Source organism: Setaria viridis, chromosome 7, assembly GCF_005286985.2.
Source record: "Setaria viridis chromosome 7, Setaria_viridis_v4.0, whole genome shotgun sequence".
In the NCBI taxonomy this organism is placed as follows: domain Eukaryota; kingdom Viridiplantae; phylum Streptophyta; class Magnoliopsida; order Poales; family Poaceae; genus Setaria; species Setaria viridis.
The window spans coordinates 26,888,549-27,120,844 of record NC_048269.2 but is presented as its reverse complement, the minus strand read 5'-3'; the positions used below and the strand labels follow the sequence as shown (position 1 = coordinate 27,120,844).

Genomic DNA, 232,296 nt, shown 5'->3' with positions numbered 1-232,296 from the left:
AGATCCACTTGACTATGTTTTGAGAATTTTTTAAAATTTATTTTTAATATTAAATAATTAATTTTGGCTACTCTGAACAAATAATTGAATATCATGAACAAATAATTAAACATGATGAACAAAACAATTATGCAGTGTGAACAAAAATATTTAAATCACAAATAAATCGTTGCGTAGGAGAGTGTCAAACTAAAAATGAAATCAAAATTAAATTTCGATTGCAACGTTAGATTTTAAAAATGAAACCTTCAAAAACAAGATCCTACTTGAGTATATTTGGATGAATTTTTTTATCACTATTTTTTAATCATGTTCGGAATTTTTCCTGAGATATGTACGTCTCAACAAATTATATGAATTCAAAGAATAAGACATATATGTACACATCAAACAAATTATATGTACTTACAGAACAAAAATATCAACACCTGGAATAAATTATAGAACTCATGGAACAAAATAGTTGTACATGTCAAACAATTTATATGAACTCGTGGAACAAAAAATCTATATAACTTGAACAAAGTGTAGGAACCCACAGAATAAGTATTTATACACATAGCACAAATTATATGAACCCATTGAATAAAAAATTGTACACTTGGAACAAATACATCATAAACATATAACAATATTTTAATCTGTAAAATATAAAATAATAAAGGAAACATGAACTAAAAATAAAAAAGGAAATGAAACTATAATATACCAAATGAAATAAAAGATAAAGAAATAATATACAAATAATTAGAAAAGGAAAAGGGCACCACAAGAAAACAAAAGCAAAAGAAAAGAAAATGAAATTGTAGTTTAACATTGAATTTCTCTTCAATTGAATAATTTAATTTCATCATGGGAAAAGTCTGTTATATTCTATTAATATAATATATTAAGATTGATGATATAACTTATGAAATAAACCATCCAAAGAAAGAATATCTACATGAGAATTAGAATAATCAAAAAGAAAGAAAGAAAAAGAAAAGAAAAAGAAAACAAATATATATACATAGAGAAAGAATTAAAAGGGGAAAAAATAAAAATTGACAGGAAAGAAATAGAAAAATTGAATAAACACAAAGAAAGAAACCAACTCAACCTTAGCAAGAAAATAAAATAATCCAACTGAGCATAGTCAAGGAAACAAAATAATTAGAAAAGAAGTAAAGATATGCGAGAGAGTTGTAGGAATAAATGAAAAGGAAAGGAAAAGAAAAATAGAAGATGAAATAAGTAGAAAAGAAAGAATAAAATATATGCATATACGGGTTAAAATAGAGTATCTATTAAAGGTTTAGAAATAAAAAATCAAAATAAAATGAACGTGGAAAATTAAAAAACAAAAAAGCTGACCCTAGCATGAACGCATGTAGGTTAGGAGTTCGGACATGCATCCGAACCTGATCTAACGCTAACTTGTACTTGCACACGGCAACTAAATTTTTAATGGGTTGACTGACCTCTCACTGACCCATTTAAATTCTTCACGTGACAAGATGTTATGCATCGCATATGCGATGTATAGTCGACACCCACCCACAGCGCGGTTATATGACAGCACGACTCGAACAACTCCGTCCAGGAAGGAACTTGAGGGTTTTCCCACGAAAGAGCTCTTTATGGGCTTAATTTCTTCGCCAAAACATTTTGGGCTTGGACCTCAGGTTTCATTTCAACTCTGAATGAAGTCCAAGCCCAAAATTATATCCGCGGAGTCGATTTCACTTGTGGAAAAAGCAGAGGCGCGCCCGGTGGGGGAGATTGCGCAGAGTCAGAGACCATGCGAAATTTGCTTCGGAAGGATTCCGCTAGCTGGAGCCTGGAGGGGCACAACGCGGCAATCCTGTCTCCGAAAATTTGAATCCCGCGGCCGTCCAAATTTTGATTTCCCGGCGCGAGATCCGCGGGGGAAATGTGGCGAAGCGGCCGCTTCTTCATTGCTTCAACGCTCGCGACGTGATAACAGGCTTGGGTGCGGTTTCCCCGGGCACACCAGCTCATCGAGCGAATCTTCCTCCAGCGGGCACGCCACGATGAGCCACACGCAAAAATGCGACACTAATGGCGGTTGCAGAGCACAAGCATCATCAATCCGTTCCCTCCCAGCCCCCGAAAACGCAGCGGCCCTCGAACAGCTTTGATCCTCTGCCGCCGTGATCGTGACGCCGTTGGTTTTTTTGCCACCGCTGCGAGGGCCACTTGCCTGCCTGCCTGCCACTACGATTCCTTCGATAGATTACAATTTCAGCGCACTTTTACATGGAGGAACAGCAGCGTACGCAACGATTGTGCGGTGGCGCGCTCTTTATCTTTATCCACGAGCCAATCCCATCAGTTCACTTTACAAAATACATACCAAAACCAAAAATTGATATGCGAGGCATGGGAATAGTCACTGCACAGAATCATTTCAGGCACAAGAGGTTCCGACGAACCACTCGCTCCATATTCAAAAGCATTCCGAGATCGAAAAGTTCATAAGAAACCAAATCCCCTTCCAATGCTAAATTCAAAAGAGAGAAGTTCAGAACACCGCTGCTCAGATTGGGGCACCAAACAATCCCGGGTCCATGTTTCGAATTGAGGGAACGGCAAGTTCATTTCATATATTAAGAGAGCGAGATACATCTCCATCACAAGAAACCTAACCATCAGCTACACTAACACCGACCCGGATAGATAACACCTTGCCTAACACCACACACGATTAGACATTTCTGGCACGCACTTCGTTTGTACAACTCCTAGGCACAACCACCACAATCAGAGCTACGACCTATGGAACAGACTCATGCGGCGACCTTCCGGGCCTTCTTGGAGGCGGGGGACTTGACGGTCTTGGGCTTGGCCTTGGCCTTCGCCGCGGGGGACTTCTTCGGCTTCGCAACAATCTTCTTCTTCTCCGGCGTCTTGCGCTTGGTCCCGGCGGCGGCGGTCTTCTTGGGCTTGGTGGCGGCTGCGGCGGTCTTCTTGGGCTTGGCGGTGGCCTTGACCGGCTTGGCCGCGGCGGTTTTGGCGGCGGCGGGCTTGGCCTTGGGGGAGTCCTTCTTGGCAGCGTCAGAGAGCTTGTAGGAGGCCTTGACCTTGACGAGCTTGCCCTTGGCGGCGAATCCGCGGAGCTGGATGGAGAGCATCTTCTTGTAGTTGGCCGGCAGCGACGCGCCGTGCTTGTCCTCCATGTACTTGGCGATGGCGTGGGAGCTCGAGCCGGTCCTCTCCTTGAGCGCCGTGATCGCCTCCTTGATCATCTGCACGGAACAAACAAAGAATCTCGATCAGCCCCCAAGTTCGAACGCAATCCAAATCAGAGACGAAACCAGACGCGAATCGACAAGGGCACAAAGCTCACCTCAAAGTAGGGCGGGTGGGAGGCGCCGGCTGCGGCGGCCTTGGGCTTGGCGGCGGCGGGCTTCGGCTTCGGCGCGGCGGCCGTCTTGGCGGGGCGGGAGGCGGGCTTGGCGAGGGCAGGCATGGTGGCGAGCTCGAAAGGCAGGGAGGGCTCTAGAAACTGCAGCTGTGTAAGCGCTACTACGATTTCGGAAGCTTGAGTTGTGAATGGATAGATTCGCAGGGACCGGGTCGCCCCGATTTATAAGCGGGGCAGGCAGCGATCCGGCGGGAGGGGCGTTCCGCGTCTTAATTGGCTGGAGGGGCAGCGCCACGGATCGTGATCCGCGTGAGGGGCGCTGAGCGCATCGCAGCCGTTGGATGGAGTGGGCGGTGCGGGCGGGGGAGGGCCGGGGTGCGCCGCCCGACGCCCGCAGCGGAAATGGGATTTCCACCTAGCAACAAAACCGCGCGGACGCGTGTCGGTGGAACCCGTGCACGGTGGACCGGTGGAGCGGTGGGGCTCGCGGTGGGGACGTGCGGTTGGAGTTGCCTCTCCCGGTGTTGGTGGAGCAGGTGCAGGCGCGAACTGAGAGACGCGGATTTGCGCGTGGTTTCAGGCCTTGGGTTCTCAATCTGGATGCTGGTGTACGTGGAATTTTCGGGACATTTCGAATTTCGTTGAGCTGGGATTACCAAAATGCCCTTGGGCCTCTCGTTTTGTGACTGTATCGGAGTCGTGAGTTGGGCCCGCCCGTAGTAGCTCTGGGCCTCTAGCTAGTAAAGAAATGCCGCATGGATAAGATAGGATAGTAGAAAATAGCTAAGCATACAGATCGAGCATAAGTCTAATTTCTAGCAAGTAAAAACGTGTGCGGTTTCATCTCCCTGTTAGTTCGTTTAATCATTCCATACTATACTACTAATAAAACCAAAGAGGCGACTATTCTTCATACGCCGCGTGTCCTCAGCCTCTTCCCACGCTACAACCAATCGGCGCCCTGCGATTTTTTTTCACCCAACCTTAACCGGGGTCCTCGGCCCCGCATTCCGCGTCAAGGCTCGCCGGAGGGAGCTCCTGCTGCTGTAGATGATGCCGAAGCTCCCCGTCGTGGCGTCTTGTTCCTCTCACCGCAGCTTCGGCTTCAGCGGGTGTCAGCTCGGCGCTGCGGTGGCTCTACCTCTCCTTCTACAACTGAGTCGTCTTTTTTAGAAGAACAGGAGGGGTTGCCACCTACTAATTGTAAATATATTAATAAAAGTTTACAAAAGAGTCACAAGAGGTCCCAAGAGACAAAGAAGGAGACAAAATAAATAAAACAAGCTATCTAAACAAGATCTGGGTCCTTGATGGATCTTTCGCATCTTTGCTTCATTGGTCGTTTCTTAGGGGGTGTTTGGATCCTCGGGCTAAACTTTAGCCCCTGTCACATCGAATGTTTGATACTAATTAGGAGTATTAAATATAGGCTAATTACAAAACCAATTCACAACCCCTAGGCTAAATCACGAGACGAATCCATTAAGCCTAATTAGTCCATGATTTGCCAATATGGTCAGTAAACATTCGCTAATGATGGATTAATTAGGCTTAATAGATTCGTCTTGCGATTTAGCCTAGGGGTTCTGCAATTAGTTTTGTAATTAGCTCATGTTTAGCCCTCCTAATTAGCATCCGAATATTCGATGTGACATGGACTAGATTTTAACTCCAGGATCCAAACACCCTGGAGTAATAAACAATGAAAAACTGTCGGAGTGCTCTCATCCACACGTTTCAATCCCCACCGAGCGTTGGCAAAAAAAAAAGAAAAAAAAATCCCCACCGAGCGACACCTGTGAGATGCGAGCGCACGCCTCTCTCTTCTCCTTCCCTTCTGAAAGCTTCTCTTTGCTTCCTTGCTCTTCGCACCCCACCCACTACTACAGCAAGCACACACCTTCCCCATCCGTTGAAGACCTCATCGCTGCGAGCATGGCTACAGGCGGCCGCCGACATAGCCGGCGAATGCGTGGAGGCGGCAAGATAGCTGGGCCCGACGGTGCTGACCTGATGAAGGTCGGCAGCGGGATCCACGACCTCGTGAGGTTGGCCAGCCGCAACGGCAAGTTTGGTGCTTGTGGGATTAGAATGCACGCCGGCGCTAGTGCGACGGTCGGCCACATCATCAAGCCAGGCGCCGCCAAATCAGTGATGAAGCCAAGTAGCACCGACTCGGCTAAGGAGGCTTGGATCTACGTACACGGGTGTCGAATCAAGAGGGCTAGCTTGTGCTTCAACTCGCAGGGCGACGTGTGCGTCCCTGACTCTGAAAATGAAGAGGTGTCGCGAATGGGGCAATCGGCGTGGAGCTAGCCCTTGCGGTGGCCGCGGACGGGGCTACCGGCATGGATCTAGCCCTTGCGATCGTCGCGGACAGGGCAGCCGACGTGGATCTGGCCCTTGCGGTAGCCGTGGATGGGGCGGGCGGCGTGAATGTGGCCCCTACGGTGGCCGCGACCGGGACTACCGGCATGGATGTGGCACCTAAGGTGGCCGCGGCCAAGGCTTCCGGTGTGGATGTAGCCCCGGATGGGGTTGCCGGCGTCAACATGAACCCGGAGGTAGCTGGGCACCTAGCAAAAAAGTTTCTTGGCGAGAATCTGCACCCAGAGGTGATTGCGCGCCTAGGTGTAGTGCTTTCCGAGATGGAACCTTTCTACCATGAATTCTTTATCGACATGTATAAGGTTATGGTGCCTCTGTTCTTCACCCCTTCCCCCTAGTTTATTTGTTGTTGGTTCAAAGCATAAATTGAAATCGTGTTGCTACTGGTAGATGATGTGCTTTGGTTCCATGATTAACTGATGTTTGTGCGATGATGTAGTGTACATTCTCACTTTGTGTAGCTGAAGTGCTTTTGTGTACTAGGTGTATGTTGTCACTTTTCGTACTTTTAATCTTATGATGAACTACTGTTAATGTACAGATGAAGTGTGCTTTGTATGATAAACTGATAATCAGTGTACATGTGCTATGATGACTGCTTACGTTCTCTGATGATGTTATTAAGTCTTTGATACAAGTGATCATGCCGAGCTCTTAGGAAATTTTGCTACCGTATTTAGTACTACTGGCACACATGATTAGCATAAACAACCACATAAGATCTTCTAATTTACAATAGTACCATAGATGATTAACATGACCAAGTACACATGTTGTACTTACAGCATTAGTACACATTAAACGGTTTCCAAATTTACAGTAGCATTACACATGATTCTCATGATCAAGGACTCCTACTTTATTTTTAGCATTAGGAGACATGATTAGCACTGTATTAGGCTTCCAAAATCACAACATACAAGATATACGAGTAATTAGTTTCCCAACGATGCCAACACATCCTCATATAGCTTCCTGTCACAACCAAGGCTTCTAGGAAGCATGCCTAGTGCCTCTAGCTGATCTTTATTGATGTGAGGAATCTTGTACCTGTTTCCTCCACCATCTTTCATCACCTCAATCAAATACCCTTGTAGTGTCAAGAACACCCTATTCAAAGTTTCTGGATCATAATTATCAAACTCAAGTTGTACATTCGCAATAAGGTCATCCAAGTTCCTAGAGATCCTGTCATAGGTTAAGGATTGGAGAGAATTAAAGAACCCTAGGTCTAGTACATTCAAATCTAGGGAATTGGCAGGTTGGTTGATGAGTCGTATGTCTAGCCCTGTCTGTGCAAAAGTAGCAATAAATTCTTCATCATTGACTGGCACATGTGAAGGGGCATTATCTTGCTGAATCCAAATGGTTTTTCCGGCATGTTCCCGTGGCCGCCGTCGTACAATAGCATGCAAAACTTTACCGATCAGATATGACCTCATAGTAGTCCAATCTACCTTGATAGGTTTGGTGACTTCGGCCCCTCTTCCTCTATTGCGGCTTCTTCTTTTTGCTGGTTCCTATAGTAAATGAAACCAAGTAAGGACCACAAACTCGTAGCACAAAAACTTATGCAAGAAAGTGAAACAAGTGTATGTTGTACCTTTCTAACAAATAGCCACTCCTATCTTTCCATCAAAAATACAATTACCTGCTTCATCATATATTGGTTTTCCTACTCCTAATAATAACATAACTTTGCCAATGCGATTCTTATTGTGCACAGTTCTGGGTTGATCATCCTCCTCGGGAAGCATATAATACTTCATGTACTTGGATGTGGTGTTGAACCACTTCTCGTCCATGTGGATGATGTTGTCCATTTCAATGAACTTGGGTTCATTTGGCAGCATTCGCTGATCTAACATGGAAAGACACTATCGTAGTTGTTATCTTTCATTAACAGAGGTTTTAGTGTGCTGGAATGGCGTCGTAGTCGGCTTTCCTTGAACCATCTATGCAGAGTGCTCTTCTTAATACCAATAGCATTAGCTAGGGATCGTATAGTCCTCCTCCTATGCAAGGGAACTCTAAGAACATATGATAGATCAATTTGTATCCTTTTGCGGCCACAATTATTCCTCCGTGATCTAACATCTACTGGTATGCCTTGTGCAACACTGCTTAACTCTTCGTCAAACACCATGCATTTGATACCTACTGACCTGAAACATATGAGCTACTATATTCATAGTGTTCTTTTTTAATTTTCCATGATTACTTCTCTCAAGCAATGTTTCATGTATTTGTTGCCTTTTAGTGTCTGTCAAATTTCTGCACTTATGTGAATTATTTGCATTTGTGTGTTCATCTTCTTCAACATCTGAGTCCTCCAACTCCTCCTCATCGAAGACTATGTCCACAGCATCAGCGTACACACCATAGTCGTGCATGTCCTCGATCATGTCTAAAAAAAAAGTGTGAGATAACAATAGCAAAATGTACAACCAACTAATTTATTCTCCTGAGTCCTATGAATCATGGAGCATTCTTTGCAGAAATCTGATCACATGTTTACTAGCACAAATCATCTTGTCTGAATGTTCTTTCTTTTTTGTGACATTTCTTCAAATCTGGTTTGTGAGTCGATGTGCTCATTGAAATAGTAAGAAAAAAATCATGCTGAAATTAGTTGCTAAAAACGAGTGATGCAGCAGTATGTCTCCATTGTTACTGAACTGCTTGAAATAGTGTAGGAAAGTTGTTGCTATCGTGGTGAGTTGGATATTTGGACCTTTTGAGGGGTTTCATGCAGATGTTGCTGATTTTGTACTGTGTAATGAATACTAAAGAAACATTATTATTATCTTGGTATGGTAACTCAAGTAGACTCAACTTTTAGGCTACAACACTTTGGATCCATGTTCTTTCTCATTTATGCAAATTGAGTTTACCAAGGCACCTAGAAGTGGCCGAATGATTTTTGACTCGGCTAGCAGAATGATATGCATGATTGTGCTCTTATCTTGCAATTAATTATGCTGAACACAACATCTTGTTATTTAGGAAAACTATGTCAACTTAGTGAGTCGATATGATCATTGAAATAGTAAGAAAAAATTTGAAGTTTCATTGGGGCTTACTGATCATTTTTTGCCGCTCATTTTGGTGATCAGCAGCTTCTAAGTTGAGGTCAAAATCATCCTGTATATGTGGAGCATCAAAGTTAAAATCTCCATCTTGTCGATGGTCGTCCTCAACAGCAAGAACTGCAATAGGGTGGGTCATAGGACTTTAATTAATGCAGAAAGTTATTTTTACACAGTACACTTTGTTTTAGTAAAGAAACTAAGAGAAACATTACCTTCATGAGATTCTTCTTGTTGTCCCTCACAAGCAGCAATATTGAGGTCTATGGCATGCACACCACCGTGTTGCTCTTTCTGGAGATAGTGGGACTGACCTTTTAGTGGATGCACTTATGCTTCTTTGATGGGATGAAATTGATCTCCTTCATCATTAGCAGGCTCTTGATTTAGGTCTGGTAAGAGCTCTTCACTTCCTTCCCCTGGTACTGTATTTAGATTAATGGTTATGGTTGAAGATGGAACTCTCCTGCATGCTATAGAGATTGGCACATTTGGGGTCTTGATGGCTTGTGTTGGGTTCATCAGGAGCATGTGATGCCATTTTAAAGGGGGCCAATGGCACCAAGTTTGCTTATTCAAATTTTGGATGGCCAGGCGCAAGTGCTGGAAGTTTCTATAATGGCGTATGTAGAGTGCTTATTCATGGCCACGTGTTGTGTTATTGTAGCCATTGCTTCTCTCTGAAATTCTTTGCCACACATTTCTTTTGTGTCAGATTTGTACTTTTGTACTGCAAGTGTAATCTTGTTCTGCCTAATCAGTGGATGCCAGGTCTTCTTTATAGGGGTAGTATGGTAATTTCACAGTTGCACTAAGTTTCTCCCTCCAATCCCAGACGTGTAGTTAAATTGGGATGGAGGGAGTAAATATTATTTTGAGTTGTTTGTGTTGCTGACTCATTAAAAATCTTTGTAGGTAAAAACTTACACCTCATGAGAAAACCCTACAAAGAATAAAAAGAGTATAGCCAGCTCATCAAAGTTCAATGTTCAAGTTCAACATTACATCAGACATCACAACAGTAGAACACTAGAACACCAACAGAACAGTAGGCTTCTAGCTTCCTCAGTTACTTTTCTGATGACTCTAGCTCCAACAGAACAATAGACATCACAACAGTACACCAACAGACTGATGACTCTAGCTCGCTCCTGATCACAACTGAATAACAACAGAACACCAACAAAGTGCTAATTCATCTATTCTACAATAGAAGAAATGACAGGTAATGGAAGAACACTTACTGTTTTCATTTAATCATCAATATACAAGTTCTCAAATGATTCTTCAAGTTCTAGATCGTCGACGGTATGCTGCAGTCTTGAATCTACTTGCTCCCAATCCTTGATCAAAGCCAGGATCTCCACCATCTCAAGGGTCAGACAACGTCACCGCTCCTCAATGATCCTGCCAGTGGTACTAAATGAAGATTATGAAGATATAGTAGAAACAAGCACAGTCATAACATCCCTAGCTAAGATAGAAAGAACAAGATAGAACAACTTATGCTCATGCCACCAGTGCAATATGTTGAAGTCATCATCATACTGGTTGATAGTATCGCTGTCTAGGTAGGCAGATAATTCAGAAGCAGCAGCAAGAGAGGCACCAGTATGAGCAGCTTGCAACAAAGCACTAGCAGATTATCTCCTAGACAGGGAGGAGGAAGCAGTAGCAGAACCCAGGCTAGCACCAAGGCTAGCAGCAGCATAGCCAGATGAAGTACCCTGATTATCAAAAATCTTACCCCAAGCAGTCTTCTGGCTGTGTGGCGCTCTGCAAACTCACAAAAACATACTTAGCATCATACTTGAAAAATATTGTAGACAATTCAGCCCTTACATCAGTTAAGTAAGAAGAATAATCATTTCCATTAAGCTGAGACAATAGCTGAAGAACATTGCTAAAACTTATAATATTAGCTCTAGGATCCAATATAAATGCAAAGAAATAAAGCATAGGTATATCACACCAATAATCTAAGAACTTAGACTTCATGGGTGCAACAACATGTTTGAGATCACCATCATCGGCATAGGAACTAAGATGTCTAGCTATCTCAAAAACATGATGCAATATTAATGGAGTAGTAGGATAATAAACACCAGACAAAAAAATAGTAGAATCGTAGAATTGTTCAAGAAATAACAAAATCTTTTCAACAACATACCAGTGTAATTCTGTCAGGATTGTCTGGCCTTCAACCAAACCATATTGAGTGGTTATGAACTGATGAAATAGGTTCTTATGGGGCATTAGATGCTTGAGCATGAGATAAGTTGAATTCCATCTAACATCCATGTCCAAAGCAAACTTATGAGGACAGACACCAACAGCAATGCAATAGGACTTGTATGCAGCAATACGTTGGTTAGAACAATTTAGGAATGAAATTGCAGTTCTAAATGTACTAAGCATAGGTTTGAAAACATCAAGACCAACCTTAACAATAAGATTAATAATGTGACAACCACGACGCTGATGCAAAAACAGTTTTCCAATATAACCAGAGTGAAGGATGTAGCTTACCAATAGCGGCAGTGTTTGCCGATGCATTATCCAACGTAACAGAAAATATCTTATTAGTTAAACCATAATCAGTAACAACAGAAGTAATACGCTCAACAATATTATCAACATTATGAGAAACATCAATTAAACGAAGGCCTAAGATCCTCATCTCTAGTTGCCAATCAACATTCATATAATGAGCAACCACACTAAGGTAATCTTCCTTAGCATTCCCAGATCATATGTCAGAGGTAAGAGCAACAGAGGAAACAAATTGCAAAGAAGCCACAAGTTTAGTACGACGCTCATTGAAATACTTAGCAAAATTCCTGGTGGTGGTTTATCTAGACACAGAACTAAATCTAGGATTATGAGCAACCTGAATATACTCCTCAAATGCATCAGACTCAAGAAAGGTCTAGTCTAGCAATCAACCTACACAACTGGATACGAGCAACATCAGGATTGTACTTGAGTTGGGACTGAGCCATACTTGTAGGTTCTTGCAAGACTGGGCACCTTGGAAGGTGCCTATGCAAGTGTCCAGTACCACTAGAGGAAATACCATAATAGAGTTTCTTGCAATGGAGGCACCTAGCACTAGTTCTTACCCTCTTGTTATTTTTTACCTCGTACAGTGGCTCAAAGTCGTCCCATACCTTAGAGGTGCAAGAACGACTCCTCTTGCTGCCCGTACTCTCCGTTCCTACCTCACCTCCAGCAGCAGGCGGTGGAGGATCTCCACCACCGGGCTGAACATCAGCATCGGGGATGTTGAGCAGCTCACGCCGATCCGCCTCCAAGTCAGGCTCATCATCTCCGATCTCCCCCATCAAACTCAACTCATCGTTGTAGCAGGTTGGATAGTCTGCCATTGTCGGCTCCCCGGTTCCTCAACGGGTGGGCACCGAAGACCTCAGACAAGGAAAGACAGTCACAATAGAACTAACATTAGTTACAACCATATGCAAAATATTAGTTACAACCATATGCAAGATAAAAACTAACAGTAGAACTAACTGATCACAAGACTACTAGTTCACATATCACAAGACCATAATCAAGGTACACCATCAGATCACAAGACCATAATTAGGATATAGATCACAAGACTACTGGTTCACCCAACGACTAGTTCCAACTCTCCTAACATGATTACTAGTTACAGATCACAACAGTAGAACACCAACATAATAGAACAATAGATCACAACAAGACTACTAGTTCCAACTCTCCTAACATGATTAGGAGTTACAGATCACAAGTGCAAAGAACAAACAGACTAACACTCTTACAGTAGTAGTAGTTCAAGCATCTGTTGCTTACCTCGTCCTCGAGCACACCCGGAGCACCAGAGTATTTTGCAAAAATATATAGTTAAATAAAAAATTGTAAATCTAGACCTGTACCGCCGTTTGAAACGGTTATAGCCAGATGAAACGGCGGAAGGGGTGCTGTAGCATCCTTACCGCCGTTTCAACCGGTAGAATCTCGCACCACTCGGCACTACACTTTCAAAAAATTATAACTAATTCATATCAATTCAGATGGAGATAAACGTTATATGAAAATTATAGATCTCGATGAGATCTACAACTTTGTAGTTGAAACTTTTTTCATTTAATGTAATATTGATGTTCAAATAATCAACACAAGTTTCAGATCTAAAATTGTGTCAATTATTTGAGCAATTAAATAGCTTCAAATGAAAACAGTTTGAACTATGAAGTTGTAAATCTCGTCGAGTACTACAATTTTCATATAAAACTTATCTCTATCTGAGCTCATATAAATTAGTTATCATTTTTTAAAGTGTGCTGCCCTGTTTCAGATCTAAAATTCGAATTTTAGATCTGGAACTTATGTCGATTATTTGAGCACCAATATGACATCAAATAAAAAAAGTTTCGACCACAAAGTTGTAGATCTTGTTGAGGTCTACAATTTTCATGCAAGTGCAGTGTCGAGAGTGGTGGGAGATTCCGCCGGTTGCAACGGCGGTAAGGATGCTGCAGTACTCCTTCCGCCATTTCACCGGGTCTAGATTTACAATTTTTTTATTTAACTATAATTTTGCAAAATGCTAAAATAAAAAATAAAAAAATAAAAAAAATTCTCCATTTCCGTCGTCGTCACTGCGTCAAGCATGGGCCCGGACCGCCGGTCTATCACGACGCCGACGTTCGCCCGCCAGCCGTCAAAAACCGAGAGCCCAGCAGCACCGGCGTCAACAGGTCACTTCAGTCCGCATCAAAAACCTGCCTGGGTGGCTGCTTTTTTTCTTTCGCCCCGGAGAAACATGGCGCTGCCGACGACGGCTAACCCGGGCGTCCGTCTCGTCGGCTGGAAGGAGGCCCCGGCGCTGGGCATGGCGTCGGCGTCGCGGCTAGCACTGCCTTGCCGCGCCGCGGTCGCCCCGCACAGGTCTGGTACCTCTGAAGTCTCGATCTTCTGCCATTTGTTCAGTTTAATCTGTGTATTGTCAATTTGTCATGCGTTCGGCGTGCTCGAACGACCATCTGAAGGGGGTATACGGAGGGGCTGCAGTATGAGACTATGAGTTGCAGCGCTAATCTCATTCTTTAACTTGCTTGCCTAGCCCGCCTGCTCACTTCTGCAATTGGAAATCGTGGACTCCACTCCATATTCTCAGGAATAGTCGGCTCATTTTGTTTGCAAAATATCGCTTGATTCATTGATGTGCGAATATCAATTAGCTGCACAGAGATAGATCAAAGATGCCGGCAAGCCGGATTTGGATGGTGGAGAATTGCATACCAACGTTTGGCAGCTCTTGACTTGGACCGTGTGTACCATTGCCTTGTTATGTGACTTCAACTAGTAGGCGATGCCTTGTTGGTAGGGACTAGAATGCTTTGCCAGTCCTACTAGTTCACGCTTCCTTTATTCTAGATGATGCTTTTCTCTCTGTACATAGTTCTGCGTTTAGTCTACAATATAAAACCCTCCTGTCACAGGTACATGTTATTTTGGAGTTATATATGACACTGTATCTGAATGCAACTAATTTTTCAAAACCCCAACAAATGATAATTGCAAGAACTACTTTCAGAAAAATCTAGTCGTATGTTTTTCATGTTTCCTGTCTCAATTTTTAAAGATGTGAGGTAGTCAAAGTTTCAGCTGTTTGGCTGTATTTGCGACCAAAGAGAGTGCAGAGCTTGCCTAAAGCTTTCTTTGGTGTCTCTGTACTACTGAAGATATTTAATAAACTTTGCTTTTCTGAAGGAGTGGCCTCCAGTTTTTAATTCACTCATCTGCAATTCTGCATTCTCCTCACTTCCAAACACAGCCTCTCTAATACACTGTTACTTGTGCAGGACTGGCAGAGGGAAGTTTCCAGTGGCAGCCATCACTCTAGATAACTATCTTCCAATGCGAAGTAGTGAAGTGAAAAATCGGTAACTTGTTCAGTTCAAAACAAGTGTTGACATTCTTTGGTTCATTAATTAATTTGTTTGATGTAGATTTTCTTGCATTTTCTGCTTGATAGATGAGCTGTCAACTATGAATGAAATTTGCCATGTATATTAATTTAACAACAGTAAAGTCGCTTTTGTACCAGATATTGCACTAATACATATTTTTATGGATATGTCTGCACTTCTATTTTGAACTTGTGTAGGTGAAACCTTACAATGTCATGAAAAAGAAATCCATCAATATTCATACCAATCGCCAATTGAAACTGGAAGTTAACTTTCCCATACCATGATACACTCTTATCGGATAATATTTTACTTGATGAGAAACATAATATGTTCTTGTTACTTTCATGAAGCCAATCCTGCGAAATTAATCTAAACTATGGTGTATCACCCCCTGTCTCTATAAGTTTGCAATTTGTAGAGGAAGAGCCTATTCAAAATACCAAATGTGAACTCCCTAAAAAAACTTGAGCATGGGCGTTCCATGGGCATTTGCTAAGAGTAAGAATAGGCCGAACGCTGGGTCTTACCTGGAGCACAACAAGGCCTCTATTTTTTCCCCGTGGGACCAAGGGTTCAAGCCTTGCCAGGGTCACTCTCATCTGGAGGACTCTCCACTGGTATACGAGCACATCTCAAATGTGAACTCTCTTGTCTGGACAATGTATCTGAATAGCTATATAGTCAATACAACGGTTCTCTTATTGAATTTGTGTTCATCTTTTTAGGGAATTTGATTTCATTCATCTTGATGAAGTCATTCTATATAATGTATGGTGACTGCAACTGGTATTTTTATGTTTGGTGATCTTAGCTTATTAATCAGTAATCACATGGATCTTAATGTTTGTGCGCCAGTATATGAGACCTCTGATACATTTTTTTCCCCAAACAACCTCTGATACATGTTATCTGCTACTGAGCATGATATTCCTGTCTTTGGTACAGGACATCTACAGGCGACATCACAAGTCTAAGACTAATCACAGCAGTCAAAACCCCCTATTTACCAGATGGAAGATTCGATCTCGAAGCATACGATTCTTTGATAAACATGCAGATAGAGGGTGGTGCTGAAGGTGTAATAGTTGGTGGAACGACAGGAGAGGGCCACCTTATGAGCTGGGATGAACACATCATGCTTATTGGGCATACTTTTAACTGCTTTGGCACTAGAATTAAAGTGATAGGTAACACAGGAAGTAACTCAACCAGAGAGGCTGTTCATGCTACAGAGCAGGGATTTGCTGTTGGCATGCATGCAGCTCTCCACATCAATCCTTACTACGGAAAGACCTCAACTGAAGGATTGATCTCTCATTTCGAGGCTGTGCTTCCGATGGGTCCAACTATAATTTACAATGTGCCATCAAGGAGTGGCCAGGATATTACCCCTGAAGTTATTGAAGCAGTTTCAGGTTACTCAACCATGGCAGGTGTGAAAGAATGTGTTGGACACGAGAGGGTTAAGTGCTATACTGACAAGGGTATAGCAATATGGAGTGGCAACGATGATGAATGCCATGATTCTAGGTGGAAATATGGTGCTACTGGAGTCATTTCTGTAGCAAGCAACCTTGTTCCTGGTCTCATGCGCAGTCTCATACATGAAGGGGAGAATGCAGCGCTAAATGAGAAGTTGTTGCCTTTGATGAAATGGTTATTTTGCCAACCGAATCCCATCGCTCTCAACACTGCTCTTGCTCAGCTCGGGGTGGCAAGGCCCGTTTTCAGATTGCCGTATGTTCCCCTTCCTCTTGAAAAGAGGATGGAGTTTGTCCAGATTGTTGAAGCTATTGGACGGGAGAACTTTGTGGGGCAGAAAGAGGCACGGATTCTCGATGATGATGATTTCATTTTGATCAGTAGGTATTAGACTATTAGTAAGTGAGCTTGTTGATCCTAAGTATTTTGATGAATAAAACTAGCATCGTGTTATGAGGATTTTCACGCTTTTAGTGAATAAAACTACTGTCTGTTAAGAATCCTGATTTGTCTTATACTACAATTACAGTTTTCTGTTGATCTAGGTAGTTCGTTTCTTATATAAATAGCCTGGATCTATTGTACAAAGCTAGTATATCTACAAATACTCAATGTGGGCTTTTATAAGTATATCTGTATATGGTGGCTTGGATTTCAAGCAACGGTAGAGACAGACATAGAAACTAGTAACCCTACCAGATCCTTAGTCTAACTATCACTATTATTATTATTGTTACATCATTAATCCTATACTTGTGAAAAATATTCCTTCTAGCTTATAGTGTAGTATAATATATCTTGAATCTTCTACATGATCCCGGCTCCTGGTAATGTGCGTCTTTTAACTGCTGCTTCTATTCTGTTTTCTCCTCTTCTTCCTTATCCGCCGAGTTGCTCTTGGTGATGGAGGACACGAGGGAGAGCGGCGCCTGCTTGGCCCATCGCTTGATGTCGTGCACCCTCTTGCTGGCCCTCTTCCCTTTGCTGTTCGGCTTCACCACCGCGCCGTTCTGCCGGTCCTTGGTGATGGCGATGGCCAGATCATTGGGGAAGAGCGACCGCCAGATGAACGCGTGCAGGAGCGTGGACACGAGCAGCAGCGAGACCATGGTCGTCGACATGAGGGAGAGGCTCAGCGCGAGGGCCCTGCTCGCGAAGCACGGCACGGCCTCGGCGTACTTGACGGTAGCCAGCGACGCCGTGGTCATGGGGAACGTGTACGACCACCACGCGAGGGAGAACCTACGGCAACGTATGCATCCACAGCAAACACTCAGTCAGTTGCATTGGTCGCGGCGACGAGAGAGCAATCGAATTTGAAGAGAGGACAAGGTCGGCTGCTCACCGGAACCCGCGGAAGAAGTTGATGCGCACGACGAGGGAGATGTACAAGAAGATGGCCATGAAGAAGAAGGTGCGCGCCACGGCGTCGAAGCTGCCGTAAATGGCAGCCCAGGCGAGGCTTGCGGCCGACGGCGTGGCGATGAACATAGAGTACACCGGGTGCAGCTCCTTGGGCAGCGCCTCGTTGGTGGGCAGCCGCTGGTACAGCGTCACGAACACGACGATGTAGTGCGCGACCCCGATGGCCCAGAGGAACTTGCCGGCCTCCGTCCACCCGACCCTCGCCGCCAGGATGGCCCCGACGAAGTTGCCCACCACCGAGAGGTGGGACGACGGGTTGGCCACCTTGCACAGCCGCCGCTTGCCGCCGGACAGCCACTGCCCGTATATCTTGAGCTCCAGCGCGAAGAGCGGCAGGACGAAGGCACACCACACGCCCGGGTGCGGCCGCTCGGGCGCGTAGGCCCGGGGCAGGCCGAGGGTGACGAACATGGCCGCGATCCACGGCGCGAAGAAGAAGTTGACGCGGACCGGGTGGAAGTACTCGCGCCGGATCGCCTCGAAGTAGAAGATGCACTTGAGCGCGTAGGTGACGGACGTCGCCACGAGCACGGCGACCGCGAGCAGCCAGAGCGCGACGTTGATCATGGGCGACACGTGCAGGAAGCGCATCGCCGGGCTCGCCGCCAGCGCGCCCCACAGGATCGTCTGGCTGCCGAGGCCCAGGCACACGCCGAAGCACCCGATCGGGAACCGCAGCAGGAACGGCCACACCTCGTCCTTGGGCAACAGGATGTCCTCGTAATCCTGCAGCCATTCAAGTGTCAGATGTTCATCGTGCATACACTAGACACATGTGGGGATTGGGGAAGGAATGGAGAGACCAACTGATAATACGTACGCGGACTTCGTCGAGCTCAGGGCCGCGGAGCGCCGCGAAGTAGCGGCCGGCGGGGACGCTCTTGTTGAGCGGGTCCTCCGCCACCGCCGGCCTGCCGGCGGACGGCTGGTCCTCGACGTGCGTCGGCAGGTCGAGGTCCGACTCCCTGATCCTCGTCGGCAGCAGCGAGTTCTGCTTGCTCAGCGTCGACTTGGTCCGGAACATGCTGAAGTCGCCCCGGCGCGCCGCGCCGTCGCCGCCGGATCCACCAAGGGCGCCGCTGTGGTTGAGCACCCCGAGGCTCCTGCCGCTGCGCGGGAGGGCGCGCTGGCCCCTGCCGCCGCCGTTCCTCCCGCCTCTGTCCATGCCCAGCACCGTCACGCCGCTGCCCAGGGAGACCTGCCGGCTGAAGGCGCGCTGCATCGGCGGCGGCCTCCGCTCGCTACGGAGTGGCCCGCTCATGGCCGTCTGCCTCGCGTCCTCCGGCGGGACCGCGCGGATGTCGGCCGCGTGCTGCCCCGTCGATGAGGACGAAGGATCGGCCGCCATTTCCGATCCGCAGCTGCTACGCGCCCTCGATCAGCTGCTCGCAACCACGGGATCGATGCGAAGGACGAAGCGTTGATCGTGTTATGTGCAGCGCCAATGTATGCTCGATCGATCGATGGCGGCAGTATGTCAACGTGAGCGGTGCTTTCACGTGCACCGGCCGGCGCGCCACGGCGTGCATGCGTGGAGACGGCCGTGGGCGAAGCCATTGCTGTCCAAGTGGTTGGTCGATGGGGAGGGGATGGATCGCTGCTGGCCGTGGCTTTTGCTCGAAAGGAAGACGCCGATGGCGAGGTCACGAGAGGTGGAATCCATTGGCTGTGATTCTGCTCCCGCGGTGCAGTCTTTGAGAAGCTGAGCACATGTAACCGTGATTTTTGAAAAAGGAAGAGGTCTTGTAGCCGGCGGCCGCCATTTTACTGTTCGAGGTTGGCAATTGGCAAGAAGCTCACGGGCATGTTGCCAGCTTGTCATGCAAGCGCCCTGTGGTGGATTCGAGACACACGTAGGCAAGTCTGACGCAGCATGGGGATGCTAGACGGACAATTCAGGAATCCAGGTGTATCAGGAACGGTGACACGGCTGGGTTCAATGGAATGTGTACTAACATGAAGCAAGAACATTAACACGGAATTAAAAAATTCTTGCACCACAGAAGTTTGAATGCGCATAACAAAATTATGAAAAACTGGTTGAACGGCCTGTTATTGTTGTTGTGAGGAAAATATACCATCACAAAATCATGTGAATCTCATCATACAATTTCCTCAGTCATCCTGCAGCATTTCTGAATGGAGATGCATGCACGTAGTGCTGCAGTATTTGTAGTTGTATCGGTGGAATGGCACTTTGCCGGCCAAGGAAGCGAAACAGCAGGAACAGGAATTGTCGTCTGGCGCTGCCTTCTGCGCAGAGTTTCCTGCTGCTGGTGCTGTCGCACCTGATATGCCGGCAGATTGAGCAGCAAGGGCGGCGAGTCTTCTCTCTGCTGCTGCTGCTCTCTTCTCTCTTTCTTCTGCTAGCTTCCTTTGTCGTTCCTCCTGATTAAAAGTTCACCAAGGGAATAAATGTATAATCACGTGTGCAGTTTGGAATTGGTACTGTCATACATTTGTTCAAGGTGTGAAATGGTTCCTCTTTAGAACATACCTCCTTTGCAATAAGGATCTGTTGCGGGGTCTGATGCTTTGGTTTAAGGCCTGGCATAGAAGTAGTTCTGTTGGCCATTTGGCCCATTGAAGTTTGGGCTTGTGATGCTTGAGCCTACATTTTGATAGGAGAAAAGACAGAAATAAGAGCTAAATGAAAACGTCTGTCAAAGGTAATCTAATGACTCATGAGCCGCAATGTTCACCAGCCAATTAATAACAAGATATCGGAATCATCAACAAACACCAGCAAGCACGGGATAACATTTGGGGCAACAAACTCATTGTACACACAACATTAAACAATAAAGTACTAAGGCACTCATGAGCAACCAGGATAGATTGAATTTATACAGTCACATCTACTCATGATAATTTGGACATCAGTACTAACCTTCGCCTTTTCTTTTTCCTTCTCCTCCTTTTCTCTTGCTTTCTTTAATTTCTTCAGTTCTTTTGCACGTGCTTTCTTCTTGGCATCCTTCTCTGCCTGTAGTAAAAGGCGGGTCAATATACACACAACCTTGTTTCAAAAGAAAAAAAAACATACAACTATGTTGTGCTCATTTATTTAATGAATCGTTCTTAAAAGTTTATAAATGCATGAACGGAGTCGAGAACAAGATTGTTTTTCCAGGCACGTAGAGCTCACCTGTTTTGCAGCTTGTGATTCTTCCATTTCCTTCGTAAGTGCACTAGGCACATCTGCAGCATGCCAATCCCACTTGTCAAGGTTGAGCGCCATAAATCTTCTGAATGTATTTCTAATTTCCTTATCTGAAGCCAGCAAGTAAGGTGTCTTTCCTCTTGCATCTCTGATGCAAGGATCCAAACCCTGCTCAAGTAACTCCAAAGTCAGCTGGGCATTGCCAGATTTAGCTGCCTCGTGAAGAGGTGTTGTTTCGTTCTTAGATGATGGTGCGGTTACTCCTTCATTCTTATTCAACAACTCCAAGCTGACAGATAAGTCAGAAATAGATTCCTCAGAGTCCACAGCCACTTCCTTATTTTTCCCTTGACTTTGTTCAGCACTTGTCACACTTTCATCACGGGGTATGGTTTCATCTGCAGTTGGACATTCCATCTCATAATGGAGCTGTGTTAGGTTACTATATACCCGCTTAGCTTCCTTCAAGGTGGGCCGATGAACAGTCAACGGAACTGCACGAATATCACAAGCCTGAATTACTGACTGGGTCTTATCTCCATCAAAGAGCATTTGGCGATTCTTTGATGGAGCGTAAATAAAGGCACAAACGCAGGTGTCAAAGTATGGCTTCCATGAAACTATTAATTCTTGAACTTCCTGAAATAAGATAAACAAAAAAGAAACACACCTAAAAAAAATGAGGCAATGTGAAAACTAAACTGCAATCAGCTGTTAAAAGTCAACAAGCACCAAAAGGATTTTTTTGCTCTGAATATAGCACACCTTTTTCAATGCTGCTTCATTATAGCGTCGAAGAGAAGAGCCTGCTGAGTGCGCAACTTTGCCAGTAGCATCTTTTCCAGATTGCCTCTTTCCAGCCTTTGCTCTTACGACATACCTATAAAATAAATGGACAAACAAGAATCATTGAGTATCAACATGCAGAAAGCAAAGCAAAGCCAATCAATAAAAGGTGTTCAACAAACAAACAAGTCTGTCAAATTCCATCAGCCACAAAGTCAAAATTACGCCACCTCAACAAAAGGAAATACATTATGTAATACAAACATGGAACATAGAAAAGGCAGTAGGAAAGCAACTTCTGTTGATAAAAAGATTCACAATTATATTTGCATTGGCAAAGACACATTTCATGAAAACAGAAGGTTTCTCAGTCGAACCCTCATTTTTACTTGTGTTTAACTGTTTATAGTTTATGCAACACTAATGAAAATGTCCTCCAGCACAACATGGAATGCTGTTGTAGCTTGAGATTACAAGGTCATTTGTTTCATAAAGTGTAGGATGATTGGCTTACAGAACACTCATAAGGAGATATGGGTCACAGGTTCTTATGCATAAAAGTTGGAACTGGCAATATCGTTACCTATGAAATGTTTTATGAGCTACGATGGAATTTCCGTCAAAAACACATCCAGCAAAATGCCCACCACTTGTTAGTAGAACAATCCTCAAATGTGATGCATCACGAGGTTCACATGTCAACCGCTTCACCCTATTTATCATCTCATCCTCCTGTACAAAAGATGCACTTTCCATCTGACCAGACTTGCGATCAATAACTGGTTCTTCATGTTCCTTCAACAGTATGCATCTCCAGATAGAAATCGTGTCACCCGATTGGCACCGAAAATAAAGTTTCTTCCTGAATTCTTCCTTGCCTTTAACTGAGAGTCCACGCTCTGATGCAGGTCCATTTTCTAGTTCGTCCTCCGAACCAGATACACTGGATATCTCCAAATCGTCAAACAGAGAATCAGAATCTGCTTTGTCTAGGTCCTCTTCCTTTATAATAGTTTTACCAGCAATGCTCAACTTAACCTATGGGAATGCCAAAACAAAAATACATGCAAGAGGATCAATAAGATGACACAGATGTTGGATCATATGGAACAAAAACAGGACATATATTCTTTCTTAATCCTAAGTTCTATACAAGAATATAACTGCTTATTCTCAGAGTATGCGAGAAGCTGACAGCTAGAAAAAAATACAAAGTTTCTGATGCTCCATTATACGGTTGTTTCAGTGCAAGGGCAATGAGTTTATACTCTACTGTCAGGTACATGATTAGATTTTACTATGTGCTTTCGTATAGTGTGACGAAGTTAAGAGATTGAACTCACAGCACAACAAACTTAATTGGATGTATAGCTACCGGAGAATGCCTGCCATCATCAGCACTAGCTGGTATACAAAGTGTTAGCCTTTTCAATCATACCTATCATCGTAAATTACACATTCCAACAATCAATTAGAACTCAGAAGCGAAAGACGCATAGTCCAATTAAGAGGAAGGGAGCAGATAGATACGTTGAGGCGGTGTAGGTCGGACTTGAAGTGCTCGCGCTGCTCCTGCAGCGATTCGAACTCGGCAGCGCAGGTGTTGCACGTCCACCTGAACCCCGCAGCCTCTGAAGGCTGCTGCTGCTGAGTCGTCGGCGGTGGCCGGGAGGGCTCGGACGGTTCAACTGCGGAGGGGGGCCTGGAGGGGTGGACCCGGAGGAGGATGGATGAATCAAAGAATTCGGCGGGAAGGTCGAATAGCGAGCGAGGAGGCCTCTTCTCCGGCGAGGCCGCCGCCATCTAGGAGGAGGTGGAGGCGGCGGCGACGGTGCGGGCGTGGATCCGACGTTCCGTGCGGCGTGCGGTAGAGTGCTACTAGTTGTGGCTTGTGAGAGGCGGCTGCACACGGGGGCACCGTTAGATCAGAGATCGATGCCCCGAACACTCCTTGTATTTTCATGTTTTGTTCCGCCAATTGGTAGTTAGTTTAAAATATTTTATATTTCAGAAAATTTAAAATCTCACCATGCCTGCATTCGTTATGCTCGTGGTGCACTTTATATTTATACCATAAAAAAGCAATTGCATTTTCCCCGAATCAGTGTTATTCAAGGTGCCCAACATATTAGACCTCCTCCAATGATGATAATTCAACTAACTTATGCCATATTAGACTTTTTATCTATGAGTAAAAAAGAGAAAAGAGAGATTTCTCATATTCAATAGATAATATCGTATACACATCCCTTATCATGTGGGGCTTTGTCGGCGTGAGAGTTAGTGCTTGATTCTAATTGTTGGAAGACACATCTTTTTTACACCATTTGTTAGGCGTAAGCGTTAGTATACGACTCTAACTATTGGTTCTACCACCGGATCACCTAGCTGCATTTATGTTCTAGTCTCTTCATAGGTAGTTGCAGATGCAGTGTGTCAACATGAAAGAGGTTTATATTTTATGATAGGATAAACTTCTCTAACTAAAATGTACATTGTACATCTACCAATGTAAGATATATTTTGATTAGAAGAAAATAAACTCTACAAATTTTGAAAAACAGCTGGTCATTACGCAGGTCTGATATATAAAATTCACATCAATATATTTGTATTCAAAGTGGCTTTAAAATCCGTATTATGAGAGACTTATTTTCATCTAACAGGTAACTACCTGTGTTCCTAACCGTCCGGCCCACTGACGGCCTAGCATTTACAGCTGCCTCAGCCCATTATTTGCATTGGGTTGTATAGCCCAGAAACAACACTAGCCGCCACAAAACTCGGCTCGTTAACTCGGACCAACGGCGCGAACAGGCCCAATCGACACAGCAAATATATTTTTGATGATGATGCATACAGTACGTGTTTTTAACTTTTTATTATTTTTGTCCCTCCCACAGAAGCAGAGCTGCAGAGGCTGTTAGAACACCATTTCGCGTAAGGTCAGCTTCTTTCGAAGGCTCGCTCATCACGGAATGCATGTGGAAAAGAGTGGGGAAGACGCCAATCAAACCCGTCCACTAATCCGGTGGCATTTCGCTGGCTTACATGATCGAGCCTGGAAATCATGGTGGCATCTTGCTTTTGCCTTCGCACTCAACATGCCCGATGATGGCGTAGAGGCGTAGGTAAACTCGTGAGGGCGGATGGATCTACAATTCTACATGAGCTGACGAAACAATGGGTTCTGCTGAGTTTTAAACTAGCACGAGTCCTCACTTATTTTTCCTCTTTGTTGCAAGCTCACGAAAGGAAAAATCCCAAAACATGAAGTACTCTGCGTAGCATCAGAGATCAGACATCAGAGGAGGACGCTGCTCGCTACCACAGTACTCCATCATAGTTTTATGCCAAAAAGACCAGCCACGTATGAATTTTCGGCGATTCAATTGATGCATATTTTGGCGATATTGTGTCAAAAAAGAAAACCCCACCACAGCAGTATACAGTATGCTGAATGCACCAATAAAAAAGGGGTATTCTTTTTTAAAACGAATGTACTCCGTACGTACACATTTTCAGATACCGATAACTTGTACGGGTAGTCCACTCCTCGTGCTCCACTCCACACCACCCGAGCACGCGAGTCACCCCACCTCACCACAGAAAATCATCACAGCAATCGAAGCACCAGCACCGGCACAGACTTTAGTGCCCCACACCCTGTCACCAGCGCCGCTTCACCCGAACCTTAACCCAGGGTCAAAACCTCAACCCGACCTCCAACCCAACGTCTCCCAACTCAACCCCGAAACTGCAAAACCCACGCGGCCACGCCCCCAAACAAAACAAAGCGGCCACGCCCACGCTAAAACCCCTCTCCCACATTTATCCCCCACGCTGCACATCCTTACTCCGGTTTCTCCCCTTCTCCTCAACCCACCGGCAGCAGCAGCACCGTACCGACACCGCGGCGCCATGGCCGCCTCCCACCACCACCGCGGCCACCTCTTCCTCCTCGCCCTCTCCCTCGCCGCGTCCCTCGCCGCCGCCGCCGACTCCTCCTCCACCCACAACATCACGACCGTCCTCGACGGGCGGTCGGAGTACACGCTGTACAACAGCTACCTCTCCGAGACCAAGGTGTGCGACGAGATCAACAGCGAGCACACGGTGACCGTCCTCGTCCTCACCAACGGCGCCATGTCCTCGCTCGTCGCCAACCTCTCCCTCGCCGACATCAAGAACGCGCTCCGCCTCCTCACCCTCCTCGACTACTTCGACGAGAAGAAGCTGCACTCCCTCGACTCCGGCTCCGAGCTCACCACCTCGCTCTACCAGAAGACTGGCCAGGCCGCTGGCAACATGGGCCACGTCAACATCACCGACCTCCGCGGCGGCAAGGTCGGATTCGCCCCCGCCGCGCCCGGTGCCAAGTTCCAGTCCACCTACACCAAGCGCGTCGACGAGGAGCCCTCCACCCTCTCCGTCCTCGAGGTCTCCGACCCCATCACCTTCCCGGGCCTCTTCGGCTCCCCGTCGGCCTCTTCGGTCAACCTCACGGACCTCCTCGAGAAGGCCGGCTGCAAGCAGTTCGCGCGCCTCATCGTGTCGTCCGGGGTGGTCAAGATGTACCAGGCCGCCATGGACAAGGCGCTCACGCTGCTCGCGCCCAACGACGACGCCTTCAAGGCCAAGGACCTGCCCGATCTGAGCAAGCTCTCCAGCGCCGACCTCGTCACGCTGCTGCAGTACCACGCGCTGCCGCAGTACACGCCCAAGTCCTCGCTCAAGGTCGCCAAGGGCGACATCCCGACCCTGGCGTCCACCGGCGCGGGTAAGTACGACCTCTCCGTCGTCTCCAGCGGCGACGACGTGTCGCTGGACACCGGCAAGGACAAGTCCCGCGTCGCGTCCACCGTGCTCGACGACACCCCCACGGTCATCCTCACGGTGGACAAGGTGCTGCTCCCGCCCGGGCTCTTCGGCGGCGCGCCGTCCCCGGCGCCGGCGCCCGGACCGGCCGCCGACGTGCCCGCTTCGGCCCCGGCTCCCGAAACATCCGCGCCCGCGCCCTCTCCCAAGGCCGCCGGCAAGAAGAAGAAGAAGGCCAAGTCCCCTTCACACTCCCCGCCCGCGCCCCCGTCGGACTCGCCCGACATGGCCCCCGCCGACGCCCCTGAGGGCGACGCGGCCGACAAGGTCGAGTCGAAGAAGAACGGCGCCGCGGCGGCGGCCGCGAGCTTCGCGGCCACGGGGGCCTGTGTCGCCCTGGCCGTCGCGTCCTTCTTGTGAGCGGGCGAGCGGCAGGTGTTCGACGCCGAGCCCGCCCCCGTAGTTCTCTCTCTCTGAGCATGCGTGATCCGACGCGATGCAATCTGTTGTTGCTCGTGAGTTCTCGTGGGCTCCATCGATAATTTGACATGCTCATCTCATCAGGTGTTTCTTCTCCTCCTTGTTTGCTGGTTGGTAGTTAGTAGGAAGTAGGATTTGGTCCTCCACTTCTCAGGTGGAGACCGTGATTGTGATGCTTTTGCTAGTATTGAGCCCGGAACTGTCATTTGAGGTTGATCTTGTGTCTTGTGCTCCTTCCAGGCTCCAGCTGCATTTTGCATATCCAGCCAGTAGTTTCCTGCAGCTTCTTGCAATTCCTTGTCATTCTTTGATCTTTAACCGTACTACGCCGCCGGCGATGGCCCTTGTGGCAGGAGGTTGGATTGATGTGGCTAATGATTGTTAGCACTAGTGATTTTATAATGCTATAAGATTTGGTCACTCGTGTACTCCTATATGAAAGCAGTAAGCAGGTAGGCGAAAAATGTGATCCGTATTAATTCAACTGATCTAGGGGTGTTTGTTTCTCCGGGAGCTCCTAAAATTCTCATTTAGATATTAATTAGAAGTATTAAATATAGACTAATTACAAAATTAATTGCACAGATGGAAGCTAATTTGCGAGACAAATCTATTAAGCTTAATTAGTTCATGATTTGACAATGTGATGCTACATAGTTCATAATTTGACAATGTGATGCTACAGTAAACATGTGCTAATAATGAATTAATTAGGTTTAATAGATTCATTAATTAGGTTTAATAGATTCATCTCGCGAATTAGCTTCCATCTATGTAATTAGTTTAATAATTATAACCTCCGAATATTTGTTGTGGCATGAATTTTACTCGGACCTAAACATTCAAACACTCCCTTTAACTTTAACTTGGGAGGCCCAGTCATTTCATCAGGAGTCTTCAGCCTTCCACCTCATGGAGGAGGACTAGTCCTCTGCATTTTCAATTTTCACCCTCATTTGCCGTGCTCACAAACAAATGTCAGTAACTGCCCCTGGTGAGCATCGTGTGACTCTGCGCTGTGCCCTGCAGTTGTGGACGTGGCTATCGAACGTTTCCTCGCTATGCCATTGCCTTGCACGCTGGCCGCGATGGCGGTCAGGCCGTGGTCCTGGGCGGAGCGGAGCACGCACGCTGATGGAAACCGAAAGCGACCGCTCGAGCCTCGCATAGGCCTTGGCTGTACTCTACTCGGGGATGGCTGCATCATCTCGGTTTCGTCGCGTTTTTGCCGAGCTTTTTTTGGCTGGCAATGCTGCAGCGTCCGCTCGCGTCTTGTTGGCTGGATCGCCATGTCTCCTTCCTCAGTTCCTCTGCCCCGAGAATTTCCTCTTCCCCCCTCACTCTTTTTGCTCCGCTCCGTTCCCGGAGGCGGAGTGGCCGCTGGTTTTTGTGACGGTGGCGTAAGCCTACGGCGGAACGCCAGAACTGCTTTGCGAGCCGCCACGCACCGGCGGGGCTTTGCTGGTTTGCTACGCGTCTCGACGCTTGAACGACACTCGAGGCTTCGGAGGAGCCGAACAAAAACGGTCGAAGACAATACCTTGTGAGCACTCGTCAGCTCGTCCCCCTGCTCCTTACGCCTGGAGAGGAGTTTAATTTGGACAGGTCCACAGTGGCTGTGTTCGTGCAATCGTGCGTCGGTGGCTCTATCGTGTGGGCTCACTTACAAACCTGTGATGTTTTTTTATAAGCGGTAGATCTTGAAGAGTTTTGACCTCCCGGAACCTGGAGCAGGTCGCCCCGTACGGAGACGGGGACTTTAGATATTAGAAGTATTAAATATAGGTTAATTACAAAATCAATTACATAAATGAAGGTTAATTGGCGAGATGAATATATTAAATCTAATTAATTCATGATTTTATCATATGATGCTACAGTAAAGATGTGCTAAATATGGATTCATTCGGCTTAATAGATTTGTCTCGCGAATTAGCCGCGACTTATGCAATTAATTTTATAATTAGTTCATATTTAGTCCTTATAATTAGTATCAAACATCCAATGCTACCGGAACCATGGATGCAAACACCCCATATAAATACTTTGAATAAAAAACTTAGGAGTAATACTTAAAACTTCTGGAAGATCTGCGGTTAAATAATGATGCATGTGGCCCTGAACAGATTGTCCAGTGTGGGAGGCTGATGGGCTCCTCTCACGGTGCCAACACGTGGAAAAGAGAAGTTCTGAAGAGAAAAACACATGTGCAAGGAGAAGAGAGGTCAAATCTAAAGCAAAATGGTCAGAGATCAGCCCAGGACAAAACTTCTAAAGCACGATTAAAAAGGATTTGACACTTGCATCTGGTCTTTGTTTGTCGGCTGAGTTAATCAAGGACAAGTGAAATAAAAAAGAAAAGAAAAGAAAAAACAACTGATGTCGGTCATGTGGCGATGGAGTGCTGCAGGAGAAATTTCACTGTAAACCTCAGTTCGGTAACTGTTTTCACTGTAAACTTTGCAGTGACCTGATCGTCGCGTGACGGAGCTTGAATTCCTGAAGCCATCGCGTGCAGTCTGTGCAGCGATCATCAATTACTGCGTTCCACGTTCAGTATCTTCTTGTTTCTATATTACGATACTTTTTAGACTACTTATAACTAGTTAAGGCCACACGGCTACGAGTTTTTGATTCTCGATCCAGGGTTGGGCCCGTAAGCGGGCAGACGAATAACGTGAGCTGTATATCGATTTGAATGATCGAAGGTCCACTTCTTGCAGTTCATCGCACAGTCACCTCATGCTTCATGAAGGATCCCTCTGTACTTCTGCTTTACTTTTTTTTTATCTGAATACACTGGCCTGGAAACTCATGATGCAAGCTCATACATGTGCACTCAGCACTCCTAATTTCCGGCTCTTCGGCCTGCAAGTGTGTTACTGTAGGTGACTGGGCTGTCGGTAACTATGAACACTGCACGCGATGATGGGGAGGTAGAAAGGGAGGTGTGTAGTGTTGGGGAACAGGGGATAACAGAGAAGGCGCCACTGTCACTCTGCAGTGCCGTGGACTTTCACCGTGGTCAGTGATCACCGTGCGCGCACCACTAGCGCTAACACCCGATAGTGGTGGCCGCGTGGACTGATGACAAGCCTCGTCTTGGGCAAAAGCTCACTTTAGAGCGTGCCCCGGGGGGGGGGGGGGGGGGGGGGGGGGGGGGGGGGGGGGGCGCATCATTGCCGGCTCGGAAAGGAGGCGTGAATGCGTGATGGACGTTGTTGTTGGCTTGTTGCCTTTGCGGGGTAGAGGCTCCGCGAGGGAATTGGATGAGCCCTTTGCAGTTTTCTTCCGAGAGTGCAATGCTGCTGGCCTGCAGCACTGATGGTGGTACCTTTTCTTCTGGTGAACCCAATCGTGGCCTGATGATTTTGCACTTATGCTGCTCCAGTATGCAGCCCGGTTAAGAGGTTGACGGCCCATGCAGATGTCCTGTTTCCGTGAAGTTGTTGTCTCGTTAAGAGGCCCAGAAGCAGCATGACTCTTGGGCCCAAGTTTATATCCTATAGAATTCTTTGGCACTATATATAAGCCCAATGGGTGAATTGTTCACTCGCTGCCTGGCCCAGGCCCCAGTTTCACTTTTTTGTGCGAGAAGACCTTTCCCGAAAAAGGAAAGAAAAGAAATGAAATGAGGGTGTTTAACAGAAATTCCAGGCTCAAGGGCCAAAATATCTTCGTTCATCTTTTGGGGAAAAAACCGCCGCTGGCCATTATGTCCTTCAAATCAGCACCGGTCAGATATTCAGATTATCGGAGCACACCAATCACCTCCTCGCCACAATCCTTGTTGCCTCGCAATAAGTAGGCCAAGCTTTTTAGCAGAGACATGGACCCTTAGGTTTGCTGACCTTCAGCTACACTATACGATTAACGTGCACAATATAGACACATCCTCTGCTTGTGTATCCATCATGCGATGAATATACCAGTTCTGCGACAGCAGGGGAAGCTCGTGGCAATCGCCATACAACTTGTCTTGCATCGAGCCAAAGATCCCCAAATGCACGCTGCTAGTGCTTAACACGTAAGGAATCTTCTTGTACTGCTTGTCGGCATGCCCAGATCAGATCGAGGAGTCAACCAATCTGATCAGAAATTATACCTATATTTTTCTGAGACATTGAACACAACTATACATTCCCGGGGTCAAACTTGCTACAACAAGAATCTAAGTCTGGCGCAGCCTGTCAGCTGCTCACAGACTTCAACATTTACGGTGCTCCCCATACGCAGCAGCAGCAGCAGCAGGTCAAACGCATGCTATTCATCGTAAGCGAATTCTCACTCTCTGATTCTGTGTAAATTTACAACTAGAGCCGCGCAGTGCCAGCAGCACAAACTTCCTCGAGGCTACGCGCGGTATCTTTCGCGCGCGAGCGAAATCCTTCACACAAAAGAATTCAGAATGGAAAACGAAAAAAAAACTGTGAAACGTATGATCAGTATGGTGTTCTGTGAAACTGTGAATGGTGTTCTGCACTGCAGCGGTGAAGGTCACGTCGTCCGCCATCTCGGGCGCTGCTCGGCGACCCGCCGCAGCATGCCGTCGACCATGACGTCCACGGCGTCCTCCATGCCGCCGCCGAGCCTCTCCCCGCCGTCGGCCGCGGAGTACACCAGCCTCGGGATCATCTCCACCACGCGCTCCCGCATCCGCCGCACCCGCGGCTCCGGGATGGCCGCCAGCACGCCGCGCACCGTGAGGTTCCCCGCGCGGAGCTGGTCGCGGTCGATGAACACCGACCACTCCGCCTCGCGCCCGCCGCCCACGGGCAGGTACCACCCATACTGCCGGTACGCGCTCCGCCGCCAGAAGAGCACGGGGACGGCGCCGGCCACCATGCAGTCGAAGAGGGAGCGGCGGGTGAAGCTGTCCCCGCGCGGCTGCAGGCAGAACCTGGCGCTCATGAAGAGCTCCATGACGAGGGCGTTGTTCCTGATGCACCTGCCCTCGGCGCAGTCCAGCGCGCCGCAGGCCGCGGCGCCGGCCGCCTGGCACTCCCCCAGCAGCAGCGCGCGGAAGTCGCCCCTGATGGCCGACCGCGGCGCGCCGGCGAAGGCGAATAGCCTGGGCCGCGGGCGCCGCGCCACGTACCGCTGCCACGCGCGCACGTCGGCGGCGGCGCGCGGGTGGAACCCGGTCGGGTACGGGACGCCGACGTCCATGCCGTCCCAGGGGTCGCGCTCGATGACGAGGCGGGTGAGGTTGGCCACCCCGGGCATTGTGAGGAAGCTGCCGCCCCACCCTTCCTCCGACGCGCGGCGGAAGTCCCACGTGATGCGCCCCAGCGCGATGAAGTGGTCCCAGCCGTGGGAGCGCCGGTACCACGGCTGCCCGTGGAGCCATGACAGCAGCGCGACGCAGTCCCTGTCCCTGTCGGTGCCCGTGGCGTTGGCCGCCCACAGGTGGCGCCCCACGGCGAGCCCGGCGTAGAAGGGCACGAAGAAGGCCGTGGCGCGGGACGGGTCCGCCGTGCGGCAGCGGTGCGAGAGCAGGCGGCGGTGGACGATGTGCTCCAGCGCGAACTGGTCGGACGCGTACCACGACCCGAGGAGCTCCCGCGGCAGGAGCGACGACAGGTTGGTCCCCGCCGCGGGGAGCCCCAGCCCGTCGTTGGCGAGGTAGGGGCACAGCGAGTACATCGGCGCCAGGGAGCCGCACATCGCCAGCAGGTCCTCGTTGAAGGCCGCGGGGAGGTCGTAGACGTACACCAGCCCGCCCCCGCAGCTCGAGTCATTCTCGTCCCGGCGCGCCGGTGCCGACGCAAGCACCGGCACGGCGGCCGCGGTGGCGGAGGCGGAGGAGGAGGGGGATGCCGGGGCGGGAGGGGGGCGGACGGTGCGGAAGGCGAGGAAGATGAGGAGCTGGAGTGCGAAGAAGGCGAGCATGAGGAGCACGACGGGCACGGGCCGGTGGCGGCGGGCGGCCGGATTTGGATGCTCGGGGCGGTACGTCGCCATGAGGGCGGCGACGGGGGCGAGCCGATCCAGAGCTTGACTAGAGTGAAGGGGATCGCGCTCGCGCGTCGGTGCGGGTGGCGATTTGATTGGGGGCGATCTGCCTGCGTGCCTGGCGGCACGGCACGGCACGGCGGCGCGGGGACCGCGGGGGGCCTGGCCACAACGTGCGCCGCACTGCCGCAGGCGGAGCCGGGGGGGATTTGGGGATGGAGCGGAGATCGTGATGCTTGGGGGACTGTTGTCTTTTGGCAGTAAACAAGTGCGGAAACGGGAAAGAACAGCGGTGTCTTTCGGTCACGGTTGCTTCGGCCATGCCATGGATGAAGGATGTGGGAAGAATGTGTGCGCTGCTTGCGCCAGCCCTGCAGGCTGCAGCGGCAGAACCAGTGAACCACCCAGATACACTCTAGCAGTCGCGCCGCTACGGCAAAATTGCGCCTGACGCTGTGAGCGTGAAATGGCCTGGTGGGGTGATTGAGCATAGAGTTTACTCCAAGGACATACGGCCACAAACCGTGTCTAGACTAGAATTGTATCGTCGTGCACGCACGAGCACGAGTGGCAGGATAGCGGATCCGCGACTACTACGCGGATTTAGCAGGGTCATATCGGATGTTCGGATGAACATGAGCTAATTACAAAACTAATTGCACAGATGAAGTTTAATTCGCGAGATGAATCTATTAAGCTGTAGTACCATATTGTCAAAACATGAACTAATTAGGCTTAATGGATTTGTCTCACGAATTAGACTCCATCCGTGCAATTAGTTTTGTAATTAGACTATGTTTAATACTCCTAATTAGTATCAAACATCCAATGTGACATGTGATAAAAGTTTAACGGGTGTAACACCTCCTAATTTGAGGCCTAGGTAAAGGTTGCCTACGCTCTTGCGTGATCTGGTGATCGATCTTATCTTGCGTGTACCAGCACTACATCGGATCAAAGATGGACTGGACGGTTAGCGAGTTAGGACAGCTGCTGCACTTCGTGTTGGATCCAGCAAACGGTTCAACTCGTTTTATCCTTGTACATGCTTCATTGTTATCAGTACAGCTTGATGACAAACCTAGTATGTTCAGAGGGAAGCTGACTGAGAGATTCTGATTGAGACTGGACAATTATCCGTTAGAATAATGTATAGCACCTTCTCGGACCACTATAATCGTTACACGTGGAAGCTTAAGCTACCTTTGAAAATCAAGATATTCCTGTAGTTCTTGCAAAAATGTGTAATTTTAACCGAAAATAATAACCTAGTCAAAATACGTAGACGTTGGGCTGGATCAACTTTAGTGGCTAACTCTGACTACAAGGTAGGCCCACAACATGGCTAGGCCGCCGGACAGCCAGCCTTTCTCAAATGGGCCAACTTTTCTCGAATGGGCTAATTTCGGCCGTGACGACCATCATAAGTTCAAAAATCATAGCGCCCTAAAAAAAAAGTCAAAGCCTGTGAATGAACAGGCCGATGCGCGCTTTCTTTCTTTTTTTAAAGATAAGTAGGAGCAGTGCTAATTCATATAAGCAGAAAGGGGTAATATAAGCAGAAAGAGGTTCAAGGTTACAAGTCATTACATAAATAGATGGTCTCGATGCTCTTAGACATTAAATTAATGTCTAAATTAATTAGGATACACTAACCCAATTTAGAGTTACCACACGTAGTTTGGCGCAACTTGATGTCCTCCTGAATCAATGCAAAGATTTGCAGAGGTTGTAGATTTCTTCCTTCAAACATATGTCGGTTTCTCTCCTTCCATATATTTCATGCTGTGAACACAAGATAAGCAGCCACCGATCTTCCTTCTTTCATGGTGAAAGGCGCCAGGGCTTGCTGCCACCCAGTTTCGACATCCTCTATGTTTCCTTCTGGCACTCTGATCACCCCCCAGTCCAATTGCTAACTAGGTGCCATACTTCCCTTGCGAAGCTGCAATGCAGGCATAGGTGAACTCCTGTCTCAGATTCTTGGTCACCGAGAGCCCACTGACGATTACAGTGCCAATTTCTTGCAGCCATCTTGTCAGCCGTCAGGAGCTTACTTTGACCAGCAACCATGAAAAAAATCATCTTTGCCTTCAGCATGAGCTTTCCATACTGCCTTACCATCAAACGTGCTATAAGTTCCATTCAACTGAGCCAGGAATGCTGATCTTGATGTTTAAGATCCATGCTGCCCATTTCCATGTAATCTGGTCCTCCTGATCCCTGAGTTGTACATTTTGCACCAAATCCCATAGAGTAATGAATTCAGCCATTTCCTGCACTGAGTTCATGTGCCAAAGGCCCCTGGTCCAGTTATGCTCGGTGATGTCTTCTCTCACGGTCCTGTTCTTTCTCCGTGCAAGCTTGGATACGCGCTTTCCTGATTGAGCAAGCGAGGAGAATCGGAGTCGGAGTCCACTTTGCGCGAGGAGCTAATTACGAGGTCATAGGATGACTACAGCATGTGCTGTGCCCTCGTCTTGCATTGCATGCCAGAAAAAAACACAGCAAACGTCCCCTCGCTCGGAGAGGTCTGGGTATACAAATACTGTGGGAAGAGTAAAGAAATGCAAATGCCAAGTCTTCACTGAGTGTGGGAATTGGAATGCGGCGACGGCGAGTTCACCTTCCATTCCTCTGTTTTCGTGGTCGGCCAGTCTGGCTCTTGGCGACACCAATATCTCGGTTGGTCGGTTTTGTTGTAGTCTGGTAGCATAGTACCCCTGCCGGCTATTGACATCACGCATCAGCATTCAGAAGGGCAAGATCGCCGATCGCCGCTTGGGGCATCTCCGTCTGCGGGCGGCGGGCGCTGCCGCCTGGGGGAAAGCGACCATTTCGTAGCCTCCGGCACGATTCCGGCGACCTGGTTCTGCGCCTGTCTGTTTTGCGTGGAATTGAGTGCCTTGCATTATATGCGCTCGTAACTCCCATGTCGATGCCAATTGCCACGGCCATGTGATTGCGATTTGCGAGCAATTGTTTGTCCCAGGTCAGCCACACAGGTAGCCCTTCCCTCTCCGTTGCAATTGCGAAGTGCACTGGGCATCATTCGTTTGGTTCTGAGAAAGTCAGACTTGGTAGTCAACAATGAGATGGTTTAGCACTACAACAGGCCAGCAATCCCATGAGCTCCATTCCCCTAATCAATCAGTAGGGGATGCAACTGCTTCAGCAGAAAACGGTTCAGTTTTTGCAAGAACTGAGAAAGTTTTGGTGTTCCAGAGTCCAGACAGCGTTGTTGGGATCCGGTTCCTCTGAAGTTCTTCAAACTACCTCAGAGAGAGGTAGGCTGCTGCTGGCCATTCGTTCGGCATCCAGCGGCCACAACAAAAAAGATTTGGTCCATACATATGGCCTATAAATAAATGGTCCAAGCTGGGCACACGAGATGAAGGATATCTATTCGGGGAAAAAAAGGAAACGACTATACAGCAGTTGGATGTTTTGAGTAGATGTTTCAATCAATTTTTGTGACCATACAGAACGTTCCACGTAGGAGTGGTAGGGACCGAAATATGGTTCACATGGATGCTAAAATCAGTCGAAAAATGAATATGCAGGTAAGAAGAAATTGCAACGATCCAAAAAGCAAATGGCGGAACACAGCGGATGAAAAACAAATGAGATCCAAGCATGACGACGAACCCGTCAAGTGCACCAACTTACAGGCTAAGAAAAAGAAAAAATAACAACTACCTACTTTTTTTTTTTGCAAAATATAGTGTAGATGTAGAACTCATATACACACATATCCCTATAAATATATACATGCAACTCTATTCGTATGACCATATTCTTGATACTAACTAATATATATTAAAATTGATGATGTTATTACAAGCACCTCACGATTGACAAGCACGCCACCCGCTGCTAAAAAGAGTAGCGTCATTAATTCATCGTGATACACCTAACCAAAACCACGGCGATGGGAGCGAGCGAGGCGCAGCACCCAGCGGCGGTGCACGGTGGAGAGCGAGGCATGGCACCTGGCGATCGTGGACGGTGACGAGCGAGCCGCGATAGTAGAAGCGTGGTGGGCGGCGGCAAGATGCACAACACCGAGCTCAACTGTTTTTTTTTTTAACGGACGCACGCCTTTTACTTCGCATGGCAAGCTTGGGTTATTTGTTTACGGGCCATATGCACGGATGAAGTCCCTTCTTGTGTCTCGTCGTGGCCCTTTCGATGCCGAAGGAATGGTCAACACCAACCTACCTCTCTCTGAGGTAGTTTTAGAGGAACCGGATCCCGTTGGAGAGGTCTGCAACAATCTGCACTAGTATATCTTGGGATGCCCAAGCCTCGTAGCGCACAGCCGCGCGAGCGCACACACCAAAAGAAAACGAGCATAGTTTTCAAGATCTCGGCAGACCTCTGTTTATCTGACAGGATTAACGAAGCACAGTAGCAAGTTTGCAATACCACTACTCATGGGAGTGCCCAAACCCTGCAACTCCTGCCGGCCTTGACCAATGACCATTTACCAATAATCCTGCATCTATAATCTATTTTATCCACGGTCATCATCCTGCTGATCGTAGACCTTGCTTCCCATCCAATCTCAGCCCTTGTTTACTTCCTTCCAAACTCCCAACTTTGACACTATGCAAAAAGAAGATTCCCCATCACATCAAACTTGCGGTACATGCATAGAGTACTAAATGTAGACGAAATCAAAAACTAATTGTACAGTTTTGTTGTACTTTGCGAGACGAATCTTTTGAGCCTAATTAGTTAATATTTGGACAATAATTCACAAATACAAACGAAACGCTACAGTTACGTATTTATGGTAAAATGTTAATTTTGCCGCTCCCAAATTAGGAAGTAAACAAGTCCTTACCGAGGCTGGCGAATGCACGTAGAATCTCACGCTGTACTGCAGAGGCACCCGCGGAAAAGAACCTGATCCTCGCTCAATAAATATCCCAAACCACGGTACAGTCCGTTTCTTGGCACCACTGCACTTCCACACTCCTTTCACACACGAGCCCCCAATGCCCGAGTCACCGGCGTCGCCGGTCCAGCCCCCCTCGCCGCCGGGATCGCCGCTCAATGCCGGCACTCCGTCGCCGGTGTCGGCACTGCTACGAGGCTCCGTGCTGCTCCTCGCCTTCCTCGTCCTCCAGCTCGTGCTCTTCTGGTGCCTCCTCGGCTACCCCGCCAGCTCCCGCTTCCTCCCGGCGCCGGGCCGGAGGAACACCACCTGGCCCAACGGCGCGGTCGACGCCGGCGCGTGCGAGGCGGGTCTCGTGTACGTCTACGACCTCCCGCCGGAGTTCAACCACGACCTCGTCGACGACTGCGAGAGCCTGTGGCCCTGGTACTCCTTCTGCCCCTACCTGACCAACGGCGGCTTCGGCGTGGCCGCCGCCAAGCTGCCCGTCTTCTTCAACGTCACGCGGAACGTGTCGTTGCACAGCTGGTACAACACCGACCAGTTCCAGCTCGAGGTCATCGTCCACCGCCGCCTCCTCTCCCACCGGTGCCGCACCACCGACCCGTCGCTGGCCACCGCGTTCTACGTCCCGTTCTACGTCGGCCTCGACGTCGGCAGCCACCTGTGGGGGGAGAACTCCACCGCCGCCGACCGCGACCGGGCGGGCTCGCGGCTGCTCCGGTGGCTCAACAACCAGACGTCGTTCCGGAGGTCCGGCGGGTGGGACCACTTCATCACGCTGGGGCGCATCACGTGGGACTTCCGCCGGTACGGCGACGACGGGTGGGGCACCAACTTCGTGGTCCTGCCGGGGATGGCCAACGTCACCCGCCTCGCCATCGAGGCCGACACGCTGGACGCCATGGACGTCGGCGTCCCGTACCCGACGGGCTTCCACCCCCGCGCCGCCGCCGACGTGCGCGCGTGGCAGCGGCACGTGCTCTCCCGGAAGCGCAGCAAGCTCTTTGGGTTCGCCGGCGCGCCGCGCTCCGGGTTCCGGGACGACTTCAGGGAGGTGCTGCTGGAGGAGTGCGAGGACGCAGGGACCGAGCGCTGCCGCGCTGTGGACTGCCGCGGCACGCGGTGCACCGACAACGGCGCTGCGGTGCTGGAGCTGTTCCTGGATTCGAGGTTCTGCCTGCAGCCGCGCGGGGACAGCTTCACGCGGCGCTCCCTCTTCGACTGCATGGTGGCCGGCGCCGTGCCGGTGCTCTTCTGGCGGCGGACGGCGTACGACCAGTACCGGTGGTACCTGCCGCCGGGGCCGCGCGGCGAGAAAGGGGAGTGGTCGGTGTTCATCGACCGGCAGGAGCTGCGCGTGGGCAACGTGAGCGTCCGTGAAGTCCTGGAGGGGTTCAGCGAGCGGCGGGTGCGGCGGATGCAGGAGCGCGTGGTGGAGATGATCCCGCGGCTGGTGTACGCGTCGTCGCCCGACGGGTTCGGCGGCGGCATGGAGGACGCGATGGATGTGGCGCTGGGCGGCGTGCTGGGGCGGATCAGGCGGCGTCAGGGGAGCATCACGCGTGAAGGTCAGTCGCGTTTGCATCGGTTCTCGCTGCCTTGTTTCCTCCCTGATATGCGCGCCGGCATTTGGATCATTTCGTTTTCGAACATGCATGATGCTGTTGCTGCATTCCTTGATCCTTCGACGGCAGCATTGTGATTTCACCTTTTTTTTTTTCCAAACGTTTTAGCAGAGCATCCGCCAGGTCCATTCGTCGCTCGGCGTATTGGCGTCAAATCGACGGCGGCGCCGCCCCCTTCTGAAGGCCAAAATGGATCAGCAGCGGCGATCGGTCGGGCCGGAGCCGGCAAAAACGGAGGCCCCCCAGCTTCGTCGTACCTAAAAACTGTCCTTTCCGAAGCATCGGCATCGATAAGCAAGACCTTGCAGAAATCTTGAACTAGAACCGAAGACCTTGAAGCGTCTGTTTTAAAAATTGCTCGACGCATCGATTCATTTCTGCTGGATCTTGGATCGCGGAGAACTGAACAAGCATGGGCCGGGGTCAACAGTAACAGAGAGTGAGATCCGGGGAGGGGAGCTGATTCCAGTGCAACGGTAGCCGGGGAAGCGCCGCCTGCTGATAGCCCAGGGTTTAAGAAATGGTTAGTAGATGTTGTTTACTGCTTAGACGGCCGCGGTAGATGCGTCGGTGTTAATTGCAGTTGACCAAAGCGGTGGATTCACTGCAGGATCTAGAAGGTGGGCCACTGCCGGACTGAACGGTGATGAAATTTGTATATTGACACGAATTCTAATGAAAACTATACCCGGACTAATTGTATATTCCCTCCTGCCAAAGAGGGTAGCAGGAAACGGCTCCTCTGCCGAATCACCGATGGAGCCGGAGCCGATTTTGAACTACGGGGTCGGAGCTACCGGCTCCTCTCCGTCCCCACACCAGCACGTACAAGAATGCCCTTAAGTTGGCGATTATTTCACCTGAAAATGCCACGGACGGCGGTGAAGCGCATGGCGTCAGTCCACGGGGAGGTGCTGCGTTGGGGCCAGAGCACGCACCTTCGCGTCTTCCTCGCTCGTCGGCCGTACCTTCGCGCTCACCGACCCTACCAGCCCCGCCCGTCCTCGCTGGCCGCTCCAACCCTGCCCTCGCCGGCCTAGGTCTGTGCTTGTCGGCGCTCCACCCCACCTTCTCCCCTTCCCCCCAGCCCTCCCTCTCCTTGGCTCCCTCCCTCACCACCGTCCACTGGTCACCGCCAGTCCGCCACCGGGCATTGGCGCCGCCCCACCTCCGCCTGTCCACCTCCTTCCCCTCCCTCTCCCTGGCTCCCTCCCTCACCACCGGGCACCGGTCACCACCAGTCCTCCACCGATCATCGGCGCTGCGCTGCCGCCTCTGCGTGTCCTCCTTCCCCTTCTCGGGCCGGCTCTGCCTACCTGGCTTGTCGGGCTATCGTGCTAGCCCCGCCTGCATAAGGTATAAAGAGGCCGGGCCTGGGCCTATAGGACGGCACGGTGGGCGGCTCGGCCCATCACGACACTATAGCCGGGCCGATACGGGCCCATGCCAGGCCGGGCCGGACCGCCCGTTTGGCCATGTATACTTGTGGTATCATTTCCAAAAAGAAAGAAGATCGTTACTGAATCAGGATAAATACTGTTATTTTAAATTTCAGAGTGAGCCACTTCAGACTGTACAAATCTGGCAACTTTATTTGTTTTGATCAGCTTGATCCTACTCTATTACAATAATCATCCAATATAATACTATGCACAGCTGCTGAACCCCCACGTTCTCGATGATACCAACAGATGGAAATATCTCATTTTCAAATCCTACTTTCCAAAGTAGACACGATCAGACCATGGGACACACGGAGGCGTTGACGTTTTGGCATCAGGGCATCAGGCTAACCTCCAACCGCATCTCATCGCCGGAGCGACGCGCGAACGTAGAGCGGGCCATCCATCTTGAGCGTCAGCATAGGCCGGTAACCCATGATGGCGCTGGCATCCCACATCTCGAATCTGAATAGGTAGAGCAGCACGGCCGCGAAGATCTTCATCTGCCTGTACGCGAACTCCTTTCCCAAGCAGATGCGAGGCCCCGCCTGCAAATGCAGCAAGCAAGAGGCCAAGCACGTCACATGCTGTGCTTACTTCAAGCCTTCAAGGACGCTGCAATTGGCCTCGGATGTTTGCTGTTGAAAAGGATTGAGGAGATCATGATTGAATGCGACAGCTGACCTGGAAAGCCGTGAACTTGAAGGGGCTCTCGGGGACGAACACGCCATCGTCGTCGAGCCACCTCTCCGGCCGGAACTCCTCTGCGTCCACGCCCCACAGGAACTTCATCCTGCCCATGGGGTACGGCTGGTAGTTCACCATGTCCCCTTTCCTCACCGCGTAGCCGTCCGGCAACGTGTCGTCCGAGAAGCAGTACTTCACATCCTGCGGTTGATACCAGAGCCCCCACCCCCCAATAAATAAATAAATCAGTGATCGTCAGGCAAATAATGGGGCACGGCAGGGTGCCATTATTCGTCAGCCAAACTCGCTAGGAAGGTGCCAACTGTTCGGGTCAACTCACGATGGGCACGGCTGGGTAGAGCCGGAGCGTCTCCGTCAGCGCGGCGTGCAGGTACTGCATCTTGCTGATGGCGTCCTCGGTCAGGAACGCGACGAACTCCTGCACACCGACGTCGCGGTCGCCCGTGGTGGCGGCGCGCACCTCCAGCGCGATCTTTTCCTGGATGTGCAGGTTCCTGCAGAGCATATAGAGGAACCAGGCCAGAGTCCCCGCCGTGGTGTCGCGGCCGGCGATGACGAAGTTGAGGATGATGTCCCGCAGGTACTTGTTGTCGAAGCAGCCGGGATCTCGCTCGCGCTCGAGCAGGAACCTCGACAGGATGTCCTCTTTCTTGGCCTGCCACAGAGAAATGTCACGGCCTGTCTCAGAAAATGGTCGGAGCGACCGTGAGTTTAGCTAGGGGCTGCAGAGGATCTCACGAATTCCTGATGGTTTCTGCCCATCTGCTCGATCTTCCTGTCGATCACGGCGTACACGAAGTCGTTGATGGTGCGGACCGAGTGCTTCATGGCCGCCTCCGAGGAGACGTTGAGGAGCCTCTTGGCCTTCCAGAACACGTCGAAGAAGCGGTACAGCACCTGCTCGCTGGCGTCGTCGAACGCCCTGGCGAACGCCGCGCCCTCCTTGCTGCACCCGGACAGGGAGCCCAGGCCGACGCCGAACCCGATCTTGAAGATGGAGTCCAGCGTCGACCGCATCAGCAGGTCCGCGATGTCCACCCTGATCCCCCCGTCGCCCCGCGCCGCGGCGGCCACGATCCCCGCGAGCTCCGCGGCGGTGTCGCGGAACACGCCGCTGCTGTAGTCGCGCAGCACCCGGGTGGAGAACTCGTGGCTGGCGACCTTCCGCTGGTGCCGCCACCTGGCGCCGTCCACGTTGAAGATGCCATCGCCGAGGAGGTCCTCCAGAACGTCGTGCATCGTCGCCCCCTTGCCGTAGTTGGCGAAGTTGGTCTTGAGCATGTACTCCACGTTGGCGGGCTCGACGGTGTAGACGTAGTTGCAGGTCGGGGTGAGCATGCGGAAGGTGCGGTACCGGCGGGCGAGCTCGGTTTGGTACTCCACTAGGCGCCCGAAGTTGAGCAGCTGGTGCAGCACGGTGCCGGCCACCGGCGGGTAGTTCCGGTTCCTGCCTCTGCCGCGGCGCCGACGCGCGAGGTGGAGCGCGAGGAGGAAGAGCAAGGATAGCGCGAGCAGCGCAGGTTGGCTCAGTGGCGAGTCCATGCCCGGCGGTGACGCCGGTGAGCACAGATGTTGTCTTGGCCCAAGGTGGGTGGCAGCCGTGCGTGCTTTTGCGTGTGGTCTGGCCTCTAGCGGAAGGTGGATGTACCTTTGGGGTTTTCTATGGTGGGCAGATATTTTTTCTAGATAATGAAAAGCCACGCACCTTTCAGCTCGTCGGCTAGAAGTTTAAAAAACTCGATCTGTGGGTAGGACGACACTGGCTTTTTCTAAGGAGAAGATATCCGAATCTCCTCTCCAACCACAGGATCCGTAACTGAGATTACCACTGGACCAGCAACCACAACTACAATTTGATCGGACTTAACTTGTGCTTTGTTTATGGTAACATATGAGAAATTTTTTTAATTCTAATCTGAAATTCGCTCCCAAATTTTTTTTACCCTTGTCTATTTCGCTTTATTTATACAATTCACACGAGATCAAGACAAGAGAATCGTACACTCTCGGTGTATTCTTCCCAAACCGGCTCCTTACTATAGTAGCAGCAGGCGTAGCCGGTAAAAAAAAAAAAGGCTTCAACGGTTCTCAATCCATTTTCTCCTTGATTTGCCAAATGGTTCTTTGCGGCGGTGCCAGATCAGGTGACATCGATGCCGAGAGGAATCATGCCAAATGGATCCAAAATATGTAGTAAAACTGAGGGGGTGTTTGGATATCATGGACTAAACTTTAGCCCTGTCACATTAGATGTTCGGATGTTAATTAGGAGGACTAAACATGAACTAATTACAAAACTAATAGCAGAACCACTAAGTTAAATCGCGAGATGAATCGGAACTCGATCCTGAGGAGGCAGGTGGAGGACCACTGGGAGGTCAATCGGCAAACATAGATGAGGTCACGAGAATGGGATACAATTGTCCTAACACACTATTGCTGGTCCCTGATGATATTGCCCAGAACTAATATGGGCTTTCGTCAATTTAATGCTCTATTGTGTTGTGTAAGCCTCCGGAGTGTTTGGATCTTTAGTCCGCGTTAAAATTCATGTCACATCGAATATTTGCAGGCTAATTAGGAGGACTAAATATGAGCTAATTATAAAACTAATTACACAGATGGAAGCTAATTCGTGAGACAAATCTATTAAACCTAATTAATCCATCATTAGCACATGTTTACTGTAGCATCACATTGTCAAATCATGGACTAATTAGGCTCAATAGATTCGTCTCGCAAATTAGTCTCCATCTGTACAATTGGTTTTGTAATTAGTCTATATTTAATACTTCTAATTAGTATCTAAACATTCGATGTGATAGGAACTTTAGGAGGGATTAAAGAACCAAACGCAACCTAACTAAATCGTCACTGTTGCGAGAGGCAGCCCTACAAGCAACTATCACGAACCATGTCTTTGACTCTTCCTTAATAGTCAAATCAATCTATTATCTCAATACAATAGTATTAAAAGAAGTCACCACGATCGCAGAGAGGGTATAGAAATTTCCATATTAATCTAAAAAGAAGAAGAATATACACCGTTGGATTTTTTGAAGACTATCCCAAAAAGTCCATATCAAATATGACTAATAAATATATATAAACCTGAACTATTTAAAAATCTAATTTCCTTTCCTAACTTAACACGTGTCTTGCTTGACATGTGCCCACGTTAAAAAAAACGTATAATCATCCGTTATTTGATTCAATAACGTCATCTTGCGGTAACAGAAAAAAGAAAGAAAGAAAACAACTAGAGTCCGAAGCTTATAACGGAAGGGTACGGCCCTTTAGAGTTAAAAAAAGAGAAAGACTTGGTTTCTTTATTTCCCATATACGTAGCATGTTAAAGTGTCCATTGCATCAAGAAGCAACAAATGAAAGTGCGCACCAGATGAAAGTCTTCAAGTACCATTGAACGAACTTACAGTTGCGACACGTGTATCCACCTAAGAAGATTTGTGGATATTTATGATGTAAATTTTTTGACCGAAGTAGGGGAAGGCTCTATCTATCTTTTTTATAATGTTTTTATTACAGACATGTTTAATTCGCCTCCACGGGAAGTCGAACCTGAGCGTACTGGGTACTACTCAGATGCTCTAACCACTAAGCTAGATGCCCTTTTCACTATTTATGATGTAAATTGATAAAGTGTTCATGGAGAGTGAAAAGAGAAAAATATACACGATTGGATTTTATGAGGATCTAATGGTCTAGACTAACCAAAGATCCCATGTAAATTACCATGTTAATAATAATAAAAAGAAATATCTCTACTATTGACTCGACTAATTATTCTGATACAAGAATAAAGTGCAACAATGCAACTTTAACTTGAAATAAAGCTTAGCCTCAGACTGAGGGGAAAATGTGAGATGAGGGCTTGCATCCATTAACTATAATGCATTGAGAAACTAGCATAGCAGAAGGAAGATGGAAGGAGATGACACGACAGGATTGCAGGATGTCCAGACAAAGAGCAACACAAGACCTTGCACTGTGAGGAACAACAACATGAGATCCACCAAAGCAGCAGCCATGTAGCATAGCCCCACGTGGTATACATGCTAGCCATGAATAGTAAGACAAACAATTTCATAGCACAACATGATCATGACGTCTTGCGTGGCGGCGCTCTAACGTTAGGAAGAGAACGTGACCAACCACGTTCGTTGAGAGGGTCTAGAAATTATCATGTTAATCGAAAAAAAAGAATATACACCATTGGATTTCTTAAAGATCTAAGGGTGCGTTTGGCGGAGCTCCGAGAGCTGATTCTCTGCTGAATCCAGCAGGAGTTCTACTAAACAGTTTTCCAGAGAGAAGTGATTCTCTGCTGATTCTGTGAACTGATTCTCTGAAATGAACTAAGAGGCTAGGAGCTGGAAAAAAGTAGCTTCTCTTGATTCTATGAAGTGATTCTCCATCCTGTTTTTAATAGTTTATGTTAAAGAATCAAAGAGAATCACTTTTAGCAACATTATCCCTTCTCTCAGAGAATCAGCTCTCAAAGAGAATCAGAATCAGATGGAGCTCTACCAAACAGACCTTAACTATCTAGACTAGGCCAGAGAGTCCATGTCCAATATAATTAAGGTCAATCTCACTGGAGGTGTCATGCGGGTTTCATGTACATTAAGTTATATGACACGTCATGACTTGGCAAGCTCATTATGAACAGAGAGAGAAGGGAGGGTTTCTGTGGCAGAACCACCAAAATTAATCCGGCTTAAGTGTGCTAAACATCGCCTTAAATGCGACCATACACTTTAATCGGATCAAGATGACAGTCTGTCGGGTTTCTCCTGATGCAACCATGTATTTGAGATCGAAACAAACATACAAATACTCATACAAAGACGAGCCCAGAGATTACAACAATCCAGATGAAAACATCACAGAGGTCCATATTTATTTATTACAAACCGAGTTCAATTCATAAAGTGGTTCAGAGTTCAAGTGCAGCGGAAAGGAACGATAATCTAACGATGATACATGACATCATGTTGAAGCCGTATATAACATCACTCACCATGGTCCTCGCCCGCCGAGGAGGTGCCCCACTCAACCGTCCATCCCGGAGGGAGTTGGCACGACCAAGTCAAATTAGCAACCATTGCATCAATTTCATTACCTAAAAACAAAGCCATAAGCAAGGCTGAGTATACTAATACTTCGCAAGACTTACCCGATAGGTGGTATCTAATCCACCGACTCCTAGACATGCAATGATTTTTGCCTGAGGGGTTGTTTTTGCCAAAATCTTCTAAAGTGAGTCCTTGCTTTCAAGTTTTAGTATCAAATTCTAGTTGATTAACCATTCTAGATAAGCATCTATTCTAAGCAAGCATGGTAGAATAAGCGATTAACATTAAGCATCATCATTGTTCATCTTCTTACTCAATGCAGTATAGTGGTCAATCAGTCTCAATAACTGCGAGAAACAGACGATTCGAATCGAATTTCTTAACCTTGCAAGGTGTACCTAAACACACGACGTGCATGTACCGGGATGGGTCCACACATTATCAATGGTTCCCATCGATCCCCGGTGCGTGTCCAGGGCCCACTTCCCTTGGATACAAGGCTCCACCAGTCCCTGGAATGACGTTGTGCCATGGTCGCACTTGTACCGACATGATGCCTCAAGGGAACTGTTTCCAGAGAGAGCAGGGAAAAGAACTACCGATTATATTAAAAAGAAGGAAACCTAGACTGGGCAGAACATATCCATCAACATCGGCTAGTTGGATTGGATCATCAAATACGCGCCGCAACTCTATTACACCACTCAAACACAACTCAACAAACAACATCGGCTGGTTGGATTGGGACGTCAATCTGTGCCGCTCAACGCAAAGCACCACTCGACTCGACTCTCCGCAGCATTGCCAGCTACCATCGCTCGCTAGACCATCACGCTGGCAGACCACCAAACCACCACCACCATGGCATTCACACCAACGCCGCCACCACATTCTCCATTTTTTTATTTTTGTTTTTGAAGGGAAAAGGAACAAGAAATAAAAGAAGACGCTTCGTCGTGACGGCATAGTATGGACGTGGGTTTCCAAAACGACGCCTCTAGCGAGGAGCGCGACGTCGCAAGCGCCACTATCGCTCGACCAAGTGCTCTGGGTTTATACCCAAAGAAGCAGCATGATACAAACGGAAAAGGAGCTAGATCCTGCTTAAGAAGCAGCATGGTTTGGTTCAAGATACACCACTCTATGGTCTTGTTTGGAATAGCTTAAATCCTGTTTATGGTCAAAATAAGCTGAAATTAGTAGCCAAATGGTGCTATTTTTTTTAGCTTTTCCTAGCCGTACTTCTCCCTACAGCTTCCGTTTGTACTAAAACGTAGAAGCTGGACTAGACCCGCTTCTGACGGAAATGCGTTTTGCATATTAGTAGGCTTATTTGAGAAGCGCTCCGCGGTAACTAATGTAATGTAATGGAGCTGACCTCAACAACGTCATCGGCTACGCCGCATAACAACTATCGCCGTCCCTCGTCCGCAATTGCCCATATCAGATCCAGGCCATGAATAAAGTAATATGCGAAATTCTGGATGTGGTCACATTTTAGCGAGAGTACTAGCGCACAAGAGGTTCACACAGTTTTTTTTCTTTACCTTTCTGTTGTATTTCTTTCTTTCCTTTTTTTATCGCACCACTTGTTCATGCTTTAGTTAAATTATATCTACTCATATTGTATCTACTTTGTGCTAAGGGACGTGAGAGGGAGTTGATCCAACCACTAAGATGTGTTACACAACAATCGCGGAGCCCCGCACTTGCCCGGATTTCAAATTTTTCAACACAGGTGCCATGTAAATGCCAGATCTCTGATACGTTTTAAAAAGTTTAACTACTATATAACACCGAATAGGAAGAAATACTCAGATTTAGTTCTTTTTTAAGTGAAAAACCGAGGATTGTCCAACAATCTGTGCACAAAATTCTATTTGCGTGCATCAGCTTTCTAAAAGACAATCCAATATAATATACTCAACTAATGAGCTCCACGTTATCGTAAAAAGCAAAAGGATGGCATATTCAAATCCTGCTATCATCACCAGAGGATGGGGACATACACAAATTGCCCATATCATCGTCGGAGCGACGCACGAACATACAGCGGGCGATCCATTTTGAGAGTGAGCATAGCACGGTAACCCACGGTGGCGTCAGCATCCCACATCTCAAACCTGTACATGGAGAGAAGCACGGCCGCGAAGATCTTCATCTGCCTGTACGCGAATTCCTTTCCCAGGCAGACGCGAGGCCCTGCCTGTGTTAACAGACAAAAGACAACAGGCTAAGCATGTGACATGCTACATGTCACGGTAGGCGAAGGACAGAGGACACTCCAGATGTTGGAGCTGAAAAGATCACGGACAGGTTGTTGATTGGTTGAACGTGAGTGACCACGTGAGATCTCACCTGGAAAGCCGTGAACTTGAAGGGGCTCTCGGTGACGAAGATACCGTCGCCGTCGAGCCACCTCTCCGGCCTGAACTCCTCGGCGTCCGCGCCCCACAGGAACTCCATCCTGCCCATGGGGAACGGCTGGTAGTTCACCATGTCCCCTTTGTTGACCGCGTAGCCGTCCGGCAACGTGTCGTCCGAGAAGCAGCACTTCACATCCTGCAACAGAAGCAGCCCGCAACGAAATATCATCACCCAATCAACGAGCCCTTCCGTGAATTGTGAAACCTGCTGTCCAGGAAGATGCCGAGTTCAGGATCTACTCACGACGGGCACGGCGGGGTAGAGACGGAGGGTCTCCGTCAGCGCCGCGTGGAGGTAGTGCATCTTGCCGATGGCGTCCTCGGTCAGGCACGCGACGAGCTCCTGGGCGCCGACGTCGCGACCGCCCGTGGCGGCGGCGCGTACCTCCTCCGCGATCCTGTCCTGGACGGCCTGGTTCCTGCAGAGCACGTAGAGGAACCACGACAGAGTCCCCGCGGTTGTGTCGCGGCCGGCGATCACGAAGTTGAGGATGATGTCCCGGATGTACTTGTTGTCGAAGCAGCCGGGATCTCGCTCCCTCTCCAGGAGAAACCTCGACAAGATGTCCTCCTTCTTGGCCTGCCGGAGAGAAACATCACTGAGTCAGAAAATGGTAGGAGAACGCGCGCGCGCACCATGGCGAGGCTGCACGCTGCAGAGAGCTCACGAATTCTTGTTGGTCTCTTCCCATCTGCTCGATCTTCCTGTCGATGACGGCGTAGATGAACGCATTGATGGTGCGGAGCCAGCGCTTCATGGCCGCCTCCGACGAGAAGTTAAGGAGCCTCTTGGCCTTCCAGAACGGGTCCAAGAAGCGGTGTAGAACCTGCTCGCTGGCGTTGTCGAACGCCCTGGCGAACGCCACCCCCTCCTCGCTGGACCCGGACAGCACCCCCAGGCTGACACCGAACCCGACCTTGAAGATGGAGTCCAGCGTCGACCGCATCAGCAGGTCCGAGATGTCCAGCCTCTCCCCGGCGCCCCGCGCCGCGGCGGCCACGATCCCCGCTAGCTCCGCGGCCGTCGGCCTGTTCGCTTCAGCTTATTCAGCCAGCTTATCAGCCACCAAACAGTGTTTTTCTCTCACAACAAATCAGCCATTTCAGCTTTTCAGCCGGCTTATAAGCTGAAGCGAACAGGCCCCGTGTCGCCGAACACGGCGCTGCTGTAGTCGCGCAGCACCCGGGTGGAGAACTCGTGGCTGGCGACCTTCCGCTGGTGCCGCCACTTCGCGCCGTCCACGTTGAAGATGCCGTCGCCGAGGAGGTCCTCGGCCAGTTCGTGCAGCGCGCTCCCCTTGCCGTAGTTGGCGAAGTTAGTCTTGAGGATGTACTCTATGTTGCCGGGCTCGACGGTGTAGATGTAGTTGCTGGTCGGGGTGAGCATACGGAAGGTGCGGTGCCTCCGGGCGAGCTCGGTCTGGTACTCCACCAAGCGGCCGAAGTTGAACAGCTGGTGGAGCACGGTGCCGGCCACCGGCGGGTACTTCCGGTTCTTGCCGGCGGCGCGGCGCCGGCGCGCGAGGTAGAGCGCTAGGAGGAGGACAAGGGTCAGGGCGAGCAGCGCGGGTTGGCTCGGTGGCGAGTCCATGCCCGGCGGTGAGTGCTGGCGTCCCGGTGCGAGGCTGCTGGAAGGTGTCGACGCACTGGAGGAGTTTGCTGCCACTCGATTAAAAAAATCCCTTGCGGACCTTGCGGTGATGGACAGGAAAAAAAATATCAGATCAGATAAGATGGCCAAGCACGGTGCCTGAATTTGGTCATCACTACCACCTCCGTCTGGCTTTGATTTAAGATTATACTCCATGTCTTTGCAAGGAAGCACACATCGTGTAACATCACGTCTTATGACTTTGGCTTCACACTTCACAATCACTAGGCGCTTGGCAAATTTTATCGAACACTTCCACCGCCTGAAATATGGGAGTTCCTCATTTTGACTTATGTGAAATGGTGCGAACACGATAGCCGCTTCATATGTGACTTTCCTGATTATCGCTGCTTGTGAAAGTTATTTGTAGAAAGTTATATACTTATTTGTGCAATTTTTAGATATAACTTTCCTTACCATTTCATATAATTAATAATTATTCAGCCCAACTTTTATATGAATATTTATGATCAGAGCTTGACACAATAACATTTCAGCACAACTTTCATGTCAATGTTATTCAAAGAACCTCTCACGTGAAACTTTTTATTTATGGATGTTTTTACACACATAATTTTTTGTCGTTTTAATTGTATCCAAAAAATTATTTATAAAAAAGATTGATAATGATATGTGGGTCCCACATTTTCGAGAAGATAAAGGCAGCACCACCCCCCTTATACTGAATGTTTATTGATTTTTTAATTACAAGATAAAGAGGATTGGAGAAATAGGATATGTTAGAGTTCCTCTAAGAAAGCATATTGACTTATTAAATTATTTCAGTTTGATAGGACTAAAAATCTTACATTGAAAATTGATGGTGGAGGAGTACAACATATAAGGTGGGGCGGCTCTTATCCATCAAGCTAGTTTTTGGGTTAAGTTAGGCCCGATGTTTTGTTGTTGCGGCCTTCGATGGATCTGTTCCTAGTGGGGTGCCGATTCGTGAGCATAGAGAGCTAGATCGGAATCTGTTGCACACTCTTCCAAGTGATATAAGAATCAAATGTCAGGAATCCTGGAAATCTTCGGAGTCACGGAGTCACGTAGTGATCAAGGGAGTCCATACACATGTGGTTATGTTGTGACTGGAGAGTTGGACTCCCTATCTGAGGTAATCTTCCGGAAGATCACATGGGTTGCTTGTGATGTAAGAATTAGGCCCAATGTGTGATGGGGAAGATTGTAAAGTTTAGTCTCACATCAAAGATTGATAATGGGGGAACACATATAAGGTGGGGTAGCCCTCGCCCATCGGGCTAGCCTTTTGGGTTGAGTATGGTCCGAGACCTTGTTGTTTTGGGCTCCAGTGGATCTAGGCCTGGTGGGGTGTCAGCTCATAGATATAGCGGGTTGGGTCGAAATTCGCCGCACACTCTAACATCGTTGGTGATATATTACTATTTAGGGGTCATCTTATCTAATCTTGTACTAAGGTAGACAGTCCAAAAAATAGTTTGGGAATTGAGATAATCTTAAAAAGTAATCATTTCAAAATAACTCATCTGATCCAAATGTAAGACATTTTAATAAATACTAACTTGACGGAGTAGATGCGCATTTTTTTAACTTAATCAAAATTATAGAAGCTTTACTTTGAACAAATTAATACGTCTTACACTTTCGCACGTATAGACAGTGTTAATGTTTGATATATTAATCATATTTTTTGCAAATAATATAGTAATCATATTTGGTCTATATATGATTAGCAAAGTACTACATCCGTCCACCGTCTTCAATCACTTGACGTTTCGGACAGCCAAAGTGACTTACAATTTTGTATATACTCCCTCCTTTCTAAAATACTATTCATTTGTTTTTTCTTGGTGCATAACTTTTGTTATACATCTAGACATAATATATATCTAGGTTCATATAAAAAACTATGCAAATAGAAAAGTCAAAAAGAATAGTAATTTGGGACGAAGAAAGTAGCTTCTAAAACATCAAATTATACTGACAGAGGAAGTAATAAAGGGTCCATGCCTCCACATAGGCAGAGGCCGGACCACTTCTCAGTTCTCCCGTTGCCGGATAAAAAGAGACGCAGACGTTTGACCTTTTGATATCAGGCACGAGTACAGCACGATGCCCACCGGGACGACGCACGAACATAGAGCGGCCCGTCCATTTTAAACGTGAGCATAGGCCGGTAGCCCACGGTGGCGTTGGCAACCCACATTTCAAATCTTTTTTTAGATTAAGATCCCACATTTCAAATCTGAAGAGGTAGAGAAGCACAGCCGCGAAGATTTTCATCTGCCTGTACGCTAATTCCTTTCCCAAACAGATGCGAGGCCCTGCCTGTATATTGAGCAACTAAATCAGACGACAAAAGATGTTACTGCAGATTATATTGAGCAACTCAATCCGTATAGCGAAATGGTGCCGGAACTCACCTGAAAAGCCGTGAACTTGAAGGGGCTCTCAGGGACGAATACGCCATCGTCGTCGAGCCCTCTCCGGCCTGAACTCCTCAGCGTCCGCGCCCCATGGCGTACGGCTGGTAGAGCACCGCGTCCCCTTTCTTCAAAGCGTAGCCATCCGGCAACGTGTCGTCCGACAAGCAGCACTTGAGATCCTGCAACAGCAGTCAGCAGCCACCAACGAAATCCATCACCCGCCAATCGAGTCATGGCGTAAGCGTAAGGTTCACAAAACCTTACGCTGCGTGCCGGGTTGTGGGCACTGGCAACTTACAATGGGCACGGCTGGGTACAGCCTGAGGGTCTCCGTCAGCGCGGCGTGCAGGTACTGCATCTTACTGATGGCGTCCTCCGTCAGGCTCGCGGTGAACTCCTGGGCGCCGACGTCGCGGTCCCTCTGGCGGTGGCGGCGCGCACCTCCAGCGCGATCCTTTCCTGGATGTGCTGGTTCCTGCAGAGCACGTAGAGGAACCAGGCCAGAGCCCCCGCCGTGGTGTCGCGGCCGGCGATGACGAAGTTGAGGATGATGTCCCGCAGGTACTTGTTGTCGAAGCAGCCGGGTCTTGCTCCCTCTCGAGCAGGAACCTCGACAGGACGTCCTCTTTCTTGGCCTGCCAGAGAGAAACATCGCCGTGTCAGAACCCTGCGTGTGTTCGTTTCCATGCATCCTGAATGTCCTGTGAAGTATATGAGCGCACGAATTCTTGTTGGTCGCTGTTCATCTGCTCGATCTTCCTGTCGATGACGGCGTACACAAAGTCGTTGACGGTGCGGACCGAGCGGTTCATGGCCGCCTCCGACGAGACGTTGAGGAGCCTCTTCGCCTTCCAGAACAAGTCGAAGAAGCGGTACAGCACCTGCTCGCTGGCCTTGTCGAACGCCCTGGCGAACGCCGCGCCCTCCTTGCTGCACCCGGACAGTGAGCCTAGGTTGACGCCGAACCCGACCTTGAAGATGGAGTCTAGCGTCGACCGCATCAGCAGGTCCGAGATGTCCAGCCTCTCCCCGGCGCCCCGCGCCGCGGCGGCCACGATCCCCGCGAGCTCCGCGGCCGTGTCGCGGAACACGGCGCTGCTGCAGTCGCGCAGCACCCGGGTGGAGAACTCGTGGCTGGCAACCTTCCGCTGGTGCCGCCACTTATATTTTAATTATAGATTTACAATGTTGCAGATGTTTTATTTTAATATTGCAATGGAGCGTGCGATTGAAAATTTTTCATTGGACGTTAGCAGTACCCAACCTACAAGTTAAGCTATATAGGATCTTAGGTGGACATTTTAGAAAAAAAAAATCCTAGAAATTCTCATAAAAAAGTAAAACATCTAACCATCAATCGGTAGACTCAAGTTATCATAGCCATTTAATCTATTATGTTTTCTAAAAAATTATCCACCTATGCCATTATAAAAATAGCATAAAGTAACCCCTAAATTTATATTTAAATTACTCATTATATAAAATAAACTGAAGTAACCCCTAATCTTCATCAACATTACCCACTTATTCCATTATAAACAATATTTAAATTTGTAATTAAATTACCCATCACTTAAAAATAACATAAATTAACCCTTAAATTTGCATCTATATGTCGGTGTTTCAAACCGCCGACTAGTGATCGTACGCCGCGCTCTCCTCACTTTCGATAGCTAGCACACAAGAGACAAGTGTTCCTTGGATCAAGTGCACTGGGCTTGTAACGGGGTTCCTGCAAGCAAGTGTTCATGCGATGTGCGGGTGTATGCGTTGAATGCGAGATAGAGATAAAGGAAGCCCGGTTCCCCTTATATAGGCTAGGGACCGGGCAACAATGTTGAGAAATGGAGGGGGTCCCGACTGTTGTACGTACATCTATGGACCCACCAGAAGGTTTGTATAGTCCTAGATACAGGGCTGGACACCGAGACGTGTCAGACATGGAGAATACGGTGCAGGACGGCGTGGTCTACATAGCAAGACAGGAACTAGTCGAGGATTAGGAAAACTACTCATAGCAGTTAGGGTAGGACTCATCTAGTCGAATCCGACTAGTATTCTTATAAATCAACCGACCTGTAACCCTGCCCTCGGCAATTTAAAGCGAGGCAGTGACCCCCTACAAAACAATTCAATCCAACCAACACACAGGACATAGCGTATTACACAATCAAGCGGCCTGAACCTTTCTAAATCGTGTGTCTAAGTTCACCTTCGAGTTCCTGATCTCGGTGAGCCCCACTCACTAATTACTACCTCGAGCACCCCCCCTCGGTAGGTTTCCGGGTCTAAACACCGACAGCTGGCGCGCCAGGTAGGGGCTCTCGATGAGGATCTGCTGGTGAACTCGATGGCCCAAGTCATCATCAAGCCAATCATCGTGTTCGAAGCGATCGCGACTTTCATCTTCAGCTCCTGGGTTTGCATCACAGACGGCGCTACAAATTTCCACCGTCACATTGCGCCAGCTCCGGAGAAGAAGCAGCATGCCATGAAACTCTAGCGTCAAGCTCTGGAGGATCTCGTCGAGAAATTCGACGAAACTTCAATTTCTGACATATTCAGATACCAGAGGGATGAGTCCGAGTATGACTCGACTTCTCCCGCTAGTCGGACTAGTTTTCACGAGCTGGCGCTTAAGCCAACATGCAAATCGGACTATGACCCAAGTCGATTTCCGTTCGGAATTCGAAATACGAGTGCTATTTACCAAGCCATACTGTCCAGATCACAATCCGACATAGATATGATCGAGGACCCCGACTACTACTCGGACCTGGATGAGGAGACCCCTTTATTAGATCCACAGCAGGGCCTAGTAATCACATCAACTTCACAAGGCAGATTCGTCTACTAGCCCAATATGAAGCCACCTACTCTCGCCAAGAATGACAATTCACGTCTTATCTCCTACCTCGACACCCTCCCGTTCTAGGAGGAAGTTCCTCTGTTGCCTATCTACGGGGAAGAGGGCACGACAGAGGTCATCACGTCAAGTTCGGGAAGCCATTCGCCGGAATGAGAACTCTTCGATCTCATTGCTGGACAAGAAGGCAAAGATGAAGAGCAACAAAAAAAAAATCCACGGCAGGAATGTCACCCGGATGATGTCTCACAGGATGAGCTAACCGCCAACATTGCCGGAGAAGAAACTGAAGCTCAAAGAACTCGACGAGAGCAAGAAACGCCGCAAGAGCATAGCGCCGCCGCCGCCTTGCAGCAGACTTAACGATCATGAACTTGGATAATGCGTTTGAAGCAGTTCAGTCGTGTCAACATCATACTCCTCTTGCCACCATCACATCTATTGATCTTATTACCCGCGCAATGCCATAGGACAAGTACACTAGACAACTGGCTGAACTGGCGGAGTGCGCATATGAACAAATCGATCAGCGAAACCCGATACATTCAGTTCCACACATCCCATCCCAGCGTAGTCAACATGGCAGTAGCCATAGGTGCACTCCGTCCAAACCAAGTCAAATTGAAGGCGCCAGACCAAGCCAAGCTAGAGCAAAGAGTAGTCGGGCAGGAACCTTGGGAGGCCATGGCCACCGTGGGGCTAACCTAGAGCCTGAACGCCCAGTACGGGATCTCCATAACAAGAGCCACGCAAGCCGCGACGCCCGTACTATTATTGACGGACGCCGTTATAAGCGTGAGCAAGAAGTCGAGTACCTAGAAGAAGATTCTGACGGGTTCCTCACCTTCTCAAGACGAGTAAGAAAGACAATTCTATCGGAGAAATTCAAACCTCCAGGTATCACCAAGTGCGATGGCAAGCAGGACCCAGTCCAATGGTTGCGGTACTACTCACTGTCAGTACAGGCAGCAGGAGGGAACAACGACACTAAGGCCATCTACTTCCCCATCTGTATGGAGGCAGTGCCACTTACATAGCTCGAGTCATTAGACAAAAACTCCATCGACACGTGGAAGGATCTCAAAGTGGCATTCACCAACAACTTCACAGGGGCAATGCAACATCCTAACAATAGGATAACTTGTCTCAAGTCAAACAACAATAACGTGAGACCTTGCGCAGTTACCTACATCATTTCTTCAACAAGAAGGCTAGAATCATGGATATCACGGAGCGCGATGCTATAGATTGCTTCTAGAACGATCTCTATGACCACCGAATATTCTAGGATTTTAGCAGGAGACACCCTGATGATATCAAATCTCTCAAGATCATGATACATGTGTGGGTAGACGAAGAAGATAAGGAAATCGAGCAGTTCGAGTCTAATCGTAACAAGGGCCAGAATAACAATAATCAGAATAATGGCCAGCCCAACGACAAGAACCGTAATGATCGCCCCAACAATAACAACCGAAGTAACTAATCGGGAGGTTAGAATCGTAAGAGAAAACCAGACAATACTGTTGCGGCAATGTGATAATCATCAAAGAAAAGTAGTGGAAGGAATCAAGATAGGACTTCATTCAGTGAGCTCCTGAAGAAGCAGTGCCCATGGCACCCGTACAATAAGCACTCTACGATGGATTGTTACAGTCTACGCAGAGTCATGAAAGACCTGCCGAAACCTTCTGGTACTAAAGACAAGGGCAAAGCCAAGGAAGACAAAGATGATGGTGACAATAAAAAATTCCTGAACCCTTCCAACACCATCAACATCATCTTTGGTGGCACACCGGGTACTGCTACTAAGCGGTCCTAGAAGCTCGCTCTTCGAGAGATCATGTCCATTGAACCAGCAATACCAACGTTCCTCAAATGGTCCGAGGTGCCAATCACCTTCTCTAGGAAATACCAATGGACTAGTTTCTCAGACCTAGGACGGTATCCTCTTGTCCTGGGTCCTATAGCCGCTGGCTCCAGACTCACCAAAGTACTCATCGATGGTGGTAGCAATCTCAATGTACTCTTCACCAAGACATTGAGGAAGATGGGCCTCGACATCACTGACATGCTCACCCCAATGAACTCTCCGTTCTACGGGATTGTCCCAGGCAATGCGGCTGTACCCCTTGGACAGGTGGTTTTGCAAGTTACCTTTGGGACCAAAGAATACTATCAGACAGTACATCCAGTTCGAGGTGGCAAACTTCAAAACTTCAAAACTTCGTATCATGCCATCCTCGGAAAACCCGCATTGATCAAATTCATGACCATCCCGCACTACGTGTACCTAGTACTCAAGATGTCGGGACCCAAGGGAGTACTCTCCCTGCGCGGAGACTTGAAGAGATCATACGACTGTGACACAAAAGCCGTGGAGTTAGCATCAACTACACAAGTTTCAAATTCAATGATGCAAGTTTTTGCCGCTTCCAAGAAACTGTTCCCATCAGAACTCGAGATCCCAGAGAAAAAGTCGAGGGCAACCAAGATCAAGCCGGCTAGTGAAGTAGACATCAAAACCATTGACCTTGACTGGTGATAGCTCCAAGATAGCCCTGATTGGCTCAAGGCTGGATCCTAAATAGAAAAGCACGCTCGTCAGCTTCCTTTAGGCCAACCGTGACATCTTCGTGTGGAAGCCATCGGATATGGCAGGGGTGCCCAGGGAGTTGATCAAAAACTCACTAAATGTGGATCCAAAAGCTACGCCAAAAAGATAACGAATATGACGATTCGCCCAAGATAGAAGGGAAGCAATCAAAAAAGAGCTAGCCAAACTACTCACGGCGGGCTTTATAAAAGAAGTCTATCATCCAGAGTGGCTTGACAATCCTGTCCTGGTGTGAAAGAAAAACAACAACGAGTGGAAGATGTGTGTCGACTACACGGACCTCAACAAAGTACTATCCAAAGGGGGCTCCCAAGGATTGATCTTGACATCGACTCGACGGTTGGATGTGCCCTACTCTGTTTCCTCGTTTGCTACTCGAGGTATCACCAGATACCCCTCATGAAAGAAGACCAAATCAAGACTGCAATCATCACCCCATACGGAACTTTTTGCTACACTACAATGTCCTTCGGATTGAAGAATGTAGGCGCTATCTATCAACGGGCAATCCTGGAGTACTTCAAAAAGCAGCTACACCGCAATGTAGAGGCGTACGAGGACTACGTGGTCGTAAAGATCAGAAATCCTGACGACTTGATTGCGGATTTGGAAGAAACCTTCACAAGCTTGCGAGAATTCCGGTGGAAGCTTAATCCAACAAAGTGCATTTTTGGCGTACCCTTCAAAAAACTACTCGGGTTCATCATCAGTCACCGAGGAATTCATCTCAAGGCTGACTAGATGCATGGCGGCCTCAACAGATTCATCTCAAGGTTTGGAGAACAGGGACTAACCTTATTCAAACTACTCAAGCAGGAAGAAAAATTGCAACGGACCAAGGAGGCAGATCAAGAGGGCAACAATTGAAGGACTTCCTATCAAAGCCATCGGTCCTCACGGCGCCAAATCCTAATGAAGACTTGCTGCTTTACATCGCCGCGACTACTAATGTCGTCGGTATGACGATCGTGGTTGAAAGACCTGAGTCAGACCATGTATACAAAGTACAGAGGTTCGTCTGCTTCATCAGCGAGGTATTGTCACATTCTAAAGCCAGGTACCCGCCAGTCCAAAAACTGTTATATGCAATACTACTCACCTCGCGGAAGCTACGACACTACTTCTAGGAATACAACATATCCGTCGTTACATACTTCCCCTTAGAAGAAATTCTCCACAATCAGGATGCAATAGGAAGAATATCCAAATGGACGGTAGAACTTGAAGCATTGTCCCTGGAATTCATAAGTTATTTCGGCTACAAGGAAGGACGTATGCGATGGGAAGACGTGTGCTAGGAGGTTTGAGGATTGTTCCGCGACTGTTGGATCAGGATCTTCGTCAACTGAATCAGAAAGCATGTAAGGTAGATACACTCCATGAATGAACATCCAATCGCTACCGCACAAGCTTTGGAGGAAAAAGAACATAGACTCTACAATGGTGATGAGCCTAGATCTAGCGAAAAATAGCTTCTGGATGCATGATCATACGTGAAGAATGAACATTCAACCGCAACGGTCATCAGCAATCTGAACACGTCGCGCGAAAGGAGCGTAAACTCCTTCCGTCGAAATTTGTGTGTTCCAGATTTTTACTCGATAATATCGATAGTCGATGACAATAAAGTGTGACTCGAACAGAGAAGTTCATGGGCCTCCTGCCTAAGAAAATTTACGGCCCATGGATCAGAATTACGTAACCCATCCACGAGTCTCCCAAAGGCTTCTGCATTGGGCCGAGTACAGGCTTTGGTTGACGGGCCTTTTCACTGTCGTCCACCTAAAAAAACCCGCAGATCATGACACGGCCCCGCCCGTCGTCGTCCTTCCCTGCTGCAGCGTTCGGCCTGTCGGCGGGGGCGAATCCTGTAGATCCTGCATTCCTGCGCCCACACGTCACGTGACAGCCGCGACACTGTGCACTGATAATTTTTTCAGGTACGTGTGGCGCGGGCCTGACTGATCATGGAGCGAAGCAAGGCGATCGCATTCAAGGCCGTGCGGCCATCCGGTGGCGTCGATTCAGCTACCGTGTCAGAGGCGCGCGGCTACAGATGTCAGGCCGGTGGCCGGCCGTCTTGCATTGCATCCCCGCCTCCATACTAACCACGGCTGGAAGCGCGTTTAGTGATGTGATGCCACCATCTGACGTCGTGTTATGGGCACGGCACTTGTTAAAGTGTCTCGGCACGCATCAATAATGGAGAGTATGCTCTGGAAGATGAGAAGTTATCGCTTTTGGCACGGTTGATCCAAGTGCAGTTACGTTGCAGCCCTAGCTCACTGCCTCACTGCGCTGAGCGGCAGCTTTCCCTGCCCTTTGTCCTTGCTCCGATCGCAAGACCCCTCTTCTCTGCTCCCAGCCACAGCAACTCCACAGTAACTCGTAGGGCTAACGGTCACCGGGAGGCAGTAGCAGGATGCCAGTACCTTGTTACTTGTGGTGTTTCCTCTGGTCCCTATCATTCCCCAGAGATAGACGATGACAAGACAGCAGCGCATCCGAAGTATGGAATAATAGCGCTACTACTATTGGCCACTCGGCGTTCCCACGGATTAGGGCATTTCCTCTTGGCGTTTCCTCACGCCGTAATCCCCTGGGCTAACATCTTTTGGCTGCTGCTGCTGGTGCTAGCACAAGTGCACAACGCAAGACAACACCACGTGCCGCCTGCGCTGGAGACGAGACCATCGGCGTGCAGGGTGACAGGCAGAACCGCAGAGACGACGACGCGTACTGCGTACATAGCCCAAGCCGAGGGAAGCGTCCTCCCCCGGGCGGTGAACACCGGCTCCGACGCGCGAAAAGACGAGCTGAAAGCGAGCGCGCACGGGCACGGGTTCCCAGCCAGCACGTTGGCCGCACGGGCACGGCGTCCGGCCCCCGCTGCGTCGCTTGCCACGAGTACGCGCTCGTCACTTTTGTAACCAAACGGTGCTTCGGATGCTTTGTACGGGCCAGTTGACGTCGTCGTCCCCCGGGGGTGCCGCGGACCTCGAGGGATAAAAACGACCGCAAGAAAGGGTTAGGGGTGTTGGATGCCGGTCGCGTTGTTTGCCCACTAATTCATTGATAAAATTAATTGCGTAAATGAGAACTAATTCGCAATTTATTAAGCCTAATTAATTTATAATTAGCACATGTTTACTGTAGCATCACATGAGCTAATCATAGACTAATTAGGTTTAATAGATTTGTCTCACGAATTAGCCCTCATTTATGCAATTAGTTTTATCATCAGACTATATTTAATACTTCTAATTAGTGTGCAAACATCTGATAATTTTAGTTAGGGATATCCAAACACCCCCTCACATACTGGAGTCAAGAACGTCTCAGCAGGTTCATTTTCCATTCAACTTCCCCTTTATTTTTTTCTCAATTCCTTTATCCTCCTCTCCCAGGAAGGGAAACTGCTCCTCTTCCTTTCCTCTCCCTTTCCTTCTATTTCTCTCCAACCGCACGATCTGATGTCTCCTTGATTTTCTGACCGCTCGATCGGCCCAATGCCCCTCACTTGCGCCGCCGGTTGCTACACCGACCGCCCTTTGCTCCACGCCGGCGCCGGCCATCCCAGTCACCGCGCTTCGACGCCGGCCATCCAAGCTGCCCGGGCTTGCCAGTTTTCCACCGGCCAGGCCATATCTCTGTTCACTGACGCCGCCACTCAAACTAGTGTTACGTTCGCTTGAAAATAAGCACGTCTTGTTTGGTTACTGGCCAGATATTACCACGCCGCAGTTTAGACATACTAGTATAATTTTTGTTTTTTTGAAACGACTAGTATAATTTTTGTTGTTGTTTGATTCTCGCCACAACTTAGTCTGTGACCAGGTTACCATAATATTGGACAGTTAAAAATATACTTGAGGTGTGGCGAACAAATTGTTAGCCACACCGTAAAATTTTTTTTTGCAAAGAAGCATGGCAATGTTTGGCCACCATCCAACACACTAGTAAATTGACTAATATTTACGATATATTACAAGAAAAATGCTATATTGCTCTGATGGTCAATGGGTGATGCACCACCTACATTCCGATGCTACGCTAGCTAGCTTGGCCCCTGCAGCTGCAAGAGACCGAGATCTGTCGCTGTGACACTTCTTGGCAAATCATTATCGATTGTCTACAGGAATACATTGCAAATATCAACTAAAATTTGAACGACTAAAATATATGCAGCATCAACCTGTATGTTAAATCATGGGTTTAAGGTCCTGAAGATGATTGCTCATAGATTTGTCAAGATCAGGATCGTGACATCGCCCTGCTAGGCCTATGTCCACACAAACAGGGACACACCCAGGGTGGCGGAACAGCGAAATAAATCCTCGTTCAAATAGTCAATCAGGTTCACAAACCGTCTGTTATGTCCCTGTTGTTCATGCGTTTCTTCAACTGTCTTCAGATCAGCTCATCCCTTAACTATTCCCCGTATCGTCAAATCAGGAGTTAATCCAACATTTTCATGCAACTTCAATGGGTCCCCCACGACAAGGCTAGAACTAGAAGGAAAGCTCAAGAATGCAGGCATTTCTCTGCAAGCAAAAGCAGAAGCAGAGCAGCGCCTTAGCTCCAAATTCCCGTATTCCTCGTACGATCCACACTCACATTTGATGCAAACGTACCCGCTGCCATTTAGCAACGTTCTTCTCTTTTATTAGAGGCTAAAATTCCTGTCACATCGAATGTTTCGATACTAATTAAAAGTATTAAATATAGATTAATTACAAAATCAATTGCACAGATGGAGGCTAATTTGTAAGACGAATATATTAAACCTAATTACTTCACGATTTGGTAATATGATGCTACAGTAAACATGTGCTAATGATGAATTAATTAGGTTTGATAGATTCGTTTCGCAAATTAGCCTCCATACGTGTAATTAGTTTTATAATTAACTTATATCTAATTCTTCTAATTTATCTTCCAATATTTGATGCGATATGAATTTTAGTCCGGACCGAATAAATGCCACCGCCGGTGCCGATCTTCGTCCCGTACGCTGCGTCACTGACGTTAACCGTAGTCCGTAGGTCAGTAGCAGAGTGATGATGTGCTAGCACATGAATTGTTTTCACGAACCCGAGCAACCGTCTACGGCCAACGAATCAATGCGATTCACCCCCCGTAAAGCGGTAAGCGCCAAGTGCCGATGTGCAGTTCGGATCGGATCCACCGCTTCAATATTTTTTGTTCTTTCTCAAATCTAACCTTGCAGGAAGAAGCAGCAGAAGAACACAAGGGTCAATGGCCCGCATAAAATATCTCCAAGGGAAGGGAGTAATGGCGGAATGTCATGAGCTCACCTAACAACGGCTCTCGGAATTTACAAGCCCCACCGCACACCCGAGTGAATTCACTTCAATGAGGAGGGCGCCAGCAACCACCACCGTCTTTACCCTTCCTCCACTCGCCTCCACAGTCCACACCCCGCAGCTCGCTCGACTGTCATGGCATACAAGCTAGGACACTGTTACAGCAGCAGCATACTTAAAGGCAGGGCAGCAGGTTTCTCCACCTTGCTGTCCTGAAATTTCTTTCCATCCATCTCGGTCAGCTTCGGCTCGCCCATCCACCATGGGTTCCGGCAGCACGAGATGGAGGGCTCTGCCGCTGTGCCTAGCTCTTGCGGTGGCCCTGCAAGCATGCCTCTCGGCGTGCGCGCCGGCGCCCAAGACGTACATCGTCCAGATGGCGGCGTCTGAGATGCCGAGCTCGTTCGATTTCCACCACGAATGGTACGCCTCCACTGTGAAATCCGTGAGTTCTGTGCAGCTGGAAGGCGAGGAGGATGACCCGTTCGCGAGGATCGTCTACAACTACGAGACGGCGTTCCATGGCTTCGCGGCGAAGCTGGACGAGGACGAGGCCGAGCGGATGGCCGACGCGGACGGCGTGGTGGCCGTGCTTCCGGATACGGTCTTGCAGCTGCACACCACCAGGAGCCCCGACTTCCTGGGCATCAGCCCGGAGATCAGCAACAGCATCTGGTCCGCCGGGCTCGCCGACCACGACGTCGTCGTGGGCGTGCTCGACACCGGCATATGGCCCGAGAGCCCCAGCTTCAGCGACAAGGGGCTCGGCCCCGTGCCGGCCAAGTGGAAGGGCCTCTGCCAGACGGGGCGCGGCTTCACCACGGCCAGCTGCAACCGCAAGGTCATCGGCGCGCGCATCTTCTACAACGGCTACGAGGCCTCGTCTGGGCCCATCAACGAGACGACGGAGCTCAAGTCCCCGCGGGACCAGGACGGCCACGGCACGCACACGGCGGCCACCGCCGCGGGCGCGCCCGTGCCGGACGCCAACCTCTTCGGCTACGCCAGCGGCGTCGCCCGAGGCATGGCGCCCCGAGCCCGCGTCGCGGCGTACAAGGTGTGCTGGGCGGGCGGCTGCTTCAGCTCCGACATCCTGGCGGCCGTCGACCGCGCCGTGGCGGACGGCGTCGACGTGCTCTCCATCTCGCTCGGCGGCGGCTCCTCCCCCTACTACCGCGACAGCCTGGCCATCGCGTCGTTCGGCGCCATGCAGATGGGCGTGTTCGTCGCCTGCTCGGGCGGCAACGCCGGGCCGGACCCCATAAGCCTCACCAACCTGTCGCCCTGGATAACCACGGTGGGCGCGAGCACCATGGACCGAGACTTCCCGGCCACGGTGACGCTCGGCAATGGCGCGAACATCACCGGCGTTTCGCTCTACAAAGGCCGCCAAAATCTCTCATCCAAGGAGCAGTACCCGTTGGTGTACATGGGCGGCAACTCGAGCATCCCAGACCCCATGTCTCTGTGCCTGGAGGGGACACTGAAGCCGCACGAAGTCGCCGGAAAGATAGTGATATGCGACCGCGGCATTAGTCCTCGGGTGCAGAAGGGTCAAGTTGTCAAGAACGCCGGTGGCGTGGGCATGATACTCGCCAACACTCCGGCGAACGGCGAGGAGCTTGTCGCCGACAGCCACCTGCTGCCTGCAGTGGCCGTTGGGGAGTCCGAAGGCGTCGCCGCCAAGAAGTACAGCAAAGCTGCCCCAAAACCAACCGCGACGCTCAGCTTCGACGGGACAAAGCTCGGGATCCGCCCGTCGCCGGTGGTCGCCGCGTTCTCGTCCCGGGGACCGAACTTCCTGACCCTGGAGATCCTCAAGCCGGATGTCATCGCGCCCGGCGTGAACATCCTGGCGGCATGGAGCGGCGACGCCAGCCCGTCGAGCTTGTCCACCGACCGCCGCCGCGTCGGGTTCAACATCCTCTCCGGGACGTCCATGTCGTGCCCGCACGTCGCCGGCGTGGCCGCGCTGATCAAGGCCAGCCACCCGGACTGGAGCCCCGCGAAGATCAAGTCGGCGTTGATGACCACCGCCTACGTCCACGACAACACGTACCGGTCGCTGAAGGACGCGGCCACCGGCAGGGCGTCCACGCCGTTTGATCACGGGGCCGGGCACATACACCCGCTGCGCGCTCTCAACCCTGGCCTGGTCTACGACATCGGCCAGGACGACTACCTGGAGTTCCTCTGCGTGGAGAACCTGACGCCGATGCAGCTCAGGGCCTTCACCAAGAACTCGAGCAGGACATGCAAGCACACCTTCACCTCGCCGGGTGACCTGAACTACCCGGCCATCTCCGCTGTCTTCGCCGAGCAGCCGTCTGCGGCGCTGACGGTACGCCGCACCGTGACGAACGTCGGACCTCCGACTTCGACATACCATGTGAAGGTATCGGAGTTCAAAGGCGCCAACATTGTCGTCGAACCGAGCACCCTGCACTTCACAAGCTCGAACCAGAAGCTGACCTACAAGGTGACGATGACGACCAAGGCTGCGCAGAAGACGCCGGAGTTCGGAGCGCTGTCCTGGAGTGACGGCGTCCACATCGTCCGGAGCCCCCTCATCCTCACATGGCTGCCACCAATGTGAGCTTGGTTTGTCTACTGTGCATTTAGTCAAGCAATGGAGCAGCAACCTTCTGCGGCCAGGGTAATCAAGCCACATATCGGTTGTGTTTGTGTAGCAGCAACAGCAGCAAAACAGGAAGACCACTAACCGACGCAAAATACTGTCAAGCTCCAGTGAGAACAGGCTTTATTCCTCAACGTTGTATTCATGCTTATTCCAAATGTTCACTTGCTAGTTTGATTGTTTCTACATTAATGTGTGTACAACAACATATGCGAGCAAATAGTATGGAAAATTCGCTGGTAGCAGGTTTAGCTTGATTCCCAGATGGTGACACCATCACAGGTGCAGAGCTTCTTGTAGTTCTCTCCTACGCCGGCACTTCGTGCAATCACGGCTGCTGCAATGCCAGGGTCTGATCTGTCCTCCGTTGCATATAGTGCGATCGAGCGGCCAATCAAGTCAACAACTCTCAATTTCTCTTTCGATCCTGAGAACTGGGCTTCTCCGTTCTCTCCAGCTTCTAGTGTTCCCAGGTCACCAAGAGCCTGTTCCAGGAAAGCATAAAATCAGAGGCGATTTGAACGGATTAACTTTCCTCTTTGAAACCATGTTCCTTCAAATAATGTTTTTATTTTCTCTCGTAAAACAACGGTACACCTGAATATCACGTTTTGATCAGGGTTCACATGGACATGTTTTCGCTGTTTGAGACCATGTCCTCCAGTTATCTGCCATTTTATTTCTCAAGAGCATTTTGAAAGACTGATCACTCAGCCAAAATACAGCACGATTTTTTGGAAACCTCTACAAACAATAACCAACGCTTTGTAAAATTTATGCTATGCAAATCTAGTGTAGTAGATGCAAGCAAAATTTATGCCATGCAAATCTAGTGTAGCAGATGCAAGCAATAAAAGACGGCCCACCATTACAGTTGCTCCATTCCAAATCTGCTATGTTCTGACAACACATGTGATGCAGCAATGCAAAACAGAAACAGGCCAGGCCAGTGTCTTCCTCATATTTGCAGGAACTATTTGGTTTGGTGAATTTGGTAGACATATTTAAGACACAATGAATGCTTTGTAGTGAAGTAGATCGGTAGATCACGGGGGAACTGGCGAACTGCAGAGGAAACATGAATAACAAATCTAGTGGAGGTAAATTACTATGGTTGGTTATTGCATAAATAGTGACCACATAGAAATATCATGGCTCATGGGGTCATGGTTACAAGTGCGAGAATATGTTTAAGGGGGTGTTTGGATACAAGGTACTAAATTTTAGGAGGGGTCACATCAGATGTTCGGACGCTAATTAGAAGGACTAAACATGAGCTAATTATAAAACTAACTGCAGAACCCCTATACTAATTCGCGAGACGAATCTATTAAGCCTAATTAATCCATCATTAGCAAATAGTTACTATAGCACCACATTGTCAAATCATGGACTAATTAGGCTTAATAGATTCGTCTCGCAAATTAGACTCCATCTGTGTAATTAGTTTTGTAATTAGATTATATTTAATACTTCTAATTAGTATCCAAACATTCGATGTGACATGCCCTAAAGTTTATGACGTTGCATCCAAACAGGCCCTGTCTCCGTAAGTATATGCTTCAAACCATAAAAACAAGCTAACCTATTCAATTCATATTTATGCAACAATGACCAATGTATATAGGCCACAAGGGGCTGTAAATGAAACAGACATGAGATTTTGTGAGATAGTAGCAGGTCACTACAACAATTGTGACAGACTATTACACGCATCGCCAGCATCGGATGCAACTCTGATAGAGCATGTAATGCAGGGTACAAAGAAATCTAAAAGATAAACCATCCGCTCTGAAGTTGCTTGCCTTTGTAGTATTAAGGTATTATATCATGATAAAGATAAAATGATTATATGAAGCTAAATTTCTCATTCTAAATAAATCAAAACATAAGAGAATTTCTTTGCCTCTGAAACACCGACGTGCTATCATTTCAAGTGTTCTTATGATTTCAAGTGAAAGAATATTACCTTATCGGATACATAACCTGGTGGATTATATACTTTGCCAGTGCTTTCTGCCCCTCTTGTCAAATCCCCAAACTCATTTATTGACCATCCATGTTTACCAGGTGATAAACCACTAAAGGTGGCTTCAACTCTAGCCAAATCCATGTTAACTTGGGCCAGACGAACAACACCGAATACAACCGGCCCTTTAAACTCAGCTACAGCAGCAGAAACTAAAAAATCTGCAATGTTAGGAGCACAGAATTAGCCCTCATTATACAAAATCATGCAGCACATTAGCAAAATAGAACAAGCAAGCAATCTGAAGACAGTTCTTCACAGTATGTGCCAATTAAAAGCTGGTGCTCCATCAAACAATTAAATGAGCTCAATAAGACCTGGCGCAGCTTACAGACATTTCATCATCAAGGACATAACGATTAGAGTAGCATCTTAAAGATCCTCACAAATTCGATGCATCTCCCAATATGAAAGAGAGGACACATGCACAATGGACAATTAAAGCCCAGAGCTACAAAATTCTAAATGTCACACCATTGATCTCTACACTTACAATAATGAACAACAAATTCAATATCACATGATTTGAGGACAAATAGCAGAAAATATCCAAGCTAATCTGAAAGAATGTTGATAAAAACACATGCTGAATATATAAACTAACACAAACCATTTGGGTTCCCTTGGCCAATCAGACGTGCGTCTCGGCCTGTTTGATGCAGGGCGTCTAACATCGTCTTCACTGGAAGATCCCCAAGAACCCTAACGACTTGGTTAGGCAAGTCCACTTCGATGTTTCTTATTCCTGTAGCAAAAGGCAATCTTCATAAACCATACAGAAATGGTTGGCAGAGAAAGTATGCTCAAAGTTTCTTCCAATCAATAGAGAATTAACTAATATGGCCTCATACCTTCAAGTGTTTGCAGCTTATTTTTCACAGCTGTCACGCAGCCCTCACATTTCATGTCCACCATGAATTCCGTCTTCAGATCATATAAGGCACAATATTAATAAATAACTATTTCCATCAAGAAATTAAAAAATACCTCAAGAAAATGTTTCTGTTAAATAGCATGCAAAGAAACAAAAGCCACAATAGTCTGTTGAGCCAGAAAGACTACAGGTTGCCTACTTCATAAAACTAAAAATAGGGTAGAATGTTGCAGCCTTGTCTTTCTTAATTGCATTCAAGTTAAATCTAAAGTACATTAGAACTCGAAATTATTCAAGACAATGCTAAAATCCACTCCTGAAAAAGGTCTAACTCATGGAGTTCACAAAGCATCCCCATATCAAGAAATTCCTATCCTACCTTTAACACATGTACTTCTTTTCAGAATGGAACGAACACATTTTGGGGTAGGCTTTAGAACTACAGAACCTAGTTCCTGAGTTACTAATCTAATACTCTGATGACGTCACCCTTTCACACGAGAGCTTAGGTTGCTAGGAGGAAATTACAATGTCTTTTAGTGATCAGCACTAAGTAATGGCTCTTTATGAATATGACAGAGCATCTCAAGCAATTTAGAACTGATAAGTTGTGCCTTTTGAATAGTTTATCAAATGTCTGATCAAAATACAAGCATTTGGATGAATCATGCTGCCCACCATCTTAACCTTCATACTCAAATTTTGTCCTCTCCCTCTATAGCCCATACAAGTCATGTAAAGCAACTTATCCGTTCTAATTGTCCTAATATATACTTCATATTAAAACTGATCCTCCCTCTCTAAGGAACAATCTGAATTTATCTGAAGATGGGATGGTGGCTCCTCCCAACCCTACCATTAATCCCATATCCTGGGTTTAGTTATCCCCTTGAAGGTATCTTCTAGCAACAGGGATAAATGAAATGAAAGGTAGATTTACTACTGCTGCAATACATCTAATATCATGATGCGGCATGGCGACAAACATGACCTTTAGCACAACATCTGCAGGTGCATCCAAACTGCACTGATGCAAACGGATCTTGTAAATAGCTAGATCAGATGGTGGCCCTAATACCCGCTAGCAGGTTACCAGCTGCACTGATGCAAACTAATATACTCGCTAACTACAGTCAGAATAACTATCTAGTCAGCCAATTAGACCACCTAGAGCAATCAGACAATTGAACATATTACTCTAGCACTCAACCAAGTGGCCAGCTATTTAAACCTAGACTGATAATTCCTGGATTCAATTGCCCACTTCTCACCAATTCAACCCAGTATCTAATCCTGAAAAACAAATTGGGGCTGTCGCAAGCCCAACCCAAGTATCGTAGGTCAAAAACGAAATGGTCTAGTCAAGTCAGGGTGCACCTACCGTGAGCTCCGGAAGCGCCGACTCCTGCAACGGCAACACACCAAAACACCACACAAAAGGTCAGACAAGCCGCAGAGCTCAGGCGAGGCGAGCAAATTACTGGCGACGACGCGAGTAAGCGGCCAAACCTTATCGGGCGCCGATAGATCGGCCGTGGCCGCGGCGGCGGCGGCGGCCATCGGAGGCACGGCGTTGGGCGCGCGCCCGGAGGTCGAGGAGGTGGAGGCGGCGGCGGAGAGGAAGGAGGCAGGCAGAGGGAAGCGGAGCTTGGAGGTGGAGGGGGCGGAGGAGGAGGATAGGGCGTAGGCCGCGGCTGCTACTGCGGGCACGGCGGAGGCGGCGGCGAAGGCCCGGAGGAAGCCCACCATCCCTGCGCTGCGTTGCGCCCCTAGCTTTTTGTAGCCTCTTCCGGTATCTTCTGCTTCCCGCGGCGGTGTGCGTGGGGTTGGTTGGATGGGGAATCTGGGTCGGTTGACTAGTGATGCTTCAAAGTTTTCATTCTGAACTTGAACTTGGCTGCTGTTTCCCTTTCAGCTTTCAGAAAGGTTACGGTTGTTTGTTGTCTCGAGCGGCCTCGAGAAACATCGTCATCGGCAGCGTAGTAGCCTGACAATCCAGCCACGGCCCAGTATAAGGCCCATTTGTTTGTGTTGGTTCAAGGCTTGCATGGTCCTAAGATACACATGCCTGCATAGGCAGGCTCTGATAGAGAGGACCTACGTGTCAGCAGCCTCCATAACTGGGTCCAGTGTCCAGTCCGGCAGCCGTCCGGCGACCTCGCCGACGACCCCGCCCCTTCGCCGCCCCACCCCGCCAGCCGTCTTCCGTCTTCCCCTACTACTATGACATCGTCACCACCACCATGACCGGGCGCCGCTACGGCCTACAGGCTACAGAGGTCCGCCCCTTCTCCGTTCTCTTCCGCCGATCCAACGCCGTTCCTCTTCCTCCCCCAACGTCTCCTCTTACATCACCTTCGTGGCCTTGTCCATCCTCGCCTACTGTGCGTAGCTAGGTAGGAGGAGGGGTAATGGTGTTCTCTGCTTATTTACAGGGCACGGGATTCTTGGTGACGGGCCAGCTAAAGTTGCCGGCGGCGAGCGCACGGCCGGCCTCCCTGGGAGCTCCGTCGCCGGCCTCCCTGGGAGCTCCGTCGCCGGCCCTGAATTTTTGCAAAAAACCGCGAGTTTGGATCGCGAGTATTAATCGCGATCCAAATATATCTATATACCCCCCTGGTTTGGATCGCGATTATCGATTGCGATCCAAACTAAGGGTGTATTTGCATATATTCGGATCTAAATATTTTCCGATAACCGCCTAGTTTTCTAAACTTATAAATAATGCCCCCTGGTTTGGTTCTCTTCACCTCGTCCGTCCGCTCCTCCAGCGCTCACGCCGCCGGCCACCTCCGCCTTCCGGACTCCCCTCCCCCGCTACCGAATCACCGGATTCGTGGCCGGCTCCCAGACGAAGAGGAGAAAATCTCCGTCCGGCATTGGGCGGCGAGACCTGCAAAAGGAAGCTTGGATTTTCTTTGGATGAACAGCACCCGCCGTCCCGAGCCAGGGCCCACCTCGCCGGCAACGAAGAAGGAGACAACCGGCCAAATCAACAACGCGCGAGGACACGCGAGCTGAAAGATTGCCATGCGCGGCGCATTCTTTGAGAAATTGCAGCTTCGGCCTGTCTCTGCTTTGTCCTGTAAATTTCCATGGCTTTTTGGGGGACTTGACTTCGTTGTGATCTCTGCAGGGAGGCATACATGTTCTAGCTGACAGACTGAATAATCACACTCGATCAACATTGTCCTGACTCCTGACTGCTTGTCCCCAGATTTGGTGAGCATCCCTTTTAATCTTTTGAACAAAAAGTTCGTGTTTTGAAATGAGATATAATGAATTGCTTCTCAGAACTTGACCAAAAGAAGTAGTCCCTTTTCCCTTAGGACACGAGCACCAAGTGGCTGGGGGATTGGGATGAGCGCAACAAATAGGGAAATTCAGGTTGAAATGGAATTTTGACAGCACTTTACGCAAGCCAAGTATCCATCTGAGCTCTAATTAAGCCATGATATTACTCCCTCCGGCCATAAATATATAACGTTTAGGATTAGTTAGCTCAGTCCTAAACGTCATATATTTATGGACGGAGGTAGTATTAGTTATTATGGATAAAAACAAATCTCTCTCTCTCTCTATCTATCTATTGAGTGTATACTTTTAAAAAGATATAAGTCTAAAGACCCCGTCTATCTGGGATAAAACCATTGACAAATGATTCATTTTGAACCATGGAAATTGTTGTCTCAATGTCATCCATTATTCTGGTAACGATCACATATGGTGAGAAAGGTAGTAGTACTGTTTGACATGGTTTTAACAAGTGACATCTTATCATCATCTTTTATTGCTATGTTTATAACTTGTGAGTAGTGACAACCAATCAAAACATGTACATATATACACCTATATATATAAGCTTCAAAATGACAGAATTAAGAACGCTTCCTCTTAGCAGCTGTAGTTTTCAGATCTTGAACCTCACAGGTATGGATATAGTCATAGTAGGGCGGTATTGGAGACCTCCATACTAGGCCTTCAAACCTCCCAGGAGGCTTAACACTTCCATACATCACACTTGCTAATGCTATTTTTGGAACCTCCTCTTGTGAAGAGCACTCATACTGATGACAAACCACAATCTCTTCAGAAGTTCTAGCCATACTCCAAAAATGTGCAGGTTTATTTTGGTCCAGAGCATGAGATAGATGCTCACCAAATTTGGAGACGTGCCACTTATCGAGCCTTCTCAAAAAGGTCACAACCTTGCACCAAAAGTGGATGTCAAAGCTGTCCCTCAGCAAACAGATAGCGCACATTGCATGAAAGAAAGACCCTTTCATCATCCTGGGCTCCTGGCTATCTCCATGGCCATGTATGCCATCTTCGGGTGCATCATGGGATCCGTGCTTCCAAACATGAGTGTTTTGAAGAAGTACCAGTATGCTTCATGGGACATATATTTCAGTGTTACCGGCCTCGCCGTTCCAAGCTTTATGATCTTGTCAGAGCGGCTTGTTATTATGATTTTACTCCCACTTGTCATGCATCGTTTGGAAGCAGCATACAACTTCTTCCACTCATCTTCATTGAAGTCTCCAGCCACCTCAACAACAACTAGCATTCTTCCATATTTGCTCGACGTGGAATTTTGACATTTCTTCACACATCCTCCCCGCAAATAGGTTAACTTCTCAGCGTTGAAATCATGGTTGCTCAAGAACATGATTTCTGAAAAATGATCATGGACTCTTTCATCATTGCAAACATGTGCGACAAGGGTACTCTTGCCAACTTTGCTGGGGCCGACAACTGGCAGGACCTCCAATTCTTCAGCACCATTGGGTTGTGCTCGCAACAGGAAGCTCAGAACAAGCTCTGCTTCCATCTGGCGGCCGAACATGCACTTGCCCAGCAATATCTGCATGCTACAAGGCTGTCGGTACAGGTGAGGGTAGCTTTTTAAGAACAGAACCAGCTCTTTCACATCAATGATCATAGCGCTCAAACTGCCAAGGGCATCTTCTAGTTGTTCCAAAATCCGTGTCTTTCTCTTTGAAGAACATATCCCTTTCATAGAATTTACATTGGAGAGAGAAAGAATGACTCACAACCTGATCTTTGGCATCCTTCTCATCGTGAGATTGGTATCTGAAGGTGTCAAGTATGTAACAGCCTTGATACATGGCATCTCTCAGCATGTTCAGCTGCTGGACCATAGCTTGGTTTGTGATATGGCGTCCTGTGGCCTCGTCGATGATGACCTGTGCCCGAAGGAGAGCCCTTTGCATGCTGTCCTCCACATCCAGCACCTCTGGCTTGGAGCTTTTGCTGATGAAGAAATTTATGGATCTAGAGGCTAGTTCACCCAGGACTGCGGAAAGAAAAATCTCCATTAGGGAACTCTATCCTCAAGAAGATAACCCAGCTGGTGAAAGAGAGAACTATAAAAAGAGCTTTGGAGAAATAGCATGGGATGTCTGGAGATCAAGGATGTAAGAACGAGAGAGAAAGAAAGAAAGATATTATTACTAGTTCATGTTTAGAAAAGGTCGGTCCAATACAGTCCATGCACGAGAAGTTTTATCTTTGACCTTTGGGACTCCTTTTTTCATCCGATTCACAATTCGTCTCCATCATTGACAATGAATAGAACTACTAGCTGAGAAAGTACAAACGTTGACTCTCAGAAGCCTTTGCTTAGTCACAAACTTCTATTTCCTGGTTGATCTGTAAGCCGTATAAGCTCCTTATACCTTATGTAATGCTCAAACCCGTGTGTGCGTGCGCCCAATGATCAGCCCGTGTTGTAAACTCAATTTTCTTCTTAATAACAATATATGCAACTCTCCTGCATATTCACCAAAAAAAAGTTAAGCTGTCCAAGCCAAATGGTAATGAGTCTAGTGCACAAAGAAGTTCAGTAAAACATCAGAACCTGAGTTACCTGAAACATTGTTTTCGTTAACAGATAACAACTCTACATACTGTGAATTAAAGGTTTCAAATATTCAGTTACCGTCTCTGGAAATATCAAATAAGTGAGTTCCTGGACATCAACCCGATTCCATAATGCAACTTTACTTCTATATTTTTGTTGTACTGTATTTGTGAACCATACAAAATTTATGCTATTATAAAACTAATCCCTCCATTTGAAATTACAAGCCTAATTTCATTTCTTTAGAACTGAAAGTGTCAAGTATGAAAAAGCCTTGGTACATGGCTTCTCTCAGCATGTCCAGCTGTGGGTGCATAGTTTGATTTGTGATGTGTATGTTAGAGCATACCACAGCACCGAGATTGATAGATTTTTTGTGATTGTTATCCCTAGTTTCCACCTTATCACTTGGAGGCCTTTTTGCTATCTATGTCTTGTAACTACATAATCCCATTCTTGAAGCTCAGCAATACAACACTCTACATTACACCGGTTTCCTTCTTTATAGTGCAGGGCCAGCCAAGGCAGTCCTCCACATCCAGAGCCTGTGACTCCAAGGATAACGACTAATGTATTAAGAACAACAGTACATTTTCATCTCAGACAGATTACGTGTTCAAGTCATGCAATAGGTCAGTTTTTAAGTCCTATGTTTGATCTTTGGGGCTCCTTTCCCCTTCACCTGACTGTTCTGACTGACTTTTTTGTCCCTTGTAACACTAGAAGCTGAGAACATGTGGACCATGCAGCTGTTTGGGAAGCTTAAATTAATCAAAGAGAAATTAAAAACGACCAGACTAGGATTTTACATAGCCTTATTATCTAGCAGGAAAGTATGGTATGTTTGAACATATACGCTAGGCAACTACAACGAGCTGAGGTGAAGCAACCATCTGTTCTGGACTCTGAATCTGACAGCACACCAAGTATCTGTACTGCTATAGTACAGAGGTACCTGCGTTTTCCTATACATCACCTCCAATTTCCGAGTATTTATTGTTAATTTGTGATGGACTTTTGATAATGAGCAACAGATATTCTTTGGTCGGATTCAAGCAGTCACCAGCTCTCTTGTGGCTTCTGAATACAATGAGAATGTTTACAAGTACCATATTTGGAGTTATGCTTCAGATTGGAGTCCAGAGTTTCAGACAATACGGTGCTAGAGTTCAGGGTATGGACACGCGCGAAATTCCTGGAGGTGGAAACGTGCAATGGGCCTGGCAACAAATTCTGAATAGCTTTGACCTTGTTGTCAAGACCCCAATGGAAGCAATCGAAGGTATACGGGTTATGATTTCTTTCATTTAGCTCATAGTATTTTGAGATGAGCATTGTTGGTTATGGTACTTGAGGAATGACAAGCTACATAGAATCAAGTTCAGTTGGTCACAAAATGAAAAGGAAACTTATTCCTTTTTGCATCATCTCCTTCAGCAAGCAATTTGGTTACAGGTTCAGGTAAAAATGTAACAAGAATGTAGAATTTTGATACTCACTTAATGGCATTCTAAATTGGCATGCCAATATTGCCAAATTAATGATTATGGTAACCTACTAGGTAACCATATTAGATCTTGACACTGAATCATGATCAATGGATGGTCGAAAACTAAGTGGTGACTGCTGTAAAAGTATTATGATTTCAGATTCCAAAGCAATGTCTTGTAGAAAAGATCTCAATGAGATTACTGAGCATACATGTACCTGATTCAGCATAAGAGTTTTACCAACAAAAATTCAGAGGTTAGCAAAAATAGATGGCACTGAGCTGCTGATGACCATTCTTCATCCATATAATAAAACTGTCCTTACGAGGTAGCACTAGCAGTAAACACTTTGTTAAAAGAAGCAGCAGTAAACCAAAAGGATCTAGTATCCAGATATTCTGAAAAGAGAAGGCCACAAAGGAAAAACAATCAACTTCTTTCAGCTGCTTGGACACAAATATGTAAACCCAGTAATTCAAAGCATTCGAACCTTTGCATCACCATTGGCAGGCATAACACCAAATTGCAGTGTAGCGGAAAACTTGAAACTACCACCAATGGTCCCTACTATCGTGAACCTTAAGCTCGGTCGTGTTACAGGGCAACTCTCCTTTGGCAGAGGATTGAACAGAACAGAGCTACAGCCTACAGCTTCACATGCTCTCCCTGCCAAGAAAGAGAAGCCCTGAAACTGGACAGCTTAGGAATTTCATTTCTTTGATCAGTTTTTTTTTCCTATTTCTTATCTTGGCATTGCTGTTCTCTATCTGTGAGCCTGCGGCATCGCAAGATTTATATAGGGAACATATCCTTGAGAAGGCATATGCGAGCTGGATTTTTCGAAGGGTTTTAAACCATGGATATCCTCTTGGCATCCAACATCTCCCTTTCCCTTTTGGCTCCATGGTTATGTCTCTCTAAAGTTCGTGTCCCACTATTGGATTCTCTTTCCCATTCAAGACTCTTCGTTGGCAATTGGCACTAGGCACAAGGCACTTACAGCCAGGGTTTCATTTTTCTTAGAGAAAAAGCTGGGTGAGTAGAATACATGATCTGAAGCTTAGATGCATGGTACAGTTCCGAAAATATGCGCAACGTATCAGAGTCACACCATCAATACTGAACCCAGCATTACATACTACAATTCAAATACTTCATGATAGGATTACAATTTTGTCCCCTCTGAACCTTCAGCTTTCAATCTCTCACTTTGGATTTTGACGCCCATATACCTGTCAAGTTTTGAGACATAATCATTCACCGGAAGATTGGTAGGATTCGACCTAAGAACGCAATCTTGGAGACAGGATCAGCACCACTAGGGCCTGCCTTGAAAGTGCTCAAAGTGTGCCTTTAAAATATCACAGGTGTAAGCGCGAGGGAAGGTTTACCTGCCGAGCATCATGACGGTGGCCTGCGGGTTGGTTCCTGGCGAGGCGTTGAAAGTGGAGCCGTCGATGACACGAAGCGCGTCGACGCCGAGCACCCGGTATTCGGCGTCGACGACCCTGCCGACCTGGCAGCCGCCGTGGTAGTGCCAGATGGTCATGACAGTGTCCTTGCAGAACTGCTCCAGCGACGTGGAGTCGTTGTCGTGCCGGGGCAGCAGGTTCACCGGGAACCCAGTCGATATGTTGAGCAGCGTCTCCATGGAGAAGGAGGTGTACGTGAAATTCTCGAAGGCCTTGGACTGGATGACGCGCTCGATGACCGACAGGCCGGCCACGCAGCGGCGGAGGTCCTCGGGGTGCGAGAAGTAGTTGAACGTCACCGCCGGGTTGTCGTCGGGGTTGCGGTTGCGGAGCTCGAGGTGCCCCGTGGACAGCGGTCCAAGCACCTTCTCCAGGATGAAGCCGCCGCGGAGGACCGAGTCGTCGAGCTGCCTCATTGCCTCCACCGCGTGCGCGATGGCCTCCGGTGTGCGCTGCTTCGGGGGCACCGTGGCCAGCTGCCCCGTCTGCAAGAACAGCCGCAGTACTCCTCACAAAGCTGCAACTGCGTGCGGAATTCAGATCCATTCGCAAAGCATTGACGTGGCAAGAACCTTACCTGTGGAGAGAACATGCCGAAGTTGCGGTGCCGGTGCCGGTGCCGGTGCCGGTGCCGGTGCCGGTGGCGGCCAGAGGACACGAGCCCGACACCCCAGTTGGACCCGCTGGCGCCCTCGATGTAGCTCCCGACCTGGGTGATGCCGACGACCTGGATGAGCGAGATCTCGACCGGGGAAGGCGACGGCACGAAGATGGCGTTCATGGGGTTGTCGGACATCCCCTGCCCGACCTCAGGCTGGTCGTGGACGAGGGTGATGCCGAACGACCTCAGGTGACCGGCTGGGCCGACGCCGCTGAGCATCAGCAGCTGGGGGCTGCCCATGGCGCCCGCCGAGAGGATGATCTCGTTGCCGCGGCCCGCGTTGAGGTACGCCTTGTGCATCCGCCCCGCGGAGTCGTGGAACACCACGCCGCGCGCCACCGGCCGTCTCCCTGGCGCCAAATGTTAAATTTGGTGGCTGCGAGCATGTCCCCAAGCGTCGAAAAAGGGGTTCTGACCTCTGACATTGAACAGGATCTTGGCGACCCTGGCCCGGAGCAGCACGTCGATCCCGTCGGGGCGCGCGTACCTCAGCAGGTCCGCGGCCGTGTGCCGCCGCCCGTCGGCGTCGAAAATCGAGCCGCCGACCTTGGTCCCGTCGATGTGGTCGAACGTGAAGCCGTTGTCCGGCGCGATCCCGGACTCGAGCAGCCCGCTCTGCAGCGCGGCCTGCCAGGGCCCCAGCTCCGGCTGGAACGCCACCACGTCCTCCACCCACCGGTACGCCGCCTTGGCGGCGTCCAGGTCCCACCCAACATCCCGCACGTAGTTATCGCCGGCCCGCGTGTAGAAGCCGGCGTTGATGCAGCTGCCGCCGCCCAGCACCCGGGGGCGCGAGTTGATGACGCCGTCCTCGGACACGAACCGCTGCGCGGGGGAGCCCGGGGAGGTATCGGACAGCGTGTCCGCGAAGCGGGTCATGTCCTCGATGCGCTCGTCGTCGTAGGGAGAGCCGCCGCGCTCCAGCAGGAGCACGCGGGAGCGCTCCGACAGCGTGGCCGCCAGCGGGCACCCCGCCGTGCCGCCGCCCACGATGATGTAGTCGTAGTAGGACACGTTCGGCGCCCGACTCGCGTCCTTCATGAACGTGTAGTTCATGGCCCGTACTGTTGTGGTGCACGTATTAACGCATGCATCCAGCAATCAGATTAGTGTCATGGATTAAACACTACGAAATGTAGAAGAATCTAACGCAAGCAAGAAGATGATCACCTTGTGGCGAGCTGCACATCAGTGCAAAGAAGGTTGCGGCGATTAAGGTGATCAGTGTTGGTGCGAAGAGTTGATTGGCAGCCATTGTGGGGTGTAAGCTGCGACCGCCTGACCGGGCGCCTAAGATGATCTGCTTCTGATCAGGTAACTTTGTGTGGCCGACTGTGAGACGTTGCGTGCCTTTATACAAGTGAGCCGAGCTCAGAGTACTAGAAGATAATTGTTGCATGGGCTGGCGCTGAGACCTGGGCTGCTTGGTGGTTGGCTGTGGCTCTGCACTAGGGTGCCGGAGCAAGTACTACTGGGGCGATGCAAGTTGACCGTGCATCTTGTAAAGGTTGTGAGAGATTGGATTGGTCTCTTCGGCTTAACAACCTAATCTTGTAACCTAGTAACATGTAATCCACACACCTAGTAGGCTGGTACTCTCGAAACCAGACTAGGTGAAAAGATCGCCGGGCAGTGCAGCCACCACAGACGAGGTCAAACGTCCACAGGTGCGTCGTACCGCACGCTGCAACGCCATCATTTTCTTTCTGTTTGCAACAACGCAGCAGGCCCAGGCCACCAGCGGCGCCGGAGTCGTGTTCGAGAGTTAAAAATCGCCTCGCCTCCAGGCTTGCCGCCGGTTCGCTCGTTCGCTGCACGCGCACGTACGTTTGACCGCGTCCCGGACGGCCACCGCGCGCGCGCCACGCCGTGCGCGTGAGGAAAGAAGGGGGGGTAGGTCGCGGCAGGACTGGACCGTACCCCGCCGGAACGGCCGGTGACTTCACCTCAGATCGCACGGCCATCGGCCGCGGTGGCGCCCCGGCCGTGCTGTGCCGGAGGGGGCGCGGACGCTTTTGCTTCAGAGGAAAGCCGCCGCCGTTTCGGTTCTGGTTTCGTTGCGACCTACTGCCGCCGAGTCCTGTGCGAGTCCGCAGCCAGCATGCGCAGGTCCTGGGGGTCCAATGCAATCTAACCGGTTGACGCATGCTGATCTCCCGTGCTCTGAAATCTGAATGGCTCGGTTGGTTCAGTGAAGTTCAGTTACGGGCCTGCGCCTCCTGCACTCGGCTCTCTGGTGTCCATGGGCCTGCGCGGGGATCGTTGGGAGTTTCAGAATCAGCGCAGCATGCGGACTTGTGGAGCAGATATACAACATGCAGACTGCGTTTTATTTTTCAAAGTGTGGCAGTATGCAGAGTAGAGAGTGCATCATTTTCTGTATCGTCAGCTCACTACGGTCTACGGCGACTTGTTCTGTCATGCCATAAATCATCTTATCTTTCAAACACTGTAGTCCTTTTCTTTTCCAAACACACAAAAGCTTCGCACGTCAATTTTATTGAGGAAAGGACAGCAGATGGGTCGGCGTACATAGTTTTTAAAGGCCGCCGCTTGCTTCCATTCCACATGCACATGGTGGCCTCTTCTCTGATGCAGGAATGAAGCTCATCATCCGTCGTGCGAAACGCTGAGTTAAACACCATACCCCGAGCCGAGCAATTCCTTTCACGCCAGATCATCCAAGTCACCAGTATGAAGCATGCGTCGACGCCTTTACCAAGCGTACAAGGCACTCGATCTCAGGGAACAGTGGGAGCAAACTTCATGAGTATCCAACACTGTATTGTCGACAGAAAATTTATTGGATTTTGCAATTTCGATAATACATTTCTCTCCCCTCCCTAGATACTCTTTTCTTTTCTTTGGCCTCTTTTCTTTTTGTGAGTACAATAGAACTCTTCAAACCTATCACAAAATCACTACGATACACCGGCATCGTCTATTATATCTCAATATTTGACAGACGGACATCTACAACGCTGACTGAGGACCACAAATCACAAATGCTTCTGCAAGTAGTGCACAGCTCAATTTCAGGAGGAGTCCTTTTAACTCACTGGAGGGAGAGGGCTACTCCATCAGTGGAGTTCTCAGTGGAGAGTGTTGTAAGCCAGAGGGCGGCCTCTGATGGAGCGAAGCTCTCCTGCAACCTGCCCTGCCTGATCAGCTGTCCCTGCTGCATCTCCGCTGTGCATACAGAGGCTCGGCAAGTTCGCCATGGGGCCGAACCTGCACGATTGGCGTCGTTTTTTCACCCCCAAACAGCTGCACGATTCGCGCGTTGTGAAACTCAGGGAGACGACGTGCTAGGCATCTCCTGGAATGTAACCGCTGGTGTGGTAGCGACGGCGACGGCGATGGCAGTGCCGCGGCGGTGTTGCTTGCAGGCGAGAACGCGCCGGCGCGGCGAGGCCATCGTCGGCATGAATGCTACAGACAACGGCCCGTCGCGGCAACAATGCCTGCCGGAGCTGCTCGGGGCGCACAGCTCGAGGGATCCTGATGTTCGCGCAGCGAGACGACCGGGTCCCCTCACCCCAGCGCCGCTGAACAGCCGGCGGACGGCGGTGACCGCGGCGGCGAGCCGGCTACGGGGAACCGGGTGTGGACGGCTCCGGAGGCCACGGAAGCCGTCGGATCGAGAACGAGCGGCAGGATCTGATCCGACGAAGGCGAGCGGGAGCGTCGCGTGGGCCGATAGGAATCAGCTCGGTCCAGTTTACTGCCCAGGCCCAGAAAATGAATCGCTGGCAGACTCCAGTGTGAATCAAGTTGCGAGTTGTGAGCTGAATCATCTCAATTGAAGGGAATTTGCAGAATCGAGAGTTGATAAACCGCAGGAATTGTATTGATCTTGTCTATGAATTTATACATGTATAACAAGAGTTCAAGCCTATCTTCTAGTGCTGTCTCCAGGCCGCCCGTCGTGGCGAGATGCGCCAGCCTGGCGAGCGCGTGGGCGTGGTGCGCCGTGCGCGGCGGCGGCGGGCAGAGGTTCGTTCTCGGAGGAAGCCGTGCATGGCGGTTGGAGAACGTCTGCTACCCCCTCGCAGACTCAGGTCGGGCGACCCAACGTAGAGGCTATCTCTGAAGTCGTCGAAGAGCGCCGTCGGCAAGCCTTTCATGAAGATGTCTGCCACCTGCCGAGCCATGGGAGCCTGCAGAACTCAGAGTTCGCCAAGGGCCACTCTCTACCGGAAAAGAATGGATGTCCAGCTTGATGTGCTTGGTGCTTCGATGATGTACGGGATTACGAGGCATGTACCTGGCGGAGATGTTGTCACAGAACACGAGCCAATGAGGACGTAAGGTTGCCGCGGCGCCGTGCTGCCACGGGATGATGGCGGCCACACTCCACGGGTTCCACTCGCTCCACCTGATATCGGGACTGGTTCTGCCGCTGGCTTGCCCCAGGAAGGCACCGCCTTGTAAAACCCCTGATTAACACTCATTAAGCATTTAACATGTTAGTAACACTAATCATGCATGCATAACTGTATTTATTAATTTTTTATAACATTTCTACACATGTAATGTTAGTTCTTTTAAAGTGCAATTTATGGAGGGTTTAAGCTTTTAGCAATTAAATACTAATAAAAAGTATACATTTGAAAATATGAAATTTTATGCTCAATATAGTTTGAAATGTTACATGAATCAATTTTGAACCTTGAAAATGTTTGACTGTTGAAACAAGCTCAAAATCCTAATTTAAGTGTATGTTTGAATCAAAATTCATAAGTGTTGGAAATTCTAAGAGTAACCATTTTTGGGTGGTTTTGAAAATTAATTTTACCTAAACACATAGCAACCAAAATACTGAAATGTTATTGGCTTAATTTGATAATTGTATGTCTCACGTGAAAATTCTAGTTAATTCTTTTAACACTAACCATGTTTCTTTGTGTAGATAAGGCTATACTTTTATGCTTCTTTTGATCTTTACATGCTGTATGATTGAGTTTCTGCAAAGTTAACTTGTTGTATGATTGAGTTGCTGCATAAAACTTGAAGTTGTGTTGTCATGTTTACGATTTATTCACTCGCTTGCATTGCATCATGGCATACATGTAGATTCCGTAGTTGAGGATGTGGTGTACCAGATTGTGGGTGAACAAGGAGAAAGGATCAACAACAGCAGCCCGAAGATCTGACCTAAGGTCGGAAGGGCCAAGGTCTAGTTGACACTAACTCTACCGCTAGGAAGGCAAGTCCCGGAGCATAACCTTTATTTTCCAACTATGCAATGTTTTTATTTAAGTATTGTGCATTTACGTTTTTTAGAGTTGACTGAAACCATAGATGCATGGTCCATAGGTTCCCTGGATATACTTAGTAAGTCGTTAGCACTGCCATGCTTAATTAGGATCCGGTAGAAGTCAAGTGATTTCTTGTTACTCACGAGATATAGGACATACTTTTGGCAAAGTTACTTGAGAATGAATCACCAAGGAAAGAAAAATGGAAACCAGGCGGAGATGAGTTTGGTTAAGGATATGACATGGATTGAAAAGTAAGCCTCCGCTTGTGTCGGTTAAGGTCCAAATCGTTGTTGGCTGTGCTAATTAAGTTTGAACAGTACTAATCATATGCGGGGAGTAGGAGGTAGTTGAAATAGGTAAGTGCGCGCTGGTAGTTTGAGGTTGATACCGTCTTCCTATTCGGGTGCTAGTCAGTAACTCATGTCTGACCCGTCAGGGTATCGATGGGGACTAGTACTTGAGGGTCGTGGAGCAGTTCAAGTATTTAGCGTTCTCCAAGAGAACGGTTGCCACATGCGGCTCAACGGGGAGTGCATGTGTCGTGTGATTAGGTTTTTCTTGCGAGGATTAAATTGAATCGATTCGCTGCCACTCTCGGATAAGAGAACCTCGATCTTTTAGGCCTTGTTTGGGAGGGAGGGGCTAAACTTTAACCCTGTCACATCGGATGTTCGGATGCTAATTAGGAGGATTAAACATGAGCTAATTACAAAACTAATAGCAGAACCCCTAGGCTAAATCGCGAGATGAATCTATTAAGCCTAATTAATCCATCATTAGCAAATGATTACTATAGCACCACATTGTCAAATCATGGACTAATTATACTTAATAGATTCGTCTCGCGATTTAGCCTATGGGTTGTGCAATTAGTTTTGTAATTAGCCTATATTTAATACTCATAATTAGTGTCCAAACATCCGATGTGATAGGGGCTAAAGTTTAGCTCCTGTCTCCCAAACACCCCCTTAGTCAAATCGTAGTAAAGATGTGGAATGAGAATGGAATGGTGATGATATGAGATATATTTATGATATTCTTTGATGATTAATATTGGATACCATGCTCACTCTAGTAAGTGATGCAAATCTAGTTGGTACTTGCTACATATTAAACCTGAGCTAAAATATTGAAAATAAGATCCATCATATTAAACCTGAGCTAAAATATTGAAAATAAGATCCACTGTTAATCGATTTTTTGGCAAAACAAATCCCAGAGCCAAAAGCCTTGCTAGGAATCAGCTATATATATACCATAGTCGGGTAAGTTTTGCTGAGTATTAGTATACTTAGGGTTGTTATTGTGACCCTATTTTAGGAGGCGCCGCTTCTCTTTGATGTCATATCGGTGAGCTTGATGTGATATCTTCTTCTCGTCGTCGTTACCGCTTTAGAGTTAGTCGATCGAATTTGTGTTTAAACTGGATCTCCGTTGTACCTTTTAAATCTATGTATTATTCCTATATTTGAACCATTTTTATAAACTTTTGTATCATTCTTATGTTGTATCACTTATATCTGTGTAAAAGCTATCATGTTTGTGCCATCTGCGTTTACCTTCGCGTGAGATTATTGGTGTTTGTTTCGATCATCATACTAGGGAATACAGACTGTTAAATTAAATCATTAAGTTAATGAGCTGCATGTGTTCAAATGATGGTCATTATTAAGTTTTAATTTGGCTGTTTGTCACAGTGCCTCACCTACCAGCTTCGCGCGGGATTGGATCAGAGCGGACGACCGGGTGCCGCAGGCACGGCGACGCGGCGCTACACTCCCGGAACGAAGGGCCGAAGGGGCATGGCCGTGCCGCGCGCGGCGCCGGCGCGCCCACCCCAACAACGGCGCGTATCGGTTGCAGCGCGCGGATGGATCAGTCCGTGTGCAGAGGGTGGCGAGGCAATTGCCAACCGGAGCCGCTCGAGGCGCACTGCTCGAGGGACCTTGATTTGCGCGCGGCGGAACGGGACGACCGAGTCCCATACTCCCATCTCCCAGCGCCGCTCGACAGCCGGCGGGTGGACGGTATTTCATTTACCGACTTACCGTCCACCCCGGAGGTCACGGGAGCCGTCAGATCGACAACGAGCGGTGGGATTCGAGCCGGCGGAGGTGAACGGGAGCGTCTCGTGGGCGGGAGGCGGAGGTGCTGTTTGTTTGACGTGGTGTGAATAAACAGCGATTTTTTCATGTAGTTTTTAAATACTGGAATTTTCTTTTTAAAAATTTGGAAAGCTTTTAGCTGAGTTTATATGAAAAGCTGAAAAGCTTAGTTTATAAGCTGTTTGTAGTTTTTTAGCTAAAAAAGCTAAACAACCTTTTAAAAGCTAGTGTTAGCTTTTCAGAAAAAAGCCAGCACAGCAGCTTTTAAGAAAAGCTCAACCGCTGCAGCTTAAATCATCTCGACCCAGTTTACTGCCTAGGCCCAGAAAATGATGACTCGCTTCGGTCATTGCAGATTGGGACCCAGGTGCTCATGATGTGGTTCCGATTTGGCTGACCCCAAGGGGAAACGAGGAGCGAGATCCACGAGTTTCAGAGGAAAGCAACACCAGCTCATAAAGCTTTACAGGATGAATCTTTACATAATGCATTGAATACAAGAAACATTACAAATACACTTAATTGAACGATTACAAACCATGCTTGAACAAAATATGCAAATCCAATGTGCGCAGGAATCGTTTTAACCAGGATCATTGCTGCATATATAGCTACAAGAGAACAAACATTGCCTCTTCAGTAGAGCGTGTTGTATGTGTAGAGTGTTGCAGCGATCGAGGCTATGCAGATCACAAGAGGTGGCAGAAGCGTGACGTTGAGGAGGAGGTCCGTGCCTAGATAACCTGCTGCGGTAATTGTGGCATCTGCGATTACACGGGCCAACGTCCCAGCCTCTGTCGAGAGGAGTCCGCCATTGTAGGTCCCTCGGGAAAGCCTCGACGACATTACTCGCGAGAGCAAGGACAGATTCACTCCTGCATCGCTCGATATCAGTAGTTGCGTGGCGGATAAATCAGTAGAATATGATTGATTTATTAGGTTTTTCTGTACGTAATGATTTGAGATGGTTGCACTGAACATATACAAGCATGCATACCTTCAAGCACCTCAGCAAATACAAATGTAATGAGAGCTGAAATGACATATTGTGGAATGGAGTAGTGAGGTGTGAAACGAAAGCTCGTGATTATACCAATGAGAACCATGACTTCAGATGCCAACAAAATTTGCCTGCAAATTAGAAGGACCACATCAGCAACTTTTCATCATGCATTGCGATGAAATGATTTCGAATATGATGCCTCGACCATATGCAAAGAGTGTGACGAACTAAATTTTAAGTCCAAAATCAAAACAAAACAATTCGCAATGTACTGCAGAGCATGTTTCAATTAAGAGAGGAAAAACAATGTCTAAAGAAGATAAGACTTTACTGTAGTATGTTTTCTTTAGAACACAAAGCTTACCTGTCCTCAAACAAATTTGTAATATAGCTTCCAACAATGGCATTTACTGGAAGAACTGTTAATCCAAGAATTGCTAGAAAGATAGCAACAGCACTTGTAGACCAGCTAAAATAGTACGTAGTGACAACGCTTGACTCAGAGAGTAAAATTTCCATAGCATACTTGAGCATGAAGTATATCAACAGCTGGGCCTGACAAATAACCACTCTTGTAAAGATATGAAAAAGGCAAGTACAGAAGAAGGTAGCTCCAACAAAGATTGAAAGATGACAAAAGCAGTTGAGCATGCAATTTTCCAAAGAAAAGGATACACACTTATGCAAGCTTTTCATCTGGGCTCAGTTCATTCAAAATGGCATGTCAATAGCACTATAGCAGTACAGTTGTTTTGAGGCAAAATAGTAGCACATTTACATATTCCAGTGTGTCATGCAGATTTACATTCTAATAACTGGAATGCATTTACCGATTACCATTATCATTAACACTAAGATAACATTTTCTTATATTACACAAATAATTTACCTAACTTTCTTAATAAAAGAAGAACCCTATTTAGACTGTTCTCTTATTTATTTCGAATATTGGAACGAACAACAGTACAAAATAAAAGTCTATACTTGGGAGGGCAGGGGGAAGGAAACCTTCACGGATGGAGTCAGCAATCTGTATGCTGAAGCAATTGATGTTGCTGGTTCATGAGAGTTTTCCGAGGCTACTTCACTATCGTCATTGTCCTCTGAGTTCTCATCCTGGTTTCGTTCTCTACCTATAAGCAAAGGTTGAGCTAAACCTTCCTCCAAGTTAGTGTTTCCTTGGTGACCTATTTTAGAGAGATAAACATCAAATCAGACTAGTTGCGGGTAATGGTAAAAACACTGCCAGAGGCAGCTTACACATCCTAATAGTACAACGAGGTTAGATTCGGGTATAATTCCTCAAATCAAACAAAACAAGTCACTGTTTCAGTGGGTTGAGAGTTTACCAGATTCTGACGACTGTTTATTGACCACACTTTTGCTAAAATGTTCCGGCTCCTTGAATGTAAGCCACAACCACAGCAAGTAAATAAGCCAAGCAATGCACATGACCCATCCAGGTAATGTGCTCTGATTAAAATTGAGCGAGTATATCTTGAATTTAATCTGGAGAAAACCAGCAAGAGCAGGGCCACATGCCATGCCAAGAGCACTAGCACTAACGAATCCGGCAGAGGCTTGTAGCCTCATCTTGAGAGGCACACAGTCACTGATATAGCGACGATTCACTGCTCTTGCAGAACCTAACCTGCACATTCCATTTCGCCAATTCAATCACAGAGGCACCTTAAAAGACATCAAGAAATGACCACATTTCAAACCCTTTATCACTTTGTAGGCTAGAAAGGTTCCATTTTAATTTGTATGTACTAATATACTACTCTAGAATATGCCCTTAGCTCAAGGTCCCTCAACCTGCACCTACCATGCTAGTACTTCTGACCCAGATCAATGCTAGCTTACAAAGGTGAAACATAAATGAAGTGACATGTAGGAGTGAGTCAAGAAAATTTCATACCCGCAAAGTAGTCGTCCAATCAGGAGAACTATCAGTGAATTCAGATCATATGCCAATGCATATAGCAGGTTCCCGAAAAACAGCATAATACTACTGAATACAAGAGGTCTGAAATAGGACCTATTTGACCAGGCGCTGAAGTAGACTGAGGAGAACACTTGAGCGACTGCCATTGATCCAATAATTATACCACAGACAGTTGCAGCTGCCCCAAGGCTTACTGCATAGTCATCAGCAGTTGGCACAATGATATATGTGTTCACCATATAAAGGAATGTGTTCACTAAATTAAGCATCAGAGACATGAAATGGTAGTTTTGGTCATCAACAAGATCCTCCGAGCCACTTTGTGCATCTTCCTGGACAATAAGTGCATGTTGTCCCAAGAATTGCATAAAATTCGTGGCATGTGTAAGTTTCTGTACTGCATGGTTTACTTGGTCTATAATAGGGTCCTGAATATCATAAGAAAGAAATGCCATGCAGTTCAGAGGTCAGAGAGGGCACCTCTCATTTTAGAAACTTATCAGAAAGAGTTTTGAACTGAGAATGAAATAGTGGAGATATGGTACCTTCAAGGTAACTGCCGGATGATCATAGATTGATACAAAACTTCCTTCATGATGTTGCAGATATTCAAGGTTGCGTGATAATGCACCTACAACAGCTACGATTCCCTGCGTTGTGGAGTGCATGATAAACAAAAGGCTGTGCTAAATTACCTGCCACATGAAGAAAGGGGGAAAAAAGCAAGGGCCCTAAAAATGCATAAGACAAGGAAATTACCACTTGCTTAAAGACTTGCTGAAGCTGAGAATAAGGATGGTTTGCGCGAGTGGTGACATAATAATCTGTAAACTTGTAGCCAAAGCGCTTATCAAATTTCTTTAGTATCTTCCGTACACCAGTAGCATTTATATCGACAAAGCGGAGAAGCTTTATAAGATCAAACCCAACTTCTCTGTATGCATCACGTAGCTGAGAAACTTGTGATATATCATACTGTTCCAGAATTGCAGTTCGTTGTTCTCCCAATTCCTCAATCCTACTGGCAAGACGGCCCTGTTGTTGTAGCAGAAAAAGCACGATCCTTTCAATCTGGAACAAAGCAACAAACGAGCATTTTAGCCCACAACCAAAACAAGTTATGCCATTTCTCTAAGACCCTTACGTTTGTCGTATGACACTGTTCCAGTCATGAGCTGACTGCAAGTGACTACTGACAAAATGAACATGATGCTCAAAACCTTCTGTTTGTGGTTATTTGAAGAGAAAGCTTTCTTTGTATACCTGGTCATCAAGAATCCTTGAAAACTCTTTAAGAACTTGCTCACGATCTTTCCCACCATTTTGGGTCTGTTCAACATATTGCTTTAACATTTTCTTCATCAATTTGTAATTGATGTAGTATCTAACAGTAGAAAGAACAAAAGCTGATAAGATTTCTGCTCAATTGTTACACACAGAAGAGAAACTAGCTTGCATTAGTGGGTATCGACTTAGGACTTATCATTAGTAGAGCATCCTTGCAATTGGATAACTGCTAGATTTTGTTTCATTTAACTAAACCAGAAGACAATAGTAGGGACAGCCATAGCTTATAAGGCGATAACTAGTTTGGTGTATCAGTATGTCCTAGTGTGGGGCATAAATGAAAAAAAAACCTTTGCCTGAAAAAATAAAAAGAAAAGTCATACCCTTTCCATTCTTCTACTTGATCTACCATCAACCTCTTTCCAAAATTAACCATCTTGCCGCTTCAATAGCTGATTCTGAAACTGAAAGTAAAGAATTAGATGGCATGCACAGAAAAAAAAATGTACTGCTGTATGACTTACAATGTAATGCTATTTTAGCGTAGGTCCTTTTCACTCCTTCGAGGAAAAGAAAAGGGAAACAACATTATACTATTTGTATTACATAAGCAGACTTGATGAAAGCTACCTTTTTGTAATTATCGATCAGTAAGCCTGCTAATATGGTCCTATCGAGCTGATGGTTGCCTTGCAGTACAAGTGTACAACGATAGGAAAGAAAACGATGTAAGACTAAGGTTTAGCCAAGTATTCGCTCTGTGCTCGCACAGTTCAGCCTGCTTAGTCAAAACAAAAACCCAAATAATGGTTGCTGAACGCACACCATCCATGCCAAGCGTTTTCTATTCACTAATGCCGTACACAAGAGCCTAAGCCATCATCAGTGAGCATCTTGTGACGATAGATTGCAAGGAGAACTAAAATAATACAGTCACCGTTGCAGATCAAATGCCGCCAAATGATTTCAAGTCAGTCAATAGAAGGCCTGCAATATTTGTGGGATCAGTTTACAGTTGCACGCGTCCAACTCAACGAATTCAGCACGAAGTTTCGACTTTTCAGTCGAAGGTTAAGAAGCTTTTCAGATTAAAACACTCGAAAGTTTAGCCCAGCAGTCGACGTCTCGTACCATCCAGTTGGGGTTCTACCTTTCAACATAGACCAATGGGTGCGCGAGGTCTGCGACCTCAGCGGGCCATGGCCACCCCAGTCCCCCACATGTGGGGAGCAACTGGAGACATCTGCAGCCAGCAGACGAGCAGAGGAGTACCACCTACGGAGCACGCCGATGCGGAGCCGAGAGACGGCCATCGGGCCACTGCCGAACGAAGGCACGGCGGCGCTTGCGAGGGAGGTGCGCCGTTCTCACTTCTCACCCACTGACGCATGGGGGATGGAGACGCGTGCGAGGGTAGGCCCAGAGGCCCATGCCCCGGTTCGGAGCTCGGACTTGGGAGGGAGGGGAACGACGAACGGTGGAACTGGAAGCGCTGGTCCGTTGTCCAGATCGGACGGCTGGACCCACAAGCGCGGAAGAATCCACGGCGGACTTTGTGATGAGAAAAATTGCGAACAACTAGTCAGGTCAGTGTGAGTTTGATTTCTCCGGATCATCAACAACTTTCGCTTCAGCTTATTCAGTCAGCTTATCAGCCACCAAACAGTATTTTCCTCTCACAACAAATTAGCCGTTTCAGCTTTTCAGCCAACTTATAAGCTGAAGCGAACAGGTCCAAAAATCAGCAATATTAGCAGCTCGAAGCTATCAGCGGAAATGGAGAACTCTGAAACGATGCCTTCCCCCCATGGTTAGCAGCATCACTTGAGCTGAAACTGGATCCATGCATATTGCTCCAGTGAAGGGGCCGATGGTATTAATGTCTGATGTCCATTTTGATCGAAGATGAGTTAGACCACGTGACATCGAGAGCTCGGAATCGATGTGTCGTGGGCCTGGTCCCCTGGGTGCAGGGAGAGCGAAACATGAACGAGACTTGGAGGGGGAGAACGGGTGGCCATACTGAACCTAGTCAAGGAACTATGCAAGAGTGGAGGCAACTCAACCTGAGATAATATTGTCGGTTCTGGTAAAGTGAAAATATGCAGACGGATCAACATCAGTGATAATTGACTGATCACCAGGTGTATGCAATATGCGAATAAGCTCCAAGCTGATAATCCAGCTGGTGGCAAATGAGACGGAGCCAGCATCTGACGTGGCAACAAAATCATGGCCGTCCCTTTTGGCCTTTGCCAGAGAAGCCCGTCTAGGACACGGAAGCGCTAGCAGGCTAGAGAACTTGAACAGCTTGTCGTTTAGAACGAACTAGGGACAAAAGGATAGTTAATCTTTGCTTCTTACGGAGTAGTTTTCAAGAAGCAACGTCCCAAATCATGAAATTTGCATGCATAGACAACCAGAATCTACCATCCGGAGCTCTGGTTCACAGGCTCAGACGCTCTCGTCTAGCGTCTCTCTGTAAAATCTCACAGTCACATGGGACGAGCAAGAGACAGGGCAGTAAAAAGATGCAGTATAAGTGTATAACGCAGAAGCGCAGAGCGGCCATGAACAGCAATCACACAGGGAAACCAGAGACAGAGAAGGAATTGGATTAAGCAACTCACCGTGATTAATGGCCTTTAATCTCTCCCTTTATTTGCCTTGGACAGTGACTCTCTTCCTCTCCGGGGATACAATTAGATGAACATCAGCAAACACAAACACAACGCCTGTACGGAGGCGCCAAACCTGCAACCAAGGACCTTCTCCTTCTGTAGCACAGAGATTCAGAATTTAGGAAGGACGAAGGAAGAAGCTGGGAAGGGAACGCATGCGTGTGTGCAACCACGCCCTGTGCGTGAGCGGGCAGGTGGCACGTGCGGAGGGCCAGAGAGCAGAGGTCACTCACACACAGGCACTCAGGCAGTGCGGCGAGGAGGGCAGATGTACGGCGGCGGCGGCGCAGCAGCAGCAGGCCAGCAGCGAGCGGCCGGAGGCGTGCAATGGCGCACGCAGCTGCTGTCGCGCAGCTTGCTGGGCGAGACAGGAGGCGGGCGGGAGGCCCGCCGGGAGGGTCGTATTTATAGCGCCGCAGACCGCGGAGGCGAGGGGGAAGAAGAAGAGACAAGTGGTTAATTTGCTCTGAAAACTGCGGCGGAGCTTGCGGCTGCGGAAGAAATGTGTTGGGCGCGGCTTGGATGCCTGCGTGGCTGCGTCGGTCCGTCAGTAGTGGCCAGGGTTTTACACTTTTACCCGTTTTCGCCCTCACTAGCCTCCTCGCGCTTTTGTCCTTTTTGTGATTTTGAAAAAAAAAAAGCTCCCCTCAAATGCATTGTCCCATAACCCCCTAAACTTTAAAACCTTCTATTAAACAAAAGCGATTTTTGTAAGACATTAACGTTTTTGATGATGTGGTGTTAGCTTTGTCCAACATGACATGCTAAGTTCACAAACATGCCATTATGGACGTTGTCCAATAACCCCTAAACTTTAAAACCTTCTATTAAACAAAAGCGATTTTTCTAAAACATTAACGCCTTTGATGATGTGGTGTTGGCTTTATCCAACACGACATGCTAAGTTCACAGACACGCCATCACGGTTACCGTTATAGTCACTGGTGCTTCTTCCTATGTGACTCTCTCAGCTCACTACCATCTTCGTGAGCTCCAACTAACTCCCTCGAACCTCCCCGTGTATCTCTCGCACACACCATGCCATGGGTTGGACCCACACGTCCATCACGTTTCACTGAGTCCCTGCTAACTCGATATGTATTGCTACCATGGGAAGCCGTACCTTCTCTCTCTGCCTCATCTCTCCTTTCACACCTTGGATACATCGTGACCCTGGACACCTCAGTGGATTTTCCTTGACACCCTGAACATGTCGTGACCCTCCTCTGATGTGGTCAAGCGAAACCACCACCAAGTCAGCAAACACTTTTGATATGGAAAAAAGTGTAAAGTGTACCGATTTTGGAAATGTTGATGGTTAATACAGGTTTGAACCTTATTGGTTATGCAGACTTCAGCTAAAGAAGGAGAGTAAAGTGGATTTTTTTAAAAAAAATTTATCATGTCATGGGTCCTTTTTCTTAGGAATAAAGAACTTGTGTCTACCCGTTAGAGAATATGGACAATTCAATTATACTTCAACCCCTTCACATTCAGGCTTCCTCAGGAGCTTCCTAGGATTTAAACTCCATATTGGAGTGTATGCTACATCAATAAGCTTAACAAAGAAGTTAAGGCAATGGAGAAAAGATGAACAATTCACTCACTTCAGAATACAGCATCTGAATGCATCATACTCACATATCGATAATAATCGGCAAAATAACACGGCAACCAGCCAAACGAACATCCTTGAGGTACGAGAAACATGGGTCGACGTACACCCTTATCTGCTAGCTCGATCCCATACCTTCCGTGTAATCCGCCATGCAAAAGTGATACCTACAAGGCTACGACCCCAAGGTACACGATATTGCATTTGCTGATTGGATATTGTTCCTCAACTAGGCAAACCGTACGTGCATGGACCACAACCACGTTCACTTCCCGGCTTTGTTTTTTTCCTAACCTGTACTCCCTCTCGGTTCTAATTAATAAGTTGTTTTATTTTTTAAAAAAAATATAGATTTTATTACGCACCTAGATATATACTATGTCTATGCATAACTAAAAACTTCAAAACGATTTATACCTTGGAATGGGGGGAGTTATATGCAGTGCGTAACTGATCCGTGGTTTTCGACGTCTTTCGAGCTGAGCATTTCGTTGGTGGAAGTACCCCGATGTCAAGTAAACGATGACTTAGGGGACGTACAACGCGTCGCTGAGTGCCATCTGTGTCCGGTAGTTTTTGCATAAAACACCCTCGTATGGCGAGGAGACGGTGCCATCGTCGTCTCGTGAGGCGACGGCAAGGGCTCATGGTCGAAGACCAAATCGCCAACTAGAGGACCGCTGTACAGGGTCGTCCTCTCGAGGCAACGACGCGGATCCTGCTGCGGGTGCGCTCGGATCCAGATTTCGATGCGAGCAAGATGGTTGCTGCGCGCCAAAAATCCATACTATCTCTCCACCTGGTCAGCGGCAACGGAGGCGGCAATGGCGGCCCGTTGCGGAAGCAGCTCGGCAGCTGGAGCAGCAATGACGGACCGCCCCGTTGTTTGCGGCTTGGGCGCAACAGCATCACCCATCACCACTGGCGCCAGTCACGGCAACGGCGCAACGCCATCACCCATCACCACCGGCGCCAGTCACGGCAACGGCGGCCTCCTCCATGACGTGGTTGACGATGTCGCCGCCTCCCTCGCATGACGCCGTCGTCAATAGAGAAATCGACGTCACAGAGCCCCCACTCACACGCCGGCACCCCCGCCCTGCAAGTGCAAGAAACGCCGTCACAGAAACCTCCTCCCGGTGATCCCGACCTGTCGCGAGGACCGCGGTGACAGAGCCTCCCACCCCTCTGCTTAGTCAACGTTTATGATGTAAACGAGGTGCTCAACGAAAGGTGGCTATGGAGATCCATCGGCTTGCTGAGAACAACTTGTATGTTCTGCACACTGCACTCTGCAGCGTGCAGAACGTACAAGTTGTTCAATGTTTTGGATGCGAAAACTGATTTAGTTTCCTTCTTGCCCAAAAGTAAGATCCTAATTCTACTGTGAAGTTTTCACTTGGAAGATCCTAATTCTACTGTAAAGTTTTCACTTGGACTCTGTCAAGCTACTACCTCTAGTATGAACATGTGAATCTTTTTATTTTGTGTGTGAACAACAGCGAAGCTTTCCTTATTTAGTCATATTATGTTTTATTTGATTTATGAAAATTTTGTTCTATTACATTAATATAAATATATTCGAATATCATTTATATTTACGTTTCCCAAAGATAGTGTAACCATGATAATCTTTCTTTATCTTTCTTTTTTTCAACCAGCAATACAATAGTATACACAAGTCTTATTTATGATTGATCGTGGCTACATGCGGGTATTAAACATTTAACAGACAATGAGTCGTACACGCTGTCTATTTAGCTGTCTTTATGTAGTGTGACATCATCATGCGGACGGGAACTGTCTGTGGGTTGTACATGCCCGTGGGCGGGCAGGAGGCACAGGCACGTCCGTCACGTGCGGAAAGGAAACATATTACTCACGCAGCATACGGATGGCGACGCGGTATGGGCACAGATGCGCGTCACGGCAGTGGCCGGACGGAAGCTTGACCGCAATGGGCAGTGTCGTATAGAGACGTATATTGATGCTTGGCGCCAGACAAGAGAGAAGAGACTGCTGCGAATTGTGGCGGAGACGCCCGGCGCTCGCGCGCTGCGGTGGCGTCGTGCTCGCTCGCTCGCTCGCGCGGAGTACGTGTGCGGTGCGGACGTGGGAGAGATTCGACCCGGACTAACTCGTCCTGATGGTGATGGATTGCCTGCCCGGCTTCTTCCTTTCTTCGCATCCTGGCTGGCATTTGCAGTGTCTTGGCGTCAGGAGTCTTCTCGCCTCTCAATTCCGAGGAGGTTTATCTGAGCAAACCTACTGATTGTTGGAGGAGATGAGTTTGCTTCAGACTTTGCTTTTAGCGGCAACTCTATTTCTGCGCGCGTGTGTGCCAGCAAGATAGCATTGAGTGTGATGGCGATTTGCCACAGAAGGCCCAAGCGGAATAACGTTGAGAGCACTTGCGTTTCCGCCTTCGTTTTGTTTTCTTTATTATTGACGACGGCAGCAACAAAGACTCTTTCCGTTGATCATTTCAACATCCTGTTGCTCGAGAATTTTGGATACGAAGGTTCGGAAGCGATAGTTTTCTTCATCGATACTCCTCCTCTTGATGACAAAACGTGCCCACTGCCCAGACATATTCGCGAAAGAAAAGTTGGTAGCCACTGATCGGCTGAGTTCTTTCGATGCATATATGGTCCTGGATCTTGGTTTCACTTTATTTCCCGGACCCGCTCCTAGACCGTACAATATAGTGCACGCTGTACTGCACATGCATGTCGTAACGATGCCGGAAAATGTTGACACGATGGGTAACAGTGCGCGCCGCTGCTGCCCCGGCCCGGCCCGGGCCGTCTCAGTCCCGTCAAAATATGGAATCCCAGGCTAGTGGTCCACTGGTCCACAGCCTTGCAACGGACTACTCGCTGCTAGTCGTCGTCTACTGGTCTGGGCCTCGCTGACCTGGCTAAGGTAAGAGCCAAATCTTCTACAGTTCTTCTTTGCGTTTTCTTTTTGGCTAATTCGCAGCGGCCGAGCCTATCTAGCATCGTAGAGCAGTCAGGTAAGTAACCATGGTTCACAGGAAGAGAGACAAGAAACACTTGGTTCACAGATACATGATGGGCCGATGCATCTGGCTGGCAGCTGCTATCAGTCTTGAGTTCGACAGAAAGAAAAGAAGAAAAAACTGTGAATGGAAACGATGATCTTCAGAAAACGTATTGATGTGATACTGTCCAACGCTCTCCCCCTTGTCATTCATCTGTACGCACTTACATATTGCAATGCATCACTGTGATTTTTCTTATACTAGTCGCCGAAGGAATCAAACGTTGAGATTCATTTATATAAGTGCAATCAGCGACGAGACCACCTAATAACCTTGTCAGCATCCAGCATTATTGATATGGTGCCAGAGATTCATATATCAGAGACGACCGGTGCCACATTGCGATAGAGATTTCAATGCAAAGTATCATCGCCATCACACTTGAACCTGAAAAACGACAAGAAAATTTCAGATCAAGCTCCCAGGGGTACCGCATGTTACGCGCACACATTCACGATTTCACGTGCCCCCAAACAAGACTGTCCAAATCGTCTGCAACAGTGACTACATTGAAATCCGATGTACGACCTGAATTATTGGAGATGTGCAAACACACCACGCGGGTGTACCAAATTACTATTTATTTTAGCTTTTCTAAATATATAATTTTTACTACGTATCTAGATATTCTTCGTACCTTTCATTGGACTCGTGAGGCGGAGAGCTTCGCGCCGCGCACTTCTCCGGTTCTATCCCACCTATACATTCGCTTATAGAGTAGTTCGCGGAAGCCAGCCATCCTCTACGTTCCGTCTCTTTCTTTACTGATTGCATGTACTCCTTCGTTCCAAATTATAAGTTATTCTAACTTTTTGGAGAGTCGAACCATCTCAAGTTTGACCAAATTTATACAATAAAATACTGACACTCATGATACCAAATAAGTAACATTTGTTTCTTCATTAAATATATTTTCGTAGTATATTTATTCGGTGCTATAAACTTTTATGATCCTCTTTGTAATTTTGATTAAACATAAAATAGTTTGACAAAAAAAATTGGAATAAAAACAGAGGGAGTACACGGGACGGCCATGGAAATTGGGAGTTTGGAGCGCGTGCGTGCCCGGCTGCTGCTCGCTGGAACAAGAGTGTCCCCTCGCGCGCGTCTAAAAAAATGCCGTTCGTGCCGGGGGCCTGGTGCCTGGCAGCCTATGAACCAGCCATGAGCGTGAGCCCATGTAAGGGCCCAGAAAGAGATGAAATAAGTTGGCCCAAAAGCAAGAGCGACAAAAGGCCCAGTCTGTAGATTAGTTTTTGGTGCAGCAGCGAGCTTGCATATGTAGGCCCTCGGGCCCTTGCATTTATATGGACCCTGATTCCATCATTTATTGGCTTCCTCCTTTGGGCCTGCTTTCAAATATCTCAATTTGCAGTGTTCACAAAAAAAAAACTCTAAACTGCCAAGGGTTCATTTAGCAGCTTAGTGCCTTCAAGAAATGTTGGCAGAAATTGTTGTCCTATGATCATCGATCTCTCTTTAATACGTTTTAGTTAATTGCTACAATCTTTTCAAAGTAGTTTATTATCAATGAGTAGCATGCTTTTATATAAGGGCGTGTTCGGCAAGGCTTCAGGAGCGGCTTCTGCCGAAACCCTACCAAACACAAACGGGCACTCCAGGAATGGCTCCTCACACAAAGCCATGAAGGAGCCAGAGCCCTTTTTAACTGGGAGGGGGAACCAAAAATAGTGGCTCCTCCAGCTCCGCTCCGTCCCTGTGCTATTGTGTACCGGAATGTCCCAGGCAGGCAACGTCACATGCAGTGCTGCGGTGGAAGATTAGCAGCGGCCGGCCAAAAAAGAGGAGCGGTGGACGCAGCACGGTGGCAGGAGAGAGCAGCAAAGGCGGCGCGACGTCAGTGTGGGGGGGAGTGGAGAGTGCAGCCAGGCGCTAGCAGTAGTGCTAGAGCTGTGGTGGCACCGGCGATGAGACCAACGTAGTGGGGACGAAGACGCGCGCCGCTCGTGGGGCAACGAGGTGGAGGAAGGAGGAGTGGGGTGGAGGTGGAGGCGGAGAAAGAAGGCGGCTGAGTCGGAGTAGGGCGGCGGCAAGGTGGGGCTAGAGCCGTGTGCGGCGCCCGGGGGCGTGGCCGGAGTGGAAGTGGATGATGGAGGAGGGCCGGAGGATTGGATAAGGTAGAGTGAAAAGATAAGTAACTAATGGGAATGGATAAGGTAGAAAGGAAATGAACAAATAAAAGAAAAATATTGATCATTGAATAACCCATAATTATATGGATTAGTGGTTTTGATTTCATATGAAATAGCATTATAAATTGAGAGAAAACATAAAATTCATTTCACGTAGCTAGGGCATATTGGACATTTGACCCTTCCATGCAGCCATCAAAAATAGGTGAAACCGTTCTGCTAAATGTTTTTCAAAACGGCTCCACATTCACCGCAGAAAGCCGCTTCACTAGAGGAGCCAGAGCTGGAGCTATTTTTGGAGGAGCCGAAGCCCTGCAAAACTAGTCCTAAGTTGAGTGCCTTAGATTGGTCCATCATTGAAAACTAGTTTCATTATAGACGACGCCAATAATCAATAGCATAAACAAGGTTTATGAGATCAACTCCAAGAAGCCCCTTAAACCAACCTGAAAACTAATTCTAGGGAGAACACGAAAATTCCGATGCTCCAACAGCTCCCCCTTCCTCACTATAGATGTCCAAACAGACGGCCCGACCTGGTCCGACACGGGCCTGGCGAGGCACGATAATTTTCATGCTGGGCCTAGCCCGGCACGATGCCAATGTTGTGCCATGCCGTGCCGGCCCACGAGCTGCACCGACGGCCCAAGCACAAGCCCGCAATGCCTTTTCCATGCCGAGCCATCCCGTAAAGCATGGTCGGCTTCGGGCCACCGCGAGGCACGGCACCCCCCCCCCCCCGCCGCTGCTCCCCGCAGTCGGGCCCCTCGCCGCCACCGCTCCCCTCAGCTAGCCCCCTTGCCGCCGCCACCGCCGCTCCCCGGAGCCGGACACCCGCGCCGCCGTCGGACCTCCACACCGCCGCTCCCGCTCCCCACGCCACCACCGAGGCTCTCCACTCTGTTGCCACCGCTCCCCGCGGCCGGCCCCATGCTGCCACGGAGGAGAAGGGCATGGCGGCGTGCGGCGGGGGTAGGGGGCGACGAGGCCGTAGGGAGGGAAGGAGACTGCCGGAGGCCGAAGGAGAGGTGGAGGGCTAGAGGTCAGAGGGGAGGCGGAGGTCGGAGAGGAAGGGGAGGATTGAGCCATGAAGGGAAGGAGGTGGCGGTGGAGGGGAAGAGCTCGGCTCCGACCTCCGAGCCGACCAAGAGAGAGGCTGGTAGTGGAGCGTAGAAGGTGAGAGAGGCAGCCAGGTAGGTGGTGGTAGGGGAGGTAGGAGGGGGTAGTACTGGCTAGGGTTTAGATTTAGTTTTATATGGGGTGTAGGGTAACGGGCCAATACGGGCTGGCATCCTAAAATCGTGCTGGGCCAGGCTACCTGTCGTGCCGGGGTGGCAGCCCACGCCCGGCATGAGCTACCAGGCCAGGCTAGCAAGGGTCCGAAGAATTTTGTGATGGGCCAGGCTGCGTTTGGCTAAAAAAACGGACTCCGTGCTGGGCTAACGGGCCACGAACTGCATGGACATCTATATTCCTCACCCAAAAAATACGGCATCACGCATCGGAAGCTCATTCTCTTGCAAATTTGCATGAGGTAGAGCTTCCCCAATCGCACCTCGCGCGCTCTTCCTTTCCCACACGCCACTTGTTTACTGCGATTTATTTTACCCGGGTGTGCCAGTTTCGTTGGAGGAGGCAAGGCGTGTGCTGTCCGCTGGCGGCGGCATCCCCCAATGGCCTGGCGGCGATGGACATTTGCAGATGGCCGGCGATGGAGACCATGACCTGGCCGACGGAGGCGACCTACGAGGTCAATTGCAAGGTGGAGGAGCACCCGATGGCAGCACTTGCCGGTGTCGAGTCGGATCCACTTCCAGCGGTGTTGTTCCCTTGCAACGAAGACCTCTCTACAACCTTTGACGACGTGGCCAACGGTATGAATCTTGAGCACTTCGTTCAACTACATTGCCGTGAAAATCTTAGTGGTGCCTGTGAATTACCTGGTAATAGACCATGGGCAGTGGATGTTAATGTTGTTTGTGTTGCCGCGCCATATTTGAGGTTGACAATGATGATTTTGTGGGTGATCCAGGATCTTTAGAATTACTCCAACATAGGACATTATCTAATTAGTAAAATCGGGAGATGCAAAAATTTGGACAGCTACTAAAAAGTGTTGTCTAGACTTAAGTGGATTGAATGTGGTCATGCTACCTGTTGAGGATTTGAAACATAACAGTATCACACTATCATCTCCCATAGTTCAATTAGATGTCATGTAGAGAGCTGGATATGTTGATTTGGTTTTTTAAGTATTTTCCTGCAAACACCAGATGGGTGAATTGATCTGCAGGTAGTTTGCAATGGTGTCACCAACAGTAGTATGGCAGAAAAATAAAAGTGGTTTAGTTGTTCTTATTCTTTGACAGTCACATATTCATATACTGAACATGCCAATAAACTACTTTCTTCTAGCAATTAAAAGTAATATCTTTCATATACACCAATCTTTGATCATCCTATACTTTAAGGAGGAATGCTATAACTGGTTTGCTATTTTGACTATCTTTATTCTATAGCATGGTATATTTGAATATGGATCATAATTGTTTATACACATAAATAGATAAAAGGGTTGTCTTTGCATATCTGTTCCTGTTTTATAGTTATGTGCTGTCAGGTCTATGACTGCATCTATCCAACGGAGATTCCAAACACTGCAAATGCAATTGCATTCACTCATGCAATTCCATTCTGATATGATTTGCAACTAGACTAAATAGTCACTGCAGGTACAACAAAGGAGACCATTCTGACATTTATGCTTCACTACAAGTAAGGTCTGTTTGATGTGTATGGTACTGTGTGATGTGTGATCAATGTGTTTGGAAGACAAGATTGTGATCAGGTTGGTTATGTTTAAGTTGTGGTCAGGTATGTGTAGTATAATATATCTATATGTATGCTGTTTGAGAGCCACTGTAAGACTTGGAGTTTAGAGCTTCAGAGGCTGGAAGTTGTGATGCCTTAATGTTGCTCGGACTGCAAAACCTGAAATGGGTGATGCTGAGTGTATTTTGCTTGCTATTTAAATTGGAATCAGTCAGGCAGACATGTTCCTTCAGTGTCAAAAAACGATAAGCTTCAGAGGTTGGAATTTGTGGTGCCTTGATATCTTGATGTCTATCCCTACTGATTGTCATGCTTTTTATCATCAATGATTTTTTTCCCAAATTGCAGATGAAAGATGACAAATGCTGTCGTGTTTAGATTATCCTGTAAAGGAACTCTCCTTTTGTTTATTAGATTCTACATGAACATATTAAACTCATATGTATTTTTCCATACATTATAATTTCCTCGTGATTGAATTCAGTATGCACCTTCTATTAAGAGCTTCTTCTAATGTTGGTGTGTGGAGTGCTGTACAATCATGCGGTGTCAAATTGTCAATAGAATGAGAATGACATCGAATTAACAGCATGTATATAGTGTCCGCAGTACCCTTCTATTACGGAAGTCTGTGCAGCCTGCTTCAGCTCAGTAGCCTCCAACGGAAGTCTGCAATAACGGGAGGCTAGGGAGTTAACTGTTAAGGTGGGTTGGGAGGGGGGGAGAGGCTGGCCAAACTGATGGGCCCATTATATTGATGCGACTTGTTTTGAAATATTAAGGAGGTTAGTGCCAAACTTGTAAGTATTAAGTGTAAGTAAAAGTAGGATTGCATATTTATGTTTGCATGAGGTCTCCATCTCTTCCTAGACCTTAGCCACCCCCAATTTTATGGTCGCTACTAAACAACTTTTAGGCGTGGGGGGTGGGGGATGGCCCGGTTCTTCAATACACCTTTGAGAAAGGAGAACACATAATTGGGGCACAAGCCGCCTTATGTTGGCGGACCCCATATAGGAGCACAAAAATTGAAAGAGTTTATGGCTGCAATAATTCAAAATGTGGCAGGAAAAAAAAATGCACCAAAAACCATTTGAAATTGACGTTACAGAGGTGCACAAAAATGATTGAAATGCACATTGCACTAGCATATGAGCATGAGTACTTGGTACACATTCCTAACTAATTTAATGTATTTAAGACGTGACGTTATATATCTTTGAACGGAGTACGTGTGTAACGTGCGCTGCTGCACTCCAAGTGCCACTTACTTTGGGATTAGGCTCTCTTGTTGTGAGTTAGTAACCTAACAGAGCTACAAGGTCCTCTTGGTCACGCGAAAAGCACTTGTACTCCAGCCAGAATTAAAAGGGATTAATAACGTACTAAATCATGTCTCCATCATTTCCTCTCTTCATCTTGACGATAAACATGCATACTGTTTTCCAAACTTTGAAATTAACAATGTATCATATTGACTTCGTTGCGTTAATTCGTAAGCACGGGAGAAAAAATAATTCGTGCACGAAGACAATACCTGAACTGCACAACAAAGAACAATACGAAGAAAATACAAATAAGATAGAAAACAGAGTCGGCTCATCCAAGTATACTTTATACACAGCTTACCATTTCCTCCCCTCCAGAAAAGAGGTCGGCGATGTTGTTAAGATCGCTCACAAGGATCAAACATTTTTTTTTGATAAAGAAGGATCAATCAGTTCGGAGCAAACTAAAGAAAAGAATCGAGAATAGGAAACCAAAGAACAGAACCCTTCGAGTTCCTGTTCGTCTCCGCCCCGCCGTGCGCACGTACAACCGCGCAGCACACAAGAGCTTAGGCGTTCTTGGTGGGGCTGAGCGCGATGACGAGCCCCGGGAAGACGTCGTCGGGGTCGTGTATATGCGGGTTCCGCTCCACGATGAAGGGGTCGCCGCACTTGTCGCTGATGCTGTGCAGCGTCTCGCCGTCCCCGACCACGTACACCTCCTCGCACGGCCGCGCCGCGGCGCCGCCCAGCCGCGGGCCCCTGAACTGGCGGTGGTACAACGCGCCGCCGCCGTCGCCCGCGGTGGTCTCCGCGCGCAGCGCGCCCAGTAGCACGAGCGCGACCAGCGCCACCGCGCACCACCACGACGCCGCGTCCGCCGCCGACACGGCCGCCGCGCACAGCGCCTCGCGCCGCCGCCGGCTGCTGCTGTTCGTATCCGCCGCGGCCATACGCGCGGGCGCGAACGTGTTCCCCGGGAGTTTGTGTTGCGTTTGGAACTTTGGAGTGGAAGTTGCTTTGCTGCTTGGCGGTGGAGGGACGGGACTCTTATCGAGCGGACCCGGCCGGAGCGGCACGGACGCGGTTTGGCTCGGCAGGACTTTTGGTGGCGGGCGGTTTGTTAAACGTGGGAGCCCACGCGAGGTTGCGACCGGAGAATGTAGTGTCCGTTCACTGATGACGGTTAGGCCGCGCGAGGTACGGTGTGCTGATTGCGGTGGCAGAGATGGATTAGCCATGTGCATTCCAAGTACGAGATTAATCCAAAGGGTTAATTAATACTGTAGCAGCAGAATAAGATCACTACAGGCTGCTAGACTGAATAGCTCTAGATCTCAGCCACAGTTCACGGCAAGATGGTCTACTCTGCAGAGCATATGATTTCAGGCTTGGGACATTGGCACCACTGAAATGACAGGGAACATGATGGATGCTCATGATTACCACAGAATTTCCCTTTGCTTCATACCAAAGTTTGGCTCATTATTAAAAGTGGACGCCGCGGTGTCTGCTGGCCGTTCAACGTACCACCTAGATTTGGAGCAGGGGCCAAACCAAACACCCACACGTACCATTCGGTATGTCCTATCCCTTCTCACTCACCCTCACGTGCGGCAGTTGAAACACGGTGCGTGCGTAGCCCTTACATTACAAATGTACAAGCGCTGAGCAAGAATCTAACCCAAAATCATGGCCTGAATTGGCGAGACAACCGGCGGCCGTCGTGTGATGGGGCCAAGCCCGGCACCGCGCCAACGTGCTCGTGCGGCCAAGCCCCCGTCTCTGATGCGTCTCAACATCCACGGCAACTGTTGACCTAAAATTTTCAGCGCTTCTTCCCCGCGTCAGCTTTCAGTTGTTTTCGACCCTCGGCGTGGCCTGCCCTCGGTCTCGGCCGCGTCCAACCCGTGCGTCAATTCTGCGGTGGGAGATCGGAACAAAACCCGCCGTTGGCCCATGAAACCTCCGAGACGGCATAGCATTGGCATTGGCATGGCAGGGGAGCCAAACAGAGGATGCGATGCGATAAGGAGGAGGAGAGGGATCGCGGCGGATGGGAACGGCCGTGTCCGTCGTCCGCTCGCCCGGCGTCCGTTTCGGCGGGGCCTGCGCTCCGGTCAGCGTCGGGAGCACTGCGGCCGAGGTTTCGTCGAGAGGAACGTGTGAGGTCAACTGGTGAAGTGATGCGCTGAAGTGACTTACAGCGTACACGTTACGGGTAGACGTGCACGTCAACTGGCCTGGAGACGAGGATATCCTCGTCCGTCAGTTTCATCTACTGCTCAGGGCTCACTCTGAACCTAAATTCGAACAAATCGTTACCTCTTCGTCTCAGGGATTCAGAGTTTCGGACGCTCACGACTGCATCCGGCCTGCCTCTGACCTAATTCTCAACGAGAAATCTGCTGTTTCCTATATGTTTTTTTTTGCCAACGAGTTGAATTTGCGGCAGATGAAAGTTCAGTAGATGCAAAAAGGATGATCAGCTGTGAAACACTCTGGATTGGCCGAAGGTCGTCACGCCTTACTGATCACTGCGCGTTCTGCTTCTTTCCTGAACATGAGCTACCGCAGGCTTTCAACTGACTGACCGAGAATGTCCGGCCAGCGAGACAACGATGGGCCACCGACTTGACAGAGCTCTACGGAAAACGACCGTAATTTTGTTTCATCTTGCTTGGACCAGCGATCAGCACAAGAATTTGCGCTCCAACCTCCAAGTGGAAGAAATATTCTGCAGGCTGACCGAGAGAACATCATGGTCACTCAGCTCACAACCTTCTTTCTTAATTAACGCAAGTTAAAGTTACCAAACTTGCAACGGCGGGTCAAGTAGGTCATCGGTACATGGTACCTGCAATGTTGCAACTGGCAACACAACTGCACCCCGGATTTCGTGGTAGAAATGAATGCAAGACAGTCTGAGAAGTGAAGTGCAGTCCAAGTTGCTAGTTGCAGCTCTGCTTCTTCTGAGAAAGTAAAAGGCAGTTCAAATTCTCCTTTTTCAGTTCTCCATGAAGAGATGAATTCAGGCTCTGAAACTTTTCAGCACGATTCGGCATTCCATCTCCATTGTGCGAGAATTTTTAGCTCTGTTTGGACTTTTCGTTGTATCAAGGGGGTGGTCGTCGTTTTGGACTTTTCGTCCATCCGTCTACAGATCACTTCGCGCTCTGAATTTGTGCACGACCATGCGGATGTCCATACGTCTTAATTATCCATGATTTTTTGCACATTTGTGCCGCCAGAAAATGAGGATTGAGCACCGTGACGTGGGGTGTGGTCCTACGCCTGTGCAAAATTAAGGTGCAAACTCGATCTGGTATATTAATTGCAAAAATTACAATTTTCATTTGCAATGACAAACATGAAATTTACCAATTTGGCAGCTATTTTGCCAAATTGAGTTTGCTAATTTTGTGTGTAAAATATAGCAACATCCATAGGAGGACTTCTAGGTTGTGCTTTTAGTAGAATTTGCACGATTTGCATTTTTTTATGTACTAGAAATGCACCCGTTTCATTTACCGTCCACCCCGGCAACCCAGCGACAGCGACGTCCTATACGGAGGCCGTCGAAATGCCGCCGCCAACCGCCGGGAGCCTGTCGGCCCTCCTCCGGCGCTGCGCTGCGTTGGGGGCGCTCTACCCAGGGACGCAGCTCCACGCGCGGGCCCTGGTTGGCGGGTGCCTTCCGGACACCACCCTTGACACCGACCTTGTCCTCCTCTCCTGCCGCTGCGGGGCGCTCCATCGGGCTCGCCAGGTGTTCGATGGAATGCCCTCCCCGTCCATGCACGCCTACAACATCCTCCTCGCTGTGTCCCCGTCCGGCGCGGCGCTGGAGCTCCTTGCGCGCCTCCTAGCAGCGGGATACCGGCCCGACAGGTACGCCGTGGCCGCTCCGGAACGCGGTTCTTGGAGCCGCGCTCCACGGCTTCGCCGTCCGGCTCGTTTTTTTCCCCAATGTTGTTGTTTCGGGGGCGCTGCTGGACATGTATGCCAAGGTTGGTCTGCTGGATGACGCCGTGAGGGTGTTCGACGAGATGCCCAAGAGGGACGCTGTCGTGTGGAATTGCATGGTCACTGGATATGCGAGGGCTGGGAGGGCAGCGAAGGCCCTGGATCTTTTCAGGAGGGGGCAGGTTGAGGCCGTGAACATGGCGAATGATCTACGTGCCATGCCGAACGTTCTCAATGTCTGTGCAAAGGAAGGGGAGCTGATGAAGGGAAGGGAGATCCATGGCAGGATGGTGCGGTTCCTTGCTTTTGATTCGGACATAGCTGTGGGGAATGCGTTAGTTGGCATGTATGCAAAGTGTGGGCGTGTGGACATGGCGCGGGCTGTGTTTGTAGGTATGAAGGAGGAAAATGTGGTGAGCTGGTCGACACTGATTTCTTGTTATGGTGTCCATGGCATGGGGGAAGAACCATTGAGAATTTACGAGGAGATGGTGTCCAGAGTGCTGAAGCCAAATCGCATCACGTTCACTTCGATCCTGTCAAAGTTGCAGCCACTCAGGGCTTGTGAGTGATGGCCGGAGGATCTTCGATGAGATGAGCAAAGTTCACAGTGTAGAGCCAACTGCTGACCATTATGCATGTATGGTCGACCTCTTGGGGCGTGCTGGCACCATTGAAGAAGCTGTTGAATTCATAAGGAAGATGCCTATGGAGCCTGGTGCCAGTCTGTGGGGAGCATTGCTCTCTGCTTGTGCGATGCATAATAATGTCGATGTCGGAGAGATTGCAGCTTATAGATTATTTGAACTAGAAGAAGGCAATGTTAGCAACTATGTTACTCTCTGTGGCATTTATGATTCAGTTGGACGGTCCGATCGTGTTGCAGGCTTAAGGTCAAGGATGAGGGAACTTGGCGTGATGAAGACACCTGGTTGCAGTTGGGTTGATGTGAAGGGAAGAGCCCATGCCTTCTACCAAGGGAGCATCCCACGCTACTTGTGGAGACGGATACTATGGGTTTTAGATCAGTTACTTGAGGATATGGGTGCTTCAGAATCTGAAGATGAATATCTGAGCATGTACTGAGAGCTATTTGGGCACTGAATTTGCAATGATCCAGTATAGACAATCTCATTGTGGTTTGAGGATAAAGCAACCAATCCGACTTCATTGCTGATGTGCTACACATGAACAGACTTTATGATGTGAAGCACGGAATTTTATGTGTTCTGTCGATTGCTGAAGGACTTAAACCTACCATGATTAGATCTAGAGTACTGTGCTGAATCATGAATTGCTAGGGTGAGAGAAAGAAGAGCGATTCATTCAAGGGAAGAAATGTCTTCTCTAACCCGACTGCAACAGCAGTAGTGCTGGTGTTTGATGCCATCAAACCGCACAACAGGTAGCTCAAAGCCTCAAACCAAGTGATTCTGAACATTGTGATAAAATGAGAGGAAAGAGAAATGACAAACTTCTCTAAATGGTAATTTCGCAATCAGTCAATGAGTCAATTAGAGCAATGTCAATTATCTATACGAGGTAAGCACTAATCAGAGTTTTATTCCTATATTGGAATTATTGATTATTGGCTAATTCCATCAGTTGCTTGGACTAGGTGAGTATCACTTTTAGGCACCATGAGAAGTTTTATAAAGTCACAAGAGCTGCGCAGAGCATCATTTCCTCCAAGCGTAAAAATGAGTTTTTTTATGGGATTGCAGGCTGGTACCTTGATTAGTAACAATTCTATTTGCTTTGTTGATGGTCCTTGAGCTTAGATCCTTCGTATGCAAGAAAGTCTGAGTCTGTCGGAGAATTCATGTTGCATTATGGACTCGCATCATAGCTAAATTTATGGTTAATGCCTGCTTAAGATAATACAATTTGTTGCTGCAAAATCATGTGGTATTAGAATAATAAAAAGCCACGTGAAGCAAACTATGGTTTCACAAAATGTCAGAAGACACACACCCAGCAATACAAGGTGCACCTGGAAATATTTTACCTCTCCGCACTGCAGCTTAGAAAGGAATCCTATAGCTAAGACCATGATTTCTAAGTTCTACAGGCAACTCGCAATAATATATGGGATATATTTTGTAAAATGTATAAAACCATAACAACCTTTCAGCAGTGTGTCCAGTATGCTTGGAATCACTCTTGTCTTGATAGTGTCCAACTGAGACATGGAATTGGATTCAGCTTGTGCTACCAATGTGATACAGCAAGCTGAATTTTGAACACACTGGTCACCTACTGAACATTTTCTGCATAGAAATGTTTATGTCAAAAGATATAGCGTACGAAATGCAAAGAGAGAAGAAGAATATGTATAGTGATGCTTGTATGATTATAACAAGTCTCTGTGGTGCCCCATATGACATCTACTGCCAAATCAAAATTTAAACATATTACCAATTTTATTGTAATAATTCAGCGAGTCTAAATATTTTAATATAAGACGTTTTACGGAACAAATTATCAACAAAATATAAAATATTTATATCTAACGAGAACCATATTGAATTCCAGTAACTCAACAAGCTAGGTTCAGATGGATATATTGACTGAATCTGAGGTCTCATTAACCTACACCAATCAAAAACCTTCCAATCTTCTGAGCCAGGTACATTGAAGAAATGACTTATATGCTATAAACTAATGCTCCTTAGATACATTCACTTTGTAATGCGCAGTATGCAAATGCAGAACATTTCCCTCTTCTTGATACACATCAACAAATCTGACATACATACCCATAAAAATTGGCAACAAAAATGGATGCCAAATTATCTACCTGTGCACTGTGCAATGAAAAGCAACAAAACAACACTACAGAAAGAAGCAAGTAAAGAGATATAGACACTCATCAAAACACAAATAGCTTTGGTACTTACCTCTTTGAAATACGAACTGATGGGATTGCATTGTTTAGCTGGTTTCTGGTGGCGTCGTATTCTTTTGCAAGCTCTTCTACAACAAATCCCAATCCTAACCTTTTTTTCTTCATCATTTCCTGTAATTATATACACAACGAAACAGAGAGTTATGCACCAATTTGATGCACATAAAGAAAAGAAAACAAAAGGTATTGTCCATTTACTCAAAAAAAGAAGAGGACCTTGCTTATATGAAAATGGGTGGTCCAAGGTCCTCCTTTTCTTGTTTTGTCACATCCATCATATCTAATAAAAAAATGCAACAAATATTAATCAAGTGCACAATGTTAAAAGGTAAAATGACGGGAAATGATATTTTAGTGAACTAACATAATCATGATGGTTTCAACCAAATCAGAGAAGTTTACTCGCTCGAGATGGTTTTTAACTTCTAGGGATGCATATTCCAGACTGTATCTATACTTCTTCAAATGCTTTGACAGGAAAAGCAAACCAGCATGATCCCCAGAATTTGTAGCCTTGTGACATTTAAATACTTCCTGCACAGGAAATTAAAACATATAGCGTCAGGGAAAGAAATACAGACGGCAGTGGCCACATAATAAGTATAGACATTAACAGAGAGAGGAATGTCACTTGTAGATTCATGAGAGGGGAATCCTCTAAACATTAACAGGGTGATCCAAAGCTCCATATGCAGCTTCTGAAATGGAACAAGCGGCCCAAGAACCAACAGGGGCACCAAGTTCACCTACCAGATCATGATTACAGCACATATCATCAGCAGTATCATAAGAGAATTGCATTATGTGCTGCCCGTAAGAACTTCTAACAGTTCCATCATAAGCAACGTGTAGATCTCTCAAGTGATACATTAATTTTCTCGTTAGTGTCCCAGGCACATCAGCATGCTCACCGAAGAAGTTTGCCCTGCCAGATATAGCATGCAGAAGACACTCCAATGGATTTAAACCCTCAATGAAGGAATTCCTGATTACAGCATAAAGGTTTTGACCTTCCACATTCTCATTGGTACTCTCAGCTTCACAATTTAATGATTTCTGCCTATTCCAGCTAACACATGAGAGTTGGGAAGGAATTCTGAAGGGAAATTTGCTTGCTGGAAGTTGAAGACCAACACATGCAGTTTGCTGCACGTATTTCAACATGCTACCCTTGCTTCCTGCATTAATCATCACCATCATTGAGTTATCATTGCTAACATGATGTTGCACCATTTTTAGGAGATCATTGAAGACATCTTTAAATGACATGATTGAAGATCTGACAACTGATAGATTGCTCTGAATATAGTCAGATTGTCTGTAAGTTACAACTTCAGTTTCATCATGACACTTTAGAACTGGTATGTTAATTGGATCTAGCAATATCTGCTTGATTCGGAAAGCTTCTTCAGTTTCGGGGGTGTTTGGGAAACACCTGTTAAAGTTTAACACCTGTCACATCGGATGTTTGGATGCTAATTAGGAGTAGTAAACATAAGCTAATTACAAAACTAATTGCACAGATGGAGTATAATTCGCGAGACGAATCTATTAAGCCTAATTAGTCCATGATTTGACAATGTGGTGCTACAGTAACCATTTGCTAATGATGGATTAATTAGGCTTAATAGATTCGTCTCGCGAATTAGCACAAGGTTCTGCAATTAGTTTTATAATTAGCTCATGTTTAGTCCTCCTAATTAGCATCCGAACATCCGATGTGACACTGTTAAAGTTTAGCACCTCGTATCCAAAGCCAGTTTGACTCCCTCAGTCAGTTTTCTCCTCGAGTAATGATCTGAGAACATATAGAGATCTGAAAGAGATACACTTAAACCCCTCATGGTTAAGAACTCACATAGTACTTCTTGGGCGGAAGAAAGGAAGTCAAGTGCCTTGCGACCATACTGTTTGAACATGGTAGAAAAGAGACCCAAGCGGGCCGCGGCACGGCATTTCACCCACCTGCCCACAGGCCACCTGCTACCCTGCCCAGCAGCCCAGGTGAACCCGTGAGCTCGTGAGGGTCAGGGACGGGTCTGACTGACACACTAGTCGATTTGGCGCTTGGCGCTGCTGGTGCAGTGCACTGCTGCGTGCCGGCAGTCCGGCATCCGGAAGGCGCGGAAGCCGCAGGTGTACTTGGAGCTGGAAGTGCCATGTGATGCGCAGCGCATCGCGTTGCGGAATACGGAGGCCGGTGTTGGTGTTGCCGCCGCGGCCATCGCCCCAGCCCCCGGATGCGCGTGCGAAACTGCGAAGTCCGCGGCGACAGAGTTTCCCCTGCATTCCGCACTGAAATGTTTTTCGTTCCCTAATCCTGCAGACGTTCAGGAACCTACCGAGTCCAATTGGGCGAGCAATCTAAGGATGGCGTTTCTGATCAAATCGTTTTCCCATGCATTCAAGCGTGGCGATAGGGTAAGCTTTGTTGTGCTGAAAACCGCACAGGATATCTGAAGACCGGAAGTCAAGAACTTTTCATCCCAGATTTGGGCCATTGCCACTCGCTGCCCTAGGTGACATGATGACCAACAACCTTATACCAATGCCAAAGACGATACATAATGTGAGGAAAAATAAAGGTACTACTAGTACATAGCCAACCAGTCAGCCTTACACGTTACAAGTTACAAGCAAGAGAATATTTATCTTGGTGTAACTATAATAGGCAAAAAAGAACTCTGCAAGGCATCTCTTTGGCCTGCTGCAGAGGCCATCGGCGGTGTTTCCCTCTACTTTTACAACTCGTGCCAGATGCTTAGGGGCGAGACAAGGATGCAAGCTGCAAGAGTCAGTCCGAGGGCGCGTTCTCTTTGATTGCTGTCGACAACTTTGTAGCCTCCTCCTCATTTTTCAACCGGAACAAGTATGTCCGAGCTACAACTGTGCCACCGCTTGATTCATCTGACTGCGCATCCTGAAAAAACATACAGGAATTATGGTCTTTTTTTCATTTTATTTTCAGAGTTTGTGGGGGCTGTAGGGGTGGGTTCAATAAACCGTGATTACTTACCGAAGTATGAAATATGGAGGCAACTGTATTCTTCTGAACATTCATTTTAATCCCCTTGTAGATCAAAGCATTCAGGAGAATCTTACCAACCTGTTACCAGTTTAAAAACATTAATATTTTGTCCATATAAAAAACAATCTTACAGCGGTGTAAATCTTGCACACAGTGAAAAGAAAATTTCTAACACAACCTTGCCACCTAAAGTAGATGGTAATTTTAAAGAAATGTTCGCTGGAAACTTCTCGAATTCAAAAAAAGAAGAAGAAAAGATAAGATAATTAGCACCCTGTGAAAACCAATAGACAATTCAACTAGACTTGCTTTACATGGACAGAAGCTAGGGAAACACCATTTGTGGAGTGGAATATTGATAATATTCAATCAGATCCAAAACATAATTTCAAGGTTGACATGCAGTAGAATGGTAAGCATATACATAGAACTGAATATAAATTAATCAACTTTATTTACTCTAAATTAACAGATAAGAACACATACATCATTTCTAATAACAATGGTCGGAGTGGACTCTTTCGAAGCTTTCTCTGCACCTTCTTTACTTCTGATAGAGAGTTGACCAACACCAATGTCTTTCCAACCCTTGGTAGCATCATCATGCTGCACGAATGGAAAACAGATTTAGTCAAGCAAAATCTGAAACAACTTTCTAACAAAATTTGCATGGTATTAGAGTAACAGAGCCAAAAGAAAATATTATAGTCCTAGGAAGGAAAGCAAGATGATAAATGGAAAAGAGTGGGTACCTTCACATACACCTTGCACTTGGCTTCATGAACAACAACTATTCCTTTCTCTTCTGCCTTCTTTACAGAAGGGCTGCTTGGTTTCTCAGGTTCGGCATCTGATTATGATCATGATAAACCATGATTTAAGAGGACAGAATATTGGAAACTAAGGGGTGTGGGACTTACACTACTTAAGACACAAATCACTGGCATGAAAACAGGATGTTAAGAATTAGATACTCACCTTCATCTGCATCAGCTGAAGCTTCAGAAGTATTTTTGTTTCCTAATAAAGCAACAAGAAATTTATGTTCCAGACAAAAAACAAGGATATGGATTTATGATACAGAAAATCAGGTTGATTAGGTGCTGCCAAAGTTACTTTTACCATCTGATTTTCAAATGCAAATAGAAGGATAAGGGAGTATGAATTATGATATATGGACATAAATTGCATTATAGGAGAACATCAAATTTGTGTACATCAATCAAATTACAATTGCGTCTCTAAATTGCAAGTGATATTTGTTACACTTGACAAACTTAAAATTGTAGTAACTTTGGCATTTAGGGGGTGTTTGTTTCAGCTTCTCCAGCCGATTCTCGTGAAAATAATTGAGCAAGCCCCCCAAACGGCGCGATTCTCGACCGATTCCTCGCGCAGCGATTTTTCCTGTAGCAAAGGAATGCACTGCGGTGCAAAATCGGGCCTCCCGTCGCTTTGGGAAAAATCCCACCGATTCTGCTCCCCTCCGCAACCCACCTCCCCTCTGCCTGGGCACGCCTCTCGGTCTCCCCCGCGGCTCCGCCATCTCCGGCCGCCGCTCGGACTCCCCCGCGGCTCCCCCATCTCCGGCCGCCACTCCAACTCCCCCGCGACTCCGCCATCTCCGGCCGCCGCTCGGTCTCCCGCGGCTCCACCATCTCCGGCCGCCGCTCAGCCTCCCGCACTCCCCCTTCTCCGGCCGCGTGTGGCCCCATCTCCGGCCGCCGCTCGGTCTCCCGCGGCTCTGCCATCTCCGGCCGCTGCTCTCGCGTGCGGCCCCATCTCCGACCGCGGCACGCCTCCCCTCCGTCTGCATCTCCTCCGCGCGTGGCTCCCCTCCAGCAGCAGGCTTCTTGAAAAATCAAGAACGCCAAACACATTGCTTCTCCTGCCAGCGATTCCTGAGGCAGCGGATTCTCATGCCATCAAGCTTCTTAGGAAAGTGATTCACAGAGAAGTTGAAACAAACACGCCCTTAGACAAATCCATGCAGACATGGTACACTGCTGAGGTAAGATTTGCTGCTACTTAAGTGTACGGAAAAGTTTGGCGGTATATAAAACAAATTTCCTTAAAAGTTAGAACGTATATTGTGTTATGGAGTCCTTTGGGAACATAAATGGTCTCCCAGAGTTAATCTGGTCAAATTTCAAATAGAATAGTGAACGTGGAACATGTAAATAAGCATAACACAATTTTGGTTGCTTGACGATTTGCAGTCCTAAAACTAGCTAAAATGGCACCAAACCTTACTACACATACAAAAGTCAAAACGTATATTGTGTGATGGAGTCCTTTGCGAAGAACATAAATGGTCTCCCAGAGTTAATCTAGCCAAATTCCAAATAGAATAGTGAACGTGGAACATGTAGATAAGCATAACATAATTTTGGTTGCTTGACGATTTGCAGTCCTAAAACTAGCTAAAATGGCACCAAACCTTACTACACATATAAAAGTCAAAACGTATATTGTGTGATGGAGTCCTTTGGGAAGAACATAAATGGTCTCCCAGAGTTAATCTGGTCAAATTCCAAATAGAATAGTGAACGTGGAACATGTAAATAAGCATAACATAATTTTGGTTGCTTGACGATTTGCAGTCCTAAAACTAGCTAAAATGGCACCAAACCTTACTACACATATAAAAGTCAAAACGTATATTGTGTGATGGAGTCCTTTGGGAAGAACATAAATGGTCTCCCAGAGTTAATCTGGTCAAATTCCAAATAGAATAGTGAACGTGTAACATGTAAATAAGCATAGCATAATTTTGGTTGCTTGACGATTTGCAGTCCTAAAACTAGCTAAAATGGAGAGACATCCCATGGCATTGCAATAAAGATTGAGAAAAGCACCAAACGCTGGGTGCCTTAACACCGCGTTATCAGCGCGTTCCAAAAAAATACGACCCATGTATAGAGACATCCCCAAGGCATTACGGCTATACATAAAATTATCAATATCCGATGCATTAAGTCCTCATGTGTGAAATAAACAACAGGAGAGAAGCTACTTAATTCAAGATTAGAAAAGTACCTGAGAGAACTGATTGTTGATTCAGTGAAAACAGAGGTGGAGCCTGTGAGCTAAAACTTTGGGCAGCTTTAGTAGAAAATAAAGATGGTGCATTTGAGGTTGAAAAACCATTATTTACACCAAACTGGAAAGGTGGTTTACTGCTATCACCGGATGTGCTCTTCTTGTCATCAAATATGGCATTATTTCCACCAAACTGGAAAGGTGGTTTACTGCTATCACCAGATGCGTTCTTCTTGTCACCAAATATGACATTATTTCCACCAAACTGGAAAGCTGGTTTATTGCTGTCACCGGATGTGTTTTTCTTACCACCAAACATACCTGCATATCAACATAACCGAAATGAAAATACAGTAGATATATCTGCAAGAAAATCTACAGCAAATCTTAGCATAGTATGATATATAAACAACCGAGTAGGCATACCACTGAAATCTGGCGTTTGCGACTTAGGAGGAGATGAAAAAAGGTTTGGTGTTGGTGAGCTTGAGCTCTGAAAAGCTGAAGAACTAGATGCCATCACTGGAGCCTTCTGTGAGTTATCTGAACTTGGCTGCACCAAGAGCTTGCTATCATCTGCTGTTGGCGGACTAGTCTTCTCATCCTTGAGTGGACTTGGGGATGAAACAACTGCTGGCAGATTAGCCTTCTCATCCTTGTGTGGACTTGGGGATGAAACAACTGTTGAACCTGCTTGATTTTGTCTAAGCCAGTTGACAACATCCTTGAATTTTTCCTAATGAACAAGCGATGGTATAAGCATATACAATGAGAAATCTGAGCTACAAACTGCTTCAAGAATGTACAGATACAACCGCCTATACAATGTTGAAACATAAACGGAAGTAAAAAAATACAAAATGAGTGCATAAACACAATTCAAACCCTCAACACAAGCACAGTTTAACAAGGAAGTCCAAAATCAGGAGCAAAGTTGATGTGATAAATTTCATAAGCAATCAGCAGCGACAATAGGACATGATTATGCAGATTCCCAAAGCAATTTTTGTTACATAATTTATATGAATGAAACAGAGAAAATATCAAGTAAGTCCATTTACGACCGGCGAAGCTTACCATGATTTCAGAAGCATGGGATATGTAATCTTTGACACCATCCTCCCAAAGTTCAGCTGGATGATTTTGCAGCTGCAATTGAACCCAGCTGCTCAAAAAAGCAAATGCCGTATGAGTATACAGTATGTATTCAACCAGAGATAAATATACAACTCTTAAGGGATATACAGAATAAACTGGCTTGAACAATAACCATTCCAAAAATTCAGTTTCCCTTAGAGATGCACTAATATCTAATGAAGACTTCAAACTTTACAGAATCACCAAGGAAGTTGATAAGAAAATAGGGATGCTCAAGAGATCAAATTCTCATTAGCCATGAAAAAACTGTGAGCATGATAATGTGGGCTAGTAGGCCGTGTGCCAATTCCCAGATGGGACATGACTTGTATATGGTACAGCAAACTAGGAGAAGAAGTACAAGCTAGCAGTTGAAGAAACAGACCTCGCAAACTGGTTATTGAGTGCCCTGACATGTTTGCTGGCAGCCTCAGCCCGTCGAGGATCTAAAGTAGCGGGTCCTGCCATCACATGCTGATGGGAAGACTCCGCCCTGTGAACATCAAAAGAGGGTCCGTCCATTACTCTCTTACTTGGTAGCTGCAGAATTATAATGACATAAATGAATAACGGAGGAGCAGATTCTGCGGGAAGATAGAAAAAACAGGAAAACAACTTATTTCAAACAGAATGGCAGCTACCAAATTCCCAGTTACTAAATCAGAGCGGTCGTTCATATATCATGTTAAAACTGATATGCGACAGGCAAGGTTCAATTACAAGTTCTAGACTTGCGATCATTCTCTCCAACAGGAATAACCAATAGGGTTTAGTTATCAGCATTGAAGTATACTGACATCTAAGACCTTAGTTTACTGTAAGCTAGCAATGATCCTTTGATGTAGAACTGGCTATGCTGCAGCTTTCTCTTCCAAGCTAAAAAATTCGGTTCTAGTTCCAACTTCTGAATCTACATCACTCCAAATATCTTATACAGATTGCATAAAAATCCAGCAGCACGCACAGCAACTCCTTGAAGCTTCGGCGTGCACTCCATACTTGAACATTTGATCTTAAACAAATCCACCGGAATGGTGTCGCTCCTCCTCTTAACCAACTACTAGATCGAATCAGTACGTCGAGCCTCCAAACCCGCAAAATCACGAAACAACAAAAATACATATCGAGGGGGGGGGGGGGGGGGGGGGGGGGGGGCGGGGGGCGGGGGGCGGCGGGGGAGGTGGAAGGTGCGTACATCGGGGGCGCCCGGGTCGGAGGTGGCGGCGCGCTTGGCTCCCCGCGTCGTCATGCGGCCCTCGCCTGGAGCTCCCGAAACCCTAGCGGCTGGAACGCGGACCGCGTGGTGGGGGGAAGCGAGCTGCAGAGAAGGCCTCGGTGGGAGGCGAGTAGCACTGCAAGGGAGCTGGGGGAGGCGGGGTCACGGCAGCGTACTAGTACAAGGCAATGGAATCGAAGCACGGAGACGGCGGCGAAGGTGCGTGGGGAAGCTGGCGGCGCGGCACAAGTGCAACAAAGCTGGTGCTTGTGGTACCCGGCGCGGGCTGCGCGGGCCACGCGCCAGTCAAACAAAAGCACCAAGAGAGTCCAGGACCCAACGTGGTGTGTGGCTAGTTGCTATACCTCGGGAGGGGCCGTGATGGGGAAATATCTGAAAGCTTATTTTTGCTCGCTGCAGCTCATTTGAGCGGCTGCTGCTGCTGCAGCTGTGCTGCCTCCTGCCTAGCCATTCGGCTGCATGCTAAAATAGCAGCACAGCCGGGGCGTTTACGCCCTCGTTTCAGTTCGGTTGATGCAGGTGGGTGCGGGACTTGAATTGCAGATAAATCCCAAATGCAACTCGGATAAGAGTTAGTCTTTCATGCTGCTTGAGTGATTGCCCACTTGTAATCCCAAACGCTCTGAACCTGCCCGTGTCGGGTAGATTGCAGAGGACGGGGTCGCGGCCTCGCGCGGGAGGGGTTATCGTGTAAGCAATTATGCTGGATCCCGAACACGAAACATACACTCCATCCTATTCGGCTATTCCTATATCCAGGTACAGTTCATATTGTAGCATTGCTCAGCACAAATCGTCAACCAACTCTTCCATCAAGGACCAGAATATGCCGCCCTCCACGTCAGAGCCCAGCAGCTCTCGCTCGTCCTCTCTGAACCACCTCCACCGCCCGAGCCGCTCGATCTCCTCCACCTCCGCCTTCCCGTCCGGTCTCAGCGCGCGGTGCCGCCCGTCCAGCCACGCCCTGGCGGTCTCCAGCAACGACCTCTCTACCTCTGGATCATCCGATCTCCCGTCTTTCTGGCACGACGACAGGCCCTCGCCGAAGAAATCTTGGAGGAGCTTCTTGAAGCAGTGGGGGGCGGCACACGGCGAGCCTGCTTCGGGGAGGCTCAGCAGCGGGTCCTGCGCGTGGACGCCTTCGCCGTCTTCGGTTGAGTTGTCCAGCTCCTCGACGTGGCAGCTTGCTGTGTCCTCCGCGGTCGTCGTGGCGTCGTCCACGTCGGATGCGTCGATCTCCGCCAGCTGCTCGAATCGCCGGATTCTCTGAAGCAGCTGCTGGCTTGCTCCTGTACAAGAGAACTTTAGCCGTCAGCTCGTTCGGGTTGAGCCAAGCGAACCAATCATGTGAGCTGAAAAAAGGATTTGTCTAGCTAGTGCTGAAATCACGGGTTGAGCCGCGTGATTGCACGGCCGAATGATCATATACAACAAGTATAGGTGAATAATAATTTTTTTCTAAAAGACAAGCTCTAGTGATGATTACTTTGATCAGTGACAGCTGAAAAGGGTGCCGATTTGGCATCATGAGCCTGGCAGGTCGCAACAGGCGCAAGATATTGGCTGTGGGCCTTATGGCCCGTCACCTATAGGGCCGAATGCATCGAGGTTAGAAAAATTAATTTCGAGGAAATACGGACCCATGACTCGTTACATATGAGCCAGGATTATCATGTGTCTATACCTCATATTACAGTTAGATATCAGGTGGTGGAACCTCCACAAAAAATGTTAAACTAACATCTACCATAAGTAAACATGTAGATGCACATGTAATTAGTGAGCGTCAAAATTAAGATATGGTAAAACATGCTGATGAATTGCAGGGGCAGGCCACTGGTAAGCCTGAGGTAGTTCTCGCCTGTCTCAAAGAAAGATTCATTTAAAATCGTTATGCCTTTAATAGCTCAAGAAAGATTTATTTAAAATCGTTATGCCTTTAGTAGCTCATTATGATCTTGAGCTACATCAGATGGACGCTAAGATTGTATTCTTTAACGGTGAATTGTATGAGAATGTGTACATGATGCAACCGGAAGGTTTTGTTGTGGAAGGCAATGCAAACTAAGAAAATCCATCTATAGGTTGAAACAAGTGTTCAGACAATGGTACCTTAAGTTTGATGAAGTAATTAAGAGACTTGGCTTCATTGAAAATAAGAAGGAAAATTGCATATACGTTAAGATTAAGGGGAGCTCTATAATCATCCAAGTACTTTGACAAAGGGATAAAAATTTGCTACGTGAGACAAAGGGATTTCTCTCACCGAACTTTGACATGAAGGACCTTGGACATGCCGCGGCATTGAGATTCACCGAGACAGGTCCAAAGGTGCATTAGGACTCTCTCAAAGAGCTTATATAGAGAAGGTTCTTAAAAGATACAACATGCACCAATGTTGAGGCGCAACTGCTCTAGTTGTTAAAAGCGATAAGTTTGGGTTATTCCAAAGTCCCAGGAATCAATTAGAAATTGATCAAATGAGAACGATTCCTTATGCTTCAACTGTTGGAAGTATAATGTACGCACAAGTGTGTACACACCCGGACTTGGCCTTTATTACCGGGATGCTTGGCATATATCAATCTGATCCAGGAATGGACCACCGGAAAGGAGTTAAAAAAGCCTTGCGTTACATGCAAGCCACTAAGAATTACATGGAAGAAAACTGAGAAATTAGAAGTAATTGGCTATTCAGATGCTGGTTTTGCAGATTGTGTTGACACCAAAAGATCCACATCAGGTTATGTCGTCACACTTGCAAATGGGGCTATATCGTGGAAAAGCTCCAAACAAACACTGACAACTGCATCAACAATGCAAGTTGAGTTCGTGGCATGTTATGAAGCCGTGGGGCAAACTGTGTGGCTTAAGAGTTTCATCCCATGACTAAGAGATAGAAAGCATAAGTAGACCACTAAAATTGTAATGTGATAATAAGTTAGCAGTTTTCTATTCGAATAACAACAAGTCAAGTGATGCTGCAAAGCATATCGAGATTAAGTATCTTGTTGTGAATGATAAAATTCAAGATCACACCATTAAATTAGAGTATATAAGTACTAAGAAGATGCTTGCGGATCCATTAACAAAAGACTTACCTCCCATTATATTCAGTGAACATGTTGCCGGAATGGGATTATTAGATAGCCTGTGATCTTGGAGCAGAGTGTCATAAGGCAACCATCTCCCATCACGATAGGTGATTTTATACATTGTGGATAACTATGTCACAGTGGGTTTTTAATCACCATTGTCACACATTGTCTCCCTGGATAATTCTACTTTAAGAATGGCATGAGTTGTAGGCCTTTAGACCAAAGGGGGGAATGTTGAAAAATTTCAGAGGTAGTCAAAGGGGTCGAGAAAAAGAAGGGGATAAGGGAAAACGCCCCACGACTCGGACTTGCGACACGCCGCCTCGCACCTTGATCGGAGGCGCAACCAACTCGTGGTTGCGGCCCCAAATCACCCAGCACCACATTAAAAGGGGGGATCGGGCTGGTTTTGACATGACCAACGCAAACAAAACACACGCACGCCCCCGACACCGCCACCCGATCCTTGGTGATGTTGGAGCCATTTGAAAGCCGTCGCCGCTTCACCCTCGCTGTCCCTGGACATACGAGGTGGAGGCCTGAAGGACGACGTGATCTCCTACGCCCTTCCCCAGCACCGACGACCTCTTCCCCGCCCAAAAAGGAGTTGAGGATTCAACTAGCAGCTATCATGTGGGAAGAGCCGGCGATCTTTGTTGGAGCAGCGGCTGGGGAAGAGGTCGCCGGTTATTGGGAAGGGCGTAGGAGATCACGTCATCCTTCAGGCCTCCACCTTATCCGTCCAGGGACGACGAGGGTGAAGCGGTGGCGGCCTTTAGATGGCTCCAACGCCACTAGGGATTAGGTGGCGGTGTTGGGGGGCGTGCATGTGTTTTGTGTGCGTTGGTCACCTCTAAACCGGTCGGGTTCCTTTTTAATGTGGCGTTGGGCGATCTAGGACCGCAACCACGAGTTGGTTGCACCTTCGATCAAGGCATGAGGCGGCGCGTTGCGAGTCCGAGTCGTGGGGCATTTTCCCTTATCCCCTTCTATTTCTCAGCCCTTTTGACCACCTATGAAATTTTCCAATATGTCTATCGTCTGTCCAGAGAATTTTTAGCTTGGCGACAAAACAAAATCTTAGGCACCGGCCAATGTATGAGACTATGAGTGATCAGCTCTCAAGTGTCATCATCATCTAACGCACAAGATTCCCCAACAACTGAAGTTCGAAACCCAACTCGAAACAAATGCTAAATCCATGCACCTTTTTGGTCTACCGCACACGTATAATTCAACATCATATCCAAGGAAGCCAATCATACTTAGGAGACCGACTCGTACTGACAGGTAGGATGGCGTACCTGACTGCACCACGGAAATGTGGAATACTCTATCAACATGATTTGGCTCTTTTTCAGTATCTACGAAGTAAATTATTCGGTATACATACTATTTTACATCCTCATAGCATACACCATCTCTTTTGCTAGTAAAAGATTCACATATTATCGTTGTCAAGAATCACGGATCAAGACTACGGCAAGTGAATTTATTTTCTATGCGTGTAAGGCTTGGATAGTTGCACGAGGGGACACGGGGTTTATACTGGTTTGGGCAGGAATAGCCCTACGTCCAGTGTGGGAGACTGCTCGTGTTCTTCGTGCAGAGTTTGCAGTAGGGGTTACAAACGGGCGAGAGAGGGAAGCTGGTCCCAAGTCTCTGTGGGTGTGTACTAATGCTCGTGTGGAAGGGTTGTGAGTTGGGCGTTCGGTTCACTCGAGATCCCTCCCTCTCTCGGGCTCCCGGGTCCTCCTTTTATAGCGTAAGGAGGACACAGAAGTTACAATCCAGCCGGGAGTCAGGGGAAGTAAAAAAGATAAAGCCTGGGAGATAAAGTACAGGGAGACGGGCCAAGCTACCGGGGACGCCGCCTACCCTCCTGGTCTCCGTGTCTTGTCAGCATGGTCACCGAGGAGGGGTGGTTGTTGTTGGGTTCTGTTGAAGGCTTGGAGGCCGGCCACTGTGGCCAAGCACGCGGGTCGTGCGTGGCGGCCGACCACTGCAGCTGTGCGAGCAGGTGGTGATGACCGGCCACTGTAGTCGTGCACGTCACGGGTGATGCTAGCCACTGTAGCCACGCGTGCTGACCGGGGGGCGCGGCTGACACGCCCCTGCTGCCAGGCCGAGCGGGAAACCGGGCGGCGTACCCTGCAACATGGGCGAGAGTGCCCTATGACGAATGCCACAGGGGAGGGTTAGGACGGCACCGCTGTAGTCCTGTGTAGTCGTGGCAGCAGTGCGCCGCCCGAAAACTCCGGCGGGTCACGCCTCTCCGCGTGTCAGAGCCGTGTTTCGGTCATGCGCGCCCCGTCGGTGGCATTTATGGCGAGATCGGTGGGAGTCCACAAGATCTGCACCCTCGTTTGCGGGTCCGCGCACGTCCTAGGGTGAGGCAAAGCTCTGTCTTGTTGGTCCGGATCCGTCCGACCCCTTGCGCCCGGGGTCGGGCGAGGCGGAGACCCGCCGTGAGGGGTCGGGCGCGTCCGACCCTTCCCGCTCGGGGGTCGGGCGAGGTGAAACTCTCTCGGCTGGGATGAGGAGCGGCCTGGGGGGTCAGGCGCGTCCGACCCCTTGACCCGGGGGTCGGGCCAAGTTGGCGGAGGTTACTGTTGCTGGAGGTGGGCTCGGGCCCTTATGATCGTCGTTTACAGAGTATAAGGAAGTCGTTAATATTTCCCCCAACATATATATATATATATATATATATATATATATATATATATAAAAGTACGTGGAGCTGAAGTCTATTCTATCATGCATCGGATGGATGCACAGTATATCTAATCCCTTTACCTTTGCACTTTACATACTGGACCAGAATATCATGCATTATGGGAATCAGGTTTTCTTGTGTTGTTTAATGTGATAGTACTACTAGTAGTATACAGTACATACAAACTCCCACGCAACCTTGCATTATTCTCTGAGGCTCTGAGCTCCAATTATACGTTCCGCTTGGCTATCAACGTCGCGTTCTCTTCGTTTCCGTTTTGTACACTGCCTCCACGCGCCTTTCTTTTTTTTCCAAGGGCGAACTGCTCGCCGCACTATTCTTATTCTCCAACGGCTCGCCCATGCGTGATCTCCTTGGGCAGATAAGCAAGCTAGGCTCGATAGCAACAGGCTACCAACATGGCAACATGAACGATCCTACAGACCTAAAACCCCTAATACGCCAACGAATCGTGCGCGTCAAGCCGCACGCGTGTGCGTGCTCTGTTTCACGGCCCAGATTGATCGACTGCCTCTCGAGGGAAACGGTGAAAGCAGCTTGGCACTAGCACGAGGCAACGAGCACTCGAGCAGTGGGAGACTGTGCAAAACGAAGTACGGACCTCTGACAAAGAAAAGGTTCCGTTACCTACATGACCGAGTCGGTGTGCTTGTTTTGTGCCCCTCGGGCTTATCAGGGACAGATAAGGTCCGATTGTTTCAGCTTATAAACAGTTTGTTGGTGGAAATAAGCGATAATCTCATCAAATATTTTATTTATTCTACCGATTCTCGTTTATGTGGTAAACAGCTTAAGAGATTTGAACTACGAGAAGTGAAAGGCGAGAAATAAGATAATTTTCGCCTAGATTATAATCTAAGTGTAGCTAGGAGAAGCGTATCAAACGGAACCTTTCTACCGTGTACTGGTGGAAGGATTATCTTTGCAGATGTTTCTACGTGATGAGCGAGTGAAAAAGAAAAAGGAAAAAAAAAACGGATGCACACGAAACAGAGCAGTGCAACTTGCATGTCGCCAAAGAAAGCAGTAAACTGGGTGTCTGGGTCAACTGAGTTCAGTTGGGAATGGAGCCAAACGGAAAGCAGAGGACTTACTTCGGATGTTGGCTAGGCTTTGCTCAAACGTCGGTGAGGCACCGTCGTCCTCACTCTGGCCGTTGCCGCCGCCGTGGTCGTTGCAGTCGTCGTCGTTGCCGTCGTCTCTGTCCTGGCTGGGGAAGTCCATCACCGAAACTGGGCTCAGCCGCTGCTCCTGCTCCCGTTCCTCGTCCAAGTGACACGTTGTTTCGCACTCGCATCCCTCAACCTTCATGATCAGTCATCATAATCCACAGAATCATCACGATGAATCAGATATACGCGAATTTGCTAGCTATGATCAAGAAAAGGAAGGGTTAATTATTCCTACCTCTGTTTCATAGCTCCGACGGCCGCCGCTGAGACCTGCGCTGTCGCCACCGGCCTGCCGTCCCTCCCAGCTCGTGCGACGAGGAGACATTGCCGGCGACCTCGACGGTGCATCCCTCCTCGTGCTACTCGCGGCGGAGCAGCTGGCCACCGGCCTGTCCGTCTCCTCGGCCTCCCCCCTCCGCTTCCTCCAGAACCCAGCTCGCAGCCTCCTCGAGAGGCTCCTGGACAGCGCGGCCGCCTCCCCCTCGCGTCCCGCCGGCGGGCGGGACAGCGCGGCCCTCACCGCGGCCGAGAACCTGGCGATAACGTCCCCGTTCCTCCGCCTGCCGTTGGCGCTCCGGAGCTCGGCGGCGAGGTGGCGCGGGTAGCAGCCGAAGCCGTCGCGGGAGAGCTCCGCGCTTGACTCCAGCTCCAGCCACTCCTTGAGCATCAGTGGCTGCCTCGGCCTCCCCTCCAGCTCCACGCCGTCCATGGCCGGCAGCGGTTTCTTGCGCAATTAACCGAACTGCACCGCCGATTACTCCGGAGGGATAATTTGCTCTTGTGCGCCGGAGAGACAGAGGAGATCGATGTGACCTGTGTCCTAGGGGAGGTTGGGAGAGCAGAGACGAAGACGAAACCGCCAGGGCTCGGCTGCTGCCTGCTAATGTATGGCCGGATGGGGTTAGGACATGAGGTGACCGAGCTGGCGTGCGCTTGAGAAGAAGGGAGCAATAAATTTTGAGCTACAAGCCTGCAACTGCAACTTGGAAGCAGGAACCCAGCGGCGTCAGGGGGAGCAGGGGATGTCTGCGCTTTGTGCTTTGCAGGCCGCTGTTAAAAGAGCCGCATGCACGTTATAAACGGTGGCGGCCTACGAGGGGGTGGTTGCAGATAAGCGGTGCGCACCTGCATCGGATGCTCGTATCGTTTTCAGGCCGAATTTGTCGCGTTTTGACTGGGTTTAAGAGCTCGTGTATGCAAGTGCAATAAATAAGAATGACCGTCCTGATCCAGCGTCCATTTGTCTGACTGTCGGTCGAGCGTATATGAATCGTGCCGGACCGTGACATTGTTTAGTGGCTACTTTCAATTTTTAACCCATTTCTACAAGGGTCATGCCAAATTTAATTTACTGCTCGAATCCTAATGCAATTTTGAACTAGAGAAGAGTCTAATTGAGTTCAGTTCACTGCGAGAGAGCACGAATCCACTGAACCTCGATCTCTACTCAATACTCGAAATGGCTCGTTCTCTACTCATTCGAACTGGATTTGAACTGGCGACGGAAGCTCACACCCCCGTTTCCGACGCAAAGCGCAGGGCGCGCGCGAGCGCCGGGTGGAGCTCCGTGCCGGGGCAGGTCCGGCTCATGTGCCGGCCGGCTAGTTTTAGCAGCAGCACCACGCGTGGCGCCCATCGGGTGCGGTGCCAGGGGTTCAAAAATCGTGGACCCGTGCGCCCCCGGCCCGCTCTGAGCGCTCTCCCCACCTACGTGGCCGGCCGCGCGCTGGCCGATCGTGGCGGTCTGGTGGTCGCGTCGCGTGCGGGCGAAGCCGCGCGCATGGAGATCCGCGACCTCGCGAATGCAGAGGAGGAGGGCGCCGAGCGCGGCAGGGAAAAGAAAACGTACTCGGCGTGGTGCCAGGGTGGTGGGTGGGCGTGTTGCGTGCACCAGGCCACTGCGCGTCTGCGCCACCCCCGCGCGCCGCCGTGGCGTCCGCCACCGGCACCCGGCCGGCGGCCTGGGCGCCTGGCCGCGTGGAACTTCCTCCTAGGCGCGCTTTTGGCCCGGTCCGGTGCGTTGCCGCTGCCGCTGAATCGCTGATAGGGAGCCCTTATGATTGGGCAATGAACCGGTGCTTTATTGGATTCCAGTGGCAGCAGGTTTGGGCCGGTGTTGGCTTGCGGTGGGTTAGCGTGCCTGGCCTTTTGCACAGGTTGTGTTTATTCTATACGTATTGAATAGGGAGTGGAGACAAAGTCCGTCGTTATCGTTACGACTCGTTGGCAGCAGCCGCTGTATTTTGTTACGTACGTTATCTTGCGGCGATTGCCATTGCCCTTTTGAGTCTTCGGTTGCCAGAAGACAAGGGCAGGAGTAGGAACTGATTTGCCCCTGAAGTTGCGCGTGAAAACTGTCAGATACTGAAGCACACTGAATATTCTGAAGATGCAGCGAGCAGCACACTCCGTATCTTCCCTGTTGTATACCGGGGTACTTTGGCACTTTAGCACTGTCGCGTGGATAAATTGAAGTACTCTGGGGTAAAGGTAAAGCGACATCTGCAGGTTCACAGTCGGAAGGTCTGTCTCGTCTGACCAGGTGCAAAAGATCGTGACTAGCGTCTGGTAATTTGACGAGGTTTACTCGAGCTAAAGTTTAGTCCGTGTCATATCGAATATTCGGAGACTAATTAGGAGGATCAAATATGAATTAATTATAAAACTAATTGCACAGACGGAGGCTAAACGACGAGACGAATCTATTAAGCCTAATTAATCCATCATTAGCAAATATTTACTGTAGCAGCACATTGTCAAATCATGAATTAATTAGGCTTAATAGATTCACCTCGCCGTTTAGCATCATGTAATGAGTTTTGTAAATAGTCTACGTTCAATACTCCTAATTAGTATTTAAATATTCGATATGTCTAATTAGTATTTAAACATTCGATATGATAGGTGCTAAAAATAAATAAGAGGAACCAAACGGCCCGGGTGCTGTTTTGACAGGCGGACCGACGGACAGCGGAAGTATTCAGCTAACTGCACTGCATCTGGGACTGAAACCTGAGAACTCTCCAGAATCTTCGTCGACGGCGTGAATTCTGATCGAACTCTGGGATTGAGACCTGAGAACTCTCCAGAACCTTCGTCGACGGCGTGAGTTCTGATCAAACTCGACGAATATCGGGGAACATCCGGGCTCCGTTTGGTAAAATGACAGACTCTGTGACTCATACACTGATACACAAGCCTCTTGCCGCAAACAAGATTTTCAGATCAAGAAGCATCCTTGCAGAAATCTTCAGTCCAACAGAAACATGGCCTGCAAAGCTGCAAGCAAGCTCGAGGACCAGACCTACATAGGCACACAGCAAAATCCTTTGCTGCTAATAGCCTGAACCGCACAATTTCAAAATGTTCGGAACATACAGGTCCCTGTCTCTTTTCCCCATCCTTATTCCCCCCCTGAATGGACATCCACGATCCATGCATAGAGCTTAGTAGAGCATAGTTCCAAGTAAATTCCACTAAAATTCTTCGGGCAATCACACGGCAACTTCATTAAGATCCCTGCGGCTCCTACCTGCAGGATCAAACATTCCGCAGACTCTGCTGTTTATTACACCAGGTGATCTTACACTTGAAATAAAGGGCGGCCGCACCAAGTGTCAATTATCTGGCGCCAAGGCTACCTTGGCCATGCTAACTCCAGTGCCACGTGCAGAAGCAGCATCCGGAAAGCTAAAGCAAACTCCTCTGCTCCTTCTGATCGCATCGCATTTCGTCAGAACGGCAGGGAAACAGTACACATTAGCACACCATAAACTGTACAAGGGTCGTTCGCGCCAAAGCCGGCTCGGTCCAAACACGCGCGATCAGTAGCTCCACAGGCTGACCTCGCAGTCGTAGTCGTCCTCGATCCACGCCGACTGCCCCGCGTTCGCTGCCGGCGGGTCGATGAGCATCCCCTGCGTCATGTCAAGGTACCCCTGCATCTCGAACTCCAGGCCGTCGTCCACCGGGTAGTAAGCGAAGTCGCCGCAGAGCCCCCCGCTGCCCTGGGCGTCGGGCGCCGCGATCGCCACCGCCTCGGAGCCGCCGGCATTGTGCTGCCCGGGCTGCGGGCGGAACAGCTCGGCCGCCTCCACCGCGGCGCGGCGTATCTCCTCGTGCCCCGCGCCCTGCGGCGGCACGCGGAGCCTGCGCGGCGAGTCCGCGAAGTTGAGGCAGGCGGCCCTCCCGCGCAGCGCCAGGGCGGCGACGTCGTGCGCGCGCGCCGCCATCTCGGCGGTCTCGAAGGTGCCGAGCCAGATGCGCTGCCTGCCGTGGGGCTCCCGCACCTCGCAGACCCACCGCCCGGGGTTCCGGCTGCGCACGCCCTTGTACACCGGGTGCCTCGTCTCCTTGAACTTGGTCCGCCCCGCGCGCCGCTTGGGCGGCGCCGACGACACCGTCATGTACGCGTTCTCGCCCCCGTCGCCGCCCGCCGGGGGAGACGGCGTCCCCGACGAGGAGTAGTAGCCGTAGCCGCTGCCGGAGTACGCCCAGTCCATCGATCGGTGAAGGAAGCGCTTTTGGATTGTGTGTTGTGTGTGTGTCTTGGTTCGAATTTGGGAGGGAAAGGGGGGCGGGCGACGGTTTATATAAGTTATGGCTTGGATGGGTTAGTCGGGGACGGGGATGTACGGACGCGGGCGCGTGTGCTGCTACAACGCGGCGTGCCACAAGGGCGCCAGCCAGGCGAAAGGGGCGATGTGCGAGGCGGGTCCGCGCGGGATGGTGGCGGGTTGGGCTCGCGCGGGGGCGGGTTGGGTGGGGCGCGCTGTGGTGCGGGGGAGTTGGCTGTCGGACCAGCTGGAGGCCGCGCGGAAGCGGATGGGGACGCGCGCAACGCGCAGGCATGGGGGCGGCTACGGCGGCGGAAGGCGGACTCGGTCGCTGGCTCGCTTGGCAAGATGGTGGGCTGGGCTATTTTTGGGGGTTTGATGAGGAGGACGGGCGTTGAAAGAGCCCCAAGGGGAAGGAAGAAGGATCGGGATTTAGCTGGGCTTTTAAAGCGGACGGCTTGATGCGGACTCGCGTCAACTGTGATATGAGTTGGAGAGCGCGTGATCTTCTGTCGGAGCCGTATGGGCGGATGGGGATATCCGACGGGTAGATTGATGCCTCTGCGCTGTGGGGCTTGGTCTTGCCGTTTTCAGCTGATGATGACAGCGCCGCTTTTTGAATCGGTCCACGAGCTAGATGCATCCGCTGCTGCACTCGCAGTAGTACTCGGGGAGTCGGGATGGGTCGACCGTCCATGGGACTGGGACCCGTGGAAAGTGGAGGAGATCATCGCCGTCACAGTGCCACCCACACTGCCGCTGCGTTACTGATTTCTCCCTTCCTCAATGAGTCGATGTGGTGGCCACTGACCAGCTCCTAGCGTCCTAGTTCAGCCCTCATATGGCAAGCACACAGTGAAAGAAAGACGCGCCGGCAACAAATCTAGCTACGCAAAAGCATAAGTTTGGCTCCCGGATCTAACCCGTAATTATCAAGGCGCCGGGGCACCGCACCACTGATCTGTCTATGCCGGGTCAATCATGCACCTCCGAAAGGGAACTAGCGGGCGGCGCTGTTGATGCTGTCGGAGGCCAGGTTATTAGCGGTGGCCATGGCCACTGTGCCGGCCAATGGTCGCCAGAGGCGCAGGGCGGCCAGATTCGCCGTGACTCGTGGACAAATGCACGGCGGAGGGGCAGGGGCACGAAACTGTACGATGAGAACCGCACGTCCGTGACGCCATGATTCGGTCCGTTTCGGGCCGGATCATCCCCCCGCCGCCGTGCCGCCAGGGACTCCGATAGTGTCCGTACCGCCGTGGCCCGGCGCGGCCTGGCCTGTCGTCGATCCGGCAGCCGTAGGGCCCTCGCGGCCGCGGCCAAAGCCGCGCTTTGGCTCTGCTCGCCGGGCTGGGCGCGGGCGGGTAGGGGCAGGCAGCGCGTGCGCGCTCAGTGGCGCAGGGTACGGGGCCGCCAGTCTGCGGACCACTGCTCAGCAGCTGTGCCTGCGTAACCTCATGCGGGCGCGCGCGGCGACCCCGGGCAGCGCAAAGGCGGGAGTGGCTTTTGTCGTCTCGTGGCCACAGCACTCATCAGCCGATCAGCTGAGCAGCGGAACGCACGGACACGTGTTGCTCTGGAGGGGGCTTGGCCACCAGTAGCTGTTGCCTGTTCGGTGGTTGGTTACCAGTAACCACCACTTGGCTCCTCGGAATACTTCTAAACTGTGCAAGTGCTGCTGCGGATTTCCCCCCATTACTGCAGCTTGATTTTGTACCCAAAAGTGTAGGAACGTATCTAAATTTTACTGTAGGATAAATCAAAGATTCGGTAACACAATCAAACTTTGCAAACATGCAATAGCATCACAACCTATGCTATCAGAAGAAATATACTGCCGGCAATACCCGAGGCAGTAGTATAATCAGATTATTGCTACTTATAAATCATCTGCTTTTATTTCTTTCAGCAGATATAAATAATCTCTTTTACCGATCCCTTCATCTAAAAAATGTAAGGCGTGGTTTGATCTAGCAGAATATTCAATTTTACACTTTTACTGTTAATTTCTCTTATAATATATCATTTGTAGCAACAAAAATTTAACATTACAAATATTTCTAAATAAAAAACGATGTAACCACTTTTGTACCACAAACTTTCAAATGTAGGACGATGGGTATAATATTTTTATTTCAATCAAGGCCTCTGCAGATTGCGTCCTTGTTCCAATCCTACGTTGGTTAATGGAAACAACTTCCATTAACCGGTGTCATCTCGAAAAAAAGTTATTATTGATTGGTGGGACCATCCGAAGTCGATCATAATTTTCCTTGAAACATGGATCTTATAAGACGAAATAACCAAAAAAACGGTAACAAAATGATCGAAATGGTACCGCCTCTCAAGCTCACAAGATTGAAGCGTTATGTAGGATATATGCATGCAAGCTGACAAGCAAAATGATCTAAAAGATAGAGAGAGCACCTCCGATGGCTGTGCATTTCAAGGCAAGCAAGCGCCACCGCATCTTTTATATAGTTTAATTTGTCTTCAAACTCAGCGGATCAGAAATTAAAGCTGATGAAATGTTTTGTGTGGAGATCAGTTCGCTGTTTCATATATGCAATGGATAAAAAAGGTAATTTATGCTAGCGTAAACAATAGAGGACACCTAATTCAGCTATCAGAATTATGAAACCTTATCCCGGGTTTGAAGTTAAAAGTTGAAATCAATTTCACACACATATTTCGAACTTGAGGATTTGTAGCGTTGTTAAGGCATAGGCCAGCAAGGCCGGGAGCGAGGCGATGCACCGGTGACGGAGGGAACGACGGAGTTCAACTGGAAAGACAACAACTGCATCATATACAGACACTTAGTTTGGTTGATAATGGGCACTGCTTATCCATAGCAAGGTCTTCGCTGCTACCGAACGAAGAGCTTGACTGCTACATGAAATCAGTCACTTTCCATGGGTGTACGGAAAAGCAAGCAGCTGGTTATGCGTAGGCGAATAAGATTGTATGGCTCTCCAGAAGCAGTGGAGTGGCGACAAATCACTTGAATTGTGCATACTGCCAAGATGTCATCCCGTTCTCTGCTCAATCATCTTTTCATTGCAACGGGGCCAAGCCCCTCCAAAGCGGAAACGGCCACACACGCTTCAGAAAAACTGCGAAATTTGTAGAAACAGAAAGTGTTTAGTGATGGCAATATAAAGGTGGACAGCGATGCGCTGCGCGCACATCTTATAGCTTATCCACCAACAGAGATTACCGATTAATTTGAACAATACAAGCTTTACACAACGGCATCTGCTCATGCAATACACCAGGTCGTCCCCTCAGGACGTACTCCCCACTTGGCATTCCAAGTAACTGTACATACATGCATATATATGCGTACCTTTGCAGTTTCATACTTTCATATGTACTGCAACGGCCAAATAGCGAGGTAGTACTAGCTAGCTAGAGCCAAGTCGAATTGAGTGGAAAAGGAAGACCTTCCCGGTCGGCCTTCTGGCTTCACAGCAGAAACACACACATCGAGGGTTAAAGGAGAAGGAAAGATACACTGCATCTTCCGGCGGAGGACTGAAGCTATCCCCCTGCACACATGGCGGCTGGACTGGATAGAAAGAAAAAAAACAGTGCTCCACGGCCGGGGCACCTGTATGTACCTCTCGCCCTCCGTCCTTCTCTCCATATCATTTCAAGCTTCCAGGTTCAGTAGCGCGTAGTAGCTGCCTGCAGGCAGCAAGAGCAGTAGTAGTAGAGCTTATTAGTGTCATCGCCACATCAAATTATTGCTGCCATCGCCATTACCGGTATCGATCTACGGATCACGGTAGCTCCAGAGGCTGTCCCCGGCCTCCGACGGGTCCGGCGAGTCGTCGGACGAGTTGCGGCCGAGCCTCGGGGGGCTCATCATCATACCGGCGGCCATGTTGCGCAGGTACTGCGGCGTCTCGAAGAGGGCCTCCTCGTCCAGGTAGTACTGGCTCCCCGCGCTGCTGCTGCCTTCCTGCTGATATGCCGCGGCGCTGCTCCCGCCGGGCTGCTGCTGCGCCGTCCCACCGGCCGCAGCGGGAGCAATGCCGCCGCCTTGGGCCGAGTGGCGATCGGGCTCCTGCAGCGCCGCGGCGGCCTCCGCGGCGGCGGCGCGGATGTCGTCCGCGGAGGTGGACGCTGGCGCGGGGCGCGACGCGGCCAGGTCCGGGAAGTTGAGCGCCGTGTCGGGACCGCGCAGCGCGCGCGCGGCCACGTCGTAGGCCACGGCGGCCATCTCGGCCGTCGGGAAGGTGCCGAGCCAGATGCGGCGCGTCTTCCTCGGCTCCCGGATCTCCGACACCCACTTGCCGCTGCGGCTCCGGATGCCGCGGTAGTAGGGGTGCTTCCCCGTCCGCGGCGAGGACGGCCCGCGGTGGTCGGACATTGATCCGCGCCGCGTTAGGGCTGCACAGCTCCACTACTCCACCACACCCAATCACACTATGCACATAGCAGCCTTCTCTTCTGCTCACACCACTATTATCTGCACGTGTGCCAGGGATTGCAGTGGCTGCGGGCGGGCGTGCATGCGGCTTGCCAGGAAGCGAACGACGAGGAACGCGGCTATTTAAAGAGGCGGCGAAGCAGGCGGGAGCGAGAGGGACGCCATGGCGCTTGGCTTGCGGTGAGCTGGTGCCCCGGGAGCGAACAACTCTGCCCAGGTAAAATAAGGCGCGTTACTTTCGGGCGTGAGGGCAAAATCGCGTCGCGCTCGAGCATTTCCAAAATTCGTGCATTTTTAGTTAGGATTGATTCAGAGCTTGTAGGCAAGTGGATCCGTGTCTGATCCCCTCCCGTTTCTTTCTTCTTCCATTTCCTTTTCCTTTTTATGGCTGCTGTTTTTGTGGATCGCGCGATTTACTTCCACATTTCCGAACTCCGGCCTCTACCCTGAAGTTGCTTTACTACTGCTTAAGCTATAGAGCAAATGATTAGCAGCGTCTGCTGACAAAGAAGTTGGTTTACTATTGCTTCACCCGCTACTTTTCCAAAAAAATAAACAAAAGGTTAATTTTCTAGTGAAATCAATAATAGGATATGGTCTTAACAAACTCCATCCACAAATTCCGCCATCCCAGCTAAGCGGAAGAAGACAATATCACACTATCAATAGTTGAGATTCGTACGTAGAATATTGCTAGTTAAAGTGGAAAGTCGACAACACTTCAGAAAAACTAAGCTACGTACGGACCACGAACTAGTCAACAAAAGCCCGTTGGCGTGGGATAGTAGGTTGGCAGTGGTCTCTCGTAATAGATTCCATTCAAAAGGCCATAAATAAAGTTTTAGATGCCATAGTAAGTTTTAAATAGGTTTTGATCTCAGTCGAAAATCGAGTACTTTTCTCAATTGACAATAGGAAACAGTTCAACGGGTGGCACTCTCTAGAATCCAGAGGACGATACTGCCTCCTTATTATTTTGGCCAGTTATTCCTCACACTGTTATGCAAGTTGGAGGTATGGCTGTTGTTGTCAACTGCACACACACCTTTTACAGCGTACTTGTATGGATTTGTCCAGGTCCATCCAATGTGTTATGTCATGCATGCTGACAGTGTTTGAACATCAAATTGAAGTACCGCCAATTCAGTTCTAGCAAGGACACCGCAAAAGCATGCTAGCTGATGGAGTACACTTTATAATGGGTAATTTACTGATGGGACTATAATATGTGGTTACTAATCGTGGAATGTCGTGTCATGAAACTACTGTTACTTTGAAATATAAGAAGAGGCGGCATATAAAGCTAGTCTTCTCTGTGCATAGTTTGAATTCAGTCCAATATGCTGTTTTTCTTTCCCTTGGGCTCGGAACCTTTCTGAATGGCCTTAGATTGTTTCAGTTTTATTTACTTATTTTTTAAAATGAATAGGTAGGAGAGCTGCCTGTTATATTAATTAGAAGAAGGAGGCCGATGGCCACAAAACAAAACAAGAGCAATAGGTCCTAAAAAAAGAAAGAAAGTCACATTCCATACAACAGAAGCACTAAATGCTTTGCACCGGCTAGAGTCCATGTCCTAGCCTCGTCTTTGATCCTCGAAACCACCGTAAACAGGGTGACTCAGCTCTGTCAAAAATCCGAGCGTTGCGCAGACTTCCCAGCATACCAGCATGATCAAGGATTGCAAGCCCTTGTGCTATCCCCGGGGTCGTGGCCCTAGCCTCCCACCATTTGTGTAATGTTTCAGCATGATCCCAATTTGTTGGTTGAAGTTCTGGCACTGCGATCCAGGACGCTATTTCACACCAGATGCGCCTTGAGTATCTGCATTCAAAGAAAAATATGTGGTCCTGTCTCAGTTTTATTTATAAACCTTCTGGTAATTCAAAGCCTAATATAATTATCCGAAAGACCTTATGTGTACAGCGCGCACATACTTAGTTTGCGCCTGTGTACGTTCGTAAAGTGTGTGTGTGTGTGTGTGTGTGTGTGTGTGTGTGTGTGCTGGATATGCATGCATTTATGTCATGAATAGAGAAGTAGAGATGGTCTGGCTATGTGCACGCAGCCTTTATTTGCTTGCCTTTTGGCTACTGTTTGTGTTGGTCAAGTGAATGATGCAGCAAACAGTAGGATTTGTGTACTGTAGCACAAGTCAGCAACCGTCGCCGCTGTGTAATGTACGCGTCACGGATAGGAATGCGGCGGTGGAAGGCACCTGCTGTGATTAAGATTGTTTAGGAATGCATGATGAAGCTGGATTTACGTAGTAGGAGTAGTGTTTAAGCTCTCTGTCCTATTTAGACCGTTACTAAAGGCCTAGCTAATTAAAAGCTTTAGATTTCGTATATGGTTGTAGTGTATCATTATTGTACCATATTTGTATGGCCTGGCGATCGAGTGGCGATCGAGCGCGCTTCCTCTCTCCGAGACCGATCGAGTGCATTTGAGCGAAAGAGCCAAAGAGGGCGCCATTCAACAAACGAACACCCAACGATCGATGGGCGCAACGACAAACGAACATAGGATGATGCCGCGGGCTCAGGCCGACAGGCGCACAGCGCAGGAGGGGCTGGGCCCGTCACAGCGTACGCCCTCCTTGTCCCGCAGACAACAAACACACAACCCAACCCAACGCCTCTCGTCTCGTCCCGGCGACGCGGTAAGTTCAACTTGAACCTGCGTGCTTCTCTGGTGCAAGCCCTAACCTCGCCGGAGGAGACGCGCCATTTGCGACGGTTATTAGGCCCCGGCGGGGGACCAGCCCGCGCGGGCGACTCGAGTCGGGGTCGCGGCCGTCGGCCCCATCTGCGAATAAAACCTCGTCGATCGCCCGTCGCCGTCGTCGCGGCCGCACCACGACGCGGAGGAGGCAGCGCCATCTCCACTTTTAGTTTGGGCGCGATTGCTCTTCCTGTGCGCCGTGGCCCCAGTGCAGTGGCCATTGGCTGTGCGGCAGCGAACACTACACGACAGCCAGCGCGCGTGGGCAACGCACTTTCTGTGGCTCCTTGTTTTTTCGCTCGCGGCGTCGCGCTACCCGGTCTCGTTCTAAACATGTTAGTATTCTCTCTGGGGGCACATTTCCCTCGCCGCACTTGTGTCAATAGGGCTCCGATCCGTATATGATGCTTTGCCAGATAGCCGCTGATGAGCATGATATTCAGTTGGGTCCATGCTGGGGCGATCGTAGTGGAAACTGACTGATCAAGGCGTCGAACGAACGTGCTAGCTCCACATTATATTGGTCTCTCGAGATTGCCAAGATAAGTGGATGCCTAATTAAAGGTTGCAGAAATTTTGCTGATATAGTTATCATTATTATTGAGAGGAACTTCTATACAGCCATATTTAGCTACCTGAACTTTATTAAAAGAGAGAGCAATTTACATTTCCTCGTAAAAAACGAAAGAACGATTCACTTGTGGGGTACAAGGATGACCCTGTGGAGAGTTACACTGAGGGAGGATAACAAGGAACAGAATTAGGAATACACAAAGTTGGTCAGCTTATAATAAGGGAAAAGATCGATCATACCATCATCGAAGCTCGTAGTACTAACTACGACCTCCATTTCACAATATTTGACGACTTTGACTTTGAATATCTCTATAATTAAATAGATGATAGAAATATATTACATGCTTAAAGTATTTTTTATAGCAAATCTAATGATGTTTTCTCGCTTTACTTAATTTAATATTTAAAGAAATATTTCTTGTCAAATCACGAACAGTGAAAAGGTCAAAATTGACAAGTACTTCGAAAAGGTCAGTATACATTTGGTTTGGGACATTGAACATCTCTGCCCCCAGAGAACAAGTTCATATATAGTGACATCGACGGAAACTTGTTCATTGGATTAATCGTCGTGCCCCAACACCTTACAATTCCTGTTTGGTGGGTAAAATTTTTCACAGCTTGAGTAACCCAAAATTTCATGGATGGCTAATGACGTGTTTGGCCCTCTTACGATACAAAAGCAAGCTAGTAGGATGGAGCCAGCGAGCAACAAAAGTAGCCTGATATTTAAATTGTGGCGCTGCATGGAGCATGTAGAGCTTTCGATCTTAAAGAGGTCATCTTTTTTAGATGCAGCCGTACGTGGTCCAAGATGACCCGGAAAACTTTTGTCCTGTTCTTATGAAGTTGTGGTTGACTGCAGAACGAAATGGACTCCTGAGAGATTTTACTCTGAAATGTCAAAAGTAATCGTGCCTATATCTATGTCCACAAGCCTACGTAGCAAAAAAAGGGCGAAATAAAAATCAAGCATAAAAAGGAATAAGCTTGGAGCAATGCAACCACGGATTGCTACCCCCTCTGTGCTGTAAAGCAATGTAAGATAAGACTGCAGTATCCCTTGGGAGTGCACGTCACAATTCCTGATGGGCGCAAGTATGTTTCTTTTGCATCTTGTGTTAACTGATATGGGCATCTTCTGCTGCTTCTCCTCTGTTGCGTGATGAAGCACGGGCGCCGTGGTGCCGTTGCGAATTACGGACAGCAAGGCGTGCCGTCACGTGGCGCCACGCTTAGCTGCATACGTGTCTCTCCACCGTATGCACCTTGGTATCTAAGGCCGGTGCGGCCCGAAATCTTTTTCGCGGAGCGTATGCATCGCGGATTCGCGGTATATTTTTCTGAGAAGTGAGAACCATCCGCGTCCAGAATCCCTAGCCACGGGTCTGAACCTCCCCTTGCAGCCCTCTGGTGACACCAGGGCACCAGGCCCCTCCTCTCCCGCGCGGGCCGCGCGTCAAATCCGATGGGGCACCAGCCGAGCGTGACGCCCGCGTGCGCAGCCGGTGGCCTGCGGAATCCTGCCAGCCCAGGCGCGACGGATGCCTCCCGACGGCGAAAGCGCCGAGAGCGACGGCCGCCGCGTTCTTCCCTCATCATCGGCGAAGGGTGGTGACGCTGACAGCGCCGTCACCGCCTCGTGTCGTGTCGCTGCGCTGCGCGAGTGACCCGGGCAGGGGTCATCAGGGCGTCCCGACCACACGGTTACACGGCTGGATCTGAATCGTTGCTGAGTGGAGTGTGGTGTGTGAGATGCGACTGTTGTAACCGCTGTGCACGGAGAAGCACCGGTGTGACAGGTGATTTGTGACGGGCGGGCTGGATGATGGGGCGCGTAATTGCACAGTGAGGATGTTGTGGAAATGGGGCGGATCACTGATCGCGGATGGGCATGTCGTGACGGTTGGTACGGCCTTTGCAGTGATAGCAGTCCGATGTGTGGGTCCTGGCAGAGCCAGCCAAGGAAGGAGATCTCTGGTCGGTTGATTAGCGTGTCCTACAAAAAAAGGTTATGGGCAGGTCTGCCCTTATTTGAGTTTTTTGATCGGGGGAACGAATTTCAGTGAAGATTGCCATGTAAATCCCGTGAGCCACTGGATAATGGAAGGAACAACCTTTCGAGACAAGATGCTGTGATTGTGCATCACCAGCTTTAGGAACCACAATGTGGATATTTTTGTAGCTCTGACAATGAAGAAGATTCAGTACTGATACTGACAGTGTATTTACAATATTCATCACCAGTTCATCACATCAAAATGAACTCGCCACAGATGTGTCAGTACAACATGCTGACCTGCCACATTAAATGTACAAAAAGATGCTTCATCTGCAAAGGAAGTCTGAGATCAACATCATGATGTGGTGACAATGCTACGAGGGGCATGATTATCAACAGCCCTACAGAACATGCTGATGCTGGATTCAGGAAATGTAATCGGATTTGCCTCCATTACTTCACTCATACAGTCATGTCAATGTTCAAATTATTGTCGAATTTCAATAACCACTTCTACTGATTCGTTCCTCTCCTGGCCATTACTTTGACCCCTCTGATCTTGAAGAACAGGTAAGAAACACTGAGGTGTTGGGTTAACAGAATTCTCTAGGACGGTGGGGAGTTGCTGGATGCTACATGCAGATGACATGGCAGCTTGCAGCTCTTTCAGTGAGACCCGGCATATCGGGCAAGTCGTCTGCTTCTCCAACCATAAATCTAAGCAGGCAAGGTGAAAGTTGTGGCGACATGTCGGGATGATTCTAAGAATCTCTTTCTCCTTGTATTCACCTAAACATATAGAGCACCTGTTAAAACAAACAATCATTAAAATGTTTAGTTGTCTAAAAAATAAATTACACAGCACTCTAGGCATCATGGTAATTGGTAACTAGGCTGGACAGTGCTGCGATGCCCAAGGTTTACTTATTACTTGATAATGCAATAAATTGCATCCATTAATCCAATAAAGAAGACCCCAAGTTTGCAAATTTGGTCCAAATTATGTTAATCTTAAGTTGAATTGGCTACAAGTATGCATTAACCTAAGTTGAATTGGCTACAAGTATGCACCAACGCAAAGGGAATTGGTAATTTCTTGTCAGCTTCTGAATTTGCGGTTTGTTGTGTTAACAGACAAAGCATATATAAGGCTTAAAGAAATGCAGAGCTGTACCGAAAATGAAGCAGAAAGCTGTTCAACTTCAATTTGTGTGACACAACAAAGTATGATTCTATATTAAGACATCTTGACCTACAAGGCTACAATCTCCAATATGCGCATATACACATATGTGTGGGTTTCTTATGTTTCTATGTTTATCTAAGCAAACTTCCAACCAAGATTCAAATGATTAGGGGATATATGAACAAACATGTTGAATTGAAACATGGGATTAGGGGCTAAGAGAAGAAAAGAGAAGGGAATATATCTTTTGCCAACATACGAACCATATTCATTGCATCGATAGCTCACAGATCACTGATCTGGAGCTACTCCAGTTAGACCATCAGGTTATAAAATCAATCACAAGTGACAACTATTTAGCTCACTGCCTTCAACATTGTAGCGAATAAAAAGTTTCCAGCGATAGTAGTTTTGGATAGCTTCATTGATACTGGTAGATGTTGTATATACATTGAAGCACAAAAAAATAGCAACTAACATTTAGTTCACATGAAGAAATATAGACTTACTGGGCATCATCTTTAGACTGGAAGGCCTCAAAATTATACTTCATAGTAGGAATTGCAGCAATAACCAAAGGTTCCAACCCAGTACGATGCTCTACCTGAACAATGTAAAAGGATACTATTAATTTCCAATTTCCAATTAAAAATTTCCTCGATGGTATTACATCACTGATTATTTTGATCTAACCATTAATAATATTCAAATAAGTCAGCAAGAATAACAAACAGGATCATGAATTCAGGAATTACTGTAATAACACTATCAATGAAGGAAAGGTACTAGTTTAACTATGCAGACATAAGAAATCACTTGCCAGTTACCACAAGACTAACTATTAAAGAGATACTTTGTGAAAATGATACAGCACTAACTCTGACAACTATGCTTTTACCCAATTGGCATTTTCATTTTTTAGATTTAATACAGGTATAAGAAAAAGGAAAACTCAATGGGCACTCCACAAAGAAGTTTGCTCTGAGAGAGAGGGATTCCCAGACTTCTAATCAACAATTCAACATAATAGAAACAAGCGTGAATTAAAGTACATCATTGAACAAGAGCGTTGATCTTGAATCAATGTGAGTTGCTGATAAAAAGAATATATATAACACAAATCAAATATAGTCTAATACTGTGAACGTTCCTTAAAAAATACTGTGAATTTAAAATAGTTTCAGCTGGTCCTAGGCAGATATTCTTAATGTTGTTGATTGTACTGTTTGTTCATACATGCAGAGGGAATCTTGAAGAAGATCAGAGAAGCTTCCTAATGATGACTAAAGACAAAATATATGAACCCAGATAGATCAAACTTGCACTCGTAACTATAAGGCCAACTGGGTTAAGAACAATGATAGGGGAAATGACAAGGTGATGTTTCGACAACTGCTTATACATGCCCATAAAGGTTAGGAGTTCAGTTTGTAATCACATACAGATAGAAAAATAACATGAACGCAAGGTTTGTAGTATGATATTTTGAGGGCCACCAATTCATAAAGAATATAAAAAATGCCCTCTTAACACAACGGAATCTAAAGCCACTTTGTCTGCATCACACCCACTGGTAAAGCAGGTTCGCCACTTGTGTCCCTATTTTATTCACCCATTCGATTCGCTAAGCACTAAGCTCATAATGCATAGCAGTTTCCATTGCTAAAACTAGAAACATATGTGACATAATGAACGTCTTGGCTTGCCAGGACAGTGCCCATCAAGGCATCAACACAGGAAACGATCATGGAACACTCCATTTTCTATTTTTATAGCAAACGCATCATTTAATCAAATAGGGGACACTTCAGGGTCGATGCCTTTACTTCCCCACGAGAAAATTCCCCTGTTGCGAACGACCACGACCGCAGCGGAATACTTGCAGTTGTCAACAGCGATGGGGATCGAGGCGTTGCACGCACCGGGTCGTCGAGATCGGCGTCGAAGTTCAGCGACGGCGGCGCGCCGGAGTCATCGCCGCGGACGCGGCAGCAGACGAACCTCGCGCAGGCGAACGCGACGAAGGCTGCGGTCATGCCGAAGCCGAGCGCCGCGCTGACCAGGTTCAGCCCCGTCCCGAACATGGCTGCTGCTGCTGTGGCTGCACCCGAGTTTCCCCCAACCTCCCCTCCTTTCCGGCGCCGCGTCCCCACACCGACACCACCAACCAGCCACCGACAGGCGCAGGGGCGGGCCTACCGCTTGAACAGGCGGCTGCCGCTGCGGCGGATAGCGAGGAGAGCTGAGAGGTCGCGGCCGGGGGCGCCCATTTGGTGGGGGCGCGCGGTGAGGCGCGAGACGGGCGCTGCCACCTTAGGGTGCGATTGGGCCGCCGGGAAGGAAGGAGCGACCGGTGCGGCGGCGGCCGGCGGCGAGGCGCGGGAGGAAGGGGAGCGGTGGCCGATGGAGGCTGGAAGGGGCGGCGGCTGTTGTGAACTGGGGCGAAGTGGTGTTCTCCGAGTCAATGGCTACCTGCGACTCTGCCAGGAGGGCGAAGGCGAAGGAGCGTGGGGCCGCAGCGCGGCGGCAGTTGAGGCTTGGGGCTGGGCTTTCCGGATTTGCCGTGATGGAGAAGGCTTCCCACAACTTGGATAGAGCAGCTGTTTTTCCGAATTTTTTTTCATTTTTATATTTTTATTTTACAATTTTGCAAAAATTAATACCCATGCAAAAAAATTCAACCGCCAATTGAAACGGCGGTAAGCTAGCCTGTCGCCGGCTGATACGGCAGTAGCATTTTGAACCGGCGGTACGAATGAAAAAAACAGTGCGCATGGAAACTGGGGAGGCACGTCAGCACGCATGTGACACCGTGGCGCTAGAAGCAGTGGAATACTGGCTACCACCAGTTGAAACAGTGGCGGCAAAAAACCACTAGACGAGAGGGTGGAATATTGTCAGCGCTTGGGCCCCACGTCCTTACCGCCGGATGAATTGGCGAGAGCACCTTCCACCATTTGATGGTGGAAATGGCGGGAGTGAGGAAATCCCTCCGGACCTGTCGGTGGTAGCCTCCGCCCTACAAAACGCATGCAGACGGCCAATAGAGGCAGCATTCAAAAAAAAGAGAAAGATAGAGACGGGAGGAGAGGGGAGGGGAGGGGAGATTGAAGTGAAGCTCTGCTGGATCAACGCTTCACTTAAAGTATTTTTGAAATCTTGTAGTTAGTAGGTGTAGTAGTAAGTATAATTTGTAAATGGTGTAGCGTATTAGATCAAATTTAGGTGTACATATTTGTCGTGGTCAAGATTAGCGGATCAAGACTAAGACTAGTAAATTTCTTTTATGCGCGTAAGGCTTCAGATAGTGGCGTGGGAGACACGGGGTTTAGACTGGTTCGGGCAAGGAAGAGCCCTACGTCCAGTATCGGGAGCTGCTCGTGTTGCCCACGCGGGGTCTGTAGTAGGGGTTACAGGAGGGCGAGAGAGGGAGCTGGTCCCAAGTCTCTTGGGTGTGCACTGATGCTCTAAAGGAGAGTGTGAGGGTTTTGACGGCTTCCGAGAGTCCCTTGTCTCAGGGCCCCCGGTTCTCCTTTTATAGTGCAAGGAGGCCACCGGGGTTACAAGTGAGGCCGGATGTGAGGAGAAGTAAAAGAGATAAACTAAGTCAAGTAAGATACAAAGCAAGGGGAGGGACCAAGTCCCTAGGCCACCGGCATCCTCTCCGGCCTTCGGCTTCTGCCGGCGCGTCCGCCGGAAGAGGGCGGCTGCCGTCGAGTCCCGTCGACGGTCTCCTCGGTGGTTGTTGTGCCGCCAGGCGTGATGATGATGTTTCGTCGTGGCACCTGTGTCCGTCGGGGAAGGCGGCTGATCCTGCCATCTTGCTGACGGCTCGCGGAAGGCGGACGTCGCGTCCCTATCGCCGGATGCGCGGGGCGCGAGAACGGGCGCGGCTTCCTCCTGCTCCGGGCAGCGCAGGCCATGAGTGCCCTGTAGCGAATTGGAGGAAGCTGCAGCCACTATAGCTTGTACCGTGCGACCGCGCATGGGTACTTGTGGTGGGTTGTGTCGGGGGCACGAGCGCCTTTCTGCGTGTCAGAACTGTGGCGCATTTATGGCGAGATCGACAGGGGGACCCACGAGATCCGCGCCCGAGGCGGATACTTGTCTGGTGGGCCCGGGTGAGTCCGACCCCCTGTGCCCTGGGTCGGGTGAGGCGGAGTCTTGCGGCGGGAGGTCGGGCGCTCCCGACCCCAGGCCCGCGGGTCGGACGAGGCGGAGTTTGGTCTTCAAGGGGTTGGGGACGTCCGACCCCGGGACATTGGGTTGGGCGAGGCGGAGCGTGGCTCTCTCCTCCTGTGTTGGGCCGACGGCAGTCTTTATCACCTTAGGCGGGCTTGGGCCTTTATGATTTGTTATTTTCATGGGCTTTAGGAGGTCATTAATATTTCCCCCCAACAATATTATACATAGATAAATATTACTTAGTTGGTATAGTAGATTTAGGTTATTTAATTTTGGTAAAGTAAATTTAGTTTATTGATATATTTAGACAAATCTAAAATTAATATTATTGGCAATGCACGAGTTATAATTTTATATAGCTATTCAGAATGTAGGTATTTTTGTGGTTAGTTAAAATTAATAACATTTAGTAATAATATTTCTTGATGTCTTGTATGTTGACAGGCATGTTTGATAGTTTGTTTTTCCAAGTGTTTTTTAATTTGGGGAGGTTAGATATAGTTCGGAAGGGGTAGATCTGTTTGAATTTAAGTCGTTCTGCAAAAAAATACTGAGAGTAAGAGAGAAGACTTGGGGATCAAAATGCAACTGGCTATTTAAGGCTTTCAAGCTTGATAGAGACCAAGTTGAGTTGTCTATCAGGGCTGTAGTAAGATTTGGACCTGACATAATATTTTGGAAGTTGATACTGCTTGAAAGAACCTAGAACTGGAGGGCCTATGTAAATGCTGCTACTGAGCGCGGTTTACTTCTCATATTGTCTGTCGAAGTGTTCCAGAAGATTGGGTCTAGCAGTCAGTTTCAAGAGGAAGTCGGTGGTCGGGAAGTTAGAGCCGAGGAAGGTCTGGAGATTAACGATGGGAAAACTGAAGAAGATACTGAACATGGGATAGAAGAAGCAAATGCAGAGAATGAAGAGGCACCCCGTGAACCAAATAGCGAGGTTGGTGAGGGGGAACACATCCTTGGGTTAGTTGAGCAAGTAGAGAGGGAGGAAGAAGAGGACCTTCATGCGATGGATGATGACTCATCGGATGAGGATGATGTACATTCGAATCTAGCAGTAAATGAAGGGGAAAATATTCCTTGGAAGTACAGGGAGAATGAGGTCTGTGTCGGTACAGTGTACCCTATTGGGGATGAGGTCAAGGCAGCTATAAAGTGATGGTTGACTTTATCTTTACAACGATAGTTCAGGGTGGTGAAGAGCAGCATGACAATATATGATGTGTGTTGTGTCAAAAAGCAATTGCCCTTTTAGGGTGCACGCATATAAGGGTAAGTGGAAGGATTATTAAGAGGTGAGTAGATTGGTGGAGCACGAATGCGTGCTAGATGAATTGGAAGCACAACACTGCAACCTCACTATTGATTTTGTTACTCAATACATGTATCCTCAGATGGTTGAGAATCCTAACTATGAGCCCAAATCGATTATTTGTGCCAGCGAGGAGAATTTCAAGTACAAAATTAGCTACAACAAGGCTTACCGAGCGAAGTAGAAGACGTTAGAGATGAAGTGGAGTACATACGAAGCATCATATGATAACCTCCCTACTCTGTTGCACACCATATGCCAAAGGAATCCAAGAAGCTATTATGACGTGAAAGTCTATTCCTGTGCTTAGAATCAATGCAAACAGGTTCCGCAACAGTCATTGTTGGCCTTGGGGCCTTGCATTGAGGCTTTTCAACATTGGTCCAGTCATTTGCATTGATGGCACATTTTTGCTATTGGGTCCGACGGTAACAACTAGGTGTTGTCGCTAGCGATCGTCTTTGTGGAGAAAGAGTCTGGAGATAGTTGGTATTGGTCCCTAGACAGGATTAAGCATACGATTGTAAAAGATATACCGAACATTTTTGTCATTCATGATCGGCACAAAGACATTCTACAAGCAATCAAAGACATGCAGAATGGCATCATGGAACGTCGCAGGACAGCGCAGTGGCCGGACTTGAAGAGTAGGTGGTGCATGAGGCATATGGGGGCAAGCTTTCATAGGCAATTCAAAAACAAGACCCATATGAAACTGTTTAAATGACTATGTATCTAGAATTAGGAGAGGAAATTCAATCTACTTTGGAAGAAACTTGATGACCTTGCAAAGAAACAATCTGAAGAGCTAGCTAAGAGGCCGGTAAATAGCGAGGCGGACCACCCTGTGTCTCTGGAGGACGTCAGACTAGATGGTCCAAATGTTAGGCGAAGACAGGGGAGGTCCATTAAGATATTCTCATAGTGGATTGAGCATGAGCCGAAGGAGAAGTGGGCGCTACTGTATGACGAGGGAGGTGCTAGGTATGGTATAATGACTACAAGCCTAGCTGAGTTGTATAATTTGGTCCTGCGTGGTGTCAGGGGACTGCCCCTTGTTGGTATCATGAAATTCTTCTTATACCGCACCATTAAGTATTTCAAAGACCGGTACACAACGGCCAATAAGTCAATGACCGATAATTATAAAATTTATGGATACAAGATGACAGAGTACATGGACAAGGTGATAAAAAGGCTCGTAAGCATCATGTTAAAAAAGTGGGTGACGTTGAACACCGCTATGAGTTTTTTGTAGGGACAAGGGTCGATTGGGAGGGAGGCGCAATAGACACTCACAGGAGTGCATTATTAGCAACGGAGGCTGTATTTGCTTATGCCATTAGCCGAGATTGCTTCACAGGCCTTGCACCCATGTAATTGTTGCATGCCTTGAGGTAGGGAAACTTCAGCCTTATAGGTTCGTACCACATTACTTCCTCAAGGAAACTATATGGGCCACTTGGAGGAATGAGGTTTATGAATTTCGTGTACTAGGAAACTTCATAGATAATACTGGGATTGCCGTGAGTTACATTCCTGACCCTGATCCTGAAATGTTCCAAGGAGTTGGGTGACTTAAGAACAGACGCATCAGGAACAACAAGGATCAATCTAAAGCTGGTCCCAAAGTGTGCCTCTGCTTGAAGTGCCATGAAATAGGTCACACGTACAAGAAGTTCCCTGCAATGACATATGGAGGTGGGAGTAACCAAGCTGGGCCATCAAATGCTGCTCCAAATGCTCCAACATGTGGTTGACATAGGAACAACGGCGGTCTTGTGTGAATAATGCGTATGACTTCAAATTGCCGTGGGAGTTATTTATGTATGCAGTACTAGTAATGTGTGTTGTATATTTATGAACTGCTATATTTAGTCAACTCAGTCATGTGTAATGTAATTCCTCGTGTTTGGACTATGTTGAGTCTACTTTAATCCTTAGATTTTGGACTGAATGTTGTGTTGTAATATTAAGACATATTAATTATTCTATGTCCTGTAGTTCTTAAGTTATGTGATGAAATATTTCCATGTTTGCCATATATTTTACTTAGTTCATTTAATAATATTAGACATATTGCAGGTATGACGGAGAAGCCTGGAGAGGCGTCAAGACCCCCGAGTTGCTCGACCCTGACTTGGAGCCGCACACTGGTCATTCATGTCTGCCATACGGGGTATCAACCTCGGCACGCTTCGCACACGTGTGCCGCTGTCAACGATGCCAATTGACGCTCGTTGGATTCCGAGGTACATGTTACTTTGAGTACTCAATTTCATTCCTAACCTTGTGTTTTTTTGAAATAATAAAAGGTATCTGACAGGTCCATAGACCCGGGGTCCCCAATGGGACCGCCTTCCCGCTGCGCTTGGCCCAACAAGAGGCGTGGAGGCAATGCGCGCCTGGGTTGGCCCAGCAACACAACACCGGCTGAGACCCAGATCCAGCCACCAACCGACTCCTCTGATCGGGAGGCTTGGTCCACGCCCCAACCAGAATGGTCCAGTCGGGGGTGGGATCACAGTCCGACCCCGACCGAGTTTCCCCGACCGGGGAAGCGCCATACCAAGCACACCACTCCCCGTGACCAGCACGATCGGGGCCGACTGGGATGATCGACCGGGGACGCCCGCTCGGTGTGGGCCCGGGGAGCAGGTGGAACACATAAGAGGAAGCGCCCATGTCAACTACCGTACGAGGAACCATACCGTACCACGCCCTACGCACACCCCGCACAGTGCCGCCGCAACCTACCGGCCACAACGGAGTGGCCTGTCGAGGTGAACAGGGACCAAGGACGGTGTCCATACCGTACCTGACGACATGGGCCTCGACAAGACTAGGCAGCGCTCGTGCACTCTCTCCATCTCTCTCTCTGACTTGTAAGGCTGTCCCCTTGTACTATAAAAGGGGACAGGCCCTCCCCATCTAAACAGGCTCTTAGGCTTCATCACTTCCACATACTCTGATTCTCTGCAATAGATAGCGCACGTCTGAGCTCCCAGTCACTCTCTCCCACTCAGACTAGAGCACAACCAGATCTCGGACACTCCCTCTCATCCCTATCTGGTTTGTACCCCTACTGTAAACTTTGAGCACCTGGGCTTAGGAATATAGTCGATCGAATGACCCTAACTGGACGTAGGGCCCGTTGCCCGAACCAGTATACATCCTGTGTTATTATGTGCTAGGCCATATCCGATCTAACGCATGGCAAAACTACAATATTTACTAGTCGGCCAGATTTTGCACCGACAATATCCGTGGTACAGGTTACGCGCAGTGGGGCTCATCCCGATTGCGAGGTTGGTTGAGAGAGATATGATGGACGCAGGATTGAAGCGAGTGGATAAGGCGAAACATTTCCACTTCGACATGTCACTCCTAGCAGCTCTTCTTAACTGTTGGTGGCCTGAGACTCACATGTTCCACCTCACAGTCGGTGAGATGGCGCCTACACTTCAGGATGTGTCGCTCCTACTGGGCCTGCCTTGTGCTAGTACCATAGTACAACTGGAGTTCTGCTGTGTCGTACCCAGACTTTTTCAAGCAGTTTGATGCTCTTGTCGATACCGACGTCAGGTGGACACCTTACAACCTAGGGGACATGCAGGCTCGTGCCCCGCAAGGGCTATCTTCCTTGTGCCTATGAGACTGGGACTATTGGATGACGAATAAGCCCCTGGTGTACGACATCCACGTTGAGGAGTACGCGGTGCACTGTGTGATGAGGCAATCCACCAGTATCAATTTTCACCAGTTCCAGTGACTCACTGTGTCGAGACCCACGTGCACAGGTAAGCCGCATAGAAATATTCTTAATCATGTTTGTCTAATAAAGATTTTGCCTTAGTGTAACACGTTGCACAATGAATATGTTAGGTGGACACGTCAGGGTCAGACGCCAACGACATAGGGGGTCCAAAGCTGCTTTCGTACGTGGAGCAGTGGGCGGATGCTTTTGAGGACGTAGTGCACGAGGAGCGTGTACACTCTGATGAGGCTTTCACAGCGTACCTCCAGTGGTACTTATTGAGGACACGGACACGCGTCATGCATGTTCCAGGCAGCCGTCGACGGAGACCGCACCACTCATACAGACGTACCCGCATTCCTAGGACCAGAACTTCGACATCGCAATATGTTTTTCAGAGTTGCTGCTTCTCATAGTACATTGGGTTATTTTGGGCTTAACTTGAACTATTTAATTGTCATCAGTATGACATTATTGCGGCAGTTGAGACTGAGGTGTCAACCGGCATGCAGAACTACATGCACATGACGTCGCACAAGCACGAGTCGGCGTATAGGAGGATCCATGCGCTATGTGCTAGGTTTTGGCGGGCCATTAATTGTCGGGGTGGTGAAGGTGATGTTCTACTTCCACCACGGGCCACCTACCCCAGTTTGTGTTTAGCACCACCTACACAGCGCCCCGGTTCTTCTCCTGCTGCACCCACACGGCTAGCATACCACCAGTCGTCTCCTACAGCACAGGCACAGGCAAGCTACCCCGGGTCGTTTACTCCTCCAGTTGCACCATCTTGGGCTACAGCTCCACTAGGTCCTTCCACTTACGCGCCATGTCCACAGTCTTTCTACCCCACAAGTATGTGTTTCTTACTTTCTTTTTTTCCATTCACCAATTCCAGTAGTAATTGGTTGTACTAACTTATAATTTCATGACACAGTGCCATAACACTTCAGCGGACGACCACTTGGTGCCAGACCATCTTTGCGTGGACTCCGTGTGGACGACATAGGTGAGTCATCAATAGTTCAATACATGCATTCTATTTCATTACTAATATGGATCCAAATTTGCAATAACACTTCTTTGTTCCATCACAGTGTACACATGCCATGGAGGCACTGATGATGAGTCCATAGAGGAGGATATCCAGAGGATGAATGCAAGCTGGGTGGACTCCTTTTTCAGCTACAACTCTGAGGAGATAGGTCCTTCACAGTTGGGTGGAGCGCCAGTGCCTTCGACATAGCATTCCACCCAGGAGTGTGCGACACCAGTTGCAGACCCAGCAAAACGTCCGGCTTGTGAGGTTGCCCCTCCGGAGCCTCTTACATATGACCAGCTACAAAGCAGAGCAGTGCAGCAGGCGGCGAGACGTGGTGCTGGTGCTGTGCACCACAAGCGAGGACGCATTTAGTCCATAGGACCCTCTTTATCTTTATGCAGATCATCTTTTGTTGGCTGGTGCAGACGATGTCCATGCTCATTCTTTTGCTTTACTATGATGGACATGTCCATGGACCAGGTCACTAGCGTTCTATATAAGAAACGTTCAGGCATAGTTCGAACACACTACTAGCACCGTCGAACCAAAATCCAATTGTTGTAGTGAGTTTGTTTGTCATTGAGAAATGTCGTCATGGAGGGATGACTAACATGGGATTCCACCATGGAATGAGCGCCCCAAATGCCATTGTGGCTTCCATGTGTGGTTGCAAGTGTGAGATGATCGATTACCTCGGGGTAAGAAGGGTGTAGGTACTTCAAGTGTCCCGACATTGATGATGATTTCAAGGTTCGATCGTTCATTACATTTTAAATTTATTTTCAATGTACGGGTACCTACAACTAATCACTAATCTACATGCAGGTTTGCACATTCATGAAATGGATCGACACTAGACCTTTATGGGAGGTGGGCATAATCCTTCACCAGCTAGAGACCAAAGGGCAATACTATGCTAGGCATACAGAGGCTCGAGAGGCGGCACGTCTTTCTGGACTTGACCAAGAGTGATGCATCCGCCAACAACAAATCCGTTTGAAGGGCAAGAAGGATGAGCTCCAGAGGCGGCACCAGCAGTTAGGTGCTCAAGAGGCAGCACTGAAATGGCAGGAGAAAGAATTTGAAGCTCATCAGGCACAATTCCTCCAGGAAGAAGAGCGACACAAGAATATGAAGAAGCACGATGGAGAATGTTCCTCCAAAAAAGCGAAGACAAGGAAACTTCCCCGGTTCACCCAGTAGGTCATTAGTTGTGATCCACCAATTTACATTACCTAAGGCATGTTATCCTAGGCAAGGTGCCCTTTAGGTTTGTCATGTTGGGCGCCACACATGCCATTGTACTATTGTTTCTACTATGATAACATTTTGTATCGATGCTTCAAGTACTCAGATTCCACCCTATTGCCAGCACACTGCTCTGGTGCCAGTACAACACTCAGATTGTGGCAATCCACTATTGACGTGAACCGTCACTGAAAAGCCTACACTATAGAATGCAGGGACCCTAAATGTTAGTCTTTTTAGGCAGGACTCCACACTTATCCCTATGTCCATAGACCTTCATACCCTATATCTAAGCCTTTTCAGGATGATTGAACATGATGGGGTATTGAACACAGGGTGGCAACGTGCATCTCCATCTCAACTCTCCTTATATGGACCTCCCTTTCCCGTATCGTTCCACAAAACTGAGAAGGAAGAACAATGACATACGCAAGAGAGAGAGGTTGTAGGAGGAGGGGAAGAGGAGGTGATGCTCTTATTCCCACCGTCACTTAGCCAGATTTTTTGGCCCAATGGAGTATGAGGAACCCCTCGACGACTTCCCTCTGCATGATAGGGCTAACTACGCCCCTCCAAACTCCTTTAGGCCTTATGATGATTGGCATGATGCGTGGCCAATGTATCACCATGGTGTGGCTTGCGTGGTGCAATTGTTTGATGGCTACGGTGATGGTAGCCAACATTTCTTCCGATACATGTGTGGCTTGGTGAGTCATGTTATTACTTCATTACTTTTGCTAGACTTTTTTCGTGCTAGAAACTAACACCATATTCAGTCTTATCTCGATGAAGGAAACTGCCGCTATGCGAAGTGGGTGGATCCTCCAATTCCTAAGCCAACCAAAGAGTACATCCACTACCTCAAGTGCAAGATCTTTGACCTCGAGCGTAGGGTGGAGGATCTTCAATTCGAAGTTGATGCAAATCCTTGGGCGGTTAACATCGCAGGTGACTTGATTTGTACCGATCCATGGTGCAAGTGCCCCTACCACCACAACAAGATTCGCCCACCATCACAGTCTTCCTCTGGGGGTGCTGGATACTATAAGGCTAGTCCCTCCCAGCTCTCGCAAAGCCAATTCTATTAGAAAGTTGAGATGGCTCTATCCCCAGCTATTTTAATTACCTAAGGCATGTTAGGTTTAGCAACGTCACATGTTTAGGATAGCATCCGTGCCGCACATGCCATTGCAATCTATAATGAATTGTTTAGTCTAGAGTCGTTGGTGTTCGTATGTTGTGCACGAATTTCATTTTCATGTATTGTAATTTCGCTGGAAACAACTATGTATTTCATGGCCGAAGTTAATTCAATTTGCAATATTTCATCGAAGCGCGCTCTCTCTCCAATCTGGAAGTTTCATAATGCAACCAATAATGACATATTCGAATATTGAGCGCTTCCAATCTAACTTATATTTTCATATCTAAGAAAAAATCATGAAATCAAAATAATAAAATAAAATTACGGGAACTTATAGCCGTCTCACACTGCTATAGCTGTTCCATTTGGCTATAGGCGTGTCCACCTCTTACTACTGGCGGAAAAGCAGGTAAGGCAAGAAGGTAGGAGCTTACCTTTAGCCGTTTGAATTGGCTAGCCAATTCAAACGGCGGTAAGGTCCTTACTCCTACCACAACACCGTCATGTGCCTAACCGCCGATTCAAACGACGGTATCTATTTTTATTCTTTTTACCTACCGCCGTTTTAAATGGTTATTTTTTTTGCACGGGTATTTATTTTTGCAAAATCATAAAATAAAAATAAAAAAATCTGTTTTTCCGGCGGCCAGGTCAGTCGGTCGGTGTCTGTCACGTGTTCCATGATACATCGGCTGCAACCCATCACAGAGGCCCATCCTAGTCATAGCACGACCGGAGGGCCGGCCCATGACGAGCCGCGCCTTGCGCGATGGAGGTTTTAGGCTGTCATAGCCCATAGTGCGGCGGGTGGCGATTTGCCGATGGAATTCCTTTGCCGATAGGCATCCCCGCACCGCCGGAATGTTTGCGAAACTCATCTCGCCGATCGTCGTGTGCAATCGCTGGTGGAAAGAAACAACACCACGTCCGCACGTCGGCTTCCGGAGCAACGGGGATTGGGGAGCAGCACGACGCTTCAAGGCAGATCACGTTCCAACATGCTGCTGCTAGCACACCAGGCCCGTCAAAACTAATACCGCATCTATTTTGTTAGGTCTTGGCCTCTTTCCTCCTCCCTTTTCTGCTCACTTGACGCGTAGCATGTGTGTTCCCAAGCCAAGCGGTCGCACGCTCGCGGATAAACCTGGTTGGAAGTGTCCTATCTTTTCATTGCCCACGTAATTGATTCATTCAACCATTTATGATATTTATTCTTGTACTACCTTCATTCTTAAATTTATGGTGCAGTTTGCTTTTTTGTCCAATTCATTTTTCATCTTTTCTACAAATATTTATGAGCTTTGTTACCATGCTTTTAAAGCATCAGGTGGTACTTTCCTTTCTTATACTTCTTAAAAAGAAGTAAATAGATTTAGACATAAAAAAGGGCATCATAGTAATTTCTCACTATTTTTGATATTTCTTGTACTTCTCTTTTGGTACTTCACGGTACTTCCTTTGTTTCCACCGTTCGATTTCGCTGGATGGACAGTTCTCATTTTTTTCAAACGCTCTAAAATTTCTCAATTTTTATATCAATAAAAAATCTATAGGTTAAGCCTATTTTTATGATAGATCTAGTGGCACTCATTTTACTTTATTTAAATAATTGATTAAATAAGTATTATTGATCAAAGTTTGAGAAAAAATCAACGGTATCATAATATTTAAGAATGATGAGAGTATTGGGTTTAAACCATGCGAGGCTAAGATAGATAAAAAAAGTTCAACGCAATAAGAGAAGCGTGAAAAAAAAACATGTTTTGAGAAAGTTTGAGATACACAAGCATCAATTTTACATAACACAAAATTCAAAGTATGTAGTTCAAATTAAAGGAAGCACGTTGTTATCCTTATAGGTAAGTTTTCCATAACTCTCACTTCCCAAATTGCTTTTGCTTGTGATGCAACAAAGGTATCATCGCACTGTTGCAGAAATCATAAATCACCTTAAATTCCCATTATACATCAATAGGTCAATCAAAAAGTTCCTCCGCAATGTGTCAAGCGAAACAGCTCGACGAGGGACGCAGGTCTCATGCTCGGGGGTGGCACTCGTCTCTAGCGCTTCAATAGAGCTAAGAAATTGCCGCCTCCATCGCCGCCCACCTCGAGACTAGCATGTCGCGAGACAAGTCAGGCCTATACCAACTCCTTTTGATCAGTAATGAATCATCCCTTTGCAGATCTTTTTGGTTTCTTGTAATTCACTGCAACTTTTTGGGGGCAAGATTATATTCTTGTAGCATTAGAATATACCTGCTCTGCTCTGGTGTGTTGTATCTAGGATCTGGTTTGTTACAACAATACGGCAGCTTGCGCTAGATTCATTTCAGATTTTGAACATCTCTAACACTTGCAGTTTCAGATCGCTGACACCTTATCATGCCAACACTAGCATTTCGTAAAATTGATGATCCGAATTTTAAAAACTTGATAAACTATTGCCGGACATCATTTAGAGTTGCAAGACATTATTTAGAATTTTTTGTACATTTGTTGTATCGAGAGGGAAATTACTGCTAATGAATAAGTTTAAAAGGTTAAAGTTCCATGTTAGTATTACAACCAATTTGTGGTTTTCTAATTAGAACTTAAGTTATCTGGGTGTTACACGTGGTTGCGGTCTTCTAACCGGAACCTGGGTTATTTACACATTTTATTTATAAGCATTTTGAACTACATAAGAAAATCATAGCATTCAAACATATTTATTTCTCACATATATCAAACGCATCACTTAATTCTTTCAATATGTGTGGGGGATAGATCCCTAGTACCCGCAAGGAATGAAGAAGACAGACTCCTACTAGGATTCCTCTGTAATCCTACTGGACTCGTACCATGTAATCCTACTAGGACTCGTACCATGTAATCCTACTAGGACTCCTACCTTGTAACTGACTAGTAATCCCACCCCCTGAGTATATAAAGGAGGGCAGGGGTTCCTAGATCAGTAGGCGAAAATCTCATAGAACCACAACAGAGGACCAAATCCTCAACACCAAACAACACACAAGCGCAGGGCGCAATATACGACACCCCAAACAGGACGTAGGGCATTACGCTACTCTGGCGGCCCGAACCTGTATAAATCTGTGTCTTGTGTCCTCGCTTTTACCTTCGAGTTCCAGGTCCGACGATTCCCCACCAACTAATCTACTACCTCGGAATACCCCTCGGTAGGTTGTCGGGTATAAAACACCGACAACGTGTACATTGTTATAGATTTTGCATTTGCATATATAATTGGAAAATGTGATGTAAGTGTCATATGTATCGATTGATATGCATGTGTATATACTATTTCCTATTTCTTCTTTGTTAACAGAATTTTGCTGTTGAAATTTTAATTCTTAAATGTATGTTATTTTGCTAGAGTACAAGAGCACAAAATCTATATATGTATTAGTATTAGTATTATATTTTATTGAATTACAAGAATAAGTTTCTCTATTATTATCATGTCAAAATAGTACACTGAAATGCAACTGGCTTATGGATGTGTTTGTATTATTGTGTGCATTCTACTCTGTTCTGCTGCCACGTATGCTCATGTTGTTTTGTTTTAGTTCTCTGACCCGTTAATGCAAGCTTAGCCACTGTTGCACCATGAACTGAAATGGTTCAATTAAGAAAAGACCGATCCATGGGCCTAACAAAGATTAGGAATGACAAGGATTAGTTCCTTAAAAGGACATGATTGGATTAGAACAGAATATTTAGTAGAGGGCTCGATTAGGATTAGGGCCATTCCCAAAAAGTTAGGGCTTGTGTGGGGTTAGGATCGGGCCATGTCGATGATTTGAGAATGTTGTTTTATTTTAGCATAATATAATATACAACCTTGTTCGATCTTCTAACTATATTTGTAATAATAAATATTACCTATGTTTATAAATATATTTAAACTTTCTAGACATTGTGTGATATTGGAAGATATCTTAGATTTAGTAAGGATTTCAATGTTCAAGAGTTGGCCGAATCTATTGAAAGATATTTAAGGCTGTTTACCATTGTTTTTTTTGACACATTTACTCTCCTAGCATCTGCGGTCCTGTTTGCTTCAGCTTATAAACCGGCTGAAAAGCTGAAATGACTGATTTATTGTGAGAGAAAAATACTGTTTAGTGGCTGATAAGTCGGCTGAATAAGCTGAAGCGAACAGGCCCGCAATCTCTAATGGGACCGCTCCTCATAATTCGTAAAACAACCTTATGTTGGATTTGTTAAGGATTCACACTTGGTGCTTGTTGCCCAAACCATGCACAAACAAACTGGAATAGAACTCAGGTCCCCCGTAATCGGGACTGATTCAGTTTTTTAAGATAATATTTGTGCTATTTATAGAGGCTATAAGCATCATAGAATTTTTTTTTTATCAACCTGCATCAGATCATGAATTGTTCGTTTGTCCAACCCAAGTTGTTTATGAGTTGGCCATACAGGCTGTGTGGCCTACAAACAGAAGCAAAAGGATATGGGCTGGGCCATAATATCTGGGCCGAGAATGTGATATTTTTGTAGTTTCAGGAATTCTCTTTGTATGTAACTTGTGAAGACTTCTCCAAGTGACATCAATCTACTACAATGGTTCAAAAAAAAACATTTGTTTAGAGCAACTCCAGCATCCCCAATAAATATTTTTCAATCACTAATTAATGGGATATTTCAATACCCCTTTCATTATTATTGGGAGAGTTGCTTTTGCAGTCTTCCAATAATCTCATCCTAATCCAACTACCGTATTGGAAGAGTCACAACTCCTCCTTTATTTAGGGAGAGTTTGAGTGAATTATTAGATTGTCTCAATAATTATTGGGAAAACGGAAAAGTAAAGGATCTATTGGAGCACTATTTTTTTACTAACTCTCTCAATAGAGTAGTTGGATTGGGAAATGGAGAACTGCTAGATATACTCTTAGACACTTGCAAGTCCTAAAATTAAGTCTGCCAGGCCCATAACGGGACTACGGGAGTATAGCATTTGATGTGCATAGCCAGCAAAGAAAACAACTAAAAGGAAATAGCAGAGCAGATGCCAACTGGCAATTGTTTCGGCTCTAATTATACTTCATTTGTAGTATACCTGAATTTGACTTTGATAATTTATCGGTGAAGTTCACGCTCGATTTCTTGTGATAATTTGATTCTAGTTGACTTCGTTTCTGTTCACTATTAGATATACCAACATCAACAGTCTTAAAATTAGGTGTAAAAATTTATTTAGCAAAGTCAACCTCTAAAAAACATAAAAGGTACTCATAAGTATTCTATTTCAGTGGTTAACATCACACTATCTTGGGTCTCGTGAGCACACGCATTATAAAGAGTTCCAACTTTGAACATCAGTCCTGTTTTAACAACATTTTCATCCCACCTACTGTCTCTGTGTTTGTAAACAAAGTTGTGTGTTCTAGCTCCTCGATCCGTGCTTCCACATGTTTATTCCTCCGCATCTTGTTCCGCTTATATATTTTGTATGGAGTATTTGCACCTTCATTGAAGACTAAAAACAAGAACTTCGAAGATACGAGCGTTTAGCCAGTTGTACAGCTCCTAACCTAAATCAGATTATCACGAAATGCAATATTTTATATTTAAAATATGCATTCACCTTTTTGCATCTATGATTCTGTTCATGGCTTCATCTATCCAGGTTCGAAACATTGCAAAGATAAAGGAATGGGCACGATATGAGATTTTTCTAGCTAGTGCCCTCTGCTAGGAAAAGAACATCCTTTACGAAACTGCAGCACTTGATGAGTTTGATCTGAGCCGAAAGGCTGGGAAAGGCCCTGCTTTACCAAACTCTAGGTGTTATGTTTCAGTGTTCTGCAAATGCGCGGCCCTACTGTTGCCCGTAAGTTCTGAACACCGTGCAGCACTTCTGCGGTTTTTGCCTTTGTCCACTCTGGTCGGAGGTCCTCCGTCCTCCCCTACAAACAGGCTATTGGATGGATGACAGTAGGAAGTACTAAGTCGTATACAATAATAGCACTGTATATTATCAAGGGCACTGGCAAAGTGTCGAGTATCATGCATGAATGGCCGCTACAGTGTCGCCACCATCAACGTGAACTGACACTGACGAGCACCAATCCGAATCGGCATAGGTGAGGGCGCCAATCATTCGAAGCCCGCGCCGCTAGACTATTGAAATGCACGATCAGATAGTCAACCGGCTTCCTCCTATCAGCTGCAAGCCTGCAAACGAGCTGCTCGTTTCTCAATCCTCTTCTTTCGAGATTCTGATTCCCATGCCTGAAGAAATTAACGCAGGCCTCACACCAGTCAGCCCTAGGATGAAGCACTGATGAAGCGATCACGTACTTTTATTAGCTTATCCGGGACTAATATAAGCTAAAATAACTCATCCGGGCTAATAATAACTTGATAAAGAAAAGGCTTATCCATGCTAATACATTACGGATTTTAGGCGGCTAACTGCGTACAGTAGCATGGCTAAGTTCATTGTTTTATGCTTATAAAATCTTATCTCCCTCTGCAGGTCCAACTTTTGTTGTACTTTTTTTGCTCTATAGGGCCTGATATTCCCCGGCCCAACTGCAAACGTGCACCATCAAGAAGGGGATGAGAATCCGGAGAAAGAAAAAGCTATCCCCCCGCCTCTCCTCCCGTGCCGCACCCGACGGCAGCTGACGACTGACGAGCCTGTATTATCATGCAAACAGGTCATGCTCATGCATTCGAGCCTTAATTTACAAGCATGCGTTAATTTACAAGCATGCAAAGAAATGGCACCAATTTGGTGACCGTTCGTTCGAAAAAATAAAGTCGGTATGCAACGCCGAAAACGGCGGATCGATTGGGGATGGTACGAAGTCAGCGTACGTACGTAGGTTCCGCATGAATCTAGGCGTGGACAATGAAGCCCAGCTTGCGCGATGAGCGGCTGACCGGATTGTGGGCGCGACCGAGGTAGATGCAGCTGAGACTGGAACTGGGAGAAATACTAGTATAGGATGGCACATGTCAGGATCACGTCGTAGACGTAGTATACCGCGGAGTCACCAATAGACTCTATGCTTTAATTGCTTATAGACTGGTCCATACATGGGATCATGTGATGGCTCCCGATAGGATCAAGTTCTTTACGTAGTTTTACGGATAAGCTAGCGCTTACCAGTACTGGTAGTAGTAGCGGGCTAGCGGCTGTAAGAGCGAGCACTCGGCGTGCAGCTGAAGACCGGAGAAGCAGCGCAACGCGTGCGGATCGGAATCAGATGGGCGCTGAATGTTTCCTCGGAAGGAACCAATTCACCGGTCCAGCTTCGCCGCCGCACCAGCCAGGTGCGACCGCGCGTGGTGGCCGCGGCCCGGCAGTTTTAACGACCGCGCCCGCCCGCGTCTGCCGTGCCGCCTACCCCACCACCCCCCGGATCGGATGGACGTACCAACCACGCACGCCCCGTGGGAACGAACTTTCCTGTCAGGACTTCCGCCCGCACGCGCCGGGTGCAGCGCAGCGCAGCGCAACGCGCGGCCCGGAGGCGTCCACTTCGCTCCCGCTAGCCGCAGCTGGCCACGGCAAGGCCGCGAGAGCGACGCGGCCCCACGCCGCGCCGCGGGTTGCTGCCTCCAGGCTCCCACCCCGCGTCCCGCGTGCACCCCCACCACTCGCTCGCGGGATCGGATCCGCCCGTGCTCCCCCGCCACTAGACACGCTCCCCGGTCACGGTCAGCCAGCCCTCCGCGCCGAAAACCAGGACAAGGAGGTAGGCACGTAACCGGAACCAGGACGAGGAGTGCTTCGACGGCCCGCCGGATTGCCGTGCCCGGCTTGACCACGATGATGATTAACAAATCGCAGCTCGTGTTCTGTGATTCTGTCCTGGACGGGTCGTCGTCGCCGTCCGTGCGTGCGGGTCTCTACTCCGTCGCTGGCGTCGTAGTCAGCCGATACGTCTCGGAAGCTGAAACCGGTCGCCCGAAGCGAATAGTCCTGACTGGCCAGGAACGCGCGCGGGGGGGTCGTATCACTCCACGAGGATGCCGTTCCTTCAAGCGTTCTCCGGTTAAAAAAGCCCGAAACAACCAAGCCAGAAGCGACCAGAGCGCGCGCGGCTGCAATGAGTAATGAGTACCGAGTATTCAGCGGCCGCATGCTGCATGCCCGGCCGGCCTTGCGCTGGGATTGCATGGAACGGTGGAGAAGGCGGCGGTCAACCGCGCGCCGCGTCGCTTTACAAGTCGGTGGATCGGGGCTCCCGGCGATCGCGACAGGACATGCAGGGGCGGTCGTGGCGGCGCCGGACTTGCGCCGTCATTGATCCGCTCGTGTTGTGCTCCATAATGTAAGCGACGACGACGACGTAGCGGAATTCGTAGGATACGAGCATTGCTGCAACCGGAACAATCGTAGCCTGATCGAAGGACGACAAAGCCCTGACGGCATGAAACTGATGGAACCACGCATACGTGCGTGACTGGCGCCTCCATCACGCTGAACTGGATGAACGGGGGGATCGATCGGGATCATCCGTGCCGTCATGCACTCAGCTACGTCGCCTTGTGTTGACGATGCTTCTTGCTGCAGGCTGTCGCCATTTGTTTTTTTTCTCTTGGTATGATGCGGAGGTGATGTGGACCTGCTGCTGCGTGCATCCAGTGAGGATATGCATGGACGCCGCAACTCGATAGGGGTCGCCGTGAACTAGAAGCAAAACTAATTTCATATACACTGCTAGTAGATAATACCCCGAGTATATGAAAAGCAGCGATTAATTTGAACGCCCGTGCCGGCAAGTGGCCTTACAATATAAAGCTTTCGGTGCAGATAAGAATCATAGTGGAAGAACGCTGAAAATCCAAATAAATACCGGCCTTGACAGGGGACATATGTAATGTTCTATGATGGGGATTATATAGTGCAAGGATACGTACAAGCCTGTGAGCGTCAAGTGTCGGTAGGGCTAGTACGGAAATTGCATAGATTATGGAAGCAACTTGCTAAGTGAAAACATGAAAATCACTTCACAAAACTAGGGCAGACGTTATAATTTTTTTTAAAAAGTCAACGGAGCTAAGGAAGCCCACCTAAACAAATTCATTTCTTCAAAGCGAGATTATAAGATCCGGCAACCGTTCTCAGCAACGAGTACGGTGATCAGGATACAATGTGATAGAAAGGGGCAGCACCTGAACGATACCAAATGAAACAAAAACAAAACAACCGCATCAAGGGTCCGAGCAATTTATGCTCCACGGGCAAGACCTCCGGTTGAATGTTTGGGTAGAATCACCCCACATCCATCAAGCTTTGCCAACTTTGCACCGAGCAAGAACCCAAATGCTCACCGAATACGAAGACACCTCCTTCACGGATAGGTACCAAGCACCTAGGTAGCCCAAACCAAGGCAAAATGTGTTGGCGACGGACAAGGATTAACCTCGACCTGATCACTCCTCGCCGAGCCTCAGGTGACCGAGTAGTACCAAGCACCCACAATTGCTTATGGACGGTACATAAGCCATAGCTTCTCATGGTGCCACTCTATTCGGCACACATCCACGTGCTCCTGCCTCGAGGGGAAGGACGCTTTGAAGGGAAGTGCTGTAGAAAAGTAGCGACCCGCTGTACAAGTTATAAGTCATATGCAGGAACGGTAATATTATACGAGGGATATGGGTAGCCCATGTGTTCCTACCAATCAGGATACTAGCTGGATCTGGCAAGTGGGTCCGTCCGATCAGAGCGTGTGGGTCGAGGATATGAAGTTACTTGGAGTACAAAGACTGCCCGGATATTGTGGGACACGTATTGTAATCCGACTCAGATTCCTTCCATGTAATGACCAAGTAGATTATATTCAAACCAACTTGTACCTATAGGTCGTCAGCCTATATAAGGTGGCCAAGAGAGCCTCCCGAGGGCATCCAATCTCATACCAACAATACAATCCACGCATACAGGATGTAGGGTATTACTCACCGGAGGCCCGAACCTGTCTAAAAGCTTTGTGTCCCTTGTGTTCTCGCGATCACCTTTCGAGTTCTTGGTTTTACAATCACCTCCACCTACAAATCAACCACTTGGGTAACCCTGGTGGACTGCTAGGCTTATGAATCCGACAGTTGGCGCGCTAGGTAGGGATGATTGTGAGATCCTCTTAGCGACCTCGATGGCATCCCGCCCCAGTGTTGTTTTCCCCGAGAGCATGAAGGACTACCTCGCAAACCCAATCTAGATTTGTTTTGGGATCATGCCAGCGGATTCCGATCCGGATGCTTCTTTCGTCGACTCGGCGTCCACTGCCAGCTCAGCTTCCGTCGGATCTGCTCCGACGGGACAAATTCTCCATCCAAGGATCATCATGCCGCTTGCCTAGTAGGTTGGCGATCTCTCTCTCTCTCTCTCTCTCTCTCTCTCCCCCTCTCTCTCTCTCTCTCCGAGAGGGTTCCAGATCTACTTGCTGCCGCCCACCCACCCATACCCTCCGACCTGATCGCGGGGCTAGATCGCATCAACAGCCCTATCGCTGAGTGCATAGATCTATCTGAGGTGGCGCTACGCTCAACCAGGTCGGCGCAGGGTCCTTCCCTCGCCCCCTTCAGCCTGAGGAACTCGGCTGCTATGTTCTCCGCGAATCTCGTGTAGTCCTTCCAGATCCAATCTGGAGACCCATCCAAACCCACCCAGTTTCCAAATCTAATCTGGAGACCCATCCAAACCCACCCAGTTTCCGGACGCCAAACCCCTATGGAAGCGACAATGAGAGCAACTCCTCCATGCCAGATCGCGAAACCTTCGTGGTCTCCACTGACGAGCCACCCCGGGATAGTGAAACTTCTTCTCAGGAAGGAGGCCGCAATGTCAGAAATCAGAACCGCACGGCATGGCGCCAACAGGAGCAAGCCAACACCCAACAGCAACCTAATGCTAATGCGGGGGCAGCATGCGACCAGCGCCAACCACCGCGCAACGACGACGGCAACACCAACCAGGACGGTGCTCGGGCCAAACACAGGCGCCCTGCGCGCGCCCGCAGTCTACTAGCCGACCTCGAGGAGGCCGACCACAATATCTTCCCCACAACCCAGGCCAACCTGGGGGCTGCCTTCGCCGACCTGGAAAACCTTCCAGACTCGGAGCAAATCCGACGGATCCGGGCGCGTCTTCAAGACACCAACGCCTAGATCGAGAAGCGGACCCACAACCGGTCCACACACTCTCGGTCCATAGCTACCGGGCACTCTCGGAGCCGATTTGGGCATAAGATCTGACCACCGCCGAGGCGACCGCGCAGATCCGACCACCGTCGAGGCAACCACACAGGAGGTTGGCTGGAGCCAGTCCACGAAGAAGAGGTGGAGCAGAACGCCAACCCACCCATTAACGACAACGTCAACAACGACAACCGCCGTCGCGACAGGAGAGGCGACGACGAGGATCGCGGCCGACCAGGTCAGCAACGTGATCTCCACGAAGAATTGCGCGACCTCCGCAACCGCCGCAACCTCCGCCCCGGCCTCAACAACCGTCATCGAGAGCGGGAAGAGGCCGAGCTCCGTCGTTATGCCGAGTATGACCGCGACTACGGTGCTCCTGGACTCAACCGTGACGCTGAAAGTGAGGACCGCTGTCGTCAGTAAGATGAGATGCGTCACCGCGCCAACTACGACTGAATGTACGGCGCCCCTGAAGATGCTTACAACCCGCCCAGGCACGACAACGACAGACGCCCCAGGGCTCCACCCTATGAGTACTACCTTGACGACGACGACGACACGGCGATCGATGGCTTCGCCACCTTCACTCCACGCCTCAGGGCTGTCAATTGGCCGGCCACATTCAAGCCAGCCATCAACTAAAAGTACGATGGTTGCTCCGACCCCACCATCTTGCTTAAGACGTATAGTACCGCGATGAAAGCTGCCAACGGCACCTACGACTAGATGGCAGCCTACTTTCCAGTGGCGATGGGTCCCGCTCCGCTCTTGTGGCTGAAGAACCTGTCTCCGAACAGTATCGACAGTTGGGGTCAGCTCGCTAGAGCTTTCACCTAGAATTACCAAGCTACCTATAGCCGACTTGGTAACATGGAGAAACTCAGGCAAGTCCGCTAGAGGACTGGCGAAACTATTTGGGAGTACGCCAACCGTTTCTTCGAGAAACGTAATAGGCTGGCCGGTGTTGAGGACCATGACATCATCTGGTATTTCTGCTCCAGCTTGACGAACCGCCCCATGTTCTGCAAGTTGTACGAGGCTGCCCCAAGATGGTCTGGCAGATGATGGAAGTTGTCAACAAACAGGCAGACATAGAGGAGGCGGCGAAAGTACAGTTCCAGGACGTCAAGCATCGCTAGAGTGACGACTACGATAAGCCGATCCATGATGAACACCAAGCACGACCGAAGTCCCGACTTTGAAAAAGGGCCCCTGAGGTCCTAGCTGCTGAAGACGATCCCGCTAGGCCAACCACCTTTCTCCGGGAACAGTTTGACGAAACCCGCAGCGCTCCATGCCTTTTCTACAAGGACGCATGCCATAATCTTTGGGAATGCACAGTCCTTAAGAAAGAGCTCAGCGTACCGGTGGAGTACAAGCGACCCCACCGCAATGACTACTGTTGGGACGACCCCACCGTAATGACTACCGTTGGGATGACAACAGGCGCGACTACCGCCGCCGTGATGACCGCGACAACCGCGACGACCAGAACCGAGATGGCACTCACTGCCAAGTTAAAGTTAAAGGGCTGGTGATGAATTTTACTCTTGCTATTTTCTTGGGGACACCTGGCTCACCCCAGCACGAGGGGACATGAATGAGCTTGGTACGCTGGAGCGATCCGATTGGGAAACGACCGCCATTGACTTGATCGAACAGACGTGAACTGAAGAGCTAGGTGGTGGTAGCTGCCGTTTCGTTTCATCTCTCAGAACCCATCAGATTGATAAACGGTTGACTCCTAGGGGAGCTGCTGATCCCTTCTTCCACGACAGGTGTGGCCGATTGGGCGCAAGTGCAACGGCTGAACGACATACGCGAATCATGTTTTCGGTTGGCACGCACAGTAGTGGGTCATCAGATTCAGATGCATTGCATCGTGCGCCGCTCTCGAACAGAGCTCCCTACAGCTCACGAACAGAAGCAGGCAGTACCATGATATTGGTAGTTTTATCTTTGAAACGATAATTTTAGAAGCTTGTACGGCGTAGAGTATTGTATAGTGGTAACTGCTAGTGTTGGCTTTTGGGGCCTCGAAACAGTGCATCCTCTCGGGGCTCCAAGGAGTGGAGTTGCTGCTCAGGCGAGTCATTTTTTATGCGGACTGCCGGTGCCGCCGATGCCGATCGATGCCATCCGCGGCACGCGCGAACAGAGCCGCGCCGAGCCGAGTTAGCCACTGGGATCTCTCTCTGCGCCTGCGCTTTCCGGTCGGGGCTGATCGCGCGGTACAGGTGGTAGGCACGGACCCTGCACGTCGCTACACAGGAGGAATCTTTCTTCTTCCGGCCTGCGAGAGGGGTCGGTCAATTACCTTCGCGTTTACGGCTTTCTTAGCGGCGATCCAGCCGAATCACCGTGCACTCTGAAATGGATATTTGCAGCTGAAGAAAAGAGGCGCGTGTTCGCAGAATACCTGTCAGCAGAGCTCCCGTGGGAACAGAGTCTGACTCTTCTACGTTACGGTAGCACACATGTTCTTACCGGTCAGGCTTCGGTCTCGTTACGCAAATCACGTGCTAAATTCGGTTGCCTTCCTTTTCGCTCGCGATCGCACGAGACGCAGGTGGTGCCGTCGTTTTGACGGCCGACGGCTGCGCGGCGCAAGATTGCATGGCGGGCCCCTTGGTGGCTGGATGGTTTGGCGAAGCCACGCCCACACGACTTGGACCCGGTGTTGTGTTGCGCTACTCGTTAGCCCGCCGCGCCGGCGACCGGGTCGTCACGCGGCTCGCCTCCCTGGACCAGACACTGACCCGGGACGGAGGCCGGAGCAAGCTGCGGCGAAAGCCGTGAACGGTTTGTTCCCATCCCTCTCTCCTTTTCTCTCCCTCAAAACTCCATTCTTTTCTTTCTATAAACTAGAAATAAAAGATGAAATAAGAACAAAGGGTGAAAATTGTTTCGTATCAGTACTGGAATATTTTCAATCTCTGTTTAATAATCAGAAAAATCTTTACATGCTAATTAGCAGATTGTGAACAAAACTGTCACTCTGTCAGCCTCTGATTCCTCCCCCGCCAAAATATTTGGAAAAATGGGCGAAATAAAAAAGGAGGGGAAAAGAGTAGATTAGAGGGAGCACACATGCGGCTCGCGCTATAGCTATCAACACCGATCAGAGTGATCATTCGCCTGCTCGACGTCCGTAGCGAGGAGCGAGCGCGACTTCTCGTCCCCACCGGCAGCGGCATCCTTGCCGTCGCCGGCTCCGGTGAGCTGCCTCGAGCGCTTGGCCTCGCTGGCCCAGTCCGTCCGGCCGATGACCAGCATCATGCGCACCATGCAGGTGGCCTGCGCCGCCAGGAGGCCGAGCCACAGGCCCTTGAAGTCGTAGTGGAACCAGAACGCCAGCCCGAGCGCCACGGGCGTGCCCACGAGGTAGAAGGACCGGAGGTTGATGCTGGCGGCGTCCTTGGGCCTGGCGCTTCCTCGGAGCACGCCGCAGCCCGTCGTCTGCGGGCAGTTGCCGAGCTCGCACAGTCCCAGGATCGGCAGCACCGACGCGGTGAGCGCGATGATCGCCGGGTCGGCCGTGAACATGCTCGCCCACACGTTCCGCACCAGGAACGCGAACGCGGTGGCGAAGCCGCCGAAGGTGAACCCGAGCATGAGCCCCACTGTTGCGGCGCGGCTGGCCTCCTCGGGCTGGCCCGCGCCGAGCTCGTTGCTGACGCGTGTGGACACGCCGAAGCTCAGCGACGACGGGAAGATGTAGATGAGCGACGTGGTCTGGATCAGGATGCCCATGGACGCCACCGTCGCCTGCGGGTTCAGCAGCAGGCCGCACAGCAGGATCATGATCTCGTACCACCACCACTCGAGGCAGACGCTCACGCAGCTCGGCAGCGCGAGGCTAACGAGCTCGCCCCAGCCCCGGAAGTTCTCGCGGGAGAACGCGAAGCCGCCGGTGCGCTTGTGGACGCCCTTGAAGAAGATGTAGGCGAGGAGGAAGAGGAGGAGGTTCAAGTTCGCCAGCACGGAGGCGAATGCCACCCCCTTGATGCCGAGCCCGAGGACGGTGACGAGGACGTAGTTGATGGGGAGGTGGATGGCAATGGCGAGCGCGGCGCAGACCGTGAGCGGCAGGTTGATGGACTGCGTCCTGAGGTATATCCGTACGGGGTGGATGAATGCCTGCAGGACGAGGTCCGGGAGCGAGGCCAGAATGTAGGTCTCGGCGGCCGCCGCGATGCTGGCCTCTTGGCCGCAGAGGAGGAGGAGAGGCCGCATGTGCATCCACAGGCCGCCGATGGGAACGGCGGCGGCGATGAGCAGGAGCACCGTCCTCTGCATGGTGATGCCGAGGAGTGAGTAGTGGCCCGCGCCGAATGCCTGCCCGCATATGGGCTCCATGCCCATGGCGAGACCGGAGAGGACAGAGTAGCCGGTGATGTTGGCGAAGCCGATGGCGAGTGACCCGCCGGCAAGGGCCAGACCACCGAGGCGACCGAGGAAGAGCATCGAAATCATCGACCGGAGGTAAAGCAGGAGCCCCGTCAGGATCATGGGGAGTGCGAGGGCGAGAATGGACCGCGCCTCGCCGCGCGCGTCCGTCGGGAACTCGAAGCCCGGGAAGAGGGACACGGCTTCCTTCACCGCCGCGGTGAACCGCCCGTCCGGCTTGCTCGTGAGCACCGGCACCTCGTCGTCGCCGGGCACCGCGATGTAGACCTCCCCCGCCTTGGGTTTCGCGAGCAAGGGGGAGACCATGACGCAGGCCGCGTCCCCATGGAGATGGCGCCGCGCCTCGTCCCTGCACGCCACCGTGGCGCCTCCCGCGCACGACGTCATGGCGTCTGGAGAAACAGAGGAATACTCTGCTCCGATGGCTGCTGCCACGGCGCGCGTGCGGTTTCACGAGGGGGTGAAAACCTTTGTGGCGCAGGTAAATCCCAGGCGATTTACGAGCCCGTGCGCAGTTCTGTTGTGGGGAAGAAGCTGGTCGCCGCTTGTCTCCTCTTTGGAGGCTGGGCTTGCTTGGTTGGTAGAGCCGTGAACTGCGGCGCGGGGGACTGGGAAGCGCGCTGGTGCCTTTTTATAGGCGTCGGAGGAGAGCAGCATCGGCGATGGCAGGGAGAGGCCCCCTTCTCTCACTAACTTTCCCCGGTCCATGACAGCTCTTTGGATCGGTTCTGTGCTTGTCTTTGTTGTTGCTGTATCTTTCACTTGAGAGCCGTCCAGAATTTTTTTCATTTCTTTCCTGCATTCTTTTAGTTTGGATTTGTACAATATCATGTGCCGGTAACGTACTGCTAAATTAATTCTACACAGCATTTGTCATATGCTTGTGAGCTTGTCCAAAGCATGCATGTTGGTTGTACTGGTAGTACTTTTATACTCTGCTTCGGTTACGCATAACAGCATAAGTTTTTGCAGCTTCAGCAATGAGCATTAATTAAAATATGGTGTCAATGCTCTTGGGCAATAAAATCAAGTATTGATATTATGAGTTGTTTTTTTTTCTTTAAGAGTAAGTTACCTTTTTGTGGTCGTTAGAGTTTTGTTAAAAGTTGTTCCATTTGACTAGATTTTTATCAATCCAATGAAGAACGGTGCCAAGGAGAAAAAAGTCAACATATAAATAGACACCCTAAAGATATTACTAGTAAAATTAATTTCTTCCAACCTGTTCAGGTAAACAGATTAGTTCCTGATTAAAAATATAGTTCAGATTCTCTCTTCATTGCATTTTGGCCAGTGCAGTAGGAAACTCCAAATGGAAGATAAGTAATGAACTGATGTACTGAATCGAACCCACAAGTACCGTTATGCAAAGGTGCTCCTCATTTTCAATCTGCCTAAGGACGACAAATGGAGGCCCTGCACAAAGACGTGAATTGTTTGTTTCTTTTCTTTATGCTATTTTTGTTATGCTCCAATTGTAAAACCTACCAGGGAACTTGTGGTGTCAAGAGCTGACTTGTGTAGTTTTAGCAAGCGATCATCATGGAATGCAACTTACTACTCCTAGCAAGTAGGTTTTGTTCAAACGAGTTCGATCTGTAAGCTTTGAGATGGAACCGATTCGAATTTTGCTTGCAGTTGCAGTCTGAGCTTGCTACAGGACCACATCGCGAGGATTAAAACCTTTGGACCTTTTTGGTCAACTAGTATTTTATAAGGTACCCTATAATGAGTTGACACAACGTTTGTTTAAAAGGCTCCAAAGGAGACAAGAAATGAAATCAACCGCAGCAGGCCAGTTATATTAAAAATAGGCCGGTCAACTATTCAAAATATTTTCTAAGAGAAGACTGTAATTTTTCAACATTTGGCATAGTGGCACCACACCATCTCTCGTTGTCCTTGCAGCCAATCGATGGGGAATACAATATCACACACATTGTTTGTTAGACAATGCGATCTTGGTTTTTATACACTATCCTTTGTTGTTATGTCACCTGTACTTTTGCGAGAAAAAAAAACTACACCTTTGTCAATGCAAAAAATAAGGGGAAGGCGGCAATTTTCGCTATGACTCGATTGGTAAGAGCTCTCCTTAGACCAATGCTCGAATTCGGTGTATAGGAAACAGAGGGCATTTGAATATGGTAGCAAACGTTCCGTTCAAACAATATGATACGCGGGTGATGAGTTTTGGTCGGCAGAGGCCATAAAAGCCATATTCGTTTTGATCCCTAACGAAGCTATATTTTAATTTAGCAACGCCTAGCTAGTAGTGCAGTCATAACACACTTGGAATCTCTACCCTTTGCCATGACACTTGGCCAAGGTGCTCCCAAAGAAAGCAAGCTCGGAGCGCCCTTTGCACCAAAGGTGCCCTGCATCTGCCGCCCTAGTGCACCAGGTTGCCATAGAAAACAGGCAACATTACGCAAAACTGTGGACTCCCCCTCCCCTGGTCATGACGCAAGTAAGTTGTTTCGTTTCCTAATCAGGTAAGGACGATCATCATCTCTGCCTCGATATTCTCCGCCATCAAGTTGCGGCCGTAGCCGTAGCTTCACCCAACCCAACCTATCAGCATCCCCCCTTTTTAGAGGATCCTCCGCACACTAAGAACAGCAAGGCACCTGCACAAATGGATCGTCTCGGCGAGGCGCCAACATGCCATGTTATGCTTGAGGAAATCTAGGGCTCTGCCTCTCGCAAGTTGCATCCGCGTAGCCATAGGCGCCGATTGCACAGTGAATGAAGTATGTGAGCATCGTCTAGGCAGATATGGCATGGGGAATGCATCTTGGCAACAAGTGGCCGTATTATAACCGGGCACCGAGAGGTTTCGGCCGGGACGGGTCCATGGCTTTGGCTAGTGCAGTAGCAGTAGCGGCAGCATTGGCCCCTTTGTCCTGGCCAGAGACTGACCAACCAGCCGGCATGGTCCATGGGCGGTGCCACTGCGGCCGCTGAGGCGCTGGACGGGAGGAGCTGAGCACTCGTAAAGGCATGTAGTACGTGTGCTAGCTCCAAGGCTCTCGCATTGTTTTGCCTTGGCGAGGTGGTTGCATGTGTGGAGATGGTCCAAGCCATACGCCGTGGCCTTTCTTGTTGTATCTGGGGGCGGGGGGCGGGGTGCAGGGTGCCGGCCGGCGCGGAGGCGCCATTGGCTCGGATCACCCGGGTCCGAGTGTAAAAACAAGGCGCGGGGAGCATGTACGTGCACAGCCTCCGCTTGTCGCGAGACGCGCGCGCGCGCTGTACTCGTTTGTTGCGTTGCTCCTGGCCGAAGAAGCCAACGTCCACGAGGCGTGGCGAGCGCGGGCAGTTGAGGACACGAGTGCGCTTTTTTGGACGCGCGGTTGCACAAAACGCTTGGGTTTTTGCTCACGCACATGTCGTGAGCAGGAGCCTAGTTTTTGGCTCACGGCTGGCCGAGCACGATGCTGGCTGGCTGGCCGGTGGGCGAGCGAAACCCGTGGTCGCGCGAAGGTGACAGGGGGCGGAACGGACCCAACCGCGGCCGTGCGTGTCTATTTCTTTTGCCGCATATGTCTTGTCGACGGCCTACGCGGCACAACAAAGCAGCGCGGCTGTCTTTAGCCTGGGGCGACGGGGACGCTGAGGCCAAAAACGCTTCGGTTTGGCGTGTCTGCCGTCGCCGGCGGTGGAGCCGCGGGGAAAATGTGTGCGCGCCCGCGCGCGGATACGCTTCCGAACGCCTCGGGCGCGTTCGTCCGCGGCGTACGTGACAAGATCTTTGGATTCAGCGCTGCGCCCGCCCACATGGGGTACTTCACCGGCACGCGGCGTCCGGTTTCTGGTCCAGGTGCTGACAGGTGGGGCCCGCGCGATTGGATGCTGGTAATAGGTGTTACCGTGTCCGGCATGGTGGCAACTTCTATTACTGGAGTACGAGTGTCGCCGGAATTTTGAATAGAAATTACAGCTAGTTTATAGTTGGACTTGAGAGGTTTGACCTTGCAAATCCATTGGATCGGATGTGTGTACCTATGCGACTGTATTAGGATAATGTTTGAGGTACTGCTGTGGACGGCGAGCTTCACTAAATTACAGTGTTTCTTCATTTGTTGACACAGCTAGAACAGGTCCTTCAAACAATTCAGAGTATGAGATACTCGCTCTGTTTTATAGTTTATCCAACCTGCCATGCCTGCAGACCAAGAAACTCTAACTAATCAAATCGACGAGAAAAACAAATGGGTGACAATTATATAACCATTTGATCACATTCATGACACTAAAATATGGGCGAAGAATAAACATATTATATAAAGGGAATTTTCTACGTGTTGGCATATCAGATCAAGGCCGTTCTTTTGAGGTGTTTTGGAGGAATTTCGCCAGGGAATCCGACCGACGTAATATGTGGCGAAGTCAATGCTTATCTTTTCAGATGTGTGGATCAAATAATCTGCCCAAAAGGGAGGCGCTTTCCAGACATGGGACGAATCATTTGCACCAAAAAGATGAGAGATGGGAGGGAACATTTGGCACTGCGGCACGCATGTGCCCTTGTTCCTGTAGGCACTGTGTTACCTTAAACAGTGGACGGACAATTGCTGCTAAGATTGTGAAATATGTTACCCTTGCCCGGGAATCACAGGAACGAGACAGGCATGTCTCCAAATGCGGATGCAGGGATAAGAGACGCGACAAGGGCCCGATGCCCTGGACTTTTTATCATGCTGATCTCAGGGCATCTGACAAATGGACGGTTGCGAAAATTGGAATCCAATACTGTCAATTAGTCTATTACATGCGTCTGGTCTAAGCAAGGATCTCGCAGTAAAAAATTACGGCAGAGAGCTACCGCATTGACAACCTCCTCAGGAACCTACACAACAGCGGCACTCTGCTGTTTTTCCCATCTCCCTCCATTTGTTGCTGCTTACTCCTTCCATGTTTCTCATGTCACTCTTTTTCTGTACTTGTGTGAAACTAGGAACTGTAATTTCTGCAACCTTTTTTCAGCATAACTTACTGTTCTTGCATAGAAAAGTTATCACGACACTAAGAAAGCTACTATAATACATGTTACAGCATTTTTTAAATAAATTGCTTTACTGTAGTCTGCTTTGCCAGGATCTTTTGGTCTTTCAAAAACCATGTAGCTTGAGAGAGATGGACGACGACGAAAGCATGAGTTTCAATTCAGGAAGCGTAAAGAGTACAGGTTCAATCGTCATCAATATATACAAGAGCGGTCAGAAAATTTAAGAGATGCTTATTGTCAGATGAATCAGAGGGCAGGTGGAGGAACGCCGGCCCCTATCTTGGGTACCAGGCGGATGCGTGTTGAATCAATTGATAGTTGGAAAAGCTCTAACCGTGGCATACAAATAGGTGTACACAGATCACAGTCCGTAACTCAAGGAGCTATATTTGGTAGCCTATAATTACATGCCAATCTATTCTCAATGAGATCCTAAAGGTCTGGACTGTTCTCTGTATACATGGTTTGTTACACAAGGCAAGATACGCACAGCAGATTCTTCTTGAACTCTTTCATCTAACATCCTCCCTCAATCACAGCCGAGATAGGTTGAGATTGAACTTGAATTGTTCCAGAGACCGAACTGGCAATGGCTTGGTGAAACCGTCTGCAACTTGATCACCTGAAGATATAAAATCAATATCCAAAAGTCTTCTAGTTACTCGTTCTCTGACAAAATGATAATCCACTTCTATGTGTTTAGTCCTAGCATGAAAAATTGGGTTTGCTGACAAGTACTTTGCACCAATATTATCACACCATAGTTTAGCTGCTCTTGGGCAATTAATCTTAAGTTCATATAGTAAAATCTGGATCCACATCACCTCATCAGTAGCATTGGCAATTGCTTTGTATTCAGACTCAGTACTAGACCGTGATACAGTGGGTTGTTTCCTTGAACTCCAGGATACTAAGTTTGATCCTAGAAAGATAGCAAAACCACCTGTAGATCGCCTGTCATCTATATTACCAGCCCAGTCTGCATCAGAAAAGGCACTCACCAAGGTAGATTGTGACTTATGTATTCTTAGTCCCAGCCGTGTACAATACTTTATATATCTCAAAATCCTCTTTACTGCTTCCCAATGCACAGTAGTTGGTGAGTGTAAGAACTGGCAGACTTTGTTAACAGCAAATGCAATATCAGGTCTAGTAAGAGTAAGGTATTGCAATGTCCTACAACACTTCTATAGTTAGTTGCATCTCTTGGACCGAGAGGAGTACCTTCATATAAGGACAATTTCTCACTTGATGCCATAGGTGTAGTAACAGGTTTACATTCGGCCATATTAACTCTCTTAAGCAAGTCTGTAGCATATTTCTCTTGAGTTAGAATAATTCCATCCCGTACCTTATTCACCTCAATGCCCAGAAAATAGTGAAGCTCCCCTAGATCTTTAAGTGCAAATTCTGCTTTTAGATCTTGTAACAGGGCTGCCGTGGCCTTTTCTGTAGAGCTAGCTACAATGATGTCATCCACATAAACTAGAACAAACATAGTAACGTCACCTTTGTTATAAAAGAATAAAGAAGTATCAGCCTTTGATGCCTGAAATCCTAGCTTCATCAATTTAGCACTTAGACGTGAATACCAGGCTCGAGGAGCTTGTTTAAGACCATAGAGAGCTTTGTCCAACTTACAAACATATTTGGGTCTGGTAGAGTCTTCAAAGCCTGGTGGTTGCTGCATATACACCTCTTCATCTAAATAACCATGCAAGAAGGCATTTTGAACATCAAGTTGCTTCAGACTCCAGCCTCGAGAAACAGCAATAGACAGAATAATTCTTATGGTTGCCACCTTTACTACAGGACTGAAAGTATCCTCATAATCAATGCCATATTGCTGTTTAAATCCCTTAGCAACCAGCCTTGCTTTATATCTATCCAGACTACCATCAGCTTTCCTCTTAACTTTGTATACCCATTTGCATCCTATTATATTCATGCCTTTTTGAGGAGGAACTAAATGCCATGTTTTATTCTTCATAAGAGCATCATGTTCTAATTGCATAGCTTGCTTCCAATCGTCATTTGCTAAGGCTTCATCAAGACTGTTGGGTTCACCAGTACTAGCAAGGAGGCCATACCTAACAGTTCCGTCAGTGTAGACTTTGGGACGCCGGATGCCATGTTGTAACCTAGTTCTTGGCGATGAAGGACCGGCTGCAGGCGATGACACAGAGGATCCCAGCGAATCACCGTGCGTAGAATCCAGTGGAGCAGAGAGTCCGAGCTGACGCTGTCCCCCCTCAGTCGCATGTGCGGCCGGTGCAGTCTGTGTTCGTCGCGTGTCGCTGCCAGACAGGGCCTCCGTCGCCCCTGAAGGAAGCAACAAGCCAGACTCAACTCCCGAAGACGATGCGACCGTTGGTGCCGCAGCAGCAGGAGGCAAATCCTCCTCGTGCTCAGTGACCGGAGGTAGCGTGATGTTAGCTGCGCCGGCGAGCTCTTCTGAGTTGTTGTCTTCAGAATTTTGCGCCAAGTTTTCTTCCTGCTCATCAGACAACTCAGTAATACGGTTAGATGAAACATTAGCATATGGGTTAGCCACATATTCACCCCTAAAGAAGGGACTTGGGACCCAAACTTTTGGTGGTAGTTGAATAACTTCAGCACGTAACTTTGCTCCAGCATTAGGATTGAGGTGGGAAAAAGGATATACTATCTCATCAAAGATCACGTCGCGTGAGATATAGATACGTCCCGAGGCAACATCTAAACACTTGAAACCCTTGTGGAGGACGCTATATCCTAAGAAAACACACTGTTTCGATCGGAATTGGAGTTTGTGAGAATTATAGGGTCGTAGGTGAGGCCAACATGCACATCCAAAAGTGCGCATGGATGAGTAGTCAGGTTTCTGGTTGGAGAGGCGCTCAAGGGGAGTTGTGAAGTGAATGACACGGCTAGGTAGGTGATTAATAAGATGTACGGCAGCAATGAAAGCCTCATCCCAATACTTTAGAGGCATGGAGGCATATGAGAGGAGAGAAAGGCCAACTTCAACGATATGGCGATGTTTACGTTCTGCGTCGCCATTTTGTTGATGTGTATGAGGGCAAGACACGTGATGCACGATGCCAATTTTAGTAAAAAAGGAATTAAGTCTCTCATATTCTCCTCCCCAATCACTCTGCAAAGCAAGGATTTTCTTATTGAACTGTCGTTCTACCATGGCTTGAAAATCTTGAAACTTATGAAAAACATCAGACTTGTGCTTAATAAGATAGATCCAGGTAAATTTGCTAAAATCATCAATGAAGCTTACATAATAGCGATATCTCCCTACAGACTCAATGGCAGGGCCCCATACATCGGAGAAGATGAGCTCCAAAGGAGAACTAGACTTACTATCAGATCTAGTGTAGGGGAGTTGATGGCTCTTTGCCTGTTGACAGGCATCACAAACTGAAGAACTAGATGCCTCACCTAACAAAGGGAGTTTATTCCTACTGATAACTTGCTTCACTATAGCTAAAGAAGGATGACCCAAACGACTATGCCACCATGAGAAGGGAACTTTGGTGGTGATGTAGGCTTTTTTATTGGATGGTGCTGGGAAAGGGTAAAGACCATGGTGACACTCCCCTTCAAGAATGACCTTCTTCGTGTCCTAATCCTTTACCAAAAAATAATTCGGGTGAAATTCAAGAAAAGCATTGTTATCAGTGGCAAGACGATGAACGGAAATAAGATTTTTTTGAGCTTCTGGAACATGGAGAATATTTCGTAGATGAATATCATGATTACTAGGGGTGTGAATAGTGGCATGCCCAATATGACTAATGTTCATACCTGAACCGCTTGCGGTGTGGATCTGATCCGTGCCGTAGTACTTGTCACGGATGTGCAGTTTCTCAAGTTCTTCGGTGATGTGGTCGGATGCTCCAGTGTCGGTGTACCAGGTAGAATCTACCGGTGCACGATTAGCAGCAGCAACAAGTCTTTTATCGGGGATGAAGTCTTCCTCGAAGCGATGCCAACATTCAGCAGCGGTGTGATTTGGCTTGAAGCACACCTGGCAGAGCGGCTTGTCGTTGGCGGTGTTGTAGAGGTTGTGTTGATTATAGTTGCTGCTGTTGCCGCCACGGTTGTAGCCACCATGGCGCCCACCATTGCTGAATTGGCGTGGCGCTTGATGCTGACCAAAGCCGCCATCACCTCTTGCTGGCCCCCGTCCACGTCCACGAGAGGACGAGCACCCGCCGCGTGATCCGCCACGACCACGCCCGGAGTAGTTTGCTGAGCCGCCATGATTATGGCGCCCGCCATACAACAACTCCAGATGTGTCTCAAATGCAAGGAGCTGTGAGAAAAGTTCCTCAAGAGAAACTGGTTCCGTCCTGGTGATTAATGACGAGACCAGCGGAGAGAACTCCTCATCAAGTCCAGCGAGGATATACTCGACGAGTTCGTCGTCCTTGAGCCGCCGTCCTGCAGCCGCCATGTCGTCGCCGTAATTCTTCATCTTGTTGTAGTACTCCGTGGCAGTCATGCTGCCCTTCTTTGTGCTGGAGAGAGCCATGCGCACATTCACAGCCCTCGCTCGGGACTGAGATGAGAACACACCCTCGATGATTCTCCAAGCCTCGGCTGCTGTTTCACTTGTGTTAACCTGAGTCAGAACGCTAGGTGATATATTTGACAGCAAATAACTTAGAACCTGCTGGTCCTGAGCTCGCCACAGCGCATAGGCTGAGTTCGGCTTCTTCTCTTCCTTGTCGTCGGCACCCTTGATGATGATCTCTGCATCAGGAGCCTTGCTTGCTCCGGTGAGGTAGTCTTCGAGCATGGCGCCGCACACGACAGACTTCACTTGCGCTTTCCATGAGGCGAAGTTTGTCTTCGTGAGCTTCTCAGCCACGGTGAGTCCTGCGAGCGGATTGATGTTGGCTGTCGAAGAAGAACTCACCATGGCAGGAGCAGATCTACAAGATGAACTCTAGTATTTGTTGGCTCTGATTACCATGTCAGATGAATCAGAGGGCAGGTGGAGGAACGTCGGCCCCTATCTTGGGTACCAGGCGGATGCGTGTTGAATCAATTGATAGTTGGAAAAGCCCTAACCGTGGCATACAAATAGGTATACACAGATCACAGTCCGTAACTCAAGAAGCTATATTTGGTAGCCTATAATTACATGCCAATCTATTCTCAATGAGATCCTAAATGTCTGGACTGTTCTCTGTATACACGGTTTGTTACACAAGACAAGATACGCACAACAAATTCTTCTAGAACTTTTTCATCTAACACTTATAAATAGACAGCACATACATATATTCATGTCAATGCCCAAGGTCTTCATGTAACTTGAATCTTTTTAGACTAGGAATAAGGAGAAAATCAATTCTGTGTCCTTGCACGGTTAGCGAGTCTTTGAAAATCGTCTGGTGGTATTAAAGATGGGTGGAAAAAAAAAGTCCAATGAAAACAAGTATAGTTGGAATTGACTGTATCCGTTGTCAACTAATCACAAACAGTACATCAATTAAGAAAAAACAACTTAGTCAATGAAAGCAAATCACTACTATTTAACACTAAAAATACGAGGAAAGGCTGCACACCAGTACAGAATAGCAGTTTCTTGAGGCTATATTTACAGCTGAAAATTTTTGGGAACTTCTATGCATTATTTTTAACGGATTTGCGTTGTTCTCAATACTTAAGTTATATCAGATGGTATATATTCACTAACAGTGTACAAGAACCTCCTGAAGAGCGATAATACAAACAAGAACAATTGCACTTGCTTTGTCTCGCATCAGCTTTGTCTTTGGCAGGGTTAGAAGACTTTAAACATTAGTCATCTCTTCGTTTTCGCTCTCTTGTTTTGAATTTTCTGTAACACAACAAAATATAATAAATAATGGCTTAAAATTCCAAAGATTAATTCGTACTAACTTCTAAAGAAACTTAGGCCTGCTGTAACGATCTAGTTTTAACTTTTAACTAATTGCACTCATCAGCTATTGTATAAAAGACTGATTGATGTGGATGACGACAGAAGCCTAAGTTTTTAATACTCCTGAGTGAGTTTTTGTTGGGTACAACATTTCTTGCTGAAATATGGACGCATTAAGTTGCATTCAGATGAGACAATGCAGTATTCTTTCTCGTTGAAATATGAGGGCGATATTTTACTGCACAGGAAATTTAATTTTAGAGCATATTTGCATGTTTGGATCTGACTCCCTTACATTGGTTTATGAGGATGCAAACCAGTGTGTAACCCATATATGCAGTGCAACCACAATATTGTAGGCATGAGGGCTGTGGTACTTTATTCAGGTCTAAATTGTAGGGAGATACTCATATATATTACATCTAGTTCGATCCCAGGTCCTGAGCAGGCTTTCACTTCACATGAAATTTTATTTTATCTTTCACGTGTGCACTGATAAATCATGACTTATGCTTGCAATTATCTCTTGTGTGCCTTGTTAGTCGTCATTCTAGTGCACACCAAGCCACCAACCCACCAGTAATCACTTAGAATCAGCGGCGTCACTGTGCACCACATGTCCATATCAGATGCAGTAGTATTTTTTTCCTTCTGTTCAGGATTCAGGAAGCTCCAGAGAATCGAGTAGGGTGAAGGAAATCTCAGGGGAAAGGGATTTGTGTGCCCCGTGGGAGGCACGCTCACGGTTACGGTCGAGACGCGGCAACGACGACCGGCACATGTCGCCAAGGCTAGCAACAGGGTCGGTCGCCGCACCAACCCAACACACGTCGCCACAGCTAGAGCGCCACCTCACGCGGCTCCCCAGGATGTGTCCCGCTGTCCCCGCGCCCACAGCAACCCGGTCGCCCGCCCGCGCGATCGACGACCGCGCCAGCAGCCAACAGGGGCCTCTTGTCTTGAAGCAGCGCGGCCCCAACCGGCGACGACGTCGGCGCCTGCGTGACATGTCGGGCGCCCGCGACGACGACGCTCGGCTCGGCCGGCCGTCGTCGGTTTTACCGCGAGGCGACATCACGATCGGCACGGCCGCCGGCAGCAATACCAGTTCAAAGTCCTGCGCGCCCAGAGCAGCCACCGGCGCCACAACCGTCAACCGCTCTGTCGTCCTCGGCTGCGCAAGTCTCGCCATTGCTTTGTGCCGACATGAGGTTAGATGTGCGCGACCGGACGCATGATAAGGTCAGTACTCAGCCGGTCATGTTTTCTTTTCGGACTGTATAGCACGCATGATCGTTCAGGCGCCTTCTAATAAGAGGAAAATAATCCATCAATTGTGCTCTTACGACACGAGCTAGAACCTTAATTAGAAGACGAGTGCTAGAAGTCTATAGCTTGACCTAAAAAAAGTCTATAGCTAAATTTGGGATCCATTCAGAATTAGTGTTCATCTTTGCTATCTCAATGTTCATTTTCAAACATAGCATACCGTGTAAATAATGTTCAGTTGTGATAAACTTCGGCTATCAGTTATTCTATGTGTTCAACTATATTCATGGTTTTCCCCTTTTCGCTGCACCAATATGGTTTCAATATATCTTTTGTTGAAAACTTAGCTTGATACGTGTGATTCGTTAATGACATATTTTTCATTATTGCTAAATATGGAAATATATACTTGTCATGTACTCATGCATGCATGGCACTGTTCTCCTACACGGCCATTTAGCCCATTTAATTTAGACGTTGTGTAAACGCATACAATATCGAGTCATGTCCAATTAATCAGTTGTTTATCCTCTTTAAAGATCATTTATCCTGTTCATGGCTGTTTAGCATTTAGCATTTAGGCTGACACTGATGCACATCATGTATGCTCACCATGATCTATTTTTTAGTATATTCTTAAATGATTTTTATAATTAATAATGATAGAAGGGGATAATTTATAACCATATATAGAAGCACTTTATGGTATTTTTTATAATACCCCATATGGTTGGGTAATTATTTAGATGTAGATTATGAAAGGTCTCTAGCCTAGTGGTTAGAGCATCTGAGCTGAGTAGCATCTAGCATGCCTAGGTTTAACTCCTCATGAGAGCGAATTAAATAAGTTTAGAATAAAAATTGTATAAAAAATAGGTTGGAGCTTCCCTGATTGGTTTCGCTCAATTTTTTTTTTTGAACTATTTCATTTTATTTTTAACAATGGCATATGTCAGCAATTTAGATCTAAATTTAGTGGTTACTTCATATTATCTTTTATAACGAAGAGTTGGGTAGTTTAAACGTAAATTTATGGAGTACTTAGGTTTTCTATAATGAAAGAGGTTGATAATTTACAAGAATTAGATCTGATGACTATTATTGTCAGTGATGCTTAGAGTTTACTAAACTAATGACCAGATGTTTTTGCCTTTTGTGAAAATTTTTTAGGATTATCTCCTTTTCCAACATGTCATGAAGATTAACATGAACCCCCCCCCCCCAAAAAAAAACTTAAATAAATAATAATAGTAAGATATTGCATTTATTAACATGGTGTGGAACCATTAAGCCCGTATATTTGCTAATCTGCCTTTATTAACATGAACTGTTGATCTCATTTCAACAAATATTTCCTTTTAAGAAAATATTATCCATTTTCCTGAATTAACTATCAGTTATTTTTTTCAATTTTATAGACTAATATTGCATAGGAAATGAACATTTGATTACTTTCAAGTGCTGAACTAGAATGGTGATTAGCAAATTCGTTTGACTATCCAACTGGAGTAGAACAAACGTTAATGGCCCATAATTTTCCAAACAAGGGTAAACTTTTTACGTGTTCTTTGACTTGTCATAAATCATGCGTAACTTTATCGATTTAATTTTTCTAGAATTTAATTTTGAATATTTTGAAGTTGCGTACCTTATTTTGGATGTTTTCACAGTTTTTCCTAGTTTCAAAACCGCCTCTAGCTAGGTGGATTTGGACGTGTGAAAATGCTTGCTTGGAGTGATCCATAAGTCAAAAACACCATGGTCATAATGCAGGTGCAATGACAGTAACTTTTATAACTTTACTCATGTCTCTACTGGTTGGATTAGTCAATATGTATATTAAATAAAAGTTCTTGTTCTTGAATGATGGAATAACGAAACACATCCTTATACATTAAAACTTAAAGTTCTACGCAAACTATTTACATCTATATATTCTAAATAGTTTAAAAGATTTCAGTCACGAGCGTTTACATATTAAATTTGCTCGTTGGAATTTTGTGGAATTTCCAGAAGTTGACACGAACCAAACAAGGCTTCAGCAACGCCCCCCAAGAACAGTAGCCTTTGCTATTTTGCTACCTTTAGTATGTGTTTGTCCTGTAGAAGCCATTTGGCAATTAAGAGGCAGCGAAGCCCGACTTCTATCCGGAAAGTCCTGGCCAGGTGTTTGGTCTTGTACATGCCATTCAATTCGTGCGAAAGTCTAGACCGATTCCTTTTGACCGGGAGCTGAGAGCTAGCGCACCTCGATCGCTTTCTCTATGTGAACTGAGGCATGGCATGTCAAACAAAGCAAACGCACGGCGGGACAAAACAAATTTGAATTGCAGCCTAAGCAACCCAGATACGGTTTCGGATCGCATGCGTCGTGATGAATTTTAACAGCATGCATCATGCGCATGACTTGTCGGAGCCGACATGCATGGTCTGGAAGCAACGTAGTATACGTGTCTAAAGACACCCCAGTTAAGAAATTGAGCAACAGTGACAGTGCACATACTAAAGCCAAGGTCGATTTGGGACCAAGGGCAGCGAGTCAACTGCAGTCAATGGTTATGTTGACGTGAATGATGCGGCCGAATGGAAAGGAAGAAGGGCTTTTGGTCGTTGTCCTTCCGATCCAGAGGCACGGAAAACCTTGCGCATCACTGTTGTGATCTTAATTAGACCCAGAATCCATCTACATTGCTGCAGTTGGTGGCTTGCTCTAGGGTACGGTTTCTAGAATACTAGATCATGCATCGCGCTGAAAGACGACCAAAATGGGTAGTAACATTTATTGGACTTGCATACAAGTTGGTATAGCTATCTTGTTTTCACGTGAAAAAGTATCTCCACATGCATGCTTGAAGAGAACAAGAATCGTCATCAGCGCTACTGCCGACGTGTTGCTGAAATCGAGCTTCTAGAAAAGAAAAAAGCATGCATCTTATGTTTTGTCCTTTTTAATGTTCCTTACTTATAAAAAAAACATGCATATTTTGTTTGTCTTTTTTAATGTACCTTAGAGAGATCTCATATGACGATTACCGACTTACTACCTGAAAAGTTGCCATCAGTAGATGGATAACATAGAGTACTACGTTGTCATCTCTGCATCCAGTAGAATTTCACCTCACTACTCCGTGCTCATCGTACGATTACGTTGCAATATTGCCGCCCGTGTGTAACCGTAGGTACAGCACGCACAAGTGACCACAGTTTACTAGGCTAGCTGCAAGGTGTGCAGTAAAAATGTTACAGCAGGGAGGCACGGAGGACTTCCCACGATGACACAGTCACTAGTAGAGAATTGGTTTTCGATGCACCCCTTTTGTCCCGGTTTAAAGTTGGTCCGGGACAAAACGTTCACCAACCGGGACTAAAGCTCGATCACTGGTGGGGGGCTCACCAATTGGGACCTTTTATCCCGATTGCAAAGGCTAGTGGGAAAAAAAGATCCTGAGAGGCCTTTTATCCCGGTTTGAAACACCAACCGGGATAAAAGACCCCCTTTTTTTTGCAGCGCCTGCCGTGGTGACCCGTTTTATCCCGGTTGGTATTACCAACCGGGATAAAAGGGGGGTCTTTTATCCCGGTTGAGTGACCCGGGATAAAAGACCACTCCTTTTGTCCTGGTTGGTTTATTCCGGATGGATTTTCGAAAGATTTGCACCCTACCAACTGGGACTAAAGGTCAATTCTACTAGTGCGCGCAGCGTCATACACGGTGCACCATGCCGCGACACCAACGGCTGCTCGACACGTCCGCGTAGAATACTGTGTACACTGACGCGAGATGGCCCTCCCGGCGGGCTGGCCCCCTGTAATCCAGCACAAGCAGGCGCTGCGACCTGATTTTCCTGCAGGACCAAAAGATCGAGCACGCGTCGTCGCATCGTGTCCTGGCGCCGTACAGGAGCCGTCGGCGGTCGGCGCCACAGTCCCGCAGACGCGGATCGGTTGTCTCGATCGGTAACGTCGCTGCGCGCTCGCGCACCGGCCCGCGTCGCTTCGTCAGCGTGCTCCCCCATCAGAAGGCCACTAGGCACTAGGCTGGGACGGGATCACTGTCGCCGCGGCCGTTCACTGACCGCGCGCGCGGTGACTCAAGCGGCGCGCGCGGTGACTGACGGCTGTCTAGTTATAGGCCGGTGCCATAGACATGGACAGGGCCGTCTCGAGCAAATTGAGGGCCCTGTACTAAAATAAATTTTAGACTCGATATAAAAAAGTTTACAAAATAGTAAATAAATGTTACATAGAAAAAAAATATTATTTTGCTTATGGAAAAGGGCTACGGGCTCATTTGGACTGTGCTAACGATGGCTTTGCCAAATAATTGACGAGTTTAGGAAAAAAAATATGCGGCGTGATATTTTTAAGTATGTTAAGACACTACAATTATGCCTGAAAGAGTTCAAACCTTGGCTAATTTTTGTCTCCCGAGCTTCTGTTGCTTTAGCTAGACTAGTGAATACACAAAAGAGTACATGGGCTGGATCCCGGCTGCAGCCTCTAGCCCGGATCCTAGATCTAGGGGTGGACCTAGGTAATGCTGAGTGAGGGCATAGGCCGCCGCTCAAAATTTGCTAACAGTGGTAGTTGACTTGTTTTTACCACGGGTGCCCTCCCTCCAAGTGAACATTATGCCCTCACACACCAAAAATATAAGCTTAACTTTACTCTGGGTCCGCCCCTGCCTAGATCCGCCCCTGACTACAGTTACCCTGCAATGGAAGTATATGGCGATATAACAGCTGCGGCGGTGAAACCCGTACTCGTAAATTACCATCTTTCCCGTCTCAGGTGTTTCTTCCCTGTTGTTGCGTTTCTGGGGAGCAGGGGGTAGTGTCCTCTGTCCTGCATGCATGGGCAGTCTGAGGCCTGGCGGGAGCATGCAGGCGAGCTGCTGCTGGCAGTTGGGCAACAGCTCCCTCCCTTCCATTTCCCATGCAGGCGCAGCGATGCGCAGGATTCTCTGCAGCACCAACCCTACGTGCCTGCTCCGGAGCTGGAATCATATCATGACGACCCATTTGTCTTGGTGCTTATCCAGCAGGCCTGCTACGTGCAGTGGCCCTCGCCTCAAGCTGGATCCGGACCTCACTCCCACAGTCCCACTCCACTCACGCACTGCAGCCTGCAGCCTGCAGCCTGCGGATTAGAGCTGCAAGTTGTTGCAAAAACGACAGGGCCGGTGCAGTGCAGTGTGATCGAGTAGTACCGAGGCCGTTTCGCGCGCTGTCAACCTCTTCCCAGCCACTTATGTAATGCAACTGTGCGCTCCCTGTAAACCCGTAACAGTCTCGCACGCTGGTGGATCCCCCAACCAATCGGCTTTACAGCTCGCGGCCATGCAAAGAACTATAATTGTGCCTGCGGACTCTCTGACCTGCCTGTGCCGATGTCAATGGATGCGCGCCCAGCCCTACCCTACCCCCTCGATAACGAACGGGGAAGCCTCTCGAGCCCCCAACAGGCGCGGAACAGAACGGGGGCCTTGGTTTTTCCCCTGACCCGCCGCCTGCAAGATGGCGTGCCGACGACATGGGCGCGGTGCCCGCCATGTCGGCACCTCCACGGCACCGCGCGCGGCGCGGTCGATCGGTTAGCGGCGACCCGGTCGTCCCGCTCCCGCCCGCCCCATGCTGCCGGGCCACCAGCGCGCGGTGGAGTCGCCGCCGTCGCCGTCGTCGTTCGTCAACTATCACCGGAGTGGATCGATCCCCGCGCGCGTGCGGGACACGGCGTTGCGTTGCGCGGTGAAGCCGGTGCAACTTGCCGCGCGAATCGAGCGGGCGACAGCAACTCTTCCCCTTGACACGCACGCCGAGGCGCGGCGCGACGCGCTTTTTTCCTTCCTTTCCGTGCGGGTCAATGACAGCGTATGGCGATCCGGGATTTTCAAACCTTGACTGCAATAACAGGCTGTCCCGGTCCAAGGACGTCACAGGAAAATCATCGTGAGGCCGATCGATGGGCATTAGACTATTGGGCGGCCGGTGTCGTTGTACTGGTACCTGAGCTCATGCTGGCGCTGGAGGCCCGGCCACACACTGGACCTCAAGGCTGCTGCACCGGCAGGCGCAGTAGCCAGCCACCACCACACCACCGCACCACTGCCCCGGCCAGGCCGGCCGGCCGTTGGTTGCGATCGCGACGAGATGGACGCCAGGCTGCTCCGCATCTCGGGCTGGCCTCGCCTTTCCCTGCATAGCACTGTGCTCGCAGGGTGGCAGGGCGCCGGGCGCGTCCACGATCGACAGGTCGACACGTACTTGCCGCTGGCCCAGCGCGCAGCAAGGTCGGGCGCGAAGCAACCTGCGCTGCAACAACCCTGCACAAACGGATCGGATTGGACTGGACCACCAATAGACGCAGCAGCCACCACCCATAAAGGCCAGAGACGACAGGGAAGCGGCATCGCATCGGCGTCGTCACTCGTCAGGTCTCGGTGCCAATCCACTCGCCCTGGGCTCTCCCTGCCGTCTGCCCTGTGCCGGGCTCACACACACCATCATGGTGTTCCGGCGGTTTCAGTAGGAACCAAGCAATCATCGCCATTCGCCACCAAAAATGCACTCGCGGCGCATACCAGTTCGGTCAAAACACGGACGAGACCTCGATCAGTTTCCATTCCAGTGGGTAACAACTCACACACACGGCCGTGTAGCTGGTCGCATTACCATCAGCTGGCTGGCTTCCTGTGTAGTTTGTGTAGCGGCGGCGTTACAAAACAAGGGTGCGCTTGCCGAAATGGATGACCACGGGTGCTTACGGACAAGATCCTACGTTATCAGATGGAAGACAGGCTTGGTTTGCCACGTTTCCGTGACCAGGAAACTCTCGGCGAGTTCCCATTCCCCAAAGGCACGAGCTGGCTGGCTGGCGCCGCCACGTAAATCTCCGTGCTCAGGCGTGAACATGTACACTTGCCACGTGAATCCCATTCGCTGCGGGATTTTGTCGTAGGACTCGTAGTTTCTGAATCGCAGAGGTACTACAGTGCTTCTGAGATGTGATGGGTCGCTAAAATATTTGATGCCTTGAGCTCACAAAAAGGGCATGTATTTGTAGTTATCTGAGTATACTATGCATATGCATGCTGTAGCAATGTCTGTATAAATTGTAGGAGATCGGATGAAGGATAAGGTTACAAATTACAATGAGATGGACTTCACTTGGGAATTGCCTAGATGCTACTGAGATAAGGACCGGGGGTGCAGGCCAAATTTAGAGAAGACCTTAGCGGCTGAAGGTTTACAGACTAACTGGATTTCTGACAGATTGTATCCATCCGCAAGTAACTGCATCAAAATGACAGGCACCATTAGAAAAAAAAAAACTTGCCACTTCATTGAGACTACAACCTGTAATAGGCGAGAGTCTCTGCACTGAACCTTGTTAGTTCGTCAGGTAGAGAAGGGACCTGCAAGCTAGTATCGATAGTCGATGCAGATTGATGGTACTCTTGCGGTTCCTGCTCAACTGTAATGGTAATTTCCACGTTCCTTGCTTTGAATGGCATTCATCAGTACAACAAATGAACAAACTGATATATAGAATACTGAAAAGGACAATGAGTCCTTGAATATTTCAGGAATAAGAAGGCCCAACAAAAGAAGGCCAGGCCCACCATTTGATTTTACAGCCCAAGAAGAGGCCTTGGAGTACGCACAGCCCAGAAAAAGGTAGCAGCCGCTTTTCAGTTCATCAGTTATTCGTTTGGAGTTTGGGAATTGGGACGGCAACTGAACGGAACCTCCAATCGTGTCTCTCCGCACGCTTTGCATCAATCATCAAATCAACAAGGCGAGAAGCAATTTCGATGAGCTAACTCGGTAACACTAACACTTGCTCTTGCAAGAGATCAGCAAAATCGAAATGCTCCGACAATCCAAGGAACATGATAGGACTGCATGTTCAACCACATGGCAAGCTAAAATGACCAATGCCATGAGGAAAAGCGAGCACACCACGAAATATTAGCAAAGGCAGATTTGAACGGAAGAGACTGGAAACATCAGTCTACCCAAATTCCAATCACATACAAACACAAGATCTCTGCACAGAGATAACGGGGAGGCGTTATTGAACTGAACATGCTATATATTCCGGTGGAAAACAAATGAAACATATACATACAGGCGCCAAGCACTCTGAATCATATACCGCTATACCTACATCTAGTCTTCCTGACCTCCCTACTTATTTGACTAATACTAGAAAAACAAAATAAATACAGAACAAGACCTTATGTCCATGCAAAACTCTTGGAAAAAGAATATGCACACTACGCTTTTGGACAAGAATGACCATAACAAAGAAGAAGAAACAGGCTAGCCAATCCATGCAAACGCTCCTACAAAATTTTCTGGCACAATATGCACTCCTCCTCATATCGGTGATCTTTGGGGTATATGAAGACCGAATCAACACACAGACCACCTTTTGTATGTGTACAATCAATCTGCATCATAGAGAACTTGAGCTCCGTCACCTCAGCTGAACTCGATACGACAAAATCGCCGACGTGGTAAAGGATCCATCTTCCCGGTTTAGTTAGATAACATTCAGACTCGGTGTACTGATCATCCGAAGTTGAAAGCTGGAACCGTGTTGGTTTGATGTCCCAACCGTGAATACTCTCAGAGGCATGGCCTCGGGGGCTCATCCACTTGTGTGGTCGACCCAAATGGAGCCGGAAGAATAGGCTGTATGAACCAGCGGGGAAGCAGAAATCAATCTCCCCGCACACCTCAAGCCACCAAATCTGCTGAAGATAGTCAACACCGCGAAACCTTCAGTAAAAACATAGCAGTTTAATCATCTCGCATTCAGTGACTTCAGAAAAGATTGGATACGAAATTGATACAGCTCGAACATATAATGATAGGATGGACAAAGTTACAACACCAGAGCATGCAATGCAAGGTGAATTTCCTTTTAAGAAGATATCTGAGTAACTGTGTGTGCAAAACTATCAATGCGATGGCACAAGTAACAATGAATCAGCTCACAATAGGGAGAGTTTTGGATGATGGGGTTAGTGATTTTTCAAATTCAGTTCGAGTGAAGATATATCTCGACTCCTTGATGAGTCAACTACTAAAACCCATCAATTATTCAACCACTGGTGTCAGTAGTGTCAATCACCATCCAAGATCCAAGTACTTGACTGGCTTGCAACGTTGTCAGTTTACAAACAGTTTGGGTAAGTTGTCTGGCATGACGGGCATTCTGAATCTGTCTGAATGTCCCATGCACCCTATTGGTTAGGAAAACACACCATCAATCATCACAAAAGTAGACGATGCACATTGCTTCTTGGGTAGGTATGCGAAAGAAAGATACATGCACTAAACGAAGTTATTTTAAGCTTTGAACAACAAACCTTCATGGCAATAACGAACAGAAACATTAAACGATCCATAGAAAAGAACAACAGACGTCAGAAGTTCATCAGATTACTAATGAAAATAACAAAAGCCAAGCAATTAACTATGAATTTCTAATTAACCAGTGATTATGGACCATATACAACTATGAGTCTATGACATGACAAGCATTCCATGATTTTTTTTCTCATTCTGCTGACAGATTAATGGAATATAATTTTAACTTTACTTGGAAAAATAGAAGCAAGAGCAAGTACCTTGATTCCTCTGTGGACAGGTGGCTCCAATACCTCCGATCATCTCTGCCTGTGATCGACATAGCCTTTGAGGAGATGGACATGCAAAAACCTCCCTTGTCCTTCTCAATCCAAAATTCCTAATCACATAACTGCTTTTAATTAGATCATCACAACAGAGGTAGAACAAAAAGGTACGAACAAACATCACTGAAGACAAGTGAGCTGTACTGGTCGACTTAGTTTGGTAACACTAAAGTCATCCTCTTACAAAAAGAAAACACATTATATTGTTGGTAGATATGATCGAAAAGAAAAGGGAGATACCTTGGTGCCACCGTCGAAGGGGGTGGGCCGGCACAGGCGCGCGTATATCTCCTTCTTGATCGCGGCAGAGGAGCAGCACCGGCCATTGCCCTCGGCCGCGCCGTCGCAGCCGCAGTCGTCGTCGGCCGCGGCGGCCAGCGCGGCGAGGTACCGGTGGTTGGCGGGCAGCTTGGCGGCCCAGATGCAGTCAGCGGAGGCCGCACCCCGGAACGCCCGGTTGAGGCAGGCTACCTGGCAGATCTCCAGCGGGTCGAGGTAGAGCAGCACCGCCGCCACGCAGCTCTCCGGCATGTCGCCCAGCGACGTCTGACCCCACCCACGGCCGTACCCCTCCGGCCCTACCATGCTCGACGCGCCCGCCCCCATCCAAATTGCAAATTTTCGACGCGAGCAATGCGGGGGAGCTGGGCCGTTTCCTCGGATTCCGGCTCCAATGCGTGGACACCTTTCTCCTCTATCTGGTCGGGGACGGTTGGATAACCGCCAATTCCTCTCCAATTCAACCGACTTGCAGCGGCGAAAGAAACATCAGAAGCTCGTCCTCAGACCAGCCGCCGCGACCAGATTCCCGGCCAACCTTGACATCAACTCCAGCCCAAAAGACCAAATCTTTTCCACCTGAAGAACCCAAAATGCTCAGAATTTTCGCGCAACACGCCTCGGTAAAGAATCAGAAGGGGGAAGAGGAGACTTTTGGAGGAGTGGCTTGCGACGGAGAGAGGAGAGAACTAGGCGCCTGGTGCCTTGCTGACCTGGTGATGGCCGTATAAAATAGCGCGCTTTTCAGGCCGATGGTTTTGGACAAGGAAAACTGGCTCAAGTGGATATTTGTTGCTTTGGCAAATCATCGCCACGTCGTCCGCGGCATTGTTTTGGCTAAAGATTAGCTGCGGTGTGGGGGCGATGGAGATCCGAGCGGGAGTTGGGGGACAAGACTGATTAGGTGTAACCGCGCAATCAATTTGGTGTCGTGTGGATTTGATGTGCCGTCATGGCTCTGGTAGCTCGCTTCATGAGGTGGTTCGTATCAACAGTGTCCGTAGTGTGGTGGCACAAAAAATACTGGCATCATGGATAATCCTTGTACAAAAAATATCATGAATGATCCAATTCAGATAAGTTGGTACGCACTCGTAATCATGCAAATAGTTTAAGTCGCTGTTAACATCGACTGTTGTCACCATGTAAGTTAAAAGTCCACTTTAAAAGAAAACTGGCCTTCGCTAAGTGTGTGTGCATCCTTAAAACCATTTCGAATAACTATTTTTGAATAAAGGAAAAATGCTGCTTTTTGCACCGGATGATGGATACAAGCTTGGCATTCGTCTTAAAAACGTCCTCGGAGAGCAACATTTGTCCGGCTAGCAATGAACGACTACTTATAGTTTTCTTAACTTGTACGGAGTACTAGCTGGCAATATCAAATCAATTCACTCTCTCAACCTGTCTGCTTACCTTTCTTCTGTGACGTGGACGAAACTTAACACAAAGTGCGCCCTTGTTTTCAACCAAATCAGTGCACTAGTACATCATAAATTCAGCCCTTTTTTAGCGACGACAACACCATCGTTTGACAGCTTAACCGACGATGAAAGCCACAGTATGTAATCGAAATCTCTGGCAGGACCAGTACCGAAAGCAACAAAGGCATCCACGTCGGCATGCCTGCCTGAATCAGCTGCACTTTTCTTCTACAGCCGAAGCTGCATGCCCCTTTGCAATCAGAGAGGCCGGCCAAGCCAAAACCACCCAGGAACCAGGTTCTCGTCAGGGAAAAAAAAAGAGGAGCTCGAAAGCGAGGCGTCTCTGATTGCCCCAGATAGATTCTAAAATATCACCGGTCGCATTGCTCGCGTCGCGATCGACACAGAGAGGAGATGCTGCGCTCTTCGATTCATCGGCAGGAGTGTGCATAGTAGCGACGAGACGCAGATGCCCAACAGCTAGCGTGGAGGCCTGGAAGGATCGGCTCTGGCCAGCGAGACCCTACCCTTCTGCAGTTCTGCTCGTTCGATTTCGATCGGGGTGGCAGCGGGCGGAGCCGGCAAGTGGCGCGCTGAAAGAGAAAGGGATCACGACGAGGCTGTCGGCCGTCGCCGATGTTCGCCGCGGGAGATGATAAGGCAGGCTGGAGCCGCGCGCGGAGGCGGAGCAGCGCACACGCGTTCGAGCGGCCGCATGCGTGCGTCGACCGGGTGCCGCACGGATGTTTGGTGCAAACTTCCCTTCGCTTTGCGGTGGGGTTTTTCCTGGATAAGCCTCGGCACGTCTGCCTTGGACCAGCAAATGTATCCGTACGTTGCTACGGACGAATGGCATATTTTTTAGAAAAAGAAATGTTAATTGTCTACGGGACGAAGGACATATGTACTAGTTGAATTTTATGTTAGAATATTGTATGGGCCAATAAAATATAATAATTTCTAAAGAACTCAAGTTGTTTCACCATAATTATTTTCGGAATTTATATCAAAAGAAAAAGTGATGCAGGCAACATTTCTGATGGTGATGCTGATGCAGTCTCTAGTGGATGACGAATTATCACCTTGTGAATTTGTGATTGCGATGGAGCGTGGGCTGGCTGTGTGTGAGCCCGTTCACCTCTCTGGCAGGCTGTATCACCCAACCAACTGACCCACACACATCCCTCCCCTGCGGTCATCAGTTTCCTCCAGCTTTCTCGGCCGGCACCACGTGGCGCATCCCACCGTCCCCCGACTTCACCCCCCAGTTGACCGACCACAATCGCCGCCGCGGCCGCCATCTCCGCGCCACTGCGGCTTCCCCGCCTCGCGCTCCACATCCACCCCTCCCCCTCCTCCTGCTCCATGGCCTCCCCACTCCCGATGCGCCTGCTCCCCATCCAACGCCGCCGCTTCCGCCGCCCGCTCCTCCTGCTCCACGGCCTCCCTGCTCCTGATTCGCGCGCTCCCTATCATACGTTGCTGCTTCCACCGCCCTCTCACCACCGCCATCCACGCCGTCAAGTAGGATGCGGCCGTCTGGACGCCCGCGCCTGTCTCCGCGGTTGGCGCGGCCACCGCCGATGGGTCCATCTAGAATCGTGCGCTCAAAGTTTGCAAAGCATTTCAAATTGTTGAATCGGGTGTCAATTAATTGGAGACATTACCCATATCTGCATCCTGCGTTTTAAGCCCGCGATTTTGGGTGTAAATTGGCGAGGTGGGATTATACCTAGGTAGGCGGCTTGCAATCCCCGCCACCTCCGGGTGCGCGACGCTCCGACCGCCACTCCGTCTCCGTCTCGGCCCTCCCTCCGCTTCCTCACGCTCCGCCGCCATCGTCCCCCCTCCGATTCTTCCTCTGTCGCCTCCGCACCTGCCGGCCACCGCTTCACCGTCCCTCAGCTGACCCGACGGACGGCGACCGCGAGGTGCAAGCGGCGCCCCCGCCAGGGGTCCGATGAGACCGCCGGGGAGGACCGCACCGCCGACCTCCCCAAGGAGCTCCTTGCCCTCGTCTTCAGCCTCCTCAGCTCCGGCGACCACAAGCGCTATTTCCCTTTCTTTCTCCCTTATCTCGGTCTTCGTCTCCGCCTCAAGCAGCACAGTAGCAGCAGCACGGCGGCAGCCCCACAAGCAGCAGGCGGAGGAGAGTGCAGGTGTGAGCGAGCATCCCTGGAGGCTATCTCCCCGAGCATTTGATGGTCCGGTTGCCAAAGTTGGGGGAAGAGGTGGGCAGCCGGGGCCATGCCGCAATGCAGGTGGATGGGGACGGTGGCCACGGCCCTGCACATACGTGACCCCGCAGGGGGAGCCCAGCCGAAGAAAACGGCCTTCGGGGCAGCAGCGCAGTGCGGGCGTACGGCGCCGGTGGCCGCAACCCGGCGCGCGGCGGCAGTCGTGGCCTGCTCAGGCGGATGGTGGCTAAAGCCTTCGCGAGTGGCCGGCGCGGGCCGATGGGCGCGGTGGCCGTGGTCCATACGGCGGCGGTGTCCAGATGCCCTCGTCAGCCATGCGAAGCAACCACCCCGTCCACCGCGCGCTGCCGGAGCTCACTCAACCTCGTCTCCGCAGTCCGCACGCACGGCCGGGCCACCCTTGACACCCTCCCTCCTTCCCCTCTCCACGGCCGCAGCCGAGCCCAGGACGCCAACCGCCGCACCACCGACGCTGCTGGCTGCCCGCGCCCAATCTCCCTCCTTTGCCTCCCTGTTGGGAAGAAAGGAGAAGCTTTTTCTCCTTTAACCCCCTCCCTTCCCTCCTTTTTCCACCGAGCCCCCCATCTGTTCAGCATTTGGACTGCAGGTTGACTACTAAAAAGTTAAGGGAACTTTTTGCAAAATGAACTCAACGGTTGGAAGAAACAATCGCACTTTAATATTACTAGCAGAAATACCCGTGCGTTACTATGGGTACATGAAAACTACATCGATATATTACCGTACTATATAATATGGTCTACATGTATCTAATCATGTTTTAATATGACTCTAATCATTTTTAATATGACTTAATATGTACTTTTGATGTTATATTTGGATAATTTATAAAAGAGTAATAGCTATAGTTGAGTTTTATTAGGTTGAGGATCGGAATAGCAAATTAATTAATTAATGTATGGACTTGCCATGCATGGCTAGGGGCATTGGCTAATTTTTTTATTTTTGGTTTTACTTTAAATAACTTAATTGTAGAAAAATTCAATTTTACTTTTTTATATTACCCTAAATCTATATTTTTTATTATTTACATTCTACGTTATTTTATTCATAATTATTCAAACATAGAAGCCTTATTTAAATCGAATTTATCCTTTTTTTTCTTTATGTCATCACCTTGGGCCTATAGCCCAGCCCACTTGCAACACCTGATTCACAGCCCAAGCAGGGAACTCGAGTGCCATTTAAATTTCTTTAAAAATAGATTTTTTTTCATGTTATGGTTAATAACGATATATATGATTAAATCACCATGCCTGCAGGCTGATATGCGCCTCATCATGTACTCTTCAGTGACCTGTTACAGAAAAAAGGCAGGTTATTCAGATACGGGCTCAAACAATGTGTTAGATAAGTAGTCAGAAGATGGAACGGCATAATTACACCTTGACAAGTTGTTTAGTAGATTCATCAACATCTCCACAAACGTATGTTCTTGAGGTGTCCCCTGATATCCCTAGAGCAACACTCCATGTCACTTTACAAAGCGAGAAGATTAGCAATGACCATATCGACCACATTAGAACACAGCGATGACAAGGAAAGGAACATGGTGGCTGGTAAGGAAAAGAACAGCTGTAGCACATACGTTCAAGTAGACAAATAACATCAATATTGATAATGTCTCCATCCTGCAAGGTCAGTCGAAGCAAGCATAAGCATAACTGTTCAGCTCAAAATTAAGTTCAGCAATTGTACCAACTGACACATCTTGTTTCAGAGCTAGTTTGCAATTGTTATAATGCAAGCTAGTTACTTACGAGAATATTTACTAACTATAGTATGTTATTCTGCTTTTATGGCTCAACAAGAAATGCATCTGATTAACTGCTACACTTAAAGCAATTCAAAGTCAAAAAAAATCGATCAACCTGTAGCTCGCGAGAATCAGGGATTCCATGACAGGTGCACTCGTCCAGTGACGTGCAAACATTGTTCGGAAACCCACCGTTCCAAGGGGAGAAGGGTAGGCGTCTGCGTCGATGATCATCTGATGCACAGCTCTGTCAATCTCATCCGTCGTCACAGCCGGCTGCGCAGAATAAAGAAAAACACATCAGTCATAAATTTCTCCATAGAAGCCAAATTAGATATGCAAAATACTCACTACTCACTTTGACCAGTGTTCCTGCATACTTCAGAACCCCATCGACACCAAGACCCTAGTCCACGCGCAGTACCGTCACCGCCTCCTGCTCCGATCCGCCTTGCCACCGTAGCCCGCATCCAGAAGGGGCTCATACGCTACATCTACATCGTCATCGACCTCAGCTGGGAATGAGCCGCCGTGCCGCTGGCGAGAGACAGAGGAAGGGACGGGCGGGCCTCGAAAGGGAGAAAGGAACCGAAGAAGGTCGGGGCGAAGCGGGACGTGGAGGGCGCCGACAGGGGGCGGCACGGGATGTGGAGGGGCGGCGACAGGGACGTCGTGGGGACCCGGGGCGGCGGAGTCGGGCGGCGACAGGGGGCGGCGCGGGATGTGGAGGGCGGCGACCGGGGTGGCGCGGGGACCCGGGGCGACAGGGGCAACCGGCGACGAGGTGAGGAGGGGACGAAAAGGAGAAGCTTTTTCCCTTTAACCCCCTTCCTTCCCTCCTTTTTGCACCCGAGCCTCCCATCTGTTCAGCATTTAGACCGCGGGTTGATTACTAAAAAGCTAAGAGGTTTTTTGCAAAATGACCACGACGATTGAAAAAAAAATGACGGTTGGAAGAAACATCCTACTAAAAAGAGGAAGAAACGTCCTACTAAAAAGAGGGGTTTTTTGCAAAATGACCACGACGGTTGGAAAAAAAATGACGGTTGGAAGAAACGTCCTCTCTTTAATACTAGGTATAGATATGATTACCAGTTTCGTGGCAGATGAACGTTCATTGTTCAGTTTCTGGTCCCTTAAAAAACGAAATGCAAGTACAGGCAGGCAAGACCGCAAGAGGGAATGTGAGGCCCACATCGACGACGATTAACAACCACCAGGGGCCCACATGCCGGCCTGTAATCATGTGTGTGACCAGGCGGCCTTAACCTATGGGCCCCGAACTGATTAAGGTGAGCGGTACGGAAATTTTCCTTGGGTGGATCCAAGTCAGCAGGGCCGCAGGGGGGCCCAGTCCGGCGTGGCACTCCCATCCACACTTCTGCTATGTTTACGTCCCATACTCAAATCAAATGGACCGTTTGTTTCAAGAAATGGAAGGGGGCATGTTTCCATGTTTTAGCTCCCAAGTCCAAACACGAACAAGCCATCAATTAGTAGTACAATAGACAAATGATTCGAAATCTATAGGACGTACCCACCATGGACGATTCCATTCTAGATAGATCGATTCCTCAAACCAAAACTTACAAAACTCCAACGTACAAGTTCTTATGTGTTTGTTTGCGTAGGTTATGTCTCCCTAGAAGTAGTTGACACCGCTCAGAATGAAACCTCCAAGCCTTACCAACTACTGCATTCTTATTAGATATAAACTAAACCAGTTTTTTTTTTGGGGGTAAAACTAAACCAGGTTCACTGGCTGCGCATGAATGATGAGATTAGTGGGATCCGAGGGCCACATTTGGAAAACGACTCGCATTCGTTATCTTGATAGACGCCTCATGTCTAAAGATCCAGCAGTTGCCATGACAGTTACGCCAAGAGCGTCAGGAAGACAGGAAGTCAGGATTGGCTCTAACACACCAACCAATCAAAGCTAACCTAAGTAACAAGCTGGTGGTGTTCGGACACAGTTAGCTTCGGACTCTATCGGCAGCATTCCAGCTTCCATGGTGCATTGTGATTGCGTCAGTTACGTGCATGCATCGACTTTCAGCTGAGCGTGAGGCTTGCGGTTTCGTGCCGTGCTCTCTCGTCTCCTCGTGGAGTATATTATACAAAGAGTTTGCCTTGGTGTGTAGCGTGGAGACCCACGAGTTTGTCCATGCATGGGCTGCTTGCTCGAGGAATTCCATCATCCTTCTGAAATCATCCATAAGTTTGAATTCAATCCATGACCCGTACCGGAAGGATCAATCCTACCGAAGTAGATAACATTATGATGCAGCCATAGTCCAAAATGGTTGGCCGAGCCGCCGAGGAAATCAGAAGTCAGACTCCAGCAATCTGACCATTGGCTAATCGTAGTGCCTGCTAGTGCTAGGCTGCTACTTTACAAAAAATTCAACAGTGCCTAAATTTTCATGCCGCTACTGATTCAATCCACGTTGCAAGGCTCCGGAGAGTATGGCTGAACTGAATGAGGATGAGGTGGAGCCAAAATACTGAAATGAACTGACCATGACCAATATACATAATGAGATAATAAAAAAGAGCTACATTGTGACATCAAGTCTGAATGTCCCAGTGACTCGAGTTCAGAAGCAGTGATCGTATTTATTTTCCTCGAGGCACCACTTGATCTGGCTGGTGTTGCATCCTTGAGCAATGCAGTGCGCTACCTTCAGCAACCATGCAGCATGCTCATACGAATGACAGCCATATACCGCAGCAGTCCAGTTGGTTGCTGGAGCTGGCGATAAGATGAATCTGCAATGCCCATTTTACGAGCCGAAAACCTCCTTATTGCAAACAGGGCATACCTGCAGCGTAATGCATGCCACTAAAGGCTTAGCAGTGACCACGCATTTTCAGGATAACAAGCGGAAAACTACAGACATGGTTGCAAGTATGGAAGTGTCAAAGTAAAACCATTTTGTCTGAAAATGCCAGCTTTCTCAGGTTGAATTTAAAGTGAAAAATAATACCAAATGGTTACTCCATAACTATAAGGAACGTGTAATATGCTTGCTCAACAGTTCACCCTCTTACTGTTACCTTCGTTTTTTTATTGTTTTGTAAACTTGTAAGATTTTTTCCTCAAGTTTTAACCTCCTTAGGTCACGCTCAAGATATACTGGCAAGTATGATTGGCAAACCGTGCTCCACAATACAAAACGATAACATTTGCAAGGAACAGTAGCTTTCCTTTCTGATATACTCCTAAACCCTAATAAAATAACTTCACAACAAGTGGGCAAACTGATGAGCACCCACCCACAGAAACTACAGCAAAAAGGAGAAGAATAGAAGCTATGCCAAATGCCAGCAAGTTCTGTACGCTAAATCCATTAAAAAGCTAAAGACCAGGTAGCTTACCTTATTGATCTGTAACCATTTAGCAACACAAGCTTGATGATACTGATGTCCACAGGGCAATTTAGTTAGCCTATCTCGGTTCTTGTAAGCCATACAGCAGATCACACATCTGCATAGGTACAAACAGAAGTGGGTGTCAAAATTGTTTGTTTCCTAAACAACATAACTACACAAGTTAATACAAACATGCAACCAAAGGATATCCTAGTTATTATTCTTCAAAAAAAAATGGTAGAACAATGTAAAGGTTGCAACTTAAGATTATAAGATGGTATTCATAAAAAAAAACCTTGGACTACAATTAAACAGTATAACAGGGTGTTGCATATTAGGGTAAAAATCGTGGGTCACAACTGCACTTACAAATATACAAATTTGTTGAGCAAGAAACAGGAAAAGTTAATAATCTCTTAATCAGCCTTCAAACTTACTCTTCATGTTTTTCCTTTCTTGAGAATATCCTAATTTTGCAAGTTGAAGTTGGTAACAGTGCTATGACACTTTCAGGCAGCCCTTTGCTTTGGGTACCAATGGCTTCCCCTAACTGTTGTAGTTCCTGAAATCATGAAGAGTCCAACAAATGAAATGCAAGGTTAACAATATAACCTAGTTTACCAGCATATATTGAGCAACCAATCTCACTTGTAGCACAGGGGATAAAAGAGAATAGTCCATTTTTCTAATACTCGACCATAAATCTTTATAATATAAATACCATTAACTATAAGGCAACAATAAAATAGAATAAGCAACTCCTAGCAAAAGGGTAGTGGTCATTAGAACCAAAAGCTAGCTGGCACATAAAAGTGATGGAAGCATAACCAAAAGTTTTATAAAATGACTCGATAGAACGCACCTCATAAGTCATATTATCGGGATCAATGCCATCCTCCTCCACTACCTGCACATTGGTGCTTGGCACAATAAACCGAAGAGCATATTAATTGACAAAATACTTGACAGAAACAAATACCTGAGGAGGTCTGCTTGCAGAACTATGGCCCCTATCAGATGATGAAGAAGATATTGGCTTTCTTCCTAAACAGGTAATTTGAGACAACAGATTAGCACTTAACCTGAGAAACATACTGACTCCGACATGAGTATGCACTAACCCTTATTGTCATAAAGTGAAGTTTTGGCTAGTTGACCCTCCATTTCTTGCAACTCTCTAGCTAAAGCTTCATCAACCGCTAGTTGCAACTCATAGTCATACTTTACAACTTCTGGTTTTCGTCCCTTTGATGTCCTATCATGGCCATAGCTAGAACTGGGAGGTGAATGAGTTCTTGATGAACTGCTACCTTTATTTCCTTGAATTAATTGATACAATATTTCCTGAACAGAGTGCACAAACAGGCAAGTTAATATATATATCTGTCATATTTGTCAAATGATGCTGAACAGTTGCACTACAAAAAAAATGGTCATAAGCACCATGCAGCAAAAGGTAAGCAATTCACACTGTTGCCAATTTCATGAAAATGGGTGTTCCATGGATTCTAACTTTGAGTTGGCCATAGAAGGGCCTAGTGTTTCTTAGTTTCTTCATGTTAGTTCCTTTATGCAAGAGTATTTCCTTCTATTATGTAATATACACTATGTAAGAACTTATTTGCTTCTTCTTCTTAAATGATATGGCAGCGCTCCTGCCAAGCTTTTCAAAAAAAAAAAACTTTGAGCTAAGAACTCAACCTTCCAGCTTATCGTCCTAGTAAAACAGAAATTTATGAATCAGCTATTTTACCATGAGTCCATGACAAACCTGTGTGAATGCATATTATCGGCAAAACAGTAATAATTTTTTTTTCAGTCAGCCCATTTTACAAATCTAGGATTCAATATCATAACTAGTGCTTACGAGTTACAATCGATTCCTCAAAACAAGCATCAACTAACCATTTCTGGTAAATCTCACCAACACTCGATTGTTTTTATCCACCTAGTGTATAGTGATAAAGTTCAGGAAAGGGCTGTAATGTTTTGACTAAGTTGGTTAGGCTTCCCACAACATCAGAAGCACACATAAGAGGAACACATGGCCAGCCACTTAAACGGAGAACAGGAAATGGTACCCAACCTGATCTTGAAGAACTTCTGCAAGATCGTCGTCATCGTCAAAGAAGCAACCACCATGATTCTCTTCAATGGCATACGGTAGAGGAGCCTTCATATAACAGACAGATGCGTCCTTCTTTCCAGATTTGTTGCGTCGCGCATACATGCTCACAAGTCACAAGCTCCTAACAAAGGAACTCACAGAATATAGCTGGATCAGGCCCCACGCAAGCATACCACATTGCAATTACACTATCCCACACACATATACCAGAAAACACCCGAACTGCGAAAATGGATCACCCGCAGTCCCTAGCCAATTTTGGCAACTCAGACATGGACTCCTCATGTCATCATAACTCATAAGCATTGTTCTACAACTACAACAACACAATTTCAAACTATACGAACACAACTGCAACCCCCTCTGAAACTACACATGTAGATCGAGATCCTAATGTCCGGAGCCAAAACAGGACCTGCACTATACTAACGATGATTATCCTACCTACGATAATATATACAGATCACCCTTCCCACAAAAGAACAGATTCGTCCCTTCCAGTTAAAAAAACATAGAAAGATCTATTCATGCAAAAGAACAGACTGATCTCTTCCAGCAATCTACGCCCAATTCCTCTGATGCAGCGCCACAGAACCACCCGAGTCGCGACAAGACACAGATCAAGCATCCGAAACCCATCTCACTCTCACCGCATTTCGAGAACAAACATATCGAGCAAACGAATCTGCAAGAACTTATTAGAGCGGGAGAGGAAGCTAACCTCGTGCGCTGAAGAGAGATCGCTGCACAGTGCACAGATCGGATAGATTTGGCGAAGGGCGGAGCTGGCCGAGTGAGGAGTGAGGAGGTGCGGTCCACAGCTTTGCCTGGTGGTGGCTCATGGCCGCCCGCCCCAAGTACAGTGGCGTCGCGTAATCACGGTCTTGGTGGACCCACACCAGCCCATAGGGGCGGCGTGCGGATGCGGCCCCCGCAGTAATGAGTAGTTTAAGGACCCCACTTGTCAGAGCGTTGGAGCTGTCGCCGGACGGCCGCTTGGCGTTGTCCGCCGCGTCGTCGTGCTGGCCGGCCGTTCAGACGGCGACACGGAGGTGTGAGGTGTCGCTGCAGACTTGCCGTGTGTTGTGCTGGATAGAAGCCAACGTCTTGTTCCTCTACACCAATTTTCATATTTTGAAATAAGTTTGCCGATAATTTATCCTAGCCATCAGTTAATACGGACATACGGTGCTTGTTTGAACAAATCCGTGCCATGCTGAATCGCTAATTTTTTGTAGGTGCAATAGTGATGGAAACAAAAGGAAATGGGAACATGGCCCGAAGAAGAACTCATCCCGAGTATTCAGCCCAGGAGCATCTCTGTTCTCGCAGGCCATCAATTGCATGCGGATAGCCCAGTCCACCGCTATCTCACACAAACAACATCAATAAGCGAGCGAGGAGCAATGGACAGCCGCGCTGGCCCATTACCGGCCCATCATATCTTACCGCAAATCCCACAATACCGAATTCCCGACCCAGTCTTAAAGGGATGGATGACTCGTGCCGTGCTGCACACAGTTTCTGTTTGCTTCCGAATCAAAGAAAAGCCTGCGCAAAGGCACCCCGTGTCACACATTCGGCACGCACGGGCGGCGGAGAACCGCCATGGGGCAAGAACCAAGGGGACGGGGGAAATGCCGCCGTCGATAGCGCTGGGAAATTTGGGTCCACAGAGAAAAAGATGCCCCGCTTGCTTGTTCTTTGCCGGGCCCTGAAGCTACACGTACAAGCTCCGTTCCGTCGTGCTGCGGGCAAGAATGGCTCCTCGCCACCTCTACACCCGCTGCGCTATCCGGCGGAATCCTCTGTAGGTCTGATGTGACGGCGCTGAAACCTGCTTCGCACTCCAATCCCAAATCCTGTATCGCGCTGGGAGCACGGCGCCGCCGGCAGCTGGCGGTCACCGTCGTCGAGCGTGTCCCTCTGGTCAATGTCCAATTGTCCATGAACTTCGGGCGCCGCTTGGCACTTGAATTGCCTCGCTCTTGGTGCACAGAACGGAAGGATCATTCATTCCGAATCACGCCGCCGCGCCGAAAACAGAGAAGACAGACGGGGCAGCCGTGTGCACCGTGCACGCCGCCACGCTGCGGCGCTCCGAATCAAAATGTTGCGAGTTCGTCGCCTACTCGCCTCCCATAACCAATCGGTGCACGCCTTCCCCTATCAACCTGGCAACTGGCGATCGAGCAGGGCACCCAGAGCTCGAAGCTTTCGGAAATTTTCTACTCCAAATACAGTACCGTTGCCAGTACACGTGGGTTCACCAACCCTGCAACCCATGCGGTTACTGGTTACTCACTGGTTACAAGAGATGGGGGAGACGTCCTGGAGCAGCAGGCCAGTGCCGACCTCCATCATTCACCATGGGAAAAACGCCATCGCCAAAGTGCACCTTCCAAAAATGCAGTAAAATAGCGCGGCCAAAGTGACAAAGGGGATCGAGGAGACAGTCGCTTTACGCCGAAGCAGAGCAGGTGACACCGGAAAAAGTCAACACAACCGTGGATAGCCTTTGAGCTCGCTCTCAAGTGAGCCCACGTGAGCGCGTGCATGCCCAGGCCTTCGGGACCGTACCGTAGTTTCCTGGACTCGTCTCGTCTTTTCTGGTGAAAAGGTGGCCGTCGGCGAGGGTGGGTGCTCTTTGGTGGTTGTGGTAGCCCTCCTGCCCCAGGCCCCAGCCTACAAGTGCTGCCTGGACGTGGGGAGCTCTGTACTTGAGGCACAGTGGCAGTTCACTCGAGTAAAGAATTTTACCGAGATCCAAGACGGGAGTGTACAGACTCCGGCTGGTGAGTGTCCCTAACCAACCTGACCAACCCATGTGCCATGGAGCACTCTGATCGTTCATGAGCAGTCTTTTCTAGTACTGAATATCCCATAGCACTTTTAGGATGTTAGGATAGTTCGGATCACGTCAAATGTTTTCTATACCAATTAAAATAACTAAATATGAACTAATTATAAAGTCGTGGCTAACTCGTGAGATGAATTTTATTAAACCTAATTAATCCGGATTAATTAGTACATATTTACTGTAGCATCACATGATCGAATCATGAACTGATTAGGCTTAATAGATTCGTCTCGCGAATTAGCCTTCATTTATGCAATTGATTTTGTAATTAACCTATATTTAATACTCCTAATTAGTATCTAAACCTTCGATTGTCTGGTTTGCTCAATTCAATGGCTTTGCCTTAGCCTTCGCATTTGGCGGAATTTTGCTTCTGTCACAAGGTTAATGACAGTATGCTTGTATGTTGTATATGTAACACCCTTGGGGAAATCTAGTCTTAGTAAAAATACCAGCCAGGATAATATATTTGATACAAAAACTCTGGTTCACCAGTAAAAACACAAGCCAGGATAGCAAGTTACAGCTGAATTACTACCTAGCAGTCATTCCACCAATATGAAACAAGGCTAGAATCCAAACATCACAACTATTTTTCCACCCAAAGGGGGACTCTGATGACTGCACAGCTCAGTCGAAGAGGCTGAAGCCCATGTCCTGCAAATGTATATTCAACCTAGTTATGTCTCTGAATTTACCTCAGCATCCAAAGGAACCAAAACGATACAGAAGAATTGGGATAGTGATATAAAGATGGCATTCAGGTTAGATGGCATTAGAGCATTGAAAGTTGCATATCCCTCATTACGATATTCTAAAAAAAAGAGTTGCACGAGGATCTTCATCGTGACAGGGAATAGAAATGTTGCAAAACAAATGGGAATCGGGGCACAGAACAGTGATCTTACATCATCACTTTCTTCCTTCTCCTCAACCTTCTCTTCCTTTGCAAACCACTCTGGGTTACCCCTGGCTTCATGATTATCATGTTACTTAACTTGTTTGGAAGCTTTCTTTGCTTTTAAGAAAATTGTTGTGCTTATGTGATAATGAGTAGGTAATGTTGTAAAATGGTGCCTTTTATTCTTTTGACATACATCTTTTTGCATGCTCGTCACTGCTTCATGATTAACAATGTTTAATTACGGTCATCTCTGGGGAGTATAGTTTGATTTTACATGTGTTAAGTCGAGAAACAACATGAAAAATCACAAAAGCAATGATTTAAATTTTTTCTAGATGAAAAATCTCTGGGGAGCATGATGGCGCGGGAAGCTGTGTCCGGCGCGGGGTTGAGGAAGAAGATAACGTGGGGAAAAAATAAAAGAGGATGACAGGTGGGTCCACAGTTGACAGGTGGGTCCATTACTAACGGTGTTAAAATGACATCCATCTCATCCCCTTAACATCTTCAACCAAATAAAAAATTGAAACGAATACGTCCTTCTTCGTCTCTCTCATCCAAACATGATCCATCCTAACTTAAAAAAAAATATAGATCGGAAACCAAACACATGTTAACCTCCTCGCTCATCTCGACCTGGGCGTCCCAGCTGCAGAGGACGAACAAACAACCGCAGTCCTGCACTCCTGCAGTACCCCCAGTAGGTAGCGCTAGGGGACTGTACCCCAAACTGCACGGCAACACGGCAGTTGCAGTGAAGCGTCTGGGATTTCACGGTGGTCACAAAAACCTGTCCTGTCACGAGGAAAAGCCAGGCTAGATGCTCGTGCACAGTACGGGGCTACAAGCAAATCCTTGTTTGCCGGGTGCCGTCGTCGTGCCGAGGCCCGCCCAGCCAACCGCCAGGCGGGGACGGAGATCGCAGAACAGGAGTGCAGTGAAGGACCGGACGGTGACGATCAGTGATGGGGTGAATAGGAACTTTTAAAAAAAAATCTTTTCGACAATCATGCAATATCCCGATTGTCATCCAAACATATCTCACTTCTAATCATCAAGATGATATAAATCAACTCGTGACAAACGAATCCTAGGAACGATAAGAAAAGCTCAAAGCGTAGCGGAAAAATGGCAAAACGAGGCACCGAAAATTTTGCACAAAACATCAAAGCTACTACTAAACCTTCACTTGTTTCTGCAAAGAATAATTAATTAAACACTAGATACGATTAGCAAGAGATATTACTGATTAAGAAGCTAAAGCACGTAACATTGATCAACTAATAACCGAGGCAATCAGCAAAGCCATCTCATGTTAATTAGCTAGGGACAAATGCAACTAACTTACTGCCGTCCCACTAGACTCGACCAACGTAATTTCCATTCTAACGTACTCTCGCTCTTTCGTGCACCGTATGGATCGTGCTCCAAACCTACTCGTGTTCACTTTTCACAGCCCTAGTATATCGGTATGAACCTTTCACTTGATCTTCACCTCAAGCCGTCAACCACCATGTCACATCTAACATCTGCATATCACAACCTAAGAGACACAACACACATGATTTGTTTTACACACCATAATATAACGCACACAACACAACACCTCCGGTTAGCCGTTATGAAATATAGACTCAACTGGTAAAACCTCAAATCAACCGGCCCATTACTCATTATAAATAGATCAAATAGACCGAGATACAAATAGACCGAGATACGTCTCAACTTAATCTCGAAGCACGGTTCGCATGCTTATCCTTTCTCGAGGCCCGGACACCTAGGTTCATCTTTCCAGTGCGGTTACAAGTGTCCCCCCGGAGCCGCCACGCGTGCACGAGCGCCCCGCCTCTGTCCCGCTACTCCGCTCCCCGGCCCCGGGCGTCGGGCGAAACGGTGGCCCAGCCATCAGAGTCAAGTCGGCATTCAGCGCCGCACTGGCAGTGAATCCAGTTTTGTTTTGCCCCTTTAGCTAAAATTTACTATAGGCTCATCCTTTTGTTGCTTTCACTAGACCATTCCTCTTCGTATTATCGTTGATCGCTGCTCCATAGGGGATAAAAGCTCGTAGGTTCCAATCCACGGACCCACAAGAAAAAAAAACCTCGAAGGAAAAAAAAATACAAAGTCGGCCCATGAGCAAGCAGTCTCGGGTCGGCCTTATACTTGCTAGAAACGGAGTATAAAATTCCACCGTCCTGGCTCAATATTATTTAAATCCATTTTGGTTCATCATTTGTAGGTGTAGCTCATCCCCGGAGGGCCCGATGAATGCGAAATAACCAAATACTCCGTGTAGGCAAATGCCATTATTTGCCTGTCCTCTACCTCTAGTTTATATCCCACAGCACGATGCTAGCATGTGCCTAGCTCTGGATCTTCGTCTTTAAATACGTTTTTGCCGAAACTTGTGAAAAATCAGAGTATAGCCAAAATTTCAACTATGGACGTACGGGCCGACAAGCATAATAAACGTTAAGCATACGAGTTCACGAAATAAATTGAGAAACGTAGATCAACAAGAGAATTTTGGAGGTAAGGTTCGAGCCTTTTGTTTCAAATGTTTAGAAAATAGAGATCCTCCAAATATAGCATGGGCAACAAGGGAATTTTGGAGGTTCAAGCCTTTGTTTCAAATGCCTCTATACATTGCTTGTTTGGATCCAGGCATCTAAAAATTTAGTGTTTCATTTTTAGCCAGCTAAAAATTAGCTAGCTAAATTTTAGCTAGTTGTGTTTGGATCCACTAGCTAAATGGTGATTGAGGAGTTATTTGTCCATCTTACCCCTCCCACCTCTTATCTATCTTCCCTTATCTCTCACCTTCATCCCTCCTCTCTCTCTTCTTCCTGTTGACTCTCTGGTTTCTCACCCATCGATCCATCGAATCCAACAAAGGAGGCCCGATGCAGGCAGCAGGCCCTGCGAGCGGCGGCTAGCTTCGGATTGATGGAGAGGCGTGCGCTAGGTGGCGGCAGTCATGGCCTCCTTTGGATCTCGCTCTCAGATGCACGGAGGCCCGCGGCGCGCGAACTAGCGGGCCGGAGCACGGCGAACTGCGGCCGGGCAAGCAGTGGCGGAGCGAGGTCTAGCGTGGACGGGCAAGCCGCGGCGGCGGCGCCTGTCCCGACATGCGGCGGCATCCTTGCGTCGCGCCATGGCGACCTGCACGACGTCGCTCCCGGCTGCGGCAGAGGAGGACCACGAGGATGAGGAGAGGCGGCACGGGCTCCCGACGGCTGCGGGCGACGGGGATGTGAGCTGGTGTGGGTCGGCGATGGCACGAAGGAAGCGGTCCGCCTCGAGCCGATCCCCGATGCCGTCGAACAGCATCGGCTTGTCGGCGCCGGCGCCCGCCAAGGTCGAGTCCCACCGCATCACGTACCACCCGGTGGTGCTGGTGGGGCAGTTTGGGGTGGGGGCGGGGGCAGTGTCGGTGCGGCCCGTGAAAATTTTTTGGAGTGGGAGGTGGGGGAAAGGGGGAGGGGACAGGCCAGTGGTAGGGAGAATGAGGGGTATTTTGGTCTTTTGTTGGTTTAGCTTCGTTGATCGTTCAACGAGCTAAAGATTTTTACTTAGGTGCTGTTTGATTTAAAGTGACGTTTAGATGGGATCCAAACATGACCATAATCTCTTTTACCCCACTTGTCATTAAACTTCGAGCCCTATAATCCTCTGTTTGTTCAAAAGGAGGTGGGGCAGTTTGTGGAATTGGCATCCAGGTAATCTTGAGTGACACGAATCCCTCATAGCAATAGACACTATCATAGAAACTCGAAAGCGGGATATGGCTCGAATGAAAGCCAAAGATGTAAAAACTACAACGCAATTAATTTTAGAGGATCCATATCTCTCTATTGGAACTTCTTATTGATGGGTGAATCCTGGTATAATCAAGCTACTATCACCACAAATCTTTTTCACATCCCCGTGATCAGTCCAACCAGGCACCTTAACCATGGCTAGCGCGTAGTTCAAGCCCTGTGATTTTGATCCAGTAAACCGGACACGATCTTGATTCAGTAAAACCGAAGGCGAGATAATGTCGCCATTTCTTACGTGGCGCCAAACAAGAGGTAATAACAAAAAAAAAAGTTTCTACAGTAACTCCAGTGAGTCAATGCTTTGCATAAAAACCAACACAGCACAACTGTCAGACTCCCGCGTTGACACCCCGTGGCGTGGCAAGCAGGCGGCCAGCCACGTTCCAGTTACCCAGAAAACACCGGACCAGAGCAGGTGTTCCCAAGGCGCGGCCGTTTGCATGCCAGAAGCCCAGAAGTGAGAAATCAACCAGCACCCTCCAGCAGCCGCGCCGCTCCGCTCCATTAACACGCCCTTCCTCTCCCGTCTCGTCTCCAGTCTCCACCCCGTGGTAATCAAATCGAGCGCACATGCGCTTCCCTTTCACGGCCTCCCCCCGTTTCCACCTCCACCTAATCCCCAGCGCCCCAATCCGAGGCGACCACCGTGCGCCTTAAGCGAGCGCACCACACGGGCGGGGGCGCGCCGAGCGCACACAAGGCAGTGCGGGAATAAGCAGGGGAGCCAGCGGAGCGGAGAGCAGCGGCCGCAGAAGCAGCAGCAGGGCCAGCCACCATGGCGGTGGGCACTACCGCCGTGAAGCTGCACCTCTCGTCGGCCGCCGCGGCCGCGCGCCGCCCCTCGCTGCTCCACCTCGCGGCCGTCGCCGCCCTCTGCTCCCTGTCCTACCTCTTCGGCATCTGGCACCACGGCGGCTTCTCCGCGGCCCGCGCCTCCGGCGCCGGCGCCGCCGTCTCCATCGCCACCGCCGTCTCCTGCGCCTCCCCCACCCCGACCGCCTCCTCCTCCTCCTCCACTCCCGCGGGGCCGCTCGACTTCGCCGCGCACCACACCGCGGAGGGGATGGAGGAGGATGCCGCGCCGCGCCAGCGCGCCTACGACGCGTGCCCCGCCAAGTACTCCGAGTACACCCCCTGCGAGGACGTGGAGCGCTCCCTGCGCTTCTCCCGCGACCGCCTCGTCTACCGGGAGCGCCACTGCCCCTCCTCCGACGCCGAGCGCCTCCGCTGCCTCGTCCCGGCGCCCAGGGGCTACCGCAACCCGTTCCCGTGGCCCGCCAGCCGCGACGTCGCCTGGTTCGCCAACGTGCCGCACAAGGAGCTCACCGTCGAGAAGGCGGTGCAGAACTGGATCCGCGTCGACGGCGACAAGTTCCGCTTCCCCGGGGGAGGCACCATGTTCCCGCGCGGCGCCGGCGCTTACATCGACGACATCGGGAAGATCATCCCGCTCCACGACGGATCCATCCGCACCGCCCTCGACACCGGCTGCGGGGTAAGCTTACTTCGATCGCAATCGTACATGAACACTACACATTCGCTTGAAATGATCGCCTGCGCGCATAAGAAAAATACTTCATGCCTCGTGAAGGCCTGGACGAATTCGAGGTCAATTTCAGTCAGAAATTTTTTCAGAATAGCAAACGGAGATCTCGGGAATGGCGTTTGCTAGCTTTGCGGGTGTCGGAAGTTTCCAATCCCTTCCGCGATTTCGGGTCAGAGGGGGAGTCACTGCAAGCGGGTCTGACCCGGGTAAAGCTGATGCTCCAACCCGATAAGAGGGCAGTGGACCGCCCTTCACATTTGGTAACGTAGTCCGGCTGCAGTGAACTGTTGCACGCTGTTTATTTTGACAGACTGAGCCGGATCGCTGCTGAAACGTAGGAGCATGTCTGTAACCTTGCAATAATGCTGATGTTGATTACTTGATATCTACGTGCCTGTCCTTTTCTGCAAAGCAGCGTCCCACGCACAGCAAACACATCTTTTTTTATTACTACAGCAATTATATCTGGAGATTTCCAGCCCTGTATTTGCAATTGGGATTCTCATCAAATTCTTGATAGGACGTCAGGAAGGTGTATCTGTTGTATATATAAGCCAGTGACGTCGTTGAAATCGGGTGCCTTTTTATGTAGTGTCATTGAGCAGGATAGCACCCCAAACAGTTGTGCTTGTTGCCAATTTGACCTTTGCATTTTGATCCGATCGTTCGAGGCATTGCAGCTGGAGGAATGGTGAATTTTATTATTGTAGCGCCCCTGGTTTTGGGCAACCAAATTCTGTGCGGTAACTGAATTTCTGATTTGACGGCTGAGGCTCATTCTGCTGCTCTTTGCAGGTGGCGAGCTGGGGAGCCTACTTGCTGTCACGCAACATCCTGGCCATGTCCTTCGCCCCGCGAGACTCACACGAGGCGCAGGTGCAGTTTGCACTGGAGCGTGGTGTGCCAGCCATGATTGGGGTGCTCGCCTCCAATCGGCTAACCTATCCGGCCCGTTCCTTTGACATGGCGCATTGCTCCCGCTGCCTCATCCCATGGCAGCTCTACGGTATGTTGAATTGTAGTTGCCCCCAATGCAGGGTTCAGAATTCAGTTGATCACTCATCACTTATTCAGTATTCTTCCCATGTACATGCAGATGGTCTGTACTTGATAGAGATTGATCGTGTTCTGCGGCCTGGAGGGTATTGGATCTTGTCCGGACCACCAATTAACTGGAAGAAGCACTATAAGGGGTGGGCCAGGTCTAAAGATGACCTGAATCAAGAGCAGCAAGCTATTGAGAAAGTTGCCGCAAGCCTTTGCTGGAAGAAGGTCAAGGAGGAAGGCGACATTGCTATCTGGCAGAAGCCTACTAACCACATTCACTGCAAGGCCATCCGCAAGGTTATCAAGTCCCCACCCTTTTGCTCTAGCCAAAATCCAGATGCTGCCTGGTAAGTACAGCACCATGTTAACCATTTTCAGTTCAACCCATTGTACTTTATGGTAAATCACTAGTCCTTTTCATGTGAATGAGTTTAGGTACGACAAGATGGAGGCTTGTATAACTCCACTCCCAGAGGTTAGTGACTTAAAAGAGGTTGCCGGTGGCAAGTTGAAGAAATGGCCGGAGAGGCTCACGGCAGTACCGCCCAGGATTGCCAGTGGCAGCCTTGAGGGGGTCACTGAAGAGATGTTTGTGGAAGATACCGAGTTATGGAAGAAGAGAATTGGACACTACAAGTCCGTGATCCCTCAATTAGGGCAGAAGGGCCGGTACCGCAATTTGCTCGATATGAATGCGAAGTTTGGCGGCTTCGCTGCGGCATTGGTGAATGACCCCGTGTGGGTCATGAACATGGTCCCTACTGTGGGCAACTCAACAACCCTGGGGGTAATATACGAGCGTGGCCTCATTGGGAGCTACCAGGACTGGTACGTATTCGTACTGCGAACATGGTTGGCCCGTGGTCGATGGTTAGGTATTCGTCCTTCCTGGTCTGACATCTCCTTCTGAATTCGCTGCAGGTGTGAGGGCATGTCCACTTATCCCCGGACCTACGACCTCATTCATGCCGATTCAGTGTTCACGCTGTACCATGGGAGGTGAATACAAGTTGCAGTAGAATTCAGTCTGGCACTGCAGCTTTTGTCCTATTTAGATAGTTGTTTCTGCTCAGTTTCTCTCGTATCTATTTTAGGTGGTGTTTGGATACCCATCCCACGCTAAACTTTAGCACCTGTCACATCGGATGTTTGATACCAATTAGGAGTATTAAATATTGTCTAATTACAAAACTAATTGTACAGATGGAATCTAATTTTCATCTAATTCGCGAGATGAATCTATGAAACCTAATTAGTCCATGATTTGACAATGTGGTGCTGCAGTAACCATTTGCTAATGATGGATTAATTAGCATTAATAGATTCGTCTCGCGAATTAGATTCCACCTGTGCAATTAGTTTTTGTAATTAGTTCATGTTTAGTCCTCCTAATTAGCATCCGAACATCCGATGTGACCCTGCTAAGGTTTAGCACCTCATATCCAAACACCCCCCTAGCCAAACTGGCTAACCTATAGCTGCCCCAGCTGCATTGTGATTCAGTCCCACATGAACTCTTAATCTAGGAGCTGTCGATTGTAACTGTTGCAGGTAAATACCAGGACACCTCAGTAAGACTGACAATTCCTCTGCTTTGCTAGGTGTGAAATGGAGAACGTTCTGCTGGAAATGGACAGGATCCTGAGGCCGGAGGGCACGGTCATCATCAGAGATGATGTGGACCTGTTAGTGAAGATAAAGTGCATCGCGGACGGAATGAGATGGAATAGCCAGATCGTGGATCACGAAGATGGTCCACTCGTCCGCGAGAAGCTCCTCCTTGTTGTGAAGACATACTGGACATTGGGTGACAACAAACAATAGCAATAACGTGGAATAAAAGAGTTAGTGATTGACATGCTTGGCAAATCTTGTGAGTTTGTGACTGGCTTACCATTTGCCCTGTGAGTCTGGAGTTTCTTTCCTTTTTTTTTCTTTTTGGGTATTCTTTTGGGGGGAATAGTTCACAAAATGGAGATATAATCTCCTTGTTAAGCTATGAGAAAGGGAAACCCAGCACAGATTTTGACATGAGAAAAAAAAAGGACAAATTGTGCCAAGTGGGTAAATAGAAAGTATAATATTTTGTGGGCATTTTTTCTCCAGGCGCACATTATTTGCTTATCGTTGTTTATTTGTTCATTATGTAGTCCTTTATGTTCCAATGTCACTGAATCAGAATCTGAACTCGGACTAATCGGCATCCCCTCGTGCTTTGATCGGAACTCAGAAGTAATATAGGAATCGGGCTGACCTATCGTCTAACTGTTCTGAACTTGATGTCCTTCCTGATCATGAAATGCTCGCGGGCCGTGCAGAATGCATCCACCGCATTTCTTCCCCAGCGAAGCAAGCAACTGTATGCCAACTAAACGTTCTGATTTGACAACAAATCTGGTTGCAAGTTGGGCGCTCCACAACAAACGCATCCTGGGTGAAACAGTTACAAATGGTTTTCTCTTCGTCTCTGTTATTTTCTGCCAGTGAGGTGTCTGCGCCGAAATCACTAGAAGAACACAAGCCAATCAAATCAAAATATCACGAAATTCTGACTAGTGTCACATAGGCTGAAAAAGAGAGGTCGAAACTGTCACACCCGGTTTTAAAAGGTAAAACCAGAAATTACATGTGTGTTAGGATCAAGTTTCACACATGCAACGACTTCATTAAATAATGTGTGTCAGGATCAAGTTTCACATATGCAACGACTTCAGTAAATACCATAGACAGTGCCAAACATAAAGAGAGTATTGAATTTATTACATGACCGAAAGTCTTACTTCGAATAGCAAAACGAGTCTTTATTCTAGCAGCGAAACTCCAATGATGACGACGACTCCACAAGCAGTTAACTGGTGGCACACGTATGACTAGAACTCCTCAAAGTCTTCAAGAACCTCCTCAAAGTTGACTTGATCTAAGCAACAGTTTTAGCGAGGTTGAGTACACTTATGGTTGGTACTTAACAAGCGTGGGGAATGTGTAGTGTAAGGCTATGCAAGGATAGGATATGATTTAATAGCATTTGAGCATTTTAATTGGTTGGTCAAGTTTTATTAGCAATTACTAAGTATAAATTTATACCACCTACATTAAGCATGAACATAAATAAAGGTAACATCAATTTGATTCAACTTCCGATAAATTAATCATGTGAGGGTCCAGACCCTCTTGATCGTGAGCATGACTGATATAACAGTTTTACACTCTGCAGAAATTGTACATCTTTACCCACAATTCGTGTAAAAGTTTAAAAGAACTTTAGACCCAACCATGTTGTGCGGGCCAGGCACAATACCACACTTTCGAGGTGTGATTGCATAGGGACGCTACGAGACCTTTACAAAGATTACCTAATAAGTGGTAACCCGCTAAGGTTTCGATGTCTGGCGCGCATAAACCTCCCTAATGGGCATAGTATCTTAGCAAAGCTCACTTCCCAAGAGGACTGAGCTATACAACGACTCAGTCCCCCCTCTTGCCCTTTCGGTAAGACTACCCCAAACTAGAAGCTCTAATTACTTAGCTAAGACTAGAGCCATGTGGTTCTCCATGTTCCAATTAAGCATGGTGATCTTATATTAATGGAAGGTATAGCATAAATAAAACAAGTTTAAGCATTGGTTCATTAATACCACCATATCCAGTTAAAGCAACTAAGCAAGAACTACCCAACATTAAAGTAAAACCCAGGTTGATCAAGGCGTAAGGATAAAACTAGGTACACCTTAAATAGGACCCATCATGTTTATATACTTAAAGTGCATAGCATATGTGTATTGAACATAAAAGTAAAGGTTGCAAAGGATCAAATTGTGATCTCGTGTCCAAACTTGCTCTTGTTGCTCAAAGTCTTCAAAGTTTTGCTCTTCGAATCCCTCAATTGGTGATCCTTCTATGCGCATTAAACAAGTACATACAAGCAAACAAAGGACTAAAATAAGAAAACAGTAGCAACAGAGCAAAATAGGACCATAAAACTAATCTATGCGTCAACACGAACTCATAGGCGCAAGAGTCGTTCAAAACGGATTCAAAACGCTAAAGATATGAACTAAACAAGGTTCAGGAGCTTAACTGCGAGGAAACTAAACTTCCAGGGACTAAACTTAAAGAAATCGAGGGCTAAAACCTAATTAAACATATAAACAAAAGGTCTAACGCGTAAAAAAATAGATCTAGGATGGCGAGCGGGATTTTATAAAAGAGTAGGGGCCTAAACAGAAGAAAAATGATCTAAATTTAGTTACTTTTGAACTGCACAAGACCTCTTGTGCAAAAATTGTAAAACTGAGAGGTTCTTTAGCGAAAAGAACAGAGCGGCAGCGCGCTAGATGTCAGTGTTTTATACCCGGCAACCTACCGAGGGGTGTTCGAGGTAGTATATTGGTTGGTGACCTGAAACTTGAAGTAAAAGCAAGGACACAAGAGACAGATTTATACGGGTTCGGGTCGCCAGAGTAGCGTAAAACCCTATATCCTGTTTGGGGTGTTGTATATTGCACCCTGTACTTGGGTGTTATTTGTATTGAGGATTTGGTCCTCTCTTGTGGTTATGTGAGGTCTTCGCCTATCGATCTAGGGACCCCTGTCCTCCTTTATTTACTTTAGGGGGCGGGATTAGTAGTTGGTTACAAGGAGGAGTCCTAGTAGGATTGCAGGGGAATCCTAGTAGGAGTCCATCTTCTTCCTTCCTTGTGGGTACTAGGGATCTATCCCCGACATTGACTGGTATTGACTCGGGTCGGATCCCATCTAGGCCGTCGGCGCTCGATTGGACAGCCGCGGTTGGCCGGGATGGAGGCGGCGGCGCTGCGGGCGGCTGAACGGCGGCGTGCAGTGGCTACGAGCGGCGACCTCGCCAGAATTGACTCGAAAACGAGCGTCCGGCCACCGTTCGCAATGGGGTTTGGCTTTGGAGCGAGCTAGGGAGATGACGAACACGACTAGGGTGTCCTTGCGGTGGTTTAGGAGGTGACGGCAGCACGCGGCTTGAAGAGGTGGCTCGGCATGGCGGCAGCAACTCCGACGAGCTCGTGCGTGCGAAAGAAGGCACGGAAGTGCACGGGATCTTCACGAGAAGCTTCCTCACCTCCTCGCGGTGCTTCGAGCGATGATCTTATCGATGGGAAGGTGGCGTCAGAGGAGATCGAGGGCGGCGGCTAGCGACTAGGGCTCAAGCTCGGGCGACAACGCAAGAGCTTGAGGTGGCAGGGTGCTAGGGTTTGGTGAGGGCCTTCGAGGGCGGCGACGAGTTTTATAGGCCTGGAGAGGCGGCCTAGGCGTGCGCGCTACGATGCGGGGCCGGCGCGGTCCGGCTCGGACTCGAGTTCGACTCGGGCGCGGGTGGCTGGAGGTGGTGGATGACAGGCGGGCCCCGCCTATCATCATGTGAGGCGAAGAGCTGGCCACGGAGTGGGCTGGTACGGAGGATGGGCCGGCTGCTAGGCCGCTGCGCTGCTGCAAAACTGGGCCAAAAGAAAGAGCGGGTCGAAAGGAGAAGGAGAAAAGAGAAAGAAAAAGAAAGGTTTTCCTATTATTTAAAAGGGATTCAAACAAATGAATTGAAATACAAATTTGAATTCAAACAAACAAAAATCAATGCACCAGCATGAATGCAACAATGAACTCCTATGATTCATTAACTTATTTTAGAAAAGATTTAAATGCCTAATAAATTAAATGCAACCTTAGTAAACCTTAAATCCTTAAACACAAGCAATTAAATTCTAGCAAATTTTAACAAATTTTATTAATTTGCAAAAGTTGAAAATTATGGTGTTACAGAAACAGTCCGAACCACTCAATTTCCATCATCATCCAGAGAGCGATTTTTTTGCGCAAATATAGGACAAATTTGTCACCTTCGTCATACCGCATGCTTTTGTCTAGCAGCCTTAATAGCTACTCCCTCCGTACCAAATTACTATTCGTTTTGACTTTTCTAGATACATAACTTTTATTAATGCACCTAGATTATATTGTGCCTAGATACGTAGCAAAAGCTATGTACTAAAAAAGCTAAAATGAATAATAATTTGGGACGGAGGGAGTATTCACCAAACGATTAATGGTTTCTGGCAGAGCAAATCTAGAGCTGGCATCAAACTCTGACTGCAGTAGTTGACTAAATTGTGGTCTCAGTCGGAAGCATGAATAGCTCGGGCAGCACAACTATTTGCCGATTGCCTAACTTAAAAATGATGGTGTGGGATAGGAAAGATACCTTCCAACAACAGCGACGAGCTATCGTCTCCACTGGCATGCACACACTGACACACAGGACGAAGCAGTGCAACCGCCCAAGAGCGGATTGGTCCCGGACAGGAGGAGCAAAAGAACAAACACTTGTGGTCAAATGGGGGCAACGTACTTAATCGTGACTGATAAAGACACATGACAGGAGAACATGATGAACAGGAGGCCCGTTGATATATAGTCATGTAAGATTTTTTTTTCTCCCCATTTTTTTTCTCTGAACACTGGCACAGAGATGTGTCTCGGTTTGTAGCTAGCTGTGGCGCTAAACTCACCTAACGCTGCATTATAGAGCCTGGGTTGGAATGATGGCCTCTCTAGATCTGCATGTAATCGGCTGCCTGTTAGTGGCGGAACAATTGCTAGGATCTAGTACCTGAGGGTGCTAGTAGTGGTTAAGAATCTCTGTCAGGGACAGCTGTCCTAAACGCCTAATAGAGGATGCTATTAGTGATGCACATGATAAATACAAGCAATGCAAAGCTTAGCTATTGGTGCAGTGTAGTACACGAGTCCAAGTGGCAGTGCCATTTGCAGCCATTTGAGTCCAAGTGGCACAGCTTCTGGAGACACTGTGACTGCCTGATGCTGAAACGTACGGTGAGAGTGTGAGACGAAGTAGGGGACTGCAGGAGAAAGTTGATTGTCCTGTGCGCATGCCGCAGCTTCCATGTGGGATGAGAGGAAGTGCAGCTTTTGCAGTAACACTTGTACCATACCATGCAAAGCTTCCTGCCAGGGGCGTGGGGGCGTCCGGCGGTGCGTTGCTGTCCCAACGACCCCTACTAGAAAAGGCTGCCGATAGGACCAGAACGCGTGCAGCGCAGGGCTAGCCCTGCGGCCGTGTGGTATGGAGGCAGGACAGGAGAATCCTAGCACAGCAACAACTGCAAAGGGAACCTGACATCCGGATGATCCAGCTGGCCGGACGGTGGTTCACCGTTCACGTGCCGCGCAGTAGTAGAACTGACAGTACGAGGGCAGGAAAAACAAACTCCCTGCTTCCACGGTTGTTCCCCGGCAGCGCAGGGAATCAGTGAGAGAAAAGCTACCGGCACCGGCAGGAAAGCGAAGCAACGCGACGCGCCCTTTTCGGTGCCGCCAGCCGTGCCGGTGCGTTTATCTTGTGAAGTGCCCGCGGTGGGTGGTGGCGGTGATCTTGTTTACCCGTGCTTTTGGCGACCGCGCTGTCCGTTGTTGAGTGGAAGGCGCGTGCCGTTTGCCGAGGACGCTCTGGTGGGGGCGTCGCCCGTGGCGTCCCCCAACGCCGTGCGCGCCTGGTTCGTGTGCGCCGGCAGGAGTGAACGCCGGACCCTATCGCGCAGGAAGCCGCGTCCGCACGCACCGTGTGCCGCCGGGACGGGGGCGCACGCGAGGTTTGCCGCCACGAGCGTTGAATGAGAGATGCGCTTGGAAAACAGAGCAGAAGTTGTTGCCAAAACCACCAGGTGCAAAGCAAGTCACGGGCCTCTTCACCGTCTCCTCCTACATAACCTTTTTTGGTCCAGCCAGACCTGTCCGGCTTTGGGGCCTTGGGGTTCAGCCCAGTTCTACCCAAGCCCAGCTCTTAAAAATAGGCTGGAGTTTTTATATACTGTCATGCATGCTATTTAGGCTCTCTTTGGCACGGTTTATTTCAGCTTTGGCTTCATCTATTTCACGCAAATCGAGACACTGTAGCGTGAAGCCGTTTTGTAAGTCAGGACTAAAATGAACTAGAAGCCGGGTGAAGCCAGTTTTTTTTGGCTTCACTGGCTTTGGCTTCACCGGTGAAGCCGTTTTGGGATGAGCCGTGCCAAAGGGAGTCTTAAACTACCAATTTTCTACTGAAGAAAAATGCGAAGACCAACCATAGAACATTCGAATCTACCGCCAACTGCAGCAGATCCAGCAACCACCAGTCTTCACAACCTTTGCGTTGCCTGATTCACCAAACCGCGGTCAATGTCCCAGCCGTGCTCTTTACAATTACAACACCGGCTGACGAACTTGCTGCTACTCCAGGTACCCCGTGCTCTTAAAATTTCTTGTGCAGTGTCCGTGTGCCAGCTTTCGAGCGCTCGAACGAAGCCGCAGGCAGATGTGCGCGTACGTGCGGCTCTCCGGTGCCGCGGCCTTCGCTGCGCTCGCGCTCCTGCTGCTGTACGCGGTGCACAGGTGGAGGAACCCCCGCTGCAGCGGCCGCCTCCCGCCGGGCTCCATGGGCCTGCCGCTCGTCGGCGAGACGCTGCACTTCTTCTCCCCCGACGACGACGATTCCTTCGACGTCCCTCGCTTCGTCCGGCACAGGCTGGCGAGGTACAGCACCTTTTGGGCCGAGGCGGCCCGATTGAATTAGAAGATGGGCTGGACTTGTCTGAATATGTGTGTGTGTCGTCGTCAAGCTAGGTACGGCCCGATCTTCAAGACGAGCCTGGTGGGCCACCCGGTGGTGGTGTCGGCGGACGAGGAGCTGAACCACATGGTGTTCCAGCAGGAGGGGCAGCTGTTCCAGAGCTGGTACCCGGACTCCTTCGTGGAGATCCTGGGCAGGGACAACGTCGGGGAGCAGCAGGGCGCCATGTTCAAGTACCTCAAGAACATGGTGCTCCGCTACTTCGGCCCGGAGAGCCTCAGGGAGTCCACCATGCTCCGCGACGTCGAGGGCGCCGTCACCAGCTCGCTCTGCACCTGGTCCACCCTGCCGGCCGTCGAACTCAAGGAAGCCGTTTCCACAGTACGTCAGAGGCACACCAACACTGTGTGCGAGAAACGTTCTTTTCGTTTCGTCCTACGTACTGATGATATGCGTGTCTGTCGTCTCGATCTGCACGCAGATGGTGTTTGATCTTTCAGCGAACAAGCTGCTCGGCCTGGAGCCGTCGAGGTCCAAGGTTCTGAGGAAGAGCTTCTTCGACTTCGTTCGAGGGCTCATCTCCTTCCCGCTGTATTTGCCAGGAACGGCATACTACTCATGCATGAAGGTGCAAATTGTTACAATGCTACTCGCTGCATTCAGCTCTGCGCGCGTGTCATGAATGAAGTCTGCACAAGCTTGTATCCTTTTTTTTTTAAAAAAATTGTTTGTCACTTTCAGGGGCGGCAGAGTGCAATGGAGGTGCTGCAGGAAGCGCTGGAGGAGAGGAGGCGATCGGTGCAGTATCCTGGAGGAGCAGGAGGCGACGACAGGGCACGGCGGCGCCACGGCGACTTCTTGGACTACGTCATCCAGGAGATCACGAGGGAGGAGCCGCTCGTGACGGACAAGATGGCGCTGGACCTCATGTTCGTGCTCCTCTTCGCCAGCTTCCACACGACGTCGCTGGCGCTCACCCTGGCCGTCAAGCTGCTCGCCGACCACCCGCACGTCCTGGAGGAGCTCACGGTCAGGAACACATACTGATACTGTGTTTGATAAGCACTGATGCGACTGTGACTTAATTTTAGCTTTGATGTAGGTGGAGCATGAAACGATTCTGAATGACCGTAAGCCGGGCCGTGAATCTGATGGAATCACATGGATGGAGTACAAGTCTATGACATTCACATCCCAGGTTGTTGACTAGGACAAAAATAGGTCGAAAATTACCGACCGGTTGGTGTTACTCCAACTTTTAAGAACAACTACAACAAAATGGCTTCAGTTATTCAGTTATACACTATACCGCGTGCCCTGGAAACTTTTATACCCTGCATGCATGTTTGCTCCCAAGCATTTCTCGATGGTACAGAAATGTAATGTTTAAGCTACAGAATAACACGAAGATTCACACTTTTTTATAGGTCATCAACGAGACTGTCCGATTAGCCAACATTGCACCTGGCATCTTCAGAAAAGCACTGAAAGATATACAGTTCAAAGGTGAAGCTGTTCTGTACTCGGAGAGTCCTATCTGTTACAGCAAAAATTTTGGACATGACTAATCACCTGGCAAATGATGCATCCTGAGTCCTGACGTACGTTCGGAACAAGATGATCAATATCTGAATGCTTTTCTTTAATCCTTGACAAACACTGGTGACAGGGTACACAATTCCAGCAGGATGGGGAGTGATGGTCTGCCCTCCAGCAGTGCACCTGAACCCAGACATTTACCCAGATCCCCTCACTTTTAACCCTTCAAGGTTCAAGGTTTGTAGATCGAGGCCATGTATACAGAACAACGTGTATACAGTAGTGTTATATATCTGGTAAAATAGTTTCGCGCATGTCCACAAACAGGATAAACCGGAGATAAACCGTGGGTCAAGACACTTCATGGCATTCGGAGGTGGCCTCCGGTTCTGCGTTGGAGCAGACTTCAGCAAGCTGCAAATGTCCATTTTCCTCCATTTCCTCGTCACCAGATACAGGTACTATTTTTCACAAACATGGTTTTCTGGGGGCGGTATAAAACAGTGGAAAATTCCACGTTCGTTTTCCATGCTACCTCCCTTTGTTTGGCACCATTTTCAGGTGGAAAAATCTTGGGGGAGGCAAGATAGTACGGACTCCGGGACTAGAATTTCCTGGTGGCTACCACATTCAAATAAGTCAGCGCAATTAGCCGAGGTCTAGATTGCAGTCTGCTAGTCGTAGAAATATTATTTACAGGCTTACAGCAGATGCTCTATTTTTCTTGACAATGTTCAAAGCCCCTATAACTTCGAACGTAACTTACATCTGTGTGTGCACTCGACCTTCGTGTATTCAGTAATTCAGTCCTATGCAGTATGTTGAGAAAAGAGCTGTTGTTTTTCCCCAAGGAACAAGAACTGCTGTACAATGTTTGACCTTCACAAGTTCAAAGCCTGCAACGTACGTAACTATAGCTAGTACTTAAACCTCAAGAGACCTTTCCCGTATTATGCTTCAGCATATTAAAAATTTAAAAGTAATAGAAACTTATTGTATGACGATTGATCACCAAAGCCTAAACTTTGATAGGGCATAATGGAACAGAGCCTAACTCGGTGGGGATGTGGTGTGGTTGTGCATCCATACCATCCAAATTCGAGTCATCATCAACTTTAATTTTGTTGCATGTATATTTTCTTCTTCTTGATAAAAAACAACCTCCTAGTTCTTTATGGATTGGGTCTATTTTTTTTTTACAGGACATGGCTCCTCGACAAATTCTTAGGGGCGAGACATTGTGCTGGTAGCGTGATTAAGCCTCTAGTAGCATCTTCAGTTCTTTATTTTGCAGACCTAAACACTATTAGCAGCTTCAATTTTTATATGTATGGTTGACTTGGTTTGGCTAAATATTTCCCATGTCATATATCACAAGTATCAATTTAAATTCGAAGTGCAATTCAACACCTAACACTCCTAACTACTCCCATTTACAGTATGATATGCATGCATGGTTTGTTTAGACCATCTAAAATTAACTTCTGACCAGATGAACTAGCATGGGAGCGTGTTTAAGACTCAGCATCTTCAGTTCTTTATTTTGCAGCCCCAAAAGGGATAACCTTGATCACAAGTGACGTAGATATGATGATTGCAACTTGAATGTTCGTTAAAAAAAGATTGCAACTTGAACGAAACAAAATTCAGTGTCAACTCGCACCACCCACCTCACTTCTCATATAAAAGCGCTTACAGATCCTCCTCCATGCATATGTTCAAGGCAAGCTAGAAAAGGCAGCTTCTCTAAAGTCTGAAGGAAATACTACACAGTACACACTTGTAGCTCATAGAGATGGAGATATTACAAATTCAATATGCAGCTCTCTGTGGTGTTGCACTGATGATAGGATGGTTACTACACTGGGTATACAAATGGATCAACCCCCCCTGCAATGGGATTCTTCCGCCCGGTTCCATGGGCTTCCCTTTTTTTGGTGAGACCATACAGTTCTTCAAAACGAGCCCTTCAATACACATGCCGGATTTCTACAAATTAAGAATGAAAAGGTGAGCTCTTTGGTTGTCTTAAATTAACAATAAAAAACAGTTCTTGTATTCATTACTGTTAGCACTGTCAGGTACGGTTCGGTTTTCAAGACAAATTTGGTGGGACAACCGTTGGTTATTTCTGCTGATCCAGAGGTCAATCGGTTCATCTTTCAACAAGAAGGCCAGCTGTTTCGGAGCTGGTACCCTGAAACAGCAAATACCAGCATTGGGAAGAAGAGCATAGATGAGTTCAGTGGTGCAGTTCAGAAATTTGTCCGTACCTTCGCGTCAAGATTATTTGGTCTTGAATACCTGAAACAAGAGCTCCTGCCTGAACTTGAGAACTCCATGAGAGATAGCTTTGCAGAATGGGCAACTAAACCTAGCATCGAGGCGCATGAAGGTGCCACAAACGTAAGTGTGAAGCGCCCGCCTCCCCGCAAGCTTGACTTGCAATTGCAAGGCTCTCTGTTCTATTTGCTTGCAATGCGTCCTTTGTTCAGCGGACTAGCAATTATCTTTGTTTCACAAAACAAAGTTCAGCATATACCATTGGCACAAAAGCAAATGGCTGCTAATGATGCTCAGACCCTATAGGGCCTTAATATTAACCAATCTCGCCTTCATAAGACTAGCAGGGGACGTCGGAAACTACATAACAGAATATAGAATAAAAGTTTTTTGCTGTAACACTTTCCAAAATTGGATCTGCACAGTGCACCTGAGCAAGTACAACAAATGTCTTTGAAAAGAAACTCTAAATGATGACAAGTATAACAATTTGCCTTTTCTATTATCACAGGTGATGTTTGACCTTGTGGCTAAGAAACTTATTGGCCTTGATACAACTAAATCAAGAGAACTGAGAAAGAACTACAGCGCGTTCCTTCAAGGGTTGGTATCTTTCCCAATATATTTTCCCGGGACAACATTTTACCGATGCATGCAAGTAACAGAAATGGTTTCAGTTTGAGAACCATTTAGGAAGTAGAAACTTCAAAAAGAACAAAAAAAATTACAAAAGGTGATCTATTTCTAATAAGTTTTTTTCGAGGACTCGTAATTACAAATAACACCTCAATTGCTTGTACAAGCTTTCTTCTGGCTACGTTTTTTGTGGTTATGTTCACTGTTGCTTACTTGCATTTATGTGTATAGGGACGGAAGAATATGCAAAATATAATGTCAGATCTATTGAGACAAAGACTAAGCACACCAACAAAAAAACATGGTGATCTCCTTGACCTAATTGTTGAGGAACTGCAGAGTGAGAAGCCAGCAATAGATGAAAAATTTGCTATAGATGCATTGGTTGCACTCCTGTTTACCAGCTTTGTAACAATGGCGCCCACCCTCACGTTAGCTTTCAAATTCCTCAGTGACAATCCAAAAGCTCTTGAAGCTCTCAAGGTTGGGCTATAGTAGATAATCCTACTATCTATTTTTTTTCAAATTATATTCATGTAGATATATAACATGTTTGTTTATAGTAAATCATCTTGTCACATATGCGTTACACTTGATGTTCATCAAACAAAATCATATTGACTCAGGAGGAGCATGAAGCAATAGTGAGGAACAGAGAGAATCCTGATTCTACGTTCACATGGGAGGAGTACAAGTCATTAACTTTCACTGCTTTGGTAATTTTGATGCTAGTTTATACTGTTACTATTCCCTCCATCCCAAATTACTATTCTTTTTGACTTTTCTAGGTACATAGCTTTTCACATGCACCTAGATATATACTTATGTCTAGGTACATAGTTTGCTATGTACCTAGAAAAGTCAAAACGAATAGTAATTTGGGATGGAGGGAGCATTTTAGAACCGGTGCTATACCCTAAGTGAATTTGTTTTGCATGAAGGTTGTGAATGAGCTCACCAGAATGAGTAATGTTACACCTGGGATTTTTAGAAAAACCCTAACCGACGTGCAAGTGAATGGTATACTTCTTAATCATACAGTCTGCGAAACTTTTTTTAAAAAAAAATCATACAATTTGCATGCTGCCTTGAGGAGGATGTATAGAGTACCCAAGCTGTGGATTTTAGATACAACCAACACTGGCTTGCAAATTAGTTGTCTCTTTGTCTTTTATGCAGGTTATACAATTCCAGCCGGGTGGATGGTCATGATGACCCCCATGGCAATTCATTTAAATCCCAAGTATTTTGATAATCCACTCAACTTCAACCCATGGAGGTGGCTGGTCAGTGACAAATACCCAATTATTATTTTCATGATTTATCTTTTTAGAAACATTTACAAGTTTTAAAAGAAAACACAGGAGGAGTCAAAGCGGAGCACACTACATAAGAATTTCGTGCCATTTGGGTTAGGCATAAGGGCATGTCCGGCTACAGAGTTTAGCAAGCTATTCATTGCACTTTTCCTCCACATCTTGGTCACGAAGTATAGGTAATTGTTGGCTCGTGGTATACATCACATACATGCTGCAACCATATGCTTGAAACATGTTGACATGCTTGTCAACTGCCTGAGCAGATGGAAGGAGATCAAAGGAGGAGAAGTGTCCCGCAAGGCAGTGATCATGTTCCCGCAGGGCTATCAAATTCAACTGCTCCCGAAGGCCTGATAGACCATGAATTTACCATAGATATATTTCAAGTGTTAATTTGGCACCTTCTTGCTTGCATGTATGCTTGGTGCAAGAGTTTGTCATATTATGTTCTTCATTTAAGTTTGTGGGCATGCATGCCGCTTGTTGTAAAATTAATAATTACCAAGTCTATGTGGAAATATTGTGTGCACGCGCGTAAATCCAGAAATACACATGGATGAAATTTGAAAACAAGAGTTATGCTATCAGTACTTTGCCTACCTTAGCGGCTAGGACGCCAAGTCGAAGAAAAAACAAAAGGGCCAGCGCTCTCATCGACAAATCCGACTGGTGGTCGGATCATATAAGTAATATATACAGTTTATGCATCTTTTTACAGTCCACGTTGCTGTGGTGTAGTGGTTATCACGTCAGTCTTACACACTGAAGGTCTCCAGTTCGATCCTGGGCAGCAACATGCCAAGCTAACCTCGTTTTGGAACCTTTTTTTTTATACCTAGCCCGCTGAGCATTTGGGCCTCACGGGTTACGGGCCTTACGGCTGTCCAGATATCGCCCGTCGAGAATTCGTCGAGATCACGCACGGATCTGTCCCCCCAACGTCAACGAAAAACACGATCCAGCCCAGCGCTTGTGGCCCACGGTGTCTGCGCAGCACGCGGGCGACATAACTGTGTACTACCATGCATGGCCCCATAGTTACTAATCTTCACTCGTCAGCCTCGTATTCCACTTCAAAACGGAGGTTTGGACGGATACTTCCCAACAGCTCGCAATGCAATCGTCTTCATTACGATTAATCTAACGTGCACTCCTTCATTAACATGCACGTACGACTTGCAAATCATAGACGTTCGTACCAGCACAAGCTCGATCTCGAGCTAGCTAGCACACGAATTGCTCTGCTCAAAACCGCAGCCTGCATTGCTTGCGACGCCCTAGCTACATGGACGTCAACATGGGCAACCCAGCAGGCGCCCACAGATCGACAGCAGCATCCCTATCGACGCATCCGAGGTTTCCATCGTGGCTTTTGACGGTCAACAGATTCTCTCTCGGAGGCCGGGTCCCTGGAGCTGGATGCATGTGCTCTGTAACATGCGCGCGCGCGTGCGTGTGGGAACTTGCACGGATCGATGCGCTAGCTCCGTTCCGTCAGAGACCATCGATCGAATCGATCGAGTATTTGGATGCATAGACTCATTTTTTTTCCGGTCACATCGGAAACTAAACGTCAACTAATTATAAAAATAACTGCATAAGTCGTGGCTAATTCGCGAGACGAATCTATTAAACCTAATTAATTCATGATTAGCACCTATTTACTGTAGCATCACATGATCAAATCATGAACTAATTGGCTTAATTGATTCGTCTTGTGAATTAGTCTTTATTCATGCAATTGGTTTTGTAATTAACCTATATTTAATACTCCTAATTAATATAACTAAAATTTAATCCCTGTCTCCAAACGGAGCCTAGCTCACGTACGGCCTCATCAGATGGGGGCTCGGATCAGCTTTCCCCTCGTCAGTCCCACTTGCAGCTTGTGCACAACACTTGCGCAACTTGTATGCCGCCCGCTGTTGATTATTGGTGGACAATCGAGCTGAGCTGGCTATGTAGCTTTACTCCAGTAGACTTAACGTGGCGAACATGGTCCCATTATACTATAGTTTGTGATTTTGGTGCTTGAGTGACAACATAATTATGGAACTAATGTACCTTGTAGATTTTCTGGGTCCCAAGAATGCAAATCAAACCACGGCAAGGTCCAAGTCATGGTATTCAAGTGTCCAAGCTATGGTATTCAAGTGACCAAGCCATTGTATCTAGGATTATTCTATGGTATTCAAGCATCCAAATGACAGAGAAAAGTCAGTATCATCGGATGATCCGATAGTTCGTCGGAGCAACCATCAGAACAAGCGTCGTAGCAATTGGTACAACTGGAAAATCAACTTAAGTTCCAGGAAGCACCGGATGATCCAACGGCATGATTTTAACAAGCGCCGGAGCAATTCCCGGAGAAGGCAGAAAAAGACCTATAGCACCAGATGATCCAACGCTCAGGAGTTGGAGGTGTTGGACAAAGCATATTTACTCTGCGAAGTTCCAGAGAGGTTTTGACCAGAAAACCATCAACACCGGATGATCCGATGGGGGCATCGGATGAAGCATCGGATGAATTCTTGAAGAAGTTGGGCACGGGGGAGCCAACGGCTAGTTGCACCGAATGTTCTGATGCTACTAAAAAATATACCATCGGAACATCCGATGGTACACTTTAACTAGCTATTGGAGCAACGGCTCTTTGATGCCTTGGGTTTTTTATATCTCCTCTACTCGACCGTTTGAAGTTGCTGGAGTGTGCAAAAGTCTATTGGAGATCAAGACTCATCAAGAACACATCCAAGCCACCTAAAGTGTTTAAGTGATTATTCTAAGGCTTAGCATAAGCTTAGAAGAGTGATTAGTGCTAGGATAGGCCTAGAGAAGAGAGAGTGTAAGGTGTGCCTACCTTGTGATCAGTTCAGGAGTGAACCACAGCTGTACAAGGTGTGTCGGTGCCTTGGAGGCTTGGCGGCTCGCCGGCAAGTCTTCGACCCTCCAGTTTGGTGTGGAGCGGTGTCAACGACCATGTGCAGGGGACATGGAGACCCCCTTCCTTAGTAGAGACGGCATCAAGATGACCGGGTAACTTGGTGTGAATTTTAATGGCCAAGCCTTTGTGGCAAGTCAAGTGGTGTCCCAGGAAAGACTTGGTGATCGGGAAGCAATACTCTTGTGTGAGTGCTTTAACAACGTGGACTATTAGTAGCTTAGTGCCTACCGATACTATGGGATAAATCATCATGTCAAGAGTTTGCTTCCCCTTGTCCCCTCCTTTACGTTTCCGCATTTCATCCTTGCAACTTGTGTACCTTTACTTTCTTAATGTAGTATTTTGTTAGGATTGGCTCTATGTTGCAAAATTTATTTTGGATGAGGGTTTCATACTAGATCAACTATAGTTACACATCTTGATAGCATGATCTAATTTATGCTTGGTGATTTGGTAGTGAAAGTCATAGGTTAAAGTTTTAGATTGCTTAATTTACCCCCTCTCCCTCTCAGACTACGAGTACCGATTCCTTGCCCTTAGCTTCCAGGCGCTTCGACATGTCACAGCCACGGTGTCTGCGCAGAGATCGATGGATCGATCGATCGATGTGTCGTGGAGTGTCAACCCATGCCTCAGCGTCCCCAGAACCATCTATCAGCGCCTGCAACTTGCGCCTGGTAGCTCGTCGTTCAGATCTCTCGTCCGAGGTTTCCTTTACTTTCCCTGGCCGCATTTAACATTGTGAAGCTTCAGCTAAGTGAGAAATAAGCAAGGCGCAGTCCGTAGTCAAATCTTCACCTTCTATGTTCGATGGTTACGACAACATGCATGTCGCCTGACACTGCATATAGCCAGAAGCCAGGCATCGCCATACTTGCACACACATCTCAAATCTCATCATAACGGATAATAAGCAAATGGAGCTGCAGCCTGCAGGTAGCAGTAGTAGAATAATAGGCCACGAGTAGTGCAATTTGCCGCACACAGGCGAAAACAGCCTAGCCTGGCAGTCTCTTGTCACATCTGGGCATTTGGCAGCTGCCATCTGCATGCCAACACTCAGGATCGGATGGCCATGCTGTGGGGAAACGCGGCATGATCCGAGCCTCTGCTGCTCTCGGGCATGCCCTACACGTACGTGTCAGGTAACAATTCTCCTGCAGACACCAGACATCTTCTGAGCACGGATCGGAGCACCAAAAGGCTTCGATGCAGGGGAGCCGGCTGTCACCCTTGTACCCGCAAGCTCCAAGCCTCGCCAACGTAGCGTGTCAGGTGTTGCCGCGCCATTGTTTTCGCCGCGTCGTCATGGCCTCGCCTGGCTGGCTTGGCGACAAGCATGGGCCTTTAGTTGCTCGCGACGCCGAAG

The 232,296-nt window shown here is 48.2% G+C and overlaps 25 protein-coding genes, 3 long non-coding RNA genes, 1 other non-coding gene and 3 pseudogenes across 36 annotated transcripts; 11 read left to right on the top strand and 21 right to left on the bottom strand.

Moving 5' to 3' along the window:
• Positions 1-2,580: 2,580 nt before the first annotated feature.
• Positions 2,581-3,569, bottom strand: LOC117862422 (histone H1). Its single transcript, XM_034745897.2, has 2 exons — positions 3,350-3,569; positions 2,581-3,248 (listed from the first exon to the last, which is right to left on the bottom strand). Exons 1-2 carry the CDS (start codon positions 3,470-3,472, stop codon positions 2,790-2,792), a joined length of 582 nt encoding a protein of 193 aa, XP_034601788.1. The 5' UTR covers positions 3,473-3,569; the 3' UTR covers positions 2,581-2,789.
• A 3,121-nt stretch (positions 3,570-6,690) lies between these two features.
• On the bottom strand, positions 6,691-12,230 carry LOC140223497 (uncharacterized; annotated as a pseudogene).
• Positions 12,231-13,575: 1,345 nt separating this feature from the next.
• LOC117863950 (4-hydroxy-tetrahydrodipicolinate synthase 2, chloroplastic) lies at positions 13,576-16,792 on the top strand. Its single transcript, XM_034747883.2, has 3 exons — positions 13,576-13,779; positions 14,697-14,777; positions 15,753-16,792. Exons 1-3 carry the CDS (start codon positions 13,655-13,657, stop codon positions 16,678-16,680), a joined length of 1,134 nt encoding a protein of 377 aa, XP_034603774.1. The 5' UTR covers positions 13,576-13,654; the 3' UTR covers positions 16,681-16,792.
• A 92-nt stretch (positions 16,793-16,884) lies between these two features.
• LOC117863949 (guard cell S-type anion channel SLAC1) lies at positions 16,885-19,629 on the bottom strand. Its single transcript, XM_034747882.2, has 3 exons — positions 18,535-19,629; positions 17,635-18,440; positions 16,885-17,531 (listed from the first exon to the last, which is right to left on the bottom strand). Exons 1-3 carry the CDS (start codon positions 19,060-19,062, stop codon positions 17,144-17,146), a joined length of 1,722 nt encoding a protein of 573 aa, XP_034603773.1. The 5' UTR covers positions 19,063-19,629; the 3' UTR covers positions 16,885-17,143.
• Positions 19,630-19,740: 111 nt separating this feature from the next.
• Positions 19,741-23,562, bottom strand: LOC117863948 (uncharacterized). Its single transcript, XM_034747881.2, has 7 exons — positions 23,194-23,562; positions 22,247-22,701; positions 21,643-21,757; positions 20,863-21,516; positions 20,605-20,700; positions 20,212-20,325; positions 19,741-20,102 (listed from the first exon to the last, which is right to left on the bottom strand). Exons 1-7 carry the CDS (start codon positions 23,464-23,466, stop codon positions 19,830-19,832), a joined length of 1,980 nt encoding a protein of 659 aa, XP_034603772.1. The 5' UTR covers positions 23,467-23,562; the 3' UTR covers positions 19,741-19,829.
• Positions 23,563-25,415: 1,853 nt separating this feature from the next.
• LOC117862596 (fasciclin-like arabinogalactan protein 8) lies at positions 25,416-27,243 on the top strand. The gene has a single exon (XM_034746095.2). The coding sequence runs from the start codon at positions 25,585-25,587 to the stop codon at positions 26,899-26,901; it is 1,317 nt and encodes a 438-aa protein (XP_034601986.1). The 5' UTR covers positions 25,416-25,584; the 3' UTR covers positions 26,902-27,243.
• A 3,807-nt stretch (positions 27,244-31,050) lies between these two features.
• Positions 31,051-33,406, bottom strand: LOC117863059 (xyloglucan galactosyltransferase XLT2). The gene has a single exon (XM_034746640.2). It carries the CDS (start codon positions 32,923-32,925, stop codon positions 31,459-31,461), a length of 1,467 nt encoding a protein of 488 aa, XP_034602531.1. The 5' UTR covers positions 32,926-33,406; the 3' UTR covers positions 31,051-31,458.
• A 4,343-nt stretch (positions 33,407-37,749) lies between these two features.
• Positions 37,750-40,149, top strand: LOC117863352 (xyloglucan galactosyltransferase XLT2). The gene is made up of 2 exons (XM_034747013.2): positions 37,750-39,390; positions 39,559-40,149. Exons 1-2 carry the CDS (start codon positions 37,920-37,922, stop codon positions 39,762-39,764), a joined length of 1,677 nt encoding a protein of 558 aa, XP_034602904.1. The 5' UTR covers positions 37,750-37,919; the 3' UTR covers positions 39,765-40,149.
• Positions 40,150-40,967: 818 nt separating this feature from the next.
• Positions 40,968-43,261, bottom strand: LOC117862409 (cytochrome P450 704C1). Its single transcript, XM_034745873.2, has 4 exons — positions 42,336-43,261; positions 41,917-42,252; positions 41,574-41,777; positions 40,968-41,437 (listed from the first exon to the last, which is right to left on the bottom strand). Exons 1-4 carry the CDS (start codon positions 43,137-43,139, stop codon positions 41,255-41,257), a joined length of 1,527 nt encoding a protein of 508 aa, XP_034601764.1. The 5' UTR covers positions 43,140-43,261; the 3' UTR covers positions 40,968-41,254.
• Positions 43,262-48,494: 5,233 nt separating this feature from the next.
• On the bottom strand, positions 48,495-50,890 carry LOC117862487 (cytochrome P450 704C1). The gene is made up of 5 exons (XM_034745978.2): positions 50,272-50,890; positions 49,788-50,155; positions 49,364-49,699; positions 49,052-49,255; positions 48,495-48,899 (listed from the first exon to the last, which is right to left on the bottom strand). Exons 1-5 carry the CDS (start codon positions 50,708-50,710, stop codon positions 48,717-48,719), a joined length of 1,530 nt encoding a protein of 509 aa, XP_034601869.1. The 5' UTR covers positions 50,711-50,890; the 3' UTR covers positions 48,495-48,716.
• Positions 50,891-52,707: 1,817 nt separating this feature from the next.
• On the bottom strand, positions 52,708-57,107 carry LOC117864814 (cytochrome P450 704C1-like; annotated as a pseudogene).
• A 6,850-nt stretch (positions 57,108-63,957) lies between these two features.
• Positions 63,958-66,877, top strand: LOC117863017 (subtilisin-like protease SBT1.3). Its single transcript, XM_034746586.2, has one exon. It carries the CDS (start codon positions 64,251-64,253, stop codon positions 66,582-66,584), a length of 2,334 nt encoding a protein of 777 aa, XP_034602477.1. The 5' UTR covers positions 63,958-64,250; the 3' UTR covers positions 66,585-66,877.
• On the bottom strand, positions 66,722-71,414 carry LOC117863020 (copper chaperone for superoxide dismutase, chloroplastic). Its single transcript, XM_034746589.2, has 6 exons — positions 71,039-71,414; positions 70,911-70,934; positions 69,507-69,579; positions 69,266-69,400; positions 68,596-68,816; positions 66,722-67,111 (listed from the first exon to the last, which is right to left on the bottom strand). Exons 1-6 carry the CDS (start codon positions 71,276-71,278, stop codon positions 66,875-66,877), a joined length of 930 nt encoding a protein of 309 aa, XP_034602480.1. The 5' UTR covers positions 71,279-71,414; the 3' UTR covers positions 66,722-66,874.
• A 197-nt stretch (positions 71,415-71,611) lies between these two features.
• Positions 71,612-77,264, top strand: LOC117863021 (uncharacterized). 3 transcript variants are annotated; one of them, XR_011898870.1, is made up of 4 exons: positions 71,612-72,751; positions 75,922-76,045; positions 76,137-76,364; positions 76,448-77,264. It is a non-coding gene; the product is annotated as an uncharacterized lncRNA (long non-coding RNA). The 3 variants fall into 3 exon arrangements; XR_011898869.1 differs by having other exon boundaries at positions 75,927-76,045; positions 76,137-77,264; XR_011898868.1 differs by having other exon boundaries at positions 76,137-77,264.
• A 621-nt stretch (positions 77,265-77,885) lies between these two features.
• Positions 77,886-80,514, bottom strand: LOC117863019 (protein HOTHEAD). The gene is made up of 5 exons (XM_034746588.2): positions 80,207-80,514; positions 79,453-80,100; positions 78,953-79,386; positions 78,295-78,860; positions 77,886-78,135 (listed from the first exon to the last, which is right to left on the bottom strand). The coding sequence occupies exons 1-5, from the start codon at positions 80,433-80,435 to the stop codon at positions 78,069-78,071; spliced, it is 1,944 nt and encodes a 647-aa protein (XP_034602479.1). The 5' UTR covers positions 80,436-80,514; the 3' UTR covers positions 77,886-78,068.
• Positions 80,515-86,835: 6,321 nt separating this feature from the next.
• Positions 86,836-93,801, bottom strand: LOC117865047 (SPX domain-containing membrane protein OsI_17046). Of its 3 annotated transcripts, none has more exons than XM_034749123.2 (12): positions 93,558-93,801; positions 93,274-93,420; positions 91,027-91,101; positions 90,620-90,740; positions 90,116-90,427; positions 89,902-90,006; positions 89,330-89,784; positions 88,758-89,059; positions 88,393-88,595; positions 87,773-87,963; positions 87,403-87,536; positions 86,836-87,280 (listed from the first exon to the last, which is right to left on the bottom strand). In XM_034749123.2, the coding sequence occupies exons 3-12, from the start codon at positions 91,077-91,079 to the stop codon at positions 87,042-87,044; spliced, it is 2,115 nt and encodes a 704-aa protein (XP_034605014.1). In that variant the 5' UTR covers positions 91,080-91,101; positions 93,274-93,420; positions 93,558-93,801; the 3' UTR covers positions 86,836-87,041. The 3 variants fall into 3 exon arrangements, with proteins under 3 accessions (XP_034605014.1, XP_034605013.1, XP_034605015.1); XM_034749122.2 differs by having other exon boundaries at positions 91,027-91,107; positions 93,558-93,800; XM_034749124.2 differs by having other exon boundaries at positions 88,417-88,595; positions 91,027-91,107; positions 93,558-93,793.
• Positions 93,802-104,587: 10,786 nt separating this feature from the next.
• On the bottom strand, positions 104,588-105,306 carry LOC117865177 (uncharacterized). The gene has a single exon (XM_034749316.2). The coding sequence runs from the start codon at positions 105,207-105,209 to the stop codon at positions 104,826-104,828; it is 384 nt and encodes a 127-aa protein (XP_034605207.1). The 5' UTR covers positions 105,210-105,306; the 3' UTR covers positions 104,588-104,825.
• Positions 105,307-107,600: 2,294 nt separating this feature from the next.
• On the top strand, positions 107,601-110,382 carry LOC117862717 (putative pentatricopeptide repeat-containing protein At3g11460, mitochondrial; annotated as a pseudogene).
• Positions 110,383-111,112: 730 nt separating this feature from the next.
• On the bottom strand, positions 111,113-112,533 carry LOC117864813 (uncharacterized). The gene is made up of 4 exons (XR_011898861.1): positions 111,762-112,533; positions 111,495-111,664; positions 111,347-111,410; positions 111,113-111,241 (listed from the first exon to the last, which is right to left on the bottom strand). It is a non-coding gene; the product is annotated as an uncharacterized lncRNA (long non-coding RNA).
• Positions 112,534-113,700: 1,167 nt separating this feature from the next.
• Positions 113,701-119,862, bottom strand: LOC117863807 (uncharacterized). 2 transcript variants are annotated; one of them, XM_034747661.2, is made up of 10 exons: positions 119,533-119,862; positions 118,723-118,877; positions 118,278-118,365; positions 117,627-117,936; positions 117,198-117,521; positions 115,137-115,178; positions 114,911-115,008; positions 114,645-114,764; positions 114,147-114,236; positions 113,701-114,050 (listed from the first exon to the last, which is right to left on the bottom strand). In XM_034747661.2, exons 1-10 carry the CDS (start codon positions 119,584-119,586, stop codon positions 113,925-113,927), a joined length of 1,407 nt encoding a protein of 468 aa, XP_034603552.1. In that variant the 5' UTR covers positions 119,587-119,862; the 3' UTR covers positions 113,701-113,924. The 2 variants fall into 2 exon arrangements, with proteins under 2 accessions (XP_034603552.1, XP_034603553.1); XM_034747662.2 differs by having other exon boundaries at positions 118,723-118,830.
• A 249-nt stretch (positions 119,863-120,111) lies between these two features.
• LOC117863808 (uncharacterized) lies at positions 120,112-127,746 on the bottom strand. The gene is made up of 3 exons (XM_034747663.2): positions 126,817-127,746; positions 126,504-126,714; positions 120,112-120,863 (listed from the first exon to the last, which is right to left on the bottom strand). The coding sequence occupies exons 1-3, from the start codon at positions 127,288-127,290 to the stop codon at positions 120,358-120,360; spliced, it is 1,191 nt and encodes a 396-aa protein (XP_034603554.1). The 5' UTR covers positions 127,291-127,746; the 3' UTR covers positions 120,112-120,357.
• A 2,317-nt stretch (positions 127,747-130,063) lies between these two features.
• On the bottom strand, positions 130,064-131,156 carry LOC117863123 (dehydration-responsive element-binding protein 1E). Its single transcript, XM_034746721.2, has one exon. It carries the CDS (start codon positions 131,081-131,083, stop codon positions 130,406-130,408), a length of 678 nt encoding a protein of 225 aa, XP_034602612.1. The 5' UTR covers positions 131,084-131,156; the 3' UTR covers positions 130,064-130,405.
• A 3,018-nt stretch (positions 131,157-134,174) lies between these two features.
• On the bottom strand, positions 134,175-135,696 carry LOC117862525 (ethylene-responsive transcription factor ERF025). The gene is made up of 2 exons (XM_034746017.2): positions 134,906-135,696; positions 134,175-134,827 (listed from the first exon to the last, which is right to left on the bottom strand). The coding sequence occupies exon 1, from the start codon at positions 135,513-135,515 to the stop codon at positions 134,916-134,918; it is 600 nt and encodes a 199-aa protein (XP_034601908.1). The 5' UTR covers positions 135,516-135,696; the 3' UTR covers positions 134,175-134,827; positions 134,906-134,915.
• LOC117862526 (uncharacterized) lies at positions 135,668-137,426 on the top strand. The gene is made up of 2 exons (XR_004642001.2): positions 135,668-135,792; positions 136,653-137,426. It is a non-coding gene; the product is annotated as an uncharacterized lncRNA (long non-coding RNA).
• Positions 137,427-141,029: 3,603 nt separating this feature from the next.
• On the bottom strand, positions 141,030-144,300 carry LOC117865871 (putative RING-H2 finger protein ATL62). Its single transcript, XM_034750130.2, has 3 exons — positions 143,986-144,300; positions 142,573-142,667; positions 141,030-141,683 (listed from the first exon to the last, which is right to left on the bottom strand). The coding sequence occupies exons 1-3, from the start codon at positions 144,145-144,147 to the stop codon at positions 141,365-141,367; spliced, it is 576 nt and encodes a 191-aa protein (XP_034606021.1). The 5' UTR covers positions 144,148-144,300; the 3' UTR covers positions 141,030-141,364.
• Positions 144,301-168,866: 24,566 nt separating this feature from the next.
• On the bottom strand, positions 168,867-170,979 carry LOC117862423 (protein DETOXIFICATION 49). The gene has a single exon (XM_034745898.2). The coding sequence runs from the start codon at positions 170,745-170,747 to the stop codon at positions 169,062-169,064; it is 1,686 nt and encodes a 561-aa protein (XP_034601789.1). The 5' UTR covers positions 170,748-170,979; the 3' UTR covers positions 168,867-169,061.
• A 19,642-nt stretch (positions 170,980-190,621) lies between these two features.
• LOC117862373 (F-box protein PP2-A13) lies at positions 190,622-193,400 on the bottom strand. 2 transcript variants are annotated; one of them, XM_034745828.1, is made up of 4 exons: positions 193,247-193,400; positions 192,495-193,112; positions 192,189-192,307; positions 190,622-191,334 (listed from the first exon to the last, which is right to left on the bottom strand). In XM_034745828.1, the coding sequence occupies exons 2-4, from the start codon at positions 192,858-192,860 to the stop codon at positions 190,896-190,898; spliced, it is 924 nt and encodes a 307-aa protein (XP_034601719.1). In that variant the 5' UTR covers positions 192,861-193,112; positions 193,247-193,400; the 3' UTR covers positions 190,622-190,895. The 2 variants fall into 2 exon arrangements, with proteins under 2 accessions (XP_034601719.1, XP_034601718.1); XM_034745827.2 differs by having other exon boundaries at positions 193,186-193,337.
• A 6,856-nt stretch (positions 193,401-200,256) lies between these two features.
• Positions 200,257-204,320, bottom strand: LOC117865915 (uncharacterized). Its single transcript, XM_034750184.2, has 8 exons — positions 204,157-204,320; positions 203,394-203,556; positions 202,429-202,651; positions 202,287-202,351; positions 202,170-202,214; positions 201,745-201,869; positions 201,314-201,422; positions 200,257-200,757 (listed from the first exon to the last, which is right to left on the bottom strand). The coding sequence occupies exons 2-8, from the start codon at positions 203,535-203,537 to the stop codon at positions 200,719-200,721; spliced, it is 750 nt and encodes a 249-aa protein (XP_034606075.1). The 5' UTR covers positions 203,538-203,556; positions 204,157-204,320; the 3' UTR covers positions 200,257-200,718.
• A 7,170-nt stretch (positions 204,321-211,490) lies between these two features.
• LOC117864499 (probable methyltransferase PMT15) lies at positions 211,491-215,707 on the top strand. The gene is made up of 6 exons (XM_034748626.2): positions 211,491-212,515; positions 213,362-213,572; positions 213,663-213,960; positions 214,049-214,441; positions 214,535-214,612; positions 215,215-215,707. The coding sequence occupies exons 1-6, from the start codon at positions 211,796-211,798 to the stop codon at positions 215,435-215,437; spliced, it is 1,923 nt and encodes a 640-aa protein (XP_034604517.1). The 5' UTR covers positions 211,491-211,795; the 3' UTR covers positions 215,438-215,707.
• A 6,180-nt stretch (positions 215,708-221,887) lies between these two features.
• LOC117863283 (cytochrome P450 87A3) lies at positions 221,888-225,083 on the top strand. Of its 2 annotated transcripts, none has more exons than XM_034746919.2 (9): positions 221,888-222,169; positions 222,260-222,587; positions 222,688-222,834; positions 222,948-223,235; positions 223,309-223,404; positions 223,634-223,712; positions 223,876-223,982; positions 224,073-224,203; positions 224,948-225,083. In XM_034746919.2, exons 1-9 carry the CDS (start codon positions 221,952-221,954, stop codon positions 225,081-225,083), a joined length of 1,530 nt encoding a protein of 509 aa, XP_034602810.1. In that variant the 5' UTR covers positions 221,888-221,951. The 2 variants fall into 2 exon arrangements, with proteins under 2 accessions (XP_034602810.1, XP_034602811.1); XM_034746920.2 differs by lacking the exon at positions 224,948-225,083 and adding an exon at positions 224,307-224,639.
• A 456-nt stretch (positions 225,084-225,539) lies between these two features.
• On the top strand, positions 225,540-228,556 carry LOC117863284 (cytochrome P450 87A3). The gene is made up of 9 exons (XM_034746921.2): positions 225,540-225,755; positions 225,827-226,151; positions 226,540-226,686; positions 226,896-227,147; positions 227,291-227,380; positions 227,606-227,684; positions 227,844-227,950; positions 228,029-228,159; positions 228,247-228,556. Exons 1-9 carry the CDS (start codon positions 225,541-225,543, stop codon positions 228,335-228,337), a joined length of 1,437 nt encoding a protein of 478 aa, XP_034602812.1. The 5' UTR covers position 225,540; the 3' UTR covers positions 228,338-228,556.
• Positions 228,557-228,706: 150 nt separating this feature from the next.
• TRNAV-UAC (transfer RNA valine (anticodon UAC)) lies at positions 228,707-228,779 on the top strand. The gene has a single exon. It is a non-coding gene; the product is annotated as a tRNA-Val (tRNA).
• The last annotated feature ends 3,517 nt before the right edge of the window (positions 228,780-232,296 follow it).

Bases quoted from the DNA above. Each gene is read 5' to 3' on its own strand.
- LOC117862422 (XM_034745897.2), bottom strand. From the start codon at position 3,472: ATGCCTGCCCTCGCCAAGCCCGCCTCCCGCCCCGCCAAGACGGCCGCC. The intron at 3,249-3,349 runs GTGAGCTTTGTG...TGTTCCGTGCAG, and splicing joins CCCACCCGCCCTACTTTGAG to ATGATCAAGGAGGCGATCAC.
- LOC117863950 (XM_034747883.2), top strand. From the start codon at position 13,655: ATGGCGCTGCCGACGACGGCTAACCCGGGCGTCCGTCTCGTCGGCTGG. The intron at 13,780-14,696 runs GTCTGGTACCTC...TTACTTGTGCAG, and splicing joins GCCGCGGTCGCCCCGCACAG to GACTGGCAGAGGGAAGTTTC. The intron at 14,778-15,752 runs GTAACTTGTTCA...TCTTTGGTACAG, and splicing joins AGTAGTGAAGTGAAAAATCG to GACATCTACAGGCGACATCA.
- LOC117863949 (XM_034747882.2), bottom strand. From the start codon at position 19,062: ATGGCGGCCGATCCTTCGTCCTCATCGACGGGGCAGCACGCGGCCGAC. The intron at 18,441-18,534 runs GTACGTATTATC...GAATGGCTGCAG, and splicing joins CTGAGCTCGACGAAGTCCGC to GATTACGAGGACATCCTGTT. The intron at 17,532-17,634 runs GTGAGCAGCCGA...ACGTTGCCGTAG, and splicing joins AACTTCTTCCGCGGGTTCCG to GTTCTCCCTCGCGTGGTGGT.
- LOC117863948 (XM_034747881.2), bottom strand. From the start codon at position 23,466: ATGGCGGCGGCCTCGCCGGAGAAGAGGCCTCCTCGCTCGCTATTCGAC. The intron at 21,517-21,642 runs GTGTGCTATATT...ATCTTATTTCAG, and splicing joins ATGAAGCAGCATTGAAAAAG to GAAGTTCAAGAATTAATAGT. The intron at 20,701-20,862 runs GTGAGCTCTACG...CTTTTACTACAG, and splicing joins AATCACAAGCTGCAAAACAG to GCAGAGAAGGATGCCAAGAA.
- LOC117862596 (XM_034746095.2), top strand. From the start codon at position 25,585: ATGGCCGCCTCCCACCACCACCGCGGCCACCTCTTCCTCCTCGCCCTC.
- LOC117863059 (XM_034746640.2), bottom strand. From the start codon at position 32,925: ATGGCGACGTACCGCCCCGAGCATCCAAATCCGGCCGCCCGCCGCCAC.
- LOC117863352 (XM_034747013.2), top strand. From the start codon at position 37,920: ATGCCCGAGTCACCGGCGTCGCCGGTCCAGCCCCCCTCGCCGCCGGGA. The intron at 39,391-39,558 runs GTCAGTCGCGTT...ACGTTTTAGCAG, and splicing joins GGGGAGCATCACGCGTGAAG to AGCATCCGCCAGGTCCATTC.
- LOC117862409 (XM_034745873.2), bottom strand. From the start codon at position 43,139: ATGGACTCGCCACTGAGCCAACCTGCGCTGCTCGCGCTATCCTTGCTC. The intron at 42,253-42,335 runs GTGAGATCCTCT...TCTCTGTGGCAG, and splicing joins GCAGAAACCATCAGGAATTC to GCCAAGAAAGAGGACATCCT. The intron at 41,778-41,916 runs GTGAGTTGACCC...TATCAACCGCAG, and splicing joins TCTACCCAGCCGTGCCCATC to GATGTGAAGTACTGCTTCTC.
- LOC117862487 (XM_034745978.2), bottom strand. From the start codon at position 50,710: ATGGACTCGCCACCGAGCCAACCCGCGCTGCTCGCCCTGACCCTTGTC. The intron at 49,700-49,787 runs GTGAGCTCTCTG...TCTCTCCGGCAG, and splicing joins GAAGAGACCAACAAGAATTC to GCCAAGAAGGAGGACATCTT. The intron at 49,256-49,363 runs GTGAGTAGATCC...CTTCTGTTGCAG, and splicing joins TCTACCCCGCCGTGCCCGTC to GATGTGAAGTGCTGCTTCTC.
- LOC117863017 (XM_034746586.2), top strand. From the start codon at position 64,251: ATGGGTTCCGGCAGCACGAGATGGAGGGCTCTGCCGCTGTGCCTAGCT.
- LOC117863020 (XM_034746589.2), bottom strand. From the start codon at position 71,278: ATGGTGGGCTTCCTCCGGGCCTTCGCCGCCGCCTCCGCCGTGCCCGCA. The intron at 69,401-69,506 runs GTATGAGGCCAT...CTTTTGCTACAG, and splicing joins TAAGCTGCAAACACTTGAAG to GAATAAGAAACATCGAAGTG. The intron at 67,112-68,595 runs GTAATATTCTTT...TTCCTGGAACAG, and splicing joins CAGGTTATGTATCCGATAAG to GCTCTTGGTGACCTGGGAAC.
- LOC117863019 (XM_034746588.2), bottom strand. From the start codon at position 80,435: ATGCAACAATTATCTTCTAGTACTCTGAGCTCGGCTCACTTGTATAAA. The intron at 80,101-80,206 runs GTGATCATCTTC...GCACCACAACAG, and splicing joins GATGTGCAGCTCGCCACAAG to TACGGGCCATGAACTACACG. The intron at 78,861-78,952 runs GTAAGGTTCTTG...CTGTTCTTGCAG, and splicing joins TCGGCATGTTCTCTCCACAG to ACGGGGCAGCTGGCCACGGT.
- LOC117865047 (XM_034749123.2), bottom strand. From the start codon at position 91,079: ATGGTTAATTTTGGAAAGAGGTTGATGGTAGATCAAGTAGAAGAATGG. The intron at 90,007-90,115 runs GTAATTTCCTTG...TCCACAACGCAG, and splicing joins AGCAAGTCTTTAAGCAAGTG to GGAATCGTAGCTGTTGTAGG. The intron at 89,060-89,329 runs GTATGAAATTTT...TGGAATGTGCAG, and splicing joins ATTGGACGACTACTTTGCGG to GTTAGGTTCTGCAAGAGCAG.
- LOC117865177 (XM_034749316.2), bottom strand. From the start codon at position 105,209: ATGGCCGCGGCGGATACGAACAGCAGCAGCCGGCGGCGGCGCGAGGCG.
- LOC117863807 (XM_034747661.2), bottom strand. From the start codon at position 119,586: ATGACGACGCGGGGAGCCAAGCGCGCCGCCACCTCCGACCCGGGCGCC. The intron at 117,522-117,626 runs GTATGCCTACTC...GTTGATATGCAG, and splicing joins GCAAACGCCAGATTTCAGTG to GTATGTTTGGTGGTAAGAAA. The intron at 114,051-114,146 runs GTAAGTAATCAC...ATGTTTTTTCAG, and splicing joins CCTCCATATTTCATACTTCG to GATGCGCAGTCAGATGAATC.
- LOC117863808 (XM_034747663.2), bottom strand. From the start codon at position 127,290: ATGGACGGCGTGGAGCTGGAGGGGAGGCCGAGGCAGCCACTGATGCTC. The intron at 126,715-126,816 runs GTAGGAATAATT...CTGATCATGAAG, and splicing joins GTCGGAGCTATGAAACAGAG to GTTGAGGGATGCGAGTGCGA. The intron at 120,864-126,503 runs GTAAGTCCTCTG...TCTCTTGTACAG, and splicing joins AAGCCTAGCCAACATCCGAA to GAGCAAGCCAGCAGCTGCTT.
- LOC117863123 (XM_034746721.2), bottom strand. From the start codon at position 131,083: ATGGACTGGGCGTACTCCGGCAGCGGCTACGGCTACTACTCCTCGTCG.
- LOC117862525 (XM_034746017.2), bottom strand. From the start codon at position 135,515: ATGTCCGACCACCGCGGGCCGTCCTCGCCGCGGACGGGGAAGCACCCC.
- LOC117865871 (XM_034750130.2), bottom strand. From the start codon at position 144,147: ATGTTCGGGACGGGGCTGAACCTGGTCAGCGCGGCGCTCGGCTTCGGC. The intron at 142,668-143,985 runs GTGCGTGCAACG...TACATTGTTCAG, and splicing joins ACGCCGATCTCGACGACCCG to GTAGAGCATCGTACTGGGTT. The intron at 141,684-142,572 runs GTAAGTCTATAT...TTGTTTTAACAG, and splicing joins CAGTCTAAAGATGATGCCCA to GTGCTCTATATGTTTAGGTG.
- LOC117862423 (XM_034745898.2), bottom strand. From the start codon at position 170,747: ATGACGTCGTGCGCGGGAGGCGCCACGGTGGCGTGCAGGGACGAGGCG.
- LOC117862373 (XM_034745828.1), bottom strand. From the start codon at position 192,860: ATGGGGGCGGGCGCGTCGAGCATGGTAGGGCCGGAGGGGTACGGCCGT. The intron at 192,308-192,494 runs GTATCTCCCTTT...TTATGTGATTAG, and splicing joins CCTTCGACGGTGGCACCAAG to GAATTTTGGATTGAGAAGGA. The intron at 191,335-192,188 runs GTACTTGCTCTT...TTTTTACTGAAG, and splicing joins CTGTCCACAGAGGAATCAAG to GTTTCGCGGTGTTGACTATC.
- LOC117865915 (XM_034750184.2), bottom strand. From the start codon at position 203,537: ATGTATGCGCGACGCAACAAATCTGGAAAGAAGGACGCATCTGTCTGT. The intron at 202,215-202,286 runs GTATTTGTTTCT...ACCAATGTGCAG, and splicing joins CTGCAAGCAGACCTCCTCAG to GTAGTGGAGGAGGATGGCAT. The intron at 201,423-201,744 runs GTAAGTTTGAAG...GTACCTATGCAG, and splicing joins AGAAAGGAAAAACATGAAGA to ATGTGTGATCTGCTGTATGG.
- LOC117864499 (XM_034748626.2), top strand. From the start codon at position 211,796: ATGGCGGTGGGCACTACCGCCGTGAAGCTGCACCTCTCGTCGGCCGCC. The intron at 212,516-213,361 runs GTAAGCTTACTT...TGCTCTTTGCAG, and splicing joins CCCTCGACACCGGCTGCGGG to GTGGCGAGCTGGGGAGCCTA. The intron at 214,613-215,214 runs GTGAATACAAGT...CTGCTTTGCTAG, and splicing joins TTCACGCTGTACCATGGGAG to GTGTGAAATGGAGAACGTTC.
- LOC117863283 (XM_034746919.2), top strand. From the start codon at position 221,952: ATGTGCGCGTACGTGCGGCTCTCCGGTGCCGCGGCCTTCGCTGCGCTC. The intron at 222,588-222,687 runs GTACGTCAGAGG...ATCTGCACGCAG, and splicing joins TCAAGGAAGCCGTTTCCACA to ATGGTGTTTGATCTTTCAGC. The intron at 223,236-223,308 runs GTCAGGAACACA...GCTTTGATGTAG, and splicing joins ACGTCCTGGAGGAGCTCACG to GTGGAGCATGAAACGATTCT.
- LOC117863284 (XM_034746921.2), top strand. From the start codon at position 225,541: ATGGAGATATTACAAATTCAATATGCAGCTCTCTGTGGTGTTGCACTG. The intron at 225,756-225,826 runs GTGAGCTCTTTG...TAGCACTGTCAG, and splicing joins TACAAATTAAGAATGAAAAG to GTACGGTTCGGTTTTCAAGA. The intron at 228,160-228,246 runs GTAATTGTTGGC...CTGCCTGAGCAG, and splicing joins ATCTTGGTCACGAAGTATAG to ATGGAAGGAGATCAAAGGAG.